The sequence below is a fragment of the Xenopus tropicalis genome, chromosome 5 (genome assembly GCF_000004195.4).
Source record: "Xenopus tropicalis strain Nigerian chromosome 5, UCB_Xtro_10.0, whole genome shotgun sequence".
Classification (NCBI taxonomy): domain Eukaryota; kingdom Metazoa; phylum Chordata; class Amphibia; order Anura; family Pipidae; genus Xenopus; species Xenopus tropicalis.
Genome location: NC_030681.2, coordinates 114,432,898 through 114,705,746, shown reverse-complemented (window position 1 = coordinate 114,705,746; position 272,849 = coordinate 114,432,898). Strand labels below are relative to the sequence as shown.

Genomic DNA, 272,849 nt, shown 5'->3' with positions numbered 1-272,849 from the left:
CGCATTTTTCGTAGCGTTAAGTTTTAACGCTACGAAAAATGCGCAACTTTTCGCGTAAGTTTTAACGCTACGAAAAATGCGCAACTTTTTACGCAACTTTCGTAATGGATACGAAAAACTCGCGTTTTTACGCAAAAATCGTATTGGTAACGAAAAATTCGTACAGAATCCGAAAAAATCGCAAAACATACGAAAAAGTCGCAAAATGTTCGTTTTCAAGTCGGAACTTTTCCAATTCGGGTCGGATTCGTGGGTTAGTAAATCAGCCCCCAAGTCTTGAGCATTCTGTATAACAGGTCCCATACCTGTGGTATGTAAATGCTTTCTTCCACCTAAGTAATAAAGTGTAAATGCCAGATTTATGTGCATATTTACACCATTTTTACTCCCCATTACATCCCAACTCCACTCCCTTATGCTTAGACCACACTGTCTGCTCTTCTCCCCACCAGAGGTATAAAAATGGGTGACTCATAGAAAGTACATGTCTAAAACAGGTGACCAGTGAATGCTATCTTCTACTTCAAGGGGCAGATTTATTTTCATTTGTACCTCGGTTTGCTAAAACCTTGCAAGAATTCTACTGGATGGTATTTTTTTAAGACAGACTGTGTGTGGTTGATATTAACAGGATCTCTGATTAAACTAAATAGGCAGGGATGTCACCATAGGTTCTAATCTTTAAGCTGGGAAGGTTGCCAGGGAAGTGCATGCAGCGCAATAAACTATAACACTTGGCACAAGGCCTAAAGTAAGTTAACAGGTGACAAGCTGTATTGGTGGAACTTGGTATGCTGATTTACATGGTATTCAAGGTTACATTTTCTTAAGGCTGGATCGTGGCCTGAAATTTGAACATTGATCTTTCCTTACCTTAAACACATCAGCAGGTGTCTCATAAATACATCTTTTTTTGGACATATTTATAGAGGTTTTGGTCTCTGTAAGCTATACAGTCACCTGTGTAAGATCACTACATTTACTGGTACAAATATGGGACCAGAATGCCTTGGGACCTTTACAGATAGGTGGTCTTCCTGTAATTAGGAGCATCATGCCTTACCACTACAAAAAAAAAGTTAACAATGAAAAAAATTCAATAGGATTCTTTTGCCATCAATCTGGATTAATGCAGCTTAGTTACTGTACTTTGAAGGTACTTTTTATTACTTTGCTATAGGGAAATAGAAAATTGCTCAAAACTTTTTTCTGTATTGAAATAGGACACCACTGGAAAGGCCTTTTTTAGATTTTTTTTTTAGGATAACAGTTTTCTTGGTAAGAAAACCCATATCTGTGTATAGTTATATATCAGCCAGAGAACACAGCTGCTGGAACTTGCTGCTGCACTGCTGTTACAGAACTGCCAGTCAAATATTGTTAAATATTACTATTCTTTCTATACAAAGAGACACAGGCACTTAACTTATTGCTTTGATATTCTAGATGTACCACTGAATATTCGGGAGACAGTTCAGAGATATTTAACCAACAGGTTAATATTGAAATACAGGTATGGGATCCCTTATCCGGAAACCCGTTATCCAGAAAGCTCCGAATTACGGAAAGCCCGTCTCCCATAGACTCCATTTTAATCTAATAATTCAGAATTTTAAAACTGATTTTCTTTTTCTCTGTAATAATAAAACAGCACCTTGTAATTGTTCCCAAATGAGATATAAATAATCCTTATTGGATGCAAAACAATCCTATTGGGTTTATTTCATGTTTTATTGATCTTTAAGTAGACTTAAGGTAAGGAGATCCAAATTACAGAAAGACCCCTTATCCAGAATACCCTCGGTCCCGAGCATTCTGGATAACGGGTCCCATACCTGTACAACTACCAGCATTTAAAAACTCAAACATAGCCCAAAGCCATTATCAGAGTACCTCAAAACTGTGCAGTTTGTATGTTGATAAATGTCTAATTATTCCATAGATGGATACTTAGGTTAACAGCATGGCATTACAGATATATCAAGCTGTAATCTGCTCCACATTACTTGTAGTTTCCCTTCCAAAATGCCATCTGGTGCCTACAGGGTGCCATAGCACAATAACCTGCATGGAAGCAATCCCAATCAGCTCTCCAGATTGCATGTAAAGAACTATTCAAGTCTGGATGCTGGATGTCAAGTATGTTGTGTAAGATGAGGGGGGTACAGAATAAAGTAGGGAACAGAAGGTACTTGCCCTGGGCCCCAGAATCACAGATACCCCTAGGGAGAAAATGTATAATGGTCTAATTGTTGCTAGATATTCTAACTATACACAGAGATCATTCAACTACAACATCAAGCATGTGACAGTGTAACTGTTATGCAATTGCCACCATGAACTTTGGAGCCCAATGCAAATGCCTTTGTTGCCCCAAAAGCAGCATTAACTTTAGAATATGCTGTAACCAAATAATTAAATTATGATGGTAATAATAAAAATAACATAAAGAACATCTTGTTCAGTTATAAGCTATAATTTGTGTGGCCTGTCAGTCAAATAGCTGCTTCTCCGAGCAGTACAACTACAGCAACAAACCTACTTTTAGTAGACACAATATTACATTATTACATCTGAAACAGACCAGAACACCATACTTTTCTTACAAACATGTAGGGCCACTTTAATTAAATGGCATTTAGCCAAGGCCCAGAATTACAAGGAGGACCACAATCATTTCAATGATTTGGGCTACAAAATGGGCAAGGTGTAAAGTCTAAGGAACATAGGCAAATGGGTGTCTCTTTATTCCTTCAGACATAAGTGCAGCAAGTGCAGGGTACAAGGGATTTGCCTTGTATTTGCGTAAATTACAAAAAAATTTTAAGAAGGTCTACTTCATTCAAAAGAAATCTAAATATTATATACAGTAAAGTAAATGACTGTAAAATATATAATACAATTACAGTAAATATATATATATCTATATAGACTGTACTTTGTGTATATGAATAGCTCTACAAAGCAGTTCATCATTGCAGCAGTACAGACAAGAAGTCGTAACTGAGCTGGAACCTTCAACTTTATTTGGGTTTTTATAAAGTTTACCTCGGTTCCTCATGACAACATATAAAAGAATGGTTGCACTTTGAATATTTAACCCATATCCCTTATAACTCTGTATCTATCCCTGCCTATGATAAGGCTTTGTATTGTGTGAGTAGTAACTAAGGTGGGGTCAGTCTTGTCACAGATTTAGGGGATGGATGGTACACTTTAGGGCTCTGGCACACGGGGAGACTAGTCGGCAGCGACAAATCTCCCTTGTCGCGGGCGACTAATTACCCCGATATGCTATCTCACTGGCGAGAATGTAAATCGCTGGTGTGATGGCATACGAGGCGCCACGATTTCCCCAAAATTGCGAAAGTTGCCTTGAGAGGAAACTTCCGCGATGGGTGAAGACACATGGAGCTACTAGTAGCAGCTACTTGACACAGCTACAAAAAAAGACAACGCTGATCATTTACTGATAATTGTCTCTATGTGTGTTTTAGCAGAGGCAATTCTCAGTATTGTCTATGGCAGGGTATTTTCTGGCATTTAGTAGCCATAACAAGTAGCAGCTACTAAGTAGCTCCATGTGTTTTTGCCCTGTTGCTTAAAAGTAAGCCATTAGCGTATTGAAGGCTCCCTAAACTGCAACATCATCAATCACCAATCCAACTTACAAATTCTGTATGATGATACTCAGCCCACTCTGAGCAAAACAGGAAACATTTATCATTCATATGGTAACATAATATATGTATAATATAATATATGTAATATCATAATGTAACCTCAAAGATTAATTACAGTTGACTTTACTTTAGTTTCTCAGCAACCAACACTGATATGTGACTATCAATGTGGTATTTCAGTATGAGATAGCAGCATGGTACAAGATGGTACACTGCAAGACTGTAAAACAAGTATCTTTGTAGTAGTTCTGTTGTAGTTACAATGTTTAACTGCTCTGTGAGAAAGCAATTACTAATAAATACATAATTCTCAAGTGACTTAACAACAAAGAATATGAGCTACACAGATAAGATAATACAGTAAAATTACTTCATCATGTGACAACCATAACTAGATAAAAATTGCAAAACCAAATTTGCAAAAAAAAAAAAAAAAAAACATCAACTACAGACTACACATCAAAGCTCTTTGACATGTACAAGCCAATTATTCATTCAGAGTGTGCATGAACCATACCTTATCTACATGATACTTACTCAGCCAATAGACAGCAATAGTATCAGCACCCCACAGGGACCTAACCCAGAGAGTAATCCTGTGAATATTGTGGATGGCCTATATGTTAAACATTAATGGTAGCCTGCAGAACAGTAGTATGAATGTTCAGATACCTGCACATCTTAACTAGACTCATTAATGCCTTACATTACAGCTTACAAACTGGGTTATTCAGAATAATGGAAGCTGCAATGTGATATTAAAGGACATGTCAACCCCAAAAACAAGTTTTCTAATCAACTTTCCAATATGAATTCATTTAAAAAAAAGAAGTGCTTTAAAAGTAAATGTAATTGCAGTTGAAAGCAGCATTTGCTGAACTCCTGCAAGGCAGGTTTGTCAGTCTGATGCCTTATGTTACATTGTTTCAAGAGTCAGAGCCGCTAGGGTAGAGAATAGAAATGGACAGGCAGACACTGCTTTTAATAGCAGTTATATATACAAATAACTCAAAAACCATTACATATTTTTAAAGGAACAGTAACACCAAAAAATGTATATATTTTAAAGAAATTAAACTAAAATGTACTGCTGCCCTGCACTGGTAAAAGTTTTGTGTTTGCTTCAGAAACATTACTAGAGTTTATATAAACCCTGGTGTGTAGCCATGGGGGCAGCCATTCAAAAGAAGAAAAGGCACAGGTTATATAGCAGCTAACAGATAAACCCTGTAGAATACAATGGTGTCTTATCTGTTATCTGCTATGTAACCTGTGCCTTTTCTCCTTTTTTCCAGCTTGAATGGCTGCCCCCATGGCTACACATCAGCTTATTTATATAAATTCTAGTAGTGTTCCTGAAGCAAACACACCAGTTTCACCAGTGCAGGGCAACAGTACGTTATGTTTCAATTACTTTAAAACACTTTCATTTTTTGGTGTTACTGTTCCTTTAATGAATGTATAATACAAAGTTACTTCGAATTATGTTTTCTTTTATTACATTATAATATTTCTTATATTCTGGGTTGACTTGTCATTTAAATTAACATAAGAAATATGTAAGGTTTTGAAATGCACTGCATAGTTGGGACAACTAATAAAGCATTGGCCACATGAATAACAGAACAATTCAGAAGGATATTATGGGCAGTAACTGAATAACGGCATTTGTCAAAGGGAAAAAAATGCTAAAAGCATTCTGTTAACAATGAAAGAACTTCAGAGGAAAGGAATAGTGGTTGGACTTGGAAGCTACAGTATATGTACAAATTCTAAGCAAAGGAGAGATAAAAATATATATATTTTTAATACTTGTTTATACATAGATCAAACTGAAGGGTATCTTCAAACACCTTCCAGACCCTTCCTCACAATAACTAGAAGAAAACAAAACCGTAATTTATGGTTGATTCTAGAACACATAAGGCAAACACCCCCCCCAATATCTGTAAGCCGGAAGTCACTGACATTGGCAGCTTATCCTGTATGCACCTGGGCATGTGAATTTAAGATGGTAAAGGGGTAGGGGCAAGTATCTTCTTCAATAATGTTTTGCTTGACTTCAATACTGCATATTAGGGGGTGGAGCAGTAACACATTGAAACACTTGCTTCGCAGGCCACGGTTAACACATAAGAGACATTTAACAACCTCTGTTGGAGTGAGCTACTCTTCTAAACCTACCTGCTGCTTCTGTAATGTAGAGTGGTGGGGAGAGATGCCTCTGCATAGAACTGGCTTCACTTCAAATAGCAACGATTCAGTCTATAGGCCTGTATAACAGAGAGCCCCTCTGCGCACGCAGACATATTGAGAAACCTGTTGTTTATGATAAATATCTCAATGTGTAATCTCCTTGGGGAAACAATGGGTCAGATTAAAGATGTCTTTTCATTCATATATTTTGGTTAAATGTTTTGTTCAGACATCAGTGCAGTCTTTTTATTGATGTGCCAGTTATAAGTAACAAATATTGATGGGCGAAATAATTAATCAGGCATGGATTTGCGTTGAATTCCTGCAAATAAAAAAAAAAATTGCTGCATGCACAACATTTCCCCTGTTTCACTAATTTTTTTGGTGAAGCAAAAAGGGACAGTTTCACTCATCACTAGTAACAAATACATGTCCCATAGATTAAAGCTGCACAGGTGACAGCTGACACCTAACACTTTATCACAATCATGCTTTCATGTGAGAGGCGGGACTATTTATACACCCTTTAGACGTGCATAATAAGATAAAAGGTCCATGAAACACATGCATGATAAAATACAAAGTCCATAATATAGAAGGGCACAAGATTGTTCCTGCTTTTACTCTAACCAGACTTCTTATCTCATGGTCCCAGACAAGGGAATTATTATTACTGTGCCTTTATTAGTAAGTATTAGTAAGTAGACTAGAAACCTTTGTGCAAGGAAGCAGCTTACCTTCCAGTGTATCAGGCTAACCTCAGTGCAAGGTTTAAATTAGGCTGTAAAGGTTTCAGGCTACAATTGACTGTGCTCAGGGCCACCATCAGGAAATATGGGCCCCACACAAACACAAGTGTGTTGTGTATTACTCTATAATAAGTAGTTCATATAAAGAGTTCTCTTCATTAATGTGCTAATTAACAGTCAGTTTATTAGGGGTAAGTGGAGTTTGCCCTAAGTTTAAACTCTGCACTCCTTCCTGTTCCTGCCCTGTGCTTTCATTGCTTGATATGGAAGTTCTTGCACAAGTTACGTAAACTATGTAAATTTAGGGGCCCAATAACTAGCCAGTATTAGTTCATAAAAATAGTAATAAGTCATTCTTTAATTTGGGGGGGGGGGCAGTGGAGCTTAAAAGTAAGTTGCTTAAAGGACATGTAAATCCTACATTTTCCTACAATGTACATCAGTTGGGAACGTCTCCCCCACCAAAATGGCATAATGTCTACTGCATATATCCTCTCTGTTTGCCAGCACCCTTACAATTTTTTAAAACAAATAGCAGCTTTCACCCGGCGGCCATTTTTTTCTGACACATCATCAGTTATATTTAAATCTGCAAACAGCATACAAACACACACACCCTTATTCAGCATAAATTTAATCAAGAATACAGGCTCACACAGGCAGCACTGTCTTTGATAAAAGTTCTGCTTTGTTTGAGTACTGTAATAGGAGCAGACAGCTAGAACCAGCAATGCCATCTTTTCATTGGCTGCGAGAATAGAGGGTGTGTTATTCTGAGCTGAGAAGAACTGAGCATACCCAGGAGCCAACAGCCAAAGCAAATTCCTGAGGGAGGGGGCCGAGTGGGTTACAGGAGGAAAAGGAAAAGTAAGTGATTAAGGGGATGCTGCAGCCTTACTATTAAGCTTTGGACAACCAGAGGCAGGTATTGAAAGATTTCAAAAAGGCTGTTCGCTGATTACATTTTTTGTGTGGGAGGTTTACATGTCCTTTAAAGGAGAAGGAAAGGCAAAGTCACTTGGGGATACCAAAATGTTAGGCACCCCACAAGTGACTTTAATCGCTGGTCCCCGGGCTGGTGCCCCTGTTAGGAGAGAACAGCACCAGCCCGGGGTACCTGTAGTGAGCGCTGCCTCCTTCCTACCCGCGCTGCTGCTGATTGTCCGGGACAGGCGCATGCGCAGTAACATTTTGGCACCCCCAAGTTACTTTGACTTTCCTTCTCCTTTAAGGTTCTTTGAAAGTAAGTTTTTGCACAAGTTATGTAATTGTGTAAGCGTAGGGCCCCAATGATGTTGATGTGGGTTCCAAAAACCAGTCATTTACCTGCTGAAAAGTTAATATAGGAAATGCTCATATAATTCAGTAAATACATCCCAATATAAACAGCTGACATCATTCTATAATAAGAAGTAAATATAAATAGTTAATAGTTACATTTTTAAACATTTGGAGGGATGGTGCAATGAGTCTGTGATCACAAAATTCATACAGGCAACAAGGGGTCCTATGTAGTTACCCACTATCAATATATTAAGGACATTAAGACATTCTGTGCATTAAGTTAGCAAAAAATGCCCTTCCCTTTAAAGAAAGATGCCCTTCCCCTTAAACAAAACAGCCAACTACGTCAAAGTCATCCACGGTCTGGCCTAGTCCCAGCCCAACTGATCCCAGGGAGCCAATATAAGGGCAGCCATTTGGTGGTTTAACCTTAAAGCAAGTAAGTTGCAGGTAAAACTCAGTCTCTTTGTTAAATGTATAATGAAGCAGTGGGATTCTTGAAACAGACTAAAGTGAGTGTAGCGCTGGCCAGACTGGGGATGACTTTGACGTAGTTGACCAGATTAAAGACACGTGTCTCTTATGCCTACACCTAGTTCTGGCCCTGGCAGGTACCTTTAATAGTGCAGAGTTAACAGAAGCAGTGTAACCACCTTCTAATAGTTGCCAGCAGGCATGGTTATTTTTATTACTACCCCTAGTTTGTAGCTGAAGATTCCCGCACCACTCCCTGGCCCCCCTTACCACTGCATGTCACTGTGGGAGCAAGAGCGCACTGACACATTAACATGTGGGGGGAAGGGTGATGAGAGGGCTTTGCCTTGAATTTGCCCATTACTTGGCCTGGCCTTGGTACCTGTGAATGGTGCTCCACTGAATCCTTTAAAACCCTTGGCATGGAAATCAGGGCACCTACCATGGGCCTATAACCAATAAAGCGATTGGAGCTTTCAAAGACCAGGGACCTCCAGGATATTTCTTAGTGTCCCAGCAGGCCAGTCCAACCCTGGAGATGCCTAAGCTAAAGCGTTATGTGAGGTATTCATTTGAAAATGTATACATTTTGTATTCATCTCTCCTGCCAGCTTCACTATTTTCTTATGGACGAAGACAAATCGGGCAATAAGTTGCTGTGATATTTAAAAACCCAGTTGCGGTGACTAATTGCGAAAGCTATAATAATGGAGTTTTGTCCTGTGTGGTATATTTCACATGCGGCGACTTGAAAATTTGTGTATGGAATTAGTCGCTGCAGCAATTAGTTGCTACAACTGGGTTTGTAGGGGTCGTAGCAAATGATCAATTAAATTAATTAAATTGAGGTTTGCCTGTTATATAAACTGATTCTACAGAGCTGATTATTAAATTCTGTTGCTAATTGCACTGGTTTCAGAACTGCCATGTCAGCCTTATACTGTTGCATTTATATTCTATATATGCAGTAGTTTGTGAGCCAGTCCCTAAGCTCAGTAAGTGACAGTAGCACAGAGCATGTGCAGTGAATCAGCAGAAAAGAAGTTGGGGAGCTACTGGGGCATCTATGGAGGCACAGATCTTCCCTGTTAAAGGGCTGTGGTTGCCTTGGGCTGGTACAGGAGCCCAGAACATAATGTACAACATGTGTGCCCTACTTCTTTAGTTAGGCTTTAGTTCTCTCTCCATAGAATAGAGAATTTTCAGTGCTAATCTGGCCAACATGGTGGTGCAGGTAAGTTATACATTTACAAGTTCCTGTTCCCGCTTGGAAAAGCTTGATGCTGGTAGTGGCAGCTCCAGCTGGCACTGAAAGGGTTAAACATCTATAGTTAATGTTTAGGGAGTAAAACAAACACATAACTTATTAACACTTTTTCAGTACCTGTCAGTGCTGTAGATTCAATGATCTGTGGCAAGTAAGGGGTTAATACCCCTGGTGTAGAAGAATTTATGTTGTGTACTACATACAAACACTGCTAGAATAAAGGAAGCAAAAGATAAATCAGTCTGTAACCGTGCTACATTCCTTCCATGCAGGAATGCAAAGCTACACAATGGCCAGGGCCAGGCTTAAAGGAGTTGCTAACAGTTGCAAAACAAAACTCTATTCATGGTTAAATAAGCAATGGCTTAGAGATATAATTGTATCAGTTCACTTTTATGCACCAGAGATTCCCCTGCTAACAGCAGTACAAGCTGACAGAATACAAGGGCAACAACAAATTAGACATTGATGGAAATAGTATTAATATCTGTATATAAAGTTTTGGCGCAGTGCAGTAGTGGCCAGTCAGTTCCAAAATAAGTCAGTCTGGGATCAGAACCTTCCACTCTAAGGGCAAAGACACGTGGCGACTAATCCACGCAGCAGAAACCACAATTACACACGATTAATACTGTGAGAATGGCAGCAGGTTCAATTTTCCCATTGAAAATCAATAGGGAAAATCTGATTGTCTGTTGGTGGCTCCACGCATTTTTTCTAACTCTGAACCGCAGTTACCTGGTGATTAGCTCTGCAAAGTTTGGGGACATTAGTATTAATATTTAAAGAATGGCAGCAGTTTAAGTTTAAATGTATGAAGTCTATAGGTGAAATCTAATTGGCTGTTGTTGGCCCTGCCCACTTTTCTAAACTCGGAATGTAGGCACCCAGTGACAAACTGTGCAAAGTTTGGGGACCCTGACATTAAACATGTGAGAATGGTAGCAGTTAAAATTTTCCCACTGATAAAAATGAAAGTAATGCGATTGGCTTTTGGCGGCCCCGCCCACTTTTCCCAACCTTGAGTACGAAGTCACCCAGTGACTGACTGTGCAAAGTATGGGAACCCTGGCATCAAACCAATAAAATTCAATAGGTGAAATCAGATTGGCTGTTGGTGGCTCCACCCACTTTTCAAAACTAAAACTGCAGCCCCTAGTGACCAAATGTGAAAATTTTGGGGACCCCGGTGTTATTACTGTGAGAATGGCAGCAGGTTGAATTTCCCCATTGACAGGCAATAGGTAAAATCTGATTGGCTGTTGGTTGCTCTGCCCCTTTTTCTAACCTTGAACTGCAGTTACCTGGTGCCTAACTCTGCAAAGTTTGGGGAACCCAGTGTTAATACTGTGAGAATGGCAGCAGGTTGGATTTCTGCCAAGTCAATAGGTAAAATCTGATTGGCTGTTCACAGCTCCGCCCACTTTTGGGCATCCAACAGTCATCATTTTTTCATTCAGGCTGAGCCCATGACTATGTGATTCAAGTTTGGGGAGTGTAGCCTCAAAGCTGTAAGATTGGCAGCAGTTTGAAAATCTTCCCTGTCAAAGTCAATGGGTAAATTGGGGTGTTCGGAGCAGCGCCACAAAAAGAAAATGGGGGGCGCTAAGAAGAAGAAGAAAAAGCAAAAGAATAAGCTGAAGTTGAAGAACAGTATGTGGGGTTTTCAACCCAATATAATAATTACATAATAACTGCATTAGAGTCTATGGAATATTCCTACTTATACACAGCATGCTTAGCTCAGTTTCAAGCTGCTTTTCTCACATTGCCTAGTGTCTGAATTGAAGTCTATGGACTGGTAGAAAGCGGATGTTATTTCAGTATTTAAAAAGTTTACAGTCACTGCTAATTATAGACCTGTACATTTGGTATTAGCGGAGGCATTTGAGCACTTGCTATGTGATCACATTCAGGCTAATGATTTTAAAGTATGTAATAATCATCAAAGTTTTATTAAGGAGCTAGATTGATATAAAAATGATTGTATAATCTTTCATAGGGTGTATACTTCTCAAAGGGCATACTACACCCCTGCTAGACTATAATCACATCAACGCAGACATACCAGTTCTATGTACAAGGGGTGTGTTGGAAAAGGTACCTTTATAAATATGCTCTGGAATTGTAATGAGATCGCTCCATACTGGTGGGGAATATTAGATACCCTAGACAGAGTCCTGCAGATTACCATCAATACAACACCCAAGCTTTGCATTCTTCCTACACCAAAAGATATTTCCACTTAAGTCCACAAAATCTGGGGCCCATGGCTGGACACGTACCCCATAGACTGAATGCCCAGTGGCACAGATTGGCAGGGCTGTGCTGCTTTTCTTTTTAGGCTCTAGTGATTTCGTTCTCAGTTTTAGACCTCTGCGATCTGCTTTTACTCTCTTCTTTTTAGCCACTGGAACTATGTTTTTTTCCACGTTCTCCTGCTATTTACCTCACAACCTGAACTATGTAAACTTCTGACATAGTGAATTATTGTACATTTTATTGCTTTCTCAATAAAAACTACCAGAAATAATTAAAAAAAAGTTAAAATTGGTAACTTCTTTGTCTACTTGGTCCCATTATTTGCTGCACTCTAGAAATCCCACATGCTGTCTGCAAGGTGCAAAGTACTACATTGTAGCCCTGTAGATGGCAAGAACTGGGCACCCCTGCAACTTGCACCCCTAGGAGCTTTTTAACTTGTGCACAGGGCCGGAACTAGGGGTAGGCAGAAGAGGCAGCTGCCTAGGGCACAACGATTTAGGGGCGCCAGGCAGGAGCCTCTCCTGCCTACCCTTAGTGCTAATTTGTCATTGCCTCTGCCGCTTGTCATTAGCGGCGGAGGCAATGACCGATCTAACCGCCCCGCCCCCCCTGCACCTCCTCCTGTGCATTGGCGCGCATGCGCCGTTCGGGGAGGCGGGGAGGTGGGCGGAGTTGGCCGACAGAGTTGCCTAGGGCGCCCGGTCGGCTTGGCCCGCCCCTGCTTGTGCATCTGAATGACCTGTGACTTTCGGAACACCATTACGATATTATCGTGACTATTACGATCTTTTCAGAAGCATTTTCATGACATTTACGATCATCAGAAATTATCGTATTTAATCCAAATTTTTCCCATTTCGTGATTCGAATTCGTACTTTGATAAATCAGCCCCTATGTGTGGGGCATGGTGCAAAGAGCAAAATACATGGCAGTTTGCACCTGTTTTGCATTTGACACTCCTCTCCACATGCAGTAAATGAGGTTTACATTGAATCTACAAGCATCCAAAAAAATTTACATTTTTTAAAATTTACACAAGGCACAATGTTAATGTTAGTATAGTTGTTACAATAATTCTTAGCATATATTTATAAAGCACCACAGTGTTGTACAGTAAATGGGTATTCATCTTACAAATTAATATTAACCAATACATGAGGGAATAAGGATCTAATAACTCATACCATATTACCTGAATATTGCTGCTTCCCCAAGAAATAGCTATTTGTAGCTATTTAATCCATTGCGTTGGGGGGGGTGCCTAACAGATTAATACTCCAGTGAATTAGCCTTTTCTTGTCCTTTATATAAAATTATTTGAAATAATAAAAGTTGAAATATAATTTTCAGTTAATGCCATAAGCAAAATAACTTGACGTACAAAGGATATTTCTCTTTTCATTTTATCCTAATCTGTTTTTTCATGCACAATATGTGAGGACAGTTTTCAGCACTGGACAATATACAACAAGTGAGTATATACTTTTGAACACTAGGTGGTGCCTATTGCCTATAGTAAGCTTCAAATTATCCACACCATTGGAAAACTAATTCTGTATTTTTTCATTTGTAGTCCAGTGTTTGTGAACTAGCCTGAACCACAATTTTTGTACCACATATACCGTACTGCTGTACTTTATATTTCTGTGTATATATATATTATATATATTGGGATTAGAATCTAGGATTTGGTTCGGGATTCGGCCAAGATTTGGCCTTTTTCAGCAGGAGTCAGATTCTGCAGAATCCATGCCTCTGGCCGAACCAAATCCGAATCCTAAAAATCACGTGATTTTTTTGTCACATAAACATGTTGAAAAATTTTCCCATCTTTCCGCATATGCTAATTAGGATTCGGATAGGTATTTGGCCAAATCCTTTACGAAGGGTTCAGGGGTTCGTCCAAATCCAAAAAAGTAGATTCGGTGCATCCCTAATATATACATAAATATATATATATATTATAATTTCAAATGTTATTTTTTTTTTTTTTTTTAAATGATGAAAACATCTTACATTATTCTGTTAAGAAGTCTAACAGACAATACTGGTTAACAACACAATTACTGTTTCTAACAAAATAGAAACATATCTTTATATATGTATGTAAGCATTTTTTTAGGGCTACCTGCTCTTTACAGCATTTGCTGAGATCTAATTAGCATTTTGCCAAGTGACAGGGGTACATTCATTAAAGTACAACAGGACCGATTACAAAAAATTTGTATGTTTTCTAAAGTTTACAACTTTTGCGTATTTTCTGCGATATTTTCGTTAATTTGCGAGACTATTTTGTACAAAATCGTATTTGTCTCACTGAGTACGAAAGTTTCGGATTCATTCAAGCTTCGTTATTGTGACTTTCCTTGGGCCGGGTTGGAGCTGCAGAGTGCCATTGAGCCCTATGGGAGACTTTCCTTGGGCCAGGTTGGAGCTGCAGAGTGCCATTGAGCCCTATGGGAGACTTTCCTTGGGCCGGGTTGGAGCTGCAGAGTGCCATTGAGCCCTATGGGAGACTTTCCTTGGGCCAGGTTGGAGCTGCAGAGTGCCATTGAGCCCTATGGGAGACTTTCCTTGGGCCGGGTTGGAGCTGCAGAGTGCCATTGAGCCCTATGGGAGACTTTCCTTGGGCCGGGTTGGAGCTGCAGAGTGCCATTGAGCCCTATGGGAGACTTTCCTTGGGCCGGGTTGGAGCTGCAGAGTGCCATTGAGCCCTATGGGAGACTTTCCTTGGGCCAGGTTGGAGCTGCAGAGTGCCATTGAGCCCTATGGGAGACTTTCCTTGGGCCAGGTTGGAGCTGCAGAGTGCCATTGAGCCCTATGGGAGACTTTCCTTGGGCCGGGTTGGAGCTGCAGAGTGCCATTGAGCCCTATAGGAGACTTTCCTTGGGCCAGGTTGGAGCTGCAGAGTGCCATTGAGCCCTATGGGAGACTTTCCTTGGGCCGGGTTAGAGCTGCAGAGTGCCATTGAGCCCTATGGGAGACTTTCCTTGGGCCAGGTTGGAGCTGCAGAGTGCCATTGAGCCCTATGGGAGACTTTCCTTGGGCCGGGTTGGAGCTGCAGAGTGCCATTGAGCCCTATGGGAGACTTTCCTTGGGCCGGGTTGGAGCTGCAGAGTGCCATTGAGCCCTATGGGAGACTTTCCTTGGGCCAGGTTGGAGCTGCAGAGTGCCATTGAGCCCTATGGGAGACTTTCCTTGGGCCGGGTTGGAGCTGCAGAGTGCCATTGATTCCTATGGGAGACTTTCCTTGGGCCGGGTTGGAGCTGCAGAGTGCCATTGAGCCGTATGGGAGACTTTCCTTGGGCCGGGTTGGAGCTGCAGAGTGCCATTGAGCCCTATGGGAGACTTTCCTTGGGCCGGGTTGGAGCTGCAGAGTGCCATTGAGCCCTATGGGAGACTTTCCTTGGGCCAGGTTGGAGCTGCAGAGTGCCATTGAGCCCTATGGGAGACTTTCCTTGGGCCAGGTTGGAGCTGCAGAGTGCCATTGAGTCCTATGGGAGACTTTCCTTGGGCCGGGTTGGAGCTGCAGAGTGCCATTGAGCCCTATGGGAGACATTCCTTGGGCCGGGTTGGAGCTGCAGAGTGCCATTGAGCCCTATGGGAGACTTTCCTTGGGCCGGGTTGGAGCTGCAGAGTGCCATTGAGCCCTATGGGAGACATTCCTTGGGCCGGGTTGGAGCTGCAGAGTGCCATTGAGCCCTATGGGAGACATTCCTTGGGCCGGGTTGGAGCTGCAGGGTGCCATTGAGCCCTATGGGAGACTTTCCTTGGGCCAGGTTGGAGCTGCAGAGTGCCATTGAGCCCTATGGGAGACTTTCCTTGGGCCAGGTTGGAGCTGCAGAGTGCCATTGAGTCCTATGGGAGACTTTCCTTGGGCCGGGTTGGAGCTGCAGAGTGCCATTGAGCCCTATGGGAGACATTCCTTGGGCCGGGTTGGAGCTGCAGAGTGCCATTGAGCCCTATGGGAGACTTTCCTTGGGCCAGGTTGGAGCTGCAGAGTGCCATTGAGCCCTATGGGAGACATTCCTTGGGCCGGGTTGGAGCTGCAGAGTGCCATTGAGTCCTATGGGAGGCTTCCAAAATCATGCACTGATGTTTTCACACCGTTTACGATCATTAGGATACGAAAACTGCATAACTTTTGGAAAGTACCGAAATATTTTTGTCCAAGCACAAAGCAACTTTTTGCAAAAATTTACACACATCAGAAATTTTTGTATTTAATGCGATTTTTCGCAAATCGTACTCATAATTTGTATTTTTAAGAATCTGGCCCTTATATACCAGTCACTTGCTAGTAATTTGGCTACACCTCTGACTTTCCTATCACAGTGAGAGGGTGGATGTTGCTATCTCACATTGGTAGGCTGAGATCAGCCTTTACTGTATGGTTGGAGGACATATACAATCACTTTACACTGTGTTTAGTGCCATATGATTCTATGGGAAGGTAATGCACTTGTGCAGTCATTTTGCACGTAGGGTAAAGGGTTAATCTTCATTCAGGTATGTCCCCAGGATGGTTTTGGCCAAAGGTTGGAGCCTATATTACAGTTGGGAGGGGGAGCATGTCCCTTTGCAGCTTAGTATTTGGGCAGATGGTATTATGGTTCCCTAGTTTATAGACGAGCAGGCAGCTAGTGAATAGAAACCCAGACCACCTGTTCATCACAGAAAAAATCCTCCTGAGCCCTGAACTAGGAGTAGAAACAGAAAGGGTATGTGCCTACGCCCCCCCCAGGGTTGAGCCCTAGGCACGTGCCTCTTCTGCCTACCCCTAGTTCTGGCCTTGGCAGTCAGAAGCTTTAACAAGGACACCAATTGGTTAGTACCCTGCCAGAGTTAGAGTCAGTTCTGCAAGTAAAGGGACTCAAGGGTCAGGCTCCAGAGAGATTTCTGGATTAAGAGACCTAGCTGGGGATTGTTTCTACAGTCTGAGTACATCTGGGTATTGTGAACATCAGGTCTGTATTTGTGTGAATAACAGCTAACATTAACCTTACATACCATATCTACATGATACTTACTCAGCCTTACTAACAACAGCAATAGTATCAGCACCCCATAGGGACCTAACCCAGAGAGTAATCCTGTGAATATTGTGGATGGCCTATATGTTAAACATTAATGGTAGCCTGCAGGCCAGTCGTTTGAATGTGCAGATACCTGTACATCTTAACTAGACTCATAATGTCTTGCATTACAGCTTCCTTCGAGCACATAGGCTAACTTTCATGGGTTCCTTCCAATCTGTTACTCTTTTAAGCACTTTTGCAATTTTTTCCAAGCAAAATTTATAGCAAAAAAAAAATTTTAGCAAAATTTTATACTACTAATACAATGCAGTGCCACCTACTGGTCAATTCTTCCAACTTTTGTTATGTTGCTTTGCTCAATAACCTCAGATTGTTACTCTCATATCTTTCCTATGCAGAGCAACATCAGAATATCCCTTGTTCTTCTCCTGAACAACTCTCCTGACTGAATCATGGTAGGAAGAACTTACCAGCAGCTGTTTCAGTTTCAGTATCTTTATTTTATTAGTATACAATTTTGCTAATATCTCAAAAAGTAGGCAAAAAAAATATTCACATACATCACAAAACTGCTTAGAAGAGCACTCTGAGCTATTTTACATGATTTTTTTTAAAGGTTTACATTTCCCTTAATATATTGTTACAGAAAAGCATTTCAGCGTGCTTATCTCTGTGCTAAACAAGAAGCAGGAACATTTTGTCCAGAATCTGGCACCAAGGAAATCTTTACCCCAGGCCCGATCAGTGCCTAAAAGCAGCCCTTAATCAGAGAAGTGAAATGCTTGTTATACATTTTAAACGGCCAGAATACCTAGTTTAGGGCTGTTCTCAAATCCCCAATGGTTTCTAAAATATTAATTTGTTTTCAGTTTTTAACTTTGAAAAAGAAAAACAGCCAGTGGCTGAACGCAATATCCCTAGTGCTGGTAATGTTACAAGCTGTCACTTGGAATGCAAATATTCTCCCCTTAAGGGCATCATCCTACTATATATATATATGTACATGTTTTCTCTTTTTCAATCAAAGAAGCACCATAATAACATCACAAATATGTTTATGTCCAGAGGCTTTTTCCTAGCTATGGCCACAAAAACTTTATTTGACAGAAAGAAAAGGCGGTTATTGAGAGTCAAAATATTTAGATGGAATTTGATGTTTATGACCATGTTTACCAAATATTTGAAACATGCAAGTACTTTTAAACTTGTATTTAACACTTTGGAAAGAAATGAAGAGATAGCAGAATAAAGGGGCATAATCAGCATGAACCAAATATATAGTGCTTGCACTGAAAAATGTCTTTTGCCTATGGGTTTAAAGGGAATCTGTCACCCAGGCATCAAAAGCTGTATAATTAAAGTCCTATAAGCGCATTTAAAAGTCCTACCTATCAATCATATATTGCCTTCCCCGCCTCCATGCCTTAGGCATAGAGGTAGGGCAGACAATCACTTCACTTTCCATTTAGCACTCACATTCCCCCTCCCTCCTCACCATCCAATTGTGCGGCCAGTGCATAAACAAGATGTTGGGGTGATACATGGTTTGCCTTACTAACAGTGCCCACAAAATGGCGCCTGCCTGCTTGCTGTGATTGTTGACAAACACAATAGAAAAGAATTTGGAATTATTTTTAGGTGACAGGTCCCCTTTAAATTACGTGTCTCAGAAATACAGGTAAGAAGGTGTTAATTATACAGGGGGTGTTACTTACTAACTGATTTCATGCTCTGAAGATCCAGACATGTTGGGTCAGGTGTAAAAGTGCTTTTAGTAAGGCTGTCTGCTGTCCATGCCTAAAAGGCATACTTATAGATCTGTGTAAAAACAGCTTTTAAATATCAGTACATTATAGCCCCATACACAGTGTGAAATCATGTGTAGATATAAAGCTAAATACTGGGCTCATTTATTAACAATGGGCGCATTGGCCTCAGTGCAGTAATTCATAATTGGACAGCATCTAAAGCATGGAGAGTATCATTGAGAAAGCACATACGGACAGAGGGAAAGGGGGAACTAAAATATTCAAGTATTAAAGTTCCTTTGAAGTAAGGCAGAAGCACATTCCAGTACCAAGTGTTTGCTACATATGTGCTGATAGTTTCTCATCATATTTCACAGTGAATAGGGAGCAAATTGAAATGTTTGGCTTAGTACAAGATAAAGTGGCCTATTTATAAAGCACTGAATGTAGGCAATATGGTCAAGGTGTAAAAATATCAACATTTTGTTTAAATTCATCTATTATAGAAAACCGTCGCTCTATTTTCGCCTGGTGAAATCCCTTCCCATTTCAATGGCTACACTGATGTTCCTCTGACTTCACTGAACATTTATGCACAGTAAATTGCAGAAGCAAATATCCCAGTTTGATGCCTAATAAGGCTTAGTGGCACACAAGGTATTTTGATTGAATCAAGTGTGTCTAGGCGCGCTGGAGATTTCTGTGCGTCCTGTCCCCAGTGCTCCGTGTGGATAATATAAAATGTATAATATACCTTTTTCAAAAACTTTAATACCATCCTTTTTAAAAAGATGTGAATATTAAAAACTGGAAGCAGAAATACAAGGCTACATGGTCCACTTTGTATTGAATATGGAGGCCTATTTATGGGTCGGTACTGGTCAGGACCAGCTGGTACCCATGGAGATTGTGGAGAACTGTCTCGGTGTTTAATGTTGAACAACCGGCATTTGAGCCAGCAGTGCCTATGATAAACATTATGTTGGCAGGCACTCTGCACATCCAAAAGGGCAACAGTCAACGCACGCCTGTCAAGGCAACTGTCAAGGCCATTTTGATAAATCCTCTTGAGGTACAGTCAGAGGGTTTAGCATGGGAGGAGGATTAGGAACCTTTAGAATCCCCAAGGGAGCAGATCAGCCCTTATGGGGGGCAGAAACTAATGACTCCAGGAATATTAAAAAGTTTGCCTACCACTGAGAGGAGCTGTTCCTGGCTAAGGCCTACTCCATGGATGCCATCCCCTGCTATGTGCCCCAGCAGGATGAGTACACCTTTTGGGTGTTACTTGGAGAAGCCCCTCTCACGGAATATCAGGCTTTCTCCAAAGTTAAAAGAAAAATAGACTTTGAAGTACAGAAATGCTGGGGGTATTTCATCTGGTGGTGGAGGCCCAACTGTATGGGTGCAGCAGGACATTTTAGCCTGCCCTGTGCTGCCTGTGTGTGCCATACACTGCCTGCCTGTGCCATACACTGCCTGTTTGTGCCATACTCTGCCTGCCCTACCCTGCCTCTGTGTGCCATACTCTGCCTGCCCTACCCTGCCTGTGTGTGCCATACTCTGCCTGCCCTATGCTGCCTGTGTGTGCCATACTCTGGCTGCCCTACCCTGCCTGTGTGTACCATAATCTGCCTGCCCTATACTGCCTGTGTGTGCCATACTCTGCCTGCCCTATACTGCCTGTGTGTGCCATACTCTACTCTAGGGGGTCTCTAAGGTGTTTAATTATATACTTGGGGTTGCTGTACTATCCAAAGGCGAGGAGGAGTGATATGTCTTATTATTATAGAGGATTAGGATTGGGGGGTTTCCAGAATATTTCCCATATATACAACAGGCGGGAGTGTAAAGTAGCACCATGACCTTGCCCCTTTTACAAGCCATAGGGAACGCTGTAGGTACAGGGTTCAATTCACAACTGTAAGACCTCAGACTCAGACTGTAGGTGCCCACATTGTTCTCTTGCTTACACCTCAGACAGACTGTAGAAGCAACGCCAGCATTGTGTAACTGTATGTGGTATAGTATAACTTGTTCATCTTGGAGTGGTTATGATCAGTTTTCTTGTCTCCTTCCCCACTTTGCCTGCCCTACCCTTCCTGCTCTTACGGCATCTGAATGTCTGATTGTCATAGTTTCCTGACTTGCACGTCTGCATATTGCCTATCTCTGGGAATGCGTAGGGATGGGAAATTGGATGCCTACATGTCTCCCCCATCCTGCCCCTCATGAACACAGTACTGCTGAATGCAGGTAGTGCTATATTTATTAGGGAAACCACAGTTCACTTAGAAACTGAGTGCCAGGGCCGGAGCTAGGGGTGGGCAGAAGAGGCATATGCATAAGGTGCAATGCTGGGGGGGGGGGCATTAGGCACATACCTGTACCTCTTCTACTCCCCAATTCTGTGCCCTTGTCCCCCCATGCTCCTTAATGATAATAGTGCAGATGTCATGCTTATTGCGCTCCCCCTCCCCCTGCTGCTGAGGAACGAACACATACATGTGCGCTGACTGGTAATGGGGTAATGCGACAGGAGAGCGGTGGTGTGGTGGGCAAGGTGGCCAGCCGGGCTGGCTTGGGTGCCAGCCAGGCCCGGCACTGCAGAGATCCGTAGCAAAGTAATAAGTAAGGCAAAGAGCAAATACATGGCCAATTGTGACAGTTTTCCAGTGTGGCTGCAGGCCGTTTGCTTCTGTTTTTTGCCCTTTTCACATTTTCTTCCCTTATGTGGATGAGCCCTAAAGTATTTTTACTTAAAGAAAATCTGTCATGAGTTTTATGGTGTACTTTTTATTTCTAAATTACACTGTTTACATAGCAAATAATTCACTCTACCATTTAAAATTTTATTTTTTAACCAAAAGGATGTTTTGAAAACAGGAAGTTTTGTACCATGACAGAGGCAGTGGTACCAGATTAACATAACGATCCGGCAAAAGAGGGTATTTGCTAAATATCTGCTGAGTGACTGGTAGCAGTGTTACAACCAGACATTATATTTTATTTGCAGAAATTCTGCAGATAAAACTTCACATGACAATGAGTCACTATCAATATTAAAAAAAAATAGCACTGGAAACTTCAAGTGGGAAATGGGAATCACCATTTAAAATCAAGGATCACTATTATTATTACTGTAATTTACTGATTGAAAAAAAAATGAAATTGAACTCACAACTGACAAAATGAGTTGGTTGACCAGTCTTAATGTTTACAATCAAATGGGTCAACCATCACCATGTGCAGTGACTATCATGAGATTGGATCACATTGAGTGATACCTCTAATTGGCACATGCATGCCAGGGATTTAAAATAGGCCCTGGCATTTCACAGAGACCCAAACAACCCCCACCAGCCCACTAAATAGTGACTGTGTATGGCCATCTTGTTACAGCCACTCTAGCATTTGCCAGAATCCACAGATTGCAGTCTGGGCCTTATGTGGACAAAAGAAAATGAATAGCTTGGCTGCAACCGCAATTTAAAAAAATCACAACAGCCCAATTTATTCTAAGCTCTGTCAGTCATTTCTACTAGCTCTTATAATCGTTCAGCAAATGTTCATTATAAGGTTAGGCAAAATATATTACCCAATAGGATAACAGGTTGCCATACCTCTGTAAAGTTTGCACCAGTAAACAAAATATGATAATAAAAAAGATGCCTAGGCATGTGGACAGAATTGCGGTAAAACAGCATATAGGGCAATGCATACTAATTTCACTTTATGAAATAATGTAGTCTGGTTTAAAATAGCTTTTTAATTAACTAAGCAACGGATTATGATTGCAATTACTTGAGAATTCACTTGAGGGCCACTATATTTAGTTCAGTTCCAGCAACAGTTGTGCTTTACTTTCCAGTTTTCATATTGAATTTAATCAGAAGAGGAAGGTGAAAGTTTTGTTTGGGCAGGCTTCTAACAGAAGGGGTTTCATTGATGAATCTAGAATAATATGTGAATAAAAGGCAGTTGGTCTATTTTTGTTCATTATTTTACACCCATGTAGCTGTTTTTTGGCAAAAGAGATTTCATAGTAAAACCACAGATCAAATCACCGGATGTACAGATTAGAGAAGACTACAGGGAAGATGTAGAACATAGAGAAGACTACACCGAGAATATACAGCATAAAGAAGACTATACAGAAGATGTACAGTTTAGAGAATACCACAGGGAAGATTTAGAACATAGAGAAGACTACATAGAGAATATACAGCATAAAGAAGACTATACAGAAGATGTACAGTTTAGAGAAGACAACAGGGAAGATGTAGAACATAGAGAAGACTACATGGAGAATATACAGCATAAAGAAGACTATACAGAAGATGAACAGTTTAGAGAAGACAACAGGGGAGATGTACAGTTTAGAGAAGACAACAGGGGAGATGTACAGTTTAGAAAATAATACAGGGAAGATTTAGAACATAGAGAAGACTACATAGAGGATATACAGCATAAAGAAGACTATACAGAAGATGTACAGTTTAGAGAAGACAACAGGGGAGATGTACAGTTTAGAGAATACCAAAGGGAAGATTTAGAACATAGAGAAGACTACATAGAGGATATACAGCATAAAGAAGACTACAGTGAAGATGTATAGTTTAGAGAAGACAACAGGGGAGATGTACAGTTTGGAGAAGACTACAGGGAAGATGTAGAACATAGAGAAGACTACATGGAGAATATACAGCATAAAGAAGACTATACAGAAGATGTACAGTTTAGAGAAGACAACAGGGGAGATGTACAGTTTAGAGAAGACTACAAGGAAGATGTTGGCCATAGAGAAGGCTACATGGAGAATATACAGCATAAAGAAGACTACAGTGAAGATGTACAGTTTCGAGAAGACTACAGGGAAGATGTAGAACATAGAGAAGACTACATGGAGAATATACAGCATAAAGAAGACTATACAGAAGATGTACAGTTTAGATAAGACAACAGGGGAGATGTACAGTTTAGAGAAGACTACAAGGAAGATGTTGAACATATGAAGGCTACATGGAGGATATACAGCATAAAGAAGACTATAGAGGTGTACGGTTTATAGAAGACTACAGGGAAGATGTACAGTTTAAAGAAGGCTATAGGAAAGATGTAGAGCATAGAGAAGACTTCATGGAGGATAAACAGTATAAAGAATACTATCTTAGACAATACTACATGCAAAATGTATTGCCTAGAAAAGACTACAGGGGACATGTACATCTTAGAGAAGACTAGAGGAAAGATGTAGAGCCTATGGAAGACTGCAGGGACAATGTACATCTTAGAGAAGACTATTAGGATGATGCACATCCTAGGGAAGACGACAGAAAATAACAGCCTAGAGAAGACTAAAAGAAAAATTCTAAGTTGTACAGACTGCTGCCATTCTCACAGTAATAACACCGGGGTCCCCAAACTTTTCACAGTTGGTCACTAGGGGACTGCAGTTTTAGTTTTGAAAAAGTGGGCAGAGCCACCAACAGCCCAGCAAGTTTTACCTATTGAATTTTATTGGTTTGATGCCAGGATTCCCAAACTGGGTGACTGCAATTCCAGGTAAAAGTGGGCGGAGCCACCAATCAGATGTCACTCATTGACTTTCAGTGGGGGAATTTAAATTGCTGCCATTCAGACACTATTAAAACCAGGGTCCCCAAACTTTGCACAGTGGTTTTTACTATATAACTGTGGTCCAAGGTTAGAAAAAGTGGGTGGGGCCAACAACAGATCAGATTTCATTCAGTGACTTCACGTTTTTCAACTCAACATGAAGTTTGTTCTCAAACTTCCCTTTCTAGTTACAGACTGATTTCTGTATATAAAGTCCATGACAAAGTGAACACTTTTGGGTGCTTTGCCATAATATTTTTTCACACAAAAAAGTGTATGCCAGTGCCCAAATATTACAAACAACCCCAGTTGTCACACCACTGTCACCCCCCCCCCCCCTTCCTTTCTAATGTTTTGGTATTAATACATGCCTTTTTGATGCTTGAAGGGAAAAATTACCAAAAAAAGTACATTGTACAAATGACCCAAAAAAAGACAAAAAAGAAGCATCACAAAATCTATATGATTGGGTAATGGTTTGTATTAATGTATTGCAGTTCTCCTGGTCCTGGATTTCCTCAGTGGCACTATCTGTGTGTAATCTGTATGTTCTATGTATGATCCTGTACGATATTAATCCCACACTCGAAAACATACAGGCTGGTTATTTTGCTCCAGATGATAAGAAAAGGACCTTAGACTGTAAGCTCCACTGGGCAGGGACTGATGTAAAAGAAACAATTTTTGTAAAGTGTTGTGTGGTCCTTTACATACAGTATCAAATACAGTTGGGTTTGTTCTGTGTTTCTAACTGATCCATAAGAGACTAGACACTAGGGAAAAGGTGCAATTGTAAAGACTTTTGGCAAGCTCTGCTTTCTGTATTAGATAATAATGCAATCTACTTCATGATGATCTGCCTCAAGATTTTGAAAGTACTGGGGTTTACTTTAATTGTCTGTTTTAGATTTGATATATACACATACCCTTGAGAAAGGCCCTAAAGAAGGCTGAAACAATGGATGTTCAGATGCACAAAATGAAAACTACTTAATTCACTGCAAAGTGGAGTGTGGTTCCTTTTGAAGATTTCTATACAGTATGTATATATATATATATTTCTTATTGATTTAAAAAAATTATGTGCTCATTAAAAGGTTCACATAAACCAATTAATATTTTCCTTTTACTTACCATAGGTTAGTAAAGAAAACACTGCAATTCTTTTCACATACCCTTCAGTATTGTGGTGTTCACAGAAAGAAATTCATATGAAAATAATATTTTAAATGTACCTGCCTACTTTCCACTAAAACTGTCTAAATCCAAGTCTAAATGCATGTAATCCTGCCTTATCAACAAATCCAGGACAGAATAATGGATTTGGTGCGTCTAGTTCTTTATTTTTTTTTTTCATCCTTTGATTATTGGATTAAAGTACTTTTAGCTATGGTTTTAAAATATTTTCACTATTTATATGGTAAAGGTTTGGATGCTTTCAGTATTACTGCTATATAAACCAAATAATAGTGATAGAAAAGAATTTATACATAATCCCCTTTTTAGGATTTCTCAATAGGTTAGCAATTAAAAAAAAGGTTCACAGAGTGGTGTGTTTAGCTTGATTCTCAAGAAAATATCCAAGAGGCTTGTGGATTTGTTCTATATTAAAGGCATCTTAAACAGGGTATGAAATGAGAAATCCAGCACGCTGCTAAAATCTAATCATCAGTGAAGCAAAGGTTTGGAATTATTGGTTTTTCAAAAGAAGATGAAAGCATGCTTTATTCTGCTTCCCAGCTGTGTCATTTTATGTAACTTGCAAACTGTTAGCAAGAACCTGAACTGGAATGAGAGATACCTCCAGGGGCTGATCACATAGGCTGATTTACTGGGGGCACTGCTGCAACTCAGGCTTGAGCATTGTTTAGTGAACCATTAGTTCTACATGGCCAGCATTTAGCAAAGGCTTTGGGGAGTCAATGAGAACATTTTGTATGTGGTTAATGCAATTTAATTTTATACAGGACCAAATACTCCATAATATAGTCATTATTATTATGTTTTTCTTGAATAATGTAGAAGGTGTCTAAAAATGTCCTTCAACTGTGCTTTCTTTAAAGGGAGAATTCACACCAGTAATAAATCCATAGCATATGTTACATTTAGGTACTATTCACCATTATTATACCATGTTAAAGAACATTAACAACATCTTTCTATTCTCCTTCTTTTCTTGTTTAAATCTATCACCTTGCTTTCCCCCCATTACCTTCTTTGCTCTCTTCTATAATTCTCTTTTTTATAACAACTTTTCTATCCTCTGCTCGTACGCATCATTTTGCTTTGTGTTATAGTCTTCCTTCATTTTCCCAGACCCCCATTTTATCTTTCCCCAATGTTTCTCTTACTAACAACCATTTTTCTTCTGGTGTTATTGTAACTGTCATGTTCTCTTTTCTTCTCTTCCATTGTCCTCTTACCTCCTCTCTTACTCTGCATTTTTCACCTTCTGTTTCTCTCTGTTTCTTCTACTTTTCATTCCCCCCCCCTTGTTTCTAGTTCCCTTTTCTCTGCCCTTCCATTTTTATTTCCCATGTTCTTTTGTCAACTCACCAAATATTTAACTTCGATCAGTTTTCTCATAAGCTTAGCTTTCACCAGCTGCACAGCAATGTGCTCTTTTCCCTTATACAAGTCCATATATAAGGTCTCAATCAAAGTGTCCTTGGAAATGGGATCAAGCTTGAAGTGTAGCATCATATAATTCTGCTCCTGTTTTATATTTGCATTAGTTGGCTCCATCATGAAGCTGAAGAAAAACTAAACCAAATTTTTTGCTTTTACGCAGCCCAGTTTGGTTTGTGCTAGTGTTTAACAAGGAATGTTATGCCGCTTTTTAATTATTGTTATGCAGGCTTTAATTTACAGTGTACCTTGCATGTGAAATTCCTCTAAAATGGAATTAGAAAACTAACACATTATGCCAGTTGGCAGGCAAGTGTTAGTCTCTGCCAGATTTATATAAAATACTTATACTTATTATAAATACAAAATTTAAATCCCAGACATCCACGGAACCTTTAGCTGGAAGCCTGTTTGACACATAATTAGAACAGAAATGCCAAAAAAAAATTATTATAAAAATCTTGAAGCACAGATGTGCATTCCAGATCAGAAATCAGTCCGGACCACTATAAAGCAGAATGTATTTGGTCAAGGTTAAGTAGACTTGCCTGGTTTTAAAAGAGTTGTTCAGGTTTGAGTTAACTTTTAGTATCATGTAGAGCAGTGATCCCCAACCAGTGGCTCGTGAGCAACATGTTGCTCCCCAACCCTTTGGATGTTGCTCCCAGTGGCCTCAAATCAGCTGCTTATTTTTGAATTTTTGGTTAGGGGGCAAGTTTTGGTTGCATAAAAACCCAATGTAATTGCCAAACAGAGCCTCCTGTAGGCTAGCAGTCAACATAGGTTACATAGGTTATATATTATAGCTCTCATAGGTACCTCAAGGAACTTTTTTAATGCTTCATACATCACATGTATGCCACATTTCAGTGCAGTTCGCAAGGCTAAAGTAAGAAACACTTAGCAGGAGTGAAAACCCCCAAAACAGACCCTTCCATCGTATGACCTGTTTAAAATATTTTAAAAACCACAAGGCATATTAAGTACTAAGGTACACATGAGGTACACATTAAGTACTAAGGTACACATGATGCCGGTAGGAGGGTAGGGTTGGTCTTTTTAAGATTTGTGGAGGGTTCTTCTGATGGAAGGGGCCATCCCTGTGAGTACTAACACGGAGTTTATCAAGGGAAGTAATGACTCATTTACAAATGCAAGTGCAGTGTACAAAATGCTATTTAGGGTGCAAGTCAGGCTGTTGTCAAAATGACACATGCGCAAGATTCTTAAGGCTTAAGTGTATTGTGTGTAGTGACGTAGGTCGCTGTGGAAGCTCTGGCAGTAGCCCAAGGGTTTCAGTGTGTCAATATTGTGGAGCTCTGGCAACAACTGCGTTACGATTTGCACAACTGCTTCCATCTGTAGTACCTAAATAAGTCTCTATATCTTTGGTACAAGTTTCTTGCCCCAAGGGGCTTCTTTTGATGTTAGAGGTCCAAGGCAAAATACTTCTCTACAGGCCTGCCTTAATAGAATTAAAGGAAGCAATTACCTTGTTTGATTTTCTGAGACTTTAGAAAGGTGGGAATCAGAAAAATATTATTAAAAGGGTTAAGGACGCAGTCATTCTCCAAGCTTGGAATTCTTATTATTATAGGAGCTAGTCAGCGGCTGAAAGGCAGATGCCAAAGATACATTTCAAACACAATTGTTAGCAGGAGTTGGCAGTTTTATTACTGATGTCAGATCAGCCTTATTCTTCTCCTCTGCAACAAAATAATCTCATAGAAATAAATGCAGTAAATATTGACTATATCAGTTATGCAGCTGCCTCCTTACAGAGCCAGAAGATATCTGAGAACAGGAAAATATTTTACTTGGACAAAAACTTCATTCTACTTTTTATTAAATGGAATTTATTTTTTTTTGGACAAATGTGCAACTTGGAAAAATTGAGTATTAGGAGCGTTTCATTCAGTTTGTGGAAGTCATGTTTCAAATACAAGTTTCAGCTTTCATAGTTGGCACGCAATTATGTCAAAGCTTAGATCTCTTGCACCAAGCTGCCCCAGAATCACAGATTTTACTGGCTACACACTAAAGCTTCTTTTATGCTCATTATATTGCCATATATTTGTTACATTATTTCAGGGTTTTTGCTCCGAATGAATACAATGTGAACATCTTTTGTTAGAATGTATTATTAGCATATTAGGTGCAAAGGAAAAACAGAACAATACAGCACAGGTATTAGATCTATTATCCAGAATGCTCAGAATTTGGGTTTTTCTGGATAAAGGGTCTTTCCATAATTTGGATAACCATAACTTAAGTCTACTAAAAATCATTTAAACATTAAATAAACCCAATAGGATTGTTTTACATCCAATAAGGATTAATGATATGTGTCCAATAAGAATTGATAAATATGCTGGGATGAGCAAGGTACTGTTTTATTATTACAGAGAAGTCTGAATTATTTGCGGGAGAAACCTTTCTATAATTTGGGGATAACAGATTTCCACATAACAGATTCCATCCCTGAATATGGCACTTCACCTGACTGAACAAAAATATTTGTGAAAAAAATAGTGATCCAAGGGATAGTTTGATTTTTATGGTATACTTTTTATTTCTAAATTACACTGTTTACTTAGCAAATAATTTACTCCACCATTTAAAGTTTTATTCTTGAACCAACAAATGTATTTTTTAGCTGTAATATTGTTGTGTAGGCGCCATCTCAGTGCATTGTGCCTGAGTCTGAGCTTTCAGAAGGAGCCAGCGCTACACATTAGAACTGCTTTCAGGTAAACTATTGTTTCTCCTACTCCCATGTAACTGGAGGAGTCCCAAACCAGACTTGGATTTCTTACTATTGAGTGCTATTCTGATATCTACTGGGAGCTGCTATCTTGCTACCTTCAGCTGATCAGCTGCTGGGAGGGGGGTGATATCACTCCAACTTGCAGCTCAGCAGTAAAGTGTGACTGAAGGTTATCAGATCACAGGTCACATGGCTGTGGCAACCTTTGGAAATTAAGAATATGGCTAGTCCCATGTGAAATTTTAAAATACTAAATACTAAAAAATCTATATGTGTTTTTTGATAAAATGGATTTCAATGCAGGATTCTGCTGGAGAAGCTCTATTAACTGATGCGTTTTCAAAAGAACATGTTTTCTCATGACAGTATCTTTTTAAGATTAAAGTGAAATGTTGGACCACTATAAAATCTTTTTGATCAGAAGAGCTGTATACTATTACTGTATGCTATCTATCTATCTATCATCTTCATACACACTTCCAGATAAGGGATCTTTCAGTAATTTGTATCTCCCTACCTTAGGTCTACCTAAAATCATTTAAACTTACCCAATAGGACTGTTTTGTCACCAATGAAATGCACCTTAGTAGATTACAAATTAACTCTACAAATTTTAATGCTTAAAGGGGATGTGGTAGAACTTTGCACCATTCCTAAATATATAGGGCCAGATTCAATCTAAAAATCTGAGAAAAACTCCATTCTAAATTTCTCCAATGACTTAGGTTGAGTTTTCACCTGATAAACCATGACATACTTTTTTTTATTAAGTGAAATCGGGGCATGCATTCTCTAGAAGATGGGGTAAGTGTATTTTTTTTATATATTATAGAAAGGAGGTACTTTTGCTAATGATACTGCTTCCCTCTATCTACTGCAATGTCCATATTTTTTAAATATAAAAAAATTACTCTGAATCAGACCCATCTCTTTGACTTTTATTAAAAAACTGTGTTCCAAGTCTCCCACATTCTAGCCATGGACTGATGTAAGGGTTGCCACCCGGACCAGTACTGGTCCAGCCGGTAAAATAGAAGCCAAGGCCAGGGGTGGTATTACAAATTTGCTCGCAATGTATTTGCTGGTGTATTTGCAATACCCTCTTGTTCCACCCCTGAGCCAACCCTAATCCTCCTGAATCTGAGTTGCAGACTGCCTATTGATGTTATGGCTCCACCCAAAACTCCCACCCACTGAAGTCCCCGCCTCCCCCTTGCATCAACTGCGCGTTGTCATCAAACCCCGCCCAGTGTCGTACAGTTGAAAAGGTGGCAACTGTGGATGGATAAACAAGGATTAACTAGTGTTCTACCATGTGTCATGGATTGCACTTTACTCCCCAGCATTTTAATTATACGTAGCTCCTCCCAACCATTTTTGGATAAAGAAAATCTTTACACCAGAAAAGCTATTTTATATTAAAATATAAGGAAAGCCAAAGTAAACTAGGTATTCTGTGACTTTTATAAAAGCTATCTATCTATTTAGCTATCATTGTTAACTAATATCCTTCAGTAGTTTATACTTTTGTTGTAAAGACAGAAATATGGAAAAAAAATGTTTTACTTGTATTTATTAAGAGTGTTTGAACCTCCGTTGTTGCTTTTTATTAAAGGGACACTTGTCTGAAGCGCTGAATATTAGAAACATATAATCCCATTGAACAAACACATTTTCTAAAAACATAGAATAAATATTACTTCTCTAGCTGATGACACAAGCGTGGTCTTGTTACCCCCCGCATAAGAATAAGATTAACACCTCAGCAGGAGCGATACCCTTTAATACAGATAATTACTTGTTAATGGAGGAATAATGTTGGGTCATACAGAATGCACTTCCTGTGTTTCATGGCTGGACAGTTGATGGGTACATTAGCTGCATGAGTCCATGTCTAATCCTAAGACACGGGAATGGTGCTGCTGTACATCTTAATAAGGTTTCCACCTCTTGCTACTAAGTTAAAATAAAATTGGTTGCTGCAGTCCTTTTGCACGCGTGGTGACTTTCATTGTTCATCTGTTTTACTGCTATTCTTGAACTTTACTACCATAACAGTTATGTTATCAGGGCATCCTCTATAAAACGACTGTAACACAATGCTCTTGGCTCCAAAGTGAGGCTCATCTAAGCGCTCTTTGATAAACCGCACTGCTTCTTCATTGCTGAAAGCATCCCATAGACCGTCAGATGCCAAGATCATAAACTCTGGCTGCAGTTTGTCCAGGTCAAAAGACAGAATATCAGGGTCAGAGATAATGACATTTAGATTTTTCAGAGGATAATCTCCCAGTGAGCGGGACATGGCAAGAATCCCTTGTACCCTCCAGGAGCCATTGAAACTGATGAACCCACCTGCCAAATAAATCAGACAGAAAAACGAGTAAGTCCTGCAATAATAACTTACATTACAATCAACTTTTACTGATCTATTTCGAGTATATATTGCCTCTCTCCAAAGTGTAGTTTAAAGGGGAACTCCAGCTTCCGAACCAAAATTTGTTAAAGAGCCCCACACAACACAGAAACCCCTAATATACCTATCATTGTAATCTGTTCCTTCAAAGAATGAATAAATACCATTTTATTTGCCGAAATCCAGCTGCAAAATAGTTCTTATCTTTCTGCATCATTTGAAATTCTGGCAGGGGAGAAGGGACTAAAACACAGCTTACAGACAGCATGCAGGAACTACATAACCCACAATGCATTGCACGGCGATGTTCCATCCTTATAGTCACATGTGCAGGGGATTGTGGGATTTGGAGAATGCAGGCTGAGGACAGTCGAATGTTGTTTTTTTTTTTTAATCTCAAAGTAGTCAAGCAGATCAGCAGGAGAACAGGGGGTGGGGCTTAGGTAACTGTTAGTAGTTGTATATATAGTTTATGTATGTGAGTGTATAGATTGGTAAGTATAGGTTGTGTGTGCTGGGTTTACTTGGATGGGTTGAACTTGATGGACTCTGGTCTTTTTTCAACCCTATGTAACTATGTAACTGTTCCAAGCCATAATTTATGGAAATGGGAGAAGCACACATTTGAAATAATTAATATAGCACACAGAAAAGCAAATGCAAAATACAGATAAGTTACAATTTTCAACTGTCATTTCAAAGGGTTTAAAAGTATTAAGTCATTAAGCTTTAAGTATTGTGCCAAAGCTTTAAAATAATCCTTTTTGGATTTTCTCATTGTTATGTATAAATATATATATATATATATATATATATATATATAGGAGGCAGGTATTCCAGCAAGGGCAGTTTTTTTCTTCTTTGATAATATTCCTGCCAAGAGAAATCAGGTATGTGCATTAGCCAAAGATGCCATACTGATGGGTTGATAGCCGCCTGATAATTTCATGACCATTAATGCCCGTTTCTTTACTTTAAATAGCTGTGATGTTGAAGAATGTTTAGCATAAAACAAAAAGAAATAATATCATGTCAGTTTACAAGCTAGCTTATACAAACACAGAAAGGCAAACAAATCATAAGTGAGTTCCGAGTTATCCAAACACTGCATTTCATTTCCACATCTTGCTTATATGAACACAGCCTAAGCCATCCGTATAATGCTCTGGGTAGCTATTGATAAATTCATCTGACTGTATAAAATGTACTTTGGAAAGCAATTAAAAGTTAATGTATTCAACAGGGAAAAGACATATCTATAGGATTAATATTGGTGTAGTGATGCACTCTTAAACAGGAAACTATAGCCCACCTTAGTGAGATAAAATGCACATTGTGACATGGGAGTGCTGCTATGGCATGTACTGTGTGTACAGATATAAATATATACATACATATATATATATATACACACACGTATAATACCAAATTTGCTAGAATTAAATATGCAATATAATACTGTGGATAGACACACATTACAGGTAGGTGAGATCATGTTTCCAATGTGTCAGTACAGACAGGCTCTTACCAGCTCTTTTAATCCTCTTCCTTTCCTTTAGCTGGTACGGCTTATGATCATGGGATAAGGGGATAGCATTCCCATCTTTGTCACACAACACACCGCGCGAATCCCCTACGTTGGCGACTGTGAGTTCTTTGTCGGATAACAGAGCAATTAAGCACGTAGTACCTGGAAATACGGAAAAACAGTTTGGGTCAGTAGATGAATTATTCGGGACACCAAATTGGAACAGAAATGCACAGCCATAATATTTAGTGCAGCCACTAAGGACTGCACTTCTAAAGCAAATTCTTCCAACGTGGGGGTTGGATTTTTTGCATTCTGAGAAAATTCTTGACCTTTCTTTACTGTTTTCCAAACCAATTCCCAGTATATATAAGTTCTGGATCACATTCTTCTCTTTTACTGGTATCATGCGTCCCCAGCAAATAGACAAATGTGTTTTTTTTGTACAATTACTTCGTATTCACCCTGATGATTTGATACTACTCAATGTAATACCTCTTCTATGCACTTGGGTTTGAACCTGATAACAAACATGTTGGCTTACACATTTGCATTTCTTACAATGGTACAGATTTCTGTTGACCTTTTAGGTTCCAAGAACCTAAAAGGGGGGAGGGGATGGACAGTGGGTTGGGTTTTAGACAGATTAGGACATGTTTAGGCTTCATGGATTGGAAACACAGCCTTTAGTCTCCTTTTTCTAATTTAATATATTGGAAATTATTGAACTACACAATCATTTCATGCTAAAGTAACTATATAGATATTGCACAAAGATCATGAAAATATTTTCCTTTTAATGCATGGTCATGAACTTATTGACTAACTTATTGAATAAGAGAGGAGCTGAGTAGAAAAATACGTTATAAAAAGTAACATAACAAAAAACTGCAGCTTCACAGAGCAATAGTTTTTGATTGTGGGGTCAGTGACCCCCATTTGAAATCTGCAAAGAGTTAGAAGAAGAAGATAACTATAAATAACGAAGACCAAATAAAAAGTTGCTTAGAATTACCTTTTTATTACGTTTTATAACCTACTAAAAGTAAACTTAAAGGTGACTGACCCCTTTAAATGCAGTGTGTTGGGTTTTATTCACCACTCCACTCATTTTCAGGGGAAATCATCTTGCTGTTTCTAGACATTAGCACCTATGGACATATACATGACACAGGAGCATGTTCTTACCATTAAATTAAATAAATCTGACAGTCAGATAAGAAATTGTCAGTCTACTTTCTGTTTGGTTTAACTTGATGCTTGGCTAGATAAACACATGTACTATAAGTAGGAAGCAATCTATCAGGCTGGGGTTATTTATACTGTACTTGGCTCAATGTGAGTGAGTTAGACATATTTATACATATACTAAGCACAGTTATTATGTAATAGACTCACAGCTGAACAAACCACAGATATCTATGTTATAAATATTTTAATAACAGCATTCAATTATCCCTTTGCAGGCTACAAAGAGGTGTTCATGGATCCCAGTTTACTGGACACATACAAAAGGAGGTCTTTACTTTGTTTTGGCTGCTTAAGATTGTGCAATGTCTGGCAGCAAGATCTGTATATAATTTATGTTCTACAACAATACAGTAACTGAAACAACCAGTGGAAAATAGATGTATAAATAGCATTCGTCTGAAGTTTTTATTGTAGTTGATGATTACAGAGTCCCTGGAATGGTTTAATTAATTTGGCATTGAATTGGCTGCCTTTTTTATAATCTCAGTGTCATGCATTTATTTGTAAATTGGCTACTAATGATTACATATTGTTTATTCAGCCATATGGAATAAATACAGGGTTATTTTAATATTTAAGTGACTTGATGGACCCAATAGAAATTAGTATGTGAAGCATGAGAGGACTTTTTCCAATGCCAAATAATGTTAGCTCAAAAGCCTTACATGCTAAGAATCTGCTGAATATTTTTAACCCATCTAAACTACTGCTTGATCTGGGGTGGACTGCTCTACTATATAACTTGGGTATCTTTCTAACAAGTGATCTTTCCCCTTATCATAATGATGAGGCATAGAGCTGAGGCCTTGTTACTTTATATCAGGGATCCCCAACAATTTTCACACATGAGCAACATTCATATGTAAAAAGTCTTGGGGATCAACATAACCATAAAACATGTTCCTGGGGGTACCAAATAAGGACTGTTATTGGCTATTTGGTAGCCCCTGGGAGGACTGGCACCCTACAGGAGGCTCTGTTTGTCAGTACACCTGTTTTTTTGCAACCAAAACTTGCCCGAAAGCCAGAAATTAAAAAATAATCATCTGCTTTGAGGCCACTGGGAGCAACATCCAAGGGGTTGGAGAGCCACTGGTTGGGGATCACTACTTTATATGGTCACAGTGTCTTTGATTAACCTTAAATTACATAAATTACAGTATGGTATTAATTAACCACTACTTGCTATACTTTATTCAGGAAAGCAAAAGGAACATGCTCTAAAAATGGTTCCTCCTTCAGTTAAATGCCATAGATTTATACATAGGCAAAAAATCATCAATGTATCCTACTATATATGCATACTGTCATATATTTATAAATTACTAACAAACCTTAAGTTAAGATGCAACAACAACATACATGATAATATTTAAGTACATATATGCTCTTCAACAGTCTGTCCAATTTTGGCTTTTTGTAACTACAAACTGCCTGAATCTTAAGGCAACACACAAACATACATACATACAAACATTCTGAGACACATATTAGACATGGGACATTCTGCCAATAGAATAGAAGAGGGGGAGTAAATAATGTGAAGACAAAATAGAAAGGTGATCTGGAACTCACAAGTGGAAAATAAAGTAGTGCAAAGAGGAAAATAGGTAAATTAACAGAGGACAGGGATGAAGGTAAAAGAATATTAAAAACATAACCGAAAGCAGCCAAATGGAAGCGCACAAGACAGAGGGAGAAAACAGATGGGAAAATAAAACTTAAGAGAAGTTCTACAAAATGGGCAGTAAGAGAGCACAAAGGCCATAGCAGTTGCAGAAATCAATTCATTTTTGGGTTACCTGACAAGCTGTTGATGCACTGAATACTGGTGTATTAATGAATAGAGTGGAAATGTAGAGGGCAAGAAGGTCATGTAATTGATATGAATACTTTGATAATATTGAGAGTGGAGCTGTTCTCCTGCTTCCAATAACTACGCACAATCTGTGAAGATTCATTTCCAGAACCTTAACATAATTAGTGAGAATGTGCTCACATAGAAGCTATAAAAAAACAGTCTAATTTGTGCTACAGCTTATGAGAAGATGTAGCTATAAGTGGTTCCTAATTGCAAAGAGGCCAGAAATTTGCTTCAGCTAATAGGCTATGATGAACAGTAAGATTGTTAGACTATTTTAAGAAGCCTCAAAAGACAAGTGGCTAACAATACAGAGCTAATCAGTTGCATTAAGAGCTCAGAATCACTGTTTAAGAACAGAGTGGTTTTTGGAGTTCTAGTAAAAGACAATAGCACCATTGCATGCATTGAAACCATGCAGTTTGTATTTAGTGAAGTTAATGCTAGCTGTACTACTGTAATTGTGCGGTTTTTACAAAAAAAAATAAAGCTGGCCATGAACTTTGGCCACATTGGGCAAAACAACTGGATCACAGCGAGGAGCCAATGTGGTCCTTACCCAACAGAATTTTTAAACCTCCTCAATTGTTATTGGCCGGGCAGGCCTGTCAGAGAATCACATACACATAAGCTGCTGACTCGGTTAGAAGGGGCTGAAATGGCAGCTTAAAACTTCCTGTGTATGGCCACCTTTAGTTAGGGATACATTCTATTATATGTGCTTGCCTCTGTGTTTCATCTCTTTGTCTCTCTTTGTTGTACACAATAGTTTAACAGGCCTTGGTTTTTCTGACCAATTTTATGGTTTTGGGCCCAGCAAAGCCACCAGACTATTATTTGTTTGCTCCAGGCTTCAATATCATTCATTCTTTTTCTCCCTTGCTTCTCTTAAGTGGAAATTAAAACATAATAAACAGAAGTGCTTTGAGCCCCCCAATTGCCAAGAAGAAGGGGGGAGGGGAACTGTATGAAGTTCTCTATGAGCAATCAATGCTCTATATAAAATTTGGAGTAGAGAAAGAAATCCTTTCAGCCTGTATGGGTCAAGGCCTTAGCTAGGGTCCACACAATGAATGGGCTCTTACATTGCACAGGTTAGTAATATAACAGTCAGTATACAAGACACAAGCACAGGTAAAGTAAAACTCCAGAACTCACAACTCCTTTGGATGGTGGTCCAATATGTTTATATATTTCCACAATAACAAAAACATAAATAAAAATTAACAGTTCATAATAAACAATTCATTATATTTGCTGGCAAAAAAATCTGCAAGATATATAGCAGAAATGCCAGCTACTGCTACACTAATGGCAGCTATTGCAAGACACATACAGTGCATCACAGTTAAGTAAACCTGGGCCCTTGCCTCACTTTGATATGGAATAATCTGCAAGGTTAATGGGCATGTTAGTAAAATGACTATTTTGGCTGGAAGATGTGCTCCTCCATCACACGACAGTATTATGCTGATTTTTCTCACTACTAAAAATCTAGAATTGCTCAGCAACAGTATGGCCTGATAGTCATTTGGCAGAAGAGAGAGGACTGCTGTGTTGTTGCTTTCTTTAGGACAGTCATCAGAAAGCAACAAACTTTTCCTATGTCTTTCCTGATTCAGAGCAACATTAAAATAGCACTCGGAACAATCTTACATTTATTTTTAAGTCCTTATAGTTACCCCTTACAGTTATTATTTATATGCTATTTCTCGGGTTAGGGACCCTGATCTACTTATGCTGTGCTTGGGTCTATAGTTGCTGTGACTAAACAGTGACGGCTGCACAGATAACAGGAGATTTATGTTCTTACTCACAAACATTGGGAATGTAACAAAGCCACATGAAAGCTTTACCTACTCCCTAAGCATTAAACACATCAAGATTTAACGGCAAGAAACATTTCTTGCTTGGTAAATGGAGCCTGATGAGGCACGTGCTGTAAGTGCATTTCCAGCTAGCCGACGCTTAAGCGCTCCTTGACATAATCTCCTACCTAGCTGGTGTATAATGCAAGGTGCAGATGCTTGTTGTGCAGCTATGTGTTAGTACATCAGGGGATGCTATCTTTGTGCGAATACATTATGAACGACATAAGCTTCTCTGTGGCAGCGCTCTTAGTCCTGCTCCAGTAATAGGCGTTATGATAGAAAGATCTTTGAACAATGCACAGTGAATTGAAGTCATTACATTCTTTTGTAAAATCCACTGAAAGACTTACAGAAATTGAAAATGGAACACGCTGAGCTGAGTGCTACTCTGTCAGACACTTAGTTGTTAACCATAAAGAAGCGCTGGCAGAAAATGATTTACATCTATTTAAATTTAAACATTGAGCACTGAGCAATCAATGGCCATGGATATGCTGCATCACCTGAGGCTGCAGGCTTGTGTCACACAGTGAAACGACTATTGGTGGCCTGGACACAACTCAAGGGTAGGCCTCTGATGAGGTCAGAAGAAGCAGGCAAATGTATGCATGGCACTATGCTTTTCTGAACTACTGCCACCACATCTAACTACCTGCCAACAGCACGGCAACCAACTGAAGGCTTCCAAACTGCTAGATGCACCAACTCATTAATGCACTAACACTTGGATTGTACCATTCATATTTTAATATTATGTATGTACAGGGGTGGAAGGTCCTGCACCCCCCCCCCCCCCCAGCCTGCCAGAGTTCTCCCTGGAAAAAATGTGCCCTGGGTGACCACCTGTATTGAGATAACAGTAATTAAGGTTGCCACCTTTTAGAAGAGATAACAAAGGCTGGGACAGGTCCATGAGGGAACGGGATTGTGATGCAAAGTGGAGGGGCTGTGACATGAAGGGGCAAAGTCATTACACCAAGGGCCAAACCTGGAGATTTGATGAGTAAAGGTCCCCATACACGGGCCGATAGTAGCTGCCGATATCGGTCCCTTGGACTGATTTGGCAGCAAATCGGCCCCTGTATGGGCACTCCCGACAGGCCTGCCCGACCAATATCTGGCCTGAAATGTATATTCGGGTCAAACGATCGAATTATCCTGGGTTCTCCCGATATCGCCCAACCGTAGGTGGCGACATCACCAAGCGAGCGGATCTGCCCGTGTATGGGGACCTTAAGGTGTTTGGGTTAGAGAGGAATCTGGTAGAGTGGATTGGGGCAGACCACAGGCGTGCTGGGGCAGAATACCTACAGTAGTTATTACAGATTTATAGGTAATGTACTTAACAGTTATATTTTAATATCGTCTCCAGCCTTGGCTGGTATTTCACCAACTAGGCCAGTAAATTACTACTTAGGTGGAGACCCGAAAGGTAATTCACCACAGTTTGAATTTGGCTCACCAGAAAAGACCTTGCCAGCCTAATATGTGGCCTTGCTTAAGGTGGTATCTACAGAGTTTAGGAAATTATGCTAGCTTGAGCAGAATGATTTAAAAAAAAAAAAAATTCTAAGGTATACAGGGTGATGGCCAAATGGACTCATTGATCCAAAGGCTAAAGAATAAAAGAGCCAAAACCCAGAAAGATGTTCTGGTTAAGATTTTTCTATATAGTGAATGTAAACATTTATGCCCTGAGTTGGCTCCTGTGTTGTCCCCCCCCTCACCCCCTAGCGCTCATCTTTCCTGCGCCAGAGGGGTCCGGGGGGGTGGGGGGGTGAATGCCTAGTGCCAGAGTGAAATTGCACTCTCTTCATTAGCAGAGCCAAATTTCTGGTTTAAAAAGCATTAATTCATCTCATGGCAGCAGCACCTCTGGACTACGTTTGATATGTGAAGCAGTAGTTTGAGGATTATTGAGTTAATATGACCAGTTCCGAATGCCATCCATAGAAAAAAAAAGAGCTCTAAATGTAACATGAATTGCAAGGGGCTAGATAGTCTTTTATTTGTATGAGAGCAAAAGACGTATAACATTATTATGAATATTGCTGTTGTGGGTCTGCTTCTCTTATCTGTGGAATTTCAGTAATCACAGCTGACATTTATCAATAGATGATCGCCCACAGATCAGTTTGGTTCCAACAATGTGGACATTTCACTTAAAATCCTGTCTCTCAGCAAATAAGAATTGCTTTTCACCTGTCCAAGCGTCTCTGCGTGCAGCAAGCACACAGCTTTTATCCTACATGTCAGTTTGCATCAATTTAGCCAGAAATTAGCTTTTCCATTTCCTTTTTATGATGCTTGCCTAACGGATTTATGGCTGCTGAGGTACAGTTCTGGCCCAGCACAGCTTTACACCTGCTTCTGTCTGACATTTAGATGCTACCATAAATTACAGAAATGAAAATCAGGACTCTAGTGACCATCAGTAATCTAACATCGAGGAGAGGCCTATGGGGACACAGCCAGGTTTTTGCACATTTTTAAAGGCCAACATTTATGCATATATATTGCACAATGAGGCACTTGTGGTATTTTCAAAGCACAGCTATCAGCGATGAGATGTAGTTAAACAACATCTTAGGGCCACGGATGTGCCATCCTTGTGATCAAACCCTTAAATAAGGTGTGCACAAAGGAGTCATGGACTGCATATAGCATGAGGACAATCAGCTTTTGGGAACTTCAGATTACTAGAAGATACAGAGCTCATTGGTAATAAGGGGAATTTACAAATAACTAAACTTGGAGGTACATTCATTAACATCCCTCTGACCAAACAGCTGTACTGGGGTGACTCTAGCCCATAAGCCACACCTCACTACTTAGTGCTTACTTTTCCTGGAGGGGGTCCAGGGGGCAATTAATTCTGCACTAGAAGAACTGAATTTCCAGTTTAATAACTAGAAATTTGTCTCTTAAATTTACCAGGGGTGGCTTTGAGCTCCATGGTAGTGAGTATTGTGTAGTCTCTTCTGCTACTGAATATGTAATCATATATGATCATGTAATCATGATCAGCGGCACAAAGTTTTTAAAGGATAACTTGGCATCATTATCCTAAATCCTAATATTTAATTACGTTTCCATACACTGTTTAAAAACCACTGGTGCCAATTCAGTTTATTATACCTGAAAATTCTATTTGTACTACTAGACCCTTGTAACTTGTAACTCCTGCTCTGCCGGGAGTAAAGGTAATGGTTAAAATACAGTGTCCTCTGTAGCACTAAGGCTCATGGCCCACAGGGAGAAACTTTGTGTGACTTCAGCAAAAACGCAGCGATGCATATGCATTTCCACCGGTGAATCACTTTATTGCCAGTGAAAAGCCATTTTGGGGAGATTAGTTGCCCATATTAGCCAAGATTAACCACGGGTGACTAATCTCCCCATGGGACACTGCCCTAAAAAGTCAACAAGCCCAAAACCAATTATAAAATCCTTGTCACAAGAAGAGGGACTATGATGTCCCTTGTTAGAATCTCAGATACAAACTGTATTAACATGAATTTATTACCCTGGGATGTGTGTAAACAGCACCATGTAATTCTTGGCCAAAACATGCACATTTCTATGCACTGTGGGGTGACTGGAAGAACACGTCTGTCAGGGGCCAAAGCATTCTATGGAGGGAATCTGCAGTAAGGTACTGTAGACACCTTCAGACTTTTTGGGTTCAGGCCCCCCACTACACATTTGGTGAGTTCTCTCTCTACAGTGGGTCCCAGTGAAAACAAGAACCATTTTTAAAGTGGCCCCTGTACTAAATCCAATACAAATTATTATTTTGAGGGATTTCTCAGCCTCAATTCCACAATCTCTTGCAGTAGTAAACAGCATCCCTAAACTGTATCCTACCTGGCATTCAGGTTGGCATTCAATGCTTTGGGGCATATGAAAGCCCCAGAGTCTGTGAATCAGTAATCTAGACCAGTGCTGTCCAACTGGCGGCCCGCCAGTTGGTATCAGTACTGAGATTAACTGCCCCCCTGCATGGTTCTCACCTCAGATTCAGGCTGTAATCCCCCTGTATTGTTTAAACATGTAATCCCCTGTACTGTTCACACCTTTTAATCTATGCATTGTTTACCCCCTGCAGTGTTCACACCTCAGGCTCAGGCTGTAATCACCCACATTGTTCTCCTGTTCACACCTCAGGCCTGTGTGTAGGCAGCATAGGGTAGACAGAGTATGGCACATAGGCAGTATGGGGCAGGGAGGGTATGGCACAAACAGGCAGCATAGGACAGGGAGGGTATTGAACACACAGGCAGAGTAGGGCAGAGTATGGCACACAGGCAGCATATGGAAGGCAGAGTATGGCACACACAGGCATCATAGGGCAGGCAGAGTACGACACACACAGGCAGCATATGGCAGACACAGGCATCATGAGGCAGGCAGAGTATGACACACACAGGTAGCGTAGGGCAGGCAGGCTGCTACCCTATGCTGCCTGTTGGAGGTGAACCTGGCAGGGGTTTGTTCTGGGAGTTTGTTAGCAGCCAGTAAATGGTCCCTAAGGTGTGTAATTATGTACTGGGGGTTGCTGTGCTATCCACAGGGGAGGAGAAGTCATTTGGATTTTAGCGTGTGCCTTAATATGACATAATATAATTCTTTCACATATGAATGATGGTTGATATCCCTGCAGTGAGGACCAAGCATTTGGGTTTTTGCTGCACTACCACCATTGTGATAAAATGGGTGTGGTTTGAAGTGGGTGTGGTTTAAAAGGGGGAGTGGCTTCCATTAGCGGCCCTCCACCATGTATGCGCGAGACATTCCGGCCCTCTGCACCGCAGAAGTTGGACAGCACTGATCTAGACGATAAGAAAAGAATGACTTTGGTGAGATTTCTGCTACTTTTGCAGTACTTCTATTAAATGTACTGCTGCATTACATAATCATACCAGCCATGTAGCCAGGGTTACCTTGGTAATAATATAGGCTGTGATAGCAGTTTTGTTGCTTAATTACTTTACAGGTGCCTCTTATTTTCTGTCTTTGTTTGGCATTGAAAAGGGTATTTGTGAGTGACATAATACTCTGCTGATCAGTAAAGACATCTATTATCCTTTATTTATATAGTGCTTAACATAGATTATTTACATCAGTCCTGGCCCCAGTGGAGCTTACAATCCAAAGGTCCCAATCACATTCACACACAGTTGTCAATTTCATCAGAAGCTAATCAACCTTTATATATTTTTAGAGTGTGGGAGGGATCCCACACAAACTCCTACTAGTTCTGCAAATCCTTCTAGGGAAAACTATACCCCCAAATAATGTAGGTCTCTATAAAATATATTGCATAAACAAGCTCATATGTAAAACCCAATTAATCCTTATTGGAGGCAGAACAATCCCATTGGGTTTATTTCAATTAAGTTATTAAGGTATAAGGACCCCCCCCCCCGATCCCAAGCATTCTAGATAGTAGATGTTTTGATCACCTCTACTTACAGCTCTGATAAATACAGCTACAACTTGCAAGTCAAACAGGTTTCTTTGTGCCCTTAAGGCCTATTTCCTGCCAATAATGTCCTGTATGGGGTGACAATGTGGTGCATCCCACTGATGTTACAGAAGACCCTTGTGGAATGGCTGTACTTTTGCTATCAATTACACATTCTGGGAGAAGATGATACAGTATATATGTGACTTAGTTTGTGAATCCCAAGGACAACCATACAAACAAACAGTTCTAGGCAAATAGACATGAAAGAATCTTCCATCATTAGAAAAGCATTTTCTATTCCTAGAAACTTTCCTTAACTATCTAGCATTCATGAGAGGCTGAGGCAACTGGCGAAATATTTGTGTTTAATTACTGCTCATAAATTACCTTGCAGGATAAAAAGAGCACAGTGACCGCATTAGTTTGTATTTAAGAATGACTGGCACAAGCTTATACATTTTAAAATCGTACACCAGACCTATCTCACCCCGCAAAAGCTACACATCATGGGGAAAACCGAATCAGCGAACTGCCCAAGATGCAAAGCGCCTATGGCTAACTTTATGCACCTGATATGGGACTGCCCCGTACTTCAACAGTTTTGGCATAAAATTACAGAATTCATGGGTACGGAACTGAACCTCCCCCAAATATTCAATCCAACCACCTGCATATTGGGCCTCCTAGACTCTCTGGTACACAGCAGAAACTCTAAATTACTAATGAGACTGTTACTATTTTACGCAAAAAAACCCATTGCTCTACATTGGATGAGCCCCTCACCTCCAACACTCCACAGATGGATTACCCTGGTCAACTCTCAACTAGACCTATACAAACTTACATATCTTGCCAGAGGATTCCCGGCGAAGTTTGAACATATTTGGTCTCCTTGGACTGACTCACCAGCTACTCTATTGTAACAACCGTTACTCTCTTTCCCCCCCTCCTTTTCTCCCCCCCTCCTTTTCTCCCCTTCCCCATTCCCACTGTTGCTGTAAAACTCAATAAAAATCAACCTTTAAAAAAAAAAAAAAATGACTGGCACCAGTTATGATAAATTGTACCAAATTGGCCTGCCTATACATACCATTATAAAGGAGGTGCAGGTGTTGGTGTGAGGGACAAGGGTGCAGGTGCGGGATGACCTGGTGATACCAACACCCCTGTGTTAGATATGATAGACTAATGCCTTTTTTAATGCAACTGCCAATATTTTTATGTGGGGAGAAGTATGAAGTATGCTAAACTGCACCTATAAAACTGAGCACAGGCCACATATACTGCCCAACTGACTAGTAATCTGTTTAGTTGCATGCCTCTTAGCATAGAACATATTTACCAACTACCCAAAATTTATTGGGGCCACTTGTCACTGAGGGCTGTTCACTTTTAAATTAACTTTTAGTATGATGTAGACATTTCTAAAACAAACTGCAATTGGTCATTTTTATATTATTTGCGGTTTTTAAATTATTTAGTTTTTTGTGTAGCAGCTTTTGGAATTTTAGTAGATATCTGGTTGCTTGGGCCCCATTTATCCTAACAACCAGGCAGTGGTTTGAAAGAGAGAATATGAATAGTAAAGGGTCTTAATAGAGAGATAAGTATTTTTTGGCTGCTGGGGTCAGTGACCCCCATTTGAAAGTTGGAAAGAGTCAAAAGAGGGAGGCAAATAACTCAAAAATATAATAAATAAAGACCAGTTAAAAAGTTGCTAAGAAGATGCCATTCTGTAACACACTAAAAGTTAACCTGAAGGTAATCCACCTCTTTAAGGTTTATTAATGTAACATTCATTAACGTATATAAAATATGGGCCTGTCCCTGGAAATTTGGGACACTTGGTAGTTATGCAGTGCTTATACACAGCAACATATTTAACAATTATGCTCCCAATGGCATCACAGTAAAACTGCCTGCTAGAGTAGCAAGACTTCTTATTTTTAGCTGTGACCTCAGTAAATGGTACCATGAGAAAGTAAACTCGCTGAGACTTGTTTCACCCCATTATTTATATTTTATTGGTTTAACCTTGTACGGAGTTTAGAAAACATTTGCCTCTTGGCAGTTGCCAGTAATTGCAGAGTGGAAAATATACAGTATAAAAAGAGCTAAATTGAGCACGGATGCTTTATTGGTCCCAGGACTCAGCTGGCTCTGTACAAGAGCCAAAAATACTGAAAGAAGCTCATCAGGAAACAGTAGAGCCTCAATCCTTCTGATAAGCAGGTTGCTCACAAACAACCAAGCAACATTATCATATACAATGGGTCTATATAAAATGGCAAGGCAATCTGCGGACAGTGCTTCTTTTAGAACACTCCACATTGTTTTCTTGGAACAATTACAGATTTTATCTATTGGCTGCCAGGAAAATACTCCTTTTTTATACACAGCTAACCTTGTCTTGATAAATCATATGCGATCTTCAGTGCTGCCTCTATAATCCTTAGTCCTGACGCTGATTTATATCCTCATTGCTACTGCCCATTGCCTTAAGATATAGTATTTTCCATTTCTGCAATTCCTGAAGACTAAAAAAGAGGTGTACATCATTGAAAGGAAAAGCAGCAGAAGGAGCAGAGGAAGAGTTTTGTTGATATTGCAAGCGTATCATTTAGCATTCACTGAAACCACTACCATATATTGAAAAACCAGTGTATTCCAGTCAGTGATGCTCTGCTTGAGGAGATGGGAGCCATCAACAGACTGGATTTTCTATATAAGTGAACCAATTATGGCTTAATAAATCAGTAAGATATTTATGGGTACTAAAGCCACAACAAAGATGTACAAATACAATGCCTCAGTCACTAGGTCCTGTGCCATCTCGGGGATAGAGCAACCATAGGTCACTGGATAAGTGCTGCTGTTCAAAGCTTCCCCCATGGCTTCAGTAGTCAGCTGTGAGGCAGGAGTATATCTCTGATCTGTGAGGGTTCAATACAATATGCTTCAAAGCCACCACACTTGCAGAACATTGTATATTGCAAGTGACAACTTCTGAAGTCTGGCTCTGATTTATGCCTTGTGTCCTACCAGCCTGTCACGTGTTACTGCTGTAAGTATGACATTAAATGCATTAAAAAGCACTAGGTAACTTGGTGATGGTCATGAACAGACCTGGAAATAAATAATTTTGGTTTATAATGGCAGAAATGCTGCTTTCTCTTATCACAATTAAATGTATTGGCCGTGAAGAAACCAATGTATAAACAACTACGCCTGAAGGGCTTTTAAATGAAAAATAAATGCACTGAAAAATGCTCAGAGAAAAAGTTGACACGTCCTATAATTGGGTCTAAAACTTCAAATCCTAGCAAAATGCAATTAACTACTGTACGTACATTGACTAATGGCAGCTAATTAAAAAAATCTGTAAGACTAAGCTACAAAGTAGCACATTACTAATTATCAGATGCACGGCAGGATTTTGCTTCCTTATCTGCTCCAAAACAAATGTACAATATGAACAGATTTTTTTTCATTTACAATAACAGCATTTTCCAATTACAAAGGGGCCCTTTATGCTGTAAATAATTTAGGGCGAGGCCTGAAAGACGTATGTACTAATTGTAAAAGGAGCAATGTTATTTTGTTGTTAAAAAAGCAAGATGTAAATTCTGCAAGAGAATGGTTGCTGCATCTGCTTATAAATAATTTGTCAATTATTGTTTTAGAAATCATTATTTATAATTTTGTGTGCGTAGCTGTGCAAGAGTGGAGTAGGCAGAGTGAGTACTGAGGCACTGTCAGTTCTGAGATTATACAGCAAACCACAACAAGAAGGTTGTCTTAGATTTATGTGCATGGAGTTAAAAAACAAATTCTTAAACCAGGGACTCAAGAACGAGAGACATAAAAACTTAATTACTAGATTTAAAGCACTGATATCAGCCCAAAATGAATATAATACAATACATAATGCAGAAGCATTACTAAAGATCTGATTGGTTGCTATGGGCAACATCACCAGTGATATTTATCTCCAGTCTTAATAAACACGCCACTTATCACATACAGAATGCTGAAGGGTCAGAATAAATACAAATTATGATGTCATATAGTGAAGTCTACGGAGCCTCAAAGCAGATTGTGGGTCATCAAAAAACCATTAGAGGGTCTTTGCCAGAAATGCTTCTGAATATGTTTATATGTTTAGCAACAGCAGCCCTTTCCTTATCAGCACAAGCAGCTGTTTTTCTAAAATTCTTTTTCTTTCCAGGTTGCCCCCCATACTTAACCATGCAATTGCACATGCCCTAACATACAGTGGCACAAGATCTGAAGTCTGAGTAACCAGCAGAATAAAATGGGTTTTGATGCAAGATTAACAATCAAATGATATCAGCTACAAGACTAAAAACCAATGGGCAGTGTTCTGGGGACAACACTAGGTTCTGACATCACTGCTGCTTCAGAAACAAAATGCTATAGATATCTACAAGTAACAACTCAGAGAATACCAGGTAAGAGTTCCCCAGACTTTTTTTTTTTTTTTAAACATTGTGCAGTGTTATGCCCTGTACCACCTTCATTCTACAGCAGGGATCTCCAATCAAGCAACATGTTGCTCACCACCTCCTTTGATGTTGCTCTCTGTGGCCTCAAAGCCACTAAAGTGCTTAATTTTTTTAATTTCTGGCTTGATGTTTTGGAAGCACAGAGACACAGTTTTACTTCAAGCAGAACCTTCTGCAGGCAAACAGTCCATATGGGGCTACCAAACAGCCAATCATATCCTTTATTTGGCATCCCCAAAGAACTTTTTCATGCTTGTGTGGCTAACCAACACTTTTTACATCTGCTTGTGGCTCATGTGTAAAAAAGGTTGGGGATCCCTACTCTATGGTGAGTTAGGGATAATAAAGAATACATAGAGGCTGTAAAGAATCCATTGGCCAGTTTGTATAGAGACATGTGGGAAACAACAAACTGATGGTCCAATGACTCCTAACTCCAGCTAGATTAAGTGGGAACCTAATGCTTGGATTCCTGGGGTCAGTTTCCACTGTGTGCCTTTAATTCTCTCTTCTCCCCAAAGAATGAAGTGGATACTAAAATGTAAATAAAAATACTTCTGGATATTGGGTATTAGTGTGCAGAGAGTAAATTCCATTCTGAAATAACAAGTAAGGCCAAGAAGTGAAAATAATCCAAACATTCATTAGTCTGGCAATTTAGAAAGAATAGTATATTTATTAATTATATTTATTACTTTCTCTAGTAAGGGTCATTAATAAATGAAGACTTTCCCTTGCAGTGCATCTTGTACTGGATTATGGGTGAAAATGCTTAATCTTTTTGCACCCCTAATGCCCCAGCATTTGTGCTGTACCCATGTTAATGATCCCCATAAAGGCTACTGTTTGTTCATTTAACAGAAAACAATGTTCCTACTGGTCCTTTAAAAAAGAGCTTCCTTTAAAATATAAATGAAGATTAGTTTATTTACTTTTAAACAGGCCCATATGGTAAAACACTAAGCAGAATCCATACTTGGATAAGCATCATTGGATACACAGTCATCCAGCTGTTTTATGCCTCTTATAAACACACAGGGCTGGAGATTACTGGATGTGCTTGATTTCAGTTGGTTTTTTTCCACTGATCGCTTTTCCACAGACAAATTCAACATTCCAGGGAAAAAAGCAAAACAAACAAAAGAAAGGCTCCTGGAAAGCTCCTTTAAAGTTGCTTTACCCCATACCCTGCAATGGGCAGAATATATATGTATTTCCAAACAGCTGGAGGGTAAAGCTGGTTATAGTGAACTGGCGAGTTGTTTTAATAGGAAAAGAGCACAGTATATCTTTTTGTGAGACTTATATTACTCTGGCGTGCTCTTTGTGCACCTCATTTGTAATTGCCCCTCCACATAAAACAGATCCCAGACAATATTCTCCTGGTTATGGCAAAGCAATTCTCCTGTATCAGTAGCCCAGGGGTTAAGTGAATGTGCAGCGGCAGTGCTTTCCTTGATAAAAGCGAGAGGATCAGGTCAATGTCAGATCACCAATACACAAGGTGACAGGGTTGCTTAGAGAGCTGTGTCAAAAGGAAGCCTTTCCGGCTGTCAGAGCAGCTACAATATCTGAGTGGGGCACGGCCACATGCAGAGGGGCTTTTGTCACTGAAGAAGCCATCATACATTCAATTAACCCCTGAGATATCAAGACAGCACCAGTAGGTAGCCACAGGAAAAAAGGTGGAAAAGATAAAATGCAGCAATGTATTTTGAGGATCTACATCAATAATATAAATGTGCATACTCGCCTACAACTTTAAAGGAACAGTAACACCAACAAATGAAAGTATATAAAAGTAATAACAATTGTGGTAGAGTGACCCAACAAATGAGAGAAAAGGTGAGTTTTCCCTTCAAGTTCCCCATAGTGGGAGATGATAAACCGAGAAGGTTTGCTCTGTTTAAAAGGTTGTGCTGCCTGGCCCTGAAAGCTATAGGGTTCTGGAAGGAACAAACGGATCAGGCGATCCATTCCAGTAGTCCAGCTCACCTATTGGAGCATACTTTCCACAGGAAGGCTGTCCTGTGGAAAAGGTATTTAATGGTATAGAAAGGTGTGAGACAGTCTCTCAGAGCAGGGCACAGAGCAGGAAGGACACCTCTCTGTGTTAGGACTCCCAGAGGGGCTGGGGGTGCTTCCTGCCGCTGCAAGAAGCAGAGGGAGCCCAGACTTGAGAAAGCTACCATGAGACTGAGGGTCTAAGGAGCTGAAAGGAAAGCCAGGAGGCTGAGCTAATCCCCCAGAAGTGAGTACAGGGGTGACCCCACCAGGGGTGACCCCAACATTTGTGTTTTCCCACTGGTAGTCCACAAGGGGCCCAGGTTAGTGAGGGAACTAAACTAATGTGTGAAGTGAGCGCCCAGAAGGCAGGATTTATTTTTGTGATTTGTTTTGTATGCTGAAATGGGCACCCCTGTGTAAATAAACTGCCTTAAAGCCAAGAAAGTGTCTGTCCTGGATCCCGCTAGTTTACACAATATAATGTACTGTTGCCCTGCACTGGTACAAGAGGTGTGTTTGCCGCAGAAACCCTACTATAATTTATATAAACAAAGCTTCTGTGTAGCCATGGGGGCAGCCATTCAAAGGAGAAAAGGCACATGCACATAGCAGATAACAGATAAAACACTATTGTATTCTACAGAGGTTATCTGTTACCTGCTATGGAACCTGTGCCTTTTCTACTTTTTTTCCAGCTTCAATGGCTGCCCCCATGGCTACACAGCAGCTTAATTATATAAACTATAGCAGTGTTACTGTAGCAAACACACAACTATTATCAGTGTAGGGCAACAGTACATTATGTTTCATTTACTTTAAAAAACAACTTTTTTTTCCAGAGAGCTCTGCAGCTACCAGCCTCTTTTTTCTCCAAAATTGTCTTTTCACGGAGAGTGGTATTAATTAAAGGAGAGTGTGCACCCCATTATTTTTGCTTCCAGTAACCTGACAGTTTTCTCATTTTGCTCCCATGGTTTAATATAAATCTAAGGGCCCTTTGGTACAATTATCTGAGCGTTCAACACTAATGTTCAAGGACATTCATCAAATCAGCCCCGACTAATCGTAGAATTAGTGGCCACATTTCTACATTATTATATTTAGCTTGGTTTCATAACAGAAATTACAGAATGTGATTTTTACCTCTGCAGACACAAAAAAACATTGTCATAATTATGTTCTTTCCGTAAGAATGCCAGTTTCAGTGATGCACAACAATTGCAGTTCCATGGCACTGCCGGTGCATCAGTTGTGGCACCATTGGAACACTATAGGGCCTATTTAGTATAGTGTGTAAGCAAACATCACCGGTGATTGGTTCTATGGGCAACATCACCAATGTTGTTGTATACATACTAGTGATGTGCGGGTCAACAAATAGTCAACCTGCAGCCTACCCTAACTTGCCCACTCCCAGCCCGTGCCAGACCAGGCCCCACAGATCTGTGTCTACTATACCTGCTTAAATGGGGCAGTTAGTTTGCAGGTGGGGAGGGTGGCAGGAAGAGCCCGAATATGTTGTGTAAGGGTCGGCCCAAACCTGCCCGACCCTCAGGTAAACCTGCAGGTCCCACGGGTTTTGGGCCGGCCCACAGATCACTAACATACACTATAATAAATATGCCCCTATTTGTGCAGTCACTGGGGTATGTGTGCCCCCAAAGTGTACCACTGGATGCTGCTGCAGTCAGGGTGTCAGGTGCTCCTGATCTTGTGTCCTATACAACTGCGCCCCATAGATTGCCCTGTTACGTCTATTCTGCACCTAAAAAACAGGGCCCAGGGCTGCAGAGGATGTTATTTCAGTTATGCAGATCATCAAACTATAATGAGCAAAGTGGATGCTAATTAATCTATACATGTTGCCTAATTTGTTTCATTTGCAAAATCTGTTTATGTCTTTCCGGCAAGCTGATTAGACAAATTGTTTATTTGGGCAAAATCAGACTTCTCTGTATAACATGCCTGTCACTCATACAAGCCATGTGATGGATGTTACTGTGCCTGAAGCAGGGACCAAAGTAATCCCAAAAGCTTGCATTTTATAATCTACTTAGCTGGTGAAAAGCTTCATTTTCCTGTTCTGTCTTTCTTTCTGTACAATCTATGGCTCATTGGCATTTCTTGAACTAAAAAATCCAGCTTCCACTGAAAGCGGCCATATTCCCATAATTTATTATTTGCTTATAAACTTGCAAATCTGCTTTTGTAATTACACATTTAACCTGCCCAGTCCTCACCGGAGTTTGACCTGCAATTAATAGAACAGAATTGGCTGCATTATTTATACTGTTTCCATTTGGGGAAAATGACTGTGAGTCAGGTGCTCCAACTGGCCGCACACTACACTTTCCATTGGCTCCATCTATTTTGCAAATGTTAGAATCATACATTCAATTAGATAGAAACTTTGGTTTCTGCTTAATGCTTAAAGGAGAAGGAAAGTAATTTTGGCATTTTCCTAACAATAGATTAGGCGCATTAGTGCAAGCTAGAACACTATATTTATTCTGCAGAATGCTTTACCACACCTGAGTAAAAAGCCCTAGAAGCTCCCTCCATTTGTTTAAGATAGCAGCAGCCATTTCAGCTTGGTCTCAGTAGCTGCAGCTCTAGCCGTTGGTAGCATAGATCACACATTCTGCATTAAATTAGAAACAAAGCATTTAAGAGCAGGTTGCCTTCACAACACATGACTACCTTGATGGCTGCCTGACATGGGCAGTGGTGCATGGCATGAAGGGTTACCACCTTTGCTGGAAAAAAAATACCAGCCATGCTATGTTTTCATTCTGCCCTATTAATAACATTGGCATCAGGTATTACTAAAATTATAATACTGATAAACATGCTTTATTTATATGGGTATGGCATGTTATGCAGCTCTTTAACTGGTAAGGTCCACTACAGCAGGGATGGATGTGAATACAGTGGCATGAGCGGCCCAGCATGATCATTTACCAGCTGGGCCAGTCAAATACCTGCCTGTAATTGCAGGACAAACCTAGAGAACCTAGGAGAAACCCAATCAGACACAAGTGCACTGGCGGGATTCAAACCAGTGACCCCGATTCGGCCATGTAAATATGTTTATCTTAGGCTACCACGCTCTCTGTACATTTGCTGCTTGTCAGTATTCTGTGTGGCTACATTTTCCTGCTCAAAAGATTTAACAATTAAGGCAGGATTTACATCCATCTGTCCTATAATGCATGCCAACCTTGAGCAATTCTTACTCTGCTGATATTCATTAAGTTTTTCCTACCCCGCAGCTATATTTAGTCTGCCTTTATTAAAATGGCTCTTATGTTTAAATCAGTCTAAAGAAAGGCACACAGAACTTTTTACTTTTAATACAGATGAGGGTGGATTCCCACTGCCCTTCTTTATCAACAATGTCATGCGGGACAGTAAGTGGTAAGCACATTAAAGGAGAACAAAACCCATTAATATATCTAATATATCTTAGGCCCCCTGCAGAAGCAATTGCAGACCAGCCCAATGGCAGACATGAATTTGGCCCTGGATTCAACTGCGCATTTTCTTGGACACTAGAGATCCAGGGAGAAGAAGGCAAGCACCTAGATATAGGGCCACCAACCCTATGGCCCTGTATCTATATGTTGCCGATGGAAAGGCATTTTGGAGCAATTGGTCACCCATGGTAGCAGAGATCGATCACAGGCAACTAAATTGCTCCGTGGGATATTAGCCTAACTTTGCTTTTTATCAGGAGGTAAGGGTCTTAAGTTATATAAATGTATAAATGGAGTCTGTTCTTCTAATGCAGCCTATCTAGCAAAGTTGTGCATGCTACTGAGAAGTAAGTGGGTTAAGAAAAACAACTCTGGTCCTTATAGCAAAGCACAATTTTCGAAGATCAATACCAGCCAGATACATTCACAAAATTACCCCAAAAACGCACCAAAAGCAATTTTAAAAGCATCACCAAACTAGCCTAATTCGTGTGGTGAGAAAATAATGAATGTGAAAATGCACCTTCTCTGAGCCCTCTCAAACCTGGAAGCACTGACCATTTTGGGATAATTCAATAACACATAATATTTTTTCATTAAAAAAAGCTTTATTTGCATGGAAAAGTGTTTAAACATGCTGTTTGTGTGATATATTTGTATAGAGACTTACAGTATTTAGGGTATGGTTTCCCTTTAAGTTGATTCCATTCAGTTAGTTAGAAGTTTTATTCATTTTACAGAACAGGGAGGAACTGCAGACCATGTGCCAAGAATTTCTTATTTCTGGAATCACTGCGAGTTGCCTGAACCTTTGCAAAAATCAATCCCACATAAACTGCCTTTCATGTCCTATCAGTATCCACATAGTTCTATTGGATTTTTCTGATTAGGCAATCCATTCTCATGCAGATATTAAAACCAATTTGACAGGTTTTAAAAGGATAGAGTTTCTTGACCAGAACACAGTGCAGATACCTTAGGGTCAAGTGAACAGAAGTTATTAGAAGGGAGCAGAAAGATAGTGCACATAAATAATCAAAATAAACAAATAAATAGGCATTTATAAACAGGTGAAGAGTTTGGGATCCAGGCTCCCTTACCTATGCTATGAATAGCAGCCCTAGGCTGGGGAAAATCTCATGCTGGGCTCATTCAGAACTGGCTGCCTTCCAGCTTGGCCATCTGCTGCCGAGAGCATCTTTGTGTGGGTGCCATGTTAAGTCAAAATATTTGCAACTTCCGGTTTGATAAGGAAAATCACAGGCATTATTTTTTTACTTGTCTATTTATCTTATTGGATAGATGCTACAGAAACTTGTGGAAATGTATGCATTAGCGGAATAAAAGGAAAGCATGCTTTATAGCCTCAATAAAGTAAAACTAACAATTGCAGAGCAAACATACACAGCACTACATATAAGCTAACAATCTCCACTGCATTCCATCCCTTGAGGCTGACTTATGAACATACAAGGCTGACTTACAAACACAAGAGCTAAAATGCACCAGTGCAGTTACCCTAGGCAACCAATCACTTTTTAGCTTTTATCTTCTAACCTGTAGAAGACTGTTCAAAGCTAATTGCGGATTCCTTGCTATTAGCAACTGCATTTGTGCAAATTAGCACCTGTGTTTGTTTATATGTCCTACAATGCGCAAATAATATATATGATGTAGAATTTTTTTCATAATACAAAATAATAGTTTTTAGATTAGAAAGGGCCAAGAAATAAACAGTGATCACCTTACTAAATTACTGGTGATGCAGGATTTAACTAGTTAAATATATCTGCCATACACTTGGCACTGCCTCTGAGCACATACAAACTTGGATGCAATAAGTAATAGTAACTATAGGGCTCAGTTACTAATACAAGTGTACAGCATAAAAGCATGTGCTACTATGTGCATGGAAACGTTCAGCCCCAACTCTCACCCTGCTGGGTCCTCAGTTTGCCAAACCCTTTCAGTGCACTAACCCTACACTCCACAGTCAGCTGCACAGCCTGGAAACCACTGCTCTATCAATTACTAGACTGTTTCACCAGTTTAAAATCAATGGAGTATTTTACATCAAACTTACTATGTTATGATCAACAAACCAGTGATGGCCATGGTGGCCAGATAAGTTTAAAACCAATCTGTCTTAGGTGCCTATAGCAACAAACACTGAAATATGGTTAATTTCAATAAGGCTCTCCTGACTGAAAACTCCCTTTTATAGAAAACCCTTATAAGGAGATCACATGAAACCAACACAATTATAATAGTGAAAAGTGGAGCAGAAAAGTGTTCAGGGAAGTTACAGTGGCACAGTTACAACCTATTTACCAGGATGCTGTTCCAGATATTGGCTTTGGTTATGTTCTCTGTACCCAGAATTTTGTTTACCTTCCAAGAAAATGAATACCATCAGGGTACAGAGCTTTCTTCCGATAGACTGATGAATTCAGAAAGGAGTGAAGCAAGGCAGCATCATTGACATTAAATAATTGGCAGGCATAAAGCCCAGGAAACATCTGGCATCTGCAAGGGGACGCATTTTGTTCTTGCAATCAGATATAGATTAGGAAACAGGAATGCAGCATTTATGGCTTTTGTTCTAAACAATACATGACCTGATTGAAGTGATATTCAGGCAGCGCTCTGGCAGGTTTTAATCACCTGAGGCAGACCCAGGATTATTTATCTAGATACATGTTCTTTGTTTTCTCACTCCTTCTGTATCTGTCTCACTTATGGGATTTTTTTTTTTTTTGGAAGGCACTGAACTTATTTAGATTCTTTTGTATTTATCTACAATGAAATGGCAACATTTAGTCCTATGGAGACTTACTGTACTATTGTGAATACCCAGCCTGGAGGAGACCAGGCCCAGTTAACAAGGCAGTCAATAACAACTCAATGGGAAGCACATCAGCCAGTGTTATTGAGTAAAGCCAAGTGCCATTTCATCGTGACTACATAAGCCTGCTTGTATAATTTTTAGGATAATAAGATTAATGGTAACTTTCCAAATGTGAGTATACAAAATGCTAGAAAGGCGATAAATTTGTGTCTATAAAGCAAGGCATAGGAGCATCAGAGAAGACACTAACGTAAATGTAACACATTAAAGGAGTCATTTATGAATCATTACAGCAGTTGCTATTATGGAAATTTTGCCATAGTGTTGCATCTAATGTCTGAATAATGAAAGGACACATAATATGCCTCTACTACTGCTAAATTCTTTAAATACTTTAAAAAAAAAACTCATCCTACCTAAATACTGACTCGAGCAAGCAATCATTAACCTTTTCTGTTCACCACAGTTACATCAAGGGGGTAATAATCAAGAGTCTTTTCTGTTCTATCACTAAAGCAATAGAAGCAACTGTCACAGCAGCAAACAAATGGTGAACATTGTCTTCTGTACAATTCTAGATTCTTAATAAACAGAAATTGAGTGTAGTACTGGCCAGACAAGGACTATCTCCATATACTGAAATATATACAACCTGGCAGTCAAAGAATTCCTGTTCTGTTTCAGTAGCTTTATGCACAAAATGTTTTAATGCCCTTGATTATTAATACAATACTTTATTAGCCCCATGATGTCACTTTTAATACCTCCACAGAGATTAATGTAGAAATGTAAACAGTAGTGGATTAACATAATGGCAATCTGAGCAGCCACCTGGATAAGTCTGTACATTGCGTTATTTATTTTTGCTTGTTCTGAACTTTATCTCTTTATCTCTGTCCCATGCATTCATAAATTACCTTGCCGTATTAGTCAGAACTAAGAGCTGAAATGATATGTTATGCATCACTAACTGCTACTAACCCAACTGTTCCCAATCCAATATGGCAGCTTCAACAGTGACAAAAGGACAATGCTATATTATAGCTCCTAATGTGTTTTAAGCCTAATGTGTTTGCATGTTCCTTATTCTTCTGCCATGTTATTTGGCTTGAATGAATATCACCTGTTGTTAAGAGGAAATTAAATGTTTCCGAGTTTGCAGGCTTTGTAGATACTTACGGCAAGGAAAGCATCCACTGAGGACATTAAGCAGTGAGGTGAGGACAGCGTGTACTTTCTAATTTCCTCACTCTAACAGGAGGCGCATGTTAAGTAGGTATGGTAAGCACTCTGTCAATGGGTCTCATGTAATGACATCTTATTAGCCCCAAAGGAACCCTCTGCCATACTTAAAAATTAAGAGTGCCAATAAAATGTAACTGCTAATGAGCTTAACATTCTAGAAAGTCAACAAGTAACAGTTTTTAATCTGGCTCTGATGCTGCAGCCAGTAGTTACTTAAGTGTCAATCTGACATATATTTGAGGATTTTCCCTAAAATTATTAATTGATTTGTACTTTACCCTGAATTCAGAAAGGTAACCATGTCTCTGGTAAATGAGTGCTTTAGGGTCTGTACCCACAAACAAGAGTGTATATTTTGTATATGCAGTTATGGGTCTATTATGCCATTTCACACTCTAAAGGCAAAACAATCTGGTTTGGTTGTTTTACCATATTCTGTTACTAAATATGTAATTCCCCTATCATACTATTTTTAAAGAGCTTTTTTCACAACAGCATTCGAACACCATAGTATTTAAGTGGCTGCTATGCCAAAGTGGACAAAAAGTCAAAGCAAGATGAGGCAGAATGAGAATACAGGTTCACCTACCCCCAGCTGAAAAACACTGCTGTCACTCTGCAAAATGCAAAATGGCCACAACTATTAACATCAAATACAGTATTTGCATATGTGGGGCCATGCCTTCAATGAAAGCTGCCTATTGTTTGCAGTGAATTTAAAAGTAATAGACATGGAAGAAATACAGCTAGGGCAACACTGATGATTAAGTCATCCAGTTTGGCCTAATCTGTGCACAAAAGTGAACCTAAGGATGCTGAAGAAGGCTGATGGCAGTATGAAGCCAAATGTTCAAGTGATCACTGTACAGTTCTGGCTGTTGGCCAAACATTTTTGTAAAGCATTTTTATTATCTAAAATGTGTAGTTTTGAAGCTACAGACCAGGGTCACTCTTGCTAAGCTCTCACCGATCTGCTCTCTCAGTAGGGGATTTCCCACCACAGCACTTGGCGGGCATCCAAAAACAAAAAAGTTCACCCTGAACTGGTTACTGTGCATGCCTTCTCTCCTGCTTCATTTGCATATGTGTGCTACAATTGGTTGGTAAGATTCAGCCAATCAGATCAATGCAATGAAAATAAAGCAGGAGAGGAAAGGCATGTGCAGTCACCAGTTCAGTGTCAGTTTCCTGTTTTGGGCAGAATGCAACTTGGAGTCCACCATCCCTTCAGAAGACAGGAGAGAAAGCAGAGGAGAGACACAGTCAGCAGCACTGATCCTGGTCCTTAGCTTCAAAACTACGCATTTTAAATAATAACAAAAATGTTTTTTTCTCATAGGGGCTGTTTAAATTCAGACTTTTCTCTGAATCCCTTTTTAAAGGAGAAGGAAAGGTAAAAACCAGTTAAGCTTTATCAGAAAGGTCTATGTAAATACAGCCATAAGCACTCACAGAAAAGCTACACTGAGTCCTCTATCAAAAGAAACATGGGATTTTGTCTCCTTTTTTGTAAACATATTCTTTGGTATCAGACTTCCTCTCTCAGAAAAATCCTTAATTCCCAGGCTGGAGTCTGCGCAGCTCTTTCCTCTCTCCCTTCTCATGCTCCCCCCTTCCATAAACATTTATAAGAATTCGTTCCCCTTTCCATCAGAATGTGTGATCTGAGCTACCAGTAGCTAGAGCTGCAGCACTGAGTCCAAGTTAAAATAGCAGCTGTTATGTAAACAAAAGGAGGGAGCTTCTAGGGCTCTTTATTCAGGTACGGTAAAGCTTTCTGCAGAATAAATATAGCGTTCTAGATGGCACTAATGTGGCAAATCTATTGGCAGTAAAATGCCAAAATGCCTTTCCTTCTCTTTTAAAGCATTCTGGTATTTGTATTTCTAAAAAAGAGCACAAAAAACCCTTACAGAAAACCCCCATGTACCTGCTTCATCATAGGACACTGAGAGTTTTTCCAGCATTTCCCGGTCTATGGCTAGAATTTGCTGTTCCAGGATGGTCTGATAGGATAGCACGCTGTTCTCTTTATCCCTCTCAAAGTCTTGAAGATGTTGTTTCAGCACTTCTGGCAAATGGGTTTTCACATATTCAGCTGCTGACTGCAGGACAAATAAACAAAGATAATCACACATCTGCTTCCTGTCATCTTGGATCTTAAAACATTTGTGTAACTTTAGAATAAAAATACAACAACTTACTTAGTATATTATACAACAACTTAGTATATTAAGTTATTATAGCATTGCATATTTGTATAATTATTATTTATAATGCTCTGACAAATTTCATGTCTCTTAACAGAGATTATATATTATCATTTACACAGCATACCTCAATTACTAATCCCATCTCTATTGTTCTCTTGCCACTGTTGGTAAGCCCCCATAAAAATAAAATTATAATCCACTACTATAATTTAGAGTACTAGTATAAAGCATAACCAGCACTATGATCGAGTCACTGACTTTTTGCTTCTTTGGACAGAAGCAAGAGGTTCTTTGCACCCCTTATCAATATATATAGGATATTAAAGGGGAGGGCATATGTTAGTACAGGGGTGGGCAAACTACGGCCCGCGGGCCACATCCGGCCCGTTAGCCCTTTCAATCCGGCCCCGCCGTCTCCGGCCCCCTTAAAAGAATGACGGGCCCTGATTGGTTGCGCCCCATGCGTGCGCACAGCGCCAGCACGCACGGGGCGCAACCATATAAAAGAATGCATTGGGGAGCCGGGGAACAGAAGGACGGGACGGAGGAAGCAGCAGGTCGCTGGAGGAGGGAGCCGCAGGTCATGGAGGATGCTGGGGGGGAGCTGAGAGGCCCCATAATTTTTGATGGCAGCTCCGGGCGTAACGCTGTCCCGGCCCGGTCCGGCCTGTCTGTTAGTCAATGTGGCCCCTGAGCCAAAAAGTTTGCCCACCCCTGTGTTAGTAGCTTAATGCACAGAATATATTGATGATGGGAAGTGTAGAGGCCCTCTTGTCTCTGTATGAAAATCTGTGAATCCTTCAAAATTTTCTATATTGTTATATAAATGTGATCATCGGATTTTCAAACCTAAATGTAAGTCCTAAACGTAGATGAGGAAAACCTAGTGAAACAAATTAAACAAATATTATATTTGGTCCTATATTTATTGGATAAGAAAAAAAACCAATAAAATATCTGTGTGTGGCAAAAGTAAGTGAATCGTGCTCTCAGTATTTGGCGTGACTTCCTTGTGCAGCAGTAACTGCAACTAAACATTTGCAGTAACTGTTGATCAGTCATACTCATCGGAGGAATTTTAGCCCATTGCTCCATACAGACCAGCTTCAGCTCTTTGATTTTGGTGGGTTTCCTCACATGAACCACTCGCTTTAGGTCTTTCTACAACATTTCAATTGGATTAAGATGGACTTTGACTTGGCCATTCCAGAACATGTTTGTTTAGGATTGTTGTCATTCTGCATAACCCACTGTCGCTTGAGATTCAGTTCACAAACAGATGTCTCGACATTTTCCTTTATTTTAGAATTCTCTAGTATAGTTCAGAATTCATTGTTCCATAGATGATGGCAAGCCATCTAGTCCCAGATGCAGCAAAACAGGCCCAAACCAGAACACCCCACCATAATGTTTCACAGATAGGATAAGGTTCTTATGCTGGAATGCAGTGTCTTTTTTTCTCCATATGTAACGCTCCTCAGTTAAATAAAAAAGTTCCACAAAATATTCTTCCAGTATCATTTTGGTTTGTCCACATAATATTTAGTAGTGATGAGTGATATTTTTAGACAGGCATGGATTTGCTGCAAATTTCCACGTTCCACAAATCTTTTCAAAGTTTTGCAAATTTTTCGGTGAAGCAAATTGGGAAAGATTCGCTCATCACTAATCTGCAGCTGGTCAGCAATATTTTTGGGGGTGGTCAGCAGCTTTCTCCTTGCTACCCTGTCATATACACTTTTGCTGTTCAGTGTTCTCCTGATGGTGGACTCATAAACATCAACATTCGCCAATGTGAGCCATTAAACTCTCAGACTATTAGATGCCTTGCAGTTGAAGTTATTTTTGATGGTTAAACACTTCTGGGTAGGGTAACAATGGTTTTAAATTTCCTCCATTGGTACACAATCTGACTGTTGATTGGTGGAGTCCAAATTCTATAGAGATAGTCTTGTAACCTTTTCCATCTTAATGGGCATCAACAACTCTTTTTCTGAGGTCCTCAGACATCTCCTTTGTTCAAGCCATGATACACATCCACAAATGTGTTGTAAGTGTGACCAGGCTTTGCTGGATCCCCATTCTTTAAATAAAACAGGGTCTCTCACTAACAACTGATTGTCATCCCATTGATTGAAAACACCAGACTATGATTTCACCTTTAAATTATATGACAATCCTAAGGATTCACTTACTTTTTCCACACGCAGGTATGTTGTTGGATCATTTTTTATGAAAAATAAATACATGACCAAATATAATAAGTTTTATTTCATTTGTTTAACTAGGTTTTATTCATCTTTTAGGATGTTTTTGAAAATCAAATGACGTTTTAGGTCATGTTCATATAAAAATTTAGAAAATTTTAAAGGGTTCACAAACATTCGAGAACCACTGTAAATATATATGCACTGGGGGCGATTTGGAGGGGTTGAACTTTACAGACCTCTGTCTTTTTTCAACCCAAATTAACTGTGTAAGTACAGTATACCACAAAATACATTAATCCTACAGGTCAGATACATAGACCCACCCATGTGGAACATAGAAGCCATTCTGAAGAACACAGCTGAAATACACAAGCTGGTCACACATACAATAAAAAACCCTTCCTACCACATGCATAATAAAATAGATAAGGAACAATCCGCAATAATACACAGCAGGCATGGAGATTCTAAACCAGTGCTACCCTCTCTCTGTATAGCTGAGGTCACCATTCTTGGGAATCAACAGGAATCTTTTGTCTTGTGCAGATGTTATGTGGGTATGAATACATATAATGTATAATAGTTCACACTTCAAATACAATGCTTTATTCAGTATTTACAGAAGAGAAGATATGTGTATCCTTTTATTACAATAGATTATTTTGCACTATTACCAAAATAAAATTTAATGTTCCACGCTTCAGGGTCAAAAATGTTAGGTTATAACTGGACACAGACTTTGCTGGATATATATATTTAAAGAAAATCAATAACCGGGAAAATATTCTTTTGTGTTTTGTTTGCTTTTTAAAATCAAAGCAATCTGTTTGGCATCCTTTATGCGCCTACATAAGACATATACCAACATTTCAATTAGACCTCCATGACCTTTACAATGCTGTGATTTGCTATCTCCTGTTCCACAATCTGTTCTTTTCTTTACTGAGTCGTAGCATCTTTTCTTACAGCTGCAGACAAGCAGACTATGTTGTTTGTGGAGTCCTGACCTGATTAAATGAAACAAGTGTTGGATTCTGCTATCATACTGCAGGAACACTTTGCAGACTGTCCACTGGGAAACTAATTCTAGTTTATGGACAGACTTAAGGTGGCCATACACGGTAAGATTTGCTTGTGTGGCGAGGTCACCAAACAAGCAAATCTTTCCCACAATATTCAAACTTGGGTGGGCGATATTGTGCCAATGCGATTGCCCTAGGTCCAAACGATTGTATTGCAATGAAGGGGACAGGAAAAGTCGGAGCGAGGGCCATATCAGTAAGCCCATGTGGTCCCCGATCTTAAGGACCAGAATCGGCAGCTGAAATTTGCCTGTGTATAGCCACCTTTAGAGCCACTTAATATTTAATAGTGATTTCTGTAAATCTTTATATGGCATAAAACCTTGCACCTCGTACAGTTGGAACTCCAATGTTTGGTCTTCAAGCTCTACAGCCTGCATCTCCCCTCTCCCAGGGTTAAATGCTAGGAGTTATCGTTTAAGGCCTTCTGGCTGAGATATTATTAAAAGGAATGCCTTGCATGTTTTGTGATTAACAGACCTGAGAAAAATAAGAATCACAAAACATGCACGGCATTGGTGGATTTGGAGTTTTGTCAGAAGGCGAGATCATTTCTGCTTCATTGTTTCCGTAGTCAAGCAATCATCATAGGGAACAGCAATGGACAAGTAGCAATTACATTTACAAATATCTTTAAAACTAAAGCTGCTTAGAATTATCTACTGTCACCGGTTGAAAAACTCCTCCATGCAGATGGATCCTTAAAGGGGTTCACCTTGTAATAAATCTTTAGTATCTAGTAGTCAATGGCATTCTTAAAGGACATGTAATCTCTGAACAGACTATTTAAAATCTTTAAAGGAGAAAGAAAGGTAAAAACTAAGTAAGCTTTATCAGAAAGGTCTATGTAAATACAGCCATAAGCACTGACTTCTCTGTCAAAAGATTTGTTGTGTCTGTTTCCCTGTGACACAGACACGCAGCTCTCTGCTCTCTCCTGCTCCCCCCTCCCTCAAGAATGCTAAGAACTCACTCCCCCCCTTAGGAATGTGGATCTGAGCCAATCAGCAGGAAGCTGACTCATAGTCTAACTAACTGAACATATACACTGGTCTGGGTCTCGGTGCAGGAGCGAGGCATTTTGGGAACTTTCTTTACACAGCTCAGCGTTTTTTCTTCCTGTTTGGCTTCTGATCATCTGAACAGGTGAAATATGGGGAGACTTAAGAATAAATACCTGCTACTCCAGTTGTTCAAAGAATCTAGAAAGTTTTGTACAATATTTGGTACGTGTACGGGGGACTGACGAGGCAACCAATATCACAAAAGCCTTGGATATCGTCGACAAAAGATTTTGATCGGGCAAGAATCTTTTGTCTGGTCCAATCGACGAGAAAGCTGCGTTTAGGTCTGAATTGTCTGATAGGGGTATTTCATGCCCAGGCAATATTGCCCTGGCATTGTAAAGAGGTAAACCTGGCAGAATTTGCTTTGTGTGCCCGTGTCATACACGTCTGAGAGTGGCGTGTTCTTGACAGGGTAGAATTCCTATTCCTAGTTTCTTCCTCCATATCAGACGATTCAGCCCTGAACATCATTGCAGGGTACAAACGATCTTTCCTGGTACCAATGGTAAGGAAAGATTGTGATTGTTAAGTGTAAGGCCGTCTTAATCATCCTTCCCCTCCTCAAACCCACTTGGCCCACTCCCTTAGGAATCTACTTTGGCTGTTGGCTATTGGGCATGCTCACTTCCACGCTAAGGCAGTGAATCTTCTCAGTGAATACTAAACCTACCCCCAGTCTAGTTACCAATGAAGAGATGGAATTCTGATTTCCATAGAAACTCTGCTCTAGCTGCCTGCTTCTATTTTTGTCACTGATGAAGCGTCAGAGGAAAAATGGCTACTGGGTGAATGCTGCTATTTGTTTTTGGAAAATGTGATGGTGCTGGTTAACGGAGGACATATATGCAGTACAAATAATGCTATTTGGGTAGAGGAGATGTGTCCTTTAAGGTGGCCACACATAGGCCAATGAAAGTTGCCAATGGATTGAGTCATCAGCGATGGGCCTACTCGACATCTGGTTGAAAATCTGCCAGATGCCAATTGGCCAGGTTTCATTTTGCTGTTGGATTGAGGACTGGATCTGCATGTTGATGTGCTCCTCCATCTGACGGCTTGCATAGCAGCAATTATAATTGTATAACCACAATTGGTCATAATTTTGTATTATTTCTAGAAACATTTACTACCACCAGCTGAATTTTCTGCCATTGCGCAGTTTGTAATTAATACAAACTGATACCATTTAAAAAAACCAGCAACTCTTTTGGTTTTAAAGCAAACTTTTAGTATGTTATAGCATGGCCAATTCTAATCAGTTTTTTAATTGGTCTTCATTTTTTTTTTTTTTATAGTTTTTGTATTATTTGCCTTCTTTTTCTAATTCATTGCAGCTTTCAAATGGGGGTCACTGACCCCAGCAGCCAAAAAACTATTGCTGTGTGAGGCTACAGTTTTAATACATTTTATAGCTTATTTTTCTATTCAGGCCCTTTCCTATTCATATATCAAATTCTCATTCCAACCATTCACTGGTTGCTAAGGTATTTTGGACCCTAGCAAGCAGATAGCTGCTGAAACTATCAACTAGAGAGCTTCTAAACAAAACGTTAAATAACTAACAAACTACAAATAATAAAAAATGATTATCAATTGCAAATTGGCTCAGAATATTACTATCTACATCATACTAACTCAAAGGTAAACAACCCCCTTTAAGGCCACATAGAACTTGCATACACCATTGGTTTTAATCTTCCCCACCTAATGGATGGTTGCGTACAAATGAGCATAAAAAAAACAGCTTCCCCAACACACTTAGCCAGGTATAAGAAAAGCATTCCCTTCCCAACAGGAACAAATCTGAACTGTTGCAGGAAACTGAGGACAGATGAAAACTAGTATTCAGCAAAGTTATTGCTATGAGACACAGAAATATTCACATAATTGTGCAGACAAAGAAATGTTCCAAAATTGCTGCAGCGTATTAGAGGGAGATATTTTAATATATCTGCAAAGAGAATATCTTATAAGCATTAACATAGAGATCCCTTAGTATATTCTGACAGTGCGCAAGACATCAATACCCTTGTCAATGCTGCATTTGCTTTCATGGCTTTTACAAATGTATGATCTTCTGAAGATCAATAAAACCATGTCAGAAAGAAATTCCGAATTCTCTGCTTGTCTGGAAAGAAAGGCATGGATGAGCAATTTCACCCAAGTCCTTGCCTGTCAATTCTCTATTACTCTGTCATTTAAGAAAGAGAAAAGAATTTAAATGTCATGTAGCTAGCTCTGAGATCACTTTGCATCACAATTACACCAAATGTTCTATTGATGGCTTTAGAATCTCTTTGAAATGCTAAGCCTTTGTAGCAAAAGGCCCAAGATGCTTCTTTACTGGGTATTTTTTCCTTAATTCATCCCAGAATAATATTATCACAAATAAAAAGGTATTATTCTTCCTTGTAGTTAGCCAGCTAGGTAGTTAGAACAGAAAACAATAGCCCTTAAGAGAGACTTTTCCTCAGTGCCCCTCTGGGTTACCAGATATAAGTATACTGAGAAATATTGGCAAACTTGGTGAGTGTCACTAGCAAATAGACAGAAGCTTTCATTTTGTAGCTACATTCACCTGTAATGGACCATAGTGCAAACAGAATGCAGGAAGGTTTATGTGAGAGTGTAACTAAAATATCCTGCCCGCCAGCAATTATATCACAGATCCGCCACCTGCTTACCACAAGCATGGCTAAAGCTATAACTTGCTCCTCATGTGAGCGATGGGAACAAATGTCGCCTCGTGGCTAGTGTTAGATGAGCAAATCATTGACTACAGAGTTAGTATATTGTTTATTTTAATCGTTTACTGTTTTTGAGGTCACAGCCATTTTGGTGCCTAGTGAAAAAGAAAGATAGTTATACCAGTACTAGGGTTTTATTTCTCTACCATCTGCACACTCCCAAGGAACATGACAATAAGGACAAGGCTTTTTGTATGGAAATGTTATATGGTGATTCTGGGTTTCATTATAACTTCTTCAAGCACAATACATCAAATATGATTTGAGCAGTCTCCTTAATCATAGATAAAGCACTTGGGCCTCTTATACAACTTTGATTTCAAAAAATTTGAGCCACTGATTTCTTAGAGTATTCTATTTTCCAGCACCACTACACTAAGTTATAGAATCCCTCCATTGCATAACCTTAAGATGTGCATTATGGATTTAAAGCTTTGAGATAAAACAAATCAGTATGTAAATACTATTCACACACTGCTTACCCACAGCAACATTTTATTAAATTCTAAAAAGCATTTATTAAAAATTGAACTGAGCCTGGTTTGTAAGGCTCTGCTGGGATTTGAGCCAAGAACCTACAGGCTTCTGGCTGTTCTCCCCTAACACTAGGCCAGGTGAGAAGCGGACAAGCTTGCTCATTACTTTTCACCTGTCATTTCCAATCTCTTCTCACCAGTCTTATAAGTCACATAGGGTCAGCCAATCAGGGCTGTCTTTGCCCTATTTAAACCCAGCTCCTATCTTACCTGCCTGAGCAGTGGTCTCTGATAGTCTGATAACATTGTGGCTTGTCTTTACTGTGGCTCTTTACTCTTGCTCCTGTTTCTGCTCTAGGCCTAGTTCGGTTCCTGCTCAGGTCTAGTTTCTGTCTCTTTGCCCTCTCCATCCCAGTAATGTCTATCTTGTGCCTGATCTTCAGCCTCTCCTTTTACAGTACTTTTTCTCTGATTGGTTTCAATGGTCAGTCCTCACTTAAAGGACTCACCACCAATCTAAAACCCTTGCAAGTTGCTCCTTCGGTGCTTTTGCCCAGTAGCGCTCTTGCACTTATGTTCAGGATTTCTCTATAAGAAAAAAATTATGTTCCCAACATTAATTTAGACATCCGCTATGCAATTTGATTTTTTTGTAATGTCTGCTCTGTACCAGGTGAGAGTTTTGACAGATTGGAGGTTGTACTTGTCAGTCAGAACTCAGCACTGAACATAGCCAATGAAACAGAAGTCCCACCCTCCTGCCACACTGTAGAGTGGTAAGCACATCTTGTATGGAGCTGTGTGAAATCTGTGTAAAGCTAAAAATAAATAAATAAACAGAACTGCACAGCAAGGGGTATTTTTGTTTTGGAAAGTCAGTGCGGCCATCTGTGTAGAAGTCTCATATCAGCTTTGTTCAATCCCAACTGTTGGGAGAAGTATTAAAGCTCTGGGCATTGCACATAAGCACATAATATATTTTGTTAGGTACATTTGGAACAACGTCGAAACAAGATTCAATTTCACCCTGTAGGATCATTTTAAGGTTGTTACTTTAAATACAGTTTTAAGCATTAAGCACCACAAAGGTTTGATTTGATGACTTCAATTCACTGGAAAAAAAAGAAATATGTAGGATAACAGAGACTAATCCTTCTGTGTGCTTGCTGAAGGAAAAAGGTTTTAATGCGCTTAGATTGCTTCCTAATCACAATGGGAGATTTCCTGTGCCAAACAGCACAGACAGCGTGCTCCACGCATACTTTCACACTCAGCCTGCAGTTTACCTTTAGATTTATTAATCTACCATTACGGAGGTATAGCTCTTCAAATTGGGTCACTGGTTGATTAAATTACAATATTTAAATATCACCGTAACTTTGCTTAAAAATGCCAAATGAAAGGTTGTGCATAACTGCATGAAATTAACAGCAATTGACAATTTTTTTTAAATTAACTCCAGTAGATGGGAATCGACTAGTATTGCCAGCACCTGGGGAGGCTTCTGTGGCCCTTTTTGTATATTACACATGGACATGTCTTATGTACATAAATTAAGCAGTTAGTGAAAAGAGCACACATCCATGCAGTTGGTTTGTGCTAATAAAATAGCTGTGTTGCCTTTAGCAGCTGTGACAAGTAGCTGCTACTAAGTAGCTCCATGTAGCACCTGTAGGGTGAAGACGCACTTAGCTACTAGTACCAGCTACATTTTCAATGCTACTAAACTCCAGAAAATACAATGCCATAGACAATACTAAGAATTGCCTCTGCTAAAACACACATAGAGTATTAGTAAAAGTATTAGTAAATAATCAGCATTATCTATTTTAGTAGTCACGACAAGTAGCTGCTACTAATAGCTCTGTGTCTTCACCCTTAGCAGTACAGGTTGGTCACTGACACATACTGATACCAATGTCACCGAGACATACTGATACCAATGTCACCGAGACATACTGATACCGATGTCACCGAGACATACTGATACCGATGTCACCGAGACATACTGATACCGATGTCACCGAGACATACTGATACCGATGTCACCGAGACATACTGATACCGATGTCACTAATATATACTGATACCGATGTCACTAATATATACTGATGTCACTGAGACATACTGATACCGATGTCACTAATATATACTGATACTGATACCGATGTCACTGAGACATACTGATACCAATGTCACTGAGTCTCATTGGATTTTGAATGTGAAGGTGAGGGACTGCACTGGGCCCCGTAGAAGTAAGTTTTGTCCATGTAATCCTGGTATAGATAGAAAAAACTCCAGTATTTTTCAGTACTGTTCCCATTTTATCATTGGTGATGCAAATGCAAGAAACAGAAAACAGCCACAAGGCACATATATCTTTGCAGCTGTGAATGAGAAGATTGTCCCTGTCAGATAACTAAAAAGATGTTGCTTTGACAGTCAATTAAAATATAGCAGCTGGTGCCAGTCTGTGTGATAGTGTTTGCTCTAAGGGTTGGACCAAGTAACTGAAGCTGGAAGCAGTTCCTCATTTTTTAATCATAAAGGGATTTAAGAGACTTACATTAAACAGGGATCAGGACAGGCCATAGCAACCAATCTTAACATAAATTAACCTCCAAAAATGGCAATATCCCATACAAGACTACTGCTGGCTGAAACTTGTAGCATTAGGCAGTTTGGTTTTGATAAAATTAATAAGAACATTGATTAGGTCTATGATGTGAATGATATATAATGTCTGCTAAGCACTGTGGCATATGGTGTTGCTATATAAATAAAGGGTAATAATGAGCAACCACTAAAAAGCCTCCTGCTACTGTAGAGTAAAGTGTTTCTTTGCAGCATTCCAGCTGAAAGGAGCAAAGGTTAGACAAGGATATAGCAAAGGTTTTGTCAGTGTACACATTATTTCATTAAAACAATACACTAGGCAGTCTCTGTGTCTCCCTGACTTGGGGAGGGGAATAGAAATAACCTCATCTGACTCATTTCTATCATTCTCCATTTGTTCCTTGAGAGCAACTGCACTCTTACGGCAAATCAACCCTCCAAGCCTCTATCACACTGACCGGAGACAGCATGGCCCCATCATCAACGGCACATGATGAATTCATTTATAATGTCTGTTTGAAAGGACATAACTGCTTAACAGATGCTTAGGGATGTGAAACATTAAAGACATTTTCTTCACCACGAGCAAAATATGTGAAGCAGCTGAATAATTGTGAGAAAATATAATTGGCAGATCAGAGAAGAGACTTTTGGTTACCATACAGAGTTTCACTGTTTTCAGAAATCTAGAGGTACACAAATTTAACAGCACTATGCTAACTCCTTCTTGTGAACTGGTGCCCAAGTATTATATATAATGAATGAACTGGTTTCTTGGGAACATGTATGCACCCTTGCCATTCACCTTCCTTAGTCAAAGCTATCATTTCCATCATTCATTTTTACAATCATCTGCCCCAAATTTCCAACTTCTGTATTTCCCATTTATTTTTATACATATGTATATTTAGAGCATATTGGACACAATAATATACTATAATAATAATAATAAGTAGTTGTAGTTGATGACACCATTCTGAACAAGAGTTCAGGGTGCAGAAGTGAATGTTATAACCAGGAAATTAGGAATACCTGCAAAGTACAGGTTTGTAGAGGGTAAGGCAATAACAGTAGAAATAAATGTGTCTAGATGTATTCATATGGGTTTTTAAAATGGTACATGGTCTGAAAAACAAAACATAGTAAGTAAAAAAAGACACATGTCCATTACACTCAACCCTTTATTTTTATATGAAACTTGCTAGCTAATCCAGAGGAAGGCCAAAAGCCCCTTATAAAGCGTCTTTAATTTGCCTCAAAGGGTAACAAAATCCTTCCTCTCAAGATGGCAATCAGATCAGTCCCTCAATCAACTTGTACCAACCTTGCATTGTTAGTCTCACTTGCTAAAAACACCATGCAACCCCTTATTGAAGCTTAAATATATTTAGATAAATTCAAACATAAAATGCAGACTGGAGAAAAGAAGATATGATGGATAGCAGGTCTGGGACTTATATTTATATTAATTGGAGGCAGAATGACAGAGCAGGATATATTCTGAAGATCTCAAGTGAGAAGCTCAAAAGTAATGTCAGGAACTACAAATAGTAAAAGATAGCGGATATCTTGAACTTACTTCCAGCAGAGGAAGTAAAGGCTACATTGGAAAAGAATGAGAGTGTTTGAGGTTATTCTAAGAACCCAAACCAACAAGCAAGAACTGTTTTTTATGTGCTACTAGATCAGGACATGTTTTCCATGTTACTGCAGAAGTCACGGGGTGTCAGATCCCTGTAAATGCCCTTACAATCTGATAAAAAAAAAATATAGAGTCATTAGCTTCATGACAAGCCTCCTTTATATGCGTCCTTTACAGTTCCTTTAATGTCATATATAATTAATGTCCAAACAAAAGCTTATTATGACACAATAAAACTACAAGGAGCCTGTGACTTTCCTCAGGATAGAGTCTTCATCCTCACGTTCAGCCCAGAGATTAGATGTATAAAATACATTGTAATTTTATTAGTATTGAACAATTGTCTTGCTAAAGGACTGACCCAGCTTTATCGAGTGCAGTGTCTAGTCTGCTGGGGAAATGTATAATATGGCATTGAAGAAGACCTGTTCTAACTTTCCCATAATTGTAATTGCACCAAGGATACCCTGTGTGAGTAAACCAAGGACAATATGAAAAATCATATTTTTGTTTTTACAACTTCCACTATTTGACATTACTGATACCTGCTTAGGAACATTCTAAAAGGTTATCTAGTAAATAGGAGTTTAGTATTATTTTTTCCATACTCACTTTTATATGTATAAATATATAAGGGGGCATATAAAAATCTCTCTAATGCTTTACTGGTAGGTCCTTCCAGAAGACACAACAGCGTCCATTCTGATTAGAAAAAATGAGGTTCCATCTTAATTTTTGTATAGGGTCTTCTACAGTGAGAGCTGTGAAGTTGTGGAATTCCCTCCCTGAATCACTTGTACTGGCTGATACATTACATAGCTTCAAAAAAGGGTTGGATGGATGTTTAGCAAGTGAGGAAATACAGGGTTAGTGAAAATAGCTCTTAGTAGAAGTTGATTCAGGGACTGCTTCGATTGCCATCTTGGGGTCAGGAAGGAATTTTTCCCCCTCTGAAGCAAATTGGAGAGGCATCAGGTGGGTTTGTTTGCCTTCCTCTGCAGCAACTAGCAGTTAGGCAGGTTTCATATAGACATAAAAAGTTGAACTTGATGGACCTGTGTCTTTTTCAACCTAGCTTAATAGGTTACTATGTTACTTTATTCCCCTGGATTGCTCCAAGTCTTGGCACACCTACACTAAATTTTTATGAGTGACTACACTTTAGTTGATGACAGAATGTTAGGTGGTAGATCCATTTTATATACAAAAATGATGAACATTTAAAATTTTTGTTTTTGGAGTGGAAGTATTTTGTGGAGCTTCATGTTCTTTCCTTTCTATAGTGACATGCACACCAGCTTACTAGCAGGCTATACAACATGCTCATGCCTTCTCATCCATTTAACTATGACAAATCATTTTTGTTTATGGTTACTGTATCTGCAGCAGGGTAGAACAGGTATGGGATCTATAATTCAGAAACCTGTAATCCAAGGGAAAGGCCATCTCCCATAAAATCCATTCTAATCAAATATTTCTAATTTTTAAAAATGATTTCCCTTTTCGTTGTAGTAATAAAACAGTACCTTGTACTTGATCCTGGTTAACATAAACCTAATCCTTATCGGAGGCAAAACAATGCTATTCTGTTTACTTTAAAATGATTTTTTAGCAGACTTAATGTATGGAGATCCATATTACAAGATCCCTTATCTGGAAAACCCCAGGTCCTAAGCATTCTGGATAACAGGTCCCATACCTATAGCAGTCTCTTGATGTTGGAGTAATACTGGAAGTTTTAGCTTAACATCATTTAAAACACATATATTGTTTTCATGCTAAATAACATTCTGTGGATAGACTCTCAAGCTGGCTGTCTTTATGATGTGTACATAGAACAATAGCATATATATAGCACCTTTTTAATTAAATACACACAATTCTTTTAGTATGCATTGAATATATGATTTGAGTGTGTGTCCAACAAGAGGCCCATATAAAAATGATTGAGTTATAATACACAAGTTTCAAAAAGTCATGTAACTCCAATGGCATCCTTAAGCACTGATAATAACTAACTATTGACATCTCTAAGCAGTAATAATAACTAGTGACATCCCTAAGCACTGATAATAACTAGTGACATCCCCAAGCACTGATAATAACTAGTGGCATCCCCAAGCACTGGTAATAACTAGTGACATCCCCAAGCACTGATAATAACTAGTGACATCCCCAAGCACTAATAATAACTAGTGACATCCCCAAGCACTGATAATAACTAGTGACATCCCCAAGCACTGATAATAACTAGTGACATCCCTAAGCACTGATAATAACTAGCAACATCCCTAAGCACTAATAATAACTAGTGACATCCCTAAGCACTAATAATAACTAGTGACATCCCCAAGCACTGATAATAACTAGTGACATCCCTAAGCACTGATAATAACTAGTGACATCCCCAAGCACTGATAATAACTAGTGACATCCCCAAGCACTGATAATAACTAGTGACATCCCTAAGCACTGATAATAACTAGTGACATCCCTAAGCACTGATACTAAATAGTGACATCCCTAAGCACTGATAATAACTAGTGACATCCCTAAGCACTGATAATAACATACCCCCCAACTGTCCCGCTTTTCGCGGACAGTCACGTTTTTTATGGCGCATCCCGCTGTCCCGGATAGTTCCATGAATGTCCCGCATTGCGGGACATTCATTGAACTATCCAGCACAGCGGGATGCGCTGGCTGGAGCTGGACGTTCAGGCTTCTCCTGCGGCTTCTCTCCTTATGCGGCTCCTTATACAGCGCAACAGGCCCTTTTATAAGGTTGCGCCCCGTGCGTATGTGTGACGTCATTACGCACGGGGCGCAACCTTATAAAAGGGCCTGGCACCGCCGCACAAGGAGCCGCATAAGGAGAGAAGCCGCAGACGAAGGCGGAGCTCCTATGGGGGGTACTGTATATGGGGGGGCTACTGTGTATGGGGGCTACTGTGTATAGGGGGGCTACTGTGTATAGGGGACACTGTGTATGGGGGAAACTGTGTATGAGGGCTACTGTGTATGGGGGACACTGTGTATCGGGGACACTGTGTATGGGGGGCTACTGTGTATGGGGGACACTGTATGGGGGGTTACTATGTGTGGGGGGCTACTGAGTATGGGGGCACTGTGTATGGGGGGCAAAACTGGTACATAGTTATAACTCACTTATAACTGACTGCCTTCTCTCTATATTTGTATTTTAATGTAGGAGTTGCTATATTGTTTTCCTTAGGTAGTACAGTATGAGGGTATAGCACATTTGCATCTGATCCCGCCATTTCAACTATATAAAAGGAGTATTTTTTTTTAATGGGGTGTGGTAATTTGGCCGTGGCCACAAAAGTGGGCGTGGGCACAAAAATTTGCCACGGTGCGCGCACCAAATCTTTTTGTCCCTCTTTTTATTTTTCAAATGTTGGGAGGTATGTAATAACTAGTGACATCCCTAAGCACTGATAATAACTAGTGACATCCCCAAGCACTGATAATAACTAGTGACATCCCCAAGCACTGATAATAACTAGTGACATCCCCAAGCACTGATAATAACTAGTGACATCCCTAAGCACTGATAATAACTAGTGACATCCCCAAGCACTGATAATAACTAGTGACATCCCCAAGCACTGATAATAACTAGTGACATCCCTAAGCACTGATAATAACTAGTGACATCCCCAAGCACTGATAATAACTAGTGACATCCCTAAGCACTGATAATAACTAGTGACATCCCTAAGCACTGATAATAACTAGTGACATCCCCAAGCACTGATAATAACTAGTGACATCCCCAAGCACTGATAATAACTAGTGACATCCCTAAGCACTAATAATAACTAGTGACATCCCTAAGCAATGATAATAACTAGTGACATCAAAAAGCATACTGCATAATGTTTACACATCTCACATTGCACAGGTAATTCTTAGCTTCTCTATATAATAATGGTATTAGTAGTGCTGGGCGGTATACCGGTTTAATTGGTATACCGTTTTTTTAAAAAAAAACAGTATGAGTTTTAAACATACCGCTATACCGGTATGCGCGCCTCCTGCTGTTTTTCTCCAATCACATCCGGGTTGCGCCCGTGCGTACGTGACGTCGGCGCGCATGTGACGTCAGCGCGCACGCGACGTCGCTAGGATGCATCGCTGGAGCTGGAGGAACCACAAGTTGGGTAAGTTCTGCTGGGGGGTTGTGGCTGGGGTGGTTGTGGCTGGGGGGGGGCTGGGGGGGTTGTGGCTGGGGTTGGGGGGGTTGGGGGGGCTGGCTGGGGGGGTTGTGGCTGGGGTTGGGGGGGCTGGGGTTGGTGTTGGGGGGGGGCTGGGGTTGTTGGGGGGGGTGGGGGGCCACCAATATTTATTATTTATTTTTTATTTATATACCGTCAAATACCGTGATACCGATATAATTTTGAAAAATACCGTGATATAAATTTTTGGTCATACCGCCCAGCTCTAGGTATTAGTAATACTTATATCTTATATAGCTACAGTATCAATGATGTGCAGATTTTCAGTTTTTTTCTTAAGGGATGCGCTATAATGTCATCCAGATTGCAGTTACTTTTGAGGCACAGTTGTTCATTATTACCAGCCACTGAAAAGTTGGCAAATTTTCTAACTAGCTTTTATAGGCACAGTTAATCTTTATACTTTCAGTATGCTGCACATCTGAAATGTGTTTTAAATAAGGACTTCAAAGGCAAAATCAACATGGATGGTGTTTGGAGACATTTTGCTTGGTTCAAACTAAGAAAGAGAATAAAGCTGTAGCTTGGATCACGCAGGCCACATGAAGGCTTCTCCACAGCTACATTTTTATACATGCACACCTCCCAACATTTCAAAAGAGTAAAGAGGAACAAAAAGAAATGCTGTGAACAACGGGGCAATTTTTTTTTAACTACGTCCATTTTTGCGACCACACCCCCTATATACCATATACCATGAACACATTTCTGTGGCTTTTGGGGTCTTGTTTTATGTGTTATTACAGTTTTGCTGAAAAAGGTGAGCCTCAGTTCCCCCAAGAGACCTTATATCTAAGTGCAGGTGTAGCTTGTTAAGTTTTCTGGGCTCTTTCTGGGCTCTTTGACAAAAGCTACTTATTTAATTAAGTTTGAGAAACATTGTATATTTTTTAGCGTTTAGTGCAGGTGATCAAAGAGAAATGAGGGACTTTTCAGTAAGAATCCGGGACTGTGGGCTGAGCTGTTAAAATCGTGACTGTCCTGCGAAAATCAGGACAGTTGGGAGGTATGTACATGCAACCAACATGTCTCTACACAAGTCTTAATAAGAGATGTTGAAATAACAAGTCTGCAAACTTCTGACTTCTCACTATAAACTTAAAGAAACGGAAATTGCAAATGATTTAGGAAATTCAATGCGTTTATTAAAGGAACAGTAACACCAAAAAATGAAAGTGTATAAAAGTAATTACAATATAATGCACTGTTGCCCTGCATTGCTACAACTGGTGTGTTTGCCTCAGAAACACTACTATAGTTTATATAAGTAAGCTGCTGTGTAGCCACGGGGGCAGCCATTCAAAGGAGAAAAGGCACAGGTTACTTAGCAGATAACAGATAAATCCCCATTATATGGGGCTTATCTACTAGTTATCTGCTATGTAACCTGTGCCTTTTCTCTTTTTTTCCAGCTTAAATGGCTGCCCCCATGGCTACACAGCAGCTTATTTATATAGTAGCTTTTCTGTAGCAAAAACACCAGTTTTTTTGCAGAGCAACAGCACATTATATTTTAATTACTTTAAAACACTTTAATTTTTTGAGGTTACTGTTCCTTTAAAGCATTCACACTTTCCCATGCAACCTGATAAAACAACTTGCAATATTATTTGAAATGCTTATTTGGTAAGAGAATTCACAATGCTAACTGTATGGCTAAAATACTGTTCAAGGAGTATTTTGCACTCTATGCAGGATCCCTCTGCATACAGCAATGGTTTCTGGACTTTTCTGGGCCAGGCTGTTTTTTGAGACACTACATTTTACTGGTTCCCCCATAGGTACAAGATTACAGACATATGTGAAAATGAAAGTCATTCAGGCATAGTTCCAAGCAAACAAGTGTTTATCTTATTCTAATTGACCTTCAAGCTGGGCTTCTGGATGCATGGAATTGAAAAAATAGGATCCTTACCAACCCTCTCCTTTTTTCTGATCTTCCCACCCCTCCAGCCTGGACTACAGTAGTGGGGCCAACCCCAGTGTTAAGGAACAGGTTGACTTGAGTGTTCAACATATGGGTAATGAGGCAAATACATGGTGTCACCTTTCTATTATTCTGGTATTCATGAAATACAGATATTGGAAGGTATTGTTGGGACAGCATATACAGTATGTACCAAAAATTTTAAGAAATGTATGGGTAAGTGTATGGCTAGCTTTATTTGCTGCTTTGAGTGGAAGAAACAATAGGTTACCTGAAAGCAGTTCTAATGTGTAGCGCTGGCTCCTTCTGAAAGCTCAGGCTCAGGCACAATGCACTGAGATGGCGCCTACACACCAATATTACAGCTAAAAAAATACATTTGTTGGTTCAAGAATAAAATTTTAAATGGTAATTTAATTATCTGCTATGTAAACAGTGTAATTTAGAAATAAAAAGTACACCATAAAAATCATGAAAGAATCCCTTTATGTTGTACACTAACATTCAAATATACTGTCTGTTTGCTCTAAACATTTTCTTATTTTAGCTCCAATGAGACAGGCAAGTAGTATGCAAATGGCTATTTGCCACACCTTAATTGGTTCTGTCTGTTCTATATTCTGGATCCAAGGAGATTAAATGAATTTTGCTATTAAAAACACAAAAGAACGCCTATTTGGCATTAAGCGACCAAATGACAAACATACATTGCTTGCCTCTTAAATTGGTCAGCTAATTCAAATTCAAATAATCATAAAAAATTAAAGAGCCTCCGGAGAGATGGGTAGAGTTGGAATTAGTATGCATAGGGAGCAGACAGGGTTATATTAAATCCATAATTACAGTATTCCACAGATGCCTTGGTCGGTGCTGGAAAATAATGGCTTGCCCAGTGAGAAAGGGTGTCTATATAAACTGGCCAGAAAAGACCATTTGTTAATTGGTGAATTTTGGCTTTTTTTGGTGGAAGAATATGGGGCATTTTTGTCTTTCCCTATTTTTTAAGCATAGCAAATCTTTTCTTCCAACTACTTCCACCTAAAGCCACAAAAAATCATTAAAAACATTATTTTTTAATGTGTTGATAAGCCAAGATGGAAGCAGCCAACTGACAAAAGAAATAAGATTAAATATTAAGACTATCTCATGTGAAGCGCCTTGTAAGCATTAGGTAAATACAAAAATCATGTCTTCATGTACGTCCACAGTTTATTAAAGGAAAAGCGAGACATATGTTCGCAAATAATCTTCGTTAAAGTGTTCTGCGTATTAATGTCATGCTGATAACTGCCCTCATGCTGACAATGTACAAATAGGCTGCATGAGCAATTTCTACTGACTAATTTTTCAAGCTTTCATTGGAGCTATAAATAAATCTCTGCTCTCCTGGGGGGGGGGGGGGTGTGCTATTGTCAATGGAAGTTGTGAGCTCATTACGACTTCATAAAGGTCTGTGTGATTACTGTGTTGTAAGTACATAAAAGCAGCGGTGTTATTTTGCCACTCATTGTTGCCTCTTGTGCAGTTGTTTCATATACAAACAAAAGTAATATATTGTTGCTGTTCTGCTTGGCTTTATTGAAAGTTTTACTCTTATTCTTTACTTAAAACTAATACTTTTGTGCCCCCTTACCAAAAATGTGCATGGAAAAACCCACTTTGTTATTTATATACAAGGGCTGGAACTCAGTCTGCTTCCTACAAACCGCATTTCATCATCAGTTCCCATAGTTGGTTATTATCCCCTAATGCAGATTTTATTGTATTGTGTGATATCATGCCTAGTCAGTTGTTTCCATTTATGTGCTGTATACACTGCAGTTCTCATAGACTTATTAACCTTCTCTGTGAGGAATCTCTATTAACTCTTCTTATTTGAGAGTAATTCAGTTTGCTATTTGACTCATTAAGGGTCATTTATTAAAAGTAGGTGCAATGTAGGAATGATAATTGACACAGAACTGCAATAATTATTGTCGCATGTACTGTATCTGTATATTTCTGTTCTGGCACTTGATGCTTTTCATATGTGTCAGTTGCATCTATGTTGACTCATAAAGCTTAAGATGCAAAATGCTTGGGTGTAAACAAGCCCTTAATACCTATCTAATTACAAGATTTTAGCATATTGTTAATTACTGGGGGAGTGCCAACATTTTCAACACTCCCCCAGTGATTATATCCAGTTGCCTGAGAACCAGGCCAGTGCTCCTGTTTGGTAAAAATGCACCATCCCAAGGTACTACTGTAGGAGCACAGCACCACCAATTTCTTCTTCTGGACCTTCTCTACATTATGATCTGGGTGGTCAGTAATAAATAGTCTGTGTATACATAAGTGTGACCCGCAAAATCTGTGTTGATGTATACACTAATGTGAATAGTTCCAGTAAGAGAGTGCTTATGGCCCACACTATCACTAAAGAACCTTTATGTTTGTATTGTAGGGAGAATACTGGTTAAGAGGGTCATTTGTCCTATCCTTTGTTGCTGCCAGTAACAGCCCAATAGTTCCAAGAGAAAAGGCTGTGTGATTTATTGACCTATACAATGTTACGTAGCATAATTTAAGAAAATTGGTGATGGTACTTGTATTTAGAGCATCATATTGTCACTCCACCATATTTTATTCAGGCTAAATTTATTTTCCTTATCAAACTCATGTTTGGTTAATAATGTTCTCAGCCAAATTTCTTTTGTTAGTCCCTTTTCTATACCTTATGTTAATTTCTAACCAACAAATTCATTTATCATTCCAAAAGAAATCGTCTTTTTGTGATGCTCCCAAATTAACTTTAATTATTCTGTTTTTCTCTTTCGTTAAATGTAACCATGGCAGATAATTAAGCTGCAGCTAATGATTAGGGGAAATTATTGCTGACAATCAACTATTTTTTATTCAGTAATTATAAAATCATCTGCTTGACCCATGCCTCTTTTCAATCCTACAAACAGACTACATTACCAGACAATATATGGCAGGGTGTTCTTGAGATTTGTTGTAACAGTTCATTGGGTAAAAATGCATAGCAATCTAGGCAATTTCATTTTAAAGTGCCCCATAATTGATATAAGTTCATCCAGTCAGTCTAAACAAATATTCAGAATCCTCTTCTAAAAATTAACCACTGTAATTTTAAAAGGTGCTTTCACCCTAAAATTAATTTCAACATGCCATAGGTATTGATATTACCTATAGTTAGTCGTCTTTTTCTATTTTCATAGCTTCTGAATAATTTGCTTCCTGCTCTGTATTTCTTGCTTGAAATTCAAAATTCTGTTCATTTGCAAGTGTTAGAGATATCAGGCATCCAAAAAGCACATTAATTCCCAGGCTATATTTTATTGTTATTCTTCTGTGCTACTTATTTTCCCGTTTAGACCCTCTTCTCCAACCACTGTTTCTTTGAGCTGCCTATACATGAGCAGATTTGGCCTATTTCAACCATACTAACCATACTGCCAGAACATTTGTGCCATGATGGAGATAAATTTCAACCATCCTGCAGGGTCCTAGATGATATGTTCTGTTTAAAAATAGCATTGGCAGTTAAGGAAGTAAAAAAGAAGCACCATGGAAAGCCATTTAGTCTGAGGCCTATTGCTTGGATGGAACATAAAATGGAAGAAAGAAAACAATGTGACCTTGGAGACTGGAGGACAAACACCCCCCCCCTTTTTTCAACAACAAAAAATAGAAAACAAGACCAGTGTCAATGGTATTAATACCACTGACTAAATCCTTAATACTAAGGTGAACATCCCTTATTAGTAATATTTAAACCTCAATCCATATACATTTTACAATAGGTAATTAATGTAAAAGTCTGAATTAATAAAACAATTAAAATGGTTACTGAAACTTGCTTTCCAAAAGATTTTTAAAAATATAGTCTTCAGCAAACCCAGCAGCAGACAAAAACTGTACAGACATTTTATAGTCTCTAACTCCTCAGTGACTATAATAAATTTTCATTGAATGCAATGAGAGGATCCTTCAGCACAGACAATGAAAGGAGCTTCTCACATAGAGTTACTGAATACCATCAATCAGTGGATACCACAAAAGCCTTGGCGCGCAGTTTATGGACATATTCAAGTCTTACACAGTCCAGCCCAATATCAATCGCTAATGAAGTCTACAAAACGTCTGCTTTCTGTGTCCAGAGTGGCCAAAGTTGTATCAAAGTACCCACATACTGAAATCAATGTTTCCAGGTTCATTAAATGTAAATGGAAAAAATATTAGAAAAACACAGCAGACTTTCTTGTAGAGCACAGAAATCAGTGGAAAATAACCATAAAACATAACATGAAGATGGTGCTGAATGACCCCATATGGAGATAATGCATAATGCTTACTGAGCTACAAGCCACTAGGTTGCCTCCACTGCAAAACTAATGAAAAATAATGAAACTGCTGTAACCCAATAGCAAAATGAATATAGCACAAAATAAGATTGGCTAAAACTGAACAACCAAATGACGTAACACCCTGAACACCAAACAATCACTAACAAACAAAAAATAATCAATAATGTAGACTTATACAGGGCCATTAATGCAGGACTCAATGGCACACATAATTAGTTATTCCACCAAAGAATTAGAAAAATAACTTTTGTTAATGGGGGTGACAGTATTTAGAGCAGAATAGAAAGGAGCACAAAGTCTTTAGTTATGTCATTGATTTTATACACAAATAAATTCCTCACTTCCATTCCATATTATGTGTAAAGTACTAGTCAAACAGTATAAATAAAGGGTCTCTATATAACAAATATTTTGCTTAGTACATTGAAATATTGCTTTCTCTGTACAGAACAAGTATCTGCATCGTTGTTAATGCTAATGGTACACTTGGCCTTTCCCATTACTGAGTCAACAAGTCCAAATTTATAATTTATGATGGCTTAACAGTTCAAATACCCCATTCACAATGCCAGTGTTATGCCCAGACCCTTCTATAAATACTTTAACCAGAAATGACTGGCTCTAAACACACCTAGGAATAATAGTTTAATAAATTACGTAATAAGAAAATATTATTGTACTTGTATTATTTATTTAAGGAGAGTCATGCTACCCCACCAGAATTCTGCCCTTTTGGTCCAAACCAATGGGAACTTTTTACAAATCTGGGTCTGCTGGCCAATTTTGACAATAAACACGGATAGCATTAGTTATGTACTGAAGCCTTAGGCAACTGAACTTCAGCCCTTCCAGCCCTTCCTTCTTCTCCCCTTCTGTCTTGCCTGCCTCTACCCATTATCTCAGATGAAGCGTGGCACCAGAACGAACTGGAAGGTGGGGGTTGAGAAACCATGTTAACTTGTGTTAGCATTTATGTAAAAATATAGTGGAACAGATAGGAGTATTCTTGCACACACTAACTACACTTAAAAATGAATGTATATTTTCAGCAGTAGAACTACTATTAGTGCAGCAGGTTCAGGTGGACTGGGGCCAGACACAGGGGCCCTTTAAAGTGGGAATATAAAGGGATTTATAGTAATTTTCTGTTAAATAAAGGTTCAGAAATATTATTGAACTGGGCCTTTTACTGCCCTCTTCCTCTCTAGGATACTTTGAAATCATTTTACATCATTCAAAAATCCCAGCTGTCAATTATATATTGCCTGCCACACCTCTATGCCTAAGGCACAGCCAAAACTCTGTGCTAAACAAGTTAGAGAGAGAGAGAGAGAGAGAGAGGTTGTCCTTGTATAATTAAAAACGAACATGGTTTCTTTTTTTTGGGCCTGTGGCATTTTACCTCAGTAGACTATAATTAAATAGTGTGGAGTTAATGGCCTCACTGATTCGCTAAGGTTCTTTTTAAGTTCAATTACAGCTTTTTCAATGAAACTCGTTCTTCATTTTAGCTTGTAAAGAACTGGAGTATACAGGGCAGTAAAATAGGATTACCCTCTCAGAAAAGCTCAACATAAACAGAAAACTGCTGAGTGTTCTGTACTTTCACGGCTTGTTGAAGGTGATCTATTTATAAGGCAAATGACACTTACCTATTGTGAATGGCTTTGCTATTGTGCACGTATCTGCTCTTGGGAGCCATATTCAGTGTGCCATTTCTCTAGAACAGGGTTTATTTCACAGTAACAGAATATAATGCTGAAAGGTAACAGACACTAATTTTCTCCTATGATGTGTCTCCCATTATACAAATTCCAGCCCATGTAAAACTGCAGTTAAAGTTCTAGTAATGATAACTTCATGAAGAAGACAAGCAGAGTCGTTTTCATACGTTATAGTGTTACAAACATATGTGGTGCTTCATTTTCTTAAGACACTTTACAACTTTGCAGAAACTTTGGGGTGCTTCAGAAAACAAGAGCGGAATCATGCATTCACATGGGGTCACAGCTTGCATTACGCACAAAGTCCATTTACAGAATATCTATATCATAAAGCGGTGCTATAATATAGTTTTCCTTTCTTCCATATACATCAATCATCTATAAATCTATGATTTTGAGTGCATTGCAAACGCACTGGTGAAGGTATTTATCTAGCAATCCATATTCATGTATATATGCATCATTTTATTTATACAGCACTACTTGTATAGCCAATACTGAATGTTTATAAATGCAACCATGCAAGAACTTTCTGTGCATACAGATACCAATGCCCTTACAATGTACTGCCTGAGTAAAAATATATGTGAAACAATATCTCGTTTACCTTAAACACTTAAACAGATTTTTAGCTCCTGCAACCAACGACAAGATAATTAGAGGCAAATGTTTCTTATTTGCTTTCTTCTGCAGATTCCTGTAGCTGCACTGACAAGCACATCTGTGGCCTGAGTGCAGCTGCATTGAGCAGTGAACGGCCCAAAAATGCCTACTTTCACGTTTTTTAAGGCTGATCTCTGCTCTGATCCATTTAGCTGCACCAAGACCAAAGCTGTGCCTGACTGTGAAAGACATTGGATTCCCTTCTCTCTACCCCCCTACAAAACACAGGCAGAGAGAAGTGGCACCAACACAATGTGGAGAATGATCTATTATCTTCAAGCCCAGATTTGTGGCAAGGCCACAAAGGCTTGGTCTAGGGTGGTCCAAATTTAGGGGTGCAGCAATGGGGACCGGATGCACAGAAACATGTGTCTTCTTCTCACTGCTCTGTATGTGAGTTAAGTAGCATGCATTCGTGCACGCGTGGGGGGGGGGGTAGAGGTAGGCGGCGGTGAAAGGGAGACGGCCTCGGGCGCCCTATTCCAAAATCCGGCCCTGATTATTCTGAAACCAGTTATCTAGAAAGCTCTGCTTCAAGGCAATGTCTTCTCCAATAGTGTCCTATTTAAACTAACAGTCCTTGATTTTCGCTTATTTGTTTTTTCTGTAGAATAAGACAAAACTTTAATGTTAATTAAGCACAAATCCATGCCAATGGGAAAAAAAATCCATTTGTTTGTATGTTTAAATGTTTTTTTAGTAGTCTTAGGGCATGGTGCTCAACATTAGGGCAAGAAACTGTAATCTGTAAAGATAAAGGAAATATTCGTCCAATACAAATAAATAGAAGAGACACATTTTGCCATTTTTCTTGCCTCTCGCTAGAAGGAAGAAGTTCAAGCGTTCCACATACAAATCTGCATACATTTACATTTCTTTAAATACAATTTTAATAAACCACTTAAGAGTGTAGAGCACCAAATGACGTAGTGCAAAGTACCATGGGTGCAGATCTCTGCGCTATGACTTCCTAGGAAATTTACTTGAAAATACTCTAGTGGCCATGGTTATGTAATGGTAATATATTTAAATATATATGTCATATACTATGAGGTTGTAAAGATATGGAAACCTGTTGTGCTATTGCTTTAAGGTTTTCGGAATATACCGGCTGACAGATCAGATTTATACAGGAAGAGGTGAATGCACTAAGGTAATGTAAGCCTCTCCAATTAGAGAATCCTCCCCTTTATCTGCTTTATTCTGGGGAGATTCTTACTCTTCACAAATCTTTCACACAGCTAACAGGCTTTACCCACAAGAAGAAAGACAGTGGAGACCTCGAGAGACTTCCCTCCGATAAGCGCACTGCTTTCCAGCAGCCCAGGCGCGGGGGCAGATATAAGAATGTACAAACAGTTGATAGTCTAACATCAAAAATGTTGAGTGCATGGCTGGCCTATGACCTGGGAATCTGCCAAGCGGGCAGTGGTTTTTTAGTCTGCTAGTATTTGCATTACTAGAACATAAAGGGAGAAAGAAAAAAAAATGAAATATTTAAAGGAATGCTAGTATAAAGAAAGAAAAATATGAAGTTAAAGGAATGCTAGTATAATGAAAGAACAGTGCTGAATTCTGTAGTATGGAAATATGGCGGGTGAGACACATCTAATCAGAAGTGGATTAAGCGAGTGGCATGGTACAGTACATTAATTCTAATTTCACTGCGAGGCAAAAACTACAAGCGGTCTGATGTAAAGTTCAGATGTATATTTCTGCTGTTGTTGTCGGAATATTTATGCATTCGGGCTAATTTAGCAGTGTGGGCATGTGTATTTTAAGCCCATAACACTGCAAAGCAAACTTCAAAGCATCAATTGCAAATGATTTGGCGCTTGCCTTGGAACTCCGCTGACGGAGCTTGTGCTAAGGAAAGATAACGGCCACGCTTTGATTTGTCGTTTTTTCGTGTTGATCGTTGCAAATGTTTCTGTATCTACGGCCATAGGCACAACTTCCCAATTTCACCCTTGCAGAGGAACGCTACACAAGCGCCCACTCATGGCCGCCTTAACACAGGCGCTGTTAGTATGACTTTTGTTGATGCAAGAATAACAATTAATATATAGTCCTGATTTATTCATTGGGACTGCTTTGCATTTAATTTCTATTACACAAATATTACATGAGCTCTGTGTGTGCCGCCCAGTTGCTTGGCACAATTGGGAAAAATATCACCACCTTCAATGGCCACTAGAAGTGCTGTTGTTATTGGTTTTGTATTATGCAATGGTAGCATATTGGGGATTTTTTTCAAGTACTTCATACAAGGCAAGGAATATGGCAATTACAACTAAACTTACCCAGGTGCCATAATCCATAGCAACCAATTTGATGTTTGTGTTAGGTAATAAGTAAAGTAAGTGCTACCTGCTACCTACCTACCTGGTGACTAGACCTATAGCACCTTTTATTACATATCCATAGAAATATTATGGAGTTTGCTTAGAAAAGAAAACCAAAATATTCTGGGCATGGGTTTTAAAGGGGTTCTCAACCCAAACACAGGGTTTTTTTGTGCATAATTTCCAATATACATTAATTAAAGATGGTTGAAATCAATATTTGACTCGAAGTATTGTTTCAGGAGTCAGAGCAAGGTGTGCAGAGGATGTAAACAGTCGGACGTATACAGCAGAACCTCAATTTTTTATTTTTCAGAGGGACAGTGTCAAAATGATTTACATTCCAGGAAAACATGTAGGGGGGCAGGGGGAAAACTGCAGTTTTTTCTGGGAAAATGTAAAATCAGAGGACATAAAAATGTAGGTCTCTGCTGGATCCCCTTTAAATAAAACTGCACCCCCAGGGTTCATTCTGCCATGAAAATGGTACAATTGCTGGTTTTGCTAATGAGGTTACCTGAGCCTAATATTTTCCCTGGAAATTAAATTTTTCTTCACTCGTGCAATAACAAATGCAAAAGAAAAATGTATTTCAGCCCTCATTCAAATCAAACTATGTGAATAAATAGTTTTTAATATAAAGACACACTGGTCATTTTGAAAATGATGAAACATAAACAGCAGCTTTCAGCCCCCATCATCCCCAGCTGGACTGTGCTTGCCGACTTCTGCAGAGGCTTCTGCACCAAGTTCTCCCGCTAAGCCTGCCTGCCGTATACCATCTTTTGCATCACAGAGGGACTCAACAGCCAAGAAATGTATTTTCCGAAACATAGCTCCTGGTCTCTTTGTACGAGATTAAAATTGTATTTTTCTGGTTGGATATGTAATTGTATTGTTCCAGTCTCTTAGTTCCGTGGGTGCTTAATCTAAAGGTGCAGTGATCTAGTTCCATTCAATGTTTTATTCAACTGCAGTGTAAAACACATCTGAGCACAACAGGGCTTTTATTTTGCAGATAAAACATAAAACATGACGGCTTCTTTGATTTAATACCTTTCAGTGATATCTTTCTTAACAATCTCATTTTTGTCTTGAGCTACAAGACGCTGCAATGATACATTACTTTTCTGACTTTATAGGGAACGTGCTGCTAAGATGGCTTTATCTTGCGAACACAGCTGGGGCAGATGCTGCACAATGTAAGTCTTCATCTTCTTAAAGATTAAAGCCCAGTGTTATATGCTGGGTTATTGTGTCACATTTTTCACTAAACATCAAATTACGTTTCCCTTTCAATTCAAGGGGATTGTGGAGCAAAAATATTATCTATCCGCTATAACCCACAGCAAAAATAGCCTTTGCTCAACATTTTATAGCAGAGTTCTATGCATTCCAAAATATGGACAGAGATGTCCCATGGCTAATTGTGCGTGGATATTGTACTGGATTCTTATTTACCTATGGACCATTATCCTTAATAATAGCCTTGTCTCATTATTAACCTCAGGATGATTCCAATATCCAATTACCTGCCACTAAGGCAATAAACGGACAGCAGACTTCCCCAGTATTAAATGGTTTCATGTTGTGTATATGGCCATATTCAGTACAGTGGTACTTGGTGTATTGTGTTGAATGCACATTTTAGCATCACTGTGCAGGATGGCTGTGGTTTAATATGAAAAAGTTACTGTAAAGTAAAATACACACAATTTAGATCTCAAAACATTCAGAGATTGTCAAATTATTGTCACTGTCTGCAATAGGGAAAACAGCAAAGAGACAGAATTATGAGAAAATAATAACTGCCTATGAGAATTTAATGTTTTTGAAAGTGTGTTTTATTGGTTGCCAAAAGCATTGACCCATAACAACCAGATAGCATTTTCATTTGCAAATCAGAAAGAGTTCAGAACTGGAAAACCATAAAAAAGTGTATTTAAAAGTTATGATCCCCTTTAACTACTATTTTTTCACATGATGGGAGAGCAATCTTTTAAATATATTGCCTCTAGTAAAAGCCCCAACCAGAAGAGATGCTCTGATAGATATAGGATAGGATATAGGATAGGTTCCTACTTATGTCAATAAGAGGAAAACGGTCCATAAAGTGAGTTTGAATAAATGTTTTGTTAATGAAAGTAGTACAGGTATGGGATTTGTTATCTGAAAACTCATTATCCAGAAAACTCTGGATTATGGGACCATGTTCCATAGACTCCATTTTAATCAAATAAGTCAATTTAAAAAAAAAGAAAAAAAAAAGATTTTCTTTTTCTCTGTATAAGGTATAATCCTTACTGGAGGCAAAACAATCCTATTGGTTTATTTAATGTTTAAACACAGACTTAAAGGAACAGTAACACCAAAAAATGAAAGTGTTTTAAAGTAATTAAAATATAATGTACAGTTGCCCTGCACTGGTAAAACTGGTAAGTTTGCAACAGAAACGCTACTATAGTTTATATAAATGAGCTGCTATGTCAACACGGGGGAAGCCATTGAAGCTGGGAAAAAGGAGAAAAGGCACAGGCACATAGCAGATAAGCTTTGTAGAATATAATGGGGTTTATCTGTTATCTGCTAAGTAACCTGTGCCTTTTCTCCTGTAAATGGCTGCCCCCGTGCCTACACAGAAGCTTTATTATATAAACTATAGTAGTCTTTCTTAGGAAAACACACCAGTTGTACCAGTACAGGGCAGCATTACTTTATATAGTAATTACTTTTATACACTTTAATTTTTTGGTGTTACTGTCCCTTTAAGCTGGCCATACGCGCACCGATAATGTCGTACGAGACCTTGTTTCGTACGATATTCGGTGTGTGTATGGCAAGTCGGCGAGTCGACCAATATTGCAGGAGGCGGCTGATATCAGTCGACTCACCGATCGACCAGGTTAAAAGATTTTGATCGGGCGCAATAGAAGGTGCCTGAACAAAATCTGCCTTCAAGGCTGAATCGGCAGAAGGAGGTAGAAATCCTATTGTTTCTACCTCCTTATCTGCCGTTTCAGCCCTGAACGTTAGATTGCAAATCGCCACGTGTGTGGCCACCTTTAAGCAGACTTAAGGTATTGTGATCCAAATCAGAAAGATGTCTTTTCTGGAAAACCCCAGATCCCAAGCACAAATACTGCATTTAACTGTAATAACATTTACAAACAACTTTTACATTACAAACTATTGGAAAATCTGTAATGAATTTATAGAAGAAAGTTGCTTAGCCCTACATTTTCTTTCATTGTGCAACGGAGGACACATCCTTGGCAAACGCAAAATAAAGTCACAAGTTACAAGTACAGGCACTGTGTGCGCCATAGCCCTTAAACTGCCATGCAGCATTTCCAGCACAGAAGCAGGCCACAGAGGTACAACACATGGGAGACAATAGGTGTCAAATTCAAGTTCTCGCCATCAGTGAATAGTTAAAAAAAAAATTTCCACTAATAAATAATTGTAGAGTCGGAATGAATTCCTAATGAGAATAGAACAATATATTTCAGATCTCGAGTGGCAAAACACTTAAAGAACAGAAAATGGAACATTTAAAATGCGACAGCTTATTTATAGAAAGTAATTGCCACAGAATTCTCCCAGTAGTAATGTTTGCAGCTTTTCTCATTGTTCTACATTTAGCAAATGTATCATCAAACTGAAAACCAAATGGAAATCTGTTTATAGCAGGTGATTCTGCTCGCACACAAGGCCAAATCAGAACTGGGACGCAATGTTACCTTCCAAGTGACAGCTGTCTGGAATAATCTATTTGCAGACCTCTTTGGCTGTGGGCCTGTGCCAGGTAAAACAAGGGCAGCATCAAAAGGAGTTTGTTTGTCTCAAACCTGGCAAGCCAAAGTACCTTATGTTGAAGAATAGTTGGATACTGTGCTGAAATGCTTTTAGTACAACCATTTTCTAAAGGAACTAAGAAGCTTTGTTTTATTATAACAGAGGAAACATATTTTGGTGATGTATTACATGTTCCATAGTGCTGAAAGGATCATGAAGAGAAATATAACAATAAACAATGCTATCATCTGCTGTTTCAAGTAATAACAAGGTTTTAATACGCTGGACACTTCACTACAAATTATAAAAAAAAAACATAGCTAGCTGCCCATGCCCATTTTGTATACATGAATATTAGCAAAGTATTATGTTTTCAGCAATAAAATACAGAACACATTTCCTAGGCCAAATTAAAAAGAGACAGCTTTTCGGTAATTGTCAATTTCTGGATTGTGTATATTTTTAAGACATTCCAGAATACATTCCATGAGTGTATATGCCATTTGCTCATTAATAAGATGCTTTCACTCAGGTGAGGTAAGGAAATCTGAAGAGATACACTTAAGTGCAATACACTCCCTGATACAAGTAAGAATGTGAAGTGATTGAGAAAGCAATTCAGTAATTTCTAGCCCAGGGAATGGGAAGAATCAGGAATGTACAGTACAGGATAGTAGGCACAAAGGCTATATGCAGAAAGACCAATTGCAGATAGTCATGGATAGTGAGGATTATTTATTATTTCAGAAACAGTACATCATCACAAAAGTGGCTCACTGATCTGGGTTTTTCAAATTACTTGAAGGACAAGTCAACCCTTGGTTTAACTGTTTGTCCATATGATAAACCCCCTCTGCTGAGGTTAGTTGATAAATTATTTTGTCTCAATAGTGCTTCCTTAACTTACATTTTGTTGTTTAAACATGTTTACTGCATTAGTACAAGCCACTGCCATGTTCCTTTCTCCTTCATTATGAATATGGCTGATACTTCCCATACTGAGATGGTCTGTGTTGCTTTGGCAACTGGACAGTGTCTTTGGAACTGTCATGGGGTCATTGTGTACATTTGAAGCCGCTCAATGTTAGGTAATTCAGTAGCACTTAAAGCACAGGCTTTTCACATGACAGCTTTTCATATGACACAACATGTTTGTTGGGCATACCTTGTCCTTTAAGTTATCATTATCGGAAAGTGGTATAGATGTCCTTGAACACTTTACAGAATAAACATCTAAGCTTGGTGCCTTGCGATTAGAAAAGGTACTACGGTAATTGCCTTGATTTTGTCCTGCTCAGCTACATCTTTTTTCCTATATCCCTCTATCATTTCATCCAATTCTGGAAACTGGATTGCATAGAAGAGAGTTCTTACTATAGAAAACTCTGGATTTGAAGTGTTGCAGGAATATTGATTTATTGCATTAGAGGGCCATCTGGTCACTGTATAACTAGTATGGCAGTGGCTGGGGTCCATCCCCTCACAGATGTGCTATGAGTTGTCTTGTTCTGTCACTATATGCAGCTGTCTTGTGCTATAAATAAAATGTGCTTTTCTTGGCTTCATACAATTCAGACTTAATATTCCCTAGATAGCATTCATCTTTTAATTCTATTCTCCTGTGTAGGTTGCTGGACATACCACTTCTTTGCATTGGGCAGGTTCCCCTCAAGCTGTGCCCCCTGCTATTGAGGTTTTCACTTCATGAGATTACAAGGAACTTTTCCACCCCTACCCCCGGACACATGCCTTTAAAATGCCCCATTTAGTTTCTGTTGAATTACTGTGCTCATTATTGACCCAGTGTTCAATAATTGTTGAGAGCAGACCATCTGCCACCTTCAGAAGGCTCAGACAAAAGGACTATGCACTCCAGGATTAATTAGGTGTTTCACCCATTGAAAAGATAATACAAAGCAAGGAATGGTGTCATAAGCTGCAAGACAGAATGCAAGCCTTTACTCCAGATAGGAGAAAAAGGGGAAAAAATACAAACTCTGTATATAACATGGAGCCATGATTTGCAAGAGTATGTGCAAGAGTAATATACTGTTTTCTCCCCTGCTCGGGGATTTTGAAACGTTCCTTCTACAACCATGGGTTGGATCCCACTACTCAGGGCGCATATATGCAGATGGGAATGTGACACAAATCATTCCACAAGGACATTTTTATGATTTTCTGTTTGCTGCCATACGTAAATTTGCTAGAAGCTTTAATATTTTTATTGATTTAAGTACCATGTGTGTGTGTGTTTAGTAACCAAGGCAGAAAATGCTTAATATTGTTTCAGTTGTACAGTTCACCCAGAATAACTCCTACTTTTGGAAAAATGTTCACATTCTGGAAGCCATCTCGTTGGCAAAAACAGACTTCATTCAAGGCAAAGGGCCCGGAGGAGGATTACGTTTAGTAGTGAATGTCAAAAATACAAAGCATAAATATCTAACTTTGGTATTGCTGAATACAAGGCCAATCTCAGCTAACCTGAGGGTTCATGTACATTCGCAAATGCAGTTGCAGTCCCTGTTATTCACCCACAACCAGTTGCACATAAAACCACTTTCATTAAAGGCACTCAAAATGCACTCCTTGCACTTCTGTATAATTGCGCTCGGCGCTGCTCAGACCTTCCTGCCATTTGGCTTTAATCAATTGCTGCTCTGCTTATTGACGCAGGGGAACCCTGGGGCTACCACCAACTCCTCACCAGAATAGGGTGCACATGCCACGCACATGCCAAGCACCATAAATGACACCAGGCAAAATTAGAAAATATATTGCAATTGTGTCCAATCTGCTAGAAAGCACATGCTCAGTTGTGTTCATTTTGGCAAATTAGAGGCAATTGCATCAAGAGCAAAGCCCCTTTGGGACAACAACAGAATTCTGGGAAAAATTCTCCATTAAGGGGAAAAAAACACAGCAATTGTACTCAGCTCACGGCACTCGAGGACTTATGGCTTTCCCAAATAACCAAGCAATTGTTTATATATTAGACAAGGGACAGGTAAATACAAATGGAGGTTTTGCATCACTTAGTGCAACCAAAATAAAAGCAATGCAAAGATCAGTAAAACGAGAACATGAAAGGACTTTGTATGCAGTTACATATAATGTACTATAACAAGTGAATGTGTCCATCTATATTGGATAGGTACATGCAAGGTGAATTACCTTCCCTAATTTTGTTTTTCTTCATCCAAATTCTATTTATATCCAGTGCTCAGTACTTATTTCCTAATTCATTCTAGATTATTTTTAAATTCTGTACAAACTGCATAGGAATGCACCTGAGGTAATATACTTTATTAGCCCATCTTGCTAATCAGGCACCAAGGATCTATAATGTGTTATAAAAGCAAAAATCAGTGTGGGCAGAAAGAACTAGGGTACCTGAATTATTATTACTAAATGTCCTACCATTTGTGCAGTGTTTGTTGCTTCCTGCTAAATACCAGTTCAATACTGTGCTGTGTGTTTGAGAGTGGAGGCTGCTAATTTACAGCTGATGTGGGGAATAAAGAAATGTTCTTTCCACCTGGTGCCTGTGTCCTGGAGTGAATCTTTTCTCCGCCAGAACATAAGATTTATTTCTCAGCTTTGCAACTACAAATTCTAAAGACCTTTAGGAGGCCTCATGAAACGATAGCTCACATAATATAACCAAATAGAGTTTGAAGTTATTGTTTTAGCCGTAGCATTAAAAGCAGGTCAAACAACAATGGATTACGGTAAATAAAAAAACAATATAGAACAGACATCTTAAATGAAATCTCCTTCTCATCACAGCATGAAGGGTGTCTTTAGTTAATACTGCTTATGTCAATCTAAAAACCAAGATGGGTACTAAAAGTAGATTTTAACAGTAGACTGGCTTGGTGATGCATGCAACAAGTATAAAATCTAATATTGTATTAGTGCCAGGGGCTAACAGAAAGTTATCATGATGGATATAATATAGAACTGTTCAACCTATAAAACATCCAGCACCCAACAGTCTTCAGTGGGTGTAGGGGACTGTAGGTCAACAATATTGGGAGGCCCACAGGTAAGGCAGTGTTCCAGTCACTAATTTGCATTTCTGTGGCCACCTTTTTGCTATGCCACACCCTGCCTACCTTTAAGTGATGTTCTGCATGGTCCAACATTGAGCAGAGCCCAGCCACACCTAGTTGGACCCCCTAAAGACAGATCTCTTTGGGGTATTACAATAATAAGCTTAATGTGTCCTAAGTGTAGATTGTAAGCTCTTTTGGGCAGGGCCCTCTTCACCTCTTGTATCGGTTATTGATTGCTTTATATGTTACTCTGTATGTCCAATGTATGTAACCCACTTATTGTACAGCGCTGCGGAATATGTTGGCGCTTTATAAATAAATGTTAATGTAATGTAATAAGTGCAGTATGCAAGCTTTGGTTATTTTTTTTTTGTGGGGCATTTAATTGAGTGGACAGAAGCAGAAGCTTCAAAATGATTAAAAAATGGCATACCATGAGGATCATTTATGATATGAACCTGCCTAAAAAAATGTTTTTGTTCATGCAATAAATACATTTTTTGATCAAACAATGACCCTAAACTTAAAAGCAAGTAAGGTCTTTAAAACCAAAATCTAAACAGCGTCTCTTGGAAAATGGCACCCTTAGCTTTTTTCTCCACTAGCAGAAACATCTGTCACTGCCCATGCTGCCTGTCACTTATTTGAATGGCCACCACCCATTTCTATTGGTGAAAACAGACAGAAATTTGTATCCAAGCATTTTCAGGCTGAAATGATGGTCCGCAAATCAACAGCAAGCAGCATAGTTAGTGCCAGCTATTTCCACTGGCAGAGAAAGTGCTGTGTTTGCCATGAGCCTTTTTTAGGGAAAGGTTTCATTACTGGACAGTACTGCATAGCTTGTTGGCTCTATAATAGATTAAATGTTTGTACTTTTTGAATTATATTTTAGGCTGCAAGTTATAAACAGTGAGAACTTATTTCTTTTATCTTATGGTGGTCATACACAATGATTTGATTGGTGGAGACCAACCAATATGGTTTCCTAAAGATACAAATATCAGTGGCTGGGAAGTTTGATTTCCATCTTTCAACCCTCAGAAAAACAGGGCTTGCCTGGCCAATGGCAACAGATGTGTACTCTAACCATATTTTTCACTAAATGGTATTGAATGATAAAATCCTTACACGAATGGGTAATGTCACATGGAAAACAAATGCTGATTTCATTGGTATTATAACCACGCAGATAAGGTATACAGATCAGGGACGTAGGACAATTGGTAATTGCTAATTTTACCCAAGGTACTTACTTCCAAAGCCTTTGATAATGCTACCAGTTTAGCTATTAACACCCAACAACACAGTACTGCAGCAACTACTAAGCTTTGTATTTTATTGTATCTTCCTTATATCTGCTACTTGGACAAAGAAAATCAAACAATCAAAAATATTTTTCTCCAGCTGCTTCTGACCTTATGCTCCCATTACTGGATAGGATTTGCAGTTCGGCAAAGCTGAACGGATTTGGACCTTGCATGCCTGAGCTATACAATGTAAAGAATCTACGGTAATTTTTTTTCATTTGAAAATTCTAAAAGTTTAGAGTTAAAGTGACTCTCTGGACCTTCTGGCTCCCTTATAGCTTTTAACAGTCCCATTGCCTGTAGTCTCAGGCAAATCTAGGTTACAAAAATCTATATGCACAAAGGTAAATGAGAAATTTAGCAGGAGCTTGGGAAAATCAGCGTTTACACATACACAGACAGGAAGCTGTGGGTTGATGTATGCCTTCTTTGTTATGTTATGTGATTTCTACATTACATATATATGACACACAAGAAACCCCAAACAAATGTTGCATAGGCATCAGCTACCTCACCAGAAACCAAAGGGTTAACTATAAAGCTACCTTTCTATTAAACATGGCTAGTGCACTACAATAAAATAGTATTCCCAGCTAGAGCACTGTTATATGTTGTGATGTTACTGCTGTGCGGGTCTCTAGGAGACAAAAATGGAATGCTCCTGAATCTGTCCTTGCTATCTAAAACGAACATTAAACTAGAAATAACGTGTATCAGGATCAAGTAAAGACTGTGTATTTTTGTACTAAGTGTCAATATAAGAAACTTGGGAACTAATAAAACGTTTGCAGTGAGTCGCTGGCCATACATGGTTTATTCAGCTCAGTGTACCGACGTCAGGCAAGGTGGGCCAGATGCCTCTCCAGGGAAATACTAGCAAAGTAATGTATTGACTTGCCTAATTATGATCAAACAAGTTGTTCTTACATCTTACATGAAATATTATTTACAAGTGAGAGCATATTTATATGACACTGCAAATACTTTACATATCTAGACATGGAGCAGACGCCACTGAAGGCTGTGTTCGGTTAAGGACAATGTTTGCTCCCAACTAGTTGCTTTAATAACAATATCTCATGCTCTACAGCTTTATCTTCCCACCACATCTTCTTAGCAAAATGAAACTGTGCACACTTCTCACAAGCTGACAAATCCTAGCGTACGGGATACACTACCGCCTGGCCAGATACAAAGCATTTTACTGATATAAATCTGCACAAAGCTGATAGGGGAAATCTGTTATTCTGTAGTTTCCTTGGTAGCATTCAGATGATTTTAGGGCACTTTGCAGAATGCTGGAAAGCAACAGAGAAGATAACACGCTAATAAGGTTTACATGGAGTGCCCAATACAATTACTAGTTCTTTTCAAGCCCTAGTGCTATTTTTAATTTCATTTCAATAAATAACCTGCTTTGGGCTGAGGCATACACATCTGTTGAAGAGCATAGTCAAGGAATGGACCTTTGTAGGTAGATCACCATTTGGAAAAAAAATATGCCACCAAAGATATAATCATTGAAAAACTTTTGAAGCAGAGGGCGAATTCATGTGTAATTTAGAAATAAAAAGTACACCATTAAAATCATGACAGACTCCTATTTTATCCTACTGCTCATAACTTCATATTTCAATGGCTTAGGGGCTGATTTACTAACCCACGAATCCGACCCGAATTGGAAAAGTTCCGACTTGAAAACGAATATTTTGCGACTTTTTCGTATGTTTTGCGATTTTTTCGGATTCTGTACGAATTTTTCGGATCCAATACGATTTTTGCGTAAAAACGCGAGTTTTTCGTATCCATTACGAAAGTTGCGTAAAAAGTTGCGCATTTTGCGTAGCGTTAAAACTTACGCGAAAAGTTGCGCATTTTTCGTAGCGTTAAAACTTACGCGAAAAGTTGCGCATTTTTCGTAGCGTTAAAACTTAACGCTACGAAAAATGCGCAACTTTTCGCGTAAGTTTTAACGCTACGCAAAATGCGCAACTTTTTACGCAACTTTCGTAATGGATAGGAAAACTCGCGTTTTTACGCAAAAATCGTATTGGATCCGAAAAATTCGTAAAGAATCCGAAAAAATCGCAAAACATACGAAAAAATCGCAAAGTACCGATCATTACGAAAAAAACGCAATCGGACTCCATTCGACCCGTTCGTGGGTAAGTAAATCAGCCCCTTAGAGTAAATATTCTCTCACTGCCCAGGATGGCATGAAACCACTGACAAAAAATTCATGCTTAAGGGAGACTCAGAAATCTAGTGAGAGCAAAAACCCATCCTTCACCACAACTTTATGTAAATGTTGATATATTTAGAAATATCACTATAATAAGTTAACTTTAAAGTAAAATTAGGTTTAACGTTAAAAGTAGAAAAATATAAGAGTAAAGATAAAACTGAAGCCACCTAGTCAATTTGTTCTTCGGTTGTTTGGTAGCCATGCTAACCAGAGCTTTTAGTAGCAGACTGGAAACAGTCGCAATTTGAGGACTAAAAATTTGAAAACGGCTAAATAAAAAAATGAACAGCAACCAAAAATCTATAATATGCTAAAATTTCATTTAAAGGTAAATGCCCTATTTGATTACGCTAAAACTGTTTTTTTTGGTCTGCAGTGCTGGATGATATGTATTTCTGCTTCACAGAGTGAGGCCATTTAAAACACATCAGGCCACAGACAAGAGGACCTATGGTTGTTTAGTTTAGAAGGGCTGCTCTTACAGATGAAGAGCTTTCAAGTGCTTTGACCATTTCCAAGTTGCTTGCACGAGGCAGGGCAACATGCTCTGCAGCTGATAATGCTAACTTTACAACACTTTAGGGAATGCTTGTCATGGCGTGGAAAGTTGCTTGATGCTGGCTGAGAAGGCCTTCTTTCCCTACCTCTAATTAAAAAGGTAATGGATTTGTTGCACAAGAAGCTGCTTTACCTGCAGGAACGCCTTAGGCATAGAAGCCATAAACTGTACAATCAGTGATGTTTCTGTGAGAAACCACTTTTTCTCTTGTCACCCTACTTCTTAGGGTAATGGCACAGGAAGTGGTGATTTTGGACACCTGCCATTTCTAATAGGCGATTTGAAGCTTCTCCCCAAAATTCCAATTGTTCTTAGTCTGTGCATGGTAATTAACAGAGATTAAAGGCAAAGTTATATAGATCTGAAGCGGACAAACACCTCTTTCCCCTAACTGTTAGTTTCTTGGATTACCATTCCAAACAGACAACAGGGCCAGATTCAAGTCAATGATAGCAAATATCTCATGAAAACTACATATCTGAAAAGTAATTTAAGAATGACATTTTTCTCATGGAATTAAATCTATAGTTTAAGAAACTAGAATAAATTGTATTGTGGTTTATTTGTTATTACCCCCAAGCTAGCCATACATACACTCGCTAAATAAGCGGATCCTTGCCTAATATGGCCACTCATGTAGTGGGCTAAATCACACCGATTTGATCCTTGGGCCTGGGCCAACGGTAGAATCAAAATCAGGGCCTATAATGGACCCCCTGGGAGAAAACCGTATAAACAACCTGACCTCACCTGACAATATTTTTAAACCAATTTGATAGATACCTGCCTCAATCCCTGCCAGATATCAGCTAAGGAGGCCTTTATTTTGGTCTTCATGTGCATCCTCCACTTTTGTGCTGTAACCAAATGGGTGAATTACAGGCCTGTGTATGCCCAGCTTTACTGTGCAAAGCCCTTTACTAAACAGGAGATAGAAGCATCCTATCTTAAATGAAGTCCTTGTCCTAAGTAAAGTTCTGTTAAAGGTCGACCTGTAACATCAAACTCAAAATTACTCTTTTATTAACACATCCACACCCATTATAAAAGGTATTTAAAAATCTCAGGTGTCAGTCATATATTGCCTGCCCCGCCTCTATGCCTTAGGCAGACAATTACCTTCACTTTCCATTCACTTTCTCCCTTCTCCACCATCCATTGTGTAGCCAGTGCATGGGCATGTACATCAGGTCCCCCATTTTGGCACATAAACAAGTTTTTGAGGTGGTACAAAGCTTGCCTTAATTACAGGGCCCACAAAATGGCACCTGCCTATTTGATGTGATTGTGTAATTCCAAGACTGAAGGACACAAGATTTATATTATTTATATAATGTAAGTGAAGTTTATTTTGCCTGACAAACACAATAGAAAAGAATTTTGGAATTATTTGTTAGGGCGACAGGTCCCCTTTAATGAAAAGGTCTGTAGCTAAGTCATTATATTGACCCTTACATTTATACAAGGTAAATCAAAACCAAGCAAAACTCTTACCTCCATTAAAGAAAACACATGTGACCACCACTTCTAGTTGTGAAAAATTCTCTCACTTTTTACATTAATAAGTTGACATTCCTTAAAATTAAAATTTAATTTAATATTGAGATATTTAATTTGGGTGGGTTTCTGGCATTATTTGTTTATATTCTGACTCTCTCTCCAGGAATTTTACCTGCTTCTGACCCAGTCATACCCACAAACTAATAGTATTGGGAGAGACCTCGCTTTATTTACTACTCTTTAAAAACCAATTGTCATTAAAAATACAGAAAAAAAGAAAGCAGGAAAATTAAAATATGTACAGACCTGAATACCTTCTAATGGATTCTAAAGGGGTAAGTTGTTACCTGTAAGTCATAAGTAACATTTCAATGTTGCCAGATGTCTTCCTATTTAGATTGCTAACAGTGTCTAAGAGTAGCCCAGATAGATGTATCAATTCTATCCTAATTGAAACTGTTACTACACAAGTGCCTGTTGTGTTGGACTCTTTTTAATGGCTTCACAGTATGAGAGGAGGAATAGACAGAACCAAATTGGGAAGGTATAGTAACCCTATTTTTATTTGCCCATCTATGCCCTTAAGTTATAACTATCGTTTAGAACTGGTAAGTATTTATCTAATTGGATTTTGTTGTCAACCATGTTTGAACAAATATCAAAGGTCATAAGAATTACAATTTGCAATAAAGTAGTTTATGTACACATGTCTTGTATCGTGTGAATTACTTCACAAATTTATTAAATACTTTAGGCGGCCTTATGACGACGTAGGCAAGGTGTATGCAATTAATATCTCAAACATAGACAAGGTGTATGCAATTAATATCTCAAACATAGACAAGGTGTATGCAATTAATACCCACTATAACAATTAATACCCACAAACTACTCACAGCACTGATCAAAAGAGCTCATTTACAACTGCAGCCACAATCACACAAAAATGAACACAACAGTGCTTGTCAAGTCAGTCCCGATGAATGGGATATGTGCAATTGATGCACTGGGCAAAACTGCTTCAGTGTGGCTGCAATTATGCTGGCATTGTGAAAACAATGTTGCATTGTGGGTTAAACATAGTGAATTGTATCCAAAATTGCACTTTGCACTGGCATTTGTAATGCCATTATGGACATATCCAAATAAGAAAGAATTTTTGTTGTAGTACATTACAAATCATGCATTTAAAATATATCTAGTTTTTTTTATTATATTTTAATGAAGCTGTTCATATTCTAGCTCCAAGAATACCCCAAATTGCTAAGTATAGTGGGGGCACGTGAACACTTAACGCATTCTATGGAAACAAACAGGATCCTAAACCATAATACTCAATAATTAGATGGAACACTACCAATGTGATGCTAGGCCACTTTACTTCTCAGCCCAATGGAGTCACGAACAGCTGCTGGGCATGTGGCAAAGTCACACCTCATTAATGCAGAAATAATTAGTTTCTATATATTGTAAATTGCTTTCAAGTTCCTTAATTTGATATGTAAAAATGAGGTATGATTTAAATACAGAGGTGCATTGGTTAAGCATACCCATTACTAAAACAGAGTTTTAGCTTTCTTAAAAATAAAGTACTGATAAGGATTTTGGATGGACAGAATTACTGCAAAATACTAGAACTATATAACGATATTATAATACTATGATAAGTAATAAGCTTCATATTATAGGCAAAATAAATGTTATTTAGCCCAGTTGCTTTGCAGTACTAGGGTCCATGTTTCCGTCCATCCTGGAAGCGATCTGCAAGGAGTTTGTATGTTCTCCCTGTGTCTGCGTGGGTTGCCTCTGAATACTCCAGTTTCCTCCCACACGCCAAGAACACACAGGCAGGTTAAGTGGCTCCTGATAAAATTGACACAAATGCTTTTGTGATATGAGAATGTGATTGGGATTTGTAAGCTGCACAGGAGTAAGAACCATTATTTATAAATGAATTTGTGGGCACTATAGAAATAAGAATGAATACAGGTATGGGACATGTTTTCCAAAATGCTTGAGACCTGGTGTCTTCCGGATAAGGGTTTTTCCTGTTATTTGACTTTCCATACTTTATATCTGCTAAAAAAAATATTCAGACATTAGATAAACCCAGAAGGATTGTTTTGCCTTCAAAGAAGGATTAATTATATCTTGTTGGGATCAAGTACAATGTACTGTTTTATTATTACAGAGAAAAAAGCAAATTCAATTTTAAAAAACTGAATTATTTGATTAAAATGGAGTCTATGGGAAATGGCTCTAGCATAATTCAGAGATTTACGGATAACAGTTTTGCAGATAACGGATCCCATAACTGTATTAATAATTATTATACAGCAGGCTATTGCTTATAGACTTCTTTATCAAAGTGTGTTGTCCATTTGAGTCAATTTTATTATGAAGCATCCATTTCCCCTTTCTTTAGCTATTTCCATGGAAGAGTATGTGATACTCTACTATGTTCCTCTCAGTGAGCCTTTGCAGTAACACACACAGTGTGCCTTTATGACTAATGCAAAATAACTGATGGATGTTAGGAGTTTGGAGCAGAAGCAGAATACAAAATGGTTTTTGAATAAATGTGTCATGGGAATATCCCCAGTCTCACAGGATGTTTTACAACCCTTCCAGGAGGTAGCCAAAAAACAAACACAGCCACAGCGTGTCTTAAAACAGGCAATGTCAAATGGAGTACTGAGGCACTGCTAACATCAAGGCTAGGAAAAGCAAAGCAGCGTACCTGTGCCAGCTGTCATTTTAAGCTGTACAAGAAAAATGGCAAATCTGCATAGCTAAAAGCAAACATAGGTCCTCCACTAACTAGCTTTATATACGGCTGTTATTGTGAAGCTGTACACTTATATATAGGTAATGGGAAGCTCTGCACTTCATATCTACTTACTACCTTTTATACTAAAAGTATTCACAAAATTAACATCAGGGTTGCCTTTTATGATTCTGGAACAGTGACTGTGCGCTGGAAACACTCCACCTCCATTTTCTTTATTTATTGCCAGTGACAGTCATGGTACTTTAAGCAATTACATGTGTGGGCGTATTCACTGGAATCTTCCACTTTTAACTACACTTGGATGTGTATGCTCATACTGTTGGCCCTTTATGCCTGAGCAGATGGATTTTCCATACCGGAGTGCCCTGAGGTCACCACAGTGGGATGGAAGATGAAAATGGCTGAAGAGAAGATTTTTCTAGCTATTTTTTTTAACTCATTTAAAAATGTTAGGTTGACCTAAATAAAAGGACCACATCCATGTTTACTAATCACATGGAAAGGTTATGGGTTTTCCACAGCACTGGCTATTTACCTTATGGGATATTATTATCTTTTTCCTACCATAAATTTAATGCAATTCAAAGGTCAAATTGTACTAAAATTATGCATGACTGTCATGCTAGGCAATATCCCAGATCTGTCTGTGTGAGGCCAGCATTACATTATTCCTTGTTACCTTCTACTACAAATAATCTGAATGCGATTTCAGTCAGTAAAACCCGAGCACCCTTAAAATATTGTGCGATGACTCTCAAAGGCCAAGAACGCCAATAAATGAAAACATGTAAAAAGAAAACACATATAGGACTGATTTAATTAATTCAATATTATTTTTGGCTTTTAGGGATTGGACAAATTGTATCAAGGTTTACCAAATAAAAACAATGATTCAAAAAGTTGCCAACATTGTTTTGTGCATATTCTTATTATGGTTATTTGTGGAAAGGTATTGCAATACAGGTATGGGACCCATTATCCTGAATGTTTGGGACTAAGGGTATTGTGGATAAGGGGTCTTTCTGTAATTTGGATCTCCATATCTAAAGTCTGCTAAAAAATCAATAAAACATTAATTAAACCCAATAGGATTGTTTTGCATCCAGTAAGGATTAATTATATCTTAGTTGGGATCAATTACAAAGTACTGTTTTATTGAAAATCGATTTTAAAATTCTGAATTATTTGATTAAAATTGAGTCGATGGGAGACGGCTTTCCGTAATTCTGAGCTTTCTGGATAATGAGTTTCTGGATAACGGAATTCGAAAAAGAATGGCAACAAGCATGAAAATAGTTTGAAATTCTAAAACAAATTTTGCTGAATATTTCACTGCCTTTAAGAATAGCTGCCACCATATATAAAATCCCACAAACTGTTATTTTGTTTTTCTGGTAAGGTTTTGCACATAGTTCATAAATATTTATTGACTATTGGTCCACTGAACTAAATAAATGGAGACAGGACTTTGTTTAAACATCAGGCAAAGAACGGCTGAACACAGTGGAGCTGATAATAAATAACATTACTTCTGCACGACAGAAAATAAATTTACATGCACAAGACAGAAATAACTAGCATGTTAATTAAAATGAATTATTTAATTTTTTTACTGTTGCTTTAAACATTATTCTAACTATAGTAATCCCACAGTATTGGTTTCATTTATTCAAAATAACTATAGGTTACTATAGGATGGAGTTTAAAAATAGGCTAAAGCTGATGATAGCATCTATTTATCCAACCCCCCCAGACGATATCAAGTTAATTTAAGTTTTGTCCAGGTGTGGGATCGGTTATCTGGAAACCTATCATCCTGAAAGTTTTGAATTACAGGAAGGCCATCTCTCATAGAATCGATTTTACTCAAAAAATGCAAATTTGTATTAAAACAGTACCTTGTACTTGATCATAACTAAGATATTATGAATTTTTAGTGAAGGCAAATCAATCCTTATTGAATTATTTAATGTTTAAATGTTTTTTTTTAGTAGTTTTAAGGTATGAAGATTCAGTTACGGAAAGACCTCTTGGAATCCCCCGGTCCGATGCATTCTTGATAACAATTCCTGCACCTGTATGAAAATACTTCCCTTTGTAATACTTTCTTTAGTAAATGTACTGTTTTTGTAACCAAACAATGGTATGTTGCCAAATTAATGCATTTCATACCTTTTAGAGCACAAGTATATTTTCCAAATGACACAAACACTTCCAGTCTCTCCATCAATTCTGTGTGCTCTACTATACGGGTGAACTCACAGCAAATTAACTAGGCGATATAAAATAGTGCGACTGCATGAATGATGGATTGATGTGTTTCTCCAACGCACTGGCAAAATGCTCCACATTAGGCAGGGAAATGTGCCACTGCAAAGTAACACATTTATACATGAAATCATTTGTCTTAAGTCAATCCAATCAGCCATCTGCAAGCACTTGGCAACACAGTAAGAAACGCTTGGGCACATTAGTGAAGGAGAAACCTATAAATGCACAGACCTCATATTAAACTTTCTCATAAAATATCTACAAACTAAGATATTTATACAGCTTGGAGTGGTTGAACAGAAATGTAATAGGGAAGAAAGGCATGCAACTGCAGCTAATATGATTTGCTCCAAGGAGAAATCACATTTTGCACTATTTGTATGTGTGTTAAAAATTCTACATCTTCTCAATATTTAAATCACATATTTTTTGAATTATTTTTACTTATATTCTTGAGGTTTAAGAGCAACTACATACCCACATTGACCTGTATTGGTTTGTTATTACCTTGGGCTATTATATGTGGGCTGGGTGTGCTTTTAAAGTTGGTTTAGAATATTTACTATCAAGTCAATAGTTTAGAAAATCTATTTTCAAGTCAGTAGTTTAGAATATTTACTATCAAGTCAGTAGTTTGTTTGCGTTTAGTAATTTGTGGTTTCTAAATAAGAAAAATACAATTGCAGGCTTCACCCCAACAGAAGTGTTAATTTTACAATAGAAACACATTATTTGTCCAATAAAAAAATGCAAAACTGATGCTTATTTATTCCAAACCTCTGAAGCACAGACACTTTAAAGGTTCTCAGTAAAAGAAAATGGCATCCAACAAAAGAGAAAATACAGAATTATGGAAAAATGATTAAGAACATAGTGTTTATGAATTAAATAACAGAGTATATAGCATATTCATTCCAAACCACAGCTCGTTATTTCCTTTATGTGAGGATTCTAAACAAAAAATAGAGAATCTTACTAGTAGATGCTTATTACTTAAAAATTCACATCTGTGAAAAACTCACTTTCATTTTTTTTCTCCCTAGTTTTTTTCTTACCTATTTCTTTCTTGTCTCTGTTTATATTCCTACACTCCCTCTTGGTAAACTATAAACTTGTGATAGACAAGAATGCATGTGTGCAAAGTAAACAAGTCATGCAGCATAAAATGTAGGTGAAGTTATTTTTATTAGCAGTTTGTTGTATGGATGTCAAACCCTATTTTTCCACTAGAAATAAAAAGGTGACTATAATCTAGGGAAAAGAGACAGAGTCCCCAAAAGACTATTCATTAGCACGTGCCCACCAGTAATTTAAGTGTATGGTTGGGAACTTAAAAGAAAAATCAAAAACGACATTTAAATCAAGCCCCAAATCAAGCAGAAATGAGAAATTAAGGATATTGACTATTTATCTATAGAAAGTCTATGCCCAGATGCAAATGTATCAAAAAGAAGGATACAATTCATAATAATTTTTGCTCACTCAATATTATTAAGCTGACAATTATAACAATGGAGTTTTCTCATCAAAATATTTTCAGTTCAGACAAGATAAAAGAGAGGAGAAGGGGAGAATACAGCAATTTGCACCCCAGTGTGCTTAAACTCACCCCCCCCCCCACACAAAAACAAGAGAAGACTGAGGTGGCTCACTATGATCAAAAGAACCTTATTGATGTTAGGGCATTTTAAATCACGAAATAAGAGCCAGAAGGGTTTTCTTATAATTATATAGTACTAAAAAATACTGTTCCTTAGTAAGCTAAAAGCAGGCACCTGGCAAGCATTTCAATCCGCATCACCACCTGGGGAAAGGTGCAGCTGATTTGATTATTTATCTTTAATTAAAAAGGTGAGGTTGAAAATAACACAGGCGCAAGGGGGATGAAACTAAATTATATGAAAATATCAGTGTCATGGGATTCCATCATAACTAACAGCTAATGTTACAGGAACATAATGAATTGTAATTGTCATAAAACTGTAGAAACCTCTAGATACAGGATAGGTTCCTAGAGAGTCTTATCCTTTTAATAATGAAGAAGCTATCCCCCAAATCTATATAGTTTATCAACCCCCCCCCCCCAACCAAATGCTGCAAACACTATGGGGCACATTTACAAAGGCACGAATGCTTGAGTGTTCATGCGAACGCTCCGAGCGTATTTTTGCCGATTTTTTTTGGCGTCCGCACGACTTTTTCGTACGGCGCACGACTTTTTCGGACGTTTGCACGGAAAAAATCGGAAAGGTTTTACCGCTGTTTACAATTGTTCGGTACGAAAATTTCGTGACTTTCGGATCGCCAATACGATATTATCGTGACTAATACGATTTTTAGTTTCCAATACGATTTTTTCCCATTCGTGATTCGGATTCGTGGATTAGTAAATGTGCCCCTATGCCTTGAGTTATGGGAACACTAGAAAACTGCCAGCAAAATGGAGATTTAGTTGTTGTATTGCCTTTTCCTCATTATGATTACTGTCTCTATCTTAAATAGTGATGACTTCATTAAGTCAGTGTTGGGCCTTTCACATGGAATACATGCATGATGACAGCAGTAGCAGGCAGCACAGCCCATAGATAATATTACAATTACATATTTGTCTTCAGACCCATGTAAGCAGTTTTTGTTTCAATGGCAACATGCCTTTGACAGATGCTTTTTGTGGAGGAGGTTTCCTGGAACTCATACCTCCCAAATGTCCCTGTACTTACTCGACAGTCCTGCATTCTAGATAACTGAAAAAGGAAGCTGATTCTGGGAAAAGGGTGTGGTTTGGGTGGAACTTGGAAGGACTGTGCATAAGAAGGTCTGTATTGCATGGGCAGGTGTGTAGCCTGCCTAAAGGCAATCTCTATCAGAGAATATCTATCAGCAATGAGGCAAGAGCAATATAAGGGGCCAATGTTGCCAGTTCATGCCTCTTATCCCACTATCCTTAAAAAACTCTGTCACCTATAGCAAAACAGTTCAATGGAAAATGATAAAAACAAAAAAGAATTGTAAGAAACACTCAAAGTCATAGAAATCATTAAGATGTTATGAACAAAAATGATTCCACTATGAAAAGGGCATGCAAAGATGCAAATCTTCCCTTAGCAGAGATTGATGGGATGTGGTGTACAAGTTCCACATAAACAGGGGCTTTTATGGCAACTGGTATTTAGCATAGCAGCTGTAGATCATTTGTTTTGAAACGGTGGTGCAGGGTAAGCCTATCAACTCAGCTACTCTTAAACTTGTTTAATGTCCTTTTCAAGGAGAAATAAGCACGTAACTCTTCTGAAAAGTTAATGCACACTGCGACGCCTGCCATTATGTAAATCAGGTGTTTTTATGTCAAGAGGTGTATATATTATCGGTGCAGGTTTTAGTCACAACCAGAATTGCTCCTGAATAAGGTGACCTTGTGACAATATTTGAATGGTAAGAATCACAAGGGTCAGGTTCACTAAAAAAAACATTTTTTTTTTATTAATTGACAATAACATTTTAATAAAATCAATAATCCATAAACCAATGCAAACTGTAGCTAAGTTTGCTGCAAAAAAAAATGTTTGCTCTGCTTGATAAACTATGATATGCCACAGGAATAGAAAACTATTACTTACTGAAAATCATTTGGGTGTTTCTGCCGCTAATTAAAATATGTGAAGGGAAGGTAAATTTGTTGCGAGTGGCTCTGCTGCCTACCCCTAGTTCTGGCCCTGGAAGTAGTACATGGTGCTGTGCCAGTGATGCTTCAGTGCTCTTTGCTAGTTGTGTGTGGCAGACATGGCTTAATAATAAATTGCTTTTCAGCACTAGCAAGTCTAACAGTGTTAGAGTGTAGGAAAGTCAAATCAACTTAACAGAAGATAAGATTCTATTTCACACATACTTTCTGAAATTGGGCACCAGTCTAGATTCCCCCTGGGCCCCCCCTCCAGCAGCGGCACTTTCTGAAATCCCCGCTGTCACACTCCTGCCACAGACATTCCATGCAAATCCACCTACTGTTAGACTAAAACTTCCAGCCAAAGAGGTCTGGTGGTCTCATGAGAAATGTAGCAATCCGGCGATTGCCAGTTGGACATACTTAATCTAGTGCAATGAAAACTGTCCACTTGCAATGTCTGCTAACAGAAGAACTATAGCATTTCAGGGACTTTGATTACCGTCTGTAAGTGAGGAAATAAACTGCCTCTAGTTAATTTGCAGCTTATATAGATTTAAACTAGAAGAGTAAAATAAGAATGGTTTTCTTTTCTTTTTTTTCACGGTCTTCCCTGTTATGGTGAAATGGCTCCTGTCACTGTATCTGCAGCACTGATAGCTCTTTCCTTCCATTTCTGTCTCCTAAATTAGTTTTCTCATTTTCTCATTCTCGATCAATGTCTTCTATAGACACTCACTATTCCCAAATTCATCCAGTGCCGCCCACTTACTTTAAGTGAAGAATGCAGCAACATTTTCAAATAAGTTCCTTTGACACTAACTTTATTGTGTTCAGGGGGTTCGTGGTGACCCACCATTAAGTAAATGGACATTAATTTTTGAGCCCCAACACTTAGGTTAAGAATTGCTGCCGTAGACACAGTTTAGTCCAAGTTTCAAAATATATCCCTATAAGGAAGCATATCCTGTGGAGTGGCACAAGTTACCAGTGTAGCATATAAATAACACGTATAGTTATAAAGAATACTGTTAAATGGAAACAGTTTAAATAACTTACTTTTAGGGTTCCCAATAATAAAACATCTTTTGCTGAGTTACACAGGACAGAGAATAACAGAATCTGACAAAATAAATGATTGAATAAAGATATCAGAAACATAAGGATCAAAGAGATCCAATGTATTACCATGGTAACTCTGGGACTGCCTGACAGCAGAATTCTGCATAAAACACTAATAAAACAAATTTGATTAGCCCATTATTAAGCAAAGGGGAACAAATACATATCATATAGTGCACAAACAAATAACAAAAGGGGGGCATAGACAGATTTTGGGGGTCCTCAGCTTCTGAGATCCTAATGACCACTCACACAAATATCTTATATAGTACATGATCTACCTTTTGCGCACCCTATCTGCACTAAACCTGGCAAAATATACCTCCCCACCATACTTTATAGAACAAACACTAGAAAGTCTCCATAGGCATGTTTTGGAATACACTCTCAAATGGAAACCTTGTTATCACTGATAAATGTAAAACAACTTTAGTATAAAGTTAAATGCCAGAGTTTATACAGATGTCATTACACATTATACTGTACAGGAAAACACACAAGGAATTCTACTGGGCTAACATCTGGAGAGCTGCAGGTTAGAAACCATGGATATATTATACCTGCCCACCCTGAAGCACCTTACAAAGAACCGGCCTACTGACTATATCAAATCAATAACTACACTGTACCATCTGCCCATTAGTGGTCTAAAGTTTGCCGCTCATCTAGTAACCCATGACAAAGCATTAGCAGGTAGCATTTACCGGTCAGCTGTTTGAAAGCATACATCTGATCAGTTGCTATGGGTTACAAGATGAGGGAAAACTTTGCATCTTTTATTAAATTACCCAGTTTTCCCATGCAATAACCATTGTCAACAGATCAGCTGTTTTTTTCTCTGAATGTAACCTACCAATTGGTTGCTATGGGTTACTAGGCCTGTCACAAACATTGCACTTTTTATTTACATTACCTCCTACAGGTCCTCACTATTATAATAATCCTTCAAGAAACTTGGGAGAATTCCAGAATCTAAATCCATCAAAACCATCACTAGTTCTTCTCATCTTTCCTCTCAGTCTTCAGGGACATCTGCATGTGTCAGAAGTTGTCAGAACTGCTCCTTTTCTAGATACGGAGATAAGAACCGTGACTATATTCAGTCAGATTTGCTAGTTATTCTATTAATGGCACTGTGTGACTCATATAAAGGGGAACGACCTTCTACTTGTTCAGTCAGACTTATTTTATATGACATGTGAAAATCTGTCTCTAAATACCTTTATAATTTGACTAATTTGACTAGTGATGAGTGAAATTTTTCCACAGGTTTCGCCATGAAAAAAAAGCCCATAGACTACATTGACAACAACAACAAAAAAGTTGTGCAGTATGAAGCACAAAATGCCATAAAAATGCCCATTGGCTCTAATGCATTTGGCAAATTTTCGCCGTTTCTGAATTTTTTAGCGAAGTAAAACAGGACAAATTCTCTTATAACCAGTCTGGGCTGGGAGAGTACCACAAGGATCCAAATTAAAAAAAGGGGATATAATATTTAACAGGTGCAACATTCTGGTAATGCATAATACCCAGTCAAGATGTAGAACTTACTGGCCTGCTGTTTGACAGCAAATATCTAATTGGTTGCTATGTGTTACTACACCTGGAGCAAAGTATCTGCTGTTATTACTCCCATTTTCACATGCACGGTACAATACTGCATCACTTGCAAAACTCTGCCTTAACAATGAAAAAAAAATACTTGATTTTATGTAATACTGTCCCAAGGGCTGACCACCCTAGTACCCACTAATTATTTGTTTTGCTTATTTTGTATTTTGTGTCTATTTGTTCTTTGGAAAATGATAATAAACAGATATAAAAAACCTAATTTTTACTTCCCAACTGCACAGGAACAGCAGATCTTTCTAAACCTTGAACCCTTTCTAAACCTTGAACCCACAGCTCTTTGGCATGGTGCCTCCCTGACAGTGAGCAAAAACCTGAGGAAAAAAACAAGTTATCAACAAAATACATAAATCAGGGAACAGTAAAATGCCAGTGGGCAGGAAAACCTGGCAAAATATTACATTTTCTAGAAAGAGAAATGGAGAAGTAAAACATATAAATGAAGAATGTGAGCTTCTCACTGTAGGTTATTAGCAGCGCACATGCTGTTATATTGCCTGTAACCAATGTTTATCATATTAACAAATACCTCATTAAATGGCAGCACACAGGTGCACGCAGTGGGGACTCAGCCTACTCCATAATGAAGTACAACTTGTGTATTGGACCCAGCTGGCAGTGCCCAACATTCATGGTGTTTTCTTTCCCGGAATAAATTGCAGTCGTATGGAGTGCACCTGTGCGCTTACTCTTTACTACTTATGTACTAGAACAAGATCTCTAGCCAATCATGCTGAATGTTAGAGCTCAGAAAAATCTGGAGAGTGACACAGTTCAGGTGCTTGTCCTAGTGATGATGAGCACATTAGAATTGCACGTGTGCAGTTGGCATCGCAGGGGAAAACTGGATAACCCTGGTTGAGATGGTGATAGTGATATCTTTGAACTTACCCACTGCAGAAGGACAAATATAACCGCCAAGTTAATTTTGGTTTTCTGTTTTATTTTCTTGCTAATGTGATGCTTGAAAACCTCACAGACAACTGGTTTTGTGTAAAGGACATCTGAAAACCATTTCCAACAGCTACATATTCCCTTTGAAGAATTCAATCAAGCACATACTTGAGTGAATTTACTATCACCGGGAACTGTCCTTCTTTTAGAGAAATCAATTATCCTTGTGATATGTGCCTTCTGTACAGTGAATGACAAGTGTATCGTCCCCCAGCAAGCTATTATGTGGGCGAAAATGCTTTTCCCTACCTTACTGAACTCCAGTATAGATATTAATGGCCCCATTTATTTACACAGGCACAGCCACAAGGCAGAAAATCACACACAAGGTTTGAACACAGTAACGCATCCTACACCAAGGGGTTGTGCTTAAACTGCCTCGGACGTGGCCCCATTGCAGCTTTTGGGCCTCGTAATGTAAAATGCTAATCACTAAATTAAATTGTGAGTACAATTAGACTCAGACCTGGAACATGAACACATAAGTTAGTGCTGGGGTGCTGAATTATTACGCTCTAATTGATCAATGTGGGCCTTATTGCTTGGATATCTCTTGAAAAGGTCTGTGCCTTTCTGATGGTGGTCAGCCTGTTATGCTGTTCTCCTTGGAGATCACATCAGTGGTAGGTTGGTAAGATATTAGTGTTTTAAGTAGTCACACACCACTGGGGTTGCTGAACAACAACTTCCACTATCCTATTAATGCCAAAGGGTGGAGGGTTGCACAGTGGGCACACCTTCATACTCTGCCCTGCGGGACTTCTCTGCCTATCTGTAATGCAATAAGGAGGGTATAGTAACCATGATAACCTTATAATACTCTACCATGTATGGAAACCTTCCTCCCAAGGTCATGCAAATCTATGTATGGAAATATGAATACTTTTTGTGTGAAAGTATAAAAACCTGACCTGAATGGAAACTATTTATTAATGAATCAATGTCTCCCAGTTAAAGCACAGTGATAGCCATCCTCTGCACTGTCAATGACAAAAGCTCTTGTCCAAACAATAGTTTTCCTCTCCCCCACTCCTTAAATTACTGCATTTATCAGGGCTTAGATGTGCCCCGAGGAAGTATGTATAGAGTAGCTCTTTGTGCTTGAGTTATAGAATTTGGTGTTTTACTTAAATTGCGGCCCCAGCCTTCCTGAGCTGGGGACAGTATTTTCTCATTTATGGTTTATTGATGTACATATTGTACCATACAGCGTGATGTAAATGCAGGATTAGGGTGTCTTATTTTGGTAAAGTTGTGCTGCCTGTTACTTTTCTGCAAAACAAAAAACCCTTCTCACTAATTACATACTGGGCAAATAAGTATGTCATATGGTTTTACGTAATAAAAGACAATAATTTTTTCCAGGTGCAGTAACCTATAGCAACCAAAGAGCAGGTGGTATTTACTGGTCACCTATTTTAATTATTTAATTAATTTAATTAATTAATTATTGGTTTTGTGGGTTACTTCACCTGGGTTAATTTAGTGCCTTGTGCGAATGACACACACTTTCCTAAATGATGCCATGCACATTTTTAATTCAAACGCTCATTCTTTAGTTTATATTTATACTCAGCTAAAAACAAGGAAACAAAATTCACTATTATTTGTAAATATAACATTTTAATTCAGTGTGAGAATTTTTTATTTTTCTTCCTCTGCAGTTGTAATCTCAAACCAATCCACAAACCTCAGCAAAAGTGCAGGTATTTAGAATAATCCTCAGGCCAGAACAGGTTACAGTAACTGATCCCCTTACCTACCCAGTTGGACTTTGGTGGAAAAACAATATGCATGAGTTGTAAAACTGCAACTCCCAGCACCCGCCACTCAGCGGCATTGGAACCTGGGTGGCGGTTCAAAAGGGTTAGACAAGAACTTAACACTTACTTAACGTACAATAATGCTCTTATACTAACTTAACAAACCAATGCCAACTACTATCAACTATGAGATTTACCACATTGTAGGAGGCAGAGGTGCAATACTGCAGAGGGCCTCTATAAAGGGATACTGTCATGATTTTTATGGTATACTTTTTATTTCTAAATTACACAATTCACTCTACCATTAAAAATGTTATTCTTGAACCAACAAATGTATTTTTTTAGCTGTAATATTGGTGTGTAGGCGCCATCTCAGTGCATTATGCCTGAGTCTGAGCTTTCAGAAGGAGCCAGCGCTACACATTAGAACTGCTTTCAGATTACCTATTTTTCTCCTACTCCCATGTAACTGGAGGAGGCCCAAGCCAGACTTGGAATTCTTAAGCTGGCAACGCACGTGGCCACTGACGTTCAGGGCTGTATCGTCAGATATGAAGGTAGAAACAACTGGATTTCTACCTCCTTCTGCCGATGCCCTGAACATAGATTTTGCTCGGGCTCCTCCAACGGCGCCTGACCAAAATCTTTTAACTAGCCCGATCGGTGAGTCGTCCGATATCTGCAGCCTTCTGTGATATCGGAGGCCTCGGCGAGTTGCCATACACGCACCGAATATCGTATGAAACAAGGTTTTGTACGATATCATCAGTGCGTGTATGGCCAGCTTACTATTGAGTGCTATTCTGATACCTACTGGGAGCTGCTATGTTGCTCCCTTCCCATTGTTCTGCTGATCGGCTGCAGGGGAGAGGGGAAGCTTGATATCACTCCAAATTGCAGCTCAGCAGTAAAGTGTGACGGAAGTTTATCAGAGCACAAGTCACATGGCTGTGCCACCCTGGTAAATGAAGAATATGGCTAGCCCCATGTGAAATTTCAAAAATAAATATGAAAAAAATCTGTGTGTTTAAAAATGGATTTCAATGCAGGATGTTGCTGGAGAAGCTCTATAAACTGATGCGTTTAGAAAAAAAATGTTTTCCCAAGACAGTATTCCTTTAAAGGGCAGTTCAGGCACAAAGATCCAGACAAATATTTATCAAGGTCCTTTAGTTGCCATTTAAGCACAAATGTGTTGTCCACCACCTGCTACAATATTCCCTGCTGATAGATATTTTCAATTCAGTCACTTTTATTTATATTCTAATGAATAATATAATGTAAGTACAAGCAGTATTCCATAATGTTAGGGAAGCCCATGCTCATTAGTTATGAGTCCTAGAATAGACAGGCTTAAACACACTCTCTTCTCTGCAGCACACAACCAGAACCGCTGGACTGTGGCGCATACGGAAGTTATCAATTACAGAAGGCAGGTAAAATGAAACCATGTGAGATACTCCACATAACGATATCCTTTCAGCTATGCCTTGTCAGATGGAATCAATGATAATTAATCAAGCACTATCATTAGCCAGGCAGATTATATAATTAGGATACAAAGAGAACAAACGCATAAAAGTTCCACATCAAAGTTAGAGGGCCTTTAACACTGAGTTTTCTTGCAGAAATGCACCCAAATGAATGGAATACGCTCGGGTGCAGGCATGTGTAGCTGATATCCGCATAAAAACGCAAGACTTTGCATTCTCTCGCATTTTTATGCAGATTTCGGCTACATGTGCCTGCACCCGAGTGTATTCCATTCATTTGGGTGCAGGCACAGGTAGGAGCGCATGGAGCATATTTTGAAAATATAGTCCATACGCATGGTGTGGCATTAGCCTTAGAAAGCTAAGTGCAATTTCATGCAGTCTATTGTCACTCCAAAACTTTTTGTGCAATAAATTCCTGCACAAAATTAATAAAAAGTTGATGAAAAAGTAATTTGGAGTGTTTTTTGCCATCACCTACCAAGTACAATGTGCTTCACTTCGCCCTGTACCCTAAACCACATACATATTCATTTTACTCTCTAAGGTAGAATGATAGAATAAAACTAATGCAATAAGAATGCAGAGTGGAGAAAAGGGTAATATATAAAGGAGTCCAACAAACACTATTTGTGTGTCATAAACAAAGCACCCGTGTAGCAGAGCCATTTAACAAGTTGACACTGAATGAATTTCAGCAGAACACGAACTGAAGTCCGACTAAAGAAATGGCTGCATATCCATACCAAGCAGTACACTAAATTGCAAATGTAAACTTTGAAAAGGCAAGAAAATAATGAATTTTGGCAATATCAAAGCTTTATTTGTGATAGATACAGAGGTGAAAAATAATTTATAGTGAAATAAGAGAGCTGCAACGTATATTCCGTCTTTGCTATTATAAATGGTTGACTCCAACTCAAACATTTTCCCTTTTGTTACTAGTGTGGGGTTCAGGATGCAGGTTGACCTATTTGATTATATTGCATACTACTGGGGAAATGTAATTTAAAAAGTCGTCTCTCATTCCAACAAGAACCAATAGACAAGCAACATTTGCTTAAACATCTTATTGGTTTTTACTAGAGCTGGAGCCAATTTTGCACCTGTAATTACTTGGCCTTCTATTAATTTATAAAGAGGTAGTGTAGTAAGGTTTAGAATAGTATGTACCATTTACAGAATTTACAGTTTAAAAGAAGCATCATGCCCCCAAGAAACGGTATAGACAGAACAAGCAGTCTGATACCTACTGATAACATTTTATATTTGTTGCATTTTTCCCTTGATAACTGTTTTTTGTGCTTTCGAAGTGTAACAGCTTTAATTAGAACCAAAGCAGTTGCCTTTATTTGTTCTGTTAGAATGTGCATGAATGATTTATATGAGTTCTTGGAAAAGGCACTTACAAATCTGCACTACGCAAAGCAGCAGAAGTGGAAGCCTGCTTTATTATATACACATGCCTTCTTGAGTCTTGTGCTGATCCCAAAGAAGGGAAACTAGGAATATTTTTCAGTTAATTCCCTACCTGATTTTAAAGTCCTGCATGGGAACATACCATTTTTCTCCCTCTAGTGCAATTACACACATATCAAATATTTATGTAGGACATGCAGTACATTGGACTGTTGCTGGTTGGCTGGCTCCAATGTGAGCTACAGATGTGCTCTTTGTATTTAGCCCATGGGTATCTGTGATTATCCCAGAAGCACGTCTGTGGCACTCAAGCTGACATAGCCCCTAATCATCAGCAGTAAATTTACAGAGCTTCCCCTTTACATTAATAGGGTTCATTGTTGGCTCTCGCCCATCAAACCCTAGCAGTTCATGTCTTCTGGATATCCTCTGAGAAATGATGATAGATCAATAAGAGGTTAAGTAATTTTTATGTGATCCACAAGAGCTGCTCATTGATCCTCCTGAGCTCCCACATGGATAACATGAAAGAACACACTGACGAGAGCGCAGAGACTGGGTCTGGGGCAAGCTCCTGGGGAAAAAGGATTTGTGATTATAATCCATATGAGGTCATTTTATTGGAAAGAGCTGTATGTAAATATGTAAATACCTAAACATACTGTGATATTTACCAGACTTCTTACACAGGGGATTGATAATGGGATTAGTCATAGTGTTTCAGACAATGGGTGCAGCACATGTCCTGGGTGCAGGAATAAGAAGAAGTAATGGGTGAGGAGGAGAGAAGGAGGTCATGTGCAGACCAAAGAGTATGTCTAATGGGGTATTTTGGTAAAGTTCAAGGTAGGAGAGGGGCTGGGGAGGGGGCTACAATATAGCAAACTCTGTGGTCTGGGCTGTATATGCTGTATCTATAGTTACACCATGTTCTGTGGAACATTTTTCTGCCATTATGAGCTTTAGGAGAAGGTTTGAAAGTGATAATTGTGGGCATGCAGAGAACAGAGGAAAGGCAGCCTCCTTTAATGGGAATATACCATCATAAATTATACCAACCATCTTTTAAAGCCATATATTCACAGCAAGTATAGAGCACTACAATTTGTAAGCTGCAACACATGGTTGTTTTTTGTGAGGTAAACCATGGTCACGTTCTAATAGTCTAAATATATGTTGGATATCTCCCTCACTGCCTCACAAATGGATCTAGTATAGCAAGCCCATCTATTAGAGGGATGCAAGGGCAGACATAGGCTTCCGAATAGATGTATGTACTTCTGAAATGGTACAGCCCTTTAGGGAATTTCCCAAGATGAGGCAGGGAGGAGAATTACAGCCGAGCGAGAGATAAAACTGTGACACTACATGATCACCATACAGAACACTGATTGTATACTGTACAAGTAGACAAATGAAGCAAACTGTAAGGTGACATGACAGGCACAAACAACTAAAAAGCGTTGGTTTAAAATGACTCCGGCAGCTGCAAAAACACACACATAACGCGCACATATATCATGAAAGACAAAAGATAGCACCTGCCTGTGACAGGCCAAATGTGGCAGAACTTCAGAGGCCCAGCCTGTGCAGCCACAATATGGATAAGGGCCAGCCTAGTGTTGCCACAAATTGGGCAGCTTACTTGTTTTCCAGTTATTAACAATTTCCTGACCGTTAAGAACACCTTCTGGTCATTTGGGAGGAGTTTAATAAATTAACACATTTATCAATGTTGATCATCAAGACCTGAATCATCTGCTTTCAGCGGTTAAATTAAATTTACTCTGAGTGTTAGAGCTCAGCGTGCATTACTGCTAACGCCAATACCCTACCAATTTGCAAACATGTTTTTTTAAAGGGAACCTATCACCAAAAACTCTTCTCCCCCAGAGCTAACAGACCCCGCACTCTGGATGTGGGAAACAATATTATTTTTCTAAGAAAAGCCCCCCATTGATCGCTCTAGCATGTTGGGGAAAATAATGAGCAAATGTCGCAGTTTGCTCTTTATGTCGTGGAAAATGTTATGTAAATGTAATTTTCATAATCAGCTGCTTAAAATGTTCACGGAACCACTATGAATCACTAAAAGATATATCAAACCATTTAAAATACTCACAGTCCCAAAAACTGCTACATGAAAAAGAGTGCTTGTTGAGTTTGAAACAAATTAAGACAAGTAAGGGTCAAAGACAACTGGTGGTGAAAAATGATCAGCTTCCATGCTTATGTGACAAAAAGTCACATGATTTTAAGGATTCGGTTCAGTCAGAGGCAATAATTCGGCCTGTGAGTGCTGAGCCATTTTTGCCTTTATGTGTTTACAAACAACAAGCCGGCACCCAGGCTCAGAGTTAGGTTTTGGAGAGTGTATAGTCATTTTTCTGTCCCATTAAAGTAGGCAAATTCTGCTATTGTATTGTCTTGCAGTAGAACAGATACTGTATGTTGGCTTGACAGCTGCAGCAAAACGCAAGATGTTCGCACACAAATAACATTCTTATTGTGACAGATGTCATTTTTTTCTACTCTGAAGTAAAAGCTGAAAGGACACATGCAGGGCTAGATTCATTTGTATAATGGGTAATCTTTATTTCTAAAGACCAACCAAAGGGAAAGGAATCCAATGCCCTGAAAAACTTAGTGTGTAAATGGATAGTGAAGTACAGAAATATAATATAGAGCTCCACGGCATTTCCATGATGGAAAGGTTGGCCACAAAAGTCAACTTGTTCATACAATGGTTCACACTCCTTTGTGTGATCATATATTTGTGTGGGCCCCGCAATATGTTTTTGATGTATAAAATACCATGAGATCAGCAAAAATGAAATAACTGCCTAACCGCCCTGGCACACTGTGGGCTTATTAGCCAACCCAGAATATTACAAACAAACAGATTACACATAGAGATTAAAATAATCAGGCCACTATGTCAGAGTTATGTAGCTAAAATTATATAGGTGTGATATACAGTATATACACACACACAGAAACACACCCTAATTTGCAATTTATATTTTCATAAATTATTTCTAAGAACATATGCTTCATTTGGCAAGTGTCCTCTTCTCAACTAAAAAACGGAAAGACAAATTGCAGTGTATGCAGAAATAACAGCTCCCCAAGCGCAGATTATTGTGGACTGTACTGTGAATAAGGGTAGAGACATAGCAAGGCATGCAGTATTTATTAGATGTCACATGGGCTAAATTACCTCTCTTATCATGCATATTTAAAAGAGAGCCATAATTTTAGAAACAGTTTATATTTGACATTTTAAGCACAGTAAATAAATCTGGAAAAAATATAATCCAAGTTCATTAAACGACACTAATTTATAATAACTTGACATAAGCCTACCCCACCAAATGTATTTGTACCTTTTTTTCCCACCAAAATATTATTTTTAAAAGCAACATACAGTGCAATGATTAAGTATTTGTTTGTATTATATACCTTTAAAAAAACAAAAAGAATGTTCCTTTAAATGTTTCCATACATGGGGCAATAAAAGCTGGAACTCCTTCCAGCTGATGGGCCCGAAAAATCCATTTCTGGCTGAAAGTCAGGGAGATGTCAATAGGGCAGGTTTGATTTCTTCAATGGATCAAGGCCTGCATCTGCGTGTTGATGTGGTCCTCGATCCAACGGCCTGCATAGTGGCCAGGTGGGCATATCGGTGAAAGATATGCTAGTTTGGCAACCTTATCAAAGAAGCAGGCCTTATAATGTATGGCTTGCTTAAAGGAACAGTAACACCAAAAAATGAAAGTGTATAAAAATAATTAATATATTATGTACTATTGCCCTGCACTGGTAAAAATTGTGTGTTTGCTTCATAAACCCTACTACAGTTTATATAAATACCCTGCTGTGTAGCCATGGGGGCAGCCATTTAAATTGAAAAAAGGAGAAAAGGCACAGGTTCCTAGCAGATAACAGATAAGTAGCATAGATTCCCATTGTATTCTACACAGTTATCTGTTATCTTTTTATGTAACCTGTGCCTTTTCTCCTTTTTTCAATTTAAATGGCTGCCCCCATGGCTACACAGCAGCTATTTCTATTAACTACAGTAGTCTTTCTGAAGCAAACACACAACTTTTACCAGTGCAGAGCAACAGTACATTATATTTTAATTATTTTAAAACATTTTTATTTTTTAGTGTTACTGTTCCTTTAAAGGTGGCCATACACAGGTCGATTGTAGCTGCCGAAATCGGCCCCTTGGACCGATTCGGCAGCTTATCAGCCCGTGTAGGGGCAGGAACGACGGTATGCCCGACCGATATCTGGCCTAAAATTGGCCACATATTGATCGGGCAGGTTAAAAAATGTACTTTGATAGTACTTTGGTGTCCAAGCTTTTTCTCACTTAGAGGAAAGGGGACAAAAATCTAGAAATCAAACCCATCCCTCATATTTAAAGTCAATGGGTGGGTGCCAGGTCCTGTCTAGTGAAAGGCATGTATTGCTTGAAGCTAGAAAATGCTAGGGAGACAAAAGGCTAGAAATCATCTAGTGTACCATTACCCTAAAAGATTCCTTTTGTGGTTCTTTAATTAAAGGACCAGTAACACCATAAAGTGTTTTTTTTTGTAAGCAATTAATACTATTACAGGCTGTTTAGGAAAACTGCAAACACTTGTATGGTGCCAACCAATCCCCATAGCTAAGCGGTCCTGACAGGAAGCTGCAATATATCTTTCTTTATGTGTGCGAAAAGCTATAACTGGTAAATGTCAAAAAACGCCCATATTCTACTGAGCTTCCACACACCCACCACTCATTCGTGGCATTTAGTATATTTTTCAGATCCAGACCACGTGTAATGACCTAATTAAGCTGGCCATGTTCGTAACATTCCTTTTCCCGAAATGTTAATGTGACTAAACACAGATCTAAAGATCAAAAATTATTGCTGCTTTTTATAGTGCATGTTTGAATGAAATGCTCAGCTGTTCGATGACTAGGAAGCAAACTACTTTAATGCAGAATTAGAGAGGGGGCAGCATGGTAGCAGGTGAACCCACAAAAGGCTGCACTGCAAACTAGTTTGAGAAAATGTAAGGATACCCTATCCAGTCAGTAAAGGTGCCAAAATCCCCCAGTACCAAGCTAGTAGGAAATGCTTTCTTTAGGTTCCACAAAGGTGCACCCCAGCTAACAAGAATGCATACCCGCTTGCAGCTGCCTCAGTTGTATTTTCTTTGTGCCAGGTTTGTCAGTGTGTGAATAAATCACATATTAGAAAAACTGCTAAAATGTGGCTCTCGTCTCATACTACAGTAAGCTGTGTGTTGCCAAGACTTGCCTTATTTCACAATCATAGAATTTCCTTCAGTGTCAGGTTAATATATGATTAGCATGTACTTGAAATCCTGACATCTCTTTTACTGGTTTCTAGCTAAATAAATAAAATTAAAGCCCCCTATATTAGTAAAATGCAGAGGGAATAAACTTGCAGTCAGTAAGGGGTGGTATATGGGGAACTTCTGTTAGGACCAATATGGATCACAAGATCCATGTTTTAAAGCAAAAGATATGACAGGCACTCCAAGGGATCACTTCAAATACAGGTTTATAAAGAAAAAAATATTTATTAAGGAAATAACAGCATCAACTCAGCTTTACATATTTCATTATTATCTAACACAATAATGGATCTATAAATAATGTCCAAACATGGGTGTGAGAGGGACCACGGATACCAACCACCAGGGAACTTATCCATGTTTATCATGCCCAAAGCATTCAGTTTGTTTAAATGTCCAGCTGAATACCACACTCAGAAAGCCTTTGCTATTCCCAATAGGGGTTTTATACTTATAAAACAACATATTCTCTATATATAATAAAACGGCCCTGTGGGTATATGTACCTAGGATAAACTGTTCCAGGGTTGATCTTAATTTACATGCTTCAAATATGTGACCTTTACTACAGAAGCTGCAATTATAAATATACTATGCATGTATTTATTGTTCATTAGAGTGTTAAATTAGAAATATATAGTCATGTGTACTGAGGGACCAATTATCATGCATTGTAATGGGTCTGGGTATTTGCTTGGGAAACAGTTCAGGTCACCTGAAAGTTTTAGTTACAATAAAAGCAATTTTAATAGATTACTGCTTGTAACTCCTTGCGTTAGGTACTGGAGGCTGTGGTTATTCCAGGAGTGTGCACCTTCTTTGTAAATATAAAATAGGAATGCTAGCATGCCCACAATATTTGTTCATCCAGTGGGATTGGCTGCACTTTGCAACTGTGGGAAACAGTAGAATATTGTAGTGGCAGAAGCATTTGGCTTTATAGGATGATACCCAAATGGTTACAGCCAGCATGTCATTATAAAGTTAAAAAGACTTTATTATCACATTATGGGCAACATTATGGGCCTAACTGGCTCTTAATCAAGCATGATACACACCAATACACTGCATTTCACATAGATTTTGCTTAGAGACAATTTTCTTTGCTTTATCTAAGGCACTTGACTTGGGAAATGTGCACAGGGTTATTTAAACAATTGTGTTATCATAATGCAGTGGAACTTACTATGATCTATATAATTTTATATTGAACATACCCATTGCTATACATTTCCAAGAAAAGTGGCAGAAGAAAACATGCTATTGCTTGAGGCAAGAAAGAATCACATGAATTATACCTTTTTAGTAAACTGGACTTTTCCAAGAAATGTATCTTTGTGGATTTTTATTACAACAAAAAGTGAGAAGTAGACATACATAAAGGCGGTCAGTCTATGCAAGTGAATAACATCATTACACCTACAGTCAGTCTATACTCCTACACGAGGCAGTCACAGGGATGTTAATGGTAGTTAGAGGTCAAAAATAGCATTACAGTAACAGCAATAAGGCAATAAATTAATCATATATATTAAGTCAACTTTAACCATATTTATATCCTTTATACAAGACTGAACAATCAAAGCAAAAATCCATTTAGCAAATAAATAATAAAATGCAAATAAATGAAGGCATCTGCAGCAAGAAGTCTCTTATCATGCTGTGTAAAAGAAATTTTAAAATCATACATGACCCAGTTCAGCAGCAGACAAAAAACAACCATTCTGTAGTTTTAATTTTACTTTCTTGTATCATCTCCTTGAAACAAACACTGTAGTGTTTTAGCAGTGCCAGTTGTCAGTATTGTCTATGGCAGGGAACTTTCTTTGCGACAAAACACAGGCAACAAATAGCGCTATGTGTCATTAGCAGAGACAATTCTCACTATTAGCATCATGTGTCACTGCCCTAAACTACAAATGAGCTTTAACAGATAATATATTCTCATAGACTCAAAGACTTTCTGAATATGATTCTGAATATGATTGTTAAAGCAACAGTAGTAGTCATCTGCACAAACCAATAGTTATTTTTTTACATTTCTGACCATTTTAAAAGGCAAAGAGAGGATGATGCCTGGCAGAACTGTATCTGAACCCTAATATTGTGTAAAAACTGAGGCCATTTTTCTTAAATATGGATATTGTTGCTAATTTACATTAGTCTGAATCTTTTCAGATGGATTCAGTATTCCCCCAAATGTTAAAACTGTACATTAGGTGCAAACATATTAAAGAAAGGAGAGCACCATAGAGGACAGTATGGGGGGGGGGGGGGGGGGGGGGGGAGGATGTAAAGCTTCCAGTTCTTTCTGCCTCTTTAGAAAGAATAAAAGAATAGAGCCATGCTATGAAATCAAGCTCCTCCATAGCAGGAAGAATGAAATGACCTAGACACTCATGAAAGTCACCTTGTATTTTTTTCTCCATTTCTAAATTTTACTGTCACATTAAGATTTCAAATTTTCAATGGTTTTTATTACTCAATATGTGATGTCAAACTTAAGGGCTTAATCTCTATGCATGTTGAATATATGTTTATAGGCTATATATTACAGAAGCTGACTGCCGGATTGGGCCAGGTTTATGGGCAGAAGGTACTGCAGTAGAACAAACTTATGAGGAGGGGAATGCGGTATTCACAGCAGAATTTAAACCCAGAGACATAGCTCATTCATTCAACTATAATCTGAGCATTTTATAGGCGGTGTGATTTAATATATTCATAACTTTACTCTTAAAGCAGATTTATGTAACTCTCAAATATAATTTAGATAGAAGTGCTAGTAAAAGGAGATGCCTTTATAAAACCTGAAAGTTATGTGTTTGGATAGTCACTAAATTTAAAGAAATATTTTAGTCTTCTCCTTTTAATAGAATAAACAATGTATTTTTTTCCATTGCATATTTGGGGCACAAGCAAGTTGAATCTGTTAGAATAAACTTTAGTGAATTATATCTGTGTAAAGTATTTTAATCCTCTTCTAGTAAATGAACACTTTGAGGAAAAATGTGACCTGTTAAATCCCACAATAGAGTTCCCTGTTACATAAAGCTGCTAAATGAAATCTTCAACCCGGCATTAGAATATTGTTTTATCACAATGTTTATGTGTGCGGTGTTTCATTATATCACCGTACATGTTCTCATGAATATACCTTAATCTGTTTAAAATACCAGTATCCTTTATCATTCATATTTAATTTCCTAAGCAGTTCCAAAGTCAAAAGACTACACATATGTCTGAGAGCAGACATATCTTTCCCTAGAAAGCCTATTGTGTATAAAGGTGGACTTTAGTGGTTATTAAAATATTCCATGACACCAGAGTTCCAGTAGCATGATTTAAGTCTGCTTCCAAATAGATAATCTTCTATTTAATATCTTAGGTGAGCTCTTACTGGGAAGCTTTAAAATTGCTTTTCCTATATCCAATTAACTATTAATATGGAAAAAAGAAGGAATTATGGATCTGTCAGCAATTATTTTACTGACATGCCAATATCAAGGTGAGCAGTGATTTGCATGCGTAGGGCTCTTGCTTTAGCTAAAGAAATTATAAAATAATCATAAGTCCATTAGACAACAATTTCCATTTTACTAGAGCAGATGGGAAATAATGGAAGGGATCTATATAAAGTGAAATCTACCAGTCCGTCTTGGAACTTCTTGTCCAAAAATATGTGTGTATACTATGATACGCCAGCCAAAATAGCATGGATCATTTACACAAAATTCCCATCTATAGGATCAATAAAACTATTCTATTAAATGTCCCTTGCTCATAATTCAATGAATAAAATTTCTATATATGATTATCGGTCTCAGATTTTTAGAGTCCATAGTGAACTTGTGCCCTTGTGATTTGCTGTGCTATGTACATTGTACTGAATGATGGCAAGCTACAGGGATGCCCACGTGCCACCCCCCCCCCGCCACTGCCCCTAGAGGGAAAACAGAAGATCTTTGCATTCTATTTTGCACCCACCCTTACTATTAGTAAATAATGGTTCTGCTCTGCTAGTGCAGAGAGAGCAATTTTGCTCTCTACACTAGTGATGAGGCCAGAAACGCCCTTGATCTCTCCTTCTTCTGTACTGATATTTCTCCTGACTCAGTATAAAGTACAAAAATGGTGATCTCCATTTCTCTATTTTATGCATTGGAGGGAGGTTGTTGGCCATGATAAACATATAGGGGCAGGTTTAGCAAAGTGTGAAATTCAAGCTCACCACAGAAAAAATCCCACACTCTCTATTCATTCCCATGGGGTTTTTAGAGTTGTATTTATCAAATGGTAAACTCTAGCTTTCATACACTGATAAATACACCTCTAAAAATCACTTAGAAATAAATAAAGAGAGGGGAATTTTACTGTGGTGAGCTCTAATTTCATACTTTGATAAATCCGCCCCATGGTGTGTTGAACATATGATGGCATTGTTGGTTCCTAATTGCCTCTTGAGCAGTGACTCAAACTATTGCTTCCTAAAAACAGACAAAGTAAAATTAACTAATTATTTCTCCAGGTATAACTGTGTACTCTGAGCCTCAGATCTAAATATGTATGGGATCGATTATATGGAATGTTTGGGATATGAGTTTTTCTAGAAATGAGGAGCAGGGGCATTGCTGCCCTGAGAAAACCACCTAAATGCCTCTCCCTTGGTTTTTAAACCAGAAATTTGTATTTTCTAGTGCAGAGAGTGCAATTGAGATGCACACCAACCCCCCCCCCCCGGGCCCCTCCAACAGGGGAAAGGTAAGCGACTGGGAGTGAAGAGGCACGACGTCACAGTAGCAGTAAATAAAAAAAAAGAAAAGGAAAACCGGAAAAATGTGTTTTGCCATTATCATGAATCTTAAGTACAGTACTGTCTTATTATTATAGACAAAAACATTTATCATTCAAAATGAGGAATAATTTGTTACAATCCGAGAAATGGCACTTCTGCATTTGAAAGCATTTTCAAAAATGGTTCCACATAATAAACCCTATTCCTTTAAAACTCTATACTATAAAATACCAGAAATTATTTTAATTATGCCTCCTTTTATTAAATTCACATCCACAACATCCATAACAATACAGGAAAATGGAATTGCATACAAATAATGTATTTATCAATGGAAACAGTGTTCTATGATCACTACTCTAATCATGAAGGACGTTGCTTTCTAAATTTACATTTTGTAATATACTGACTTGTTGACTCTGAATACAGGGAATTCTTAATACAGTACCAGTTAATAAAGTTCTTGGTGATGTGCAATCTGTGGGTACAGGGGGTGCTGATGTATTGTATATACACAATACATGAGCATTTGTCATTGCAATTGCACAGACTAGTCTGTGAAGGAGAAGCAAGTTGTAATGTCTTTCTGTTATAGCAAAAAAGACAACAGCCAAAAAAAATTGTAATCTTTTAAACCTTTTCCTATAAAGCCCAAGCCTTAGAAAGGCATCAGAAACCATGGTACTGCACTGACATAACCCCTGCATCACACCTTACTGTGAAAGGTAGCTTGCTACAATGTGTCTATCCAACATTTGACATAGGCAAGATGGACAGTGGGTCATCACAATGATACACCCTCTGGTGTTTGCTACAGCTGGGCAGATGCACAAACCAGCAAGGTAGGCATAATCATTTAGTATAACATCCCTTCTCTGGAAATGTATGTGATTCTATTGACTTGATTTCATCTGGTGACAAAGCTGCTAATGGAACCTCTAGATGACTTGTCAACAAAATAGGAAAATACGCTTGTAGGATTAAAAAACAATTAAGAGCAAGGAAATCTTTTCAATTGTGACTCATGGGGTCACCGTGCTTGAACCACATAATCAACTCAATTTACCCTCATGTGGCAGTAAATTCAATTTCTGGCCTGATTTAAGTGACCCTCACGGAAAGCACTTCTTCATTTAATTGCAAATCCCAATTTGCCCCTGGCAGAGGCAATGCAATGTAAATCTATAATGAGGCCTGTAGTTATCAGAAGAAACACTCTCTGGCCTTCAGCACTTTGCATACGAGAAGAGGTAAAAAGTATAGAAATTCATTACATGCTCAGGTTTATTGGCTGAAAGTGCATATCCAAGACAGTGCAGTTACATTTCATCAAATTAAAAAAAATTGGGCTTTAGGATTTCACCTCTTGTGATCTGCTCAAAAGTTTAAATTCTTCCACATTTGAAAGGATAAGGCAAAACAAAAAGTATCTTCCGAGTGTAAAAGCAAATAGATGCTTATTTCTCCTGAGAGGCGATGTGGTCTGCCAGCCCCGCATTGTATGGATAATTGCATTGTGGTTTAGCAGTAAAGACACGTATTGCCATTGTCTGGTTGGAGATGTCAGCTGCTCACACAGCTGTGAAGCAGACAAGGTCGTGGATGATGGCAGCAATTCTTCAGCAAGATCATCAATCATCAATGGCTGACGTCACTAACGTCATCGACACACTACAGTTTATCTTTCCTTTTATTGTATCTAACCACTACAAGCTTCATGGCTTCTGTGTAATAAATACATTGGACAACAGTTAAGATGTACCAACAAGCATGTAGTAAATGTGACTTTCCAATATAAGCTGAATGCATTTATATTTAGTCATGTTTATCAAAGGGGTGTAATGTGGTGAGTGGAATCACTGCAACCAAGTTGTATTTATACCCATCCAGTCTCATGGTCAGGGGTGTATTTATAATAAGGCTATAGGGTGGCAGATTTTGGGGGGCGGCCCTCAGGTGCCTATATTTTATTTTTTTATTAAAAAAATATGCGGATAGATAGATAGATAGAATTTTCCTTTTCTGCTTTTCAGTATTTGGTTGAGCAGATGGTTCTACATCTCTGCCTCCAAAGATTAGCAAAATTGGTCAACTTGTGGCCGTGCATATTTAAAGAAAACTTGCAGCATTTCGCTAACAACCAAAGTCCATTGCCTGTTTTGCAAGAATTTTTCATAAGTACTAAGCTGAGAAAAGAAACACAGAAGCACTCACGCATGTATAAAAACCAGTATGTAGAAAAGGCCAACAATAAGCTATGGACTTGTGCAGTCTATGTCACAGGAAAATAAAACAGAACATACACCCTGTTAGGGAAGTGACACACGGGGAGATAATGCCATCCCACTGGCAAGAATGTAAATTGCCAGTGGGATGGCATACGCAGCACGGCAATTTGCCGAAGTCGCCAAAATTGCCTTGAGAGGCGACTTCGGCAAATCGCGGCTCTGCGCATGCCATCCCACTGGCGATTTACATTGGAGCCGGTGGGATGGCATTGCGGGGAGATTAGTCACCCAGCACCCCGTGTACCCCTGCCCTTACAATAACTAAATACAGGTAAAGAATCCCCTATCCATAAACCCCATTATCCACAAAGGTCTCAGTTACAGTAAACCCATCTCCCATAGACCATTTTAAACAAATAATTCTAATTTTTTAAATGTATTTCCTTATTCTCTGTAATAATAAAACAGTACCTTTTACAGGTATGGGATCTGTTATCCAAAAACCCATTATCCAGAGGCCATCCCCCATAGACTCCATTCTACTAAAATAATTTTTAGAGATGATTTTCTTTTTCTCTGTAATAATAAAACAGTACCTTGTACTTGATCCTAAGAAATAATCCTTATTGGAGGCAAAACAATCCTATTGGATTTATTTATTGTTTAAATTATTTTTTAATAGACTCAAGGTAAAAAGATCCATATTGCGGAAAGACCCTTTATCCAGAAAGTTTTCAGCAGACTTTAAGGTATAGTGATCTATATTACAGAAAGATCCCTTATCCAGAAAACCCCAGGTTTTTTATGAATAAGAATGTCTATTTTAAACTTAAACTGAAAGCATTATTTTTTTTAAGCCAAAAACCTATCATGGAAAGCATAAAAGAATGCTGAAAGCAATACAATTCCCATACATTGTTCTCTATGGACAAAGAAGCAAAATATATACAGATAAAAGGAGGAAATGTGATTTACAATCAACTCTAATATTCCATTTTCAGTTACTGTAAAAACCTCATCACATCAGTGATCATTTAGTTCCATTCTTCCAATTCTCTATGAATTTTTACAGGTAATTATTTAAATCAATAAGATTTCAGTAATAAAAGGAATGGTTTCAGGTACACTAATGCCTTTTTCAGCTAGGATTGTGTATTATGTTTGGTTTCATTGTGGACAGGGAGGGAAACTAACCAGTTACAATTATTGTGACTAAGCAAACAGAAATTCTAAGATATGATCACATTATAACTTGTTTGCTTAAAATAAGACCAATGATTAAAGATGTTTTAAGTAAGTTTATGTTAATAAAGAAAAAGGTTTCTGTTGATTTTGAGTAAGGTATAATACATGTAGGAAAAAGGAGCCCCACAAAGGCTATAGTAGACCTAACTGTCAATCAAAATCAGACTCCTGACACCTGAATGAAGACAAAATGAAGTGAGACAGATGCTAAGGGGGAGATACTTGGTTATTTCAGAAACAGTATAGAATTTAACTGTTTATCTTTAATAAATTATGTTTAAGAGTTATTTTAGTTTCCATTTAACAAGAAACAGTACAGCATTTTTATTTGATTATATCCCCTTTAAGTATGAAGAATGTAAACAGACCACTTGACATGTTCAGATACCAACAACTGAGACACAACTCTAAAGCCATTCAAATTCCTAATTATAATATCTGGAATATGTCTTTGTAGTAATGAAGTTGTCCAATTCTTATGGTATATATATGACATAAATCAAATCTTCTACAGTAAACATTTTCATTGCATTTTCATTGCTTTGTATACAATAATTTGTAAATATAATAGCTGCAACTGAATGAAAAATGTATTTGTACCTTCCAGCACTGCTGACAATATAGCAAAAGCCGCCTCTCCTCCAGTTACTGTCATGATTTCTATAATGTACTTTTTATTTCTAAATTACACTGTTTACAAAGCAAATGGAACCAACAAATGTATTTTTTAGCTGTAATATTGGTGTGTAGGTGCCATCTCAGTGCATTGTGCCTGAGTCTGAGCTTTCAGAAGGAGCCAGCGCTACACATTAGAACTGCTTTCAGGTAACCTTTTGTTTCTCCTACTCCCATGTAACTGGAGGAGTCCAAAGCCAGACTTTGATTTCTTACTATTGAGTGCTATTCTAATACTTACTGAGAGCTGCTATCTTGCTACCTTCCCATTGTTCTGCTGATCGGTTGCAGGGAAGGGGGTGATATCATTCCAACTTGCAGCTCAGCAGGAAATGAAGAATATAGCTAGCCCCATGTGAAATTTCAAAATGTAATATAAAAAAAATCTGTGTTTTTGAAAAACAAATTTCAATGCAGGGTTCTGCTGGACAAGCTCTATTTACTGATGCGTTTTGGAAAAAACATGTTTCCCCACGACAGTATTCCTTTAAGGCTCCAGTTTCCCACAATGCCTTTTAAGTACATTGTTTACATTTTGTTAAGGACCAACATTGCATTAGGTTTAAAACAACAAAATACCTTTATATAACCTACTTGTGTCTAACATTTTGGTCCTATATAATATATTAGTGTAGGACTTGATGATCAGTATAAATAAGGGAACTGATGACTCTGAATATGCAGCTTCAGTCTGCCAGTTTAGCATAAAACAAAAATAGTATTTTACTGCTAAACAGCACTTAAGGCTTACACTTAGATAAAGGCTTCTAAAAAACAAAATCGGGCATAAAATGATCAGTGCTGACTACTGCGCATGGACAAAATAATCAATATTTCATTTGAAAGCATGTCATAAATAAAAATCTGCAGAAGGAAAATTTCAGAATGATTCAATAATAATCCCCAGTGGCATGGTAAGATGATAGATGGCTTTTCTAGGTAGAAATGCTTGGTTACAGCAAAGGTAAGAAACCTTTTAGGGCAATATTGTGGCAAAATTAAAGGGTAAACTCCAGGGCTTACAGGAAAATCACCAGCCAATGGCTCATGAGTGCTTATGTATAAATCACAAGCACAGAAGCACTTAAACAAAACTCACAGATGCTTGCACCTATATAAACTCCTTGCAACACTGGTCTGTTTCAGTCTGCTCTGATGCAATGCAATGCAAAAAGGTGGCCTTGGAATGAATATTTGTCTTCAGAAAGTGTTATTAACAGGGTACCCTTTGCATGCTGTGCCTACACACTGCTTGCACCAGAATTGATGCATTGTTGCAATTGATGCAATTTGGAATATACTCAGGGCTCTTAGTAAACTGAGATAAGTCTTCTCTACTTAGAATAGACCCAGCACCCCCCACTGTTGTTCTATACCCCCCCCCCCCCAGTACATATCTGTGGAACTCAAGATTAATTTTACACAATCAGCTCTCGAATTCTTCTCACTTGCCACCAACCATCGATGTATAACAGAACTGCAAATCTGCCACCCTCTAGGTCTTTCCAGAAACAAGTTCAACGTGGTACAGAAACCCTATCTTGTCAGAGTTTATCATTTGTATGTTTTGATTGTTGAAGCACAAACCATCATAATCCATTATGCATAGCACTGTCACTTAGTCCCAGCACAACATGCTTTGTTTAAGTACCTTAGGAATCAGGCCTCTGTGAATGATCCATTGAAGACTCTCTCAATGCTGGGGTCAGAGGCTTCAGATAAATCACAGGACAATCTTATACCATGAAGCCACAATCTGGATGTAGTGTAATTGAGGGCAGCTGTCCGGGAGTTTATCTCACAAGCTGTCACTGCGGGAGTCATTTTCACATAACACAGCCCAAAGGCTTTCAGAGCTATGTGTAGGTTACTCTAATACCCAGTTTAAGCTCATTCTTGGTTTCACTGTTGCATATTAAAATAATATAAACACCTGATTTACAGTGCGTTGTGTTTATCCCCATTCAATATTAATTTAGCCTTGTGAAAGCTACAATTTACAGCATAACCAACTGTAATTGCAATACAGATCTAATTCCAGTTCTATTTTTCCTTTTAGCTGGTAGTCAACCACAACTAACTGGTGTGACTTGCACAATAGGGAGCTACTTGTCTCATTTTATGTTGATGGCAGAAGTAAAGTCACATTAAAGCACTTTTGTGGACCCCTCTGTATATCATGATGCGCAAGTAGGAGTGCCTGCAAGAAAATGTTGCATCAGTGACATACTACCATAATGGGACAGATGGAGGAGGTGGCGGCAGAGGTGGCAGATTTTGCCTGGAATCATAGGCTTCTGGTTCTGCTATTGAAGAGGATTTGAGTAGTAGTTAATCTCACTGATTATATTAATACAAAATACCTTAATTAGAATAATTTTACCATAAACACCCAATCGTTTTTAGGCAGGGTTTTTTTTTCTTATACTTGCACCTGTGTCATGTACTGTAAGGGGCTATATCTTATAGCCCCTTACAGTACATGACACAGGTGCAAGTATAAGATATAGCCCCTTACAGTACATGACACAGGTGCAAGTATAAGATATAGCCCCTTACAGTACATGACACAGGTGCAAGTATAAGATATAGCCCCTTACAGTACATGACACAGGTGCAAGTATAAGATATAGCCCCTTACAGTACATGACACAGGTGCAAGTATAAGATATAGCCCCTTACAGTACATGACACAGGTGCAAGTATAAGATATAGCCCCTTACAGTACATGACACAGGTGCAAGTATAAGATATAGCCCCATACAGTACATGACACAGGTGCAAGTATAAGATATAGCCCCTAACAGTACATGACACAGGTGCAAGTATATCTTATACTTGCACCTGTGTCATGTACTGTAAGGGGCTATATCTTATACTTGCACCTGTGTCATGTACTGTATGGGGCTATTTGTTCCATTTCAAGAGATTATCTGGTACAAAAAATGTTTAGTGTTTTCATTACCCATAGAAAGCAAAAAGGAATCTAAATTATCACTTTACAAAACACCATACTGTACAAACACCATTTCCTGCCTAAAGTGTAGATATACAGAACATTAACAAATAGACTGGCTTTCAGTCTACATGCTGATTCTTAAAGGACATAAAAATATTAGGGGCGTAACTACAGAGGAAGCACAAGGGACCAGGAGTGTAGGGGTCCCAGTAAGGCCCTAATTAATGAGGAATTGCAATATATCTTTTTACTTTTACCTATGTTTTGGGGCCCTAAATCGAATTTGCTGTAGGACCCAGTAACAGTTATCCCAGTGATATTAATATGAATTCTCTGTAAAGAACATTTTTCCTACCTTTATATAGAGCTACCAATATATTTAATGTTTTCACTCTTGTTTGTCATTAGCTGTTTTTGAGAAAAAACAGTGACATTGGATGGTTACAATTCTGCACCCTTTTTAGTATACAGCAATTGTAAAGAAGCCCATTTGTCTATTAAAACTACATGAATAGCGTGACCACATGGTATTAGGAAATAGCCATAATCATGCAAATAAAGATCCCAGTGGCTACATAAAGCATGTGGTGGAAGGTTTATTCCACTGCATCTGAGAGAAGTCATGGTTTGTTCCCAAAAAAAGTGTTATTCTCTGATCATTATGCTCTTGTACTTAAGAACCAATACAAGATTTATACATGCAGAACAAATACATTATTTAAAGATGGGCATAAAGGTTGCCAAAGGTGCAGAGTGCCCAGTTGGGAGGTACAGAATGCTTGGGACCTGGGGATTTTCCAGATAAGAGGTCTTTCGATCTTCATACATTAAGTCTACAAAAAATAATTTAAACATTAAATAAACCCAACAATACCCTCCAGTAAGGATTAATTAAATCATAGCCTGGATCAAGTACAAGTTATTGTTTTATTATTACTGAAAAAAAGGAAATCTTTTTCACAAGTTTCAGTTATTTGCTTAAAACTAACACTATGGTAGATGTCCTTGTTGTAATTCTGAGCTTTATTGATAACAGGTTTCCAGATAACAAATCCCGTAACTGTACTATGGCTTTGAAGGACGTAGCACTTAAAAAAAAATACTTTCTGGGCTAATCCAGAACAATTCAGACAAATGATGTGCAGTGATTTGGGGATCTAGGGTTTAGGATGTGCAAATGCAGTTTTGGGGCCCCCGGCTCTCTTGTCGGATAAGATTTGTAATAATCTGCCTGTGCCAGAGCGGCTGCGCAATGCAAAAGACAAAGCAAATAAGTGCAGGCAGCACTAGGGAACAACAACTGCAGCCGCCAAGAAATATGCTATTGTTCTGCTGTGAATAATTATCACTAGATTCCTTTTCTTTCTGGAATGTTTTATGGTAGTTACTATTTTAACACACAGAAAATCTATTATATGGCAACAATTGCGATCTTAAGAAAAGAAAAAATAGCTGGGCAATTAAATGCTGGAAGTTCTTAGGAAAGTCTGGCCATTCAGTAAAAGAACAAGAAGTCCCCAACGAGCCACCTTTCTACTTAAAATGCTGATTGCAATAAACTTGTTCCCCCACAGGCAAAACTTTACATTCCAACCAGTATGTGTTAAAACAGAACACTAACATGTCACGTACAGAAACAGTATCGTTATTTCCAGCCTTGCATATTATTGACTTGTGACACCCCAGCACCATGACTTAGTGAATGCATAATGATATCTTAAAGCAGACCTGTCACCTTAAGAAATAATTCCAAATTGTTTTCTATTGTGGTTTTCAAGCAAAATAAACTTTACTTACACTATATAAATTATTTTAATCTTAGTTTCTTCAGCCTTGGAATTCCCAATTGCAGCAAGCAGGCAGGCACCATTTTGTGGACACTGTTATCAAAGCAGGCATTGCTCTTGCCAATATCTTGTTTCTGTACCAGTATGGAGGGACCTAATGCCCATGTCCATGCACTGGTTACACACTTATGTAACCCTATCCTCACCACTTCTGGCACTTTTGACAGTGTTACACTCCACGTGTGGCGCTTACCTGATGGCACGGGACAAACCTGAATCACTCCGCAGTGGTATTGGGAGAGACTGGGTACCTGGTACTTATTAGCGCAGTGCCTCCACCTAGTGGGATCCGGGAGTGCACCTACGGGTGGCCCCACTAGGAACCATAATAATGCACACACAGTACTTGATAAACGAAATAACTTTTATCTGAAATAAAGGGGAAACTAATACATATAACACTCCTATCAAAGTGGCAATAAGGTCCTTACTAACTAGCTTTGCCAGCGCAAGTTATCTCACTAACTGTGTACAGTCCTTTAGCTCAGTCCAAAGGAAAGTTTATATACTTTAATCTTCAAGCGCTCCTTTATTAGTTTCACTTTAACTATACTCACTCCAGGGATCTCTTTAGGTGATTCACACAGAATCTTCAGGCGAGTCCAGCACTCACAGCCATGCAGTGCGACTACTATCCCCTTTAGCTACTCAGATGGGATTCCCCTGCAGGTGTTTGTTCCTCCAGTCAGGACTCCTCACAGGATCTCTGTCTCTCCAGGTACAGGATCTGCCTTCCCTGTACCAGCCTGCTCCAAAGGCCAGCTTCTTGTTATGCTGCTCCTCTCTCTGAGCCCACGTGCAGCTTCTGGAGCTCTGGGACTTTCTCTCTCCTCCCTCTGACTTCCTCTCCCAGGCTGCTTTGCAACTTCCTGCAGCCCTGAGCTTGCTGTTCACCTTGTTGCTAGGCAGCAGCTCACAGCACAAAGTCTCAATGCCGGCTCCCCTACAGGGAACAGCAGCAGGAGGGGGGTAAGTGCAGGGACCCAGCACTACCTCCCTACACTTACATGGTGAGGAGGGAGGGGGAATGGGAGGAGGGCAGCAACATCTAAAAAGTTCTGAATTGAAAGTGAAAGTAACTGTCTGCCCCGCCCCTATGCCTAAGGCATAGAGGCGGGTCAGGCAATATATGACTGACAGCTCGGATTTTTAAATGCTTTTATAATGGGTATGGATGTGGTAATGAAAAAATGATTTTGGGTTTCATGTTTAATTTGAAAATGGCTTTTATTATACAGCTTTTTATGTCTGGGTGACAGGTCCACTTTAAGGGTGTTTTTTTCACCAATGCAATATGCTGCAGCATTTCACAAAACAGTACGGGTATGAGACCTTAAAACCAGAAGTCAAGACCTGGGGTTTTCCAGATAAGGGGACTTTCCTTAATATCCATATCTTAAGTTTCCCAAAAATTATTTAAACATGAATTAATTCCATCTTGTCATTGACAAAGGGATTCCTCTCAAGGCAACTTCGGGAAATCGTAGTGACACATATGCCATCCCACCGGCGATTTACATTCTTGCCAGTGGGATGGCATTGGGAGGAGATTAGTTGCCTGTGGCAATGAAGATTTGTTGCGGGGCGACTAATCTCCTCTTCTGCCACTGCCCTTAGTGCAGCAAATAAGGCATAATGGCATAAAGATGTTGTATGGAGCAGTACACTCAACATACACATTATACCATCCCTTCATAATGATTAAAAAGAATGAACATAATGTTATCTATGATACTTCTTATCATCTATTTGGAATCACAAACCTCAAAAGATCAATAGAATAGTTGTATTGCCTTCAAAATTTCAGAAAATCTGAAGTTGGCTGCAAAATCCTGATTTATAAGGAACTGAACTGGGCCTTTTCTCTACAATCCACCTTTTCTCTGTAAAGGTGGCGTACAGCACCAGGGTAGTTTGTAACAAAGTGATAACAGGAAACTAAGTAGTTCTTTCAGAGGCCTGACTCAGAAAGGCAACATGGTCCAAATTAAGACAGTTGAGCAGATACACTGAACCGAACTGAACAGGAATGACTAGCAACTTTTGGGTTTTAGAAAAAATCCCTTTAAAAATGTGTACAAGTGCATCGCCCAAAGTTCAAATATATATAGAGTAGAAAAATGTTGATTATCCTAACATATTTTAGTTTACTGAAAGACTTTTATATACACAATTTACAGGTTTACCCAGAACCCAGAATTTATCACTATAAGAGAAAGCTAAGCATTAAGCTGCTGTTTCACAAGTGGTAAAGGTAATGTGCCTTTAATTTCAATGAATAAGAGGAAAAAAAAACCACATTGGGTTGCACTGTTTGCACAAACACGGATGAACAGGTGCACCCTGTCATGGTACTGCCCTTTCATCTGCCCTTTCTAACTGTATTATCCTAGGGGAGACAACCATATCTTCTCATCCAAGGAAACCATTTAGCATCTCAGAAAGCTTCTTACCTGCATTTCATATTATGCCGGCACTGTTATTTATTAGTTCTTGAATAATATAACGCTAAAGAATTTTCATCTTGCACCCCAGGGTATTAGAGTGAGAATATAAAGGCTACAGAACATGAAGATATTTAGTTAATGTACAAATACCATTACATCTCCACATTAATCTGTTTCTTCCCTGCACCTAGGGGAAAAAGCACATTAATAGCACAGTAAACGAGCCTTTGATTATGACACATTTTGCTTGTGGTTACAAAGTTAGAAAATGATTTTAGTAAATGGAACATTTGGGACCCCATTAGCAGAGGTTGTGTTTTTATCTTTTGGCTTTATATATGGAGATGGAGAGTGACTTTACTTTGGAAACACAAAATGTGTCAGGATCATCAAAGAAACACCATTTTCATATCACTACTAAACAGTGTTTATTGAAAGAATTAGAAAAAGTCATATTACAAAAGGGAACAGAAATATAAGCAAAAGTCAGATTAATACTGAGCACAGTGTTCAGGCTATAACTTCAAGACATTCACCAAGCTATATACAGCAGCTTTTGAAAATTCCTACTTTAACTAACCCTTAACCTGCCAAAACCTGCTCCCCTCACTGTTGCTAGACAACATGTTTTATCCATTAATTTAAAAATAATTCAGAAATATAGAATATACATTGCTGGTCTTATAACACCTTCCTTGGCAGCAATGTACAGTCTATGGTTTGGGCAGAGAAAGGGTTGAATAGACATAATATTACCACTTGCAATACTATGCTCATTGAAAGCCAAGACATTACATCGGGTGACATATTCAATGTTTAGTTGTCACAACCAACCAAACTGATCTTGAACTCGCCTTCACTGCACACAAATACAGCTACATTACTGATAATTTTATATTGCCAATCAGCACATAATAATGATTTTTTTTTAGTACATTAATGCTTGTAAATGAGTTAACTATAACAAAAAACATACTGCTAAAAGTTACACAACAATCAAAATAAATGTATGTCTATAGCAGTGCTGTCCAACTTCTGCACTACAGAGGGCCGGAATTTCTCTTGCATACATGGTGGAGGGCCGCTAATGGAAGCCAGTTTTGGCCACTCCCCCATTTTAAACCACACCCATTTTATCACAATGGTTGCTGCAGGGATATCAACCATCATTCATTCATAAAGAATTATGTCATATTAAGACACACCCTTAAATCCATATGCCTCCTCCTCCCCTGTGGATAGCACAGCAACCCCCAGCATATAATTACACATCTTAGGGACCATTTAATGGTTATTTCTGCAAACAAACTCCCAGAACAAACCCCTGCCAGGTTCACCTCCCACAGTAGGTGCCATACCCTCCCTGCCCTATGCTGCCTATGTGCCATACTCTGCCTGCCCTATGCTGCCTATACACAGGCAGCATAGGCCAGGCAATGTCTGAGGTGTGAACAGGGGAACCATGTGAGTGATTACAGCCTGAGCCTAAGGTGTGAACAATGCAGAGATTAAAAGGTGTGAACAACACAGGGGATTACATTTTTATACAATACAGAGGGATTACAGCCTAAATCTGAGGTGATAACCATGCAGGGGGCCAGTTAATCTCAGTTCTGATACAATTTAAAGCTAACACAAAATTAAGCCATCAAAGCAGCCAGACAGGTGGGGGGCCACACAGAGGGGGGTCGAGGGCCACATGCGGCCTGCGGGCCGCCAGTTGGACAGCACTGGTCTATAGTAATAATGATAATAATTCAGAAAGTCAAACTAAATAATACTCCTAGGATTGGCAGTTTGCTAGGGGCTGCACCAGTTGCATCAAAATGCTCCTCTTTTTACCTTCATCAAGGATAGCAATACAAATAGGTCCATGATGACTTCCAGTGTTATTGCAGTAGCAAAAGAATACAGTATACAGGTATGGGATCCCTTATCCGGAAACCAGTTATCCAGAAAGCTCCAAATTACGGAAAGCCCGTCTCCCATAGATTCCATTTTAATCAAATAATTCAGAATTTTAAAACTGATTTCCTTTTTCTCTGTAATAATAAAACAGTACCTTGTAATTGATCCCAACTAAGATATAAATAATCCTTATTGGTACTGGATGCAAAACAATCCTATTAGGTTTAATTAATGTTTTATTGATTTTTTAGTAAACTTAAGGTATGGAAATCCAAATTACAGAAAGACCCCTTGGTCCCAAAAATTCTGGATAATGGGTTTTATACCTGTACTAGCAGGGCTTGACCTGGCAGGCCTCACTTGCTGGTATCTAGGTTGGCCTCATTGTGAATCGATGCAGGCAAAGCAGCTAGATTTTTGGCGGTCCACATGATAAATGCTGCTGTGAAGTAACTAGCTGAGGGTCTGTTAAAGCAGCTTGTCAGTTCATATCACTAAATTATTAAGTCCCACAGGCTTCTAATGATTTGAATGTTGGGTACATTTTGCTGCAGCAATAAACTGTGGCCTTGGGTGACTCATCTAAACCTAGTTTGCACAAGGCACATTTTCCTGTGACACCAAGGGACAGTGTTTGCTGGAGGAAATACATAAATAAAACCGATTGAGGATGGCATAAATAAAACAGGGTGTTTCCAGCTAGTTAGAGAAATTATTTGCACCAATCTTTTTGCTGCTGTCAGAAAACATAGGGTGCATTCACTTACCTAGAAGCAGTGTGCAAAGTGCAATTTCTTTTCCCCAAGAATTCTGCTTTCATTGCAGACGCAAATGGGCATTCCTCTTGTTGCCATTGCACTGCGCCTACCACAGCTGTGTTCGGTTCATCAAAATGGAAACAACTGCAAAAGTTGGTCTGGTGTCATTGCCAGTGTACTGTGTGTGAATAACATCTGCATCCAATTTTAGCACAAGTGTGCTGTGCCAAGAGTGTGTTTTGACACAAGTAACTTTAATGAAAGTGGTTTGTGTGGGAAAAGCTTAAATTGCCCACTGCACTTGTATACATAAATGAGCTCTACGGTGTGTCACTGTCTGAAAATCCTCTTTGCAAAATTGGAAGTTGCACAAAGCAGTCAATAACGATGGCTAAAAATAAATCAGTTGACACATCCAAGGGCAGATGATACACACACAATGTAACACTCCACTTGTCACTGGCAGTTTAGGAAGAAATAACTTTATGGGAGAAAGTGCTCTTCCCTATTGCTGCAGATAAAACATTTAATGTAGGTTTTAAGTAAAAAAGAAAGCATTTCTAAACATTTTTTGACACTCACTTGCAGACACTCACTTCTGCACCTTGCAGAAAAGCAGGTAGAAGGAACAAACATACGTCTTATTTTTAAGTACCGGTTCTACACCATTTTTTGAGAAACTACAAAGGAATGGGTTTCCCACAAAAGTGTTGTTTCTGTTGCAATAAATGCTGTAGGGCTGTTCCCCACAGAACACCACCGTGTGCTTCTCCCTTTATCTGCAAGTGCTGGAGTTACTGCCATTGAGTGAAGCAGGTTTTTTAGCCCTGGTGAGCATCATAAGTAATCGGTATTATGCAGAATTTTAGAATTACATTTATAATGCAGATGTATCTCTAGATAGAGATTCACAGGATGCTGGAAGTTTTGACTTGCTAAAATCTGGGAGGTTGGCCATTCTTCTTGGAAACAAGAAAGAACAAGAAATTGCTGAAGTTAGCTTTTTAACTACAAATTTGATGAAGGGATACAGGCAAACAATACTAGGTATAAATATATCTACTCAGTCTTTATGTATATATAGGCAGTAATGTAGGCAGTGAATATATCCTGCTAAGCTTTCTTATATCAACCACACTAATCAGAGTGGACCAGGCCCAGACTGCCAATCTGTAGATTCAGGCAAGAGCCAAAGGGGTTGCTGTAAGATGTCATAAAACAAGACTCTGAGACAAGGTTCTCCCAGAAAGGCAGAGTCATGTATTAGGCAAACAAAATACAGGTCTTGTGGAAGCACAAGCTAGGCTACAACATGTGATACAAGAGGGCTTCAAAATAATACAAGAGTGGTCCATCAATTTATAAGCATCATATACGCGACAGTTTACACCAAAGAGTACAATAGCCTTGCAATCATTTCCATAAAAGGCAAGAACATCTGCTACAGAAATATCTCTTATTGAAAGCATACAAATAATTAATTATCTTTATCCTTATTACCTTTATCCTTAACTTAAGGCTTCCTGTGATAAGTGAAGTAAGCTGTGTTGTTTACTGACACATTGTGAAGGGGCAATTTGCTAGACATCACACAGTCTTATATCTTCCACCTATGTGTGTTAAGGGCTCTGGCACACGGGGAGATTAGTCGCCCGCGACAAATCTCCCTTGTCACGGGCGACTAATCTCCCCAAACTACCAAATCGCTGAATCTCCCCGTGTGCCAGAGCCCTTACATGACCCTTTGATATTTCTCTAAAATATTAGTAAACAATGTATAACAGATACTCTTCTTACCTCGCCCTGCCACAGGCCAATGGTATTTCAGATGCAAATAAGCTTTACTTTTACTTTTTTATTGCATTCCTTTATCTCATACACCTGTATCACTAAATATGTATTCATTTTTAAATAGTCAATTTTCATAAAAATGTTCAAAAGTAATTTCCTTGCTGGAAACCACTTCATACATAGCTGAAGAAAATTCCGAGATCTGGCTATGTAACAGAAAGCACATACTAGATAAATACATGGAAACCTAGCAGCTTCCTTACACACTGTTGTTTCCAGGAATGCTCCTTCACTGATCCCTTACAGCAGCTGAAGGAAAATCTGAGTACCCAAACCAACACACAACAGAAACAAATAGAAACCAACACAGAGATTTGCAGTTTCTTTTTTAAATCCATTCCTAAATCTGTTTTCATTAACACTTCTTCACATTTATCTCCTGATCTTTACACACACAAAATCTAACCATGATAAACAATTTGACTATAAATATAGCGATCACGTAAAACATGTATGAATTCAATTGCACTGCTCCACGAATAACTAGGTGTGGTCTTGGCATGGAAGTAAAGGAGAAAGTAAACTGCTACTTAGAAATGAAAAGCCGTGACAAGTACTGCAAGGTAGCACACGTCACCTTAAGAGCAATATAATATGACTGCAACAACAAAAACAGCCAGGCTTTTTTAGCCAGACAGATACAGGCATTTATCAGGGGCTGTAGGGAACTTTTTTTTATCTTCCAAATGATTTATTTCAATAAATGAAGTCTCAACAGATGGCAATAGTAGCTCTGCTAAGCTGCATATGCCTGCGGCGAGAAGGCCAAGAACCTCTCATCTCTCAAATGACCGAATGACAACACATTGGCAAACACCAGGTATCCCATTTCTGGCTGACAATTTGGATGTCTGTTTACATCCAAGAGTTGAACAGATACTAATAAGTAATGTCAAGGGATGATTCTACATAACACAAAATTACTAGACACAAAGTTCACCTTCATTGTTAAAAGTGTTATATTTATGTAGAACCAGCAAACAACATTAAGAATTGCAGTTTCTTCTCTACTTGCCTGTCTTACAGACCAAAACACAGTGCAGTTTATATCGGTATATCCAGACACATAACTGGAATGATCTGCAGATTTGGTGAGTTTGCCAAACAAGTGTATCTTTTCCCAAACTGCCCACTTGGTGCTGGGCGATATCATACTGATCCAATCATATCACAACAACAGAAACACAGGCTGTCAGTGCAAGGACTGCTTTAACAAGCTCATGCAGTCATAGCTGCAGGAGTTTTAAACCTGTCTGATCCATATCTGCCCAAATTTCATCCACATATCGGTTGGGTGTACCTGTCAGTGGGCCCATACATGGGCAGATAAGCTGCCGACTTCGACTGAAGGCGCTGAATCAACAGCTAAAATCTGCCCCTGTATGGCCACCTTTAAAATATTGTATAAAACAAACATTTCTGAAAGGTATACAGGTGTGGCGACTATTATTCAGACTTGGGGTCTTTATACAACATATGCCTAAAATCCCCTAAAAGCACGTAAATATTAAATTTAAGCATAAAAGTGGATTTATGCTGCTTTACTTAAAATAATGGCAATACCTTTTACTTGATGTTATTATTTGAGTAGCAAAAAAGAGAACATGTACTGCATGGAATAGCACTGCTGATTTGTGGGGCACTGTGGTTAAGAGGTTTCTGGATAATACATACCAAGCCTGTAGTTTAATATTGTGACTGATTTTTGCTGCTGAATAACATTTCTTAATAATCAGGTGCAAGAGCGCGTTCCTTTCTTTAGAGGGATTATGCTCGCTGATATTTACGCAAATTGGTGGAACATTTCTAATTACACACTGAGCAGATGAAAAACATAACAAGATATTACATATTCAGACAAAGGAGCCATTTATAGCTGAAACATTTTTCACAACCCACATGATTAACTCAGTCCTGTCCTTAGACAATTAAAGCAACAGACCTGCATAGATAAAGTATTCAGACCCTAGTCCAATTCTCTCCTTTCAATAAGTAACAAATCCTACACTGAAATGTTGTTCTCTGTGATAGTTTTGTAAAGTACTTAAACTTATTAATGCGACACTGCCTGAAACATATTCCATTTGAATGTATATATACAATATTTTCTGGAGCCACCTTTTGCAGCCATAACAGCTTTAAGCTTCAGGTAAGTAATTTACAGGTTTGCACAATATTTATGAGTGATTTTAGCCCATTTTCCAGGCAAATGTACTCCATGTCGCTCAAGGACGCTTGCACTGGTTTAACTGGTGTGTGCCGGGCACCCCACAAAATAATCTTCAGAGGGGCCCAGTGCACGGCTATCCAAATCTTCTCTGCTGGCTGCCCACTCCCTGCCCCTATCTGCCTACTTCCCAACCCTGTCTGCCCACCCACTCACATCTCTGCCTACAACTGTCCCCTCACCACCGGTAGGTAGGAGAGCAGCTGGAGAGGGGCAGTTCCTCTGCTCCGGTGTCTGCTTCCTCTATAGTTATGCTACTGGACGCTTGTGCACCTTGATATTTAAATAGTGCTACAGATTCTCAACTGGATATCAAGATTTTGACACTGTAGGTCACTGACCTTTTTGTTTCTAATGTTACTTTGGGCTTGTGTTTGGGATCATTGGCCTACTGAAAGATGAATACTCAAGATTTACACTTTTATCAAGCTGAATCATGTTCCAGTATTTCCCTGTATTTTTACTATCCATTTTTCTTTATATTTCATTGTATTCCAACCCAAGCCTAGCTGATGAATAAGAGCCTTACAGCACTATGCAATCACCACATCTATGTCCTACAATTCTCCAGTCAAATCCTTGATGTCAATCCAACTGGAAATCTGTGCCACTAATGGAAAATTGAGTCATGTCATGTGACTAACCTGAATACCCCAGAGCAAAGCTGACTGGACAAATAGGCCAAAAAACTCCAAAGCAGCATGCAAATCTGGTATAAAAGCACCCCCAAAACACTCAAAGCTGTTATTGGTGCAATACAGTATCCAAGTGTCTAAATACTGTAGACAGATAAACAAAGCAACAGAAAAATAGACAGACTGCCTTAATGCACTTACTCCACTAACACACATTTTCTTGAAGGTAACAGTATAAATCCTAACAAACATGGGTAAATCTGGGCTGGAATTTCCCAGTATGAATGCAGCTTAAACAGTGGCTAATTTATTGCTAGTGCTTTCTGGCTGCTAAGGTCCCATAGAAGTCTGCTTTCTAAATAAGGGATGGGTAACCTGCAGCCCTCCATATGTATTTGAACTATACAGAAATATATCACCTGCAGTACAGTTAGAATATAGAAAGAAAGCAGAAGGGAAGTATTCCTGTAAATAAGATTGAGCGCCATGGGCAACATCTGCTCATGATTCAATGCAAAGTGTCCATGGATCAACATAATCTTCTGCTCTATTCCTTCTCTCTGTGTGCTGCCATGCTGCTGCTGTAAGACTCCAGCCATGATTAGTGCTGCTCAGAAGGGGTGCTGGGAATGGGCAGCAATGAGCATGTATTTCTTAGAGAGAGGAAGCATTTCATTTTATGCATCAATTCCCACTGCATAAAGCAATAATAAAATAGCACATAAAGCAGAGAGCTGATGAGAAGACTTTATAGCAGGTTTGAGGTCATTCCTTGATCCCAGGTAAAATCACCCATATACAGGGTAATGTAGAAAATTCATTCCCCTGGCCAAGCCAGTAGGAAAGTAAATACTACAGCAAGATGCTGGCGGCAATGGTGACATGTCAACCCCCCAAAATAATTTTTTGACTAATAAAAAAACATTATTCTTAGCAACTTTCTTATATGAATTTATTTTAAAAAAAATTAGTGCTTCAAAAATTATTTGTAAATGCAATTGCTATTGAAAGCAGAATTTGCTTAAAACCCCATTTATGATTTTTTAAAACAATGTTGCAAAGGTCAGTTTCCTCCAGCAAGGCAGGTCTGTCAGTCTGCTGGCTTGTGTTACATTGTTTCAAAAGTCAGAGCCAACAGGGCAGAGAACAGAAAAGGTCAAACACTGCTTTTAATCGCAATAATATATACTAATAACTTAAAAACCATTACACATTTGTACTGAATCTATATTACAAAGTTGAGTATAACTATGTTTTCTTTTATTATGCAAATTTTATTCTGGGTTGACATGTTTTTTCATCAATGCCAAAGTGATGCTTAGTTCCTACATGTACAGTGATTTAAAGCCCCCGTTATGTTCTTCAACATAAGAGGGATGATGGCACCTGTAGTTTTCCCGTTCATATGGAGCTTGCCTATTACTGATATAAATTATCTTTGGCACTTATTTATTACATTGATACAGTCACTTATTGGTTATGCTATATCACATTGCAATACAGGTATTGGATCTCTTATCCGCAATGCCTGGGACTTGGACAGGGACATATTTATAATAAGGCACCCGAGAGCCAGTACCTAGGGCGGCACCTTTTGTGGGTGTCTATATGTATATATATATGTGTATATTAAGCTCACCATACCTTCACAAAAAATAATTTAAATATTCATGCAGCTTAGTTACCTTCATGTACAAGGTACTATTTTATTACTACAGAGAAAAAGGAAAGCAAGAATAATACAGGTATGGTACCTGTTATCTAGAATCCCTGGGACCTGGGGTTTTCTGGATAATTTGGGTATTTCTATCTTAAGTCTACTAAAAAATCATTTATACATTAAATAAACCCAACAAATTTGTTGTTCTTCCAATAAGGAATATTTACATCTTAGTTAGGATCAAGAACAAGGTACTATTTTGTTGTTACATAGAAAAACAGTGTTGAAAAAAATGTTTTGAAATTTTAAAATATTCAATTAAAATGCAGTCTATAGGAGACGGTCTTCTCATATTTCAGCGGTTTGGGGATAATGATTTTCTGGGTGACAGATCCCATACCTGTACTTGTTTCCTTAAAATAGACATAGCCTTACTGTACTTTGGCGCTACCTGGATAAGAGATCCCACATCTGTCCAGGAATATTCTCTACCTGACAATACACTTTTTTTACCCAGAGTGGATTGCAGAAGAGCTGGAGCTATGACCATGAAAAATAATTGCTATGCAGCAAATAATGTGTTATATTCTCTGTAGTTGCACACAACCATAAACAACTACTCAGGCATTAGAATGAATATCTCATTACAGGCAAGAACTGAACAAGATGTTTAAAGGACATAATGCCAGAATTTTTAGTAACATAACTAAGGAACACTCTCTTTAACTTTAAAGTGACAGACAGAATGATATTTACAGTTACCAGGGCTGATTCCATGAAAGCCTCTGCCAGCTTCTGTGTTCTATACATTGTTAAATGCTTTGATTCAACGTATAGCTATTGAAAAGGGACTTCTGAAGGTTAGAAACCAAATGTGTCGATATTTCAACACAGTAAGTTTGTTAGACAGCAAAATGCAAAGCATTTAAATCCCTAATTGCAATAAGCTTGAGAAATGAATATCACGCAGATAAGTACACAAACACCTTGATGGCATAACTTACAAGATTAAGCTGCACGGCTCTGAGGGAGTATAAGCACATTCTCCTTCAGGCACTTTATAAATAAGATTTAATGCAGCAACCTTCTTGGCAAACTTAATGGCAGATACTGAAATATACAACTTAAGAACATTCTCATTTATCATTTCTTTCACTTTGGTTCTGTATTGTATTGTATTGTTCAGTCTTCATCTAATCACATGTGTGTGTGTGTTTAGAACAATCTGTGTTTTTTAAACTATTTCATTTCTCATCTGCTGATTTAAGAGGAATTTGTCTTGTCTGTATTTTAAAACCACACGTTTCATTTTGCAGTCATTTTTTAATAATATAACTAAACAGCCCAGCATAGAATTCTGGAAGTGTAGTTTAGCAAAAAGGAAAAAGATCATTCTAATTACCAACCCCTGTCAGATACAGTCTAGTTTGTTTTGTTTGAGTCTTCTTTCTAACTCAGCTATCTTCCAGTATTCACATTATCTGACCCTCATCTTCTCCTTATACCACAGTGACTCTGAACTTTTTTAGACACCCTCACCTCCTTCAGTTCCCACTGTAAACCTCACCTCTTTTAGTTTCCATACTGATTCTCACTTGTGCTAATCCCAGTATTAATGTTCAAGTTTTTAAGTCTCTGCAGTGACCCAAAGTTTTTACATCTTTTGCCTTGTTCAACACACTAGCATTGCCTCTTCGATTGTCCAAATAAACACCCACTTCTTTCAAGCCTTGCAGCCAATTACCCTTCAAGCTTTGCAACTTTCTGTTCCCACACTGAGTCCCAATCCTTCAACTAAGCACTGACTGTCAACACTTTCAGTTCCCCCATAGACTTCTTCCAGTCCTCACACTAAGCATTTTCTCTGTCCAGTCCTGATGATGAGGATCATCCCTTCTTGTCTATACAATGAGTGTTATCCCTTGCAGTCTTAGCAAGGTGCATCACCCCTTCCAGTCCAGTTCATGTTCTCATACTGGCCCTTGCCTCTTCTTATGTCCACAATGTCCCCAACCATTCCAGACAGCAGCAACTCTCCTCTCTTTCAGCTCCCCCCCGAGTCCTTTTCCAATCCTCAAAAAGCATCAGCCCTTTTTGTCCTCTGACCAAGCATCACCCTGACCAGTCCTCTGACCGAGCATCACCCCTTACCATGTCTCCATCAATACCCCCTTATATTCCCTTCTTCCTATAAAATCTCTTACTAAGGATCCCCCAGACTCATTGCCCTCACTCAAGTCAATCAGTAGCCCTAGGTACTTGGTTGGCCCCATTCCACCGACCTATTCTACCTGCACTGTGGTACAATCAGTTTGGCACATACCTCTCCTCCATGGCCATCAAAGATGCCGAAGATGGAAGGGTGGCTCTTGTTGACCAAGTCAGTGATGATCTCGAAGCGGTCCTCCATGTGATCCCTCCTGCCCTGGATGGAATACACGGCCACATTGTTGCTCTTGTACTCCCAAGTCTTAGAGAACTCCGCTTCCAGCACATCGAGCCCTCCGAGGCGCTCATTCTGCATCATCTCTGCCACCTTGCCCTTTACCATTTGCACGGCGTCCCTGCTGGACTTCACGATGGTCTTCACCTCGTCCGTGTGGAAGAAGTAACTCCACAGGGCCAGGCTGATGCACAGCAAGAAGAGGGTCTCCGGGCGGAGTAAGAAGTAGCGCATGATCCTACCCAGGAGAGACAGCAAAGTCATGGTATCCTCTATCATTTATGTGCCGGGGAATGGCCGGGGAGGGGGGGCGGTGCGGACTGGAAGGAGGGGGATCAGTGCATGGCACTTGGCAGGTGTGACCCCGCTCTCTGTCGGCTCCTCCCAGGGGATCAGCTCTGCAGCACCTAAAACAAAGGGTCACTATCACTAACAGCAACGGTTCAGCATGGGGAGTTCCGCTAATGGGGTGCTAGGTGGGAAGCAACGAGTAGCCCTCTAACCTGTTCCTGTGTACGCCACCACAGGGCCACCTCCCGCACCAACCACTCTCGTCCCAACCAGCACCTTGCGGAGCTGTCAAAAGGTGCAGGCACCGGCTGTTCTCAGTCTCTCTCCAATACAGGATCAACCCTTCACTCACCCAGCGGGGGGAGTCTCGGTGCAGCGCGGCGTTTAAGTTCCAGGCCGGCGAACCGGTGGATTAGTGCCCAGTTAAGTGGCGTTTTCTCCGTGCGATAGGCTGCTGCTGTGATTTACCAAGCTGATGTACCACACGCGTGCTCTGGCGTACCATTGCAACACATCATGCCCACCCCCATGTTTTCGCGCATGTGGTACGTCCCGATACATACAGGAACACTGCAAGCGAGGAGGGACAGAAATAATCGGATGTCGCGAAGGCTGTGCTTAGGGGTCCTGTGACATGGGACAGCTGCTGAGGGTCTCATTACTGACGAACTGTATCCAAGGATCCTGGCGCTCTTTATCCGGCAGCCAGAGTGTACTGCAGCTCCGAGTATCCCCCACCTTAATAGAGTATTCTGGGAGCTGTAGTTCTTTAGCAGCCGCAAAGACGCAGGTTAAAGTTCCGAGGAACATATCGTGATCTATGGGCTCAGTGCTAGAAAGGGGTAGTGCACTTACTTAGAATTGCAAATGTACTATAGCAAACTAATAGCCAAAACTGTATTTATTCATTTCTTACTGGCACAGGGACAATAACTAGAGTTCTGCACAGTTGTGCCCAAGCACTGAGTGCCCACTGCTGCAGTCTGTATAATGGTCTATTATAGCAGGCGCAACCCACAAATACAGAAGAAAAAAAAACGATTTCACGATATATTTGTTCTTTTAAAGATCCCGGGGTATATAGGGCCATTATTCTTACGTATTAGACCTTTGTATGAGTTGAATTCGCCCTTGTACTCACATTGTTATGTCCTCCCTTATGCCCTGGAGAGATAAATATTAACTGCAAGACAAGCAATGGCCATTGTGTTTGTGTGTACCTATTTGGCTTTAGGCCAGCGGTACATGTGGCATATTAGCAGCTGACAAGAAAGTGCTCCCTGCGCCGCTTGTCTTTCAGATGTACATGTATGTAGACTAGTAACATTGTTAAGTAGACATAAGCAAGGAACTATGGAGTTGCTTGCTTTGCACTAGGTGAAGTAATATACCCTACTAATTTGAATTTCACTTGTATCACCTTTGTTTTGTGCAATAGCTCATTCAGTCCAGTAATAGCAGGGAAAGTAGACCCAGTGACAAGTGGAATGCCCAGGATTAAATAATTTTCAATGGGCTATGAAAGCATTTTGCTGTGGCAACCAGTATTTTTAGTTGCACCAGTTGCAGTTTTCTGGACTGTTGTTTTTTTTCTTGTGGGCACACTTTCTGGTCAGATTTGTCTTACCCTGCCTTACTTGGTGTTACTAGTGTGGCACTATTGTTCTACTTATCTATGCTTTTCCCTGTGCATCACCTATGTGTAGGTTGCCATTTTGTGCACCCTGCAATCCAAACACAAGACCAGCATATCCATATCAATATCAAATGAGTTTTGTTACTGAACACCACCCCAGCCTGCAGCCCCCCAGAATGAGCAGTTTGAGGCATAGGGATGAGGTTGAAGCAAGGTAATAACAATAGTTAATCGTTAAACCACAGTTGAAGGGATATAGCACATCACCCTACTTTTGGGGGATTTTTTTGGCTTTTAATCCATTCTTGAAGGACTATTTTTTATACCTAGATGACTAGTACCAGCCTCTTACTACTCTAAAAGGGTCAAGACTATATTCCCTTGGGCAGAAGTGCAAGAGCTTAAAGGGGCATAAAAGCACATGCATCAGTGCTCATTTACAAAGCATTTATGCATGGGGGAATGGCTGCACTTTGTGTCAGATGAAAAATTTGACACAAGGTGAATAGCTCAGTCAGGTTGTAGGCCATCCCTGTACATGACAGGCAGTAAGGACAGTGCTGAGTTGTGTTCCTGTACCGCTCCCTACTTGTGTGTTTCCGGATAAAGGATCCCATTCCTGTATAATGACCCCTGTTCTATTAATTTATTGTTCTGTTGTACAATGCTTGGGCAGGAACTAGAGGTGAGTAAGAGGCACAGTACAAAACCTGTTATGGAGTGATAGAGCACTTCCTGCACATCCCTATCACCCCACTTTGCTTTTGTATTTTTCATATGTTGCCCTTTGAAAACACAATTGTGTTCCTCTCCAGAGACTGATGATATTTCAGGAGATGTATTTTTTGTAACTTTATATAGAGTCTATTAATTACACTGATGTCTTTTCAAAGTTAGTTTTTCTGGTGACACTCTATTGTGCTTTAAAGAAGAGATGAGAAAAGAATACAGAGTGATATAACTATTTGTTGTATGGGTGGTAGCCTCCATCTCACCATCTAGTCTCAGTGAAGAAATTAATAGAAAAAACTAGGCTGTTGCATGGTTAAAGTAACTCTAGAAGTCAGTATCAGTTTCTGATATGACTTGGGTGAAACCAGTGATAAGTAATAATTCAACTGCGGACTTGCAACGCAGCCATCTGAAAGAACAGATAGCCACATCTTAAGTATACAGTTGTACATATGCTCATTTTACTGCACACTCTGTCGGCACTGCAAAATAATAACAGGTCTAGTGGTGTGTCATAAGCTTTTAGAGTTGTGTCTGAGCGGTCTGAGGGATCAATGCGTAGTCTTTGGTACATATGTATAGGAGCCTTCTGGGATCAACCAGCAAGAAGTTCTGTAACCACCATTTCAGTTATAGAGTCTGGCAAAAGCTGACACTGAAGAAGCATAATTAGTAATCTGTGCAAGGTCTGAGGATTATTTGATGTGTCTGTTTGTAATTTTATTTCAATTTAAAAATCAGATTGGGTATGATTTAGTGATTTGTTTTGAACTCATTTCCACTGTTATCCTTAGTCTTTATTTTTGCCTTACAAATTAGCTGATTCTATTTTCCAGCCAAACTCTACCCACACAACACAACTTATGAAAAGTAAACATTATTCAAGCAACTTAGCAATATACATGAATTCAAAAAATATGCAGCCTTTTCATGATTTTTGATGTAATAATACAGTTTGGAACAATTACCTAAGTCTGTTCCCCTGTTCTGCTGATCTGGCTGACTACTTTGAGACAAAAAAAATGTGACAGTAGCCGACTGTCCTCAGCCTGCCTTAAGGGCTCTGGCACACGGGGAGATTAGTCGCCCGTGGCAAAACTCCCTGTTTGCGGGCGACTAATCTCCCCGAGTTGCCTACCCCTGCCATCCCACCGGCGAACATGTAAGTCGCCGGTGGGATGGCAGACGCGGCGGGGCGTTTTTTTTCGGCGATTTGCGCGAAATCGCGCCGCCGCGTCTTCCATCCCGCCGGCGACTTACATGTTCGCCGGTGGGATGGCAGGGGTAGGCAACTTGGGGAGATTAGTCGCCCGCGAACAGGGAGTTTTGCTGCGGGCGACTAATCTCCCCGTGTGCCAGAGCCCTTAGTCTGCATCCTCCAAAACCCATAATTCCCTGCACATGTAATGTCAATTAGGAAACATTGCAGTTCAATGCATTGTGAGTTATGTAGTTCCTGCATGCTGTCTGTAAGCTGTGGAGATGTTATTACAATTTGTTACATCAATGTTTTAGTACCTCCTCCCCTGCCAGGATTCTCTCACATGTTCTGTCTGACTTTCTCCCAATCTTTCTACCTTCAAAATATCTCTAAAACACATTTATTTAGAGGAACTTACCCTTATTAGCACAACTTCAGTGTGCTGCTAAAAGCAATACCCTGTGCTACATTTCTCACCTTAATTCTAATCTTGCCCATCCAACACATTGGGGCACATTCATTACGATCACAAGTACGACAGGTCCAATTACACAAAAATGTGTATTTTTTCTAATGTTTACAACTTTTGCGTATTTTCTGTGATATTTTTGTTAATTTGCTCAACTTTTTTGTACTTTGCCACGATTTGCGCCACAAAATTGTATTTGTCGCAACGAGTACGAAAGTTTCAAATTCATGCAAGCTTTGGTATCGTGACTTGGGCCAGGTTGGAGCTGCAGAGTGCCATTGAGTCCTTTGGGAGGCTTCCAAAATCATGCACTGAAGGTTCAAAGTCAGAAAGGTTTTCCCGCCGTTTACGATTGTTCAGATACAAAAATTTTGTGACTATCGTATCACCATTCGCAAACGATCGTTTCAATACAAAAATTTCAGTACTTTCGGATCGTAAGTACGAAATCTTCGTATTCAAACAAACTGAATTTTTGTGACTTTTGCAATCATCAGAAATTATCGGATTTTGTGATTCGGATTCATACTTTAATGAATTTGCCCCATTGTGTCTCAACCCCTTCTCCTTATAGATTGTAAGCTATTTTGGGCAAGGCCCTCTTCACCTCTTGTATCGGTTATTAGTTGCTGTGTAGGTTAATTTGTATGTATTTCTTTTCAATGATTTTTATTTGCTTTTTGTTAATTTAAGACAGATATTTAAGATAACAGTAGCTTCAAAAGTATCTCAAGTCTGTAAAAGAGAGAACAGAGAAAGAAGAAGGAAAAGTGGCCCTTTTATTCCTAAATGGTAGGGCCAAAGAGAAAGGAAGAAATAATTCAATCAGAAGTTCACCGGATAATCGATCAATATCATTCAATAAGCACGGATTGATTTGTATACATAAATCCTCTCATTGTACAGTGCTGTTGAATATTTATTCATCTATGTATGTATGTATGTATAACTTTATTTATAAAGCGCCACAAGGGTACGCAGCGCTGTACAGTCTTACAGAATACAAAATTACACACAGGGAGGACAAGTGATATAATAAATAAATACAATAAATACATATATGTATATATATATATAAGTGCCATGTGGTATGAGACACAGTAGGAAGGAGGTCCCTGCCCCGTAGAGCATTCATACGTATATATATATATATATTATTTTTTGAAAGAACAGATTACAATTATAGGTAGTTAGGGGTTCCTGTGTTGAGTGGGGCTCTTTAATACATTTTCATTCAGAAGCTAAGTTCCCCTTTAATAAAGCTAAAAAACTTATTTTTTCCCATCCTTGCTAATCATCTCTAGTTTTTTTTGCCAGTTGTCCATCTGGACATTTCTTTGAAGTTGGGGGTGATTCCTATTCAACCAAGAATTTTTTTAGAGCTGAAGACATTTGTTTTGATGACACCACATCCATTGTCCTCAAAGTATTTAATCAATAGAAAAAATACACTTTTCTAGAAAAAGTAGTAATAAAATGCACTACTGTGAGAATCACAGAACAAGTATATAATTATGGCATATTGATTTTTCATAAAAGGTTGATACAGATTCATCATCAATCATTTATGACCCAGTGAATCGTGTTAGACTAGGCATACACAGTGAAATTAATAAAGGAAACTGTAGGATGCATAATGCACAACAAATATATTTATTTTAATATCCTATGTCATGGATGCTTCTAAAAAAATTAAGTTGCAGTCAGGTACCAATTCAGTTATGTGTGATTTTTGAAATCAATATATTATTTAATCTGTTCCAAAATTTAGGGGCAAATTTAGCAAAATATAAGATTAGAATTTACCACAGAAAAACTCACCCACTTTCTATTCATTCCTATGGGATGAGTTAACCATTTGATACATATGCTTCTAATAATCCTGTAGGAGTGAATAATCTCACATTTTGATAAATCTGCCCTAACTTTCCAAATGGGAAAAGTGCATTTATTAACACTTTAATGACTGAAGCATTTATTGAAGAAGATACAGTGCATGTAATAATTCGGAATGTATACATTGAAAAAGGATATTAGCACTCTTTGCAGTTCAAAAGCAGCACTAACACCTATCTGAAGCCTTCATAAACAAACTAAAAATGCATGATAAATCAGCCAAGTTTGAGTGTGCCTAAAAGCATCAGCTAATTGATTCCATTATATTCTGCCTGGTTGTATTCATAAGCATTCAGAGTGTTGTTTTCTGACATTAGCTTCTTATTGCGTATTTTACACGTCAAATGCTGCATTTTCTTGTGTTTGATGTTGGTCCAGAAGACAATGGAATAGAAACGATATGCTTTTATTTCATGCTCAGCATGAAGCACATAAAAAATCCCTATACACAATTATTTCAGTGGGGTGTTAGGGCTTAGCAGTGCTAAGCAATAACAACTATCCAAATCATTAATCCCTAATGCTGGAAAAATTCACAATTGTTAAAGATAACTTCATAAAAAAATACGATTTTTAAAAGAGGAGTAACTATCTTTACTACTCATGTTTGTTGAAAATTTTTTGCAGTGCAGGTATGGGACCTGTTATCCAGAATGCTTAGGACCTGGGGTTTTTCAGATAAGGGGTCATCCCATAATTTGTATTTCCATACTTTAAGTCTGAAAAATAAATGAATAATGAATAAGAATTAATTATAGCTTAGTTGGGATCAAGTACAAGCTACTGTTTTATTATTACAGAGAAAAAGGAAATAATTTTTCAAAATCTGAATTATTTGACTACAATGGGGTCTATAACAGATCCCATACCTGTACAAGATCCTTTACCAAGAACTCTTCTGACACCATTTATTTCCTGTCCATTACAGATGAAATACATCCTCCCTTTAAAACATCAAGGAGGGTTAGTAAAAACATTTTCTAGGACTTACCAAGGGGATACTGGCTATGCTAATTTTTTAATAGTTTTAGCCATGCTTTAAAGGGGACATATTGGATAAATGGGAAAAACGCTAATTTTGTAGACAATTATGAATAATATATGGGTGCTGGTTTCACTTTGTGCTAAAAATTAATCCTATCTGTAACAATGGCCCCTTTATTGGAGCTACCTCTAGATCTTATCACTTCTCCGTCCAGTGTGAAATGAGGAGTGGGCGTGTCCTAACGGTCCCTGCTAGAAGCACAGCAGTAGGGGGAGAGCCAATCACAGCCCTGCACTCACACAAGAACAGACAGGCTTCAGTTCCCTATCAGGTCAGCCTAGCTGCTGATTGGTTCCTATCCTACAGTGCAGTGTACGGAGGGCCGCCGGCTCCCCAGCTCATCCAGAAAATTCAGCCAGCAGGAAGTGGAACAGATGGGCGGGGCTAGTGGAGTTTTTGTGGAATTTCTCAGTAAATCAGTCTTAAACACATCATTTTTAAGCACAATCCTTCTATATCTAGAGGAGTATAATTCCCTGGTACTTTCATAATTTTTATAGGATATGTCTCCTTTAACATAATTTTTCATGTGAAGATTACCAAGTATTTTATCTCTATAATTATTTTCCTAATAAAGAAATGGTGTATTATCAACAACACTAAGGGGCACATTTACTAACCCACGAACGGGCCGAATGTGTCCGATTGCGTTTTTTTCGTAATGATCGGTATTTTGCGATTGTCGCGCCTTTTTCGTAGCCATTCCGAAAGTTGTGCAAAATGTTGCGATTTTTTCGTAGTGTTCGGATTCATTCAAGCTTCAGTATGGTGACTTTTCTTGGGCCAGGTTGGAGCTGCAGGGTGCCATTGAGAGGCTTCCAAAATCATGCCATTGAGAGGCTTCCAAAATCGCCGAAAAAGACTCGCGAGTCTTTTTCGGCGATTTCCCGAAATCGCCCCGCCGCGTCTGCCATCCCGCCGGCGACTTACATGTTCGCCGGTGGGATGGCAGGGGGAAGGCAACTCCGGGTGATTAGTCGCCCGCGAACAGGGAGTTTTGCCGCGGGTGACTAATCTCCCCGTGTACCAGAGCCCTTAATGTGGAACAGAAGCAGGCAAGATATTATACCATTTACAGTAGTTTCTATTAAAGTGCAAGTCTCCCTTAGTGAGGCTTAATGGCCATTTTTGCCTCTGTTCATAGTAAAAACAGCAATATATTACATCAAGATTTGTGTACCAGAATGGTACCCAAAAGGTTTCTTGGCTAAGATATTTTCTACGGAAGGTCAGATATGTTATTCTTTTTTAACTTAGCATGGACATGCCACACAGCACTCTAGGCTAATGCCTCTAATACAGATAAACTCAGGCCGAGAATTGAACGCTTTTCCTGTGCCTGCACCCAGAGCCATTGCGTCAGCCTGGGTGCAGGCAGGTGGAAGGTATGTTGGTGCTGAAATGCTTGTGTGTTTCAGTGCCAAAATCTGCCTGTACCTGGGCCAACACGTTGTTACTGGGTGCAGGCACAGGGAAAAGCTGATGCAAGCGTAGGGCCTGATTTTCGGGCCGTGGATTTTCTTGTGTGGCATTAGCCTTACAGATGATGTTTATATCTTACACTTGTCCCAAGTGGAGCTTACAATATCCGGTCCCTTTCACACAACTCACTAAGTTCAATTTTATCTGGAGCCAATAAACCTACCTGTATGTTTTTGAAGTGGGGAGGAAACCAAAGTACCTAGAGCTTCACCTCTAGGGTTGCCACCTCTGCCTGGTTCTTTTTCCAGGCAAGAGTGGGGCAGTGACATCACAGGGGCAGGGAGGGGTGGTCAGTGACATCATGGGGCAGAGAAGGGTCACGTCAGTGATGTAACAGGGAGGGACTATGATGTGGCGATCGCAAAATGGCTGATTGCCGCTTCAATCTGGCCGGTTTGCATAATTTGACTTGGACAGGTCTTCCAAAAATTGGGCTGTCCTGGTCAAAACCAGACAGGTGGCAACCCTATTTACCTCTGTCTGGGCTGTGTATACATATTTTTTCACTGCATGTTGTAAAACTACTGCAAACATCTGGAAGAGCAGCAAATTGCCTTGTATCTGTGCTTAGAGACAACACTTACATCTGCCCCATCAATCACCATTTGGAGGGAGATATTTTTAACACATCTTACTCTAAAATACAATATAATTTTAATGAAATGAAACCCTATGAATATACAGTGTGATAGACCATTAATATATTAATACACTAATATATAGTATACTAAAAGAGAATTATGTGGTGGGAAACTTACAATAATAGGGCAAGGGAGGAACTTCAGTAGATTTGTCCCTTTATTATAAAAGAATATTGGAAGAGAGAGTAAATAATGAATGAGAACAGTGAAAATTATTTATAACTGAATGTAAGAGTGGACGTGTGCCTGCCAGAAGAAATGACTAGCGACGAATGGCAATGGGTAAGGCCTTTGAAGGTGAGCCTTGGATGGCAGCTTTTAGTAAAAAAAACTTCTTAATCCTAATCTAAACCTAAACACAAAAATGTATTTTTACTCGGACCAGAATGTCATCTTTTACAATGTGTTTTTGGGGAGTGCAGTAAAAAATAGGCATTACTTCTCTGGGTGGCTGGAAAGCTAAAACCTACTAACTAAGAGATGTATATACAATATGTGAGAAAATATCATGGCCTTCTATTAACAAATTGTGTGCAAGTGCATCCATTCACACAGGGGGGCCCTGGAGATACTGCTCCAATGTTCTCACAGCATCTTATGTCAAGATAAAAAGCACCTGGCAAAGATGGGGTTAAGTAAGTAGTGCAAAGTTCCTGGACTTCCTGCATTTCTATAGGGTAACCCCATCCTGAACTTATTTATATACAGTTCTTTTCACATTAAACTGTTTTACCAATTCCAGGATTAGGCTAGAACAGAAACAGGAGAAGGTTACATTCAATAATATTTAAATAAGAGGGAGATACTTTCCTTCCAGCAGTGACTTTCTAAAAATAATGTGAATAAGATACTGAAATCCAGGGCACAACTATGCTGTCTCATGGGAGCACAATAAACCTTTCACAAAGGCTGAAGTGCCAGTCTTCAGGCAATGTATTACTCACAACACTTCTAAAGGTGCTAAAGGTCCCATCCTACGTTAAAATATGGATGCACAAAATGCTTCCAGCTTTTCCTGACAACTTCAGAGGTCACAAGAGTTACAAACCGGTCTTAAAGGGCACTGTACACCTACAGTTAACATTAATTTAAAAATGACCTTTTATGCTCATAATTCAGTTTGAATGTATTTTGCTAGAGAGTACAGGCAGTACTGAGGGGGCAGAAGGACAACACTCATTATCACTATAATTATACTGGAAGGGGGTGAGAGATGAAATCATTAAATTGAGATTTAAAACTTTTTAATTTAATGAAGTTTCATCTTTCATTTAACATGTCCCACAAGTAAAAAAACAAAATATAAATATATAAACATTTAAACCATGGCATTTCCTGTTCCTGGCTCCCTAGCAATGATCTCTACACAGGAGCATGAACAGTGGAAGCCAATATGTTGTTGGCAGGGCCACTCTAGGAAGTCTGGTTCGTGTGGTTGGAGATGGGGTTCTGTGCAGAGGCCCTACCTTTCAATATGGGTTTTCATCTTCTTTAAGTCTAGACAGGTAATATAATACACAATATTGCTGCTTATTTTAAGAGATTCATAAGAATGCTAAAAATATAACCAAATTGAATAAAAAAAAATAATCAGTTTAAAAATGTGACCATGAAGATGGCAATTATGAATCTGATTCAACATTTTGTGTGTTTCTCGGTCAGAGAGCTTGTCTCTAAGCTTGTCAAATCTTGGAGTGCTGCTAAAACCTATTCAAACTGACATTTTATTTTCCACAACAAGTGTGTTTTAATGTATACACGAAAGATCGTTCCCACCCTCCACTGACGTTCAGGGCTGAATCATCAGATATGGAGGTAGAAACAATAGAAATTCTACCTCCACCTGCGATTCAGTCCTGAATCTAGGTTTTGTCCGGGCAATCAGATCAATATCTTTTAACCTGGCCAATCGACGAGACAACCAATATCCCCAGCCTTTTGCGATATCGGTCGCCTCTTCGAGCCGCCATACATGCACTGAATATCGTACGAAACAAGGTTTTGTGCGATAATATCGGTGGGTCTATGGCCAGCTATAGGAAATTAGGCACCACTGAACAAAGGCACATAACAAAAGTAAATCTTGCTTTTCAGGGCTCTAGTTATGACATGGCCCTGATCAGTTGTAACACCTTTTTCACAATATCCCTTATCCAATAGCCAACATCCAGCAAGTGTAGCTGAGAAGATCCAGTCCTGAGTACTACTGTGTACTGCATTGCCAAAAACATAATAGCCCGTATAAAAGATTAATACTATGCAAAATTAAAGAGCTATGCTGTAGCTGCACAGATTTTCACCCATAGCTTACAGCTAATGAGACAAGTAAACACAGTTGAGAAGTATTGAAGGAGGCAGGTGCAGAGGAAAAGCAACATTTTAAAAATCAGGTCCATGACCATAGAACTTCTATTACTTTCTTAAGGCTTGTTATAACGTAAGTAGCAGCCCCAAAAGGCATCCAACTGTAATTTATTCCTACATGTACTTCATTTTTCAAATATCACAAAAATATCCTGAAAATGTGTTGTTTTCTAAATATTTGTCAATGATGCCTTACTGGCCTTTTGAAATGTATAAATGTAGATTTTTACTGTAATTAGCACCAGAAGGTATTTGACAAACGTATAATAAAATTCTAAAAAAATATGCATTTTCCCTCTTTTGCAACGTGTTATTTATTCATTAACATAATCTGAATAATTCATGCAGGCATTTGGTGACCTCTGGGTATTGTCAGATTTTTCCTGCATACAGATAAGTTTAAATGCAATTTTGCAGTAGAAGCTTAAAAATCTCCCCTTTAATTGTTTTTTGCACATACAATAAGACATTGCAAATAGACTTTTCACAGGAGAATAATACAGTTTTAGGAGGAATGACTGAAAAAGAAAATAAACAATAAAAATCTTGACAATGCAGTTTCATTTCTCTGTTTTAACTGCACTAAAAAAAGTAAAAAAGTTAAAAATGTTAATACAAATCTGTATTTGAAAATATAGATTTGAATAGATTTATAAGCAGTAACCAACAATAATGAGGTTTGTTAATGCACCTGCTGGATCGCCAACAGTTCACTGTTTCTACTCTGGGCAACTGACAGGCCCAAGCCAAGTATTTTTATGCTTGAGGCAATACAAATTGGGCTGGCACCTTCACACTTTTAGCTCTCTATATTACTCCACCTACTCTCTCTTTCTCTCTTAGAATTATGCCCCCTCCCCACGATCCCTAGGCAAGTGCCCCTGCTGCCTACCCCTAGTTCCAGCCCTGGCATCTAAATTGGCAGTAATGAAACTGGATTGTTCTGATTCACCATCCCTTAATTAGGCAGTACTAAAAATAAACACCAAGCAAGGATATTCATATACATTTCATAAATGTAGCAAAGTTAAAGACAACAATATAATACATTAGGAGAAAATAAAACATTCAAATTATAGTGCAAATGATGTACCTTATATATTTACATACTACTACTACATCAGCCCTGTGACTGGAGATATATATATATATATATATATATATATATATATATATATATATATATATAGCAAGACAATGAGCCGCACACGCAGGGACTTTGTTAGAAAACAAATTTTTTTTTAATGAAAACGATATATATATTTGTATCCTACTAGCACAATGCACTTCTGTATCTCCACCTGCTGGAGACATTATTACATAGGCACAGAATGGGCACACTGAACCATCCTCATACCTACTAAGTATAGCATCACCAGCACCAAGTATGGAACTCTTCAGCACATTCACCGCTAATGGCAAGTGCAGAGGCAATATCCTATCTGTCATAACCTGGAGATTCTTCTAATAAGCCTCCTTTTCATGACAAGAGCATCGTTGGATCATTGGTATAGGAAAAAATATATATGTGTATGACAAGCTTGTTATTTTCTTTAGTTGCGATAACAGAATATTTCCTCTCTGACAATATTATAATATACTGCACAGGCTCATTGACAGCTTATAAAAGGGACCAGGGATGGATTTTCATTAAGGCTTGGGGAGGCTAAGTCTCCCCAAACCTGTCTGGCAAAAAAAAAAAAAAAAAAAACCCAAAAAACGAAAGATACAGACTGGGCTGTATTTCCAGTTTTCCAGCAGGGGGTGCTCTTCCAAAATATTAATGGCCTGCTCACCAGGAAGAAATAAGTATAAAGGACAAAACAAAGCACCCTGTAATTCTTAACTGAAGATGGAGTGGTGTGAAGGGGGGACCCATGGGGCACCTTTAGCCTCCCCAAACAAAAATATCACCCTCCTCCTATAAAAGGGACCTCTATGTGTTCAGCTCATTCATAAACAAATTGAAATGTATGAAGACCAACAAAAAAAAACAAAGTAGTATTTTCAATATAATTCCTTGGTGTTTAAACTGCCTAAAAACACAAGTGCAGTGCGCAAAATGCAATTTGGGACTGGATTGACCTTTTTCCCCCCATAATGCAGTGTTTTCTCAAAATTCCAGAGTAATTATGGTAGCAATCCCAGTTGCATCTTGAAGTTTTAGAGTGGGGGTTGCATCACTTCTGGAGTGCTTGTTTAAAATGACATTTGCATCTATTACACTGGGTGCAAGTCTGGTGTGCCTACTGACACGAGAACCCTGGAGCTACTGCCACCCTGCCACAGAAGAGGCAGGAGCATGTTTGAATGCAAGTACTGAAATAATGTGCACTCTCCATTGCATCCAAAAGCACCCCTGTCACAGTTAAACAGACACAATAGTAGGAATCATAAATGCAATGTTTAGAACCTGGAACTGAAGAATTCAAAAGATTAGAAACTGTCAGGTCGTAATATAACGCCTCACATTATATTTGGCTTTAATATCAATGAATAGTGGCAGAAGAGACATAAACATACCTGTCCACATTGTTTACAACCTGTGTACAGGTTACATCTAGTTACCTATAACCTATTTATTACTGGCTTATATTATTAATCATATTAGTTCCATGGATCCTGGTGTATCTTAACTGTGCGATGCTCCTTAGTTGAGATCACCACCCCATTACTAAAATTAATACATCACAGGACTGATATATGTAAGGAGGGAAGAATCAGTAACCGTAACAATCAATTTAAAACATTCACTTAAAGGTATTAATAACAAAAATAACTTAGAGGTCATAGCTTAATTTTTTGCTTACACAATTCATTCTTCAAAGGTTAAATAGACTATGGAAAGGACATGCAAAGGACAAAGAAAGGTGATATAACTGTTTTATTTATTGATGTTAACAATTTCAGTGCATAAAAATTACAATATTATAGAAAGTTCCCAAAAATGCTTTCATCCCTTCAGGATTTTCTGGCTTTATGTAACATTCACTTAGGGGCAAATTTATAAAAATGTGAGATCAGAGCTCACCACAGTAAAATGCACCCGCTGTCAATGCGTGTGACATCACATGTATGATGTGCATAATGTAACACATACGCTGCACGTATACAACGTAGGGATGTATTTAGGTCCGGTGCTGCCCTAGGCATTGGACCTAACTACACCCCTATATTGTTTGCGTGACATCACACACATCTACACCCCTGGATGGGGAGCTTCTGTGCACAACTTTGAAGGCATGGTTCTTTATATGTACAGGACTATAGGGTTAAATGATGACCACAAGTGTACTAGGCAAAGTGCAATTTTATGCATAATTACCAGGTTTTTAATCTACAATACAGCATTTTATCCTAAAATCCTAGTGTCATTGCGCACACAAAGGGAAGTTGTTAAGAGTGGAATTGCATTGCGGCTACGATAATTGCATCCAATTCGTCAGAATTATTAATTGCACATGCACTTTGTTGCAAATCAGGTGCGGAATATTTTATAAGTATTTTATTAGTAAAGCAGAGTAAAGCAGTGATCCCCAACAAGTCGCTCGTGAGCAACATGTTGCTCTCAGTGCCCCCAAACCAGGTAGTTATTTTTCAATTCCTGACTTGGGGGCAAGTTTTGGTTGAATAAAAACAAGATTTACTACTAAATAAAGCCTCCTGTAAGCTGATAATGTGCATAGAGGCTGTCTAATAGCCAATCTTAGCCCTTATTTGGCTCCTCCATGAACTTTTATGATGCTTGTGTTGCTCTCCAAGTCTTTTTACTTTTGACTGTGGCTCACAAGTAAGAAAGATTGGGGACCCCTGGAGTAAGGGATGCCCATACCTCCCAACCATCCCGCTTTTAGCGGGACAGTCCCAATATTTATAGCGCTGCCCACTGTCCCAGATTCATTGTTAGACGTTCCACTTCTCAGCATTGCCATTTAATTGATTGCTGTGCCTGCTCTGCTCTGGAAAAAAAGCCCGTCCCCTTAACTCTTGAATCTCCCCTGCTACACTCAAGCTCACAGGTTTACCTTGATGTTTAATTGTCCTGGGAGAAGCATTTGTGACAGGCAAGGGTCAACTATCTGCATTGGCGCGCATTCCTCTCCTTGCTTCTGCTCACCGGGTCAGGGGCTGGGAGCGCGCTCTATCTTTTATCAGGCAGAGGCTGCTGTCTTTATTTGTGTGCTGGACAGTTTCACCTTTCCACATATATCTCTCTCCTGGGAATCTCTGGCAGAGCACAGCATGCAGGAGAATAGAAGACAGAGGTATCTCTCATTCATAAAATATAGCAGACATTTAAAAGGGGCCCATATAAGTTTAGGAACCTTAGGCTGGCCTTGTTAATATGGCTAGAAATTCTAGTGGTACATTAATATTGTTTTGCTTTCAACTGATTAAGGATAGAAGGAAATAACATAGATTTATGTACCACTGGAAGTGGCTCTGTTTATAACTTTGGCAAATGCACAGAACTGTTGGCATGTCTGGGATTAATATGCCCTTTAACAATTTAATATACTGGCACCTTTGAAGTTAATATGTCTTTTATTATTTTTATTTAGTGATTATACTGGCACATCTGGGACATGTAAAGTCGGAGTGGCATGTAGGGCGTGGTCAAAAAATCTTTTTGCAGCACTACCTTTGTCACATATTTTTTTCCCTTTCTCTTAATGAAATGTTGAGAGGTATGAGGGATGCCTACACCCAATTATTATGAGCAAGTGAGCTATTGACACTGGGCATGAAGGGAACCCTGGAGCTACCCAGTACCAACCGTTCCCAAGACCTGCTAAGCCCTGTCACAGCACTTTTGCAGTTCTACAAGTTCCAGAAGGAGGGCATAAAAACAGGATTTGACAATTGTTAGTTTTGCATGTCTCTATTTCAATAAGGGAATTGGCCAAGTTTCTTACTTAGAATTACTTGAATCAAAATATTTCTGATTTGGGTGCCTCAACCCAAAAATTCAGCCAACCATTTGAGTTAGAACCAAAAATACCAGAAAAAAGCCCAAAATGGAATAACTTGGTGAGGCTGGAGCATTGCATCATTGGCATGAAATCATTGAACGTCGCCCGCCCGATTAGTCTCACTTTGTCACTACAATGGTAATTATTGCGTTCTGCCGTCAACAACTTTATTATTGGTAAAAGGAATGTTTTTTTACTGTTAAATGTCGGACGCTCCAAGATTCCGTGGGTTACTTTCAAACAGGCAGCACGGAAGACAGCTAGGGTCCATTTGGAAGTGACGTCTCCCGGAAGCGCTGCAATCGCCACATGGTGCGGGTCCTACAGCTGGGGATCTGCGCTTCCTTCCCATGCTTCACTTTGGCACAACTAAGGTTTGTGTTTATTTACTAATTATCATGTTAGAAATGAAGTGTAGGGACAATAGTATAGTTTAAAAAGTCTAGTGAGCGCGTTGCTTCCAACATATATAGTAAACTGTTTTACCTATGGTATTATCTTCTTAATTTGCTGATCTATCAGAGGGGAACTGCTTATTACTAATCATCTGTGGTTTTTGACACTTCACTGTCCCCCCTTTATATTGCATTTTGTATGCTTTTGATTTCTTGCTACTTCAGCAACTGCTCCTTTTATAAGTTTAGCACCAGCATTATCCGAAGGGTAATTCAGTCATTACCATCCATGAATGTTGTAGAGATACTAAGAAATGTCAAGTTAATTAGGATGCCTGAGGGACAAAAGATCAAATTTTAGTACTATGCCTTCCTTAGGCACTGGGAATGAATTTGTATGCTGGTTATGTGAGTCAGTAGGCAGAGCAAAAGACTTGTATTGGTTCTCTCAAGGTTACTTAGTGGTTCTTTTACTACATTTTGACATACAGATATAACAGGTTGGTATAAGAGATTGGGTGCTACATTGTAGTGTGAATGAGTGACAGGAGCTACAAGTAGGCAGCTGTATTTGTGATGGAAATGGGGCTGAGCCAACAGTTCTTGGTCAACACCAAGAAACTAAAAATATGAAAAGGATAAGAATCAACTTGATGGTGCAGTAAGATAGGAGGACATTAGATGTTACTATGTAGGTGGGAAACCATAAAAGATAGTGGTCTTTATTGATGTTGTATAGTTATGAACCTGGGCAAATTTTGCATCTTTTTGACATTTTAATAGCAACAAATATGATGTTTGCTATTAAAGGAGAATTATATTGAAAAAATAAAACTGGGTAAAAAGATGTGCAAAATTTTTTAAAAAAATGTTTTTAGTATAGATAGCCAAAATGTAATCTGTTACAGGTCAGAATCAAGAGCAAGCTTACTTAACAGTGATGTTCCATGTGGCCCCCCTTACAGTCACTAACAAACTAGCAGATTGGAGAGATGAAATGAGGAAACTGTGTACTGGCTATTAGGTGACCAGTAAATGCTATTAACCCACTAATGGGTTGTTCAAGAGTTTCTGGAGATTAAGCTGAAGATACATGAAGGGTCAATTTTGAAGAGAGTTTATGTTAGATTAGTAGTTCCCAAATTGTGGCACCACTTTAAAAACAAACAAACATAAAAAAAAACCCCAAAGATTTCTGTTGGTAGCCTTTAGATTCTCCTTTAGCTCATATGTTGTCCCTAAATTGTGAATAATCTTGCCCTAGTCTTCACATAAAACACTGGGCCTGAATTCAAAATGACTGTCTATTAAAGGGTTACTGTGGGTGATAGCCTGTGTGTTATAACTTCCATGAAATTGTCCTGCCAGCACTAGTCTTCACCAGCACACTTTTGGTGCCCTGGCACAAAACTGACAACCATGCAATCAGAGAAAGAACCAGAGGAAATGAAGAGTAAAAAATTAATTTGGTCAGTTTCACCCATTGCCTTTTTACTAATTAGCTCTTGTTTGCACAAAAATACTGGGACCCTTAAAAATAACTTAATTTTACTTGTCCCTAGTTTGCACAAAACCTTTTTCCTTTATGGCCAAAATGGCGGCAGGTACTATTGACGACCAGGATAAAAGTTTTTTTTTTAGTTCTATGGCAAGTGGAAGGCATAGCAGGCAGCCAACACCAAAGAAAAGTATTTTTTTTTTTTTTAAACATAAAATCTGTCCAAGAACATATATTTGAATGGTATTTGTTTCACTAGAGGACATTCCTGCACAGTTCTATGGCTTGACTTACATAATATACATTCTATGATCTACCTGCTACCAACTTTATTTATTACCTTTGTTTATTTGTGCCCCACCCCATATTGTCTGGCGCTGCATGATTGGTTAGATGTGGGAATACATATATAGTATAAAAAAGACCAGCAACTCCGGGATTTCTTGTGAAAAATCAAAACATGCCCTGAGAAAGGTCCCGATGGGGACTGAAACGTTACGTCGGCTGTTTATGCTACTTTGAATACATGTTTTGATTTTTCACAAGAAATCCCGGAGTTGCTGGTCTTTTTTATACTATTGGAACCCTTTACCGAGCACCCGAGGTATGTTATGTAGCGGTGTGCCATCCTTTGTGTGTGTATGTATATATATATATATATATATATATAATATATATATATATATTATATATATAATTTATAATATACTAGTCTTTATTTTTCAGAAACCTCTTTAGTGGAAATGGAGTACATGAAAGGACCTGCAACAAGCAGCCAGGGCAACATGTAAGTCTTTTTCTCTTGCAAAAAAAAAATGTCATCATAAATACATTTATTGCACATGGATCCTGGACAGTGTTTACATTAACTCCTACATAGTTGATTTTAAATAGTCCACAATCTTTTAGTATAGATTGGAATCTAAAAGAGTGCAGGTTTGGGGTAAGATCACAATGTAAAAATGGATTAAATTACTTTCAATAGAGGTTTTAATTGTCAAACTGCTTTTCTTGCAGCAATGTTGCAAGAAAAATAGCACCACTGTAGCCTGGAAACTCATCCGAAACATGGCACGCTCTGTCAGAGAGTAGTTTCTTATCTGCTGAATTGCTCATTTTTAAAAATTTGCCAAATAACACAAAATTTTAGAAGGGATGCCCTTATAATAATTGAACAAAAAATTCAGAAATGGTATATGTCAGAATATTTCCTTTCTTTCACTAGCAATTATAGAATAAAGCAATGACAATAAACTGATGAACTTTTGGTATTTAGAAATCCGCTTAGCATGTCTGTTGGAAAATAATTTATTGAATCAATAAATTGGTTTCTCTTGGAACCCCACAGTATATTCAGATGTTTTTCTATGTTCAGTCCTGAAAAACTCTCATTATGCTTACAACTATTAATTGCATTTTCTTTGCACAGACTTTGCTGCCAGTGTGGCATTCCTATTCCCCCAAATCCTGCCAACATGTGTGTATCCTGCTTGCGGATGCAGGTTGACATTAGCGAGGGCATTCCAAAGCAAGTTTCAGTGCATTTCTGCAAACAGTGTGAACGGTAAGATGATGAATTCATATTAATTATTGTCACAAATTAAATAATAGAAGTCGGTTAAATTAAAGTGTATGTAATCTAGGGATGCACAGCCGAAGCTGAACACTTAAGTTTATTTGTGTTTTGTTCACAACTGATGAAGTTTGTTCACATTGAAATGTGCAGAATGGTGTTAGGCATTTGGATGAATCTTTTATGGAGGATTGGAATGAATCCAAAAATGATGAATTTAGTGTACCCATACTTTAATATTTAGGTAGATTCTTGATATCTGTTATCTAAAAGACTTTTTAATGAAAGTGTAGGCATTGGAAGCCTTTTATTATGCGTTACACAATATCTTATAGTATAGTGTATATAAGAGAATGTTGCATTGAAATTAATACTTTTTAGCTTCTGGGTTTGCTTTAGAGTCCTTTTGTTAACCAACCAGGATGAGAGACAGGGATATGTAAAATAAGTCATTACATAGGCACTGCTATCTCTATGATAGTCTTGATCTTTTTTTTTAGTGCCCAGTACCCCTCTTCTATATCAAATTATTTAATAGAAATATAACAGAGAGGGCATGTGATTTATAATAGCTCGGTGATAACTGAAATCAATCATAATTTGTGATGCACCCCATTACTGCTGCTGTTATATCCAAAAAGCCTTCCACACTGGTACAAGATTGAAGCACACCTTTCTCAATGCATAAGTCTTGTGCTGTGTTAGGAATGAATTGCATAATATATACTAAACAGCTTATACCCAGTAAGATTATGGTCCCATTTTATATGTAGTGTGTCTAAGCCAGTGTTTTTCATATGTGAGGATTTTTGCAAAAGTGGTGCCCAGTGAGTTATGAGATGTGTCTCTCCCCCCAGCTATAAGCCACCCTGTTATCTTCCCTAGCTACCTGCAGCCCCCGGGAACCTGGATCCAATGTGCCTTGGAGTCAAGAGAGCTGCTTACTCTCTGTCTGAAAAAACTGAAGGCTAACTTGAGTAAAGTAAGTCTGAACGAAATTACATTGACTTAAGGGACTGATCTCAGTTTTTTACGTTTCATTTCATTGTTAAGCTGACCAATGAGACGTCCTCTACCTAACACCAGTGCCACACATGGAGATGTTACAAATGTTATCAAAAAAAAGTTTACAGACAGACAAATTCATTCCTATAGGACCTATTAATCGCTGAATAACAGAATTAAAATCACATGTAGAGATTTTTGCTGCTTCTTTACTTGGGGCAAGCTGCAGTAAAATTAGACAGTCTGCAATGTATACAAAATTGACCATTCAAGACAACATATATTACCGGCCACTATCTACCAAAATGATTAGGTACAGGTGTGGGACCTGTTATCCAGAATGCTCGGATCTTTCCATAATTTGAATCTCAGTAATTTAAATTAATATTGAATAAACACAATAGGCTTGTTTTATCTCCAATAAGGATTAATTATGCTTTAGTTGGGATCAAGTACAATGTACTGTTTTATAATTATAGAGAAAAAGGAAATCATTTTTAAAAATTAGAATTCTAATTCTTAATGCAGTCTATGGGAGATGGCCTTTCTGTAATTCAGAGCTTTCTGGATAACAGGCTTCCGTATAAGGGATCCCATACCTGTGTTGGCATTTGGCAAGACAATTGTCAAATTGCCACACTTCCATTTCCCTGAGATGCTGCTGTATACATTGTAGCTGCATATTTTGCTGCAAGACATTTCAGCTTTTAATTTAAGGCATATTAAATTCATTCCTACAGCAGATAACCAATAACAGAACAAGAATGATTTGCTAGGTAATTCTCTATTGTGATTGGTTGAATCAGGCTGGAAGAACTACAAGGTAACAGAATTGCATTAGATACTGGCTAAGGTAAAGTTTTGGGGCTTGTTACCTTATTTGGTTGTTTAAGGTTCCCCCATACAGGTATGGGATCCCTTATCCGGAAACCCATTATACAGAAAGTTCCAAATTATGGAAAGGCCATTTCCCATAGACTCCATTATAAGCAAATAATTCTAGTTTTTAAAAATGATTTCCTTTTTCCCTGTAATAATTAAACAGTACCATGTACTTGATCCCAACTAAGATATAATTAATCCTTATTGGAGGCAGAACAGTCCTTTTGGGTTTATTCAATATTTAAATGATTTTTAGCAGACTTAAGTTATGGAGATCCAAATTATGGAAAGATCCCTTATCCAGAAAACCCCAGGTCCTGAGCATTCCGGATAACAGGTCTAACAGGGTTAGGTCTCTGACACCATATTCGACTGGCCAGTAACTGATGAGGGAACATTTATATTATGGCACCCTAATAAAGGAATGTGGCACTGCCTTATATGTATTAGACTCCCATTCTTGAGCTAGAAAAGGGTTGGGGCATAAGTTGTACTGTCACAATTCTTCTTTTTAATTAAACCCCATACATGAAATAAATGGTGTTCGGTAACAGTGCATGAAAATCCCTCTCAATTAAATCTTTCGTCTTCTGCAAGTGGTGGGTGTTAGAAGTTGCTTTTAACCCTTACTTAATTGTTTTCCCTCTATTTTGATTTCCATGGATCATCTTCCAGATCACTCAACCCCCTTACTGGAAGATCCTGATCATTGATATCACAGGCAATAAATGATTTTTAGAAAATAACAGAAAGGTGCAAATCCCTCACTGCATCTGTTTATGAACATTTATACATAGTGTCAGATCACACAACTTCCTGCCTTGCAGTCATCTCTAGGGTGCACAGTTTAACAACACACAGCAACTGTTTCTATTAATATACAGCTCTTGAAACACAATCCTCTCCGTATCTCTGAATGTTTGCTATATTAAAAACAGAAATATTGTTCTAAATTGTGTTTACTTCTGTATTATGTAAAATGAGACAATGTAATTGTTTTAAAAGAAAATGGCTCCTTTACACTTTTATTTAACCAAAAGCATTAAATTCAGTAGTCTATTTGTGTTCTTATAGGAGATAAACATGGTTGCTGTTCAGAAGTCTAGGGATATATTAATCTGTGCTCGGGTCGGAACAATGCTTGTATTGGTTGTATTTATTAGATGAGACAATCATCAATCCGTTAAGGTATTTAAGGGTCACTGTAGCCTCTCTTTTTGTATTTTGTTGATGTAAATAGTAATATATGGTGGGATATGTATTATAATTTTCAACCTGTATAATTAACCACAGCTTTAGTGATGGTTTAACTTGTTAACTAGCTAAATCTGCTAGTTAACTAGCTAAATCTGGCTTAAAATTGAATATTATTTAAATAAGACACTTACCCACCTTCTCTAAGTTTTCTAATATCCTTCAAAGAGAGCTACCTTAAATTCACAAACAAAAACTGGCAAATATATTTTATGCACAACTTTGCTTTTCCAGTTGCATCTCACTCTCTTTGTCTCTTGCCGGCATAGTGCTGTGCTGTTTTGGAAGATTATCCTCTAATCTACAATCTAAAACTTTATTCTTACAGTACATTTTAGAAAAGAAACAAGCATTAAAATGTAATGCAGATGTTTTCATTTTTATGAATTTTTATAGACTAGCAGCAATGGCCATACCCCTTTAAAGGGATATAGCTGCTGAGACAGAATAGAAAGGAGCACAGTTCGTTTTCTTATAAAATTGAAATGAACATGCTTAATGTGATACTGAGACTAAAAAGCTACTCTTCAAAATAATAATGTACATTAAGTTACCTGTAGGTCACGTTGAATATTTTTCACTGATAGGGCTGCTTTTGTAAGTAATTGTTACTTGAAGTTCCTAAACCTGACTTTAGCCAACTGGCTGTCTGCTTTCAACCTGTCAGTTATAGCTTCTAATGCTTACTGTCCACTGCTGCACAAATATTGCAGTCCCCTCATAGAGAAACATCAGTAATCAGATAGGTAATGTGAAAGAGGTAATGTAAAAGCTTTGGGCAAATACTTTTAAAGCAATATTATAAATAGAATGCAAAAACAATGTTATGTTGTCAGTATCTCTTTAAGAACTTAGATGGAATACAGTGGAGTCTAACAGTTTGTAATTTGTGAACAGAAACAGGTTTTTGTTTCTTCTGATTTGAATACTGCAGGGTTAAGTAAAGTACTGTGGGTGTCTAGTGTTCTGGATAGTTTGAAACAGGAAAGAAATAAAAGTAAAGATTAAGTACTGTTAGGAAACAATAGTTTTCTGCTAACACCATTCCTGTACTTGCAAGTTCTGTCTGGGGTCTTATCTTGCATCTTTTTAGCTTCTCCCAGTCAACAGATTTAAAAATGGGCCTTTCCTTTAAATCCAAGGCATTTGTATGGGTTCTTCTTTAGGAACTAAGAGGGCAAAAAACATATTTACTCATAGATTGTGATTATGCCTGAGTCATTTATTTCCTATTCAGTGGGTGCTAAAGCCAGGGCTGTGGAGTCGGAGGCAATTTTGGGTACCTGGAGTCGGCAAAAAATGAACCAACTTCGACTCCTACTAAATTTAAATGGGAATATAAAAAATAAATAAAGCAAGTTTAAATGTCCCAATTCACAAACAGTGATAATTAATTACTTCTCTGCTATAAGAATACAGCCCAATGCACGCAGTGCATAAACGAACACGTTGAGTGACCATGAAGCATGCTTTTCATTGACTGTGTGAATGTATAAAATACATTAGCATATTAAAAACAGAGGAGTCGGAGTCGGAAGTATCGGAAACTGAGGAGTCGGAGAATTTATCTACCGACTCCACAGCCCTGGCTAAAGCTCTTGTGTTTTAGTGTTTCTGAGCCATTTTGCATAGCTGGGTTGGCAATCTACAGTTAAAGTGTTTGACTTCTGAGCTTCATGGCTATCATTCTGACCTTCTGAGGTGATCCTCAGAACTGTAGGCTACACATAAGTGCATCTTGAATATAAAAAGCAGGTTATTCCTCATGCTTTACAGAATTTCCAGTAAAGAAAAACTCACTAGTGAGTTGAAATTAAAATGTCTAGAATATGTATGTCTTACTTTTAAGGACAGATGAGTCAAAAGATTACAAAGAAACTAAAAGCCTTTATGCAGCAAAGGTAAAGCGTATGGATGTAATAACTAGCAAAATAAAGGAACCACTTCAGAAACTTAGGGTATTTTGTCAGTATCAGTTAGGCAACAACTACAGAGAAACATTCTGATCTAACAAGCCTATGGAGGGTATGTCTCAGAAAAGGAGGCAGTTATGTCCTGTGGGGGTTACTTGATCTTATCAAGTTGGGAGAGAAATGCTGGCTGATCCTTACATCATGTAGCACCTCTGCTATTTACTCTCTTGCAACTGATTTCACTGTATGTTCTGTGATAAAACCAGCTGAATACTTGAATGTAGAAATTATTTGTTTTATTTTTTTAGGTACGCCTTATCGATGCAGGTTTTATCTGGACTGAGCCACATTCAAAGAGGCTTAAAGTGAAGCTGACCATACAAAAGGAGGTAATTTGTGTAATACTGCTTGCCTTCACTTGCTCAATTATTGACTCCATCTATCCTATGTTTAGGACAGATCCTAATATTTTAAAGGATAAATAAATACATCCCAAATGAAGGTGTTATCTGCTACTTGTTTTCCTTTAAAGAACTGGCACATAGGTTGCTTTTAGGCACTTTGGAATACACATTTTTGAGCAGTCATTAAACAGAACTGCAAACCTACATACCCAACTGACCTGCATTGTAATCATCTGAAAGAGTTTCAGAAAGTGCTTGTCAAGTGATAGTACCCTGGAAATTTTGTAATATTCACTTGATAGTACCCTTTAGTCCACTATATCCTCACCTGGAAAATAAATCAATGTTTGCCTTAATCTTGTATATAAACAATATTAAATGTCCTGCCAGCATCATGTTATGTTTGAGCTTACCTGAAAGTTATTGCACAGTTGCATGTTACTCTTTAAAACTAATGTAGTCTCAACCACTCTACCAAGAACATTATTTGCAAAATATGAAATGATATGATTTCAATATTTAGTGCAGATGTATGTTTCTGTTCTAGATACATGATAAACTGAGGAGGCTTTACTGCCATCGCTTGCAGGAATAAACAAGTTTCAAGTTTGAAATCATCTGTGTTCTTTCATGTTCCCTGTCTGTCAGGTGATGAATGGAGCAATTCTTCAGCAGGTCTTTGTTGTAGACTACATTGTTCAATCCCAGATGTGTGATGACTGCCATAGAGTAGAAGCTAAAGATTTCTGGAAAGCTGTGGTACAGGTTCGTCAAAAGGTAAGAATGAATGCAACAGTGGTAGATTGTATTTCCACCCTTTTAAGGTCATGTAATGTCACTTTTATGACATACTGTAGTGTTTCCTCAGGGTATCTATTGAAATGGTAAAGCAGTAAGTGACTGTGTCACTGTCTCTTAACCCTAAGATGTGTTGGTGGATATTCCAAGTCCTGGTATGATGGCCAAGGGTTTATGTTGGACCACTTTTATCTGGCATTTTTATATCCCTGCAGTCTTTAGTACCTAAACATTTACACAGCACTTTACAGAGATTGCACATCAGTGCCTGCCCCCGTAAAGCGACCTTAGGTTCCCATTGCATTCAGTCATTTTTAGCAGAAACCAGTTAACCTGCCCAGAATCTCAGTACATTAGCACTGCAAGGCAGAAGTTCTAACCACTGAACCAACTAACAGTTCATTGCTTCTTCCTGACTGTCTCAATCCCTTCGTCATTATTGACAGATGTAGAAGAACACTGGATGACTGCACAAATCATATCCATAGTCGTGATTTTACAAGAAACGGGTTACTTACTAAAGTGGGTACCAATTTGTAAGGAATCCCCCCCAGTAATTGTATTCGCTTACACCTCTGATCGTTGACACTCCCCGGTTCTGCAGCAAGGGATCCCTGAACAAGATGGCAGCCAGGCACTCCACTGAGAGGGTGTCTAACAAACTGCTTCTTGGGGGTTTCCACCAATCATAATAGTGGTGCAGGCAATTAAAAAGTAAATGCAGTTTGTAATATATATTAATGTTTGTTGGGCAGTGTGAAGAACACTGCTACTGTTTGGTACTGTGGTCATATCAGTGCATTTAACTAAGTGGATTTTTTAACCTATGCAACTGTACACTTTAGGTTCTTCACAAGAAGACATTTTACTATTTGGAACAGACTATTCTGAAACACCGACTTCATCAGAACACACTGCGTGTCAAAGAGATTCATGGTACTAGCACCATCTCTTCCTCACTCAAAAAGTAGCAGTTTTAAGTTTTTTTGTTTTTTTCTGACATTATATATTTGGATTGGGTCCACAGGGTTTAGGATTGTAATTCTCTTGCTCACCAAGCAGCCAAAACATTACCTGAAGTAGTAGTAGCAAAAGACTATGTTTAATGTTTGTCAGGTTCAGATCAAAAAGCCATGAATCACTATCAAGAAAATAATTGAATTTTTGTTCCTGAAAGCCTTGGGGAAAAATTGATTAAAATAGTAATAATGTTGTGAAAAATGATGGGATCCTCTAGCTTTGAGGAGTTTAGTTTGTGTTAACTATCTGTTTGGTAGGAGCTTTCCTGATCTAGATGTATCAGACTTATATTGGGTTTTGCCAGTGCTTTCCCTATATTGAGCTCATATTTTTCCTTGTGCTTAGGTTAGTGTTTCATTGTAACTTATCAGCAGCCAATAACAATTTTTAAAAATGTCAGCTGTACACTTGGGTGACTAAGGGGCATATTTATTATGCTGTGTAAAAAACGGCGAGAAAATTCGCCACACGTCGCCAGGCTTTGCCGTGTAAAAATGGTGTTAAATCGGCGTAATTTTTTACGCATTTTTTTTTCTCCACCGGAACTTATGGAAAGTAACGGCATAATATCCGGCGTTCAGACAGCGATATTTTCCATTTATTTTACACAGCTTTTTACTCTGTTTGTTTTTTCGGCGAATTAGTTTTACACAGCATAATAAATACACCCCTAAGAGTAGTGGTAGCCAAACTTTTTTAGTTCAAGCCCCCCTTGGATATCCAGTCTTCGGTCTGGGCTCTCCTTAGATTAAAACAAGGTTACAGATGTAGGAAGATCTTGATATATCGGCTATTAAGCCTTTGTTCCAAAGTGTAGGGCAGCAAATACATTTTCACTTTAAAATTCACCATAACTGATCTTCCAGCAGGACTTTCAGCAGGACTTTCAGCAGGACATCCCCATGGCTTAGGGTAATGGCACATGGGCCACTATCTTGGAAATATGAGTATTGCCTATAAGTATTACATCAGCAGGCGCTGATGCATGCACACAATTTTACAGTTTCTCTTTAAATGCATGTGTATCTATATTACTTTTAAGAACTATTGCTATTGCAGAGCATGACAACATGGTCTGTGCTAAATTTAGAGTATTTTTATATCTAAACTTCTAGCAAAGCTCTGAACATATATTCCTTCTTAAAGATGGACTGGACTTCTACTATGCTTCCAAGCAGCATGCTCAGAAGATGGTGGAATTTCTACAGTGTACAGTGCCCTGCAGGTAAGTTGACACTGTATGTGGGAAATATTGGCGCAGTAAAGAAATGTGTACTGATACAACAGCACAATTGTGGTTCAGATCCTGGAGGCTATATTCAGTGCTTAAATAATGTTTTAGGCCCTTTAGACAGGTGTCTTTGCCTGACTTCTTCATTATAATATAGTCTTTAGCACAAACTTGATGAAAATTGTCTTATCAGCCACCTGCAGCAAGATATTGGACATCACAGCAGCTACAGAAATGTAAACTTAGGGTGAAGACACATAGATCTACTAGTAGCAGCTACTTGTGGCTATAGAAATAGACAATGCTGGTCATTTGCTGATTACAGTCTCTGCGTGTGTTTTAGCAGAGGCAATTCTCGGTATTGTCTATAGCAGGTTATTTTCTGGTGTTTAGTAGCCATGACAAGTAGCTGCTACTAAGTAGCTCTGCGTGTCTTCACCCTTAGAAACTGCAGTAAAAAAAAAAAAAAAATAACCATCTGAATTTTACCATCTCGTGTGTGTCACTTCAGAGTCCATCTTGAAGGAATTTTTTAGTGATAGCAGATGATAAAATACTATTTCAGCATGTGTATCTGCCAGGTGTTTGTTCTTTGGACTGAACTAAATGAAAACACATGACTGAAATGTGTTTTCATCTGATATCTGTTTCATGTATGTATCTTTGCACACAAGTGCATTGTACATCAAAGTTCTGCATCTTTAGTACCATTACACAAAATTAGACACTGCTGGTGATAGGGTTGTGCTTATTCTTCATACATGGAACACCAGGCTCCCAGGGCTGCCTTTCCAGATTCCCATTTGAGTAACTTGCATTAGAGACAATGAGCCGATGCGGTCCCCGATCCTACTGAATTTTTTAACCTGCCTGATCGATATCTGGCCTATTTCAGGCCAGATATCGGTTGGGCAGGCCAATCGTTGTTTCCCCTTGACGGGCCGATAAGCTGCCGAATCGGTCAAAGGGAACGATATCGGCAGCTACAATCGGCCCGTGTATGGCCACCTTTAGACTCCCTTGCCCATTGTCCTCTAGGCAAGCTTAGAGATTCAAACCCTTTCCCTCCTGTTACAGATTCTCTAACACTCCTTGCAAAATGCCAGGAAGCTAGTTAAACCAAACCTTTATTAATTAGCCTCTCATAAACCGTCATGGAGCAACTCCCATTTTCCCCACCTGCGTTACCTGCTAGATTTCATTTGTTGACCAAGACTTGGAATTAAGGCAATGGGAGACAAATGGGACAAACCTACTACATTTTAATCCTACATAATTTCTATAATACTCCAATTTGACTAAGTAAAATTTACCCAGGCAGTTTTCTGGCTTGTTGCTTGTCAGCACCCTCAAGCACACTTTCTCTGTTATGTGGTCGATTTTCCCCTTATCGCAAGATATTGTATATTTTGAATTTTAGTCCACATATTGCCCCAGAATAAGTCTGATACACTGTGTAGAACATTGCTGTTCTATGCCAAGAAGGCTAGAAGTGACTAAGGCCTGCTCCTCCTCCTTTTTTTTTATTGACTTAATTTGGTCAGTAAAATGTTACCAGTTATAAAACTTGCTTACGAAGCCTAGTGTGCCATACTTGCCATACCTGATTTGGGAAACATCAATGGCCATCTACCCAAGCCACTACTATAGGAGTATGTATTTTATTGGGAATGTATGTAACTCTGTATGTTTTGCATTGTTCCTTTGTTTGATTCCTGTATGCAGATGTATGACTATTATATATTATGTGATATGTATTAGCAACTTGTCATGGACCAACAACCTGATGCATAGAGTTTATAAAATGTAAAGTAAATCCATAAAAAAAAAAAAAATGTCAGCTATGCCTTATAGTTGTACTAACTGTGGTTAGCATGTGATTCAAGGATTCTGTAGAAGGGTTCTTAAGTGTGTTTTTTTTTTCCCTCAACTTTCTCAAGATTCAAAGCTTCCCAGCGCCTGATTTCACACGATATCCATACGAATGCCTACAATTACAAAAGCACATTTTCTGTGGAAATTGTTCCAGTTTGCAAGGTGAGTTTAGGGCAAAATATTATTTTTTTTTTTAAACTTTGTTTTTATTGTTTGTTTTACAACAAAGTGAGGTAAATACAAAGTATGTGGAGAAGAGAGTTAGAGAAAGTAAAGTTGGGTTTAGATAGAGTTTTTTTTCCCCTTTTTTTATTCTGAAATTGGCATCTGAGGTTTTTCCTTGGAGTTGTCCATTTTTAGATCTGGTTGGGTTGTTGATTACTTTGGTTTTCAGTCCATGTGATCCAGGGGGTCCATATCTTTTCATATGTGTCTATTTTGTGATGGATGAGTTCGGTCAGTTTTTCCATTGTAGATATCCACCAAATTTTGGCTGTTATTTCAGAGAATTGTGGCGGTGTTGATTTCCATTTTTTAGCTATTCCACATCTGGTTGCCAGACAGATTTGGGAGCATAATTTAAATTCGGTCTTGGTTAAGTGGTCCGATTTATTGAGTAGAAGAGCTCATTGAGGGTCTGGTTGGATTTATTTCTGTAGTAGCTGGCTTATGATTCTGAAGACGTCTTTCCAGAGTGTTGTAATTTGAGGGCATGTCCACCAAGTATGCAGTTCGTCACCTATTTCTCCACATCCTCTGTAGCAGGTGGGGTCTGACTTGTATATTTTAATTTCAGTGGTGTGAGGTACCAGTCGTATAGTATTTTGTAGGCGTTTTCTTTAATTATGGTGTTGATGGAGGCTTTTCTGATATTCTCTAGGATTGTCTGCCATTGGTCTTAGGGCAAAATATTTTGAGAGTTTTTGTTTTATTAAGCAGCAATAAATAAGGTTGTGGCACTAACTGCATAGTTAAATGAAGAAGGCTGCTTTAACCCTCTCAGCTCCGCCCGCTCCTAAAAAAGTGATTTTATAACTGGCTGAGTTTTTGTGCTCTGCACTTTCACCTCAGCTTCTGTGATTTACCTTGGTTATGACTTGACTTCACGATACAAGAGACCTAGGCTGTCCTCTAGGTCCACTATACATTTGTTCTACAGCCTGACATAAGTGCAGTTGCAATTTTACTTTCCATTTCCTTTAATATCTCCCTTTTTTTTTTTTTATTAGCGTTTGATTTTCTCTTTAAAATGTATGCCATTTTGTTCACAGGACAACCTTGTATGCCTCTCTCCGAAGCTGGCACAGAGTCTTGGAAACATGAACCAGATATGTATTTGTGTCCGTGTTACCAGTACAATTCATCTGATTGACCCTAGCACTCTGCAGAGTAAGTAAAGGGTAATTTTGACAAGTAACAAAAGATAATTTATATTGTGTAACCAAAAAAAATACAAGGCTCACCAGTAATGCTGTGGGGTCTGGCTACTTGTTTCCCCAGACCAACAGGCAGGTCAGGACTGGGGTTCAAAATAGACCCTGCCATACTAAGTACACAGCCCCCCACCAGCCCATTAAATAGTGATTGTCTATGGTACCCTACAGCAACCCCTCTGCCATTTGCCAGAATCCACAGATTTGTACACATATTTATGGATTTTGTGCACAAGGCATTTAATCATAGGCTTGTGCTTTTCTTTTGATTTTTTTAAGGCTATTATGTATGTTTTTCTTGCTTAAAATAAAGCTTATAACTCTTTTACAATGCCTGCTTGTGGCATCTATGAGTGCCTTCTGAAATCTTTTTTTTTTTTTTTTTTTTTTTTTTTTTTAAATCTTTTTTTAGTAATTATTACAAGCACAAGCTCACTGCGTGTATATCTGTTCTACCCCACTTATTTCCCTTGTTATCACTTACCACCAGTGCATTTAGCTTAATGACCTGAGTTACAGTTCCAGTCTTTATAGGAGAAGCACAAAACTGCATCGCCACCGGGGTACTTGCAAGCAAGCATTCCTCTATTTGCTTCATTGTTTGGGAAGGGTGCACATGCGCAGTAGAGTGAAATACCAAACTTTAACGAAAAAGCCAGCTTTTTCACTCTAGTGTGCATGTGTCGCCCCTGAGATTAGAAGAGGATTGCTCACTCGCATATACTCCGGTCTAGAGCCATTTTCTGCTAACAGGAGCACCAGCCTGGGGTATCGGGAAAGCAATTACAATCACTTGGCGTTGCTTAACATTTGGTACCCCCCAGTGATTTAATCTTTCCAATGGTGTCTGGTGCTGTATAGGTTCTCTGTCTGTGGCTTGTGACGTGTTTAAGAAAATCCAAGTTGTCTTCGATGTTAAATATCCTGCATCCGGATTAATATTTTGGAGTTAAAATGTAATTTATTTCTCACTGAATCCTTTCTTATCTTGAAAGCTACAGAATCTTTTTTAAATAGCGTCTGAAGTATTTTATAAAATATTCCACTTTCTCCCCCATGTTCATATGGTACAGAGGCTGCCCTGCTGGAGTTTTCTCATGCTGTACTGACAATTTTGTTGGTAGAAAAACTAACATAGTAACGTAGTAAGTTGGGTTGAAAAAAAGACATACGTCCATCACGTTCAACCATAATGCCTATATATAACCTGCCTAACTTCTAGTTGATCCAGAGGAAGGCAAAAAACCCCATCTGAAGCCTCTCTAATTTGCCACAGAGGGGAAAAAAATCCTTCCTGACTCCAAGATGGCAATCGGACCAGTCCCTGGATCAACTTGTACTAAGAGCTATCTCCCATAACCCTGTATTCCCTCACTTGCTAAGAATCCATCCAGCCCCTTCTTAAAGCTATATAATGTATCAGCCAGTACAACTGATTCAGGGAGGGAATTCCACAACTTCACAGCTCTCACAGTAAAAAATCCTTTCCGAATATTTAAATGGAACCTCCCTTCTTCTAAACGGAGTGGGTGCCCTTGTGTCCGTTGGAAGGACCTACTGGTAAAAAAACATTAGAAATGTTATTATATGATCCCCTTATATATTTATATATAGTTATCATGTCACCTCTTAAGCGCCTCTTCTCCAGTGTAAACAGACCCAACTTGGCCAGTCTTTCTTCATAACTGAGACTTTCCATACCCTTTACAAGCTTTGTTGCCTTTCTCTGGACCCTCTCTAACTCAGTCATGTCCCGTTTGAGCACTGGAGCCCAAAACTGAACAGCATATTCTAGATGGGGCCTTAACAGCACTCTGTAAAGGGGAAGAATAACCCCCTCCTCCCGTGAATCTATACCCCTTTTAATACAACTCAAAACTTTGTTTGCCCTTGCAGCTGCTGCCTGGCATTGCTTGCTACAGCCAAGTTTATTATCTACAAGGACTCCAAGGTCCTTCTCCATTATGGATTTGCCTAGTGCAGTCCCATTAAGGGTATAAGTGGCTGCATATGACCTTACATTTATCCATATTAAATCTCATCTGCCACTTAGCCGCCCAGATTGCCAGTTGGTCAAGATCCTGCTGCAAGGATGCCACATCCTGGATAGAATTGACTGGTCTGCAGAGTTTTGTGTCATCAGCAAACACTGATACATTACTTATAATATCCTCCCCTAAGTCATTTATGAACAAGTTAAACAAAAGTGGACCCAGTACAGAACCCTGAGGGACCCCACTGAGAACCTTATTCCAAGTAGAGAATGTACCATTAGCAACCACCCTCTGTACCCGATCCTGTAGCCAGTTTTCTATCCATGTGCAAACGACTTCTCTAAGACCAATATACCTTAGTTTAGAAAGCAGTCGTTTGTGGGGAATGGTATCAAATGCTTTGGCAAAATCCAAATAGATTATATCCACTGCATCCCCACTGTCCAGCTTCTTACTTACCTCATCATAAAAAGCAATTAAATTGGTCTGAAATGACCTGTCCTTCATAAAGCCATGCTGATTACTGCTCATAATGGCATTCTCCAGTACATAATTTTGTATGTGATCCCTTAACAAGCCTTCAAATAACTTGCCCACCACAGATGTCAGACTTACAGGCCTATAATTGCCAGGCTGAGATCTTACTCCCTTTTTAAATATAGGAATGACATTCGCCTTCTTCCAATACCTGATGAAAGCGAGTCTGAGAATATCAGAAACAAGGGCCACTGTAATTCTGACCCTAGCTCTCTCAGTACCCGAGGGTGTATTCCATCTGGCCCAGGTGCCTTGTTTACATTTATCTTGTGTAACTCTTTAAGCACCATATCCTGTGTCAACCACGGTGTAGTTGGAGCTGAGGCAACAGTGCAGCTAGTGGGTGGGACTTGGCACTCTGGCTCCTCTAATGTATACACAGAAGAAAAGAACTGGTTAAGCACATCTGTCTGTAACCATATTGTTACTATAACTCAATGGGGCCACACCCTCAACCTGCATCTTTTTACTATTATTATACTTTTTGGGGTTAGTCTTGGCCTCTTCCGCAGTGCACTCCTCATTTTCTATCTTTGCCTTCTGGATTGCTGTTTTACAACACTTGTTATAGTGTTTATATTCATTAAACGCAGCTACTGTCCCTTCTGACTTATATTTCTTAAAAGCTTTCCCTTTTATCCCTATTTACTTCTTTACCTCAGTGTTAAGCCACATAGGGTGATTCTTAACACTTGTACTTTTTCTTATTAATGGAATAAATTGAGAACAGTAATGATTTAATATCATTTTAAATGACAACCATTTCTGCTCTGTGTTTTTATCAGAAAACATCATGCCCCAATCTATGCCCTGAAGCGCTGCCCTTATGGAGCTAAAATTTGTTGTTGCCCCAGTGTAAATTTGTTTCCTGCACCAAACATCAAATGAAATAACATTATGGTCACTATTACCCAGGGGTTCAACCACTTGCACATTTGCTATACGTTCTGGGTCATTAGAGATCACTAGATCCAATATAGCATGGTTCCTGGTTGGCTCCTCAACCACTTGTGACATAAAGTTGTCATGCAGCAAGTTTATAAACTTGTTCCCGTTTACTGTCCTGGCAGTACTATGGCTCCAGTCAATATCAGGATAATTAAAATCCCCCATTATTATCACTTGCCCCAAACTAGCAGCCTTTTCTATTTGCAACAGGAGCTGAGCCTCCTCCTCCTCACTTACATTAGGGGGTCTATAGCATACCCCTACAATTAGTTTGGTAGATTCTTTACTATCTGTGAGAAGCTCAACCCATAAGGATTCAGCTCCCTCTGTTACCCCCATCACTTCCTCCTTTTAATTTGCTTTTAATTCTTGCTTAACGAACAGACACACTCCTCCTCCTTTTCTATTGCCCCTGTCCCTCCGAAACAATGTATAACCCCCAATATTAACAGCCCACTCATGAGACTCATTCAACCAAGTTTCAGCAACTCCAATCACATCATATTTCCGCTCCAACGCCAGTACCTCAAGCTCTCCCATTTTACAGTCAGACTCCTTGCATTGGTAAACATACATTTAATACTGGTACCATCGTAAGAATGACATGTAAACAACTCATGGGCCTCCCTGCCATTATCAGTATCCCGAAGCAAGTCTCCTCCCCCATTTTCCCTTACTATGCCCACTACCTCATCTATCCTGTCTACCACAGAATTACCCGCTGCACCCTCCCCCCCCACTCATAGTTTAAAATCTCCTCCAACCCACTAGCCATCTTTTCCCCCAAAGCAGCTGCCCCATCATCATTGAGGTGCAGCCCATCCCTGGCAAAGAGCCTGTAGCCAATTGAGAAATCAGCCCAGTTCTCCAGAAACCCAAAGCCCTCCTCCCTGCACCAATCTCTCAGCCACGCATTAATCTCCCTAAGCTCCGACTGCCTTCTTAACGTTGCTCATGGCACAGGTAATATCTCTGAGAAAATTACCTTGGAAGTCCTCACCCTCAATTTCTCGCCTAGCTTTTTAAAATCGTTCTTGAGGACTTCCCCCCCCCCCCCCTCCTCTAACTTTGTCATTGGTACCTATGTGTACCAAGACCGCTGGGTCTTCCCCAGCCCCTCCCAACAATTTGTCCACTCATTCCACCACATGCCGAACCCTAGCACCAGGCAAGCAACACACAGTTCGGCATATAGGGTCTTTGCGACAAATTACCCTATCCACCTTTCTAATAATTGAATCCCCTACAACTATAGCCTGCCTTCCCTTCCTAGCACTACTCCCCCCACCTGTATTAGAGGTGCCGGCTCCCAGGGTGCTCTGAGAGTCTGCCTGCTCCATACATGCTAGCTCAGAGCTGTCTTCCCCAGCATCTTCACCTAAAGCAGCAAATCTGCTGGTTTGTACACGCTGTGAACCAGCCCCCCTACCCTTGCGTCCCCTTCTGCCCCTCTTGACTGTTACAAACCTGTCTCCCTCATTAATCTCCACTGTCCCTTCTCCACCCCCCACTACACCAGCCCCTGCCAGTGGTTGCTCAGTGAGCCTCCTGTTCTCCTCCATGTTTGCAGCTGCCCTCAGTGCTGCCAGTTCCCCCCTTAGATTCTGCACCTCAGATTCCAAGAGGAAAACCCACCTGCATCTCTCACAAGTAAATGCTGCATGGAACTGCTGCTCCAGGACCACATACATGCGACAAGATACACACTGCGTAACACCAGCAATCATACTGGAACTCATATTGCCACTGGGTACTTACAGTCTCCCGAGTGCAATCCCTTGTATAGTGCCTTTTTAGTTTAAAATGCCTTTTTGTTTTTAACGCCTGCTCAACACTTAATTCACATGCAACACTTAGATCACATGCAACTTGGTGTGCAGTCAGTAACTTATAGAGGTTCAAACCAAACAGCCAAGTGCCTGCTGAGAATTTACCAGATTTACTCCTCCCCCTTAAAGGAACAGTAACACCAAAAAATGAAAGTGTATAAAATTAACTAAAATATAATGTGCTGCTGCCCTGCACTGGTAAAAGTTGTGTGTTTACTTCAGAAAGTCTACTATAATTTATATAAATAAGCTGCTATGTAGCCATGGAGGCAGCCATTCAAAGGAGAAAAGGCACAGGCACATAGCAGATAACAGATAAAACACTATTGTATTATACAGAGCTTATCTGTTATCTACTATGTAACCTGTGCCTTTTCTCCTTTTTTCCAGATTGAATGGCTGCCCCCGTGGCTACACAGCAGCTTATTATATAAATTATAGTAGTGTTACTGTAGCAAACACACCAGTTTTACCAGTGCAGGGCAACAGTGCATTATATTTTTATTACTTTAAAGCTTTCATTTTTTGGTGTTACTGTTCCTTTAATTAGTAGGCTCAGTCAGCCAAGTAGCACTTAGAAATTACACAGCAGTTAGCTAATTGCACTTACTTTCTCCTTTCATCCAGCACTCCCAACATGCACAGTAAACCCCAAACGCCTTTTTGTTTTTAACGCCTGCTAAACACTTAATTCACATGCAACACTTAGATCACATGCAACACTCGCTTAGGCTGATGCCAGACGTGGCTTAGGGCTGATATTTTCAGCAAGCGGAAAAAAGGCTTGGCGAAAATTCAGCCCTACGCCTGCTACTTGTGCCTGCACCGGAATGAATGAGATACGCTCGGGTGCAGGCACATGTAGCCGATATACGCATAAAAACGCGAGATAATGCAAAGTCTCGCGTTTTCATGCGTATATCGGCTACATGTGCCTGCACCCGAGCGTATCTCATTCATTCCGGTGCAGGCACAAGTAGCAGGCGTAGGGCTGTATTTTCGCCAAGCGTTTTTCAGCTTGCCGAAAAAATCAGCCCTACGCCATGTCTGGCATTAGCCTAAGCAGCTCCCACACTCTCTGTGCAGTCAGTAACTTATAGAGGTTCAAACCAGATTGTTGATTTGATTATTCATTTACTCTAGCTATTACTTATCAAAATATTAACGCTTTACTGACACAGTGAAGATATAATATGGTTTATTCCAAATGAATATTTAATGCTTTTTTCTCTGTTACACATTCCTTGTTTAACAGGTCTGTGGCCTCTGTCGTTCAATAGAGAGAGGCCTAACAGGAGCCAAAACATTGTTTTTTTAAAGCCATGTTTTATTTTCTGCTATTAAATAAATTCTGTTTTTTAAGTAAAATGTAAACATCGAAGTCTGTAAATAAATTAACGTAGAACTAAATTCTCCAAAATTGATCTGACTTTTCACTTATGGAGCTTTTCTGGTCCATTAGGGTTTGAGCACCATCATTACTTGCTGTTACAATAAATTCACTAACTGAATCTAGCCCACTTAGATCAGTGATGATAGTCATCTATCATATAAATGAGTGTCTTCTTTTATAAATCTATTGCTAGAACATTACAGTTCTCCTGGCAACTGGAGCAGATTGTTATTTTTCCCTTTTACTGTATGATCCCATAAGTGTATATAATGTATGAATGTATACAGTACATTTTAATTTCGAATGTTTCTGGACCTATAAAAGTAGCCACAGTAATTCTGAAGCGCTGTTCAATTTGTTACCCAGTCAGCTAGTGTGCTCATTGTTCTCTTAGTTTCGTTGTGGGCTGCACTGTCTAGACAGTGTGGCAAAGCTCTGTAGGCAATGATTTAATGTAGCAATAAAATCTGAACAAATGATTTAGAGGTGCAGTCTGCACTATCTAAGTTTGCAAATAAAACAGAAGGAAATATGCATGTGTTCGGGTTGTCTTGGGAATAGTGGCCTCTGAGTTGGTTACCCTCCCATCCAGAATATCCCCCTGGTATAATTACCCTGTATTTATTATACCTGTTAGTACAGAAGGCTCAATGGGTGGTGGTGAATGTATTATAGAGATCTTTCATTAAAGAAGAATCATCCTCCTATTAATGGAAAATATATAGGATGGCTGTATTTGTGGGTTTTAGGTGCATTGCGTAAAGGCAACACGTAAATAGGAAGTGACCTTAGCACTGTCTTTTTATATTTGTAGATTATAAATGTGTGTGGACAAATGCACCACTTTCTCTCTTTCATAGTTTGTCTTTTTCCCTCCTCCCAGTTGCTGAGGTTGATGGAAACACTTACTGGCGATCTCCTTTCAACAGCTTGTTCCACCCCAAACAGTTGGAGGAGTTTATTGTGATGGACACTGACATAGTCAGAGACAGAAAACAAGCAGCAGGAGCAGGCATGAGATCAAACAAAGTATGTTTTTGCTTTCCTCTTTCCCACTTTCCGTGGCTGTGTACATCAAATGACACACTTGGTATAGGGACGCACATTATTGCATTAAATACGCTGGGACGCTGGAATTGTAAGCAGAAGCTTTAGTGGCTCATACATTGTATGATAATTATCATAATTGTATATTGCTATACAATGTAAAACGCAGCTTCAGTTGCATTTTATATGACTGTAGGAAATCTCTGCTCTTACCTGCAGAGAAAATCTGCTCTAATGAACATCTTATTAAACTTGTCAATATGCCGAGGCTGCTGGTGAATAAGATGTCTCACCTAGAGTATGAGCACTTGGGCAAAAACAGATAAAGCTAGCATCACAGTGTTCCTTGGGATCACAGGTAACTACTTCTGTGGTTGGCTATTTGCTGCCACCCAAAGAAAGGTGCTCTTCTCACTACATGACTGATACACCATGATTGTTAATCCCCTATACAGGACTCACACGATGATGATGACAAAATGATTTCTTTGAAAAGCCTAGAACACTTGCTCTGGTTATGGCATATGCTGTAGTTTCCACCAAAATGCTGATGTCTGCTAGAAAAGGCAAAGGCAAAACCACAATTCAATACATCCTGTTTTACTCCTTAACACCTGCATTGAATGCATTTGGGGGTAACCCCAGGTCTCTTGGCAGCACAGAGTATCTGTGACAGTTCTTAACTATTTATTTATTTTTCACATTGTGCAAAAATGCATTACACAAACACAATGCACCCATTTTTGCAGTTTGCACACTGCCTTAGAAGGTTTTAGTTAAATGTTTTTGCTTCAGTTTCATTAAAAGAGTGGGTGTTTGTTCCTCTGATGCCAACCAAAAGTCTCAGTGAAAAAAAATCAGGGGTGCTAAAATGTTAAAGTAGTCTTATTTTTTTTTTGTGTTTTAGATAGAAAATGTAGGTATAAACCATATATTTTTTGTGTTAGCCAACTCTTTGTAAATAGGTACTACCCAAGACGGCGTCTCGGCTGCTATTTCTGTTGTTTTGTGCTGCTCTCTGCTGGATAACTTGAGTAGCAACTCTTAAGGCCCTTGAAGCTAATTATTTTTGATGTGATATCTTAGGTCACTGAAAAGCCTTGCAACTGTATTTTTCTTTCTGGTACTTTTCTACTTAAATAAATAAATATTTTAGGCTAGGGGTCTACAGATTCATTTGCGGCAATGTGACTAAACACCAACTGCCGAAACTAATCAAAACCGTTATGCAACTTGAATGGCGCTGACTTATTTCCCTTTTAATCAAATAAAACAGACTTACAAGTGTATTCCTTACCTTTGACTTGCCAGCCATGTTGGATTCAGGGGATGAAACACTAACTGACTTAAAGGGAGTCTGCATATGCTTTAATTACTACATCTCTGCTGTTCCCTGTGAAGGGACAGACCCTAATGTAATTTTGTCTCTCTGTTCCGGCACAGCACATACTTGCAGAGGTCTGGGTACAGAAAACATCTGAGATGAACACAACCCAGCAGTACCACTGCCGCACTCACTTGGGGCACCTGCTAAATCCAGGTGATCTCGTGTTGGGGTAAGTGGCTTTAATAAATGAGAACTATTTAAGACTTTTAATTCTTATAAATAAAATACAGTTTTAAGATACAAGCTATCATATCAGCAACAGAGCTCTTTGCACATCTGATGCTGCTACAGAAAGCAAAGGGCATTTTTTCCAATGTTCTTTTTTTTCAGATCATTATAATGAGCAGTGCATTTGCCTTCAAAATCTACCACACTGGAGAAAGTGCTTTATGCTTTGAAAGAAATCAGGCTCAGCCCCAGCAGCAACACTGATATTTTCTGACCTGCTGCTGCTGACCATATTCCTTAAAGGAAAAGGAAAGGTTAAATATAAGTAAGCTTTATCAGAAAGGTTTATGTAAATACAGCCATAAGCACTTACAGAAAAGCTGCACCGAGTCCTCTATTGCAGGATTTCTTCTTTTTTTTTTGTGTACACATGTTCTTCGGTATCAGACTTCCTTCTCTCAGAAAAATCCTTTAGGGAACAACACGAGTATGCTCAGTTTTCTCCTCTCTGTCGCTAAGAACACATGGATTTTGCATTGTACTTTAGAGCTAGTATACGTAGTGCAATCTACAAAGGGACATAATGTGCTAATGTGTTACTGGAAACATAATTAAGTTGTAAGTAAGAATGGTAAATAGTTAACTTAATTAAATTGAGAGAATGTGCCCATAACACAGCATGGGAAATTAGGCAATCCACAGAGGATCCAGTTAGTTTATTGATTTTGTTCTTAATTATTCTTTTCTTTGTTTGCAGGTTTGATCTGGCTAATTGTAATCTGAATGACGAATTTATTAACAAGATGAACCCTCACCATATTCCTGATGTGGTAAGGAGTTTTTCATGTTATATACAGTTATCCTACACAAAAAGGCTGTTTTCCTAGCAAAGGAATTCCACTTGTTAAATGTTTTTCCCTAAACTATTCCCTATAATTATTACTGAAGAATTATTTGATTACACATTTCTACTATACTCCATGCTAATGCTGACCTGAAAACACCCACTTGAAGCAGTATCATCCTATGAGCCCTGGATGACAGACTCTGTGCAGATTAAACATGTGGCGTGCATTCCTGATCCCACTGCTACTGCAGAGGAAAATGTTTTTTTTTATTTTCAAATTCATGTCACTATCACTTTAAATCAGCATTTTCCAATAAGAAAGTGGCCTCTAGAGAGGCTGGGGTTTGGGTGCAGTATAGTTGGATTGAGATTTATGTAGAATGCCTATTTGCTCTCATATATGCACTTAAAATTCCAGCTAGTCCAGATAGGAAGATAAGGGTTAAAAAGTTATTCTAAGCCATAGTTCCAAGAATATCTAATATAGGAATGTAGATATATAGATTTCCTCTTTGTTTTGGACCTAAAATGTGGGTTTGAACCCAATAGTCATCTCTAGGAAACACTCTCTTAATACACTTCTTGCTCCAATCTGGCCTTCTAATGTGGAACAAATCAGGCATGCAAATCTCATAAAAGTTATTTATTAAAAGTTCATTTCCAGTCCATGCCTTGACTTGAAAATCCACTAAAGTCAAGTAATAAATATTCAGCCAAAGCAGCTGGCACACAGTGTGGGTGTACTGAACTTATTTTCCTGTTTGACTTAAAATATCATCAGTGGCACGCTTCATGGGGATTTTTAGAACGAGCTTGGAAAAGGAATTAAATTAGCACTTTCCCAGAATTCCCTGGTCACCACTGGCTCCCTCAGTGTATAAGGGAAGAGAGACATCATACAGTACTGCCCTAGTTTCTCAGGGGACTTTTTAGACCCATATATCCCATAAATAAACAGCTTGCCATTTATACAATACAGTGCCTACTGAGTTTTTAAGAGTTGTTCTTGAGTTTTATCTATATTTTGTTAAACCTGAGTGGCAGTGCATTCAAAATACCAACATTTTCCTAAACTTTTATTTTTTTAATTTTATTAAAAAATGTGTTTTGTGCAGGTTTTAATAAAGAAGAGTTATGATCGTACTAAGAGACAGCGGCGGAGGAACTGGAAGCTAAAGGAGATAGAAAGGGACAGGGAAGGCATGGACACGGATGACGAGAGGTAAATTCCACCAGTGTTAATGTAAAAGATTAGCTTAGTGAACTCTGTACAGTTAACAAGTGCTCTTCCTTCACTTTTCAATACCAGAGTACCGGATTTATGCACTGCAGTTTTTTAATCCATTTATTAAATGAGTTTTGGGCCCTTGAGAGAATGAGTCACTGTTAAGCTGCTAGAGCTGATAGTCATTGTGCTGCTGCTACCATATACTGCATATTGAAAGTAGATAACAGGTATGGGATCTATCATCCAGAATGTTTGGGACCTGGGGTTTTATAAAAAATTGAATTATTTGCTTATATTGGAGTCTATGGGAGATGACCTTCCTGTTATTTGGAGCTTTCTGCATATCCAAAAAAAGACCAGCAACACAGAGTTATATTCCAAAAAGATCAATTGTGTATTAAAAACACATGAACAGCTAACGTTATGTTTCGGTCCCCATCGGGACCTTTCTGAAGGCAACCATGCTAACCAACCTCATGTTCTATTTATCAATAGTGAACCAGCAAATAGGAAGTGACATCAGTGCACACATGCCATAAAGTGACTGTTGCAGTAAAGCATTTAACTAATGCTGCAAAGTGATCATTAAAGCATCACATGCCATGAAGTGTGTGTGTGTATATATGTATATATATATATATATATAACGTACTTGAGAAAATATTCTGCACTTACAGGACTTAGGGCTGTGACACACGGGAAGGTTAGTTGCGCACCCGCTAGAATGTAAATCCCCGGTGGGATGGCATATGTGGCGGCGTGATTTGCCGAAGTTACCTTGAGAGGAAACTTCGGCAACTCGCGCTGCTTGGGACATGGGGTTTTACAGATAAGGGATCTTTTAAGTCTGCTTAAAAATCATTGAAACAACAAGTAAATCCAATAGGGGTGTTTTGCTATTGATTTTTTTTTTTTTTTATAAAACTTAAAGTACAAGGTACTGTTTTAAAATTGGTATTATTTGCTTAAACCTAAGTTTGTGGGCGATGACCTTTCTGTAATATGAAGCTTTCTTGATAATGTGTTCCATACCTGTATGTGTGCTCAGAAAATAAAGCCTACATGTATATAAATACATGTATATATGTGATCACTTTATGTACTGTTGGAGGAATGCAGTTTGTGGTAAATTTACTGAATATCCCTACTATATTTTTCAGGCAATATCAAGATTTTCTTGAAGACCTTGAAGAAGATGAAGTAATACGGAAGAACGTTAACATTTATAAAAGTAAGGATAATTGAGTCAATGCATTGTCTTTCCTGGCAGGATGCTCAAATTACCATACCTTGATTTATCCGTGTAACCACATAGCATATTTTCCTCTTTTTAGATTTATTATTTTCCTCCTCCTATCATCCTTTATAACCAACATATAATTTTAAAAATGGTTTTATTGTACAAACTCTTTCAGCTGATCAAAACAAAGGCTCTGCCATTTTAGGTAAACACAGGTTAGCGATTATTAGTTGTATTGGGCTAAAATAGACCAGCATTCATAGGTACTGCTAATGCATTTATGTCTGATCTTGCTCTGCACAGGAAAGACATAAGGAGAGTTTCTGATCTCAGCATCAGTTTAGTTCTTTCTTCTGTCACTGACAGGATCACAGTTGGAAAACTGACCAGAATATGGATCTGTTGTAAAAAATAGTTATTATGTAGCAGTATAGCAGTATACATTTTTCTTTATAACTTGGAATTTTTTTCAAGGGAAGCATTCATATATTATTTTGCCTCTTGTGTTAAATTAAAAGGCTTTAAGTTGCTATGTTGGATTAATAGGATGATGCCATTGTAGCAAGTTTTATGCAGGCAGAGTAATATCTATATTGTATTTTGGAGCCGTGTGTATATTTTCTCAAATCTAAGTTGCAAGAAATGCACCTGTAAATATACAAATTCATTAATTATTGATAATTGAAAAGTATGTGCATATGAATGCAGTGTAGCACATTTGAGTTAGAATACACATTCAATATATGTATATGTTGTTTTCTGCTGACTGACAGGTCTCAGGCCCCTGTGTTTATCCATCCCAAGAATGAACCTCTTTATTAGTCTAACTAAATAACAAAGCCTTCTCTGACTAAAGGGAATTTTAATAATGAAGTGGATTTTATCATTCTGGTCTATAAAGCACTGCTGAGGATAAATGTGGCCTCTCTGGGCCTAAAGGCAGAACCAAGCAGAAGCTAGAATTTTTTTTTTTAACTAAGGATAGCTGTGGGGCTGGCACTTATTATCTGTTCCCAGGGTACATTTCAGTGTGTGTATTTTCCCCGTGCAGATGCTAATTTGCCCGTAGAGAGTGACACTGACGAGGAGGGAGCCCCCCGGATCAGCCTTGCAGAAATGTTAGAAGATCTTCACATTTCACAGGATGCCACTGGTGGAGAAGGAGCAGAAATGCTGACAGAATAGACTCACTTCAAAGCAATCCGCTGCTGCATTTTTATCAAGAGGATTTAAAATGTGTCCAATTTAATTTGAGCCCATTTATAACACCCACTCATATGTGTCTGTCGGAACTTCAATTTCCATACACAAAGCTCTTGAATGGTTTGCATTTCTCCTGTCTGCCAACATTAAAATAACAAACGCCTAAGCTTTATCTTTTGGCTTTCTTCTTAGGCAGGGTCCTTTTAACTTCAGAACTGGGAATATATAATAAGGGCACAGCTGCTGGAGTGCATTTTGCTCAAAGAAGGGGAAACTTTGTTTCTTCTTTATAGTACTTATTCAGCAATATCTTTATTGCAAGGAACCCCGAATATAAGCTGGCAAATAACCCCCCCCCCTCCTGCAGCCTATTGGAGGCTGCTGAAAAGTTCTGACAGCTGGAGGGTTGTCATTTCTGCTTTATTATAATTTTCCCTGCATTCCTCAGGGCCAGACTGTGCTCCTTGTACATTCAGCATGTGTCAAACCAAGATCCCTATTAGCAGACCCCCTTCTATTATGTAACTTTTGTCAGAAAGTCTCCTCCTATGGGGTAGAATAATTTCAATAAAAATACTGTACATTCTGATGTGCCCAGATCTGATTGTTTCATTTGTAAGTAGCCACCTGGACCCCCACTAACTTATATGCACACACAGTGCTTCCCATATTTATCTTTTGTATCCCAAGTATAATACATACCATATAGGTATAGGATCTGTTATCCAGAAACCCTGTTAGTCACAAAGCTTCAAACTAGGGAAAGGCCATCTCCCCATTATAATGTAATTAATATTTTTAAAAACTATTTTTCTTTTTCTTTGTAATAATGAATCCAAACCTTGTACTTAATCCAAACTGAGATAATCTTTATTGGAGGTAAAACTGTTGTTTTGGGTTTATTTAATGTTTAAATGTTTTTTTTATTAAACTTATAGTATGTGGATTAATTCCCTTATCCAGAAAACCCTAGGTCCCAAGCATTCTAGATAACGGGTCCTATACCTGTACTGAAGTATGGTTGTGTCTTTTCTTGTGCTTCTAATCACTACTTGACATCTTGCTGTCACGTAAATGATTTATGAAGTATTAAGCTGACAGTGTGAGGTGTAGTTCAGCTGACTCTACTTGATCTTGCATTTAAATGAACCTGTCACAATAATTTAGGGCTGGTCTTGTGAGGTCACATCTGGGGACATGACACAGGTTGCATTTTATGGACTCTGCTCTTCTGCTCTTCTGTTCTTAAGTTATGTTTTCTCAGCCTGACACAGTGCAGAGAGCCAAGTCCCAGCAGTCACAGATGCCGCTGGCTTGTGCTCCGACCTTCAGGACCAATTCAGATCACTGGTTTGGCACAGACAGCTGTGGGGAGGCAGGTTGTGGCCACCAAGGCAATTTTGTCAAAAGCAAGGGAGCAGGCCTAGCAAGAGACATTAGAACAAATCCCATTAAAAAAAATGTCATGCAATCCTGGATGTTGACATCATAACAAGGTGTTTTATGTAAGAATTCCATTCTCTGCATTGATCAGTGATTGTTATTGATGGCATTGCCTTGTGAAAAATGTACATGATATGGTCCTAAATAGTAACACTTTGCTTCATTGTATTCCTTCCTATGGTTTTGCTTTCTATGGGAAGAATTGCTCTCCCTTTGTGATTTGTATTTTCTCTGCTCCGCTATCTGAAAGGTGCTGTCTCAGCCTAGACACACCACCCACTTAAACTGCTTTGTGAACAGCAAATGGGATTTAAGGCCATGGATCTATCAATCGATGATGAACTTAGAGTTCCCTGACCCATAACACCGATTCCTAGAACTTATTAAATTTCACTCTGGGCAGTCAATGAGGTTCAAGAGCAGCAGCACTGTTCCCTTGTTTGGCTGCCCAAGTGGCCAGTAGATGGCAGCAGAACTGTGCTTTTCATTTACTGAAAATGTAACCATATTATTATTATTATTTTTTTTTTTTTTTAAACTTAATTATAGATTAGTCTATTTTCTGCCTCTCTAAATGTTCAAAGCACCCGTAGGCATTGGGTTGTAAATATAATAAATGTCATGAATCCTTTTTATCCTGTTTTGTGCTTCGTGCTCTGCACAGCACAATGTTGGTTAAGGATACAGGTCTGGCTATAAATGCAGCACCGAGTACTTCCGCTGTCCACTGTTACACTATGAAAAATGATACCTGCCAAAATCGGCTCTTTAGTTGTGTTTGCAGCAAGGAAGGTATTATGGGAATTCAAAGGCTGATTTAGCGGCAGACAGTTAATAAGTGGTGCCTTGGATCAGCTCTGTGATATTAGCTGTCAGACAATGTTCCAGGAACCTCATAGGATTTCTGCTTTCTCTTAACTGCTGCTTTCAATATTGTTTGTGTCAGCATTCTCTAATTAGTTACAGTAAATATAAGATGTCATGTAGCAGAAGCTCCGTTCCATTTCATAATCAATTAAGTGACCCGAAGCCTGTGTTTGCTAAATCTGCTTAAAACCGAATCTAAGAGACATGGCCTTCCTGTAATTCAAACAAGCTTTCTGGTTATCAGGTTTCTGGATAAAAGTTCCCATATGTGTATGTATGTGTATATGTATGTATATGTGTGTGTGTGTGTGTATAGAGAATATAAAATATATAGGTACATAACTTAATTCATTATATTACTGAGATATTCCTGCAGATGGCAGTAGCAGCCCAGTGAACACTGTAGGTTCTCCTGATGTGTATCCTGTAGGTGCAGAACATTCATCTCATTGCACTGTTTTGTGACCCTTTAATAAAAGCAGGGTAATGTATAATTCTTATCAGCACTTTAAGTAATCCCATCGTTAACCTTTGATGGACTCTGGTTTTAAGTTTTCCCATCTGATAGGCAAGGTCAGTTTGCCAGGAGTTTTAATCTGTTTCACTATAAATATATATATATATATATATATATATATATATATATATATATATATATATATATATATATATTGGATTTGGAAAGTTTTGAGAGCTTTTTCATGTCAGGGTGCTGTTTCTTGAATGGCAGTGGTGACTGGGGTAGAAAAGATTTTTCAGGGCCCAGTATTCATGATGGGGGTGCTGGGATTAGAACTTGCAGTACCTCATCCTGCAGTCGCTTCCCAGATGCTACAGACACTGTTTAACATACATTTATGCTGAGCTTTCCTACTTTCTGCTCCCATTAGATGCTGCTCTGTAGTCCCCCTGAGCAATTTGTCCTGATTGCCCAGCAGTCACTCGATGGAAATACCATTTTCATGCCAAACAAAACCAGAGTTTCCAAGGGAAACTCATTGCAGATAGTAGCCAGGTAGGGGTCAAACTCCGAGTTCAAAAGGCAGACACACGACTGAATACAGTAGACAATATTGTTCCCCAGTGCTCCTTTGGAGAGGTCTTCTGTGGATCAACTAGCAATCAGGTTTTTCAACCTCATCAACTGAAATTGCTAAGGGATGAAATGGTTGCTGGAGAATGCTGACCCTAGCAACCATTGAAATTTGCAATTGTTAAATGTATGTTGGAAATGATATACCTATTAAACAAATGACACAATGTTATTTAAAATACAAATATAGTTTACTTATGGATTTCTACCGAGCCTGGATATTATCATCATTTATTTACAGGATATTTAATCACATGAAGACTTTAACAGTGGAAGGGTTACTGAGAATGATGTTACTTGGGCTGATGTAGAACTTGAAGGCTAGCTCACCATAATTATGAGTCCTGTATTTCTGTGGCCTCATAGTTATGCATTTTAAAAGCTTCTAGATCAAAGGCAATTGCAGCATCTCTGAAGCAATTAGACTTCTGGTCAGCATAACCCCTGCTGCTTTCTTCCCACTGCAGCATTTTCTCTCACGGTGACCCCGTTGTGCGGAATTGATGCGTCTCATCTCAACCACGAGAGATTATTCTTTTAATGGTGTTTTTACTTGGTCATTATTAGTGTTTGTGTGATTGTGAGTTTGAGGCCAGATTTCTTCCCTCCCGATGGTGTTCTAGTATGTACAGATGGCTGCAATGGTATTACTGTATAGAGAGAGCTGTTTTTTTCCCTGCTGACATCAGTTTCTACCAGATCATATCTGTAACACTAGTTACAGACCTTAATGTTGTTTAGTTTGGGGGCACAGGAACTATTACTGTAAATGTCCAAAACTAAACCCTAGGGTTATTAGGGAACTTTTCGTATAATCACATCTTGCTTTTTTATGCCAGTTTTAGGTAGGTATCGCCTTCATTAGAAATCATGGGGCCCCTATACTACTTAGCAGGGCCCTCCCCTACAGGGGGTCTAACTTATTAGACAACTGCCTCCAGGTTTCATGGGTGATGGCAGGAGTGCTACTGCCATGAGACTAGGTGAGAATCCTGCCTCGGGTGGCAGTGCCCATCAAGATACCACTGGCAGCAAAAAGTTGCTCCTGGGAACTTTAAGAGCCAAATTTTCTGGCACAGGAAAGGTAAGTGTGTGTTTGGGGTGGGGAGGGTGAGGGTGTGAGGCATTGCAACAGCTGCCTTAGGGCGACTCATGGGCTAGAATTCCCCTGCAGTCTGCAGTCCCCACCCTTTTGGCCTGGGCCCCTCACTGCAGTGGGACCCCTGATATTACTATATCACATTACAATTTTTTAAATTGTAAGCTCTTTTGAGAAAGCTCTCTACCTCTTGTATATGTTATCAGCTGTATTTGGTATGTAATCTGGATGTTCATTGTATACACCAATTTATTGTACAGTGCTGTGGAATATGTTGGTGTTTTGTAAGTACGTGTTATTAATAAGTAATGGGCAAACTTTGCCTTAGTTGAATGGTGTCCCATAGCAACCAATCACATATTTCTATGAATTATTCTAACTGTAAATTGCCTTGTTTTGGGTTCTTAAACAAGGCAATAACTATGGGATAACAAGAAAACTGGGGGACAGAGTGTGAAAATCAAGAACATGCCAGTGCATTATACTCATCTAAACAAAAGAATTGTGCTAAAAAGTAGTGTTTTGGGCTGAATTCTTGAAAATTTCTCCAAAAACCCTACTGGCTCCACCTATCTGTTCACTTCTTGCTGCCTCCTTTCCCAGGCTGTGCAGGGGGGGGTGGTAGCACTCAGACACTGCACTGTAGGATAGGAACCAATCAGCATATAGACTGACCTGATAGGAAAGTGAAGCCTGCCAACCCCCTCCTACTGTGCTTCTGGCAGGGACCACTAGGACATGCCCACGCCTCAGTTGAAACACTGTCAGAGACCACAGCAGATCTACAGAAAGCTCCAATAAAATGGTCTTTAAAGAAAACAATCATTTTTAGTCCAGAATGAAAGCAGAACCATAAATTATTCATTATTGCCTACAATATTGGAGTTTTTTTTTTAGTTATGCTTTATGTTTTCTTTAAAGAGTTTCACTCTTTTAGGAAAAGCATCTCACTGGGTCACTTTAAGGCAGGGATTTCCAACCTTTCTTACTCCTGAGTCACAGTCAAATGTAAAAAGACTTGGAGAGCAAAACAAACATCGTAAAAGTTCATGGAGGTGCCAAATAAGAGCAGAGATTGGCTATTAGGCAGCCTCTATGCACACTATCAGCTTACAGGGGGCTTTATTTGGTAGTAACTTGTTTTTACTCAACTAAAATTTGCCACCAAGTCAGAAATTGAAAAATAACTCCTTGGTTTGGGGGCACTGAGAGCAACATCCAAGGGGTTGGGGAGCAACATGTTGCCCCTGAGCCATTGGTTGAGGATCACTGCTTTAAGGCCTGTGGTGGGGGTAATTTTTCTCTTGTGATGTACCTGAGCCAGCTGAATTGATAACTGATGAGGCCCAGGAACTATAGGAATTTTGAATCTGATAAGCAGCTGCAATATATGTTTATGGAAAATGTCTTGTTTAGGGGCCCAATGATTTAACAGATGAACGTTAATGAATAACTTCATTATAATTCAGTAAAAAGATCCCAATATAGATAGCTGATTTTGCTTTATAATTAGCAGTTCATATAAATACTTCCATTAATTAATGGGCTAATAAGTCAGTCATTTCATTGGGGTCAGTGCAGTTTGCCCTAAGTTTAAACCCTGTCACTGCTCTGCACTGTCATTGCTTGATACCCAATCAAATCTCTACATGAATTCCATATGTTTTTAAGTAAATTAGATTTCTACGTAAGTTATGTTAGTTTAGTGAGTTCGGGAGCCCTATACATGCATACTCTGCACTTTCATTTTCACATGGCGATGCAGTATGGTCATTGCCAGAAGGTCATCATGCTACAATTTTTAAACCCTAGAACGTTTGGGGAAAATATGGGGATGGGGCATTCTGAAGAATAAATACTTACTAACTAACAGGGAATATCAGTTTGTATCATGGAAAGAATCTTACCAAACTGGTATACTGTATATATTAGCAAATATTGCCCTTTTACATCTATTGCATTGAGCCACCATTTTGTGACACCTGACAGGAAGTAATGCAGCTCTAACCGTAACAGGAAGTAGTGTGGGAGTAAAAAACAGAACTTTGCCCATTAATTGGCTGACGGGGTATTACATGTACTGTATGTGTGCCTTGGCTTATTTGTGTGCACTGTGAATTGGACGAGCCCAGGGGGCAGACCATAGTACTTAAAATGGCAGCTGCAATATATGTTTATGGAAAATGTCTTGTTAAGGGGCCCAATGATTTAACAAAGGCCTTGTCATTGGTTGGGGTTAATTTTAATTCTGGTGGGCATTATAAACATTGGGTGACTCCGGTGTTACTTCAGGTGACTGGGGGGCACTAACCTGTGTGACTCCCAGATGATTGGTCTGAGTTGTCACATCTGCTATAGATTTAATTGGTAAACTACATCAATTAAATGACAATCTTGGGGAACAAAACTCAGAGTCTGCCCTGTTTGGAAACTGTATGATAATTTTATTATAAATAGATCAGATAAAGATCTAAATGACTCAATATCTGGGTACAGAGGGTTTTCTATAGTTGCTAAGTAACATGTCACACAAACTTCAGCTTTGGAAATAGAAATGAAGACAATTTTCAGAAACATAATGCAAAGGGTCAGTGCGGTAGCATAAATATAATGCTGGCTTGCACCCCTTATTACAGGATACATTCTGTGGTGTCCCCATAATAAATGCATGTAAATGAACAAGGAAGACCTTACTCGCACACCCTTAACTCCACCAAATTTTTACGCTCGGTGCACACCGCTGGCGGGATCGGCACCCTCCCAAAAATCCATATAGCAAAAAAGCACTGGCACTGCTTTTTCCCCATAATAAATGCAGTCAGTCCAATAATATTGCTGTTTGGACTCCTAGAGTCTTTAATAAAATGCTGTGGATGATTGTAGGTTCATTCTGATTGGCAACAATATGAAGTATCATGAGTAGGGACGGTTAGATTCACAGGAGGGGGTGTGTGTGCCAATATGTTAGGCACCTGTCAGTAAATAAAATGCAAATTATGGGGATCCAATTTACAGAAAGACCCCTTATCCAGAAAACCCCAGGTCTCAAGCATTCTGGATAACAGGTCCCATACCTGTACTATTTTCTATTGTATAAACAAATGTGCGTATATATAAGACAAAATATGAGGACCCCCTCCAAAAAACAGACAGGGGTCCCAATTTTAAGTCTCATATCCCTGATATAAGAGGATTTTCATACAGGCAATATAACTGAGTTAAATAGACAGTGAATTAAAATATAGAATGAGTCATTAAACCATATGAAATCATCTAAATACCCCAAAATCAGTCACCTTATACATACTCGTGTCTCAAGACACTGCACAATGTAAGAACTGCTTGAAGGTGACTTTTTTTGGCACAAAAAAATGACTTTTTCTATAAAGTTTCATCACATTCACTGAACGCTGGTGCAAACTATAAAACAAGTAATCTTTTTTTTCCGCTGTGGATGAAGCGCTACTGGCTTGAAAACCTTATATTAAATTCGTACTGAGAAAAAATTGTTCACATTCCACATTTTTTTTTTCTGTTTACGCCTCGTATTCAATTCCCCCATGAGTGCCTTTGCAGGTCAAGGAAATCCAAAGTGACACTGTAATGTCTGCTTGCACGTACATAATTCCTTATAATGCAAGGGATGGTGACTCAGCTCTAAGATTAGAACATTTTGTATTTTAAGTATAGCAATAAAGTTATTGCTCAGCTTTTCCCCTTCTGCAAACGTGAGCCTTAAGCAGACGCCACAAAGATAAAATACCTTCATGCCCATGTATATTTTATCTAATTGCTTTTACTGGGGAAACAAACAAAAGTCTGACAAAAATGCAGTATATGTCATTCTGTTAAATGGAGTATATATTATACTGCTGCTTCCTTTAGAATCCATCATACCTTCCATGGAAATGTACTGGCATTCATTTTGCTATCTGCATTTTAGTAACCCTCGATTGGAAGAAAGGAGTCCATTATAGAACAATGTGCAATTTTTTGCCCGCCGTTCCCGCCGCATGCAAATAGTGCAGATATTTCATATTTAAGTACCTTTACGCACACGCATTAAGATGCCCATTACTAATACCCACTCCTGAAAATGTCAAAGGAATCAATCAAACGGAATAAATTCACGAAGAGGATTCTCTCCAATAGTCTGAAAGGGAAGTCTAGTGACTGATGATGGTGGGCTGACAGCTTTATAGGCAAACCTGTCAGGCTGTAAAAGCCTCTTCTAAATTCACAGCCATGTCTGTACACAGACTCCTATCTACGAGAAAGTTTTCTTATAGAGGGGAAAGCAAATTAAGAAGAGCTCTGAAAATTAAAATGTCCATATGAATTAGCACCTCACACTTTAGATAAGTCTTTCAGTGATTTCCACTAGGGAAAGCTGTCCAGGAGTATAATGTAGGTACTGACAGAAAAAGAGATAATTATGACTTTTAGGCCATAACACAACGCACTTTTATTGCAGAGAAAGAATGTATATTTCCAGAGTCTGCAGCTTAGGAACATTGGGGGCAGATTTATCAGTGTTTGTTCTGAGAAATGACTTGCGCGCTGGCATTTTTCCCATTAAAAGGAAAGGAATATTTTTTATTAAATATGCCTGATGGTATTTGCTCCTCACTGTATAACCTTTTAGAGTGCTTGCAAGTCTTGTATGACGGCATCTCCTGGAAGGGTGCGTGTAAGGTGCGCTGGTACCCAGGGAAAGACAAAAGGCCAAGCTATTTATTACACATTTTATTCTACTGACTTTTTCCTGTAAAATATTGAACAGAGAGCAGAAATTCAAGGCTTTTTCATTTCCCAAAAATTAAATTAACTTCTTTGCTCAAGGTCATTTTACTAAAGGGGAAGAATAATGAAGAAAGTATAATTAATGGACCACAAACATAAACACAAACATCTGGGATCTGTATACATTGCCCTCCGTGAATTTAATCTCATTCATCGTTTCTAAATTGGGGCTTTAGCTCACACTTTCTCATGACTATGGCCCAAGGAACCAGAATTACTAAAAAAAGGCAGCTTACAGTTTCTGTATTTCAGTGTTACTGATCCATTTTGATGTCCAAGCTGCAGTCTTCCAGTATTTACATTTGTTGCAAACCTTTTTTTTAATTTTTAATGAGACTGTTAAGATTGCTAGTACTTTTGTGTCACATAGTCATGTCTGTGACTTCAAGCCATTGGCAGCCTGAGGATACTGGCAGAGACTCAGAAATAGTTGTGGCTAGCCTCGCCTGCAACTTTCTCCTTTATTCACTCTAAGGAAAGGATGTTATAAAGATGTTTTAAGACAAATTAATAGGACTTGTAATGCTTGTGTTCTGCTAATTAATTTAAGGTCTTGTAGATTGTAAGCTCTTTTGGGCAGGGCCCTCTTCACCCCTTGTATCGGTTTTTGGTTGCTTTATATGTTACTCTGTATGTCCAATGTATGTAACCCACTTATTGTACAGCGCTGCGGAATATGTTGGCGCTTTATAAATAAATGTTAATGGAATGTAATGTAAAAAGGACAAGGATTTTTTTTCTGCCCCAGGAATAAGGTAAGTTAAATAAATTCATGGTCAAATTTGATTAAGCACTTTGGCCAAATTTCACAGATCAGTGGGACATACCTGTATATGTCTCCACAAGGGGGAGGAGTGTGAAGTTTTGACAGATACTGCTGGGTTACATCTAGTCTTGGACAAACGGGGATAGGGGCTTCAGCGGGTTTAGAAAAGAGAAACAGGTGCCTTGTTATTTAAATTCTCTGTCACGTAGCCTGCTGGATTATTTCAATAACTCAATAAAGAGAGTTTCACATCTGCTCATTCAAACCATGGGCCCAAACAAATGGACCAATGCTACAGATGGAGCACTGGCTATCCCATATGATTGCTTGAGTTATCCCAGAAAAATAGATTTTCCAAGCTGGACTTAGGGGTTAGTATGATAAAAAAAAGCTCAAAATATGATGAAACATTTTGGAAACAGTTCATATAATCTTCAGCCATCTGGGATATTCTATGAAATTATTTTAGTTTAGCCAGAGGTACATCTGCTTACAATCATGTTGTCTGCATCATAAATGCCAGGTCAGCATCCAAAGTTTAGTACAGGTATGGGATCTGTTATCCGGAAACCCATTATCCAGAAAGCTCTGAATTACAGGAGCCCATCTCCCATAGATTCCATTTTTATCAAATAATTTAGATTTTTAAAATGTATTTCCTATTTTTCTGTAATAATAAAACAGTACCTTGTACTTGATCCCAACTAATAATTAATTCTTATTGGAGCAAAACAATGCTATTGGGTTTAAGGTATGAAGATCCAAATTATGGAAAAACCCCTTATTCAGAATACCCTTGGTCCCGAGCATTCTGGATAATGGATCCAATACCTGTAGCTCAAGATTATCCCATGATTTTCTGGCGTGAAATGCTAAATGCACATACCTGGCTTATTGCCTAACAAACCACAGATCAGATATGCAAAGTGCTTTGCCCAAGGAAAACCTATGTTCCACCCTATCCCTGTACCAAGCAGCAGCTTAAAAAGCAATGCAAAAATAAAATGCCATGTCTCACTTGCCCTACAATTAGGTAAAGCTCTTTCTATAGTTGGAACTATGCTGTCTTTTACTGCTGCACACCTAAGCCCTCTTGTTGCATTATGTATACCTTCATATATACAAGACTGAAGGAAAACTATCTCAGTACTCTAAACAAATGCAACTTTATAAACAATCTCTCTAATGTTTTCTAATGCCTAACTTATCATAAAGATATATACCCATAAAGGCTACAGTAGTTTTCTAAACATGACAATGCTTTTACTGTTTTTAATGGACATGAAATGGACTTTTATTGGTTTGGGTAGGGGCCATGAGGGCGATTTTTTTTTTGCATGCAAAGATTAAAATTCATTTTCCATTGTTTTGTCATAAAAAATCGCTTGATTGCAGGTATCCTAGGCTGGTGCAGATTTTCTGTAACAGGAACACTGGCCCTAGGTATCAGGTTAGTGATTGGCTTCACTGGGGGGTGTCTAACATTTTTGCACCCCCCAGTGATCAAGACTTTCCTTCTGTAAAGATGCTTGTGTTCAAATATGCTCCTAGCACTTGTGTACAGTTACATATTGTGTGCACCTATTGACACTGGGGAACCCTGGAGCTATTGCTATGCTGAACATGGCAGTAATTATAGGGTTCCCACAGCAGGTGTCATCAATAGGTGCAGTAGACTTGCTCTATTGGAATCACACAAGTGCAATTTTAACTCTGAGTGTAGATAATAATAACTTGCTACCAATATGCATGCATTGCATTTGTTTAAAGCAGTGTTCCCCAACCAGTGGCTCGTGAGCAACATGTTGCTCCCCAACCCCTTGGATGTTGCTCCCAGTGCCCCCAAACCAGGTAGTTATTTTTGAATTCCTGACTTGGGGGCAAGTTTAGGTTGAATAAAAACAAGATTTACTACCAAATAAAGCCCCTGTAAGCTGATAGTGTGCATAGAGGCTGCCTAATAGCCAATCTTAGCCCTTCTTTGACTCCTCCATGAACTTTTATGGTGCTTGTGTTGCTCTCCAAGTCTTTTAACATTTGACTGTGGCTCACGAGTAAGAAAGGTTGGGGACCCCTGTTTTAAAGCATTGTGACAGGCCCAAGTTCCTGTACAGCTGTGAATATAATGGAATTCTTGAAAAACACTGCATAGGTAGGCTAGGACCTAGTAAATGTAGCTGGGCATGAGAAAGGTAGAAAAAGGCACGGTCTAAAATGTCCTGGATTTCTAGTTCCAGTGTTTGCAGGACTGCAATACTATTGCTTTACAGATGCTCTAAATAAAGGTGGCCATACATGTAGCAACAGGGCTGCCATCAGGGGGGCACAGGGGGGACAGTCGCCCCAGGCCTGGGCAATCCTCACTTTTAAAGTGACTAGCTTGGGCCCCCTTTAATCTATTACGGGCCCTGTCATTCACAATCCAATCTGATTGGTCACATACACATGGGGTACAACCTTATTAAAGGGCCTGTCTCACTGAGGAGCCCGGAGTTGCCGGAGCCACCACTGCAGAAGAAGCCACCACCGCCGCAGAACACTTTGCAAATGTCATTTAATGCTTTTTTGTGTGTGCAGGCCCGGACTGGCAATCTGGGGATTCTGGCAAATGCCAGAGGAGTGGCTATAAGTTGCCATAGACAGTCATCTGTTGGGCTGGTGGGGGGACTGTTTGGGCCTCTGTGTACTTGAAATTCCAGGGACCTAGTCCCAGTCCAGGCCGTATGCATGGGAGTGTGGATGAAAGCTTATAGGCGCTGCTTTGTGCCTGTCAAATTCCATAGAAGATACCTTGCTGATGCGATGAAGGTGACAATTTCCGTGCCTAAAGTAACCTAGAAGCAAAAATAAAATATAAAATAATATAAAATAAAATATGATTTTGTGCACCCAAAATAATCTATCTCACTATGAAAGTCTTTGCTATCACATCTGACATCAAAATGATATTTGGTATTTGATAGCTGTTAACCAACTGAGTCAGGATGAAATCTGTTGTGACCTTGTCTCATTGCTTCCCAGCACAGTGTTTTCTTCATCAGCCGTCCTTTATTAGAGATATGATAGATAGCATCTTAGTCAACGTAGAAGATGAGCGTCTTTGTCCTTCCTGATAAACTTCAGAAAAAATGGAGCCTATTCTGATTGTATTGCTTAATTAAAAAGATATAATGGCCTATCATCGGCGTGCTGCCATGTAATGGCCTCAGCAATCATATTGTCTAGTCCTGAGTGACATGTAATGCAATTATAGAGGCAACATCAGTTAGGTCAGTCAACTTGTTAGAGTAGCATATATAAAAAAAACTTAAAGAGAGCCATGGTGGGAGCAAATGTAAATGTAAGCATTTTAAGTAAATTAATTCAGCAGGATACTGGATACATATTGTATAGGAGAAAAAACAAGAACATTTTTCCCTAAGCATCACCAGCATAGGAAGGGTTTGCGTCTTGTAAGGGCAGTCCATCCAGATAAAGAAGTACCTGTGCAGAGTCACTAAATTCATATATATTTCTGATTTATAACCCTCTGTAGATATCAATGCAGGGAATAGCTGTTTATCTAGTTTGGGATCAGGAAGCCAATGAATTAGCCGGTGGCCTGCTCAGGTTTGGTTTGCCTTCATCAGGATACTTGTAGAAAAAGTTCAGTTTTGTGCACTTTATCTTTATCAACCTATTAAGCAAAAGACATTTAAAGCCCAGTGTGCCCTTAAAAGAAAATAAAAAACCTAGAATATTTCCAAATGTAGGCAGTGAATCTGCTCAGTTCCACAGTTATGGTGATTACTTGTTTGAATCCAGACTTTTGACTTTCTCTTATTTCAAGAAATAATCCCTGTTATCGGAAGCGGAACACATTTTCTGAAAAAGGATTTATCTTCCCAACCACAACTTGATCAGTTACATATTGCCTTCATTTGAGTCCTCCTTTAGAAGGACTGGGCAGAAGTGTAACTTGATATAATACATGCGGCTTTCCTATAAAAAATATTCTCTGACACTGACAGCGATATATTAGTAAAAGTGTCCTCATCTGGAGAAAATGGCATGTACTAAACTGCTTTTATGCAGTGCTTTAGGCTGTATCATCCTTAGAACTAAAAGGTCTAGCGATTTTACAGAGGTGTACAATGGAAATGTTGAGTAAATCATGGAATTTTTTCTGCGGCTCTTGTCTGCCTTTTGTTAAAAAGATATTTATAATTATAAACCACAAGAAGAAAATACATATTTTCAGAGATTACATTTCACCCAACCAAAAATAACTTTTTAGCTGACATTTCCTAAGTGATTATTATGATTATGTGATACATTATTAACTCTCTGGCAGTAAAAGCCTTTTCTTTGTTTAACAAAAAGATAAAGGCATAGTTATAAATGAGTATTTGTAGAGGAAAGTAACAGGAGCAAAAGTAAACACAAAGGAGATATAACAGGAAAATAATGATAAGAGAGCATTTCTGCCATATAGACATTTAGGGCTTGTCAGCTGGTTCAAGTAGCTGGAACAATGAAGAGATGAAGGCTGATACTGGAGATCAAGATACATGTTTTCTCTCACTCCCCCCTTCACCCAAGCCTCCTGTGAAGCTGGTACCTTGCACAATGGGTACTATGTGGCTGCAAAGCCTAGACCCTCTTGGGGTTACAGGGGAAGCTAGTTCAATGAGCAGGGACCAGTCGACTTTATGGAATCTGAGATCCCTGTTTTATGCCCCTGGCCTTGAATGTTATCCTTTGAAAGAACAAATGTTTCATCTGTATTTTGCCTATTGTCAGTTACATTTCCTAAATTGAAGTTGAAGTCCATCAGGTTTAACCTTTTGCTCAAATAAGCTCTAGCTGATTTTAGCACATTGTTTACGTGCTTGTGAGAGGTATATTGCTTCTGTTCCCTATATGGAGTAAATGGGCACAAAGTTCTAAGATTTTATGGTAACTTGTACTTGTGAAGGGGAACAGTCATGCAAAGATACAGTTTAAAAGTACTGTATCTCTTTGTCATGGCTATGAGCACATATGGTAGACTTCCCCTTTGCTGCTTTTCTCAGTATTTGCCATGTTTGGGGGCTTAGTTGGGGGCTGGTTGTATCACTTGGCTTCTACAAACTGCTCAAACTGAACGGTGACTTTGGGAAGAGAAAAGAAAGATTAGGAAAGGTGGAATAGACAAAAGTTCACAAGTGCACCTATCCTGCCTCCTGCTCACATGCAAGTGCTCCTATTGACACAGGGGAACCCAGGAGCTACTGCAAAGATCCGATTCCTCACAACAAACACCCATGGAATGGCGTGCGTTCTGATGCATTGGCCATCATTTTCTGGAATTATAAGGAGGAAAGCTGCATTGTGGGTAAAAAACATGAGAATGTGTCCAATTGTGTCCAAAATTGCAATTTGTTTGCTGTACTTGTGTTCATAAATAATCCCTATGGTATCCTAGTCAGCAAATATGAATGAAATGCTCTGCTCCAAGCAGAATCAGGATCAGCTATTAACTCCAAACCTCCATCAGACAACTACAAAGAGGTAAAGGTTAAAAAATGCAGGGGAGTTTCCATTTAACTGATTCCCATAAAATAACTATAGCAATTAGCTGTGAGTTTATATATAGAGAGCAGTTAATTGAGAAAGAGAAAAGAAGGACAGTGATATATAGTACAAAAGCATTTACGAACTGTGAAAGAGCAGGCGTGGAACAAAAGGATTCCGAAAATAGTTTCAGTACATGCTGATGTAAGAGTAGCACTTGCTTTTGTTTATCTATGCGCTCTGTGAGCATGTAACACATTGTGCCAGTCATTGCTTATCCCTTTGGGTGTGTGCATTCCCTTGCAATTATACAGACGACCCAACCTGCAGTAGGAACACATACGTCTGTATGCACACTTCCTGCAATGAAAATAATATAAAGAGACTGCTCTAAGGAGTGGCGCTTCCTACAGGTGTTTAGTCTCTTTCCATTCACCCGGCTGGGGAGAGATATGGAAAAGGAAGAATAATACTTAGATATTATAGATTTGCTTTATCAAGTGTACAAATGAAAACCAAAAGCACCCTGCTTTTTTCTGTTTTTCTGCTTAAAGGGATGCTGTAACTATAAACAATGCTTCCTGCTCCACAACAAGCCTTATTAATGTGACAGGTTGTGCACTCGTAAAATGTATGTTTCTGCCATGCTTTAGTCACCCCTGAATGTACATTCAATTTTGGGGACAAAAACATGGCAATAATTCTTCCTCTCTTAGGTGTTACAGGTCATTCTGGCTCAACTTTATTATTATGGCTGTTCAGGTATAGAATCTATTATCCAGAATGCTTGGGACCTGGGGTTTTCTGGATCAGGGATCTATCTGTAATTTGGATCTCCATTGCTTAAAATAGCTAAAAATCATTTAAACATTAAACAAACCCAATAGGATTGTTTTGCCACCAGTATGAATTAATGCAACTTAGTTACTATCAAGTATAAAGTCCTGTTTTATTATTACAGAGAAAAATTAAAATTAGTTTTTATAAATTAAAATGATTTGCTTAAAAAGTAATGTATGGAAGATGGCCTTCCTGTTTTCTGGAGCTTTCTGGATGATGGATTTCCGGATATCAGATCCCATACCAGTACTATGTATTAAGGTGTTCACTTGGTACCTTATGCATTCTGTGAAATAACCCTACAGTTTGTATCCCTCTTTTTATATACCCCAGGGGGGAATTACTACACCTAGCCCCTTGCTAATGAAGCAGTTGTCAGTACCTTGAAGGTCATGATTATAGTTTCTTCTGGGCACCTCTAAGTCCAGTAAATAAATATGTCATAATTATAGATGCTGTGATTATGCACTCACCAAGCTAAAGGGGCAAATCTATGAATAGCTGGAAAATGTTACAGAGTGTCACCACTCTAGGCTTTTCGGTTGCTAAAATAATCCATTATAAGGAGGAGGATTATATATTTATAAAGGTGTTATTATAGTTGACACCAGACAAATGCCAAAAATGACACCCTTATCATAAAGCACGTCAGAGCTGGTGTAACCTGTTGAAGTGAATAGCTAACACCTCTTTTCACCATAGCTTTTACCCATATGCAAAAAATACACATAAAAGTAACAGTATTTGGTGTATTTTATTGCTGTTTTTTGTAAGCTAAAATGGTACAATGACATCAGTGGAAATATTGATCTTTGAGTTTTTCTTTATCTACATAGAACACATAATATATATTATATATGAGCTTTTTAAAGAGTCTGGGAACCTTTCCTATATTGATTGATTTTCTGATAGGGTTTTATGGAGCAAATTTATGACCAGAAAGTAAAAAAGTGCAAATTGCTAAAGCAAAACTGCACCATCTTTCATGCATGAGCAACGCATTAACCCTTCTTTTAGTCAACTGGGCTCTGAGCAAGGGATGGAAAATGCAATTCAGCATGTCGGGATTTTGATATGTACAGCACTTGAGCTACTACAAGGTCACACTGATAAATGAATGTGTTACATTTGGATTGCTATATGAATTTTTATGAGTAATTATCTTGGAAACAAAGATGTGACTGTAGATCTCCAGAAGATTGGAAACTTTAGACGTTGTGTGGATGACTCTGCACTATCAAACCTATCTGATTTATGTTTGCATCATCACCTACACTGTAAAGCAATTCATAACAAATGATACGTAAGGTGACTTCTGGCTGCAGAAAATATGATATGCCTACGACATTGGTAGGGGGAAAAGAAGTTAAACAGATAACTGGTTTTATCTAGGAAATGGAAGTCAAGGGTGTAAAGCAATAATCCTGTAAAGTCACTTGGATTGCAATCTTGGCCCCACAAATGTTCTCCACAAAAGTGGACCATTTTTGCTAAAGTTTATCTTTTATAATATTTAGCTTTGGTGTTTTTTTGGGGAGTTAGAGTTTAATGTGTGCTCCCTGTGTTGAGAGGAGTGTTAGTCTGTTTCCTATATCTTTCCACATTTAATGAAGTGTGCAATAAGGAGAGCTGGTGAGGGAACTAATACTGGAACGTAGAAAAGTAAGGACTAGTGACCAGTGAATCTTTTGTCTGGATCTTGCTATGGGGTATGTATTGCAGTAATTTATTTATAAGTGATTATTCAAAAGTGATCTACATACAGTATGGTTTAACAAGGAGTTACAAAATTTTAATTATTATTCTTATTCACATGTGTGCTGCATTTTTTACACCCATCTGTACTTCAGCCGTGCATTCTGAATTTTCTTCCAATAAAACATTTTGCTGCATCATTATTTATCATCACTGTTTCCTGTGCTCTTGCGTCTTCAGTATTTTATTACCCCAAGTAAATTCCTATCTAAACAAACACCGTATTTCTATTTTTGCACTTTTCTCATGCAACAGGTCACTTTGTTGCTTTATCAACTTTAACCCTAACTCCTCAGCTCTGTAAGGACGGTCCTTTATCTTTAGTGACAGTGCTGGGGTCATTTATTTAATATTTCATTTTTCTTTATTTTATCAAGAAGATTAAATAGGGGTACAGAAACAGGAAGGGGAATAGTGGGTAAGTATACAAAACTATGTATACAAAGAAAAGGCATAACGAAAAATAGTACAAAAATGTCTGTTATTAACTATTTGGTAACATATTTAAACTCTATTATGGTATGGGTTTACATTAAGTTATTACAGTACAGATACATAGTTGATACTGTAAGTCAGAGTTAAAAAAAAAAAGAAAATTGTATCTTTATGCAAACAATTGCAGGAATTGAATAATAACATTGTTTGGAGGTGCTACTCATGAGAGAGTTATCTGTGTGCTTATATTGATCTATAAAGTCTGTCCAGGGTCTCTGATTTTTAAAATGTTTAAATGCCTCACCAAGTTTATGAGCAATTAATTCTTCCATAGATCTAATCTCTTCTAATAAATGTATCCATTCAGATGCTGTTGGAGGCTCTGCTGATTTCCATTTACGTCACATTTAGTCGCTTTTGCTGAAGTGAGTATATATTTAAGTAAAGGAGTCGTAATTATGTTCTTTTTTCATTATCATATAACAATGTAATTGTTGTAGTGTAAATTGTTTCGGGAATATTTTATCAATTAAAGCTTGTATTTGACTGCAATATAATTTATGTTTTCTACATTTAAAACATATGTGTTTATTACACCTCCAGCATACATCATATATGTTTTTCAATTTTTATGGTGTGAAGTACCATCCAGACATAAATTTATAACTTTTGCATTGTTGTAGAGGGGTAAACCATTCTGAAGTGAATTAGAAAGAGTTTAACAAGGAGATCAACAGCAAGAATGAACTCAAACGCTACTAACTCTACCAACATTGCTCCTGTTTATTACTTCTTTTTATTTTAGCATTTAACAGGCCCCCTCCATCACTACCCATAGGACCCACTACTACCCACACCCTTGAAGTGCCACCTACACCCCTTGGTTGTGCCACTGCTTGTTGAGTTCAAATTTCTTCCAAAACTGCTTCCATTTAAATATTTTTGCTCATACACACTATATAACTTCTTACACAATCTAACAGGCATGAACACAACATGGAAGTCCTTCTCTTACATTCTCTCTCTTTCCCCTGCATTATTTGCTGCTGGGGATATCCCTCCTTGTCCTGGGTCCTGCTTGGTTCCAGCTTTTGTACTCCCAGAAAAACAGTGACATTGAAACTACCGTCTCTCACGATGGCCCCTATCATTCTCATCCACCTCCATTTACAAGCTGCAGGAGTTGTAGTAGGGTAGGCTTTCTCCTCTTTTTTCATTGTCATTCCTAAAACATCCATATAGTACCTCCTTCCTCATTTTCACTTCTTTTGATGTGTATGCAGTACACCTGCCTCACCCTCTGTCTGGATGTATTGCCGTTATTTATACATTTTCCCCATCCACATAACCTGCTATTTTTCTCTGTGACTTTGAGCCTGACTCTTCTTTATTCTCTTCATGTACAACCTTGTAGTTATTTATCATTGGTGGTTTTAACTGATACATTTTAACCCCCTTCTAGTCTTGCTTCTATCTTTCTCCATTTAATCTTGTGCTTTTCTTTCCAGCAGTTCCATGCTTATTTTCTGCAACTGGCTTGGATTTGCCATTCTTTATGAGTGGGCAATAGTAGCCTTGTTTGGCCTGGGGCAGAAAAAAAGCAGAACTGAGGTTCAAAGTGAATAATTTCTAGTGACAAAGTTGGCTTGCCCAGGGTTTTTCTCCACATGTGTTCTACAGATCATGTAGTGCACGAACTGTGTTTGTTTATCCAGGGGCTAGGGCTAAGAACATGACTATACAAGGGTTGTACAAGGTTATGGGGTCAATAGTAGAAGACAGAATGGCGTTATAGGTTCCAAATCAAGGTCAGAGGAAAGCCTGAAGGAGAAGGGACTTAAATTAAGAGAGTTAGGTAGAGCAGATAGCTCGTACTTACAGCTATTCCTAACCATGGCCCTCTCTATCCAGTAGCCTTCTACATCCCTTACCAGGGGATATGCATTGAGCAATCCACTTTTTTTTGCATTTTCATTGTACTTTACTTTTCTTTTAATAAGCCTTGAAGTTTCCCACACTCCACCCATGTGTTTATTTAGTAAAAAACGCCAATATTGGTCCTATGCATTTAAAAATGGGTGTTGGAGAGCTCACCTCTTTAAAAGTTATAAAGGAGGAGGCTCAGCCTGTGAGACAGATGCCTTGATCACGTGACACTTTTCCTAATAATTATAAAAAAATAGGTAGGACCATCATAAAGGGTTTACCTTGGTGCATCATGGTGGAGTACAAGGAATGTAACAGCTCCCTGACACCTGTATTGCAATAGTGGTAGGTATCAGAAAATCACTCATTAGTAAGAAGTCCAAGTCTGACTTGGGACTCCTTTAGTTAAACTGGCGTAGGTGGTTATCTGAAAGTAGTTCTAATGTGTAGCGCTGGCTCCTTCTGAAAGCTCAGACTCAGGCACAATGCACTGAGATGGCGCCTACACACCAATATTACAGCTAAAAAAATACATTTGTTGGTTCAAGAATAAAATTTTTAATGGTAGAGTTAATTATTTGCTATGTAAACAGTGTAATTAAAATTAAAAAGTATACCATAAAATTCATGATAAAATCCCTTTAAACACTTTGATATGCAAACTGGATTTGCAACCTTCAGTTTTATTGCTACTTTTCTCCTGCCATGTATGTTCTGGGAACAAAAAATATATATATATATACATAACAGTAACCCCTTTCCTCCTTCAAAATGCACATCCAGTCCTCTAAACAGGGTAAGTACAATATTGCTGCTCCTGAAGAAGAACTCCCCTTTGTCCCAGTGAGGAGGTTTAGCATGGTGTTAATATGTTTTTTACATAATTAAATTTCCTTTCTGTGTTGACCTGTTCACATGCGACTTATATATGACAGCAGGGACCTGTTTATTAGTCAGACATCACTGCACATTGATTTTCATTTTGTGTATTTGGATTCCAAGGTTCTGACATTCCATTAATGAATCCCTGGTACAATGAATGTAATTTTGCTTTGTAAGTGCTTAGATTTTTCAAAGTCTGAAGTCTGCATATTATGAAGTGTGACCACTTTTCATTATCTCTTAAAGTTCATTGGCAAATAAGACCTTTATCAGTAGGCTGCTGCTGTTTTATATCTTTCTAAAAAAATCACATTCTGTGCAAAAGTCAGCAGTCATGTGGCTTAAGAGAAAAAGGTCAATAGCCAAAGCCGAAATAGCAATGGACAAAGTAAGGATCACAAAGCAGTTTTACTAGAACCTCATGATGGCAGTCTGAAGCTTTGGGATATGGAGACGTGTTAGAAAAGCTTTATTCTGAGTTCTGATCTGCGCAACAATCTGCACTGGAACCTTTCAAAGAACTTCCCTGGAGTTTTACTCTTTATTATTATCCTCTTACCTCCTGTAAATAAAGATAGCTCTCTTTTGTCAAAGGGGAAAATGTATGATGAAAATACAATACATTTACAGGAGTAACTCGCTCCATTACGAATGAGGGCAATGTACCATCATTTTTGTACCCATGGCACCTTTACCCACAACTCTTTTGGGCCACTATAATAAAAGTCATTAATGGCTTAATTAATGGCATTACTTTTTTCTTTCTGCAAACAATATTGGTAATTTTCTTAACCTTGGGTGCAAGAGCACTGAGGAGTAAAAGAGCATGACCCTTTGTGCTAATTTAAAGGGATTGTTCACTAACTTTTAGGGATACGATTTATTGGATACGATAATTTCTGATGATCGCAAATATCACGAAAATGCTTACAAAAAAATCGGAATAGTCACGATAATATGGTATTGGCGCTCCGAAATTTTCGTACCGAACGATTGTAAAATGCAGGAAAACCTTTCCGACTTTGATCCTTCTGTGCATGATTTTGGAAGCCTCCCACAGGAATCAATGGCACTGTGCAGCTCCAACCCGACCCAAGGAAAGTCACAATAACGAAGCTTGAATGAATCCCAAACTTTCGTACTCGTGACAATACGATTTTGTCGCACAAATTTTGTCGCATGGTACGAAATTGTCACGCAAGGTACGAAATTGTCTCAGAAAATACGCTTGGAGCGTTCATACATTAATAAATGTCCCCCTTAGTATTACATAGACAATGATATTCTGGGAATTTGCAACTGGTTTTAATTTTTTTATATCTTGTGTTTTAGTTATTTAGCTTATTGTTCATCAGCTCCCAGATTGGAATTTCGGCAGGTATCTTGTTGGGTCTTGTTTACAACCAGGCAGTGGGTTGAGTTATGTAATAAAATGTAACAACTATTAAACTGTAAGCTCCCAGAGCAATAGATTTTTGTGGCTGCTGGGTCAGTGAACTCCATTTGAAAAATGGAAAGATGTAGCAGAGGAAGGCAAATAATTTACAAACTATAAAAAAATAAACAATGAAGACCAATTGCAATGTTTCTAGGAATGGGGGGAGGGGGATGCTGCTCTCTCAAATGTGCACAGAGCAGTGTAAGGAGCCCTGCCCTTACTGCCTGCCTTAAAGCAAGTTAGGGAAGGGGTCGGCGATGGGTGTAAGGATGACTACCCCACCCTGCCCCTTTTGGAGTAAGGGTAGCCTACCTTCCTTTCTGTAAATTTAATACAATTTTATAGTTTGCAGTAGTGCACAGGGTATGTATTAGATGTAGAAAGACAGTAAGTGTCATTTACAAAGGCAGCCACGTGCAGTCACGCTAGAATGGATGCAGTTGTGTGTAACAACACCATTCATTAATGGCTTCCAACACTTCCCTTGCCATTCTGTATAGTTGCTCTAAGTGCCATTGCACCTGTCCTGCATCTTGTACTGTGTCGTTCCCTGCTTTGTGTCCCTGTGGTACCCTGGCACAGCTGCCACCTTAAACATGATGGTTATGCCATGATTCCCACAGTGGGGAGCAGCTGACTTGTTCTAAAAGGATCACAAGCTGATGCCATGTTAACAGCACTCACCAGAAGAGAAGTGATCCTCACTATGAAAATGTTATCTGCAGTCTTTAAATACATGCAGTTACATTTGATTTGACACGTCAACCTCAATAAAGCTGGAATTTTGGGAAAAAATATTGCAAATTGTGCCTGAAATTGGACTTTGCACTGCCCTTTGGTCAGTACATTTGTCCTGTTGTTGCTGTTCTACGTCTATGTTTGGATAGTGTGTTTAGTGTGAGTGACTGTGGATGTTTAGTAAATCATATTGTAGTATTAGTAATAAATCTTATTCCTTTTACAAGTATTCCTTTTTACTACTGTGACAGTATTCTTCCAAACTATAACAAGACAAGAATCAACATAAAAATAACAAGCCTATAAAATTAGGTATTATAATGGGACATATAGTGGCAGAAAGATACAGAGCATCTTCTTATACTAGTCTAAAGTAGAATAGTCCATGAATTAGCATATATGAAAAAGGTTGACTTGTTCCCAGGAATAAAATGAAAACCTATTTGAAATTTACATTAGTTTCAGATAATACACAAGTCAAGTGGGACACAGAGCTGGAATTATCATCTCAGAGACACCTGCTCATAAATCACACTCAGTAGAAAAACACAACAGTTTAATCATCGAATATATAGCCTGCTTAGGGCCCCAAACAAGTGCAAGGTGAAAGGTGAGTTTTGTTGGTAATGAAATTCTGTCTCGTACTGTAATCATTTTATCCAGATGTAGTGCAGCTACAACTCCCAGCTTTTCACTGATAGCTGAAGGATGTCAGGGGGGGGTGCTATGAACAGTAACTTATCTGGATATGCATTATATAATGACAATGTACCTGTTACTGTATTTTATAAGGATTTTAGAAGTTCCTTCCTCGAAGAACTAGACATGGAGGTGTGCAACATCAGGAGCAGAGCTGGTGATGTCGGGGTGGGACAATAATGTTTAGGGGTGGCTAGTTACATCAGGGGGGAGCTATAATGTATTATCCAGTGACTGGCTGGATTCCACATGAATTGAGGCATTGTATAGTCAGGATTTCACATCTTTAAAATTCGGACAGACAGTTTTGAACCAGACATCCCATATACAGTAAAAAACAGACTGTCAAGTTTAAGATTGGACAGATGGTAACCCTACTGATAATTTACGTCACAATAAAAAAAAAAAAAAGGCAGCAGGCTTTTATACAGGTCACCCAACTCTCAGGGGACATTTAATATATTTTATCTAATTTTATACCACAGTTACTTTATTATAATCTACATTCTTGGGGGAGCCTTATGAGTGTGGATGTTGTGGGGGCCCTTGTACGTTCTTGGTGTCTGTTCCCTGTGTACCTTATCCCTTCCTGTATAGATGTTACTTTATTCCCTTTCCCTATGTCCTTTTATCTGTGTAATTTGCCCTTCCCCTCTGTTGTGTATGCTTCTATCTATTACCCATTCCCTACTTCAGTGTATATGTTCTGGGATTGGCAGCAAGCAGGGGGACAACAGACAGCAGTAATGGTGGGTGGGTGTTGCTGCTGGTTAAAGAGGGCATCAAGGTGCTTCAGTGGTCATTGGGCAGTCAGTGGGAACTGGTGGTGGCTATAGCGGTGTGTCTAGTAAGAAGTAGGCCTTGGGGCTGGGCTTTTGGTGCAGAGGCTGCGGTAAGTGGGCAAGTAAGGGTGCTGGTGACTGACATAGACAGAGGGGTGGATGGGACACCGCAAGAGGCATATGGATTACATGATTGTATATTATATTGATAAAATTTTCAGTTTGGCCAAATGAAAAAGGCCAACATTAGATTATAAACAAATAATAAGAGGTTATAATTAGATCATAAGCAGTTATTCATAGTTGTCAATGCTTACCACTCCCAACAAGGGAAATGATGGTGAGAGTAACCATAAGCCAGGATAATGGCTACATACAGGTTGTGTTCTACTTACATCTGTAGTAACATCCACATTCAAAATGCCCCAGATATCACCTTCACTTTTAAAGGGTCCAAATCCACAAATTTAGGAGAAGGAATATTTCTCCATGTCTCTCAGCATGTTTACCTTCTGGGTGTGCAGAGGTGTTTTGGGCACCCAGGTGCAGTAAAAATGTAGGCATTTCAGAGTGCAAACATGTTTTTGGGGAATTTTATTTTAAAAAAATGCTGGAAGACTTGCTACAGTTTTGCCATAGGCTAGAAGGGTTGATGCCACTGCAGAGCGAGTAAACACTCTCAGGTGAAAATGCCCCAAAGGAAATGAAAGACAAAACAGACGCACGTGCAGAAAAAGCTGAGAAGCTGAACTCAGCATGCATAACAATTTTCTGCATGTTTACTTGAATTCCTGTGTAAAAATACTATTTAACATTAGTGAAAATGTTAGTCTTCACTTTCAAAAATTCTGTGTTGTTTCTATTTAAAAACACCTGCATTTAAAGGGCATTTAGGGATCATGAATACGTATAATGCATACAGCCAATAAAAGAGCTGACAGCAAATGAAACAAGAAATAACTTCTATGGAAAGTTAGATTGTAAATGACACTGGTTGCATTGGATTGAAGAGGAATTATGCCATCAAAATAAAGTGATGTACAACATGTCATGTGATACAATAATTCTGCATAGCTCCCAAGAAATTAGAATAGAAAACGGTGACATTTTAGGCCACGCCTCTGATTAACATGACCATATCTACCCTGTCTTTTGGACTGTTCTACTTAAATTGAGATGACTGGAAACTTCGGACGAAGTGCTGTGTATGTTTTGCCACCAGTGATTCACTTTATCACCAAAATGCATTAAGGGTAGATTTGTCTCCCTGGGTAGCACAGATTTAACCATGAGTGACAACTCTCCCTATGTACCATCACCTTTCTGTTTCTTATTTATGTAGTTATTAATACCATTGTGGTATGATCCATTTAAACATACTTCAGAGACTCTTGTCTTGTGTTTTAGATGTGAAATCCATATTGGCAAAACCTGTTTATTCTGTTTACAACAAGAGTCCCCAATGGCAACTATCATTTCTTACAAAACATAGTTTATAATTTTTTAGATGAAAAATAGTGCAACTAAAATAAAACTTATGTTAATAGGAATATTTGTTTCATATCTTGTTTCAGTAAGTTTATTAGACTGCATACATTTTGTTTGTTTTTTGACATTATAGGGGTCATTTCCTATCTATAGGTGTAGTGCTAGTTGTGCGCAGCGTTACATCCATACAAAACTACATTTGCACTTATATGTGCTTATCAATACTAGTGCCCCAATTCTGTGAAGCTATGTAGCATTGTAGTGCTGCTTTAGTAAATGAGCCTTATCTATGCATGGTCATTTCTCTTTTAATATTTCATTTTTCTACTGTATATCTTCAGTAGAATACGTGAAAAGTTACCAGCAATTGGCAGAAGTAATGAATAAATAAGAAAGAGAAAATCACGCAGAATAATAATGAAGAATAAGAATAATAATGGGGCCACGCTAGCCACACTTAGGGGCACATTTACTAACCCATCAACGGGCCGAATGCGTCCGATTGCGTTTTTTTCGTAATGATCGGTATTTTGCGATTTTTTCGGAAAATTGTTGCGACTTTTTCGTTACTAATACGATTTGTGCGAAAAAACGCGAGTTTTTCGTAGCCATTCCGAAAGTTGCGCAAAATCTGGCGATTTTTCGTAGTGTTAAAACTTGCGCAAAAAGTTGCGATTTTTTCGTAGCGTTAAAACTTGCGCGAAACGTCGCACCTTTTAAGTTTTAACGCTACGAAAAAGGCGCAACTTTTTGCGCAAGTGTTAACGCTACGAAAAAATCACCAGATTTTGCGCAACTTTCGGAATGGCTACGAAAAACTCGCGTTTTTTCGCGCAAATCGTATTGGTAACGAAAAAGTCGCGACAATTTCCGAAAAGTCGTAAAGACGCCGAAAAAATCGAAAAAAATACGAAAAAGTCGCAAAATGTTCGTTTTCAAATCGGAATTTTTCCAATTCGGTTCAGATTCGTGTCTTAGTAAATGTGCCCCTTATACTCATAGAATGCAAAAAAAGACCAAGGGGCAGATGTATCCATGGTAAAATGTGATGTAAAAATATGTCATCTGAATGCTTGTTAGGTCATGGGATCTGTACTAGGTATTTTCTTTTGTGGTCCTTTCACTTTGAGGTAATTGATTTTTTAAATTTCTTTAGGGGAGCTAATCAAACTATTTAATTGAGGTAAATTTCCTAATTCAGGGTATTTGTATCTTTTTAAGCATTTTTGTGACTGCATTCCACACATCCATATACAGTATAATTAAAATTGCTATATGAATTCTAAAAATACAAAATGAGCTAATTCTTAATGCAATAATGTTCCATGTAGATTATTACATTGCAAATTTGAATTGTGCATTTTAAAGGAAAAAGAAAGGTAAAGTTACTTGGGGGTGCCAAAATGTTAGGCACCCCCAAGTGACTTTAACCGCCTACCTTTTACCCCGGGCTGGTGCCGCTGTCAGGAGAAAACAGCACCAGCCCGGGGTAGCTGCCGGCGCTTCCTCCTTCCGGCTTCGCTGCGCGCGCATGCGCAGTAGAGTGAAAAGCCGAACTTAAACATTTAAGTCGGCTTTTTCGCTCTACTGTGCATGCCCGGCCACCGGCAGTTTAGGAAGTGGAAGGCGGAAGGAGGAAGTGCTGCGCTCCAGGTGCCCCGGGCTGGTGCTATTTTCTCCTAACAGGGGCACCAGCCCGGGGTACAAGGTAAGCGGTTAAAGTCACTTGGGGGTGCTTAACATTTTGGCACCCCCAAGTGACTTTGCCTTTCCTTCCCCTTTAATATCGGCATTACACAATACCCACCAGGCATCTGAAATCAAAGTAAAGGACAAGTCTTTGCAGATTGGGAGCTTCACTAACTTTGGGAATAAAGTATAATTATCATGTAAAACATTACACCTTGCCTCCTTGGAAAAGGCTGTAAATTGCATAGGTGCTCAAAATAAAACTGACAGTAACAGGCTATTATCATTTGTATCATTTGAAAAGTAAGGAGAGTAACTCCACTCCATTTTTCAACTCTAAAAGACAATGACACACATTGTTTTGTAGCTTAGTTGGGGTGAGGGCAAAACTCTTGAAATCTTTATTTGGTGTAAGCCTTTTATTGTGAAGTTTGCCCAAGGCTAGTAACTCATAGCAACCTATCAGCTATTTGTTTTCAAACAACTAACCAGTGAGTGCTACCTGCTGGTTGTTTGCTATGGGCTACTAATCCTGTAGCAAGCATTTAGCATTGCACCTTTTATTACATTCCCCACTTAAAAGAGAAACCTGAAATATAAAAATCCACCATCAATATTAACTAATTATTACAAAATAATCCATAAAGCCATAATAAACCATAAAAAGCTATATATATACCCTGGATTTAGGGGTATAATATATTTATGAACTGCTCTCTCTAAGTTTTGATTCATTTGTATGTCTATTAAATTTGAATTCTTTATATATATACACAATAGGAGTATATAGATAGATCTCCATTTAGTGGTGACAGTTCTTATTATTTAAAAAATGTCATGTATTTTATCTATACTTTATACAGAAGACAGTTTTGTAACTTGCTACAAATCTGAAATATTGCGGATAAATATGTTTGTATGTATTTTACACACTGCTTTGCAACATTGTTTTTTCATTTTAAGAGGCATCCAAAAAATCTTACCAAACAAGATTGTTCATGTAAACTGGGTCTAAGTGCCACATTGCATTGAAAATAACAACGAAAACCATATTCTATGAAAACTTTAGCTTATGCAGTGTCAGATCCATATTCCCCTCATAAATGTCATTAAATGGAATTGAATATTATAATCTAGCACAGAGGCTCAGCAGGTAACTGGTCTGCCTTGCAGTGCTGGGGTCATGAATGTGAGTCTAGATTTGGCACTATCTGCAGGGAGTTTGTATGTTTTCCCTGTGTCTGCATGGGTTTCCTCTAGGGACTCTGTGTCCTTATAAAACTTACAGGCAAGTACATTGACCTTACTGTGTGCGAATATGATAGGGGCCATGGACTGTAAGCTCCACTGGGGAAGGCACTGATGTGACTAATGCATAATCTCTAAAATGCGGCATAAATGTGTTGATGACAGTTATTTCTTAGTAATTGAAAGCATATCCCAGTACTTAATCTGTTTTGCTGATTGCTCCCAGTTTCTTTGCTATTTGCTTTTATTTAAACATGCGTCTTATGGCCTTTTCCCTCCAGCCCGTGTTTAGCGCTCAAGAGAACTGCACAGAACATGAGTAAAGCAGTGTCCTGTGATTCACCCAGGCATACCTAAAGGCAATAAACACATAATAATAATTAAGTTATGAGAACAATTGTTTACAAGACTGTCAGAGCCAAGGTGGTATTCAGATATAAAGAAAAGCTAGATGTCGGCCAGTTAGAGATCAGACCTGGGTAAGATAAGGCAGGACACAGCAGTTTACCGTTGACTTGGTTACCGCTTTGGTGGTGTCCAAAGATGACCTGGAAACTTCAGTGTTGTAATTGTGCAACTATAGTAACAAGTGGTCAGCTTTGCTGGGTGAGCAGTTGAAAAGAACTAAAAAAAAAAAATAGAAAGCAAGTAAAAACAATAATCCTCGGGAGCCTAAGGCTGATGGCACAATGGGAGTAGTGATAAGTGAATGTGTCCCATTTTGCTTTGCAGGGAAATTTCACAAAAACGGTGAAAAATTCACGTAATGTGCCTACCACATGACTTTTTTTTGATGCGACTGTGACTTATTCAACGTGACAACTAGGCAAATTTTTGCGGCAGTTTCATGAAAAAATTCACCAATGGTAAAGTGCGGAATTTCACAGCGAATCCATTTGTGGTGAAAAAATGTGCTCATCACATTGAGTTTAGCAGCCAGCTGACACAGGGCCAAAATCACCCCCATTAATGGGAAGCACCTGACTAATTGTGTCACTTTGCAGCTTAGACATTCTCCAGTGCGCATTCAAGTCAATGGGATATAGAATAATGCATAATAATTCTTTAGTACACACAAATGAACTGTAATCACATTTACCGGTCAAATTAAATCCCAGATTAAACATTGTTTATTTTAGTCTAATAGTGTTGGAATGCTGTGTTACTGGCCTGTCAGTGGCTTGCTGCCATTTGAGATAGAACCCCAGATGTAGCCTTAACTAACCTTTTACAATCCATGCTCCTCCTTCTCATGCTCTTTATGTGCTAATTCAGTGAAAAGTGTACCACCTCTAGGCTGCAGGATACACATTAATGACGAGCGCATTTTTTCGTCAGGCATTGATTCGCAGCGAACTTCCGCATTTCAGCATTGATGAATTGTTTCACGAAACTTCAGTAAAAATTTTTGTTGTGCGTCAAAAAAAAAGTTTGACCTAGTACCCATTTGAATGGAGATAACTGTTCCTATACCCGGAGACAGGTCTGGACTGAGATTTAAAATAGGCCCTGTCATTTCAAGAACACAGAGGCCCAAACAGCCCCCCACAGGCCCACTTAATAGTGAGCTATGAAGTTTTACAGCAGCCCCTCTGGCATTTGCCAGAATCCACAGATTGCCAGTCCAGGCCTGCCACTAGACTATGTGCACTGTTTGTACTATTTAAAGGGCTTAGAGACTGAGGGCAATGGACATGCAATGCAAAAGGAAAATCAGGCTGGTGTGGAGGAAGGAAGGGAGGGCTGGCATTGCAAGAAACCTGGGGTACACAGCTGAGAAGGTAGAAAATACATAAGTCATAGATATCCAAGCAATCCTCCAGGTGTTTTTGAGCCGCCTCGCTTCTTGCTTCTCCTCCTGCTGGCTGTCCTCGTCTGCGTCGCCATAGCAACCAGACGCTCCTGATTTGGGCTCATGTGCAAGCTAAGGATGTGGTCGTAGTGTCTGTGTTGGAGCGATGCATTATGGGAATCTTCTCTACCCAGCTCAGCTTTTTTTTTTCCTGTTTAGCTTCTGATCTTCTGAGCAGGTGAAACATGGGGAGACTTATGGGCACTATTGAGATAACTGAAGGAATGCCTGCAGCTTGAGATTAACTCTTTATTAGCCTTTCCTTCTCCTTTAAGGGCTGGGTACAACATGCAAAACACATGCTCAAGCCACCATTTTGTTGCATTTTCCCCCCTCGTAAATTGCTGGAAGTCTCTGTACTCCATTTGGGGTACAGAGACCTGTAACTGCCCCATGAATACAGCGATTTCTGCACAGGTTAGATGCAGGCCACATAGGGGTCTGCCCCTGCTTATGCTGCACTCTGCGCCTTTTTATGTACAAACTTAGTGCTCTTACATTTCTGCCCCAGGTATTCATATGATACTGGGTCCTTCTGCTCTACTCTTTAGAAAGAAGTACTTGTAACAGCTGCATTATATATACTGTTTGGATCTTACCATAAAAAAATAGATGAACCTTATTGAAGCATTAGTATTTATCATCACAATAGCTTGTTACAGGACCAGTTTCTCAGACCGTTCTCACTTGTACTCTCAGTAAGGATCAAGGCAGAAGATTATTTTATTTAATTTATATGCAGAGCTTATCATTCATTTAAATTCTTTTACATCCAAAATATTGTTTATAACAGCACTAATTATCAGAAGTATATATAAGTATAAAGTATATATAAAATTTTAATTTCCCCATTCTCTACACTTTCAGTTGGGTATCCTTCTAGCACTGGGTTGGGTTTGGTCGGTAGATGTCTAGTTGGGTATCCTTCTAGCACTGGGTTGGGTTTGGTTGGTAGATGTCTAGTTGGGTATCCTTCTAGCACTGGGTTGGGTTTGGTCGGTAGATGTCTAGTTGGATATCCTTCTAGCATTGGGTTGGGTTTAGTCGATAGGTAGATGTCTAGTTGGGTATCCTTCTAGCACTGGGTTGGGTTTGGTCGGTAGATGTCTAGTTGGGTATCCTTCTAGCACTGGGTTGGGTTTGGTCGGTAGATGTCTAGTTGGGTACCCTTCTAGCACTGGGTTGGGTTTGGTCGGTAGATGTCTAGTTGGGTATCCTTCTAGCACTGGGTTGGGTTTGGTCGGTAGATGTCTAGTTGGGTATCCTTCTAGCATTGGGTTGGGTTTAGTCGATAGGTAGATGTCTAGTTGGGATCCAGTAGAAGAGGGGCAGGAATTATGGGAGACCCAAGAAGGAGGCAAGCTGGGAGAAGGGAGTATTTAAGAAAAGCTTAGAGAAAGGCACTTGCAACAGAGAGGAGGGCAGTTAGCAAGGGGTGCAAGCAGACGGTTAGCGCTATAGAAAACTCCTGGCCCACATGATGAGAAAATGATTGATACAGGCAGAGATAACTGGGAGGGAACATAAACTAAAGAAAAAATCATGGTTAAATGATGATTAATGATGAGTTTGTCAAAATCTAAAATCCTTTTTTTTTTGCATAAAACACTGAGAGGAAAACTATTTTGGGAGGGTACATGAGTGCAAAGAGCAGATTGTTTAGCACAAACTTCCGTGACCTGTGTAGTCATAGCTGTTATGAAGCAAAAGGAATTAATAGGGGTGGATAACATCTGTTTATTCTTAAGCACACACATTTATTTTCTTGATCTTGGCTTACTTCCATGTTTCTGGAGTAGTTTCAGATAAGAGCAGGTAATGCAAGTTGCTGTTTAATATTCTGCATATCCCTGAATGGACTGTCTCTGAATGTACTGGCATGGAGACCTAAACAAACCAGTATCTTTACCATATATTTTATAATTTGATATGAGAGAAGAAAACAATGTCAACAGCTGATCTATTTCCCAAAGGTCTGGGCCCTACAAAACATTTTGCTGTAAGGCCTAGTAATGTCTAGACACCCCACCAAGAAAAATGCAAGAAGCTTGTTGTTCCTGGAATGGTTTATTATTATTATTACTGTTATTATTACTTTACAATTAAATGGCTATTAATGTTGAAAGAGAAAAATGTGCACATAATTTTGATTTCAGTATTCAGCATGTTCACCCCATTTCCATTGCAATGGTACTGTATGTTATTTATAAATGTGATACTTTCATGTTGGATACATTTTAATACAGGTATGGGATCTGGCAAGACCATTTACTGTTGTGTTCTAATCAAACAAATGAGTCCTCATTTTGACTTTTTTATTCTTCTCTGTAAAATAAAGACATGCACAGTGGCCCACATTACAGGAAACCCCAGGTCCTAAGCATTCCATATTATAGATCTTATATTCTATATATCAAGGCAATAAAAGTGATATTCACATGCTCCTACATGTCAGTACCACTAGTAAAGGAAGACTGCATTCATTTGTTTTTTTTAAATCACCTTAAAGCCACCCCTAGCTCAGCGATTCCTACAACTCCAACATGGCTGAGCAGGAAGAGCAGTTTCCTTCAGTCACAATGGGCAGGGGGAGAGTGACCGTCCCTACTGAATGAGGCACATTCCCCAGCACTTAATGAGTTAGAAAACTAATTCTCTTTACTTAGCAAAGTAAAATTATGTCAGAGTGTAGGACCTGTAAGGCTGGAGTTGGCCTTGGGTAGTGATTTGACATGTTCTTCTAATTTTTACGAATGCCAGTGTCATTTTAACAGGATTTAGGAGAGGAGAAATTTCCGGCAGCAGAACATAGCTTGAACTGGGGACTCAATGTGAAGGTGAAGGATGGAAAACTGAAAGGGAACTCAGGTAACTCCTCTTTGCAGAAGCCGTGATAAAGGCATTGCAGCAGATGTGATGGGGACTAACTCAGTAAAGGAATCCAAACATGCATGATATAACAAAATTAAAAAGGCTTAAAACATAACTAGAAGTGACTATGTAATGGGTCGCCTGGTAAACTTCCTTGCCATTTCTGAAGGAGTTGTTCGTGAAAACAAAGCAAATTCATAGAACCTGTAACCTTAAGGACCCCAGGGTGCTAAGAATTAAATTAAAAAATAATTCAATCCTATAATTCTGGATCAAATGAAGAATACGATTTGTGCTGAGTTAGTGCTGAGCCTAGCATTGTCTGTCATTTCTAAGGATACAGCACAAGCATTATGTTTGTATTGGGCTAAATATTGAATTTGCCTTTAAAGAATCATGAACTGGATACATGATCCAATGCATCCCTAACAATTCCTTTCCCAAACCTCGTTTTATGGCTACTGAACTCCAGACTTGAGGGTGTTTACTAACACTAGTGATGTTGCCTATAGCAACTAATCAGCAATTTAATTTGAAAAGTCACTTACAAGTTACAAAACAAAAGCAAAGCTCTCATTGGTTGCTAGGGGCAACATCACTCATGATAATTATCTCCAATGTTAGTAAACACTCTCCTTGATCACCTCTACAAGTAGGAGGGTTGATGTGAATCCCAACTGCAGTTACAGCCTGAAAACCTGGTGCACATTCTAGAACCCAAAGATTCTTCTTCCATTGTGTTGAGGAGAAGAAAAACTGGTTTATGTTTTTTTGGTATTAGCAATGTTTATTATTTTACTTTTGGTTTTACATTTAATAACTGCATTACTGCTATGCATGATGAAACCCTTTCTTTTTTGCAAGTAACCCTTTCTTTCTGAGTGTGCATTGAGCCTATGGAGTGGCCTATAGAGCCTATGGAGTGGCCTATAGAATGTGTGGAACCATTTATTTCCAGGAAGACTCCGCACATGCTTGGTTAGGTCTTCAGTTTTTGAGCTAGAATGGCCAGATTGTTTTGGAAACAACAGATGCTCGAGGAATTTGAAGCCAATGGGAGCACTACAGTTTGGAAGGGAAAATTCTGTGTGCACGTGCCACTCTAATACATGTAAATTTGCAGCAAAGGAATGTTTTGTATGCAAATTAAAATTAACATTTCCATTCAATTTACTTCCTTATTTAGAAAATAATGATAAACCTTTGTTAAACTTTTGCGTGCTATTGTACTATCACTTAAGCTTATCCTCCTTGCATCAGTACAAATGAGATAATGCGAGGTGAATATCTGTGTAATTAGGTAGAAGTTCCCAAAACAATATGTTTATCTGGTACAACGTTGGCCCTTATTTGAAAAAGCTTTGTTTAAGCATGTGTAACCATTTAATAAGTAATCACTTGTCATCATGGCGTTCGTTGTGTTGTACAGCAACCTACGTTATAGGAATAACTGATAAATAGCCACTGACACTGCTTTTTTATAATTTTTCTCACTAGCTTTTTAGTAATTAGCTTATCATTAATGATAAAAACTGGGGTGAAGGAATATTAGGAAAATGTGATGTATTTCAAGAATGTATTAGGGTGAAGACACACGGAGCTACAAGTAGCAGTTACTTCTTAGGGCTCTGGCACACGGGGAGATTAGTCGCCCGCGACAAAACTCCCTGTTCGCGGGCGACTAATCTCCCCAGATTGCCATCCCACCGGCGAAAATGGCAATCCGGTGAAATTAGTCGCCCGAGACACGGGAGATTTGTCGCGGGCGACTAATCTCCCCGTGTGCCAGAGCCCTTACAGCTACTAAAAAAGACAATGTTTACGGATGATTGTCTCCATGTGTGTTTTAGCAGAGGCAATTCTCAGTATTGTCTATGGCAGGGTATTTTCTGGCATTTAGTAGCCATGACAAGTAGCTGCTACTAAGTAGCGAGGATCCCATAATTATAATCCCATAATTGGGCCATGTATAATTCTGCTAAATGATGTAAACAAAATGGGTTTCAATTTTAAAAGGCAGAAACCTCCCAGCATAGGAGGGTATGCAGTGGTAGATTTCTATGAAGGCTAATGCTAAATTATAAGTTCTCCTGACAAGTGGGCCCAACTTTAAGAAGTACAGGTGTGGCATCCTTGAGACCTGGGGTTTTCTGGATAAGGTGTCTATAATTTGGATCTCCATGCCTTAAAAGTGGCCATGCACTGTAAGATCCACTTGCTTAGAGAGGTTGGCAAGCGAGTGGATCTTCTCCTGATATGCCCACCTACAGGTAGACGATATAGGGCTAATTAGATTGTTTGGCCCTAGGAACAAATGATTGAATTAAAGCGGTGGGCATAGTTACCGTAGGATTGGGGACCACATTATTTAAACCAAACAGGATTGTTTTGCATCCAATAAGAATCGATTATATCTTAGTTGGGATCAAGTACAAGGTACTGTTTTATTATTACAGAGAAAGAGGAAATACATTTTAAATGTGAATTGTTTGCATAAAATGAAGTCTATGGGAAATGGTCTTCCCTTAGTTCGGAGCTTTCTGGATAATGAGTTCCTGGATAACAGATTCCGTACTGGCCTCCAATGCTATGGAGTAAATTCTCTATCCTAAGTGAGAGGTTTCAAGAGAGAGAGAGAGAATTTTGACTCATTTCCTTCCTTTATTGTATCTAACACTAATGGGTTATTCTAATACTCTCACTTTCTAGAGAAAATATTATCCTGGTAGGTAATTTCCATCCCATACTATATGGGGACCAATATAGGGGCACATTTTAATAGGGTGTCAAGTCCACTATATATATATATATATATATATATATATATATATATATATATATATATATATATATACTCCATTCATGAAAAGAAGAACTATTATGAATGAGACTTAAATTAAAATAAAAAAGAAATAAAAATATGAATGCTATATTTTATTGCTAATTTGGCACACTGGGATTCAGGTGGTCATGTTCCTCTCAGGGTTAACATGTAGCTACCATTCATGTGAAATGTGCTGCGTACTGCAGATCCTGCTGCCCGTGGCCTGGGATGTCTTATGTTAGCATTCACAAACAATTCCAGTCTACTGGCATCAGCATCTGCCATAGAAAGCACAATTGCAGTATACATGAATGGCGAGCAGCTGTCAGTGGGTATTGGAGTTTTGATCACTGTAGTTCTAGTCAATGAGCCTCAAGGCTATGCACACCACAAGGGTTTGGAACAAAGCTGTATTGGCAGAAATTAGAAGCGTCATTAGTACTGAACATGTGATTTCCACGCCAACATGTAGACATGCTATGTTTTCATACATTGCATAATGAGCATAATCTGTGACTCAGTGTGGGATTTTTCTTCTGTCAGTTATTAACATAATGTTTTTAGCTTTGCAAAATGAAAGATGTTAAGTAGGTTATAATGTTGTTCAGAAACAATCACCCTCCTACGTGCACAGTACTAGCCCTGTAACGATCAGATGAACTGGTACGGTAACTTCTTGCAAGATCAAATGATTCTCCCCAGATAAAGCATGTTTCATGGTTTATTTCAAATTATAATTCCTTATGGTTTTAGCCTGCTGAGCTAATAATGCTGTCAGTAAATCTTAAACGCTTATCCATTGGTAAACTACCCAAGGCTTGATTTATTAAGCCTGGTGCAAAAAACAGAAGATTGTGGCAGTGGTAAAGGATCCCTTCTGAGCCCTTGTTTGATTTGCCATAAGAAAAGTTGGTTAGGTCAAAAAAATTCTAATTTTAAAGATCTCTGTGAGAGATTTTGAAAAATAGTTGTTGCCTACACAAGGAGATAATGCTATGCTGAGCGCACTATAATAAGACATGCCCACCTGCTGTTCCCAAGCTTGCAGGCTAGTGCCACACGTTGCTGATTCTCGGCCTGCGAAAAAACAAAGGTGCAGCCAGACACAGCAGAATATCGTCTAGAAGTCTCACATTTTTAGGCTGATGACCGCAGCATCTGCCTGGACCGGGGCAGAGACAATGCTTTCTAATACAGTAGTACAGGCAGGGTAGCAGGCTGGTGCCAGCGGAGCTGATTCTCGGCCTGTGTTTTTCTGCCACTTGAGATTCAGCCCCATGTGACACCAGCCTTACTCAAGGTTCCCTAGCTGCTGCACAAACTACCCTTTCCTTCAGGCTGAATCCTCCAGTGACAGACCATACCAAACCAAGTACCAGAACCAAGGTACTGTCTACCCCTAGTAACGTCCTATTCTGCCTACCCCTAGTTTTGGCCCTGGAACAAGAAGAACTTGGGCACAAGTACTTGGCCTGACACTGATTAGTACACATGGGTAAATATGGTTGGCCAGTTTTTGACTGTTCATCTTCCCGTTTGTTTAATTCAAAGTGATGTCCTTTCGGATTGGAGCCTGTCTGGAAGATAACAGGTCCTATTCAGACATGTTGGTAAACCCCTTAGGCTGATAATAGCCTGCTTATACAGTCATCTGCCAAATAGAGTTTCCAAATGGAATATATATTGTATAAGTGTGTAGTTGTCTTTTGTATCACAGCACATACAATATAAATTGTTATTTTTGTTTAGTAAAATATAGAAATTTCTAGTGAAAATGTCAAAGGATTGGCTGTTACTGTGAAATTCCCCATACCTTCATTATTATAACTAATTAAACTAAGCAAGACCCCTATCTATGCAAAAGGTCAGTTGTGAGCCATTGCGTCGGCATGCATGCAGGCACATAGAGTGGATTTTGGCACTAAAATGCATACTTTTTTTGGCACCAAATTCTGCTCAATATGCCTGGATCTGGAATGACACTCTGGATCCGGGTGCAAGCCCAGGAAAAGGCTTATGCCAGCAAAGGAGCTAATTCTTGGTCTGTGTTTATTGACAGGCTGAGAATCAGCCCCGTCTGGCATTTTCCTAAGTGAAAGGTGTGAAATCCTTAGGCTAATACCAGACAGGGCTGATTCTCTGGATAAACTCTGAGGCTGAGAATTAGCCTCTACTTTGGCACCAGTCAGGGTTAGGGTTCAGGCACTGGGAGCAGATTTTGGTGTAGAAACGCACAAGTATGCATTTTGCAGGAAGATCAACTCCATGTACCTGCACCTGGGCCAACGCAATGGCTCTGGGCTTAGGCACAGGGAAAGGCTAATACCGGTGTAAGGGCTGCAGGATGAGAATCAGTCCTGTCTGGCATTAGCCTTAAAGTTCTTAAATCACCTTTTGTGTCATTTGTACAGAACAGTATCTAAAGGAAGGTTGTAATTACAAGCAACAGCAGATGAAGCAACTGATTAGTGGTTTCTGAACAAAACATATCCTGTATGTGCCATGAAAAAGCCTGCTATGAACAACGGCATAATTCATTCTCTATGAATAACAGTTTTGTCCTGCAGTTCCCTGGCTCTTGTTAGAGTGAGACTGATATCTTTCTGGCTTGCTTTTGGATCTCTCTGGACCAAGAACAGTAGGGATGCGATTGTGTTTCCAGTTTGCATCCTCTCAAATGTGCAGTACCATTAGGACAAAGCCTTCCCTTAACTCCTGCAGTTTCAGAAGCCGGGTTCATCATTATGTTTTATGTTATCTATTATGCAAAAAAAAATTTAAAGTCATTTTGCTGGAAAACACTGTGCAAGGATTTAGTGTAAGACATGAGTGATTTATAGTTATAGTCACTCTTCATCCCATATGATCACATTAGGCCGTTGTCTGAAATTCCTCTGTTTCATAAAGTTGGCCTTTCCTATAAAGGTGGCAGACCAAATCTGGTTTACCCAGTTGTTTGGACTCTGACCCTACCATCGGATTATAACATAGGCCTATGCAGGCAGACCCATCAGGAGAGAATTACATGAATGACCTGATACAATTCCTGATACAATTCTTATTATGAGATAATAACAAAACCATACGCTTCTAGCATCCCTTAAGGCTTATCATGCAACTAGAAAATTTTCAGTTAAAATGGGTTTTGGAGGATTGTCGCCCAGAAGGAGGACAAAAAACTTATTGTGGTTGTGCTAAACTAAGGCATAAACCACAGGTAAGTCTTTAATTTTAAAAATACTATACTATGCTTCCTATAGTTATATAGAATGAAACTTTTAATAGGAAACATAACCAAAGTGGTGTAAAGGTGATCCCTTTATTGAATGACTAAGATGATAATCACAGCAAGCTTGCAGAGCATTCCAGTTCCTTTTTCAGAGCCAAATCAGTTCAAAAAGGAACTAAAATGTCCTGAAGGCTTGTTGTAATTATCAACTTAGTGAGACAATAAAGGGATCACCTTTACACCAATTAGTTTTATAACAAAACTTGTACTCTATACTTTGCCAACATGTTACAATGTCTTTACACAGAGGCTATATAAATAAAGTTGTCCCTACAAAGGGAACATGTACGTCCGCAAGTGCATTGAGTAAAGTGTAGTTTCAAGCTCAATTGCCATGTTTTTTCCCCCACAATGCAGTGTTTTGGCTCAGAATTACAGCATCATTGCAGTTGCAAAGGGGCAGTAAGTTTGGCGCTATAGCGCAATTGCAATTGATTCACAAAATGTACCGCAACTGCTCACCCATTTCTTTGCAAATCAAGACATCAAGAATTGCACAGAAGTGCACCTGGCGTCATTTCTAGTGAATAACATCCGAGCACAATTCTCTAGGTGCAAATGTGCTGCACCTTTTGGCCATGGAAGGAATCCTGAAGTTACAGCCTGGAGGTCACGAGGTGGTAGTAGCTCCAGGATTCCCAAGTCATTAGGCGCAGCAGTGCTCAAATTTGGAATGAAAGGCGAGAAGTACTGAGCAGTACCAAGCGTAACTGTATTAAAGTGTAAGGAGCGCATTTTGATGCAAGTATCTCTTATGAAAGTGGTTTTAGACACAACTGACTGCAAGGAAGGTGCAGGACCCCAACTGCCCACATACACAATGCCTAGTCAACCTCTCCTCTAAAGAAGCTATCTAGTAATGGTATATTTGTCAACGCTAAAAGGGGTTGTTCACCTTCCAAAAACCTTTTTCAGTTCCATTTTGTTTCTGATAAACCACCAAAAATAATTATTTTGAAGCCTAAAGTTTCATGTTTGCCCTTCTTGTGTCGCCCTAGAGCAGTTTTTTTTTTTTAATGACAGCTGTTATAATTCCAGGTGGATTTCCAGGGGACATGCACATGCCACTTACCACTTATTTTTCAAAACACATCAGTTAATAGAGCTTCTCCAGCAGAATCCTGCATTGAAATCTGTTTTTCAAAAACACAAACATTCATTTCCCAGGGTGTCACAGCCATGTGACCTGTGCTTTGATAAACTTCAGTCACACTTTACTGCCGAGCTGCAAGTTGATGCAAGAGTGATATCACTCCCTCGCTTTCCCACCAGCAGCAGATCAGCAGAACAATGGGAAGGGAGCAAGATAGCAGCTCCCAGTAGGTATCAGAATAGCACTCAATAGCAAGAAATCCAAGTCCGGCTTGGGACTCCAGTTATATGGAAGTAAGAGAAATAATAGGTTACCTGAAAGCAGTTCTAATGTGTAGCGCTGGCTCCTTCTGAAAGCTCAGACTCAGGCACAGTGCACTGAGATAGCAAATTCACTAAATATTGGTGTGTAGGTGCTATGTAAACAGTGTAATTTAAAAATAAAAAAGTACACCATAAAAATGATGACAGTCTCCGTTTAATATGTCCATGCAATGCCTTGCATGTGTAGTTTCTGAAAATAACCTGCAGAAGAAAGGAAATAAGACAGGAAGTGCCAACTTAGTGAAGTGTCCTGTGAAGTGTCTGTACCCTAGAAATGAGGGTGGAGCCCTTTCTTACATAAACAAGCAGTTTCAGTGTGTTTCTATGTGAGTGGGTGGGAGCCATTGTCTTTATGGCTAGGAGTTGCACTGCTCATAGTATTTACCAGACAGGAATGCCAAACAGCAAAGCATTACAAACACTAGCAATGCTATTCACTCTTATTGGGTACAGTTTTATTTACAAATCTAAAAGTGCATTAAGTAGACACATACCCAAATACAAGAACTTGCAGAGCGAGTTGCAAAATTAACATGCTCCATCATCTATAAATGCAAATGGCATTCATGCAGTACAATGGTACAAATGGGATTATCAGATGAAGCAGTCACACAAGTTCTTTATATTGTTTTGCTTCATCATGCGAGACAAATCCTGATAAAGATAATGGGGGCACACTGTACCATGGCTGGGAGAATGGGTGGCACAATTCCTACTTTATTTAGAATAAGATGTAAAAGATTCCACTTAGTATCTAAACAGTTCTGATTAACTCTCTCATTGCGACTGCTTAGATTTACATATCCATGAATTGCACATCAAATGACTTGTGACAATAAACAAAGGACTTGTGGTTCCTGTTCGGGAGGAACAACTGCTGGCTGAGGTACACTATGGCCTGGATACTTAAGGGCAAACAGCGGGCAATAGCTGACAAAAGTTCCAACGTGTGCTTCAGGGCAGTAACCCATAGCTACCAAGTTTGTTTGTTCACTTATATTGGCTGCCATATTTATATAGATTGCTTAACTTTTACAGTAGTTTGTTATAGATGGACCTATTCAAAGCATTTTTTTTAAATAAGTCTTCATATTTTACCCCGTAGGCTTTTTAAGTTATTAGCTTTTCAAATGCTGTCTTTGTGACAGGGGTCACGGACCCTGGGAATAGGGATGTAGCGAACATCGCCAAAAATGTTCGCGGACTTTCGGCAAAACTTGCGAATATTCGCGAACTTTGCAAACCCCATAGACTTCAATGGGAAGGCGAACTTTAAAACCTAGAAAAGCCATTTCTGGCCAGAAAACTGATTTTAAAGTTGTTTAAAGGGTGCCACGACCTGGACAGTGGCATGCAGGAGGGGGATCAAGGGCAAAAATTTCTCTGAAAAATACTTTGTAAAAAAAAAAAAACGCCAAAAAAAAAAACGCAAGCTATTCCTATGTATACGCAAAGGCGAAAAACCGAAGCGAAAAAACGCGGCGGAAAAAACCGAGGCGAAAAAAACGCGCCGCAAAAAAAAAAAACCACGGCGAACCCAAAATGGCGAACATCGCCAAAAGTTCGCGAATTTCCGTGTTCGCGAACACTTGATGTTCGCGCGAATTAGTTCACCAGCGAACAGTTCGCTACATCTCTACCTGGGAACCAAAACACAGCTTGACAGTGAGACTTCAATTTTATCGCTTATTTCTTTTTAGGTCTTCTACTGTAAAGCTTGAATTCTGATTTCAAAACTGCTCCTGGGTTCCTGTAATAATTAACCCCTAGCAAAACAAAAATACTGGAAGTTAGCCTCAAGAGCTGGACAACCCATTTCATTACTAATTTAAAAGAAAATATAAAATCAATTTGTTAAGCACATGGGGCACTAAAAGATGCCCCGTGTGTGGTATATTTTGCCAACTAGGGGGTGTTAACATACTGCATATGTTAACTGTTTAAGCAAATTTAAACATTCTTTATTTGGTAGTTATTATTCTTACTCCTTCCAACATAATTAAACAGTTGAAATCCCAAACCTAAATATATTAACCCGCTCACTCCCTATTTCAAATTATCTTAGAATACTGCTGTCTACGCCATATGAAGTTATCTGCTGCTCCAGATAACCAATCACAGGTTAGCATGCATGCACTGTGTTACATGGAAAACTCTTGGATTGTATAATATTTATTTATAAAATTTCACATTTGTCTTTATACATAGATTAACAGGTGAAATCACTTAAAGTATCATGACAGGCTGAAGCACAGACATCATGCACGGGCTATGGCTTAGTCCAAAATGGTAATTCCTCAGACCTGCTGGATATGGTTTCAAGCCACACTGCCCATTATCCGAGGCTTCTTTGCCCAAGCACAGTCTTTTAGTTATAGTGTCAAAGGTATAGCCAGGTATGCTCTTAACTACTGAGATAGAGAAAAGTGGTAGTGGGGCGATGTGTGAAGGTAACCTGAGGGACAACTGCCTTACAGCAAGGGGCCCAATCTGTCTATCCCTAGGCATTGATTCATGCACCCAAAAGCTGGACAGATAGGGGATGCTTGAGTTACAATTCAATGACAGCCAAAAGGGATGCAGACTGGTCACCCATGACAAAACTACTAAAAATATCAATTACACAGTGTAATACTATGTATATTTTCTTGTCAAATGCCCTTTTGAGATGGAGAGCCCAGAGAAAAACACCCTTCCCTAAAACTGACCCTCTCTATAAGATCACATAGCTTCACAGTATATTGAAGTGTTGTAGGATGGAAGACTTCATTTACTGACAACATAGTTCAAAACTAACATGTTTACAGAGTCAGCCCTCTTTCCAGGTCACATTTTCAGAACTGATAGGTATGATTAACAGCCACCATGCACATTTGCTTGTACAACGGTCAGTTATCAGTATCCATACAGACCACATGCAGGGTCCACTGGATACTGCCCGAGGGGCAGCCAACAGATGTACAGAGACTATTTAGATGTTTTTGCCAAGTTTTTGATTTTACTATTCAAATATAAGGATGATATCTGAATAGTAAGGCTATACGTCACTTCAGAGCACCCCACTGCAATGGGAACACCCAAGTACTTCAATACTGTAACATATAATGGAGTACATTCATAAAGAGTACGGCCATATTTCATCTTGAAATATGTTACATCAAAGTATGCATAGCAGCCGACCAATTTTAGAAATATCAGCTGTACATTCATCATGCGAGTGATGGCCAACACTCTACTTTCTTGTGTTTTTTTTTGCTAAAATTCTCCTTCAGTTTTTCAGCATGATGAGCAGAATACTGGCAAATATACTGCTTAAGCTGTAATATATGCAGACTGGGGATATTTTGAACATGCACATTACATATCAGGTTGTACAATGTCCTCCACCCACAAGCCGTTTTATAGCTGGGATCTAAATAAACCTTGAATGTATGCAGCCGGTGCCAATGCACTTGATTTAAGAAGCAGCATGTCCCATGTATACTCAATAGGTCCCTGCAATATATGTTTTCTCAGCTCATAAGGGCCACAGTACTTTCATGCTGTCCTCCGAAGATTCCAGAGAAAAACTCAACTGCCAGTCGAACGTGAATTGGGATGAAAATGTAAGAGCTATAGATCACCATTGCAATAATAGTCAGCAGAAGGGTGTTAAAAATGGATTGTTCCCAGGGCTCCAGGACATAGCTACATGTGATGAGAAGATACTGATAGTACAGCCATGAGAGGTAATCCTTAATGTGTTTGACATCCATCGTTGTGTCAGCAGTCAAACCTGGGAAGGAACACAGATATGGATAGTTTAATTATTTTTACATAAATAAAACATTTTGAAATTCAGTTATTGCCTTTTGTTTGCTATTCTGCTTAGTACATCCCACCAATGGGGCCCGGCTTACAAAATACATGAACTGTTTACGCCTAACCAAAGGAAAATGGGTAAGAGAAGATTGTCTTAGAAAGCAATGTAATACTTAAGTAATACTTTACAAGATTTCATAGCTTAGGCTCCGTGCTTTATATTCTCTCTGAAATAGTACATTTCTAAATACAAAATGTAATGGGATATAATCGGCACATTATTACCCTCTTTTATTACATAACCATTACATTTTTGGAGATAGTAGCAATATCCCTCTCACTGATTGCCCATGTGGCATAGCCTAATTCTCAGCCTGCAGATAAATGCCCCTACACTCTGAGTGGCAGTAACATGTGCCTGTGCCCTGAGCCACTGGTCTGAAATCTGCTCCCTGTGCCTGCCCCAGGCAATGGCTCCAGGTACAGGCACATCCAGAAGCTGATCAGAGCATAGGGGCTGATTCTTGGCCTGTGGATAAATGAAGGCTGAAAGTCAGCCCCATGTGGCTTAAAGGAACGGTTCAGTGTAAAAATGAAACTGGGTAAAACAGACTGCGCAAAATGAAACATATTTCTAATATTAGTTAGGCAAAAATGTAATCTATAAAGGCTGAGGTGAGCAGATGTCTAACGTAACAGCCAAAACACTACTTCTTGCTTTCAGCTCTCTAACCTCTTAGTCAGTCAGTGACCACATGGGACATAACTGTTCAGTTAGTTTGTGAGCATGCAGGTAAGATTCAGATGCAAACTAATTGAACAGTTATTTCCCATATGGGCCCCCCTCAAGTCACAGATTGGTTACTGACTGCTAACAGTTTAGCGAGGAGGAAGTAGTGTTCTGGCTATTATGTTAGAGACCTGTTCACTCCAGCCTTTATAGATTAAATTTTTAATTTTGCGTGGTCTATTTTACCCAGTTTAATGTTTACACTGAACTGTTCCTTTAAGCCTTAGGGCAAAGACACTAAAGAGACTAATCATCTCACTATATAGTCGCTGGGCTTGTATCGCTCATGGTGGCGACTCTTATATGTTGCAAGAATGTTAGCCGCCGTGTATGGTAGTTTCTTAAAAGTCATGGAGACTAGTCACCCCCCTGTCCATCTTCACCCTTAAATCAGGCACAGGTATTCCGAGCAGCAGTGTAGTAAATATTAATGAGCCTCTTAGATGAAGGGCAATTAAGTGATCCTTCTTTGCCCAGACACGGTTTGTGACCAAGAGAATCAATCTAGCATTTCTGAGATAAAGCTAAGAGCAACTTAAGCTCCAGACATAATTAGGAAAGACATGTTGTCTGCCAAACCTTAGTGTACTCCTAGACTGGTATATGAATTCTCCCCTGAAGTCCTATAACCTCACGAATCTTAGAAAAGCTACTTTCTAATGACCTCACTAACCATCCATAGTGTGCCCCACCTACAAATATATACAGTAGATATATAAATGTTGGGTGCATTCACTACGACACAAGAAACTGCAGGGGATATTCTCCATGCTTTACTGTATCCATGTTTCAGTTGTGTTTGTGTATACAGCTAGAGGGTGGTGCCATCCCCTAGTACTCCCAGCATTGAGAAACAGATAGACATATCCAGCGAGATGAAGGGAGTGCCTGTGAAACTACTTCAGAATTAAAGAGCTGTCATACCCAAGGAACAGTAAGCCTTATGAAAGAGCTACATCATTCCTAGCCAAAACATGTTATTAAAGCAGAATAGTAATCCAAATGAAAACAAAGCAATGTGTAGGAAAGGTGTTCCTGCTATGTCAGTTATTACTAATGCTGGCAGTCAGTTTGTTTTGTTTCTTAATAACATTTGCATGTGATCTCATTTTACTGGTTGTCAATAAAACACCAACCACCCAGAAGCCCAAAGTACAGCTGATCCTCTAGGCAACTTTGGGAGTTGCAATTCCACAAAACCCTTTAAAAAAAAAAAAAAAAGCACTTCAAAAATGATGCATGCAGTTAAACATTCTTTGCATTAGTGCATGAAAGAGTGGAAGTTGCCACATTCCAATATGTGAATGTTCCAGACAGGTAAAAAAATCCCAAGTTTTAACAGTTAAAAAAAAAACAGGTTTTCAAAAATAACATCAATTTGCTGAATGCAATTCACTGCCCAAGTGAAGTAGTCTAATGGTCTGTAATTTTTTATTCAAAACTTCCGTCTGTTTACTTTTAGGCTCCCGCTACAAGTCCTGGTACAGTTTGCTGCCTTAGAGCACAGGGTACTTAATATGAATGCATAAGGAGGCTGGGCTAGAGAGGTACCCATGCTTACCTACCACATGATATTATTTGACAGAAGGCTTCCCACAGTACACAAGGCTGCAATGAGAAAGCCATACTTTATTGAGGCCCTGTATAGTTGAAAAATGTTGGGTACCTTGTGTAATATTTAATAATAATAATATAACATATTGGGGGTACCAAAAGAACCACATTAACCGCCACCCCATGGCTACCCTGACAGTAGGAAGCTGCACATTCCATAGAATGAATGTAATCCTTTTTTTTTTTTTAGGGGATGATCTTTAATTGTATTTTGCAGTAATATATAGTTCCAGTATCTCAGACTGCTTTCCGCAAAGCTGCTGCGCAAACAGCAATACATTTAAGATGTGCCCGGATCAGGGCTGCAATTATGGCTATGGACACTGCACTGGCACTGTCCACTTGCAATCACAGAATGAAGCTACTCATTGTCATTACAGTCACAATGGCCCTGGGTGCTTGGGACAAGGGAGGAAAACCAAGGGTCTAGCTAACATGAGGGGTACAAACATAGATCACATACAAAGCAATGTACTTACTATAATGCTAGTATCCCAACACCCCCCCCCCCCCCCCCCATTTTCCACAACACCATTGCACGGAAACTGGTATTTTGCCAAGGGGTACCTCCCTGGAGTTAAGAGTGCAATGCCCTCCCTGCCCTGTTTAATTTTGCCACCTTGGGCTGCCACATAAGCTCCCCACATAAAGCTGGGAAAGGGATTCTACAGATGGAAGTGCAAAAATGTAATTGCAGGTTTGTATGAACTATTCTGTTATCTAGTATGTCCAATACTGTGCGCTGTTCTTTCATTGTGGGAAACTCTTTGTAAATGCACATAATAAGGTATGTACCTTAGCAGCACATTAGGGGTTAAACCATTCTATCTGCACATTGATACAGTCATATCAAGAATGCACTACAACACCTGTACAAATGTTACAAAGTAAGTGGATTTATGCTGGCAGGGTGGGTACCAGACATAAGATATACACATTTAGGGGCACATCTACTAATCCACGAATCTGAATCACGAATGGGAAAAAATCGTATTGGAAACGAAAATTTCGTAAGATCGCAAATATCGCGAAAATGCTTACGAAAAAATCGTATTAATCATGATAATATCGTATTGGCGATCCGAAAGTCACAAAATTTTCGTACCGAACAATTGTAAACAGCGGTAAAACCTTTCCGATTTTTTCGTGCAAACGTTCGAAAAAGTCGTGCGCCGTACGAAAAAGTCATGCGGACGCCCGAAAAAATCGGCGAAAATACGCTCGGAGTGTTCGCATGAACGCTCGTGCATTGGTAACACTTTCCACGGGACTATATCTTCGCCAGGTTTGATCTGTTGCGTACAACAGAGTCCTATGGAAGGCTTCCAAAGCCAGACATGGAAGGCTTCATAGCCAGAAATCTTTTCGTGGCGTTTACGAACTTTTGGCATGAAAATTCCTTTCGAAACGCAATTGCGATATTTTCATACGGCCGATAACAGCATTGCCAAGGCTTTTTGGAACATCAGAAATTATCATGGTTACTCCCAATTTTTTTATATTGTGTTTTAAGCCCAGAAAAAAATCAGATCAGTAAATCAGTAAATGTGCCCCTTAATGTAGGAAGACATTACTCCTTGTGCTAAAACAAGGAAAATCAATACAAAACAATGCTATTTTTTCACTATAAGCCCAGCACCAGCATGTACTAGGAGCTTTGTAGGTAAAGGCACCAAAGCAGTCATAAGTCAACCTTTATAGGGAAAGCTTGGAAGGAATTTGCCAGCGGGGCTGCATTTATCCTACACGTAAGGTTTTCTAAAAGTTTGCCTATTTAAAGGGGAAGAATAACCCATCAAATTTTCTTTATCAACATATTATCTCAGAACAATATCGCACGATACCAAAACACCTAGCAGTCATACACAATTTGCCACTGAATGAAGAATGCTCACAGGACAACAGGCAGTTGCTGCTGATTTGGCCTCTCGTGTCCATACTGGGACCTGACTGCCCTGGGAGTCAAAACCAAACCATCACCTTTCTGATTAATATCTAATCAGGTTTTTTTCAGATGTGAATTTGTTGTCATGTTAAAGATATGGTCTGAGGGCAACTTCTCCACATGGGATGCCCCATGATACAATCATTGGCTCAAGAACCCAACATTAGCTTCCGTTAGATTAAAGGAACAGTAACACCAAAAAATGAAAGTGTATAAAAGTAACTAAAATATAATGTGCTGCTGCCCTGCACTGGTAAAAGTTGTGTGTTTGCTTCAGAAAGTCTTGTATAATTTATATAAATAAGCTGCTATGTAGCTATGGAGGCAGCCATTCAAAGGAGAAAAGGCACAGGCACTTAACAGATAACAGATAAACACTTTTGTATTCCACAGAGCTTATCTGTTATCTGCTATGTAACCTGTGCCTTTTCTCCTTTTTTCCAGCTTGAATGGCTGCCCCCGTGGCTACACAGCAGCTTATTATATAAATTATAGTAGTGTTACTGTAGCAAACACACCAGTTTTACCAGTGCAGGGCAACAGTGCATTATATTTTTATTATTTTAAAGCTCTTTCATTTTTTGGTGTTACTGTTCCTTTAAGGCTGACACTTGCTTGCCCCAGTCTGGAAAAGATTTGCTTGTTCACTAAATGAACAGGTCTTGGCATGTATGGAAGGCTTAATTTTTGATGTCTAACTTTAAGAAGCAGGCTAGTAAAGAGAAAATATAGGTACCTATTAATATAGCATCCAAAGGCTCAGGAATTTGGTTGTGCAGGACAGAAATCACCCCACAAGTGGATCACTGTGTCAGAACCTGGAAAAGAAAAATAAGATGTATCTTTATACACTTCAGGTGCTGCATTAAGATATAACTGCAGAGTTAATATAAGCAACCATACCCTTTCATATATCGGCCTGGTCACCAATTGCCTTTGAGTCTATGGAAAACATATTGAGACTGATCTGATAAAATAGTTGCTAAATGCCAAAAGTAATGCAATGGAAAGTCCCCTATTGGCTCATTAGCTTTGTTATATAAATCGTAGTGAACTTTGCTGGTTTCTTTAGCTTGTTTCACTGGTGCAATTTAACACTAATGTGAAAAACCTGCCCCAGTTACTCACACATACACAGAGACCAAGACAAACAAATAAACAAGGCTGCTGCCCATAATAATATAACCCTCTGTACTTCAGATGAGATTATTTTTATTATATATAATCCCATTTGTTTCAGATAACATGCACAGACAAAGTGTATGGCAAGATTTCTTGTAAACAGGGTATGTTTTCAGTTAACAGCTTTCTTATTTGCTTCAGTTTGTAGCTATTGACGCCCAGGGCAGGGTTTTGTTCCTTATCAGTGACTAAACTGCCATCAGTGATGCGTCCATGGGTGGCTAAGAACTTGTTTCTATCCCTACCTTTGGCCTACACAGGTGTTGCCAACAACCTAAAGATAAACACATGCCCATATGATAAACATGGCCTTATCCTAATTACACATTTGAATGGCCAGAATGCTTCACTAGATGCCCAGTTAAAGGGGGGCAGTTATCATTGTTTTATAACAATTGTTTCTGTGCCTCAGGGAACTCTAGAATGCTGTATACAAGACATACAAGGTAGTGATGCCCTATTAATGATTAACCAATCTATAGCTATTTGGTTGTTTTGGACTACAATTCCCAACATCACCTAATGCTCTAGTCTAGGTGCTAATATAAAGTGTTCTCAGCAGCGCCATGCATTTCTATACACACAATGCCAGAATTTGGGGGCTTCAGGGATTTTCTCAAGGGAGACTTCAGCATTATTTTAACATTTAACAGGTAGTAGTTTGAACAAGTGGCTGAAAGAGAAATAGGAGAGGGACTGAATAGAAAGATAAACAACACAGACAGTACAATTGAAGCCTCACAAAACAAGGTTTTTCAGCTCTTCCAGAAGAGAAAAGTAGAAGGTAAATAATTACACTATAAAAAAAAGACCAATTAAGAAAAGGACATTTTATAACATACTAAAATTTATCCAAAAAGTTAACTTTTCCACTTTCTATTCAGTAACTGAAGCTATATGGAGCCCCCATACTTCCCTTATACTCTTTTTACAGTTTCTTTAACTGCAACATCCTTAGCCCCAAGGACCCAGAAAAGACAACTGTATTCACTGGCACATTGTAACCTTACTAGATACCAGGCCATTAACCTCTGGTTTGGCAACTCAGAATAACAAAACAAGTTCTCTGCTAGGAAACAATACAATAAAAACACTGGCCATGTATCCTTTAGCTGTTCACAATCTTTCAAGGAGTGGAGGGAAACTCAAAAAAATATGCAACACTATGAATGCCGAAAAACTTGAAATTCAAGTATCACATTCACAAGTTGACATTCAGGTTCAGCACAATTGTCACGCAGATCTAACACACATGCAATTTCAATGGGGGGGGGGGGCAATAGTGAGCAAAGTTTCATATTTACATTTTACAAAGGAAACACAACAATTGCTGTAAATCTAAAAATGATTTTGTTGGCTGAAATTAAGCAATATAGGGATACCCAAACCATAATCCACCCCAAACTCTAATAACTACATACCCACACATTAAAGGGGTGCTTCACCCGAGAAGTGAAGAGAAAGTAAATGTAATTGTAACCCCCTTTCCAATATGCATTGATACAATAGGTCAATGGTTTCAGAGTTATTTGCAAATTATATTGATATTAAAAAGCAGTAGTTGTTTATCTCTGACTCTTGAAAGAATCTAACAGGAGTGCTCTCCCAGATCTTCTAATCAGCTGATTTCTGCTACAATGTTTCAGGAGTCAGAATCAAAAGTGCAGAGAGAATATAAACGTATAGTTAGTGATATTGGTAGCAATTATATTTGCAAATAACTTAAAGCACCACTAAACTCTTTAATGTACATTGGAAAGTTGTTTAGAACTGCAAGTCCCCCTTTATGGGAGCTTCTCCAACCCATGAACCAACTTGCACCTCTTCTTACATAACCCACATAGGCTAAGGCTAGTGACAATTACAAACATTGGCCATATAGTGCATCTGTATGTGCCCAGGGGGATAAAATGCACAAGTGGTACTAGTCTCTGTCTCTGAATGCTCTGCTAAATGAGAAGCTGCCAGTTGTACGGATCCCCCTCACCTGTGCCTCCCTGTGCAGCCTCAGCGCATCTGGTCCAGGAGCGGGTAACTCGCCTGTAACTGTGCCGAGCTGAGGGATCAATGAGGGAGGCAAAGAATCTTCTACACAGGTGTGCTGGCCCCGCCCACTTTCATCTTGTTTAAAAGAAAGGGGGAAAAAAAAACCTCCCATTCAGAGAACCTGATTCTAATGATTAATCATTGACAGGGCAGGAAACCCAAATACACACACACATACATACACATACAACTGATGTGCTTCTGGCTTTCTGGGATGGGATTTGCAGCAGGCTATTCCCCAAGTCTCTCACAGTCAGTGGGTGCAGGCAGGGGGCAGAGATGGATCAGTTCCCCCCATGCACCGGGCAGCGCTGGGTGCTGTATAGAAACTGCCTAGTCTCACTGCCAAACGGGCTTTGTGCATACTAACTGCCGACTTCAGCGCTTTTGGCTTTTGCGTGTACTGCAGTGCATGGATTGGTGCGTTACAAGCCCGCTGTGTGCCCCATGCACCATTAACTGAGATATTAACCCATATTCACTGAGATATTAACCCATATACCTATTCACTTTGCTCCTCTCTCTAAATATGCTTTTCTAGAATGTGCTCCCTTTATCTGTGCTGGGAAGCTGCAAAACAGGGACACTGCAACACAGGGCTGCGACTGCAGACTCTGCTTCCAATCTGCAGTCCACCAATGTAACCATTAGGTGTTTTCTTAGGCGTGGTGAGGGTAAAAACAGGGCTAGACCAAGTGCCCATAATGGCACAGCTTCCTATTGATACTACTCTGCTTCTCTCCTGATAACATTGCAGGTGTCTCTGCCAGGCTGCTGCACCCCTGAAACTTATCACATGAATATTTTCTGAGCCAGAGCCTGGTCACATGATGATGTGTGTGAAAGGGTGAGACTGTTAAAAAAAAATGCCTCTCTGTTTGTGAGAGAAGATAAATCTGGTTGTATGTGAGAGAGAATAAGTGTGTGTGACTGTAAGAGAATGGGTGTAATTCTGCTTGTGTGTGACTCTGTATGTAAGAATCAGCTCTGTATAAGGGGTCTTGGTCACCTGAGGAGGCAAAGTTGATGCTGCCCCCCTCGCGCTTAGCTTTTTTGTGTTAGAGGGGGGCCACATTGCCTCTGCACTAGAAGAGCTGAAATTCCAATTTTAAAAATTGGAATTTTGCTTCTTTAAGTTACCAAGGGTGTCAAAAAGTTGCTCCTGGTAACTTGCTGGGCGCTGCTGCTTGGGGTGAACTTCTCAACTCACCTCATGGCAGCAGCGCCCCTGGTAAGAGAAGGGAGCCCAATGACCCGAATAAAATGATAGGGAAGCAGGGCATGACTATGTGAGGAGGAAAGCCACCCCCCTTTTCACCCCCTCCCACCACAGGATGTTACAGCTGTACAGGCAGGGCAGAGAAAAGCAGGACCTCCCCGGATGTGAACTCACATCATTCCGGCTGGAGAAGGAGCAGGATCAACAGCATCCCTCCCTCCCTATTAGACAGGATTCCAGTAGTCGCAGTTGTGGGGTGGAGTCGACTTTGAGCCCCAGAGGAAATTAAAAAGTTGCAGTTGGAAAATGAGTGGGTAACTGGGTAGGACCTGGGGTCCTCAGGGAGATGGATAACCCTAGAATGGGACCTGGATAATAGACAGGATACAGGCTCCGGGCCTGGGCTCAGGGTCAGACCTCCTTAGAGGTATAAGTAAGTTGACTGCTGTTTTAATGTTTGGAAACTGAAACAGTTTAATACAAGTTATGGTTGTTTACATATATATATTTACTGATTTATATTAAATTTTACATTAAACAACTGCGGCCTTCTCTCCCCAAAATAAGTTGTCCGTTGTTTTATTTCGGTATCAGGGGGAAGGAAAAGGGGGGCACGACAGGCTCGACGCTGCATTAGTCATGAGTGAATCTGCCCGTGTGTGTCTGCTTGTGTGTGAGTGTGTATGTAAGAGAATGAGTGTAAGTCTGCTTGTGTATGAGTGTGTTTGTAAGAGAATGAGTGTAAGTCTGCTTGTGTGTGTGTGTATGTAAGAGAATGAGTGTAAGTCTGCTTGTGTATGAGTGTGTATGTAAGAGAATGAGTGTAAGTCTGCTTGTGTGTGTGTGTATGTAAGAGAATGAGTGTAAGTCTGCCTGTGTGTGAGTGTGTATGTAAGAGAATGAGTGTAAGTCTGCTTGTGTGTGTGTGTGTATGTAAGAGAATGAGTGTAAGTCTGCCTGTGTGTGAGTCTGTATGTAAGAGAATGAGTGTGTGTGTGTGTGTGTGTATGTAAGAGAATGAGTGTAAGTCTGCTTGTGTGTGTGTATGTAAGAGAATGAGTGTAAGTCTGCCTGTGTGTGAGTGTGTATGTAAGAGAATGAGTGTAAGTCTGCTTGTGTATGAGTGTGTTTGTAAGAGAATGAGTGTAAGTCTGCTTGTGTGTGTGTGTATGTAAGAGAATGAGTGTAAGTCTGCCTGTGTGTGAGTGTGTATGTAAGAGAATGAGTGTAAGTCTGCTTGTGTATGAGTGTGTTTGTAAGAGAATGAGTGTAAGTCTGCTTGTGTGTGTGTGTATGTAAGAGAATGAGTGTAAGTCTGCCTGTGTGTGAGTGTGTGTGTATGTAAGAGAATGAGTGTAAGTCTGCTTGTGTGTGTGTGTGTATGTAAGAGAATGAGTGTAAGTCTGCCTGTGTGTGAGTCTGCCTGTGTGTGTATGTAAGAGAATGAGTGTGTGTGTGTGTATGTAAGAGAATGAGTGTAAGTCTGCTTGTGTGTGTGTGTATGTAAGAGAATGAGTGTAAGTCTGCCTGTGTGTGTGTGTGTATGTAAGAGAATGAGTGTAAGTCTGCCTGTGTGTGAGTCTGTATGTAAGAGAATGTGTGTGTGTGTATGTAAGAGAATGAGTGTAAGTCTGCCTGTGTGTGAGTCTGTATGTAAGAGAAAGTGTGTGTGTCTGTGTAAGAGAATGAGTGTAAGTCTGCCTGTGTGTGAGTGTAAGTCTGCCTGTGTGTGAGTGTGTATGTAAGAGAATGAGTGTGTGTGTGTGTGTGTGTGTGTGTGTGAGTCTGTGTAAGAGAATGAGTGTAAGTCTGCCTGTGTGTGAGTCTGTATGTAAGAGAATTAGTGTGTGTGAGTCTGCCTGTGTGTGAGTGTGTATGTAAGAGAATGAGTGTGTCTGCCTGTGTGTGAGTGTGTATGTAAGAGAATGAGTGTGTGTGTGTGAGTCTGTGTAAGAGAATGAGTGTAAGTCTGCCTGTGTGTGAGTGTGTATGTTAGAGAATGAGTGTGTTTGTGTGTGTGTGTAAGAGAATGAGTGTAAGTCTGCCTGTGTGTGTGTGTATGTAAGAGAATGAGTGTGTCTGCCTGTGTGTGAGTGTGTATGTAAGAGAATGAGTGTGTGTGTGTGAGTCTGTGTAAGAGAATGAGTGTAAGTCTACCTGTGTGTGAGTGTGTATGTAAGAGAATGAGTGTGTGTGTGTGTGTGTAAGAGAATGAGTGTAAGTCTGCCTGTGTGTGAGTGTGTATGTAAGAGAATGTGTGTGTGTGAGTCTGTGTAAGAGAATGAGTGCAACTCTGCCTGTGTGTGAGTCTGTATGTAAGAGAATGAGTGTGTGTGTGTGTGAGTCTGTGTAAGAGAATGAGTTTAAGTCTGCCTGTGTGTGAGTGTGTATGTAAGAGAATGTGTGAGTCTGCTTGTGTGTGAGTGTGTATGTAAGAGAATGAGTGTGTGTGTGTGTAAGTCTGTGTAAGAGAATGACTGTAAGTCTGCCTGTGTGTGAGTGAGTGTGTAAGAGAATGAGTGTGAGTTTCCCCATTAAATGGCTTCTGATTTTCCAGTCCTGCTTCTAGACTATCCCACTGCATCTCTCAGTAAATCACATATAAATAGTGACTGGCCAGCATCTACATAAACTCTCTCATATAAACCATATGGTGGACTTCTTATATTCGTTCTAGCTTGGATATCCAGGTATGTCATTTCCTCAGATTTTTTTTTTTTACTTTGCTTTATATGAGGTTCTGTATAATGTTTTTTTTTTTTTAAACAGTTCTCCTTGCTAATGAGAGTTAGTGAGTGTAGTAGTTGGAGTGCTGTAGAACAGCAGCCTGAGGGACACATGTGAGATCTTTCAGCTGAGATTGTATTGACTAATTTCCATCCTTCTGCCTGCAATGTGTATCTAGGTGGGACTCTTTGTATACAGTTTGGTTGAATGCAATATAATGTGATTTTGGTTTCTGTGGATCTGGTAGTCCCACCTGCTTCCACTTGGAATTCACTTCCTTCAGGGAGTTGTAGCTCAGCCACCTAGTTACACAATTATGGAAGCTGCGAGTAACCTCCTGGGCTTTGCCAGTAAGTTAATTTCCTACAAACTTGGCGTTACCTTAGTACTTGTATACAGGTCTAGTCTAGAAAAGCAGGTTGCTGACACAAAGCTACACTTTGCATCTAACCTGTGTTCATGGTGGCCCCATCAGTGCTAGATACAAACCCCCTTAAGCAATAAAAGGCACTAAGGTTGCCAGGTAGCAGTAACCCATAGCAATCAGTAAGATATTTGCTTTTAAACAGGTGACCAGTTAATTTTACCTGCTAATTAGTTGCTATGGGTTACTGCTTCTGGGCAAGCTTAGTGCCTTTATTACATAACCCCAATAGAATATAATGGGGTCTGTTAACTCCTGCATTTCCTTGAGTTGGTAATTTGTGAGTTTGTGGCCATACACTCACTGATATTATTGTAGGAAACAAAGTTTCAATGATAATCGGTGCCTGTATGGTGGGAGACGACGTGACCACTATCGGTAAAAGCCTTGGATATTGGACAATGTTCTCATATGACGGGGCACTGATTAACTTTTTCTACAGCCTATCAGAACATTGTCCTGGCCCCAAGTGTGCCATCACTCAGAAGCTGTTCATCTTTATGCCGGACACTAACACGGGTTAATAAGGGGTAAGCTAGAGGAGGCAGGAGGGCACCAACCAAGCCCTCCCTCCATCTGCCTGCCTGCCTGCTCGTGTGCTCCACTACCTGGCTGCTCGTGCCAAGTAGGTAAGAGAGCAGGTGGGGATGGGGGATTACATACAGCTTCAAGGGAACCAGACCCTGTGGTCCATGCCTCCCTGGCCCCCTGACCCCCCTTCTTCCTTTATAGTTACACCCCAAGACTGCTTTTCCAATGCTGTGCCCCCTTTTCCCCTGTGCTGAGGCCCAAATTGTGCATTCTGCAAATGTCAGAGGGGCTGCAGTAAGATACCATAGACAGTCACTATTTAGTTGGCTGGTAGGGGGGTTGTTTGGGCATCTGTGTACTTGAAATGCCAGGGCCTATTTTGAATTCCTGTTTTTTTTTTTTAGCATAGGAGTGAGTCAAATGGGGGGTCTGCATTAATAGTGCAGTGCAAATTCTGATTTAAAGCCTGAAATGTCTGCTCTTAAAGTTACCAGAAATGTTTTTTTGCTGCCCCTGGTAACCAGTGGGGAGCTGCCACCTTGCAAGTTGAGTATCGTACCTCATGGCAGCAGTGTCCCTGTACTTAACATAACTAAGCTGTATGAATCCATATTGGTGGCAAAACAAACCTTTATTTTGAATGTAATGTTTAAATGATTTTTAAGGTATGGTGATCCTAATTATGGAAAGATTCCTTATTCACCATTATACCTGTGTATCTTTTTGTCATCTATTAGGCTGATGCCACACCAGGCGTAGGGCTGATTTTTTCGGCAAGCGTTTTTCCGCTTGCCGAAAAAATCAGCCCTACGCCTGGTGTGGCATCAGCCTTAACTTATATATAAATAAATGTTTTAACCTTTCCTTTCATAAGAGACAATGCATAACAGACGGTTTCTTGTCTACAGGGCCTCATCCATTTTTCATGAGTGTATTGAATCCGTATAGAATTATGCTTACACGGGAGATTATATTTGAGGGACTCCTGTGCACATTAGATGATCTTCTGTACCACATGCAAGCACTTTCCTGGATCTAGATAAGCAATTTGCACACAAATTGCTGAAGAAAGTTAAATAATTACAGGAGACAACTAAGCCCTAAAAATGAATAGATCTAGAAATACCATATTTTATATACTAAACTTATTGCAACAGCCTAAAGGTTCAGCATCTCTGTTAGTAAAGATCCAGACCTACACAGGCTCCAATCTTGGATGTTGCAGAAAATGAGGTTTACCTGTCATAAAAGCTGATGCTACAGGGCTGATTATTACATTCTGATGCTTGTTGCACTGGTTTCAGAGCTGCCATGTAATGAGAAACTAAATTATTTACTAATGAGCGGTGTATTATGACATTTATGTTCTATATATACAATATATTGTGCTCGGTCCCTTAGCTCAGTAAGTGACAGTAGCACAGAGCATGTGCAGTAATCAGCAGAAAAGAAGATGGGGGGCTACTGGGGCATCTTTGGAGGCACAGATCTTCCCTGCTAAAGGGCTGTGGTTGCCTTAGGCTGGTAGAGAAACCCAGAACATAATGTTCAGCAATCGCCGGTGGAAAGGTCTTTTGGTTTTCCAAAGTTGTGTGACGTTTCTTCATGCAGGCAACTTTGTGTGATTTTGGAAAACCAAAGAGATGCAAAGGCCTTTCCACTGGCAACTACTTGTAGCTGGTGGATAGGTATTTCAGAGTGTTTAGCCATCCGTGATTACAAAGATTTATCATGGGCAACTAACACGCTCTGTGGGACATCAGCCTTAGGGCTATGACACACAGAACTACTTGTAACCAGCTTTTTGTCACAGATACAAAACGCCAGAAAATACCCTAACACAGACAATACTGAGAATTGGCTGAGACAAGTAGCTGCATGTGTCATTTCTCAAGCATAATGTACCTTAAGGCAGTGCTGTCCAAATGGCATGCGGCCCACGACCCCCCTTTGTGTGGCCCCCCACCTGTCTGGCTGCTTTGATGGCTTACCTTTGTGTAAACTTTAAATGGTATCAGTATTGAGATTAACTGTCCCCCTGCATGGTTCACATCTCAGATTCAGGCTGTAATCCCCCTGTATTGGTTAAAAATGTAATCCCCTGTGTTGATAACACCTTTTAATCCCTACATTGTTCACTCTGCATTGTTCACACCTCAGCCTCAGACTGTTATCACCCACATTGCTCTCCAGTTCACACCTCTGACAGACTGTAGGAGCAGTAGAAACCTAGAAAAATACACTGCACACTATAAAAAGAACATATACTGAGGTGGTACTGCAATTAAAACGTTTTTCAATATATTTTGCAGACTGTAGGAGCAGTGCCAGCATTGTGTCACTGTATGCTGCCTGTGTGTGCCATACTCTGTCTGCCGTATGCTCCCTGTGTGTGCCATACACACAGGCAACATAGGGCAGGCAGAGTATGTCACACACAGGCAGGGTAGGGAAGGCAGAGTATGGCAGGCTTTTGCTGTATTACCATCATTAATATGGGTTGGTCATGTGATAACATGGGTGTGGTTTTAAGTGGGTGTGGTTTAAAAAAGGGAAGTGGTCAAAACTGGCTTCCATTATCGGCCCTCCACCATGTATGCCGGAAAAATTCCAGCCCTCGGTACCACAGAAGTTGGACAGCACTGCCTTAAGGAATTGCAGGTAGAAAGGCCTTCACATTGTGCAAAGTTTCCGCAATTTTGCGTGACTTTGGAAAACCAAATATTTTGTCTCTACTGTGATCTTTTTGTGTTTTTCTTAGCGCTCCATGAAGAAGATCCCCCCCCATCACTGATTTAAAGGCCACCCAGGCCATCAAAGGATAGTTAAAGTTATAAGATCAGCAACTTGTTGTCTGGCCAAGCTATTGGTAAAATAGAGGAGGTAAAATACATTAAAAAAAAGAAGTCTATCATAAATGAATCTCTTTACATTCTTTTTAGCATGTTAAATATTCAATGGAAAAGGGAGCCTGAATGCATCTTGTGCGCTGGGTTAGGACACTATTTTTATTTCTCAATTTGAGATGACGGATTTCACAGAATTAAGTCAGAGTACGTTTGGCAGAAGGATATCATCAGAGACACTAACTGAGAAGATTTATATTTTGGGCACATATCAGCCACACCCTGATGCCCCTCTGCTATGATTCCAGATCATGCTCCCTGCTCTAACCAACACTCTGTTTCTGACTCCTGAAAAATGCCAGTTGAAATATGGACATCTTCATTTGCTGGTTAGAAAAAATATTGGCTTTACGTGCTGTAACAACTCTTTATATTGCGTGGATAAAAGCAAATCTCGGAATGGGATATACAAATTGGTTCTGTATATCAACCTGCTACTGTATATAAAATAAGCTTTTTTTGCCGTCATGGTGCCAAAACAAAAGGAAATATGCAGTATTGCAAACTCCATTTTAGTAATCAAATGGCAGAAATAGCTGTCTTGCCCAGATAGCAGCAAGGATGGTTTACCTTTTAGTAGAGTCCTAATCTGGGCCAGGGACCTCCAAATGCCCAGGATCAGTGCAGCAAGGTTTAAAGGGACTGCAGGGTCATCTGTAGATTTGGGACTTTAACTTAACTGACTGTGGTGTGGCATGCAATCACAAAGAACTATTCTATAGCTCTAAACCAATTTAGTATTGTCTGTGCTGATGCAGTGCTGAGGTTTGATGTAGGGGAGAAGAATTTGTATAATGTTATGGAGCATGAATTTTGGGAATTGTCAATCTTCTTATCAGAGGTGGGCAGGGACCTTTAGACAATCTCTTTGAATTACTGCTGCCATTTCAAGAACATTAAAATGAATTACTGAAGCTTTTTTAAGGCATCTTGGCATTGTACAGCCTGGGGGCATTAGGAAGCATCAGTGGTGAGTAGGTTTCAGCAGTAAATCAGCTCATCTGAAAGCAAAACATCTGTATCTGGCACCAACATGTATTTGCAGTCCTGGTGTGGAAAAGCACTATACAGTATGCGGTAATAGAACAATGTTCATGTAACAAGGTTCATGTAACAGTTAGAGAGCAATACAAGTGTACACAGAGTAACTAGGCTAAGAACAATGTCCAATACCTGGGCAAAGATCAGCTTGTCTCAGAGCAATCTACCATTTACCAATGAATCTGCAATGTAAACATCTAGTGAATAATAATAGGTGCAAGGAAATATATATGCATGCTGAGTCATTTAGATGGTCACAAGCCAGTGTCAATGGGTGCTGAGTAATGGAACTAGTCAAAGAGCAAATATTGTCTCTATATCAATATAGACTGGGGAGGACTGTGCCAGGTTACCTTATCAATAAATCATATTTATGAAATGTGCCTCTGTATGACATGTTTATAGGTGTGTTTGTCTACCTAAACATGTTGTTCATGTTGTCCAATCATTCACAAGCCCTACTTCACACTTACTGTCCAACCCAAAACAGTATCTGTTCTACAAGGCCAAATACAGTATCAATGTTTTTCTTTTTTTTTACTGTAAAAGAAAGTTGAAGCACCTGGAGGACAGGCATACAAATTTGAGATTATACACAAATGTCACATACTACACTGTTTAAACCTAGCTAATCAAAGCCACACCATGCTATAATGTACAACTTGTAAGATACTGTATTTTATATCATATAAATTAAAGTGTTATTATCATATATTCCTTACGTTAAATTACTTTAGGTTGGGACCACACTCTAATATTTTAATATTGGAACTCCTCACAGTAGAAAGAGATGGAGTTAACTCATAGGTCATTCAGGCTAACTACCCATAACCACATGGTTCACTGGATCCTAACAACAAACCTAATTCTGCTTCCTGTGATGACTGGTAATGGGGTCTGAGAAATTCTCTCTGTGGGCGTTTAAGTGCTACACAGCTGTGCAGGGTATAGCTGGATCTAGTTAACCATGGTCACTTAAGGTAATTGGTTGGTAGGCAGAAGTTATAATGTGGCAGGCCTGAATAACTGGACTAATTTAGTCCTGGTTTCCTGTAATAGGCTGGGGGAGTTTGAATGTTTTGATAGACCTCGCCATGTTATCAGGCCAAGCAAAGAAGAGACTGTGACTGCTTTGTAACTCACATTACCACAATCTGCTGGAAAATGGACTATGCTTCATCTAAAAGGAAAGTAAGTTTAGGATTTTATGTACCATAGTCGTTTATTTCTTTCTTTATTGATGTGCAAGTATTTTTGAAAGTACTCACATACCAGACATTACCAGACAGTTTAATTGCTGTTTGTTATTGGCTGCACTGTATAACCAGCCAGTTCTGGGGTACTGTATACCTGCTTGTCAATCAGGTGCTAACTACAGGCTTTTCTTACCCCTTAACTTGCTGTGCCATGATCATAGGGCCTGTTGCACAACAGAATGTACCTCTGGCACACTGGCACACAAGTATAGGCAGTCGTAGTTTGATGTAGGTGATATGTGTATTGTTCTGGAACTGGTTTGTGGCTTACAAAGGGGATATTTTCTCTCTGTCTTCATTCTCTTCTGATATAGGCCATGCAGTTTTTATAAATCATAATTCATAATCAGAGGCACTATTCTTCCACATGTGCACATGCTTGGGCAGCTGGCACTGCCATTGAGACAGTACTGATTTTACAAAAGGAATACATCAGTTCCTATAACTTAGTTTTAATAAACATGAGGAATGTAATGCCCTATCACAGGCTGTAAGAGTATGGCTCAATAGATTTGCACATCCTGTAGCAAAGCCCTTAGAGTGATAATGCTAATCTACCTTTAACGGTCTGAAATGTAATGAACCAGTTTAAGTACAGCATGACATTGATACATTAGGCATGGATTAAAGATTAAAGCGGAAGGATGAAAGCACATTCAGCCAGTGCTAGTTATATGTTACTAGCTATTTTACATAAAAACATCTTTATGTTGAATTATTTGGTGGGGACAGTAAGTGCACTAGTTATAGGGCTTTACACATTGCTTTGCCTGTGCTGATAGTAAGAGTAACAGCAGGAACTTTATATTGCCTTTTTCAATATGTCAGTGGAGTTGCATCAGTATTCTACATCATCATTGTAATTTTGATATTTCTTCCTGAAAATCTCAGCTGCTTTGCTACCATTAAAGGTGCAAACTTTGGGCTGCAAATTCAGCCATGGCTTTTTTTAGCCAAATTGGTAAAAGATTTGTGGATATGGTGAACTTCCCAAAAAGAGTAGATTATTAGCACAGTTAATAAATTTAACACTTGTTTGGCTATATTTAGGCAAAACCCAGGCTAGTGTAAAGATTAGAGCATGGGTTACATTGCGACTCTTAAACAGGATGGGCCTTTGCTAGGTGGTAGATACCTGGCGGAGCTAAGGTGTAGTATAACTACAGCTCACTCTTTATTAAAGATGGATGCCAGAAGGTTCTTGTAGTTGAACTACAGTGCAAGTTTATTGTCCAAGACAACTGAAATACAGGGTTAGATCAAATAGAGGTTAGATGATAATACCCCTTGAGGACAAGACAAAGGAGGGTACACACTGTTTTATCCCACCTCTTAGTAGAGTCTGGGCAGGATAAATGCACCTTTCAGCTTGATACCCCTTTGGAGATAGTCTGTATAGATACCTTATTTCTCAGGTTGATAACCCCTAGCTCAGGGGTGGGCAAACTTTTTGGCTCACGGGCCACATTTACTTACCCCCGGGCCGGACCGGGCCAGGGCGGGCAGGGCCAGGCCAGCGTTACGCCCCATTCGTCTGTTTAATTCCGGCCCGTCAATGACACCAAGTCTCGCGTGATGAGACTTGGCGTCGTCGGCGGGCCGGATTAAAAAGGCCAAGGGGCCGGATGTGGCCCGCGGGCCGTAGTATGCCCACCCTTGCCCTAGCTTGAGAGTCCTCCTTGTGAGTAGGGATCAGGGTTTATTCTAGCCTGTCTCCTATCTCTACTCCGTGGTCCTATGCTGAGGCAACATTGCCGGATGGAAGGGTATGTAACCCTTCCTTGGCACATTCACTTAATATTGAGCTGTAATGTCAGGAGATATGTGTTCTCAGAGTAATATTGATACTGGGAACAGCGCAGTGCCTCCACCTAGTGGACACTGAGGAACACACCTCTAGGGGATTTTCACTAGGAAATAATTACACATGGGTTGCAGCAAAATCAAACTTTATATAACTTTGAAATAGAAAGTAGAACAGCTTAGGGAGGACTGACAATCCTGTCCTGAGGAACTTGTGTGGGCTATCCACGGCTGGAACAGTCCCTGTACTTTGCCCAGCCCCAACTTGATCCGGATAGACCCCCAACCCTTTAATCAGTTCAGTCCCTTCCCAAAGAGCTCTTAATTCCCCCCAGGTAGCGCTACCTGCCCCAGAGTACCTTCCCCATTGAAAAAGGTGGCTGCTCCCACGTAGCAGGTAACCGGTCAATACCTGTTCACTCAGGGGACAAAATCTCAGAGTTCCACAGAGGACTTTATATTCCCTGGCAGTCCAGCAGACTTTTATACTTTCTAGTCTGAACTCACACAGTTTGTGCTGACTGCTCACTCTGGGTCTCTATCTCTGCACTGGCAAACAACAGCAGGGGCTCCCTTTATAAACTGCTGGGCCTACCCCTAAATTTTTGGTTCCAAACCTTAGGCACACCTCTCCCAGACGTGCACTGGGGCAGCCAGCCAACCGGATCCCTCCCCAGGCTGTAGCTAGGCTGGATGAGATCACAGACTGAGAAGCAGGGGACAGGGTTCTCTGATCCTCTACAGGTACTTCCAGAACTAATTTCTCCTTGTTTGCTAAGGCTTACTATCTCACTTCTCTTAGAGAGTGCTATGACAAAGTCTGCTATGCTTACTTATCCTGGTTCACGGGCCCTGTCCCTGACTTTTCCAGAGTGGATGGTGACACTCTGGGGCAAATGGCTTTTCTGTGGCCTAGTTCTGCTCCCAGGCTCAGTGGACCTTGCACTGAGAGACAGAGGCAGCCAAAGAGAAAGCCACACCTCCTTGTCAGACACTATATCAGTCTGCAAGGGGTGTAAACAACCAAACTAAACCAATAGGGAATAGTGACATAACTGTAAACTGATACAAAGGGATTTGCCCAGTAACAGTGGATATGTGAAGAGCTAGGGTTTAAAGCCATAGGGGGGATTAACCCTATGGGTCCCTACATAAACATAAGATGGAAAGAGTTGCAGTCACTAATGAATGAAGGGCTGTGTCTGAGCCTATGAAGCTATACTCAAACCCATCCCTCATAATTATATAACAATTATAGGGGGCATAATAATAGGGGTCATTTATTAGACCCTAGACCCAAATGCAAATGCTCTAAGGGGTGCAAAATAGTAACTTGGGTCAAGGATTTAGCTGGTCTATGCACCTTATGTGGGATTGGAAATCCATTTCTAGGTAAAGAGTGCAACCTCTAACTTGTGCGCCTGAATAATGGGCAAGTTAGGGGATGGTAGGGGCCAGCAGTGGATACACCTACTACCCACCCCTCATGAATACAGTGCTGACAAATGTAGGTAGCACTATGTAGGGGCACAGGTTTTTGCACTCTGCTTTGAAATGCAGAGGCCTTTGTCATTTTTCAATGTGCAGGGCAGGGTGCAAAGTACAAAAAACATGGGCATTAAAGCTTTTTTTTCTGTACTTTTCACTCTGCACTGCACTAAGTAAATGTCCCACAGAGTCTCCAGCCATCTTCCTCCTATCTCTATGGACTCCTTGGTATTATGAGTATGAATACTATGTATATTTGATTAGAAGATAATATGTAGATGTACATGCTGTGGTCAGGTTATAATACTACTGTATATTTAAGGGCTTATTACACCACTTAGCATTTATGTTTTGAGATCTGTGACATAGTTAAAGGAGAATGCAAGTCAAAATTTAAAAAGCATACTGCCCAATAGTCCTCCTATTGTTTAGTAAAAACGCCACACTTTTGGCTCACCTAATCAAATATTTACTCAGTCACACTTACTTCACATTTTCTAGAACAGGCAGCCATCTCTAAAAAGGTATTCTCCCTTCCTTTCCCTCCTTGCTTCATACTGCACATGTGTTTCATTCCCTCCCCCCCCTCCCCTCTGCCAGATCCGCTTCTGATTGGCTGGTGGGCATGTGTAGCTCAGAACAGGAGACAGGATCAAGTTACACACATGCTCAGAGAATAGGAAGGTAGCCGCTGGCACCTACAGGAAGGGGAGAGAGATTTCAGTGATGTCACTGTAGTCTTCACACTGCTGTAGGCTGCCAGCACCATATCTCAGAGAAGCAAGCAGGGATCTGGGAATTTAGATATGCAGTAAGTACTTAAAAAGAATGCCTTTAGACTTACTTTTAATTTATATTAACCTTTCATTGCCCGAGGGGGCATTTCAGTGTACCAAAAACAATCTCACTGACTTTCCTCTTGTTCCTTGCACCATAGTATGCATTCCCTCTTGGTGCCAACATAATAAAATAAAGTGGTATCAAAAGCACAACAGTTACAAATGGAGTCAATTGTCCTTAAGGAAACTGAACATTAAGATCTAAATTTTAGTTAATGGATACATTTTGTCTATTGTGTTCTAATTCAAACATGCAATTTAATGTTCAGATTCAATTATTCTTTATAAGGACTTTGAACTCCAGAACAGAATCCAACCTCAATGCATTATTTTTACTTTCTCCTGAAACAAACTTGGACACAAATTTGTCACAACAAATTACTTTTGGAATCTCTGTTTCTGACTGTTCATCACCCCTGGTTGGTCACCAAAGATATATCTGGGTTTTTCTGGAGAAAAAAAATACTTGTATTCTGAATGTGGGAGAAGCATTGCTGTGCATCCATACAAGTTGATGATTCCTAGTACTAAGCAAAGTTTGTTGGACAAAGAGGAATACTGGTCTGGCACTGCTTAAAGTTTGGGCTATAGACCCTGGTTCTAATGAAAGCAAAAAAAACATGACAGCATTGCAAAATAGAATTCATGCTAATAGGTAGAAACTAGGGTTGCACCAACCAAATCCACTTTTGGCCTTAAACTGGATCTTCCACGCAGGATTGACAGCAAATCATAATTTGCACAATTCTGGGGGGGGGGGTTCATGCATGCACAACCCCCCCGCCCTGCATTTTATGTAATCGCATGAGCTAAAGTCATATGATTTTAAGGATGTGGTTCAGCCAAGGATTGAGGCTAGTGGTGCTTTGGGAAGGCTGTTTCATGTTTCAGCGTGATCATTTCTGTGCAGAAAGTGAGGTCTGCAGAGATTTGGTTTGCAGACATAGAAGAACCTGATTACTCACTGGGATGTATCATGCAGAGGAAGGTGCACAAGGCTTTTAGAGGGGCAGTTGTCAAGTAAACATTACAGTGAAAAAATTATTCCTGCCACAAAATAGTCATTAAATTACTTATGGAACAGTATGCCCAATTTTGTTCTAAAGGCATCTAACCTGTGTTTGGACCCCGCCACTTAGTACCAGTTTTTCATTACCTGTCTGTTTTCGTTAATGGTTTTGTTTCCAAACACACTTCTTGCACTTCTGTATTTGCTTAGCAATGCTGCACTGTGGGCATTATTCATGTCTGTTTTGGACAAGGAGACCAATGGGCACAGGGTATATTTAATTTTATACCAAAAAAAATGTCAAATGAAATACCTATTTGTCAGGCAGTAGCAGTTTTGCAGTAAATTCTGTATGAAAGGGCTTTTCATTTCATACACTTGGACTTGACAAAGTTGCATACAGTTGTCTACAACTAGAAAAATCATACAGCATATGCAATTTATTAAAAACTCTTTATATAACAGGGAACTATAGTACTACACTATCACAACACAAGCACAGGTAATATAATAAAATGGCTGGTTTGTTTATGATTGCTATGATTTCAGTCAAGGGGGTTTATTAGTATTTGAACTTATTTGAAACTTTTGTAGATTTACAAGGTACTGCCATTGCTTCTATAATCCAGCGTTTTTCAACCACTGTTCCGCGGCACACTAGTGTGCCGCGAGATGTTGCCTGGTGTGCCGTAGGCAGGGCCGCAATTTTTACTTTCAAAGGGGGCCCGGCGATGCTACAGTTTTTCTTAGTAGCTCGGGCCCCCTTTAATAAAATACGGGCCCTGTCATTGGTTGCGCCCCGTGTGTACGGGTGACGTCAGTACGCACGGGGCGCAACGTTATAAAAGGGCCTGTGTGCGGTCGCGTGTAGGCAGAAGTGCAGAGGCAGCGCGCGTGAGGGGAAGATGCTGCTGAAGCCGCCGAAGAGCAGAAGTAAAATGCTGCTGGGCACCAATGTATTAGGGGGGGCCACGGGGCACACTGACTTATGGGGGCGCTGCTGCTGGGCACCAATGTACTAGGGGGGCTGGCTCTTGGCACCAATGTACTGGGGGGCACTGCTGCTGGGCACCAATGTACTAGGGGGGCACTGCTGCTGGGCACCAATGTACTAGGGGGGCACTGCTCTTGGCACCAATGTACTAGGGGGGCACTGCTGCTGGGCACCAATGTACTAGGGGGGCACTGCTCTTGGCACCAATGTACTAGGGGGGCACTGCTGCTGGGCACCAATGTACTAGGGGGGCACTGCTCTTGGCACCAATGTACTAGGGGGGCACTGCTGCTGGGCACAGAGTTACATTTTTTAACATTTTCTAATGGTGGTGTGCCTCGTGATTTTTTTCATGAAACAAGTGTGCCTTTGCCCAAAAAAGGTTGAAAAACACTGCTATAATCTATAATGCTATGAATCAATCATGATATTACCATCAAGACTGGAACTAGGAGAAGCAGAAGAGGCACTTGCCTAGGGTGCAATAATGTGTGTGTGGGGTGCTAGGCAGGTACTTTTTCTGCCAACCCCTAGTCTGAGCTCTATTGCCCCAACTGCCATTTGTTGCTGTGCTGTTATACCACTAAGAATGTACGCAATTGTTAGCATTGCTCTGCGAACCTGTGGGTGGGAGGGGGCAAGGTGGATGGCCAAGTTGTCTTGGGCACTCATCCGGATTGCCCGCCTCTGATTACCATTATAATTAATAATGCAAAAACCATAACATCCTGTTTAATATGGGACTTATCTTATTGTAAAGGTTGTTGAATGGGGTTTTCTGCAGAGTCATGGCCAGCTTTTGACAAGATTACTTTTTTATAATACCACAACGTTTTTTTTTAGCAGACCTCTCTGCCATTAGTTCACACTGTGAAATGTGAAGAAGTTCACACTGCTGCCTTGCAGCACTTATGTTAATTCTGGTCCTGTTCTCCCAGTGCTTAAATAGTTTTCCTTATATTTTACAAAAGTGGGTACATTATTCATTATATAACATATAAACTCTTTATACAATCAGTGTTTCTCGAGTTTTACTTTATCTAATACCTTGCTTTTAAGACATTACAGAATAAGAGGATATTATTAATATCCTTTCATGAAGCACTTTTTGTAGGACTTAGATAGCAGTACTTAGCTAATGGAAAATAGCGCCCATATCGGGGCCTTTCATTGCAACTGGTGGATACTCTGCAAGCCCCTTGCCTAAAGTGCAAGTGACATAAAACCTCAATTAAATGATATATTTACAAAATAATATTATATATGCTTAAACATGCACATGCTTAACCACAACTTGGTAGCATTCGCATAGGATATGGGTAATAGAATGTTTGTCATAAACATAGTAATTGCCAAAAAAAAAAACTGGCAATTCATTTAGTTTGTGCATGCCATCCAGAGTGTGGGCAAATTGATGTTTCACTCTTGCAGGAATATTGAAACAGTTCTCCTGCTGTATAAGAGCCTGCATACCTATGATAGAAATTGCAGGTACACATAACCTTTTTTTTTTTTTTACCGCGCTCCTTTAGGATTGATCCGATTTGAAAAACTGGAAAACTGGCCAGCAAAATGGTAAATACAGGTAGAAATAATATTAATGCAAGTTATACACTAAATAGTAGCATATTGGGGGATTCTTAACTGAGTAGGATCTGGGGATTTTTGTAGATAAGAAGTTGTCTAATTCCAGGCAGTGTCATTCAGTGGCTACTAAAGCAAATAAAGTGCTGTCTTGTATAAAAAAGGGCATTGACTCAAGTGCAGTTTTGGGCTCCAGTCCTTAAAGGAGAATGAAAGGTAAGTCACTGGGGGATTTGCTTGCAATTGCTTCAAATTAGAGCTTGGAGTCACTGGCTTTTCGCCCAGCATTTTCCTGCAGTGAAATGAACTTGTGTTCATGCACCTCTGTGAGTATGGGCAAAGAAATATTCACAGTCACATTTTAATAAAAAACTCCATGAAAATGGGAAACATACAGACACTTTTTTCTAAGAATACGTTTAACACCACAAAAAAAATATCACCTATAGCTACACAAAAATGTTAGCACTTATAGTTAAAATAGTAATAGCATTCTTCTAGCTCCTTAAACATTATTATATGCTAGTAAAAATATACCTTCAAAATTTCACCTACTTCTTACCAGAAGCTTCCACCCTGTAATTAGTCAGGTTACACCTGTTATACCTATATCCTGTTTTTTACCTGATGCTATAATTACCAGCACTTGTATATATGTAGAGACAAAATCCATTTTGATTAGGTAATATATGACATGTTCTGTAAGTTTATATAGCTGCTACTGAATAAAATTGCTTGCTAAGGAATCATTTATATAAGCCAGCCTGTACTTTGTATTTCTAATTGGCAGATTGTATTACAACTGCCACTTTGGGTAATAGGTGGTAGTGAAAAAAGCTCCAAAATAATTCATGTACACTGGCACAAATTAAGCCCTTTAGCACCAATTCACAAAGTTTTTTGTAATTAATACCAACTAATATTGATAGCTTCATGTTCAACATTTTCTGTTCATATTGTGCAGACTTTTTGGCTTACAATTTCTATCAGGCATTAACAATTTGGTGGGGTGTTAGAACTCTGCACTGTTGTTGAGCTCTTACACCCCACTGAGAAAAATGGTGTGTGACTGCTCAAAATCATCAAAAACATTTGGACAAACTGACTCATTGGTCTGCCCGATACATGTTTCAGCTCAGTGAATGCATTACTGACAATAAGGAAAATATTTTATAAGTGTGTTAAATTTAGATACTATACTTCAGGGTTTTAGCTTATCTGTCGCTTTGCAAGGAACCTTCACAGTAAGTCTGTGGTTAAATCTTTGGTTGTTGGGGTCAGTGTGCTGATAACAAGACTTTTATAGTTGCTGTTACCCTCAAATTACAATTTGTCGGTTTAAATATAAAATTGGGTCTGCCAACACCCTTTGTCAATGTTTGGATACAGCCTAAGCACACCCTGGAAGTGAGACAAGCAGCGATGACTTCCTGCTACTCTTCATATCTGGTAGCAACAAAAGCACTGGCACTCAGAGCTGCAAATGGGACATGCCCTTTTAAAATCTTTATTGCGGAGGTGCCACTTGGAATTTTGGGAGGGTGCCAATCCCTCTAGCAGTGTGCACCGAGTGCTAATTTCTTTGGAAAGCCAAGGGTGTGCAAGTAAGGTCTTCTGTTCGTTTACCCTTCATATCTGGGCCATTGACCAATGTAGATGTCTATGTAATCAGGTGAAATATGTTTTGCTTAAAATATTAGTTATAATGTTATTAATAAAGTTGTTTGAAGAAGGAAATAACCTTGACAGAGAATGGGGGTGGGTGGTGTAGGGTGGCTTTTTGTTATTGTGAGAGATAAGGGAAAGAATATTTTTGTCAGGGAAAGATTCAGGCCTGGAGAGATAAAACTGAGTGGAAGCTTTATTGTGTCAATGTCCTTCTGTTAATAAAGAGACAAGTTTGGTTCAGCAAATGAGTCTTCCAAGTACTTTGATTACATTTTACATCCCTATCTGCTAATATAGGTATGTTTAGAAGCAATGCATTTATTGACAGTTCATGATACCACAAGTATTTGGTAAACCAGTATTCCTTCTATTCTGAGAACATGTCCCCCACACAGAATTAAGACAGGAGGGCACCCAATAAAATGTGGAGAACACAGAACATTGTGTACACACAATAAAGAACAATACAAAAAATGATGCTGTATTGGGACAGATGTGTGTTTCCCATCAACATGAAACATTATTTATATCCCCATGCTGCAAGCTATGGTAGCAAAAGGAATTTTACAAGAAATAGTAGAAATAGTAGATCCCTGAACTTGACCCTGCTATGAGCACAAACACATGGTAAACAGTCAATATACATTTTATAAGAAAAACTTGCCCCCAGAATGCCCTCTTGTAAAAACATCTTTTACATTAAACATATTTATAGTGTTTGCTATTTATAAAGCACCATAAATGTTAAGTGCTCCAAGACTTAGCTGTAGGCAGAAATATGTCTAGAAATCTTAAAACCAAGAACATAAAGCTGCACAAAAGAAAGCCTTGCCATGAATATACTTTTGTCTTTTTGTCTGTGTCAAGGCCAGTTGTGACAGTACCCTAGCACCAAACATCTATTCAACATGTCACTTAGTGACAGGAGATTAAATCAATAAAATAAATCTTACACTTACAACAGGAACCAAAACCATGTTGTTCTGCTTATATTTATTCTGAAATAGAAATAAAAAAATCTACAGACACAAAAAGATGTACATGTCTGGGAATACAGGCAGGTGATCTCAGTGGAGCCAATAAAAGGGCAAGAATTTGGGGTTTAACCTTGAAAGCAAGTAAGTTGCAGGTAAAACTTAGCCCATTTGTTAAATGTATATTGAAGCAGTAGAATTCTTAATGAATCAGATAAGTGGGTGTAGGACTGGCCAGAGGGGATGACTTTGATGTAGTTGGCCAGCTTGAAGTATATTGCAACATATGGACAAACAATCCCTGTTTTGTTTAAAGGAGAGGGCGTTTCTTGGTAGCTTAATGCACAGAATCACATCCCCACTGAGTTATGATCAACTGCATCTATCATATCTGGGCAGAAATATAGATCAAAGATTTATCTCAGCTTTAGTAGATTAAAAAAATTTCCATTCCTTACATGGACCCTGAAATAGTTAACTTTCCCCTAATTTTCTGTAAATTCTGCAATGCATCTGACCACTTAATGAACTTAAGTTTGTGGCTTGGTGAGGGTATTTTTTCCCTTTGTTTTTCATTGCCTACAAGGTTCTGGGCTTTATATATGAAGATAAATGAGCAATTAATGTCTGTTCACTGATAAATTCATGAGTCGTATTCAAAAATAATATGCTTATTTATCAACCTGAACAGGGCTCATTAAAAAAGTCTGAATGAAATAGCTTTGATTGCGTAGACAGACTTCCAGAGCAGTCTTATTTGTATAGCAGAAAGGAAGAATATGGCAACAAAACACAAAAGCATGAGGGCATTCTGGACCCTGTGTTGGTACAGGAAGAATATTTTCTGCTGGCATTTTTCAGCTTGAACGTAAGAGCATAGATTTTTCTTCACCAGATAAAAGTCTGATGCACATTTCTGTTGCTCTAGTGGCATATTTCAGCTGGTGGATACTCCACACTACTCAGTGCCGCCTACCATTCACAGCATTACTGCGTAATTCTTTTGGCGCTCCAGGGTTCCTAGGTACATTGTGCACGATTTTGCAAAAAAGGCAGGTCAGACACAATGACACTTAAAGCAGCTATACAAAAGTGCAAGCAGTGTGTTTGGAGGCATGTACAACCATACTTGCAGCTGTGTAAATTAACCCTTATATATGCCATAGGCCTAATTGTGTAAAATACAATACCTATCTTTTCATCTCTTCTCTTCTATAGAGCTAATATTTAAATAGAGCAGCAGCAAACCGGAGATGCAAGGCTTTGCTATAATTAGCATGAATTAATTACAATCTCAATCCAATTTATTGGCAGAAAACATAAACTTTAAACCACTTTGAAAAGTAATAATATGAAAAGGTTATGCAGTTTCTTAGATCTTTAATTTAAGCGATTTAGGCAATCTTTAATGATAAATGTACCCTTTTAGGTTAATCACACAGTTCAGCTTCTTAATCTGAGCTGTATTACAGTTCCTTTTAATATCATAATGTACAGAAGGAAAATAAACATTCTTAATATAAAACTAAGGACTTGTGCTTAGAGATGTGCTGAAGTTATTCTTGTGTTTGTGTAATGGTATGTGATTTCTGCTTTTGGGCTGGTAAAAACACCTACACCAAAGGGATATGGGAAATACTGCATGAAGTTCTATTGCCCTCTAGTGCCTGGATCACAGGCACAGTTTGTATGAACTGAATAATGCTGCCATAAATGTTTCTTTTAATGGAGAAAAATTGTTGTCATTTATAAATGTTCCTTTTGTCAGACACAAATGACCAGCTTTCAAGACACAGAAACATTTACTGTAACTCTTTGCCACATTCTGCACACTGGAGGTCACGGCAAGAGCTGAAACCCAGCGTAGTCGGGAAATGTTCATGCTATGCTTTTAGTGACGCCACACTGTGCCGGCTGCCTGCGGTTACCATGGGGTGCTTGTATTGTGCCAGTTGCGCAGAGTTCACATAATTGGTACAGCACGTCAGGGACTATTCATTTCTATACAAATTTTAAGGACCACCAACAGATACAATCTTAACACTCACATTAAACTCATTTGTATAGGTTTTTGACTGTGTAATTCCAAAGGGGACAAATCCTGCAGCAAAAGAGCAATTAAATAGTGAGCGTGAGAGTTTAGAATTATTGTACAGTTTGTTCAGGTTTGTAAACTAGGAATGACAAAAGGGTAGAA

General features: G+C 39.1%; 3 protein-coding genes across 5 annotated transcripts; 1 reads left to right on the top strand and 2 right to left on the bottom strand.

Moving 5' to 3' along the window:
* Window positions 1-31,276: 31,276 nt before the first annotated feature.
* On the bottom strand, window positions 31,277-152,100 carry ppm1l (protein phosphatase, Mg2+/Mn2+ dependent 1L). Of its 3 annotated transcripts, none has more exons than XM_004914432.4 (5): window positions 151,705-152,095; window positions 151,082-151,608; window positions 60,150-60,324; window positions 33,665-33,826; window positions 31,277-32,075 (listed from the first exon to the last, which is right to left on the bottom strand). In XM_004914432.4, exons 2-5 carry the CDS (start codon window positions 151,478-151,480, stop codon window positions 31,729-31,731), a joined length of 1,083 nt encoding a protein of 360 aa, XP_004914489.2. In that variant the 5' UTR covers window positions 151,481-151,608; window positions 151,705-152,095; the 3' UTR covers window positions 31,277-31,728. The 3 variants fall into 3 exon arrangements, with proteins under 3 accessions (XP_004914489.2, XP_002933280.2, XP_031758144.1); XM_002933234.5 differs by having other exon boundaries at window positions 151,082-151,439; window positions 151,705-152,094; XM_031902284.1 differs by having other exon boundaries at window positions 151,082-152,100.
* A 16,150-nt stretch (window positions 152,101-168,250) lies between these two features.
* On the top strand, window positions 168,251-197,199 carry nmd3 (NMD3 ribosome export adaptor). Its single transcript, NM_204036.2, is given in 16 exon segments — window positions 168,251-168,305; window positions 170,551-170,611; window positions 171,254-171,388; window positions 172,283-172,379; window positions 176,760-176,840; window positions 177,504-177,632; window positions 178,499-178,589; window positions 179,820-179,898; window positions 181,845-181,941; window positions 183,051-183,168; window positions 190,797-190,942; window positions 192,404-192,516; window positions 193,273-193,345; window positions 194,478-194,584; window positions 195,751-195,821; window positions 196,882-197,199. Coding segments are annotated over 15 exon segments (1,515 nt in total). The 5' UTR covers window positions 168,251-168,305; window positions 170,551-170,567; the 3' UTR covers window positions 197,016-197,199.
* Window positions 197,200-242,056: 44,857 nt separating this feature from the next.
* sptssb (serine palmitoyltransferase small subunit B) lies at window positions 242,057-250,156 on the bottom strand. The gene is made up of 3 exons (NM_001017215.2): window positions 250,131-250,156; window positions 247,698-247,779; window positions 242,057-242,586 (listed from the first exon to the last, which is right to left on the bottom strand). Exon 3 carries the CDS (start codon window positions 242,564-242,566, stop codon window positions 242,324-242,326), a length of 243 nt encoding a protein of 80 aa, NP_001017215.1. The 5' UTR covers window positions 242,567-242,586; window positions 247,698-247,779; window positions 250,131-250,156; the 3' UTR covers window positions 242,057-242,323.
* Between the last annotated feature and the right edge of the window lie 22,693 nt (window positions 250,157-272,849).

Excerpts from the sequence above, each read along its gene's own strand:
- ppm1l (XM_031902284.1), bottom strand. The coding sequence starts at position 151,480 with ATGATAGAGGATACCATGACTTTGCTGTCTCTCCTGGGTAGGATCATG. Across the intron at positions 33,827-60,149 it reads AGTGTCCTATGATGAAGCAG|GTACTACGTGCTTAATTGCT; the intron begins GTACATGGGGGT and ends CCGTATTTCCAG. Across the intron at positions 32,076-33,664 it reads GAAGAGGATTAAAAGAGCTG|GTGGGTTCATCAGTTTCAAT; the intron begins GTAAGAGCCTGT and ends TTTATTTGGCAG.
- sptssb (NM_001017215.2), bottom strand. The coding sequence starts at position 242,566 with ATGGATGTCAAACACATTAAGGATTACCTCTCATGGCTGTACTATCAG.